At 36.0% G+C, this 231,658-nt stretch overlaps 1 protein-coding gene and 2 long non-coding RNA genes across 8 annotated transcripts in view; 2 read left to right on the top strand and 1 right to left on the bottom strand.

The window, feature by feature from the left end:
* The first annotated feature begins 2,674 nt into the window (after nt 1-2,674).
* Nucleotides 2,675-180,893, top strand: BNC1 (basonuclin 1). Of its 4 annotated transcripts, none has more exons than XM_031955671.1 (5): nt 2,675-2,724; nt 169,362-169,461; nt 169,946-170,181; nt 171,129-173,041; nt 178,240-180,893. In XM_031955671.1, the coding sequence occupies exons 1-5, from the start codon at nt 2,680-2,682 to the stop codon at nt 178,922-178,924; spliced, it is 2,979 nt and encodes a 992-aa protein (XP_031811531.1). In that variant the 5' UTR covers nt 2,675-2,679; the 3' UTR covers nt 178,925-180,893. The 4 variants fall into 4 exon arrangements, with proteins under 4 accessions (XP_031811531.1, XP_031811532.1, XP_031811534.1 ...); XM_031955672.1 differs by lacking the exon at nt 2,675-2,724 and adding an exon at nt 3,901-4,192; XM_031955674.1 differs by lacking the exon at nt 2,675-2,724 and adding an exon at nt 65,433-65,556.
* Nucleotides 81,780-208,140, bottom strand: LOC116421877. Of its 3 annotated transcripts, XR_004232461.1 has the most exons (5): nt 207,712-208,140; nt 201,010-201,078; nt 101,164-101,237; nt 84,638-84,695; nt 81,780-84,013 (listed from the first exon to the last, which is right to left on the bottom strand). It is a non-coding gene; the product is annotated as an uncharacterized LOC116421877 (long non-coding RNA). The 3 variants fall into 3 exon arrangements; XR_004232460.1 differs by lacking the exon at nt 81,780-84,013 and having other exon boundaries at nt 84,091-84,695; nt 207,712-208,139; XR_004232462.1 differs by lacking the exons at nt 81,780-84,013; nt 84,638-84,695; nt 101,164-101,237 and adding an exon at nt 178,516-178,597 and having other exon boundaries at nt 207,712-208,138.
* Nucleotides 208,141-224,559: 16,419 nt separating this feature from the next.
* LOC116421878 overlaps nt 224,560-231,658 on the top strand; it is an 11,593-nt gene continuing 4,494 nt past the window's right edge. Inside the window, exon 1 of the long non-coding RNA XR_004232463.1 lies at nt 224,560-224,761. This is a non-coding gene — a long non-coding RNA (uncharacterized LOC116421878). The remainder of the gene's footprint in view (nt 224,762-231,658) is intronic.

Here is a 231,658-nt window from a genome sequence, read left to right on the forward strand (position 1 = left end):
GTGGTCTACAAGATAGTTTAATAAACGCTAATTTAATATATGTGTGTGTGTGTGTGTATACACACACACACACACACACACACACACACATATATAATGTCTAAATTTCTTATCTGGAGATTATCTATCTATCTAATCTCCAGTTAAAAATCATGGAAGTTTGGTGGAGACAAAGAATGGCCAAGATCATTTTTAATTTAGTTAGAGGGGCTGGCAAATAGTCGCTGTCTAGCAGGCATGAGTTCAAGGCCAGAAAATTTAAACACAGATGAGTAGTCTTAAATCCAACAAGGAGAAATGAAAGTTTGAAGAAGCCCATCAAAATCAGTATCCAAAGACCCTATAAGGGCAAAGATAGTTAGATCATGAATGAAAGTTGTCAAATGCCATATCTGCTGCCCATTGGGTTTGAGGGGGGGAAAGATGAGCGGCATTTAGCATTTCTTTTTGTGTTTAATTGCCAGTTTCTCAAGAGGTAGCTATCTTCAACATTGTAGACAACTAGCCAACTGGGATAACAGTAAGGGGGGGAGAGGGAGGATTCATTATAACGCAATGACTGACAAGCTAAGTCAAAATCCCATGTCTTATGTATCTATAATTTACAACATTCATAACGACCTTGAATAATCAAGCAATAGTTATCTTCTGATTGTTAGACATAGGATTATAATGGACATTCATTTAGAAGATATATGGATACACAAAGATAAATCCTATTAGAATTTAAATTCCTTGAAGGTAGGGATAGTTTCATGTTTTTGCCTTTGTATTTCCAGTGCTAGGCTAAACAACAGCAACAACAAAAATTAAGTTGCACATAGTAGGTTTATGATAAATTTCTGTTGAATGAGAAATTAAGTATTTGAAGCACAGGCATAAACTTGCTATATTTGGAACACTCATCCATAGAATTCTAAAACTGCAAGTTGCCTTGAAAATAATCTAGTTCAGTTTCCTCATCAGTCAATCAATAAGCATTTATTTTGTACTTACTATGTGCTGGGCACTGTTCTAAGTAATGGGGCCAAACACAAAATTGAATTGAATTCTTAATCTTAAGGAACAAATAAGTTTTAAATTTAAGGAAACGGAAGCTGAGAAATTGAAATGATTTACCTAAGGTCATACTACCAATCAAACAGCTGAAACTCTAGACTTTTGAGTCGCAGTTGAGTCATTTCTTTTTCCTTTGAAGTCATATAGCAATTTATGCTTTTGGACCTAAGCATTTGTGACTATCTTATAGTTTTATCTTGTATATATGACTTCTGTTTCCAGGTAAACTGTAAGCCCATTATGGCAATGACTTTTTCCTTTTTTGACCACCTCATAATTAGCAAAATACCCTGCACAAAATAGATTCTCATTAAAAATGTGTTAGTTGATTCAATTTTTAAGTGAAGAAAATGCTAAAGACATAAATCACCCTCAGGCAAACTCATGAAGTATTCTAGGTATTCTCCATTCTCCTTTCTTCAAAAAACTTCATTACCTTAGTTTTCCCCTCATTGCTACTTAGGATCCTATCTATGTTAGTCCCTTGAAATCAAGATTGGTCATTGCCTTCTTTTCCATTGAAATTTACCTTTCCTAGCTTTCATTTTCAAGCCCCTGGGTATTGGTTAAGTAAATCTGACAAACTCATTAATGATAATAGGAAGAAGTGCATTTTTTTTTCCATTGTAGCCTTAAGGATATATGGTGGGAATGTCAGAGAAGTGGAAGATAACTGGAATCAGGTAGACCACCTCTCACAAACAGGGAAGATTAATTAACGTATTCCACCTAATTCTATGCAAATTATTCCACCTATTTTTATGAATATCCAGGAAAAGCTCATGACTTGTAGTAGAAGAGTGAAAGGCAGCTTTATTAATTAGCAAGAGCATTCTTTGGTCTAAGATGCTTAGAAACTTGGGTTCTTAGTCCTATTTCTGCCTCCTATTAGCTGTGTAATCTTAAGTGAAAAAATTCTCATCTCTACAATTGAAGGGCTGGTGTGCAGATTGAATATGAAAACGAATGAAATGATTACATGAAAGTGTTCTGTCACCTGGTAAGGTATTATTCAAATAAAATGAAATATTACTACATACCCAATTAAGTTTTTTTTCCTCAATAGTATTTTATTTTTTTAAATATATGTAAAGATAGTTTTCAAAAATCATTTTTCTAAAACTTTGTATTCCAAATCCCAATTAAGTTTCAAGTTTAATTAGAGGAAAAACTTTTCAGCATTGTGTATTCACAATCGAATGAAAGTCATTTAATAGTTCAATGATCACTAAATTTTTATTGTTTAACTTTCTACATATTTATGTCTTGTCTTCTTTACTAGACGGTAATCTTCTTGAGGACAGGTATTAGGTTTTTATACCTCTTTGTCCTCCCCACCTCCCCTCACAAGGTACACAATGCTTTTCCTGCCATAGACAATAAAGAAAACATGTTCTTTGCTTTGATTTTTTTTTTTCTCGTTTTAACCACTATCATAAGTCACCTGAAATGCTTCAGGGCTTTTTCTCCCTAACTTTTTTCAAGCACCGAAACACATCCAATTAACTTACTTACCCATTATAAACCTAGTGGAATGTTGTGGGAAAATAGTTTCCTATTGGTTCCTAAACCCTTTAACTGCTAGGAAAAGAACAGTCCTGTAAACAGAACACCATATCCATGGCAACAGGCAGCTCCATGCTTACCTTCTCAATCCCTAAAAAGGTAGTTACTACACTTTTCACTCTTCTGATATGAAAATGTTTTCTTTGTTTGTGACAGGGATAATGACTCTCCGGGCAGAGCACTTCCTGGCAATTAATGCCTTAGGTATTAGGTGGAACTTGGAGCTTCTATGTTGCCCCTTGGTCCACAACTCCTCCGGTCAGTCTTTAAGTGACCGGAAATTCTTATTGGTAAATATTACTTAATTGCCTAACGTTCTAGGGTGAGATCGTGCATCTGAAGCAGACACTCATAAAGTCACTTAAAGCCTAAAGTACTGAAAGAAGATATAGTATCAGTTTGTTTTATAAGGTCATTAGTTCCACAACTCTGAGTTCTTCAGGGGACCGCACACTGCTCCAATGGTTACTTAATTTTTTTGCTTTTCTTCTCCGCTTGGAAACGCTGCCGGGTGTAATTACAACACCTTCGAAGAGTCCTCGAGGCTGTGCAAGTCTTTAGAAAGCAGCTGGACACTGGCCCCAGAGCCGGCAACTTTAAAGGAAGGAGGATCTAGGGCGACATTAACACATAGTAAGCTAGGCCAACAGGTTCAGCTGATGAGATAGTGCCTGGGTGCGCCAATCTCCTACCTCAAAGTGGCCGCGCTTACTCTTCCCCTCCCCGAACCTAGCGGTCAGTTTTCCGCTGGGAGCCCTGGGCTCTCTCGGGCCCTAGAGGTGAGAGTGATTTTGAGGAGTCTGGCTCCCAGTGGCTGAAATACCCTCGATAGTCGGAGCTGCCGCTAGTTTGGGGCTGAGAAGGGAGATGTGGGTGTACTCAGATAGCTGTGCAAGAAACCTAGAGCTAGCAAATAATAACTGGCCAGTTGCTACCAATAAAGTTTTTTTTTTTTTTTTTTTTTTAATTCGCCGACCTTCTAAAGAGAAAGGACGCACACATGAAGTCTCTCTTTCAGAGACCTCAATTATCTAGGTTTGGGGGGAAAGGGCACGAGGTACAACCTCAGGCGACCTCATTGAGGTCGTGCTTCTAGACTGCAGCTTCCTGCCCCGTGGCATTTGTCTGCAAACGCCAAGGTCACAGCCCTGGACTTGCCCCAGCTGTGCAGGAGGTATCTCCCTAAACGCACTGGTTTCCTCCGAACTTGTTGTAACTCGGCCCGGGGGACAGGTGGAGGGCCCGGGGCGGGCGGCGGCCCCTAGGGCAGCCTACAAATGAGTCCCAGGTGCGCCGCGAGTTCTGCCCAGCCCGGTCTGGAGGGTGGAGGCGGGCCCCTCCCGTCCGGATGCGGCGCAGCCGGGGACATGCCGCAGGGGGGGGTGACAGTCGGCCAGTCCCACCCTTCCCCGTGCGCACTCGGGCGCGGTCCCATTTAAACTTCTTCCGCCTCAGCCTCAGGCTCCCAGGGAGGAGTCCCAAGAGGAAGATAGCTCCGGGCAGCCGCCGCTGAGTCCAAAACTCGGGCGGAGTGACACCGCCCCTCAGGGCTAGAGAGATGGAGTGGGTAAGTTTAGGTGCTGTGGACGCGCGGCTAGTCTGTCCCGTGCTTTCCAGCTTGGGGGAAGCGAGAGAAGGGGAAGGCGCTACCGTTCCTTCGGCAACCTCGGCCACTTGCCAGGACACCTCCCGGGGCTTAGCTCCGGGTTATCTGGCGCCGGTTGGGATACGCATAAGTGAAAGGAAAGAGGGAATTGAGCGGCCGCTCTGGTCCTGCGCCACAGTTTGGGGGAGGGTATCTGCGGCTGGAGGGTCGGACGCCCCACTCGTCCTGGTGGTGGTGGGTGGATCGCCTGCTGGGTCCAGCTATTTTTCTAGCTGTGACCAAAACGGGGGTGCGGGTAAAAGGGCACTGAGTTTGTAGCGAGCGCGCTACTGGGGACGCTGTAACCCTTGAGCTTCTTAAAACTTCTTGGGCTCCGATATTTGAATTGGATTTTTCGGTTTTCGCCTTAACCCTAGGCGACTGTAACTACTTTCTCACTTCTTGGGAAAACGAGGCCCCTGAAAAAGAAGCAGTTTTGCTTTTTAGTATATTCTTTAGTTCTTTGAAGTAGTAAGTGACTGGAGAGCGAGCGAGCGAGCATCCCTATACTGTTGCTTCCAAGTCCCATGGATAGCTGGCCCAAAGGCAGGCTCTGGTGAATTTCACCCAGACTTCTTGAGTTTTCTGCCTTTGTAAGCATGGGGAGGTGGGGTAAGGGGCGTAGGACGTGCCTAAGAACGAAAGGTCTGTCTGGGGGAGACGGTTAAATTAACTTGACCTCAGGGGGATGTCCTGGTTGCAGTACAGTACGTTTCTGCACCGGGGGGTTTCTCTTTAGCCCTAGCAATCGGCGAGAAACTACCAGACTCACAAGTCTATACTAATAATGCAAATCGTGCATTAAGTGCACTAGACAGGTAGACTAAAACTATGCAAGAAGCTTCTACTAAATTAGAGAACGCATTTTGGAGATGAAATTTTAACTCTATATTTTTTTCCTCAAGTTAATTTTGTTGATTTGGTTTTTACAGTAGTTGTGAGTGCTGCACGGATAACAGGACTCAATTTGCCTCAATAGCTGTCACAATGAGCAACTACAAATGGTCCACATTTTAAAAATAAAGAAATAGGAATAGAAAGACAAGGGGAGGGGCAGACACCATCTCAAATTAGAATTAGAGAGAAGACTCAATATCATTGAAGGCTTCGGTAAACACCACTGCCAAGAAATTTCCTTGATTAATAGTAACTATACACAGATGCTTAGTTTTAGCATATTTTTACTAACGGAGGCTTATTTAAGGAATAAAAGTGGGTATGCTATACGTATCTATGTTTATATACATGTTGGTTGCTGATTCATCAGATTTCCCCTCTCTCTTTTCCCTTAGATTATAAATCTTGACTATAGGTGTTGGCTAATGTTCTCGGTGGTCAATATGATATCTAACCACCCAGGCAATACACGGTAAATATTTAGTGATGCTGATGAACCTGCTTTTTCCTCGTTCTCCACAACATCCTTTTGATGACCGAGATTTTGAAGGATTATGAACAAAATAATCATCCTCCAATTTTTCATCTGAATCACTGCAGTGATCTATCACTGTCCACTGTTCTCTACACATAGTGTATATACACTTCTTCCTTATATCAGCCTTTCAGATTCTTTCTTTCTGCATATACCTCAGGTGCTGCCTCCTGTGCCTAGTCTTCCTAGATACCCTCAGCTGTTTGTGCTCTCTCTTTCCTCAAATTATTCCTACAATATTTTGTCTGATTTTTTTTTTCCTCTTCTGGTAGCAACACTGCCCTAACAACCTAGTGTGCAATTTTTAACTTTTTAGTGTGATTTCTTAATCGCTTTGTATTACTTTTCACATCTGTGAAATGACCTCTGGCCTCCAAAGGTCCCCTCCATGTCTTAATCCATGATCTCATGATCCTTTGACTCCCTTTATTATTTGCCTTGTATTTATTTAGGCACATGTTATATTTCCCTAGTAGAATTTAAACCTTTTGGAGGCAAATATTACTTTATTTTGATTTTTTTTTACCTCTATTGCACAATGCCTTGAAGTTCAGGGAGGTGAGTGAGAGCTGGTCCAGTTATTACCCTGGTTAAGTGAATAGATTTTTAGGGAAACCTCCTCTACAAATGCAAATTGGCTACTTTTTAATAACTTCTGTGACGAATATATAGGGGCACTAAGAGATTTAAATGATTTTTCAGTGGTTCCACTGTTAGAATCCACTTTGAACGCTGGTCTCCTTAACTCAGGTCAGTCTTCTATAGACTTATGTTAGTTGCCTTTTGCCCTTCATACAGTAGGTGTTGAATAAATATTTGTAGAACTTGATTGTTGAATCTCATTAGACAAAATATAATAGTGGCATAAGCCAATACCCTCATTAGTGCCCTTTAAGCAGCTGGCAAGCCAAGATAGTTCTGAGGAGGGAGGGACTCATTTACTGATGACCTCAGGTGCCCAGAAAAAGCCTGTGATTACATGTCTTGTTTTGTTCCTTAGTACTTGGCACATGTACTGTGAAAGAAGAATAATGGTTTTTAAGATGGTTGTACTGTGAAGCTGTGAGCTTTAAAAAGGTGATTGGGTCCTTGGGATTTATTAAAAATGTTCATTGCCCAGTGCTAAAGCAGTCAACAGGTAATCATGGATATCTGTCCCAACTAGATGCTGTGGGATACCCTGGAGGGCCCTGCTTTCTGAGGAGTTTATTGCCTTGTTGGGAAGACAAGACACACGGGGGCATGAAACAACAGCAAACAATCCAAGATAGCATATAATTAAGTATTATAATATGTAGTACCAAAGCAATGGTGTGTATAAGGATTCAGAGAGAAGAAAGTACAGTACTTTAGAAACTGCCATAGAATTTTCTCGAAATTTATGTATAAATTTCCAAGTTAAGGATATAGTTGGCTTGGTAAAAGTCTTAGCAAAAATAGCCATTTGGGGATGGAATAGTTTTGCTTGGCTCTCTAGTTTGTGTGCTACAGTGAAAATGTATAGGCATTTTAGGAGATCATTTGCCCATACAAAATACTTTCTTCAGAGATTTTTGAAACTTGTAAGGACCATGTACATCTTATCCTTGCATCTTACCTAATATTTAGCACAGTGCATTGAATAGAATTAAGTATTTAATAAGTTTAGAGAAGTTACAGATAGGCAGACGAAGGGATGATTGGAGGGCTGTTTTTTCAATAGTAGATACTGACTTCAGGAGCACCATATTCCTCTCACCTTGGAATCAATCAATCATACTATTGCTATTTATTTTGTTACCCTGTATTAATTTTCTACTGGTCTCTCTCTTCTCTCCTACCCAGTGCTTTTCCTTCACCTTTCCTTCCCAATTGGTAATTCAGTGTTGTTTTTACCTTTCCATTATCATGAGAATAGATAATCCCCTTATCCCCTCAAAAAGATTTGGCAGTCTTCTCCCCCCTTCCCCATATGATTCTATTTTTCTAAATACATGCAGAGATAGTTTTCAGCATTTACCTGCAAAACTTTGTTGTATCCAATTTTTCTCCTTCCTGCCCTCCTCCCTCCTGCCCAAGACAGCAAGCAATCCAATGTAGGTTAAACATGTTCAGTTCTTCTAAACATATTTCCATATTCATCATGCTGTGCAAGGAAAATCAGATCAAAAGGGAACAAACCAGGAGAGAAACCAAGCAACAAAACAACAACAAAAGGTGAAAATGATGTGCTTTGATCTACATTCAGTCTCCATAGTTCTCTCTCTGGATGCTGACAGTACTTTCCATCCCAAGTCTTTTAGAATCACCTTGAGTCACGGCATCGTTAAAAAGGTCACGGCATCGTTAAAAAGGTCCAAGTTCGTCACAGTTGATCATCACAATCTTTTTGTTGCTGGGTACAATGTTCCCTTGGTTCCACTCATTTCACTTAGTATCAGCTCATCTAAATTTTTCTAGGCTTTTCTGAAATCAGCCTGCTTATCATTTCTTCCATAACCATATACCACAATTTACCCAACCATTCTCCAATTGATGGGTATCCATTCAGTTTCCAGTTTCTTGCCATTACAAAAAGAGCTGCCACAAACATTCTTGCACATGTTGGGTCCCTTTCCCTTTTTTATAATGCCTTTGTGATACAGATCCAGTAGTAACACTGCTGGATCAAAGGGTATAACACAATTTTATCACCCGTTGGGCGTGGTTCCAAATTGCTCCCCAGAATTGTTGGATTAAGTCACTCCACTGACATACGTATACACACATATTACATATATGTATACACACACATGTGAAATGTGTATATAGGAATCTTAGCTTATATATGTGTGTATATTTCATGTATACATGAGAAATACATGTATATCCACATTTACATACACGTGTGTATTGCCATATTTTTTTAGGGAGATCTTGACTTGTGATGTCATTAGTATTGAGAACTCAAAAAAATGACTGAAAGCTAGAAGTTATCTCTTCTAACCTTGTGATTTTACAAATGAGAAAAACTGAGACCCAGAGTGTAAATACGGGAGACCCAGGGTGTCCCAAATGAATGGCTGAGCTAGTATTTAAACCCAGAGTCTCTGGTTCTAAATCCATTCGTTTTTCCAGTGCAGCAAGGAACTCCTCCTGGAGCAAAGTACCTTATTTACAATTTTAGTGTTACAAGCTTAAGTGACGTTGGCTAAGGGCACACAGTCAGTAGATGTTTGAGGTGGGACTTTACAGGTTTCCTGACTTCCAAGTTGCTTTTCTTAATCTGTTTAAGACTATTTATTCACACACACACACACACACACACACACACACACACACACACACACACTCACTCTCTCTCTCTCTCTCTCTCTGAAAGAAAATTTTAATTCAGTTCTGTGAATAGCCTAGTTCTCTAAGGACCCTGTGCTAATTCAGATGAATAACTTAATCCTATCAAGGAAAATTGGAATCATAAAGGCCATATTACTTCTCTGTTTAGAGCTTAAAGACCTCATTTGTTTCCTAGGCCTTAAGTATGTAGAAAAACTGGCTTATAAATACATTTGGTAGAAACTAAGCTTATGAGAGAATGTAGAAATTTAGACAAAAATTTCAAAAATTCCTTGAGAACAGCATTATTATATTGAACCAATTGCATTGATGATTATTAAACTGAAAGTTAGGAATGAGGATTCTGTTCTTGATTGTGGTCAGCACTTATTTTTCACTGCCAAGAATCTCTTAAATAGAATCCTTTGATCAGAATAAACATCAAGGAGTTTTGAACAATTTTTGAAGACCAAATATATATACATATACATGTATATATATTTAACATTTGTTGAATTATTTTTTTAAAAGCCTAGATAGTTTTTATTTAAGATACAGTAAAACTCAAAGATATAAGCATCATGGAATGGAGTTTATAATTTTTAGTTAAATATTATCCAAGGCAACATGTTAATATAAAATCTTTAATAACAGTGTTGTGAATAGAATCCAATTTTTAACTGTTGAAATTTGGAGAAAGTTGAGGTATATAAAAAAAATTTATATATATACACATATATATACCTTTCTACCTACCAATAGAACTCATTTTTAGGCACTTAAAGAAACACTAATGAATCTCAAACTATTTTCAAGTTATTTTTTGAATGCCAATGATCAGTCCTTATCTGCTAAAGATGCTGTGACATATGCACCTAGAACATAAAATCAACTGCAATAAATTTTAGGGATAAAAGCAATAGACTTTTAGGATTTAATTCTGGAAAGTATTGTAATTCATGACCCAGGACTCCAGAGCACCTTCCAGTTCTGGGTCTGCCATCCATCCAGTTTGTCATAACCTTAAATGTTTATTTTCTTGGACCTCAGTTTCTCCATTTATAAAGTTTGTACTGAATGATATCTAAGGTTTCTTATTTTTCTTATACTCTAATATCCTTTCTCATAATTATTGTGTTAAGTTATACTGAGCTCAGGTAACAAGACCATGCTTGCAGTTAATTACCTTCTCACGCATAGTATATATATCCCTCGATCCACACATAATTTAAGTAAAGGAATTGCTATTCTATCTATGTGTGCAGCAGACCCTGCCCTGGATGCTATGAAGCAAGGGTAGGTCTCCTTTCCCTTCATCCAGAGAAGTGCATGTCTCCCCACCTCTAAACCCAGGGTCTTTGGAAGAGAAATTCCTAAGTCTCTGGATGAGAATCCAGCAGCCCTGAAGCCACATTTCACCAAAACTTCGTTACATTTAGGAGGAAGAGAACCAGAGAGAAGTCCAGGTTCTCATTGTCATCTTGTTTGCCAATTTCGGGTTTTAATGGCCAGGCAAAGGATTCCTTAAAGAAAGGGAGGAAAAGCACTAGCCTTTGTAAACTTTTGTAAACCTTCTATTAAAAGTTTGAGGTTTTTTGTTATTGTTCTTTGTTCTTCATTGAGAAGTTGCTGGAGGGTAGCTTTGGTTATAAACATTTTTTCAGTGGGAGTTGGGAAAGAGTTAATTCTCAGTTTACAAATTATCCCAATTTGAACCCACGTTAACAAGCTTCTACCCTTTCTGACTTTCCACATCCCCTGCACATGGTGGAAAGTAAGAATTTACAACCCACCACCCCTAACACACAAGTACACACACACATATACACGGAGGTTTGTTTTATTCTTGGATCAGAGGCTGATAATGCTGTGGAATTTTTAAACCCCTACAATTGTAATTTCTCTTTTCTGGGAGGTAGGGAATGGAACAGAACTGCTTCCCTAAACTATGATTTTGAAATAAACAGCTTAAACATAGGAAATTTACATCAGAACCGCTGTAGGCTCCACACAAATAAGTTCCCTTAGTTTGTACAATCTATTTAATGCCTCTCTCAATGAACACCTTAAAAATTTTTTAAAACCAGTATACCAAAGTATAGTATATCATCCCTGAATCCCCCCCCTTTGCTTCTTACAAAATAAAAACCAGTTAGTTTACCAAAGACATTTCTTTCCTTGCTACTGACGTTTATTGTGGAACACTGTTTTTAAGGAAAGGCATTAACTTTGTTTAGTTTTTTTTTTTCAGTTGTGCCTGGATCTATGTGATCCCATTTGGGCTTTTCTTGCCCATTTCCTTCTCCAGCCTATTTTACAGATGAATAAACTAAGGCAAACAGGTTTAAGTGACTTGTCCAGGATTACACAATTAGTAAGTGTCTGGAGCTAGATTTGAACTCGAGTAGATGAGATTTCCTGACTTCATGTCCAACACTGCACTATGGTGCCATCTAGCAGCTGATTAACTTTGGTGGGTCCTGACCTCAAGAAACCTACAGTTTAGTAGGTGGAATTCTCTCACCCATCCTGTAAAGTCCATCTCAAAGGGTGTCTCTTTCTGGATGTCTCCTATGTTTTGGTAGGGTTTCCCCCCTAAAACCAACACTTTGTACTATAATTCTTTATACTATAATATGATTACCTGTGGTTGTGAATTATTCCTCCTGTTAGAGTGAAAGAAAGCTTCTTGAAAATCAGGAATAGGTCTTATCTAAAGCTTGTATCTACACACAGTAGGTGTTTAATGTTGTTTTGTATAGAGGTAATGATAGTTTCGTGTTCATTGAAACTCTTTGCTAGTAACCTTTAAGTTGTTTATCTCAAATCATAGTTTAGGGTAGTAGTCCTTTTTATTCCCTATCTCCTAGAAAGAAGAGATTTAAAACTCAATGTTTTTTACCAGAAAAATTAAAGAAAGTACTATTATTAAGAGAAGAAAAAGATTGTCTTTATTTTCTAAAATTTAACAAAGGTAAGCCATTACTTCCTCTTTCTAAGTTAATAAAAAAAAATAAAAATAAACAATAAAAAAATAACAAAATGTCATTCTTTTACTTGAAATTTGAAAATATTTTTATATTAAAATTTACATATTTATAAATTTATTTTCATAAGAAATAATTCTACTTTTTAAAAAACACATATACCTATGGTAGAAGCTTAAAATTTAAAAAAAAATGACATAAAACACACATGAGGTAGAGTAATAGCACTCTTTTTTGCAGAAATTTGCAGAAAAGGTACTGACCTCCATTGGTAAGTGAGCATTTCTTTTACTTTAGAGCTTTGTACAGTCCAGTCATTAAAGACTTATTAAATGCCTGCTCTGTGCCAGGCACAGAATCTTGGGGATATAAAGAAAGTTTAAAAAAAAAAAATTAGGCTCAGTTACCAGGAGCCCAGGGAACTAATGAAGGAGATAACATGCGAAAAAACTATTATAAATTATATGTAAGGATAAATAGGCAATAATCTGAGAGAGATTAAGGAGGGCCCAAAGAGATATCTTGCAGAAAGTGGAATTCTAGAAGCAAACCAATGTAATCACAGCTCCTGTTCTGTGTGTTGTCTTTAATGATACAAACAAAACTTTCCCAAAGAGAGAGTGAGATTCAGTCCATAGGGCATTGATTGAATTGACCAAGCATTTATTACAAGCCAAGCATTAAGGATAAAGAGACAGTGTTGAATAATCCTTGCCCTCAAAGAGCAACTTTTTAATGTGGAAATACATGTAAGAAAGATAAGTAAACCTACCATCATTTGAGGAGGGAGAAAGCATGAAAAATCAGTTATCTGGAAATGGCTTCACTGTGGGAGCCTTAAAGGAATCCATATTTTAAGAGGCAGAGGTGAGGAGGGAGGACACTGGAGAGTTTGGAGAGGAAGTAAGTGATTCATCCTAAGTCTGAAGCTATTTTCTATTTGTGAGTTTTTCAGTCTTAATCTTTAGTAGTCTTGAAATATTATACTTTCCAAAAAATGCAGTTATTTCATTTTGGAGGGAAGACTTGGGGATTTATATGGAAAGAGTATAATTGCACCTAAGCCATTATAGTACTGATATTCTTGGCAGAGGGGAATGGAAAGTGGAATTCTGTAACAACTTATTCTTTGTGTTCCCTCTGCTTGAATGATAGTACAAGTAAGTGGTTTCTCTTTAACTAGAAGGGTCAGATAGAAGGATGGGTTTGGAGACTTCCAGAAGTCATCCATTTCCATCCCTCCATCCCTCCATTTCACAATATCATTCTACACAGAGAATAGATGCACAGTCACACCCAGAGAATGCACAGGGATATAAGGTACAGCTGGCAAACTGCCATGAGGACTGAGGATATTTGAGGGGGTGCTTCTTTCCTCCCCCCCCCTTTTCATTAAATCAGTATCAAAAATATATATAGTATGTGATCCATCCATTACCTTCTACTATTAAAGGTTTATGGAGAAGAGCAAGAAACTGTGAGTTCAACTGTTAACCCCTTTCTCCCTATTAGTTTTTTTAAAATGCAGTTCATTTTGGTGCTTATTCCCATATCAATGCATCAGTTATAAGGATTAAAAAAAACCTAGCAGATAAACAGAATTGGCAGGTCTGCATTTTTCCCTTCCTTACTTTAATTTAAGAACATTTCTTCTGCTTTCCCCTCCCCACAGTTTTTTTTTTTTTTCCTCTCCTATGAATCAAGACTGGCATTCAAGTTAATGTTATATAGCACTTGTTCACTTAGAAAAGGCGCAAGTGAAAATTCCTAGAGTTAACCAAATGCCATTGTCATGGCTGATAATGACACTTTTGTTGTTTGTGATACAAATTTTAATATCCTTAAACCATAATGATATTTACTTTCAAGTGCCAAATATATGAAAAGTAGCATTTTCTAGTTTTTCCTTTTCCAATTTTTCCTGAATCACACCACTCTGGGTTCTCCCTTTAAGGAGAGGAAATCTTTTTTGGACCTGATTTTGTTGCTGAGCCAGGTATTAGGACTAGTTCGAGCATAAAAATGGCTGAATTGTACATGATAGACCACACACATGGCTGTCTTTTGACTCTTCTTTGTACTTTTAAGGCAAAGCAAGAAACAACATAATGCAGGTGGGTGCTTAGTAATTCTCAAGTAAAAATAACAGGGAAGCTGGTCAGGAACATTACCTATGGCCTTAGGTATCTATATAACAATAACAAAGGGAACTTGAAACTATAAAGCACAAAGGTGAATATGATCTGATCTGTATTAACAGGAGGTGTAGAGAATATAAGATGATGCTTTGTCTATTGTTTAATTTTAAAAAGCATTTAATTGTAGAGGGAACCTGGCTGAAGGATTCTATTATTATCTCTCATGCATTTATTCAAATCATGTACGATTCTTTGAGAGGAGCAACCACAGAGATAATTTTGTTTAATGATCCTTTAGTTATCAATATTAAGGGAGGCATAAAACGGGGGAAGTGCAGGTATTCACCATTGTTATAAAGATGAAGGTAGAGTTTATGTAGAGTCCGGGAAGAAGAAGGGTACACAATAGATCCTTGGGATCCCCAGATGATTCTGTTGGGAGATGACAATGTACTGATTACAGTAAGCCTCAGAAATTTATGGGGTTATTTGCTGATCTGATTTCTCTTGAAAAAAGCAATCGATCCAGGAGAAATTGTTCAGGAGTGAATATTGTTAAAATTATGACATGCAATAGGAAGGGCAAACCGCTCATTGAATTGTCATCTATTTGCAATAGGGGCTCCTGATAGATAAATAACAGGACGAAAGTACAACTATTGCACTCTTTCTTTGATTCAATCTGTTTAAATTAAAAAAATTAAAAGTACAGAATAAGGAAGACCTACTTTCATGTGGAGAAAGATCTGAGGATTTTAGCTGACCATGAGCTAAATATAAGCCAATGGTACCTCCCACCTCATATCTCTTCATTTGAATCCTAATTGATCTTTATAATTTTACCTATAGTTTTAATTTTTTACTGTGTACTTGGAGTTTCCATTTCCATTGTTGTAATTACTATATGCATTATTTTCTTAGTTCTTGCTTATTTCCCTCTCATTTCCAGTATCTCCTATAATTTTTCCATGCTTCTACATAATCATTATATTAATTTCTTATAGCACTATTTTTCTGTACCATCATTTGTATAGTCATTCCCAAATGATGGCATCTACTTAATTTCTAATTCTTGGTCTTTTTTTTTTTTTTTTCTTCCAGTCGTATCTGACTCTTTGTGACTTCATTTGGGGTTTTCTTGGCTAAGATAGTTCCTTTTCCAGCTCATTTTACAAATGAGAAAGCTAATTCAGACAGGGTTAAATGACTTGTCCAGAGTCACACAGTTAGTATTGGAGGCCAATTTTGAAGATAAATCTTTCTGATTCCAGGCCCGACATTCTTTCTACCCAATACACTATTTGACTACCCCTTCTAATTCTTGGCTATCACACAAATGGCTACTATAAATATTTTGGAATATATAGGAACTTTTTAAAAAATCACTGGCTTCCATAGATTAAAATAAATCCAGTAATGGAGTCTCTGGTTTATAAAGTATGGACATTTTAATGGACATTTAATTTGCATAATTCTAAATTGCTTTCCAAAATGATCCATTTTTCCAATAATGCCATTTACATGTGAAGCTCCACCAACAATGTATTGGTGTGCTTTCATATATACATATATGTATATATATCATATATATATATATATATATGACATTATTTTTACTTATATATATGTCCACATTTAAATGTCTCTTACCAATCTTTCATTTCTTACTCTTTTGCTGTTGCTGTCCTTGCCTGTTGTGTTTTTTCATTCTTCTTGCATTTCTGTTTTTCTTGGGTGTTTGAGAGTAAAATAAACCCCCCAGTTTCTTTTTTCTCTCTAAAACTTTCAAACTCTAAAGAACATCTATCTTTTTTCCTGTATGGTTAAGCTTATAATTACAGAATAAGTTGCCTTGAGGTGCATCCTAAGCTCAAGTATTCTTTGGGACACATTATTCCATTCCTTCCTCCTTTTTCTAGTGGGGATAGAATAGTCTTATGTACTTCACTTTGTATTTGAAGGTCTTTTTTCCTGGTGGCTTGAAGAACTCCTTGTTACTGAATTGCATTGTTAAATTTAACCACATTCTCTGTGACTTTGCGACCTCGAACTTTTTTTCTGGAGGTCATTTGTGAATTTTTTTTCAATCGGAATTTTTATTTTCTTTTAGAAGTTCTGGATGGTTTTCTTCTATTTTCTTCATTGTTCTATGAAGGTTTTTTGCCCTGTCAAGTTCTTCTGGGAAAGTTATGATCCCTTAGGTTATTTCTATGTATCTATTCTTAAAAATTCATATGTTTTGGTCACATAGTGAATATATATTCTTTTAATATTCTTGTTTTTTACTTCTCTTCTTATAGGTTGTCCTTCACTTCCATGTATTTGCATTCCTCAATCTATTGTCCTCTCTTTTATTTCCTGGGTGAGGCTTGCCATTGCAAATTCAAGCTTTTCTATTCTATTTATTTATTTTTTCTGGACATAAACATACTCTAATAATTCTCATTTCTCTTTTAAATCACCCAGGAACATTGTGGTTTTATGTTCTAAAATTCCACAGGGTCCTCTGTTTTGTCAGGTGTTGGATCATTTCCCTTTATTTTGAAAATATTTATTCATTAGTCCTATATTCAGTTACTAGATCTGAAGGCTGTATTTCAGTCTGTTGTAACTGTTTTTCCTATTGATTTATCTGTTTATGATCAAAGTCTTTGAGTCTTCTTTCTGAAATCTTTGGTACTTAATCTCCCTCTTAATTTCCTTATCATTGACTTCCTTCCTTTTGATTTTGATTTTCTTGGGAACTGGATCTCAAAATGCTTCAGCCTCTTCCACATTGGGCAATTCAAGTTTGACCAGCTTAAGCCTCTGTTCCAGCTGACTTTGGATGGCTTAGTATTATTCTCAACTAGATACTGTGTTCTGTCCCTCAGGCTTACAAAAAGGTGACTGGAATAAAGAGAAGTGTGTTTTGATGAAAGCCTGTGTTGAATCCTTTGGTCTACTAGTGAAGTCTCCCTATCACTAGTGTGGAAGATAATGAATGTTTATTGAGTGAATTCAGGGTTAGTGAAGATCAGTTCTTGAGTATTTATTACCTTCTTTTAGATTCTGGTTGTCCTAGATTGTAGAGACAGCAGAAGTTGTTTTATCTTGGCACATTATTTCTGTTTAGAGAGGTTTGAGAGATTGTGAGGGTGAGAGAAAATATCTAGACCACTATGTTGATGCTCACACGACCCAGAAGTCTCCAGTCTTAGTTTTAATTTAAATCATTCCATTGAACTATTTATTATCCCATCTGAAGGATTGTGTTTAATCCAGGAAACAACATTTTATAAAGGTAATTAGTATGATGAGGAAAGCATCCTACATAGAAGTAAAAAGAAAAAGGGAGAATAAATCCAAAAAAAAGAAAAGTCTTGATAACTCTGGTCAAATATTTGACCATATCAATTGTAGAAGAAGAAGAGTAGACTTCTGGGTTACTCCAGAAGACAGGAGTAGTACTAGTAAATGCAAAGGAAGCAGTATATTCAATATAAGGAAATCTATCCTGTTTCCCAAATAAAAGCCTACTTTGGGAAGGGCAGAAGGTTGTCAATCATCTGATCAATACTCCATGAATTTATAAAAATGACAATGATATATAGAATTGTTAGACTCTTATGATAATTTCTATATTTTCTTATTTCTCTCAGGTCTGCCTAAGTCTTCCTTATTTTTCCCCACTTGTAGAATTCCAAGGGGATTATGTAAGAGGATGACTACCTTCTTGACAAGAGGTATTCTCTCTCTCCCTCTTCTCTCCCTCTTCTCTCCCTCTTCTCTCCCTCTTCTCTCCCTCTCTTCTCTCCCTCTTCTCTCCCTCTTCTCTCCCTCTTCTCTCCCTCTTCTCTCCCTCTTCTCTCCCTCTTCTCTCCCTCTCTTCTCTCCCTCTTCTCTCCCTCTCTTCTCTCCCTCTCTTCTCTCTTCTCTATGATGTGACAGTCTATGATGGGTTCTTTGCAAAATAGATGCCAAGGTTATCTTTTCCCCCCCTCCAATAAGTATAATTACATTTTCCCTTGGAATGTTTTCCAAAACTTAACGTGAGTATCTGCATATATTGCTCCAGCTAGATAGGGTTAGTCATCAAAAAATTGAGCTGATTATCTGCAGAATGTGTTGCTTTAATTAAAGTCAAACCCCCCAGATATGAAGTTTGAATTACACTGAATCATGTTTCCTTGATTCAACAAACATGCCTAGTATAAATGTTCACCAGTGACAACCATAATCAATATAAATATGTGTTGATGTCCTTTAATAAGTGTGAACAATATTCCAACTTACACCCTGCTTCTTATTTGTGCAATATACTAAGCACTTCCCTCCTTCCACCCTGTCCCTTCAATCAAAGTTTCCATTCCTGAAGATCTCAGTTAGCTTTCAGGCAATCTGATTATCTAATTGAAGTCATTTACTGTAAGGTATGAATGACTAATAGCTTAATTTTCCCAGAGGATATTTGCATTTAAAAAGCAGGGCTTATTAACCAAAATGAATCTCTCTTTGGCATAATTTTGTGGGAGGAGCTGCTGCTTCTTTGGTGTCTAGGGGAAGGAAGGAAAGTCAAAGAGGACTGAGGGCACCTCCCTTTACCCAGCTTCCTGTCCCACCAAGGAAACTAGTTATGTTGCACGGACTAATTTTGTTGCTTTCATATTTTCTTTGCTTGCAAGATGCATTGGTGCCCAATTGCCCACCAGTTAGAATATCTCCACACAGCTTCACTTAGACCTGTACAATTAAATTGCAAACATCTCCTGGAAATCTACCCAAGAGTTAGTTTCTTGTGAGTTACTGGAGGCTTTCTCATGTAGAATTAGGCAATTCTTGTATGGGTTAGGTACAAAAGAGGCTGAAGAAGGAAGATTTTTGTCCTGGAATTAGACAAGTTGCCTCAATATCAAAGCTCTACCAACTTTCCCTGATCTACCATTTCAGGATTATGAGAATATCAAAAATTGGGACAAAGGCTTTGGGGCTCCCCTTCTTTTCGGACCCATTTTCTTTAAAATATCTATTCATAAGGAGAACATTAGATGAAAGAAGTTTTATGAGGTAGGAATTACTTATGTCTAGATTTTGAATTAAACTTCATTAGAAACAGCTTCCTGTCTGATTTCTGCAAGATGGGAAAGAAGAAGGATGGTCCTCCATATGGTTTTGAAATTAAGGAAACACTTCTTTTCATTTTCCCATCTTCCAATAATTGCTTTTCATTGCCCCTTGTCCAGAAGTCCTGTGAAGGTAGTTTGGAAAATGTGGTGGCCTTTACAGGTGTTCTTCCAGACAAGTAAGAACAGCCAGACCCTTGAACATTTGGCTTCTGGTGTCAGAGACTGAAGAGAAAATCTTTAAAATTCAGCCTACTTTTGGAGAGTCAGGACTTCTTTCAAGTAAGAACCATATTACCCAATTAAACCAACAGATAAAAGTAGAGTATTAGAACTGAATAGAGTTTAAGAGATACTTATAATCTAACTCTCTCATTTTATAGATAGCCCATGTTTGAGCCAACTTGGGTTTGAACAGTTTCCTTTTCTTTGTATTTGACCCCCTTTTTTCCCCATCATTTCCCAAAAATGACCCATCATTTTCCCTACCCCAAGGCTCTAAAGGAATGGGAAATGTGTTTCATGTATCCTCAGAAGATTAGCTTAAAATGAGACATTCAAGGGTCATGTAGCATCTAGTAATTGGACATTTAAAAACAAAATTGGAAGATTGTTCTCACACCAGAAAGAGCCTTATAAAGGGAAAACAAACTAGATATAACATGGAGAGTGAGCTTTTCAGCCTGAGTTCCTGGGATCCTGTGCTAATGGGGCAAGATATAATAATGGTAGACATCAGAGAGAATAACTAGAGATTGTTAGATTTCAGGGTTCATCTGGGTGATGAATCAGGAAAGTGGCTGCTGTCTCTCCAGGAGCTGGAATGAGGTTTACACCCAGCTTGTAATAAGACTTCCATTACCTCTTTTTATGACTTAGATATTGTGAGGAGGGATGCTTGAAAACTCTTTTCAGCAAAACTGTCTGAGTGCATCTATTCCCTTGGTGGAAGGTGAAGTTGAAAACTTGGGTTTTAGTGACAGCAGTTGCAACCACTAGGGAGTGGAGATCTTAGAACTTTATCAGAGCTGTTCAACACTACTTAGTAGTTTTAATGTTATATCTTTTATTTTCTACTCCATTCAGCAAATGTATGCTAATTCATGATGCAAATGTGTAGTCTTTACAGATAATGCTCAATTGAGGAGATGGGAATATTATACTAGGAATAAATTATCATAACCTTTGCATTTTCAAGACTAGACTAAATGAGATGGGACAGACCCTCAATCAAGTCAATAAAATGGAAGTTGGAAAGAGGGCAATCTCAATGAGTCCATTTATTTGTACTCATGTTTGAAGCATTGGAGGGGAGCTAGAGCAGCTTGTGCTTGGAATGCCATCTGCTGATTTATGTAGAGATTACACATTGAAGAGCTATTCCAGCCCCATTTCTGGGAGGCATATGAACACACTACCTTCCCCTACTCCTAATCTGTCTTGCCACTCTTAGTGCCTGTGCAAAGTAGCTGCTATTGTGGAACAAATGTTTGTGCTTGCATACGAGAAAAGGAAGCAAATCCAGAGAGAAAGTAGTTTTCTCAGGATCACAAGGCCAGTATTTGGCCAGAACTTTGTCTCCCTGATCCCAGCCCTGTGTTTTTTCTACTTTGTCACACTGTTATGTTCATTAAAAAAAAAATTATTTTTGGGGGGGTTAAAAAAAAAAAACCTTAACATTTTCATTAAAATTGTTATGTGTGATTAAATGACTTTTGAGAAGTACTTTAGTGTAATGAATACGAGGACCAACCTTGGAATGGGAAACCCAAGTTCAAGCTCAACCATTTGATACTGTGGTAGGTAGCTATGAGCAAGCTGAGAAACATTTCAGTGACCCAAGAAACTCTGAGACTATAAGTTTCAGATGAGTTGTTATGTCAGTGGAGAGAGTTCTCTATGCCAGAGAAATCCCCACATAGAGGAAATCATAAGTCTGGACAAAAAAGGGGGGAAAAATCCATGACATATTTTGTGTTTATATTTTTAAATAATTTATTTTAATATTTTAAGAACCCATAATTATGTCTATTGGTTATTTCTTTTACCAATATAGATTGTAACCTTTCTGTGTCTTAGATGATCTTCACAAACTGTTATGGCTAAAGAATTCTTCCCTCTTTTAATTAACTTGGTGACAAGTCTCACTAAGCTGGTGCCCAAGACATAGAGAATCTGTCACCCTGCCTGAATGCAAAGCTGTTCTATTTTGGTGGGACCTACCAGGATTTATGCTCATCTGGCATAATCTAAAGAAATAGTGCTCTATATATGCCCTTACATCCCCCCCCTCTTTCTTTTTCTCTCTTTCCCCTTCCCTCTTCTTTTTCTTTGACATTTCTCTCACCCCTACTCCCTACCCCACCCCCACCCCCCACCCCAAGTACCAAGCACATTGGGATATTAAAGGCTATTTAAAAAAAACCTTAATTCTCCAAGGATCTACAAAGTCATTGCAAGTAATTTCTTAGTCTAATGTAAATGCATTCACAATTTAATATTTCATAAATCATTGATTTAGAGCTGGGAGGACAGCTTACTACTATAATTGAGAAATTTGTCACTTCAGTAAAGAGACTCTTCAAATTTAACTAGGCTGGTCCTCATTAAACAAACATAAAATTCTCCACTGGACTTGACTTGTACTTAAAACCTCTATAACCTTAAAACAAAACAAAACAAAACAAATAACAACCCTTGATTCTGATGTTTCTGCTAGCTGTTTTCCTATATCTCTCTTTCCTTTCTTGGCTAAATTCCTTGAGAAAGCCATCTACACTTACTGTCTCTGTTTTCTCCTCTCACATGATTCCAAACTGCAATCTGACTTGTGACTTCCATCATTTAATGAAAACTACTCTGTCCTAATCACTAATGATCTCATAATTGCCAAATCTAATAATCTTTTCTTAATCCTCATCCTTGCTCTTGTTGTAAGCCTTTCATGCCATCAGTTATCCTCCTTTCTATATAGGTTTTCATGTCACTGATCTCTTAATTTTTTTTTTTTTTAAGCTCCTGGTTTTCTTTGCTGGATCTTTAGCTAGGTCACACCCACTGAAAGTGGGTGTCAAGTTATCAGCAAACATTTATTAGACTCTTATGTTCCATGAGCTAAGCACCTGGGGATATGAAGAAAGGCAAAAATAGTTCCTGCTTTCTAGGAACTCCCATTCTAATGGAGTAGGGTGGAAGAGAGAGTCATAAACAAGTATATAAGACATATACAGGGCAAATTAGTAGCAGGGGAAAGACAGAGGCTGGCAGTAGGATTTTAGCTGAGATTTGAAGGAAGCCAAAAGACAAGAGATGAGGAAGGAGAACATTCCAAACATGCTGCAGTCAGCACAGAATCAGGAGATGGGGTGTTGAGTGTCATTGGATTGGTGGATTGTGAAGGGGAGTAAATAAGAAGTCTGGAAAAGGGGGGAAGGAGCAGGTTGCAAAGAAAATTAAAAATTCCCCTTTATCCCCTATACCATCTTTCATTTCATGATCTTAGCTTCCATGGGTTCAGTTATCTATAAAGAAGATCGACATCTACATGTCCAGCCTTAACTTTTCCAGTAAGATTTTTGTGACATCTCAAACTGGATAGTGCACAAGCATCTCAAACTTGTTGTGGCTAAAACAGAACTCATTATCTTTAGTCAAACCCCTCTTCCCAAATTCCCTTTTGCCCTTATTCCACATAGATAATCTGTTGCTGTTTTGTCATTCCTACTTTGAGCATCTAGTGTGTGTATATCTATATATCTTTATATATCTCCCCTTCTCTTTACACAGCTCCCCTTACTCATATAGTTCCCAACCAGTTATAGATCTTTACCAAGAAACAGCTGGAATATTTCTCAATAGCCTAATTAGTCTCCCTGCTTCAAGTCTCTTCCCATTCAAATTCATTCTCTACACAGCTGTCAAAGTAAATTTTGTAAAGAGCATGTTTGGCCATTTCAGTCTCCTACCTACCTCCCCCAACAAATTCTAGGGATTCTCTGTTACCTCTGGAATCAGATATAAAAATCTTCTGTTGTGTATTTAAAATCTTTCATTACCTGGTCTCTTCCTAATTTTCCATTCTTCTTATACTTTATTCCCCTTTAGACGCCAATCTGGTGAAATTTGCCTGTCTCCCAATTGGATAGATAACTGCAATAACTTTGCCTCACGCTTAGAATGTTCTCTCTCTTTCACGTCTGTCTTCTCTGGCTTCCTTGATTGCCTCCAAGATTCTCTCAAATATTGCTTTCTGCAGAAAGCACTTTCCCCCTTCCCCAGCCTCTCCCCACCACTCCCAGTACCCTTCTCTTTAAGGCTGTCTTCCATTTTCTATCTTGTATGTTTAGATACTTGCATGGCGTCTTTTCAGTATATAAGCTCCTTACATATTAATATGTAAGGGAGCCTTGATTATTCTTAAGATATCATGTTTTTTGCATTTCTTTTCACCCCCACGGCTTAGCAAAGACCCTAGCACAAAGCAGATGCTTGGTAAATATTAATTGATTGGTAGGGTCTGCTACAACTTTAATTTCCCTGGCATAACCTTTTGAAAACTAAGGATCATTGCTACATATTGAGCCTCAGAGTGTGGGACTGGAGTCAAAGTTTCTGTGGATTCCGTTTGTTAAATTTTGGTGAGATGTCCCAGAGCTTTACTTTTTAATAGTCTTAATGCTCCCATTTACAGAGTTTTTTTGTTTTTGTTTTTTTTTTTTTTTTTGTTGTTGTTGTTGTTTTTAATCAGGCACTGAGGAACACAAGATAATTGAAAGAATGGAGGGATTGCAACCAGGAGAAATCTGTGTGAATCTTTCCTTTCATACTTAAACTAGCTATGGGATTTGGCCAAGATGCAAGATCCTGTGAAAAGTTATAGATTTAAAGCTGGAAGGGAAATTAGAGGTTATCTTGTCTACCCCCTTCTTTTTGCAGACAAAGGAAACCGAATCCCAAATGGATGAAGTGACTTGCCCAATATCACACAGGAAGCAAGAGTGAAATTCAGGTTCTTTCCACCTTCCCTGAGATTCCTGTTCCTTTATCTGTAAAACAGGGATAATAACCCAAGCTCTTGGGGCTGAAAAATCCTCATAAATTTTTTTGGTTCTCCCTTCCTACTGGAGAAGAAGTCTGAATTTTTTATTTTTCTTTTATGAGGTATTTATGATGCCTTTATATCAAGTTTGGGTAAGATATTTGGTCATAGGCTGTGTCATCTTCTGCACTTTTGGCTTTGTCTCTTCCACAAAACTTCCCCAAAATTCTATTAAATTTCTTATGCTGATCCTTGATATATGAAACTGAGATGGGGAAGGTTGAGATGTGAAAGGGATAATTGTACTTAACACTTAACTGCCTTACCAAGCTATTGTGAAGATAATGCCTGTAGAAGCTTAGACTTTAGGAAATGTGAATTGTTACTCATTGTTGTTATTGGTTACATAGTATTATATTATATATAATTATACATATAATATATGTTTTATATATTGATGTTATTCAGAAATATCTTCTATGTAACCTGAGGTTTGTCTTGACCGCATTTTAATTTGAAGTGTGATTCCATTTATTTTGTTTCTTGGTTAGGGGAGCAATTTAATTAAACTTTTTGTTATTGTTGCTAAGATAGGATAGTTTCCATGGTTCTCTTTTGATAGGTTGTCATTCATGGTTAGAGAATCTGCCAGGAGGAAGCTCAAAAAAAAATCTTCTCCTTTCATATTACAGATGGAGAAACTAAGGCCCAGGGAGGTGACTCCCTTAATTTTTAGAGCTATTTTGTGGTAGAGCTAGTATTTAAAGCCCAGAATTGTTTCATTTTTTTTTTTTTTTGCCTCTAAGAACATACACTAATGTTTTTAAACACAGAATTTTGATCTATTTTTCATCTCTTATTGCTTACTGTCAATAATGGAGCCAGTACTTTGTACTTTTCAAAGTGTTTCTGCTTACCACATTTCCTTAGATCCTTATACCTTGGAGGTAGGCCATTTTCATGTTATCTAATAGTACTCATGGAAGCCTGCATCAGATATATGTCATGGGTTGAAAGTGTCAGGATATTGGAAAGCTACAGTTATTATATTTAATAGCCCTAACTCCTCAATTTCCAAGAGATAGAAGTAAATGGAAGAGAAAATATTGCAGGTAATGATTAAAAACAGGTGTGTGAATAACAATTTATTTCTTAAATAAACATCAGTTTTTTGTTGTTGGTCTTGCTAAGCGTGTTAGTAAGAGAGAATCTCAAAAAAGTAGATCTTCATCCCTTTAAAAAGACTTGACAGATTTCTTCCCTGAGGAGAGAGGTAAATCATTCACCTTTTGAAGGTAGATGGTTATTTCTTGCCACTCAAGTTCTGATTAGCACATGGTATCAATAATTACAAGGCATTCTGTCAGGGCTTTAAAGTTAATAAACAGAGAAGCAGCTTGGGGTGGTCCAAAGAGCTCTGGGTGGAAAATTAGGGGATGTAGACAAGTAACATCTCATCTCTGAATCTTGTTTTCTTCATCTGTAAAATAGAGGATGTATGTGTGGGGAGTAGACTAAAGTCTTAACCCCATCTGAAACACATAACCACAGATTTATCTCCTTTACCAACATCCTCCTTGATAAGTGATCATTTTCCTTAATTGAAGAATTCTTTTGATTGGAAACCTATTACAAGGCAATTAGTTCTCTATTGGTTGGATATAGGTCTAAATATTTAAAAATTATGTTTTTTTAACGATTGGATAAAAAATTACAGTTCCATATAAAACCTAATTTGCATCCTTGTATCTTTCAGTTATAGCTCCTAGACTTGCCTGCAGGGAACTGAATAGATAGGTTTGGTAGCCTTCCCATTTGGTTGTGTCAGATATTTGAATACAATTATCTTGAGGCCTCAAAGTCTGAGATCTTAAGGTCTTTTTCATTGCTAGTATTCTATAGTTTTAGCTCCAGAACATTTTTTGTATCATGAACCTCACCAGCATTCTGGTAAATCTGTGGACCCCTTCTCAGAATAATGTTTTCAATGGCATAAAAGAAAACACAGAGATACAAAAAACAAACAAACAAACAAAAAAAAACAAAACAATGATATTGAAATGAAAATGTAATTTTTCCCTGTCCAAGTTAATGAACTTTGTGTTAATTTTTTTCTCTGAAAGTTATTGAGCCCAAGGTTCTAAAGGCATAATCTTTTTTTTTTTTTTTTTTTTTTACTTTTTATTTTTATTTTTTATTTTTTTATTTTTTAAAATAACTTTTTATTGCCAGAACCCATGCCAGGGTAATTTTTTACAACATTATCCCTTGCACTCACTTCTCTTCCCATGTTTCCCCTCTCTCCCTCCACCCTCTCCCCCAGATGGCAAGCAGTCCTATACATGTTAAATAGATTACAGTAGATCTTGGATACAATATATGTGTGCAGAACCAGTTTTCTTGTTGCTCAGGGAGAATTGGATTTAGAAGGTATAAATAACCTGGGAAGAAGAACAAAAATGCAAGCAGTTTACATTCATTTCCTAGTGTTCTTTCTTTGCGTGTAGCTGCTTCTGTCCATCCTTGATCAATTGAAACTAAGTTAGATCTTGTCTTTGTTGAAGAAATCCACTTCCATTAGAATACATCCTCATACAGTATCGTTGTTGAGGTGTATAATGATCTCCTGGTTCTGCTCATTTCGCTCAGCATCAGTTCATGTAAGTCTTGCCAATCCTCTCTGTATTCGTCCTGCTGGTCATTTCTTACAGAACAATAATATTCCATAACATTCATATACCACAATTTACTCAACCATTCTCCAATTGATGGGCATCCATTCATTTTCCAGCTTCTGGCCACTACAAACAGGGCTGCCACAAACATTTTAGCACATACAGGTCCCTTTCCCTTCTTTAATATCTCTTTGGGGTATAAGCCCAGTAGAAACACTGTTGGATCAAAGGGTATGCACAGTTTGATAACTTTTTGGGCATAGTTCCAAATTGCTCTCCAGAATGGTTGGATGTATTCACAATTCTACCAACAATGTATCAGTGTCCCTGTTTTCCCACATCCCCTCCAACATTCTGCATTATCTTTCCCTGTCATTCTAGCCAATCTGACAGTTGTGTAGTGGTATCTCAGAGTTGTCTTAATTTGCATTTCTCTGATCAATAGTGATTTGGAGCACTCTTTCATATGAGTAGTAATAGTTTTAATTTCATCATCTGAAAATTGTCTGTTCATATCCTTTGACCATTTATCAATTGGAGAATGTCTTGATTTCTTATAAATTAGAGTCAATTCTCTATATATTTTGGAAATGAGGCCTTTATCAGAACTTTTGACTGTAAAAATGTTTTCCCAGTTTATTGTTTCTAATGGCATACTCTTTAAAATAATTGTCTACTACTTATAATGATTAATTTATAAAGTCAGATTTTTTAAAATATCCACCTAATAAGGTACATTGCACCAGGTGCTTTGTGGACTTGTAGAGGAAACAGTGGGATAATCTCCTGCTTTCAGGTAGCTTTCGGTCTATTTAAAAAATTTTTTTTATTAATAGTATTTTATTTTTTCCAATTACATGTAAAAATAGTTTTCAGTATTCATTTTTATAAGATTTTGAGTTCCTTCCTTCCTCTCCAAGACAGGAAGCAGTCTGATACAGGTTATACATGTACATTCATGTAAAACATTTCCACATTAGTCATGTTATGAAAGAAGAATCGGAACAAATCACAAAAAGGGAAAAACCACAAATAAATTCCCCAGAAAGTGTGGAGGGGCAGGGGAAGTGAAATTGATATACTTAGATCTGCATTTAGTCTTCATAGTTGTTTCTCTGGATGTGGGCAGCATTCTCCATAATGAGTCTTTTGAAATTGTCTAGGATCATTGTATTGCTGAGAAATACTAAGTGTATTATAGCTGATCATTGCACATTGTTATTATTAGTAAGAACAATGTTCTCCTGGTTTTGCTCACTTTATTCAGCATCCATTCATGTGAGTCTTTCCAGGTTTTCCTGAAATCTGTCTGCTCATCATTTCTTATAGAACAATAATATTCTATTATATCCATATAGTACAATTTGTTCAGCCATTCCCTAATGATGGGCATCCCCTCAATTTCCAGTTTTTTGCCATTGCAAAAAGATTTGCTCTAAATATTTTTGTTCATGTGAGTCCTTTTCCCTTTAGGATAAAAAACTGATTATATAGAGTATAGATCTACTATTGGTATTGTTGGATCAAAGGGTATGCACAGTTTTATAGCCCTTTAGGCATAGTTCCACATTGCTCTCCAGATTTGTTGGAGCAGTTCACAATTCCAATAGTGAATTCGTGTTCCAATTTTCCCATATCTTCTCCAACATTTATAATTTTTCTTTTCTGTCATTTTAACCAATCTAATAGATATGAGATGTTGTTTTAACTTGCTTTTCTCTAATCAATAATGATTCAGAACATTTTTTCATATGACTACAAATGGTTTTAATTTCTTCATCTGAAAACTACCTGTTCATATACTTTGACCAAATTAGTTGGGGAATGACATGTTCTTAAAATTTTCTCATTTCTCTATTTTATAGAGAAATAAAATAAAATAAAATTCTCTATATATTTGAGTAATGAGGCTTTTAGTAGAAGAACTAGTTGTAAAAATTATTTCCAACTTTCTGTTTTCCTACTTGTTTTTGTTTTTGAAAAATCTTTTAAATCTAATGTAATCAAATTATTCAATTTTTCATTTTATAGTGTTCTTTATCTCTTGGTTGGTCATAAATTCTTCTTTTCTCCATAGACGTGATAGGTAAACTATTCCTTGTTCTCTTAATTTGGTTATGATATCACCTTTTAAGTCTAAATCATGTCACCAATTTTGAACTTATTTTGAGATATCATATAAGATATTAGCCAGCTTACAGTTTATAGAAGGAGAAATGTTAACTGAAAAGATAGAAGGCTTTTAGACTTTTAAGGAGAAAGGTTTTCTTGGTCTCAGATTGCCTTCACTCTCTCCCTCTGCTTTCAAACATGTTTATCTGACACTAAAACTAGTGGTAGAGATATGGAAAATTCCATTGAATGGTTGTTTTTGTCTGTATAGTGCCAAATGGTTGGTTTGATTTTGTTTGAATGAATTGAATGATTGTTTTGATATCATATAAACAAAACCACAGTGAAAAAAATAGTTATTTAGAATAATCTTCTGAAATTCCTACCTATCCAAATCCATCTAGCCCAAGCTTGACATGGTACTTTTGGAGTCCCTCCCTGGTACCCATGTAAAACTGACTTACATCCCTTTGCTCTAGCTGCAATCATTATATGATAACTATGACAGTTATGGCAATCAGTGATACTTTATGTAGGACAGGCCATCTTTAAATCTTAATTTTTAAATCCTTGAATGCTGTTAGCTGGAAAATCCCATATTCGTTTCTGTAGTTTTATCAGACTTTAAAGGTGGTCTATTTTTTAGTGGCTACAGCAAAGAGTAAATAGAACATGCTAATTGTGCCAAAATTCTTTTTTGCATTGTAAAATAGAAGAGGTTATATTTTTGAACTACATAAAACATAGGGAAAGCCAGTGGCAATTACATCATTAGGTAGTTTTGCTTCAGGGAATGTACTTTAAGGGTGGAAGAGGATCTGGGTCTTTGTTGCAATATGTCTGCTGTGTTTAAGCAAAATATATCAATACAGGCAACGACAAAAAAGAAATGAATAATCTTTGATCATTCCAGTGGTTCTCAAAGTCTGGTCCAGAGCATCCTGGGAGAGTCTACAAAGTCATAATTAGTTTTTATTTTTAATGTGATTAATATCTATAACTATAAACCACATAAACAAAAACTCTTTGGACAGATCCTTAATCATTTTTAATAGGATAAAGATATTGAGAACAAAAGCTTGAGGATCACTAATTTAGACCCTAAATTTGCAACTAAATCTCTTACCTCCTTCCTTTTCCTTTTTACTTTTTTCATATATATTTTCCAAATTTATCTAAAATCGATACTAATTAATTAGTAGGTGTGTTTTTCAGATGAATAGTGCCTAGGATGGATAGACTTTTCCTAAACTTTATCAGGCTGAATGCCACGAATTTGACCACTGAAGCAAGGTGATCCTAGTTGGCTCACATTTTGATATGAGTGCCAGAGCACAAGTGTTGGCGTGGTTAATTATTCTGGTTGGGACTAGATTTTTGGTCAGGTAATTTGGAGTTTCATTAGACTCTGGGAAATTGTCCCTAAAGGGTAGTTTTCTACCTTGAGGCCTTAGGTAGATTTGGGGGCTCTGATGATATTGTATATTTACTGGTTTGGGGAAAAATCCTGAATCAACTGAGGAGGCAGAGCATTCTTTTTTTTTTTTTTTTTTTTTTTTTTTTTTTTCCTTGAGGCAATTGGGGTTAAGTGACTTGCCTAGGGTCACACAGCCAAGAAGTATTGAGGACATTCTTTTAAAGAGCAGGAGAGGCTTTGTGGGCACTGGAGGCAGTGGGCACTAAGAATGACTTAAAAGCTTTTGAGAAGGGAGATTTATACAAAATAGCATTTTAGGAAGCTTAATTGGGTGAAAGTGTTAGGGCTGGAATGGAAAGGTGTAACTCTTAATACTTTTTAGCAGGGCATATAATAAAAGTCCTAGGGAATACCAGTGAAGGGACAGAGCTGCTCCTCTATCTCCTTGCTTCTTGCATTAATTAGAGTTATTTCTGTTAACGTAATTCTTCCTTAATTTAGAGGATGAAAAGGAGTCAGGGAAGTCGATTGAGAAGCTTTTGAGATCATCTTCTGGTAAAATGATGAGGATTTTGAACCAGATGGTGTCAGTGGGAAAGAGACTGTTGGGAGAGACATTTTGAAGAAAGAATTGAGAGGACTTGGTTACTGATTTATTTATTCCTTGATTTTTTTTCCCTTTGAGGATGAAGGAGAGAGAAATAATTGTACCACTTTGAAACTGATAGATTAGAGATACTATTGGAAGAAATAGGAAAGTCTAGAAGCTAGTAGGTTTGGAAAGAATGATGGTTAAACTTAGGTTCTGGCATATTGGGTTTGAGCTAATGTGGAAAGATGCTAATCAAGTTTATTACAGATATGAGATTGAAAGTCAGAAGGAGGATCAAAGCTTGAGATTCAAATTGAGAAGACATCAGTATCCCATTTATATTTTGGGCCATACGAGGAGATAAGTTGTTTCAGTGAGAAACTATGTCAAACAGCAAAGGAACATGAAATATAAAGAAATAAGAGAAGTTAGAGAAGTAAGAAAACCTTAGCATTCAATTCAGTTCACCAAATATTTAATAATATTAGCACTGTGTGCCACAGTACTGTTAGATATTGGGAGAGCTACAAAGTTACAATAGTTTATAATTCATGCTCCAAAGGAGCATACTATATATAAGCATATTAATACATTGTGAGATTTCACATGTTAATGGTATGATCGTTTCAGAAAACAACTTAGAACTATGCAAATTAAGTGGCTAAAATGTTCAATTTTAGCCACTTTTTGAATCAGACATAATATATATTTCTAACCCTTCTGAAACTTAGTAGTTTGGTGGTTTGGGGATGGGGAGTGGCAGAGGGGATTTTAGGAGGAAAAGATGTTCAAAAATAACTTATAATATCAAATATTACATGATAAAAAAGGTACAAGAAGTATTGTTTATAGTATAAGGGAAGAAAGGTCAGTACCACCTGTAGGAGTTCAAGGAACACTTCATGAAAGAGATAGCATTTGAGATGGACTTTGAAAGACAGGTAAGAATTCTGTAGGTAAAAAATGATGTTATCTCATATAGGCAACAGGAAATGAGATAGCTTAAGGGGTCAGTGATAGATTAAACAAAGACTATTGATCAGTTCATTTTTTTTTTTTTTTTTTTAGAGTGGGTAGGGATAGAACTCTTGAGTGGAATGGTGAACAGAGCAGAAATAAAAGCAATGTGTGATGTTAAAGGACCAAATTTGGAGTCAGGAAACGAGTTCAAAATTCACCTCTGATGTAATTTACCACCTGTGTGGCTAGGGGCAACTTCAGTTTCTTTACTGGTAAAATGAAGGGGTCAGACTAAATGGCTTCTGCCAACACATCTATGATTCTATGACTCAACAAGAGATGACTAAAAGGATTTCTGAACCCTTTGCTACCCATACCTTAACACGATGACTTCATTTAACTTTTAAATTTAAGGTCCTAAAAAAAATAAATTTAAGGTCCTAAAATATTAATTTTTTTAACATGAGAATGTTTTGAATTTTTTTTATATAATGGCAATTTATGGAATAAACCAAAGTAAAGAGATTAGTACATAGAGTGAGCTATTTTATCCCTCAAGTTGGGTCAGGGGGAGAGAAAGAATTGTATTAAATGGAATTCTGAGGAGGAAAAAGTAGTTCAACTGAAGCCCAAACTTACTGGCATTTGTCTAGTTCTAATTGCTTTTCTAGCTTTTTTTAATATGTGTACTTGTTACAAAGAAGGAAAATCTTTTCATATAATATCTGAGTTGAAAGGGACCTAAGAGAGCATCTAGTCTAAATGCACATTTTACAGATGAGGAAATTGAGTCCTTGTTATTAATGAACTGCCTAAGCTGGAATTATGGCAGATCTGAGCCTAGAATCCAGGCTATCTTACATTATGCTAACATTGCCTTTGTTGGGGAGAGAAGGAAAAGGGAGGGGAATATTTGCAAAGGCTTTTGTCATTTTTTAAAATTTAGGCATTTTTATCATAAAATAAATATAATGTATTAACTAATTCCAGTTTACATAATTTATATCTTGCTATGGATTAATTGGCTAAAAAGGGCAAAATCTTTATATTTTTCTGATTTTTTTTTTTTTTTTTTTAACACACAAGATCTCTTGCCTTAAATCTGTTGCCTCAAACCACAGTACATTCTTTAACACAGTCCAGCCAGACCACAACGGGGTTTTGATAGAGCACAGCACTATAGCTAGACTTTATTTTTTAACGTTCTTTTTAAAAAGAGAGAAAAATAGTAACTGTGATTCTTTAATGATTTAGGATAAATCTTGTATTGTTCTTAAAGAAGTAACTTGCTTTATTTTAAATGAATATTTGTATTTTAGAATGTCTCTTTTGGAGATATGAAAATATTTTAATTTTCTGCCACATTCCTTATGGCCTTAAATCACCAAAGCCAGGTCTTCTGCCATGACTAGAACCAAATGTTATTTCCTAATGAAAAAGTAGTGCATGATATGTGAAGTGTCAGGTAATTCGTCAGGAGCAAGGAGGAGATGGCTCTGAGGCAAATAGTTTATTCTAAAACATAATAGCTGCTTAACCCTTAGCAGAAAATAAAGAATTTGTAAATTACAGAACACATCTGAGTTACTTTTTTTTCTTGAAAACATTAATTTTAGGAAGACTGACTTTTCATTTGGAATTAGTTGTCTAAAAATGAAACTGTAAAAAGTCTGAAATGGAAGAGATAACGATTTCAAGCCCCTAATTTTTTAGATAAGGTAAGGAAGACTTGGAGTGCTAAAATTTAATGGAAGTTGGGCAATCAATGACAGAAATGGAGGTAGAACCCAGGATTCCTGACCCCCAGCCTCAAGTTTTTCCCATTGCATCATGTGATCTTCTCTGTCTGAAAGCAATTCTGGGCATTTCAGCTTTTCTGTGGGTTCTTGAATGGAACAATTATAGTGATCCTAATTAATAGAGTTTCAAATGTTTTTGTTAACACTTATTTTTAAAAGGAAAGTGTCTTTAAATATTAACTAAGCTGTTCCAAAAAAGCATAAAATAATAGAAACAATTACTTATGTCATTTTTCAAGTCAAATTTGAGGGAATAAATGTTCTTTTAAACATTTGAATGTGTTTTTTTATATATAGTTACATAGACATTCACATGTTGCTGTATACATGGCATATATACAGTATACATGCATGTATGTATATAAACAGGTATATGCTGCACATATGATGCACACATATATTAGATCAGAAGTGGGAAACTTTAATTCTGAAAGGTTACATTTAGCCCTCAGTTTCATTAACATTAAATTTTCACACAAGGTAACATTCTTCTGGCCTGACTATCTCAAGGGAATAAGGAGTGAGGGGAAAAAAATTTTTCCTCCTGGTAAATATTGTGGACTGTTCTATTCAAGAGATTTGATCACAATACTTGTAAAGTTGTGAACAGCAGTTAATAGCTAAAGAGCCAAAAAGCTGAAGACCACAATCCAGGTAAAGAAATGGGGGAACTTCTTCAAAAACTCTTAGACTGACTTTCCAAGACTTCTCAGAATAGGCCAGAGCTATTATACTTTATCAAATGTCTCTTTTTCTACTCCCGCCTCCACTCATCCTCTTTTGTTTCTATTACCTTTCCTCTCTCTCATAGCTGTCTTTTTCTTTTACCTCTTTCTTTCTCCTATAACTGCCTGTAATAAATTCCCTTAACAGCTTAGCTCTAACCTACTTGAAGCTTATTATATCTGATTTCCCGTTATGTGTTCTGTGATTCCAGGAACCTGGCTTTCAAGTTATTTTTTGTGAGATTCCATCTCTTATCTCTGCCTTCACATAGGTCTACCCTATTTCCAAGTGCTTTCTCTCCTTGCTTCTAAGGATCCCTAACTTCCTTCAAACTAAACTAAGTCCACCCCCCTATATGACATCCCCCTTTTAGCTGAAAATGTCTTCTTTTCTTCCCATTTTAATTTGGCATTTTTTCATGTCTGTATCTTTTCTATATTTGTATAGGCATGTGTTTATTTCCCCCCCATAGAATATAAGCTTCTCAAAGGTAGGTGGTGTTGCATTTTGTCTTTGTGATCCCATTTGGAGTTTTCTTGACAATGGTACTAGAGTTTTTTGCCATTTCTTTCTCCATCTTATTTTACAGATGAAGAAACTGAAGAAGTAGTATTAAATAACTTGCCCAGGGTTATATAACTGGCATCAGAGGCTAGATTTGAACTTGGGAAGATAAATCTTCCCAACTCTAGGCTCAGCACTCTAGCCACTGTGTCCCCATCCTATATTAAATGCTTAATAAATATTTGTAGATTGACTTACTATGAAACTGAAGGATTTAAATTTTTCTTTTTTAGTTATTGAAGTAGTTTAGTGGCATTTTAAAAACAGTCTAAAAATGTTTCTGGGAAAGGTTTACATGGAAAGTTATAAAATGGTTACGAATGGATTTCTATTCGCACTGGAAAAGACAAATATCCCTCCCTCCACCTCACCCTTGTGAACCTTGAATTGAAGTTGAATATTTTGTATTTTTTGCCAAGGACAGAGCAAATTATTAACAGTAATTTTATTTGTGTAACTCTTTTGACTGGATCTCCTACCTTCTCATACACCTGTGGCCCTTGACTGGAAGCTAAACAGATTTATCCGTGTGTTTATTTTTCTAGACCTGTACCAGTCAGTGTAGGAAATGAAGTAACTCTTCTGCCAATTATAGTTTTAGAGACTTGCCTGGGAGCACTAGAAAGATAAGTACACTAGAAAGAAATAAGCTAGTATTTGGCAGGCTGTGGGATTACTATCAGCTATGCCATATTGTCTCAGATATGTAGCTCTATAATACTTAATTATGCATACAACCTATCTGTGTATTTGTAGATTGTGATAATCTGTCACAACACATGACAGATGCATATGTATAGTCATATCCACACATACCAGTTTAGGAGACAAGATGTGCATCATGAGGTAAATGATTTGCTTGTGCTATTTTTTCAATTTAAAAATGAACTTTCATTTGCCTTTATTTCATAATTTTATGCACTAGCATTGAGGAAAGATTCTCTTTAAATGAAATGAATTTGGTTAAAGAAAATACATTCATATCGAGGTGGTTAAGTAAAACTTAAATTCTTCTCAATGTAATATCACAGTACTTAAATTCATTGATAATTTTATTTTTGGAGATATCTTCTAGTCTGCCTGACCTAAGAAAGCTAGACATTATTTTTTTAAAATTGCTTTTGGTATTGGTTTAGAAGGAAAAGAAAACCCCACTCAGTTTGAAGGGGTTAATATCATCCTCTCTTAAAGACATCTGGCAGGGGCTGTGGGTGTTGGCTGTGGTAGGACCTAGGTCCGTACCAGCCTCTACAAGGGAGCTGTCATGCCTGTAGATTTATCATTCTCTAATGTCACGGGGTATGGGATGTTGAAATTGTGGCTAGAATGTGAAATACGAAAAACATGAAGATTATGATTTAGCGTCTGGGGAGGATCATTGTTGGCCTCTGTATACAACTTGTAAAAGCTCAGCATTGGAGGCAGCCCCGTGTGGTTTGCAGAGTCTGGTATGCAGCACAAAAAAGCTATGGTCTTCTGGCAGTCGGCATGTTACCCATGTTAGTGCAAAGCCCAGAGGAGGGTAACAATTTCAGAGACAAACATTCATTACCATGTTAGTGATAATCTCGATGTCCGTGTGAGACCCACAAGTACAGTTTAATTAAATATGAACTGGAACTGAAAGTTAAGCTAAAAGAACCCAGAGGAGAAGCCCTTTCAGTAAGTGATTCACAAGGTAATGTCCTGATATTAGGTTCTTCCTGGAAATTTTATAGAGTAAGAATGGTGTCAGAAATATGCAGGGTTTCCCTCAGTGCTTATTCAGAACTATTCAAAGAAGTTCTTCCATTTGAATCAAAGAAAGGAACCAAGTAACTGTGAGATGCCTAATTTTAGGGAAAAGGTGATGTGAAAAAAGTAAACCTGGCATGTGGTATTTTTATTTGTTTTTAATCCTCTAGGCAGATTAAAAGTTTGGAGAAATCATGAGTTTAAGGGGTTGGAATAAACCTTAAAGACCATCTCTTGTTTTTATAGATGAAGAAACTGAGGTACAGTTTATCCAGGAACACATAGCTAGTGTCTGAGGCAGGATTTAAATTTGTGTTCTGTTTGGATTATTTCCACTTCTGAGCAGTATTTTCAACATTCTGATAGTACAAAATAATATATGTAAAACCACTTTGCTAACCTTAAAGGTGAGAAATGAGCTTAAACTATTATATTGTTACAGCAGCTAGGCTGGCATAGTGGATAAATAAAATAAGAAAAAACCCAAGTCTGGAGTCAGAAAGATTTGAGTTCAACTGTGACTTCAGACACAAACTAATTGTGTGACTCTGGGCAAGTCACTTAATACTTTTTACCTCCGTTTCCTCACCTGTAAAATGAGCTGGAGAAGGAAATGACAAACCACTCTTTACCAAGAAAATCCCAAATGGGGACACAAAGACTTAGACATGACTGAAATGACTTGAACAAATGATTTTTTAAAAATTATTTTTCGTTTAGATGCTGCACTTTAGCTTCTCTACTGCTATCCATTCAATTATCTTTTGCTGTGGAGTTCACCTCTTTTACAAAATTTTATTTTCTCATTATTATTTCTACATTCTTTTCTTCATTTCAATTATGAGCAAATATATGTGGAAGGAAGTGAAGTTTGGGATTGTAAAGTGATGCTAGTAATCAATGATTTCAACCTTTGACTGAATTTTAAACTTCTTTCCTTCACAATGTAATGTAGCCTAAATAACTTACTGGTTGCATCTAAAATATGGGTTTTATTGATTGGCCTCTTGATATCAGTATGCGGCAGAGAATGCTAATTAAAGCTATATAGGCAGTTGGGCTTCTTTAAGATGATATGTACCTGTACACAAACAAGTGTGAGTACAGGTATATTGGTGTATGTTGCAATACTTCAAGAAGACTTAATTTTGTTATTATGATTACTCTTTCCAGCCCTTCACATTGTGCCTCCTTGGTACTGAGAAGGGAAAGGGAATAAGCCTTTATATAATACCTACTATGTTCCAGGAATTGTGCGAAGTACCTTTTTAAAAAAAAAAAAATTTGTTGATCCTCATAATAACCTTGTGAGATAGATGTGCTGTTTGTATTCCTTGAGAAAAGCAAAGCTGGGGTTGACATGACTCACCCATGATTATGCAGATAATACCTACTATGTGCCAGGAATTATGCTAAGTGCCTTTGTAAAAAAAAAATTGTTGATCCTCATAATAACCTTGTGAGGTAGATGTGCTGTTAGTATTCCTTGAGAAAAGTGAAGCTGGGGCTGACATGACTTGCTCATGATTATGCAGCTAGGAAGTATCTGGGACTCTAGAGCTAGCATTCCATCCACTCTACCATCTGGTTGCTTCTATGGATGAAAAAAATTTCTATTCGATGACCCATCTTCAGCCAATGGGTCTCTCCAAGATGAGCTTGGTTGGTCCTGAGATTAAGAGACAAGCAGTCTGTCACTGGGCATGCACCTCCCTCTTAGCTAGGTTTTGCCAGAGCTTGTGAAGTCTTCTGGTGGGTGAAATATTATAGAAAGAGCCCAGGTCTGTAACATGAAGAGGCATTTAAGAGGAGGACATCTGGGGTGAGTGAATTTATATGAGATCATATGGTAATAAAAACCATTTACCAAGCATCTTTGATGAGTGAGATACTACATATAAACTAATTTTCTATTTAGTGAAAACTTGCCTCTTCAGACTCTAAAATTTCCTTGACAACTTGGTGGTTTAGTGGATGGAATACTGGCCTTGGAATCAGGATTGAATTCAAATTCAGCCTTAAATACTAATTGTGTCATCTTGTGGAAATCATTCAAATTCTTTGCCTCAGTTTCCTCAACTGTAAAAAAGGTATAATAATGACACCTACATCACAAGGTTGTTGTGAGGATCAAATACAATATTGGTAAAGCACTTAATGGTGTCTGGCACATAGCAGGTGCTATATAAATGTTAGCTATTGTTATTATTATTGTCATTACCATATTTGATTTCATCAAAAATGGTTAAAATCATTTTCGTGTGCATTATAGACTCTTCTGTCTTTATAAACTGAATAAACCAAATGTAATTTCACTATTACATTAGGAGGGTAAAGACTGATTTATAAACATCAACTTGGATCTGTGGTGACATGTTGTAGAGAGGGTATTAGATTAGGGAGTCTCTGGACATTGGGGAATAACTAGAGAAGGGAAAACTATACAGCTTTAGTTTAAGATTACCAAGATTCAAACAAGCAACCATGGGTAACTGTTAAATCAGTTACCTCAGGTTACATTAGAAATCTTTTCTTCCTTATTTCTTGGGCCATTCTTTTAGAAACAGCCCTACCCTTGACCTCCAAAAGGAAACTGGGGATGGGCTCTATGTTACATATTCTTGCTTTTACCTCTTATATACCTAGCACAGTGCTTTGAATTGATTCTTACCTTAACAGAGATATAGCAAAGCGTCCAGAAGATAGATCAGCTTGGTGGGTTGCTCAGAAGTCCAGTTGTAAATAGGCAGATCTGTTTGGAAATGAGTACCTCACAGCATATGGACCAACCCACTCTGACACACTGACAATTCATCAGGTAGCCTTTTTTCCCCCCCTTCAGTCTTTAAAGCTCTGGGATATAGCAAACAAGTAATTAAGGCATCACCAGAGTGTATTAGAAGTTTATGTGATTGCAGAGTGGGTCATAGCACTCAACTAGTTTATTGATTTTTCTCCTATACCTTTTTTTTTTTTTTTTTAAGTATTTCATGAGGTCAAAATATTTCACTGTATACTAATGTTAATGCTATATCAGCCAATTTCCTGATAAATATTATCTATACATTGTGATGTCTATTCATTCAAGCACTTAAAGTAAACTTTTAACAGGACCTATTCCATGCACCAAGGAAAAGACAATCTCAAGACTGGAAGAACCCTTTAGAAATCACTGGTTTGTGTCTCTACCTTTATGCAGGGACAAATGAAAATGATTCCAGATGGATGAAAATTTGCAAATGCCCCCAAAGAAGACATTTCTGTGGCCTCCCTCAGCTTTCTGATGGTTTTTAAACCTTCCTCAATTCTCCTTTCTTTTATCTGACCCAAATATTTAGGGCTGATTTTTATGCCCATTTCTCTATATTCTGCTCATAATGAGGACCAGGAACAATAGATCACTACTCTGTAAGGGTACAATTGATACCAAAAGATTTCCAGATTATTCCTTGTCTTCTCTGGACTTCATAGTCTCTGGTTCCATTGATATTTCCTCAAAGGACATATCCTTTTACCTTTATATTTTTTCATTACATAGACTTAAAACATTACAAATTTCTTAATCTACTCATTTCATAATCATATACTGTAAACTAGATGAACTTCAGAATGACCATATCATGAGTGTAATCATTGAATACAATCTTTTTTTTCACTGATAACATGATATTATATCTTTTAGTATTTATATTTCTAATATTTCAGTATCATTTTGCTATCTTTTTAGTCTTTCTCTTTTAGGTCAGCTATAGATTATATCTTCATAATTTAATTTGCTTTTTGCACCATTTCATGTTAGAATGGTGGAAAGCATTATTATTTTAATTTGATTTTGTTTTTATTTCCTACATATGGGAGAATTGAATTTTTTCATCCATATAGGATCAGAGAAGAAAACTATCTTAAAAGTCATCTAATTAACCCCCCCTATTTTCCATTACTTATCCACTGATTTGTTCATTCTTTCAACAGATATTAAGCAGCTGCTGTATGCAAATAGGCTGTCCATCAGTTATCCCTCTCTCTTACCATATGACTGGCCCACTTTCTAGTTATACACTTTTCTAATGTCCTTTACAGTAGTAGTATCAGATTAAAATATAAATAGAGGTCACTAAACTGCATAAGGATCCCTTCAGCCTCCATATTGACTTAGAAAACCACATAGTGATGTGATTTATATTCTGTTGTATTTTTATTTCTTTTGTTAAATATTTCCCAATTACATTTTAATTAGGTTCTGGCAGTGTTCTTGGTCACATGTTTGATATATCTGCTTTACAACATTTTTTTGGTGTAGTTTTTAGTTGGTACTGTGTAGCAATTTATTTGCACTCATTTGCCACCATTGCCCTTTGGTGTGTAGGCAATGGCAAGAGAACCCAAAGCAAGCCCTTAGCACATTGAGTAGACTCTTAGCGGAGAATGTATAGACTGATGGAACATATGGACAAAAGATGCACAGAATGAAGGGCATGTGTGGATTGCATCATTGCAGGGAGTACTAACATTGATGAAGATCGATTAGAGTATCAGACTGTGTTCAAAAAAGTGTTTTTTTTCCCTCCAAGCTTTTTCTTTTTCTTTTTTCTTGGCAGTATAAATAGGAGTCTGTGAATTAATATATTTTCCTGTGGTTTATTTTTGGTCATTTTTTCCACATACAAAAAAATCATAGTTTACTAAACCTTGTGTTAAAGTATAGTGGTGTCCCGCTTTGCTGAAATTTTTTAGGCATGCAGATTCTACCTAACAGCCACTTTGGGAGGGGAAAAACAGTATTTGCAATTTTTATTCTTATATGTGTTTCAAATAATTTTCTGGAATAGTCAATTGTATCACATGCCATCATGAAATCAAGTTACTATTTGACCATGTTGTTTCTGGTATTTCTTATTGTAACTTCTTTGTATTTGTTATCCCAGGCATTCTTTAATCTAAAACTAAAATACCATCTTTTACAGGAAGCCTATTCTGATACCTTCTCTATTAATTATTTCCTATTTATCCTGTATGAAGCTTATTTGCATATATTTGTTTGCATGTGTCTCTCCCATTAAATTGTAAACTCTTTGAGATTAGGGACTGTCTTTGCCTCTTTTTAATATCCCTGCACTTAGTACGGTGCCTGGCACAGAGGATATAAATGTTTAATTATCATTTCCTCTCTTATTATTACCTCTACCTGGGGTATCTAGGTGGCTGTGGATGGAGTACTAGGCCTGGAGTCAGACCTGAGTTCTAACAACTTCAGACACTATGAGATGTGTAATCCTGGACAAGTCATTTAACCCTGTTTACCTCAGTTTCCTCATTTGTAAAATAGTTGTATCTGTCTCCCATGGTTAATGAGATAATAATTGTAAAGTACTCATTTAGCACAATATCTGGCACATAGTGTGCTATGAAAATGTTAGCTTTTATTCATTATTAATACAGTGAGTGACATCATCAAGGAGATAAATGAGTACTGGTCTCCTTGATCTCTAAGGTCCCTTTATCCTATTCATGTACATGATACTAGATATCATAATATGTTTGTTTGGCTTTTCATTAAGATATTATAACTCTTTTGATGAAGAGATTTTTTGTTATCTTTACATTACAAGGAATTTAAGCTATCAGGTGTCGTTTCTTGCATGTGACAATACTGTGGCTCTTATGCAGTCATGATCAGCTCATTTCTTTCATCATGGCTGGGTCTTTGTGACCCCATTTGGATTTTTCTTGGCAAACATAGTGGAGCAGTTTGCTATTTCCTTTAACAGCTCCCTTTACAGATGAGGAAACTGAGGCTGAGAAGGTTAACTATTTTGTTCATAGACACCCAGTTATTGAGTGGGCAAGGCAGAGTTCCACCTCAATTCTTTACTCCAAATCCAGTGCTCTATCCACATCACAAACTTTATTTGTTGCTCTACATTCACTGGGAAAGCCCCTGCTTTTCTTTCAAAGATGAAGATATTCTGTACTTAACCATTTATCTAGTTTTGCCGGACTGGTTTACTTAATGAGATTGACCGTTTAATACTATTTAATGAAATACTAATCTATTAATATGGTAAGAAACTTGGAAGCCCCCTATTGTATATGATCAGCCTTTCCATTTCTTTTTATTTCCAAGCACCTGTCAGGTTTTTACATAAATACTTTAGGATCCTTGGTATGATTTCTTGTTAATAGAGTCGAACACTTGGAAAAATTAAAAATCTTCTGTTTTTTTTCCCATCAATGATTTTCTCCTTATTTTGGCTTTTTTATTTGTTTCACTAATAAAATTACATTCAGCAACCTCATGAGTAGCTTCAAAAATATTCTTTATAATTTCTTTTGTGTGTGTGTATACACATATACACACATATACATACATACATACATACATATATATATATATATATATATATATATATAGCTGAGGCAATTGGGATTAAGTGACTTGCCCAGGGTCACACAGGTAGGAAGTGTTAAGTGTCTGAGGCCAGACTTGAACTCAAGTCCTCCTGACTTAAGGGCCAGCATACTATCCACTGTGCCACTAGCTGCCCCTTGTATATAGTTTTAAAATATATATATTTTTCTTTAAATATAATGGTATAGATGAATGAGTTGTTTTGATGAGAACATTTCATAATTGTTGAATGAATGATTATTGTTAAGTGTCACAGATTGGGGAATCATAAGAATCACACTCATCTTTGCAGTATTTTCATGTACTAACAATGTAGAAATTCCTTCAACCATTTGGTAGTCCAAATGGGGATGGAACTTGAAAGCTTAATGCTATCCACACATTTCTTTTTTTTTTTTAATTGATTTTAAAAATTAATTAAATTTAATTTTTTTTAATTATAAATTTTTATAATTTAGAACTTGTCAGGATATTGGAAAGAATATTAGATTTGGAATCAAAGCTTGGATTAAAATCTTGCCTGAACTAATTTTTTTAAGTTGTGAAGCTTTGGGTAAGTCAAAAATCTACATTTTCTCTTCTTTCAGAAAGAGGATTGTACTAAATTACATTGATCACTAAAGGCCTTTTACGTTTTCAATCTTAGACTTGGGAATTGTTTTCGGTCTCATTTCTGTTCCCTTTCTATCCCATTTCTATCAGCAGTACTACTGTTCTTCTAGCCTCACAAACAAAAGACTTGGAAGTCACCCTTAACTTAGATCATCCTTAAGTTTTGTTGTTTCTTTCTGAAATTGCTCTCATATGGGCCTTTTTTCGTGATCCCCATTGTCTAAATCCTTGTCATCTCCTCCCTTCTTGGTCTACAGTAACAGCTTCTTAAACAGTGTCCTTGTCTGATGGCTTTTGTTTTCATTTGATCCTGAGGAATATTAATCTTTCCTAAAAACATTGCTTTCACTCTGTAACTCAATCGTCCACAGTGGCTTCCTACTGAATTTTAAATCAAAGTAAAATTCTTCTGAGGGATCTTCACTGTCCTCCATTATTTGGCCCCACCCTTCCTTTCCCAGCTTATCTCCCTACTTCCCAACGTTCTTCCCCTTGCCCTGACACTATTCTCACTGTCTCCATGTGTGCACATGCATGCATGAGAGTGATCTCAATGTCCTTTAATCCATTTTGTCTGAAGAGCTTACTTTCTTTGCCTTCAGTTATCCAAATCCTGCCCATCCTTCCAAGCACCCCTCAAGGCCTACCTCCTGGATGGAGCTTCTTGTGACTTCAGCCTGCCATCATTTCTTTTCATATTTCCTTGTTGTATGGCTGTAAACTTATTTAACTTCTGATTGCCTTACTGTGCTCAATTCTAAAATAGGGATAATAATAGCATCTAACTCATAGGATCAAATGTGATAATAATTGTAAAATATTTAGCACAGCATCTGGCACATAATACATTAAATAAATGTTTGTTGTTGTTATTAAATGAGATATTTATAAATTACTTAGAATAGTGCCTGGAGCATATTAGGTACTATATAAATGCTGTCATTATTATTCTTAATAAAACCAGCTATTCTTTGTTGTCTTCATACCTAGATTTTAAGCTTCTTGTGGGAAGGGTTTATTTTTTTAAACAGTTCTCCTCTTCCTTCCCCTCTCCTCCCCACTCCAAGTGCCTGCCAGGTGGTTGGCCCAATAAATATTCTCAGAAAAGACTTTTTACCTTGATGGATGAAACTTTGAAACATTCCTATTTAAATAGAAGCAGAATGTGAGAGAGCCCTTGAATTAAATGTTGGTGGAGTATCCAGGCCTGTGGTTCCGTTTTATTCATATATCTGACAGAAAATGGAGGAAGAAGTATAAAATAATTGCTATTCAGTTATTAGTTAATAAGAATTTATTAAGTTTCTCTTGTACTGAATGCTAGATAATAGGAAGAATGCTATATTATTTAATATTCTACAAAAACAATCCTTTTAAATGCTATAAGCTTATAAGGAGGGAGTATATACCACAAAAGCCCACAAATCTGAAAGCTTAAGAAAGTTTCCTGACATTTCATTTATTTATTTCATTAATTTAATTCCACAAACATTTGTGGAATGAATACTCATGTGTCACTGGGGGGGGGGGGTATAGACATGAACAAAACAAAAACCAGGCATTAAAAAGCTGACAGTCTAAAAGGGAAGATAAACTACATACAGAAATAACTGAACACTTCATCAATAAAGCCTTCCCTCATCCAAACTGACCAGTTGTGATTCCTTATTCCCCATAGCATTTTGTTTGCATGTTGTGTGTAACATGTAATACCTTGCATTATAGTTCCTTATATTTCCCCCCTCCATTAGATTACAACTTCTTTGAGGTCAGATTATAACTTCTTTGAGGTTAGGAAGAGTGTCTTGCAGTGCCTTTCATAAGATAAATACTCAACAAATATTTACTTAACTTGAATTTTGAAGATTCATCATGTGCTAGAAGCCAATAACCATATATAACTTCCAAGCCCTCTTTTTCTCAATTAAAAAAAAAAAAAAAAAGGCAATCAAATGACGATGGTAATAATTTTTGATGGTTTCTTTGTGGGAACATGATTAATGGGAATTAAGTTTCCAGATTAATTCTAAAATACAGTAGTGGGAAATATTAGTAGGAAGGACCTCATAAGAAGTCTGATATCAGAGGAACAGGTCGAAGACACTATCTCTCCATCCTAGCGGATTTAAGAATGTTAAGGACCACAGATTTTCCCAACTACCCTTACCATTGGGAGGAAATTGACAGCTGTTTTCACTTTTCCTAGCTTCTTCCTGACTACAACTGTGCTCAGCATATAATTCTTTCTGGGCCAACTGAGGAATTTCTTAAGTGAAATATTTCTGTCTTGAAACAGCTTTTCTTGCTGTCCTCACCCACGGAACTAAAAAAACTATTTAAAAAAATTTTTTTTTCACAAAGCTGCTGCAAATGTTGAGGGCTTAGTAAAAACCAGTGTTTCTGGCAATACCCAAGGGAAACCTGGAACAAGACTCAAGTAAAGAAAAGAGAGGATACTGGAAGATAAATGGTGGATATTTTTCTCCATAGTCCTGAGCAAGTCAGAACTTCTGAAAGGGGATGGCAGCCAAGGGATATAACTTGCCTTGATGAGCCAAGACTGAAGTCGAGCTGCAAAGAGTTTACTATACACGTACAAAAAAGGAAATTCATAAAGTGATAAAGTATGTAAAAATTCGAGTGACTGCCAAGAAGTAATGCCAAAATATCCTCACTGGTGAAGCTCTTCTTCCTTGCCATGCTCTCATTTATGAATGTGGATCCAAGCCAGGTGAACTGATATGTCAGCTTTAAATGCAATGCTGCTCCCTCTAAATGTACCTAAAATTGGTTTGGGAAAGCAGGCACCTTTGTGCCTTCTAGTAACTTGCATCTAGGAGGAGGAAGGAAAATGCCATACTTAACAGTGCGTGGGGATCATCAGTAGTCTCATCATTATAATGCCCCAGTTTCTGTATCACTAAAATGAGAGATTTGTACTGGATGATCTCTAAGGCTTCTGAAGCTGTGACTATATAGTAAAGGTGGTTATAAGCCACTGACATATATATATATATATATATATATATATGTATGAACACAATAGGTAGGTTTCTTTCCCAAATGGGTGCCGGTTTTCCAGTCTTTCCAATATCAGATACTGTGAGTGTCCTCTTCAACAAAGAGCAGATGAGTCTACATTACAGACTGTGGGCACAAAGGAAGTTTATTTCTGAAGGGGAATAATTTTGGTGGTTAATGTGACTCAGATTGCATGTCTTACACCATCAAGACTCTTGGGAACAGAGGCTTCTGCCTTTCATGTGGAGCCAAACAGTAGCATTGATGAATATGCAGAGTGAGTTTGGGTGCCTTTTAGCTCCTGCCTTACGTTCAGATGCCCACTTTCCAGTTTGTTTTATTTCCATCAGAATATAGTAAATAATCCAAGCTGTGGGTTTGGATGTTTAATTTTCATAAGGGTGATGGCAATCCCACGATACTCCTACCTACTGCAGACAGGTAGATAAATCCCTTGTTAAAGGAGAATGCAGAAGACTTTCAGTCAGAAATTGCTTTTAGTCTGTAGTTCATTCTTCATCTTTACCACCCTTTCCTCTGAAAGTCTTCAAAGGGGCAGTAATTAACCTTTGTCCCAGATGCTAATAATCCATTTACCCCTAACTACAGATGTTCAAGTGAAAGATGCAGAATGTTTTTGATTCATCGGGGCTAAATTGTTTAGCATAAAAGTACAACACATAATTTCCCCCTTCCCCCTTTTTTTAAACAGATGGGAAAGTTATAGACGGAAGGTGATCAGGTTAAGTGATTTTAAACACTTGCCCTTTGGGTATCAGGATGAACTAGACCTGAAGCTCTCATTTGCTGTCTCTGGTCTCACTTTAGCTCTGATGTCAAAAATGATTGGCAGCCGGAGGTTGGCAGGGAGCAGAATTGACATGGAGATCTGTTGGAGTGGTTTATTTTTCCTCATCTAGGTTATAGTGCTTGTGCCTGAAAAAACTTTGCTTATTAGGGAACTTCTGACCAAAGAGAAGGAGTGAACACTTCTTTCTTCTTGCCAAAGAGGCGATGCAGTTCCAGAATATCCTGGGGAAGAAGGAAGCACCAACCATCCAGACACGATTCCTGGGGCATGCAAAACAGACCTTAACGAATCCTCTCCTGAGCAGAATGAAGTCACCTGCCAGAGAGGTAACAGCCCAACGTGTTCACTAGCAGGCTTAAAATAGACGAGGCTCCCTCTATAAACACCTTTCAAACATCATTTAGATGAATGCCAGGAAACTAATGAATCTGAGCTTATTGAATTAATTGTTGATGAAATAATGCGAACAACATGCTTCCTGTTCATCAGTTTGTACAGAAATTAATTGGCCCTGCTTGGCAATAACTTAAGCTTAAATTTTATATATAAATTATGAATTTGGCTAAATTGTCTATGGGAAATCTTGCCTGAAGTCTATTCTATGGCTGTTACGTGTCCTGACAGGTCTGGCCTTTACTTGGAAGACATTGTAGCTCCAGGAGGCTTCAAAATGTGCGTGTAGTGGGGGAGAGGGGGTGAAGTTTAATCTGCATTATTCACATTTTTCTTTTTTGCTTTCTTTAATCAAACAACAAAACAATAAGACATGTCCTGATTTTTGGTTTGTCAATTTCTGGGGTATAAAAGCTCATTCTGAAAATATAACCATCAATTCTGGTAGACAGAATGAGTTGCTCCCAGCACAGCCCTGGGTCCACAACACAAAAAAGTTTAAGGACCCTTATCCTAGAAGACATTATTCTTATTTGAAAAGAATAAAAACTTAACTTGATTAATGTAGATAGATGTGATTTGGGTAGGGATATCAAAAAACAGTAAAGGAAAAGACTAGCTCACAAAAGAAACAGCACATACACAGACAAAAAGAGAGGGAAAGAGTGGGGGGGAGAGAGAGACAGAGACAGAGACAGCACACACCGATATAAGCTATCCTAGCTTTAGTAGTTTAAAGGTGCATTAAGACTTTGGCGGTACCCTGTGTAAAGCTAATAAATAAAATATAAGATAGTTTAGGATGAAGACCACCAGCAGTTGGGGGGAGGAATTAAGAAAGGCTTCATACACAAGATGGTGATTGAGCTGTATCTTAAAGAGAGAGATTGGCTGTTATTAGGCGAGAGCAGGGAAGACATTCCAAGTATGTGGAACGACCACTGAAAAAGCACAGAGACAGAAGTTGGAATGTCGTGTGTGAGGGTCATAGAGAAGGCCTGTTTCATTGGCCCAAAGAATTCAGGGGGATGGGGAGAGTCCAGCGAAGCTGAAGAGATAGGTGAGGGCCAGATCATGTAAGACTTTAAAAGCCTGAGCAAGGAGTTTATATTTTATCTTAGAGTTACATTGTTATATCTAACTTATTGAATGATTGCCCAGATTCCTCCTCCTTCGTCCATCTTGGTCCTCTTTTTTTAATATTCCATTGGACTATTTGAAATATGAACATTTTACCATAGGTCAGTTTAACCACTTTAGGGAATAATTAGAAGCAAAGTAAATGAATTTAGTGTTTGGGGAGGCTATGAGCTTTAAGTTGTGGTATTATATATGCCAGTTAAAACTATAGGATGATTTAAAAGGAAAATTCAAGGAAGTATATTTCTTACTCTGTTTAAAATGGTAGCAGATATTTTCCTGGATCTAGAAAATAAAATTGAAGAAATTACTGAGGCCATGTGAAGGCCACATTTCAATTTGCCTTAGTGAGACAACAAATTTTTAGCATTCATAAATGCATAAACCAGGAAGGACTTTAAAAGAATGTTCTGCCTGCTGCTAGAAGCAGATTTGGGGGCAAAGACACTAGTTTGTTTTTGTTTTTCATTTTTAGGAGCAGTTTTGGATCTAAACCAAGGAAGGAGAAGGCCCTTAACTCCAAGAAAGAATGTATTAGAGTATCTTTCAAATTCCCTAAATTGATGAAAGTTAACTTTTCTTTGATTACTTTTGGAATCTTTGACACTGAAACAGACATGTCTAGTATCACCACTAGTTTAAGGATTTAGAGTTTTAAAGATTCATAGGTTTCTGTGGAATGTGGTTCAAAAATCATTGTGTTAGGAGAAAGACAATTAGAAAATTCATTGGTTTGGAGCACTACTTCACCTCCTTTGGGAGCCCTAGTCATGTCCCCTTTCCCTTCCCCCAGCTTTAGATTGTAAAAAATGCCTTGGGGGGTAGCTAGATGGTGCAGTGGATAGAGCACCAGCCCTGAAGCCAGGAGGACCCGAGTTCAAATAAGTCCTCAGACACTTAACATTTCCTAACTGTGTGACCCTGGGCAAGTCACTTAACCCCAATTGCCTGGAAGGGGGGGGGAGGGGGAGAGGGGGAAGCCTTGTGCCTCAATTGTGGATATTTATATAGTCATTGTCTTCATTGGTTTCAGGTTCTAATAAAACTAAAGCTAGTCAATTAATGAACATCCATGTTGGACACTTCTATTCCGCGTTTTCATTTTAATGACATAAAATTTTACTTTAATAAATTTTGCTACATATTAAACACAAATTTTCATAACATATACTTGAGAAAAATTCATACCGATGCAAGCTAAGTCCCCAGGATTCTCACTATCTGCATTGAGGCTCTATGCCCATTATTCTAAGAACCTGAAGCTCTTTCAAGCAACTCTGAAGGATTCCTTCAGCAAATGTACTTATTTAGTGTCCTGATCACTTTGGCCGTTGTTTTTTGTTGTTTTTCAGTTGTATCTGATTCGTTGTGACCCCATTTGGGGTATTCAAGGCAGAGATATTGGGGTGATTTACCATTTTTTTCTCTAACTCATTTTATAGTTGAGGAAACTGGGGCAAATAATAGAATTAAGTGACTTTCCCTAATAGTTGTGAGGCCAGTTTTGAACTCAAGATGAGTCTTTCTGACTGGAGACCACCACTCTTTTCTGCTCGAGGAACCTACCTAGCTGCGTCCAATGTCCAGGTACAAACCCTAAAGTATCAAATCTGCCGACTTGCCAAAAAATAAGCAAACCTAAAGTTGGTGAGAACATAGCTATTTGAGCTGAGATGAATTCTATATCATTTTCTATTGAGTGTAGCCATAAAACCATTTTAATTATTAATTATTGAATGGACCAGTTGAGAGCTAGGTGACACAGTGGATAGAGTTCACGGTCTCCAGTCAGGAGAACCAGAAAGTTTAAATCCAGCTTCACATGTTTACTTGCTGTATGATTTTGGACAAGTAACATCACCTCTCATGCCTCAGTTTTTCTCAGTTGTATGGGAATAATAATTGCACCCACCTCCCAGGGTTGTTGTGAAGATCAAATAATATTTGTAAAGCACCTATCACATAATAGGTGCTTCATAAATGCTTATTTTCTTTCTTCCAATTGAAATTACAATATGATATGCTTTTGAATTGAAAAATCTAGCATGGAGTCTATTTTTTTTATTTGTTTAAAATAAGTGGTGGATTTCATGGGTCTAAGAGATGAGTTTGGAAAAATAGTCCTGATAGGGGTGAAAAATAGTTGTTGGATGGATTCCCTTAAGGAGTTTATAATTTCACTCCTGATTTACTGTGTCTAATTATGTCCCTATGGCTATATTTCATCTTTGTTCTTAAACAGTGTGTCCTAGAAGAGAAGTTTCAAAAGGATGCTTGGGATTGCTTGAAAGAACTTCAAGTTCTTATAACATTGGTATAAGACTTTGGTTCAGATAGTGAAAATAATGAGGACTTATGAATGAGAGTTCCATATGGGTGCCTTCCTTGGAATAGCAGGATTGTCCAGAACTTTCAGAACTTTCAGTCCTATAGTGTCCTGAGAACACACATTTGATGATCCCTTATAAATTTCTATGGCTTCCAGCGTCGTTTAGAATGTTCAAGTGGGAAAAACAAAAAATTTTTTTAACGTCTTTACCGAAGAAAGCTATGAAGACTTAACTCCATGGGAACTTTCAGTGAGTGTTAGGGAGTTCAGAGCTTTTAATTCTGAATTAGGAGAATCAGTGAAAAAGGTTAAAGTTTATTTCTCTGAGGTCCTCAAATAGATTTAAAAAATTATGTAAATTAAGAAAAGGAAAGAACTGCCAAAATTTATGGAGCAGCTTATTTCAATAAAAGATTGTTCTCTAAATCTGCTTTATAATTTAATATGATGATATGCATAGTTTTCATTGTTATCATTGACCTAAAAATTCACATATGTTCCAAGCGCTAATATTCTAGTATATTCTGTTAATGTTTTTTAGTCATATCCAAATCTCCGTGACATATTTTTTTGGGTTGGGGGGGGCAGGCTTTTTTTTTTCTTTCTCCAGCATATGTTATAGATGAGGAAAATGAGGTAAACAGGGGTAAGTGACTTGCCCAGGGTCACATGGCTCTTAAGTATCTGATACCAGATACCAGATTCTCTGGCTGACTCTGGCTCTGGCGTGTGTGTGTGTGTGTGTGTGTGTGTTTATACACAAGGCCCTGGTTAGGGGAGACATACTTTTTGGGTATTTCGAGTTGCTGCTGTCTTCAAGGGGAGAGAAGGAAGAAGCCATTTAGTTGGTAGTTTGCTATTTTGAAATGATCATTCTTGCTGATATGAATTATAAGTTCAGTTGTATTTGGTTCAAGAGTATTGTGCTATGAGGGGTCTTCCATACCATTTTTCTCATACATCTCATCAATTAGAAATTTATTTGGATTCCTAACTTCTGATTTTATACTGCAAACAACTGCCTAGAGATTTAAGATTCCTTCAGCCATAATATGATTTACTTTAATCACATAATCCAGTTAGCCCATAATTGTGATCAACAGGCATTTAAAAAAAATTAATGCTTTATTTTCCCTCCAATTACATGTAAAAACAGCATAAATTATATAATTATTATATATTCATTATATCCATATACCATAACTTATTCAGCCATTCTTCAATTAATAGGCATTCACTCAATTTCCAATTTCTTGCCTTCACAAAAGAACTGCTATCAACATTTTTGCACATGTAAGTCCTATTCCCTCTTTTATGATCTCTTTGGGATACAAACCCAGGGCTGGCACTGCTGTATCAAAGAGTATGCTAATTTTTGTAGCCCTTTGGATATAGTTCCAAATTGTTCCCCAAAATGGGTGGATCAGATCACAACTCTAACAATAATATATGTATAATAATGTATCCCAGTTTCTCCACATCCCTTGCAACATTTATCATGATGTCTCCATATCATCTTAGCCAATCTGAGAGGTGTAAGGTGGTACGTCAAAGACATTTTAATGTGCATTTCTCTATCAGTAGTGATTTAGAGTATTATTTCATATGATTATAGCTGTCTTTAATTTCTTCATCTGAAAATTATCTGTTCATATCATTTGACTGTTTATCAGTTGGGAAATGACGTGTTCTTATAAATTTGACTCAATTCTCTATTTTATTTTATTATTTTTTCCAAATTTATTTTATCTGAAGAAACGGAATTAAACAAAAAGAAAAACAAAAAAAAAAATACAAAACAAAAAAGAAATTATGTGCCCAGCAAAACATCAGGGAACATTCAAAATATACAACAACAAATACAAGTTTAAGAAAAAAAATATCTATATAAAAGAAATATATATATATATATAATAAAATGTCTTTTTCTTCCTTGTAAATTATTATTTTGTTCTCTACAATGCACTTTATTTACTTTATTCTTTTTCCTTCCTTCCATTCCCACCACCATCCCCAAGCAGGCAGAAAGGATAGATATAGATATAGGTAGGTGTGTGTGTGTGTGTGTGTGTGTGTGTGTGTGTGTGTATTTTTTTTAACTAAAGTGTCCTCCTCTGAAGAAGAATCCTGGACTTTCCTGTTCCCATGGTATATTTCCATGGTAGGGTTCTTTTTTCTTTGCTGATTCATTTTTTAAATAAAAGGTATTAGTGTAAGCACCTCTAATTGTGGGGTGAGGGGATGGTGCCTCAGACTTCCCTTTGGCTCTCCACTCTGACCAGGAACCCCCAGTGACCATAGCCAGTAGTGCCCCCACCCCACTACTGCACTCACCAGGTGCTGGTTCCTTCTTGCTCAGGGCCCCATCTCGGCAGCACAGCTGGACCTGGCATTCCCAATCAGCCGAGGTTCACTCAGTCTTCTCAGACTCAAACTCCTACTGGAAAAACAGCCCCGGAGGTGAAAGTTTGTGTGGCTCCTGCTGGGACTCTAGCCACAACTATTTAGCTTTGAGAGTCTCCTCTTGGTGTTTCTGTGGAGCTAGCCCAGAGGTGTTTGAACTTCAGACAGGTAAATCCCACCCAGGGTCTTTATTCACATCTTGTCGGGTTGTATCAGTAGGACCCCTGTTCTACTCCACATCTTCTTGCTTTTTTACCAGTCTATATTCTCCCTGAGGCACACATTTGTTCCAATTGTGAGGGAAATTTTGAGAGCTGAAAATTTACCCATTTTCCCAGAATCCTCCCCAGTTCTCGCTATATTTTAGAAATGAAGCCTTTATCAGCAATACTACCTATAAAAAATTGTTTTCCAGTTTTTTGCTTCCCTTCTAATATTGGATTCATTGGTTTTTGCAAATCCTTTTTAATGTAATCAAAATTGTCCATTTTGCATTTCATAATATTCTGTATTTCCTGTTTGATCATAAATTCCTCCCTTTTCCAAAGATCTGATAGGTAAACTATCCCTTGTCCTCCTAATTTGTTTATAGTATCACCCTTGATGTCTAGATAATGAACCCATTTTGTGAGATGTAGGTCTATATCAAGTTTCTGACATATTATTTTCCAGTGTTTCCAGCAATTTTTGTCAAATACTGAGTTCTTATCCCAGAAGCTGGAGTCTGGGTTTCTCAAACAGTGGATTACTGTAGTCATTGCCTATTGTGTCTTGTGTACTTAACCTATTCCACTGATCCACCACTGTTTCTTAGTCAGTACCAGATGGTTTTGATGACTGCTGCTTTATAATAGAGTTTTAGGTCTGGTATGGCTAGGCCACCATCCTTTCTTCTCTCCCCTTCTCCCATTAATTCCCTTGATATTCTTGACCTTTTCCTTTTCCAGATGAATTCTGTTGTTATTTTTTCTAGTTCTATGAAATAATTTTTTGGCAGTTTGATTAGTGGCAGTAAATAAATAGATAATTTAGGTAGAAATGAGTAGAAAACTGACTTTATTTGTTTGAAAAGTGTATTCTAATTTTGTTCATATATATAGTTCCTGGATTTGTCTTCATAGGTAGACACCCAAATATTCTATTTTGTTTACAGTTATTTTAAATGGAATTTCTCTATTTCTTGCTACTGGACTTTGTTGGTAACATATAGAAATACTGATGATTTATGTGGATTTATTTTATATCCTGCAACTTTGCTAAAGTTTTTAGTAGTTTTTTAGTTGATTCTCTAGGAATCTCAAAATATGCCATTATATCATCTGCAGAGTGATAATTTTGTTTCCTCGTTGTCTATTCTAACTCCTTTGATTTCTTTTTCTTCTTTTATTGCTATAGCTAGCATTTCTAGTACTATATAAAAAAAAAAAAGTGTTAATAATGGGCATTGGTACTTCATTCCTGATTTTACCAGGAAGGCAGCTTATTCCCAATACACATAATGCTTGCTGATGGTTTTAGATAGATATTATTTATCATTCTGGGGAACATTCCCTTTATTCCAATGATCTCTAGTGTTATTAATAGGAATGAGTGTTATTTTTTGTAAAATGCTTTCTCAGCATCTGTTGAGATAATCATATGATTTCTATTAGTTTTATTATTGATATGGTCAATTATGCTAATAGTTTTCTTTATATTGAACAACCTCAGCACTCCTGGCATAAATTCCATTTGGTTATAGTATTAGTATCCTGCTGATAAATTCTTGTAATCTCTTTGATAATATTTTATTTAAAATTTTTACATTAATATTCATTTACATTGGTCTATAATTTTCTTTCTCCATTTTGACTCTTCCTGGTTTAGGTGTCAGCACCATATTTCTGTCATAAAAGCGATCTGGCAGAACTCCTTCTTTGCCTATTTTTCCAAAGTTTATATAATATTGAAGTTAATTGTTCTTTAAATGTTTGGTAGGATTCTTGTAAGTCCATTTGGCTCTGGAAATTTTTTCTTAGGGATTTTATTGATGGCTTTTTCAATTTCTTTTCCTAAAAAAGGAGTTATTTAAGTGTTTTTTCTCTTCTGTTAAAATATTTGTATTTAATTTTTTTTTAGTTCTAAGTTCTGTTTTTTTTTCCTTCTCCCCCTTACCGCTTTATTGAAAAGGCAAGAAATTTGACATGTTACACATGTGCAGTTATGCAAATTGTGTTTCCATACCATGAAAGGAAACAAATTTAAAAAGAAGAAAAAAATCTGAGAGAAATAAAGAAAAAGTATGTTTTGATCTACTCTCAGATTTCACCAATTCTTTTCTGGGGTTGGATAAGCATTTTTCATCATAAGTTCTACAGAATAGTCTGTCATTTACAGTTACTCATTATACAGTATTGCTGTTACCATGTATAATATTTTCCTACTTCTGCTCATTTCACTTTGCATCAGTTCACATAAGTTTTTCCAGCTTTTTCCTGAGAGTATCCTGAGAGTATCATTTCTTATAACACAATAGTATTCTATCACAATTATTCACAACATTTTGTACCACTATTTCCCAATTGTTGGATATTTCTCAATTTCTATTTCCTTTCTACCACTAAAAGAGCTGCTATATTTTTGTACACATAGATTTCCTTTGTGTTTTTATTTTGTACACTTAATAACATGATTCTAAGAAGGGACCGATAGACTTCATTTGATTGCCACAAGGTTACCATTACACACAAAAGATAAAAAATTCCCAGGTTTAGGCTTACCTACGTTGTCTTGTTCAGCCCTCTGTTTCCAATCCGTGTCCTTTACCCTTTAGGAGGTGAAGAAGGAAAGAGAAGGAAGAAATCACAATTATCTTTCCTTCTCTTTTTGAATTTAAAGGGAATTTTTTTCAGGAACACTTTATTTAAAATATATCCCTGAAGGATACTGATCATCTGTTGTATTTTTGCTTTCTTACCAAGTAAGTAGGAGATGAGGTCGTGGAGTGTAAAAACACACTGCTCTTTGCTAATTACAGACTTGCCTTGTTTTATTGCACTTTGCTTTATTGTGCTTTGAAGATATTGCATTTTTTACAAATTGAAGGTTTGGAGTAACCTTGCTTTGAGCAAGTCTATCAGAGCCATTTTCCCCCCATAACAGAATGTGCTCATGCCATGTCACTCACATTTTGGTAATTCTTATATTTCAAACTTTAATTTTAATTTTAAATTTATTTTATTTCAAACTTTATATCTGTTACAGTGACCTTTAATCAGTGATCTTTGATGTTACTATTGTAATTGTTTTGGGGCACCATAAATTGAATCCATGTAAGACAGCAAACTTAATTGATAAATATGTGTCTGATTGCTACACCGATGAGCCCTTTCGTATCTTTCTCCCTTTAATCAGGGACTCCCTATTTCCTGAGACATAACGATATTGAAATTTTTTGTTTAGTTGCTTTTCAGTCATTTGGGTTTTTCTTGGCAAAGATATTGCCTTTTCTTTCTTTGGCTCATTTTATATATGAGGAACTAAGGCAAACAGGGTTAAGTGACGTGTCCAGGGTCACACAGCTCGTAATTGTCTGAGGCCTGATTTGAACAGAGGAAGATGTGACTTCCTGACCCTAGGGCTGGCACTTTGTCCATCATGTCACCCAGTTGCCCTGTTATTGAAAGTGGGCCAATTAATAAAAATCTTAAGTATTCAAATGAAAAGGAAGGGTCAACTGATGTGGTAAACTTCGCTGCCTTATTTTAAGAAATTGCTACAGTCATCCCAAACTTTAAACATCCCTCACCATGCTCAGTCAGCACCCATCTTATCTGGACCAATGACTAGAGCATTGATAGCTCGACATAACTTATTCTAATCCAGGGTCTTTTGGGGGGGGGGGGCGGAGTTATGGGAAGAGAGACTAGTAGAGCCAAAAAATATGGTATCAGGATCCTCAGGAGAGCAGCAGAACTTAAGGAAGGCTGAACTGATGATATATGGAGACAAGAGTCACAGAGGATGGATGGGTCTGGATATGTTATCTGTTTCATTGAAGGGAATACCCAAATTGATGAGATAACAGATTTTTTTGTTTGGGAGAGAATCTTTTAAATTTAAATCAGCTCTTCTGAATACATATAAATGATTACAGTCAATGTCATTCCTTTCAACACACTTGGACGGATTTTGCTGGGAAGTCTGTGTAGAATACAGTTACATAGATAGCTCAGCAGGTTTTTCCTGTTGTAAATATGAGAACTTTGGCGGAATAAGTACGTATATTTCCAACAACCATGACTCAGTGGAGGGAAGTGGGATTCAGTATTTTTATTTAATGGCATAACATCTAGTCCTCTTAAGAACTCCAACTTTAGCTTTTAGGAAAGACAGGAATTATCTTGATTAATGAATATTGATTATAGATATGGAAAAGAACTCATCTGATCTAGAACTTGCTTTGAGAGAAGTGCATCTCTAACTGTCCAGGGTAAGGTAGTAGTCCTTTCCAGAAGATCGCTAAGAAGAGGAGGAAGACGACCTTCATTTGTCTACTAAATTGTCAGCTAAATATTTCATTACTTTTCATGTTCATTATAACAGAAGTAACATTGCCGTTTTTCTATGCCACATATTGTGTAGCTTTATATTTGGAATATGAAAGAATGTTTAAATTTGCATTCATTCTAGAAGTGCTTATCATGGATTATCGTAAATCTTATCTTAATTTTCAATAACCATTGTGCAACATTATGAATAATAGTCTGCTGTCAACACGTTTATAATCATAGACGTTTACTTTTACATAGTGATAGATAATGTGTTGGCATTATAAACCACAACCTATTGCTCTCTGGAGCCTCTGAAAATTGTGTATTGGTCCAGATGAGTTGAGTGTGTGTTCATTTAGACTTTGGAACTTTAAATGAAATTATAAAATGTTTAATGCACTTTCCCTGCCCTCTTGAAGTTGCCTAAACATAACTTAATCTTGATGACTTAGCTCATTATGTAGATAATTTTCAGATGTTATTAACCAGGCCCAACCTCCCTCTGGGCTTACATCTACAGCTGCCTATTATATTTCTTAAAATGGATGACTTGTAGACATCTTCAAAGTACCATAACAAAACTCGTTATTTTTCCCCCCAAGCCCTCTACTCACCCTAGCTTCTCTATTACTGTCAAGGACACCATCATTTCCTAATTACCCAGGCTTACAGGCTAGATGCTATTCTTGACTTCCCTCATTCACCCTCTCAATCCAATCTGTTGCCAAGTCTTCTTGATTCTACCTTAAAAAATTTATCTAAAATATGGTCCTTTCTCTCTTTGGACTAGGATACAGCTATCACCCTGATGATGGCATCTCATGTCTGGACATTGCAAAAGCTTGTTGGTTGCTCTCCTTGTTTTAATTCTTTCCCTTCTTCAGTCTGTCTTCCCCCTCAAGAGACAAAATGACCTTCCTAAAGCACAGGTCTGTCCTGTTCTTCCTATTTGGTAAATTCCAGTGGCTTCCTGTTACCATCAAAAGCAAATCTGAAACCTGTCTGGCTTTCAGAGCCTTTATAGTTTAGCCCACTCCTACATATTTAGTCTTCTTTCACCCTACTCTGATGATACTGACCTCCTTGATGTTCCTCCATCTCCCAGCTACTTACATTTTTACTAGTCATTGCCCTGGAATTCTCTCTGTGTCTTTACCTCCTGAATTTTTTCACATCTTAACTAATCTTAACTAAAACCTCACCTTCAAGAAGCCTTTCTAGGTTTCATTTAATGTTACTTTAGCTTTTCCTCTGAGATCGCCTCTATTTTTTCCAGTATATATTGTTTTGTACATACTTGTTTATAGTTTGTCTCCCTGGTTAGACTGAACTTCTTGAGAGAAAGGACTGATTTTGCCACTTTGGTACACTTGGCACAGAGCGTAGCAATAGAATGTTTTTTGTGTGTTATGGGCCCAGTGCTCTGGTGAGGGCATCTCATTTTGGCTGCAAGAACTGATTGTTAAGTTTTCACTGAGAGCTTTTATACCCCAGAAATTGATAAACCCAAAATCAGGGCATGACTAGACTAATGAAAGCAGTGAAGAAAAATGTGACTAAAAGATTAAACTTAAAAGAACATTATGCATACAGTTTTTAAATTTTTATTTTTTTAAAGAACTAGTTGTTAAATATTTACCAGTACACTCTTACATAGACATCCTCCCTCAACCACATCCCCTTTTGGGTAGTCTGGTGAATTCTATGGATCTCTTTTCAGAATGGTGTTTTTAATTGCATAAAATAAAATATATAGCATTACAAAGGAAATGAATTAAATTAAAATATAGTGATAAAAATATATTTTTTAAAAAATACAAGTTCATGGACCCCAGATAAAGAACCTCTGCTCCAGGTGAATGCCTTAAAACTTCATAAGTGTCCAAATTTTAGCATGTGTTGAATTTGTGACACTGCCTTCCAAAGTTGTGGTGAGGATTAAGTGAGATTATAATTATAAAGTTCTTAGCACATGGCTATGTAAATGTTAGTTATTATTTATTATAATTATTTATTTTTATTTTAGCAAGCTTCCAGGTAGCACAATAGAGAGTACTGGACTAGGAGTCAAAAGAGCTGAGTTCAAATTCCACATCAGACACTTAATAGTTGTGTGACCGTGAGCAAGTTACCAAATTTCTATCTCTCTCATTTTCCCTATTTGTAAAGTGGAGATAATAATAGGACTTACCTTGCAGGATTGTTGTGAAGATCAAAGGAAATAATATTTGTAAAGCACTCAGCATAGCTCCTGGCACATCGTGGGTGCTATAGAAACATTAGCTATTATTTTTATTAGGGACAATCTCAACAAACACAAGCTTAACATGCATTGACTTTATGTATTTTAGCTTCTCAGAGAGTTTTTGCATCCTTATTCTTAAGTATTTTCTAGTTAGAAGAGAAGATGTTTAAGTTTGATCTATAGAAAGTTTAATATGTGACTCCCATTAGATTCTTTAAGTTTAAGTGAGGTTCTTTAGAGTAAGGAATTGATTTTATTTGGGGGAGGGAGTTCTTTGTATCCCCAATGCTTGACACAGGGCCTGACATGTATTTAGAACTTAATACACTCTTGCTGACTGACTGTGACAGTGAAGAAGATGGCCTACATTAGTCAAAAGAATATCATTTGAAATAAATCTTTAAAAATTGTTCATTGATGGTACTGTTCAGAATATTAGCAGAATTCTCTCTTTGTCTTATGGCTTACTCATTTAGCTGAGTAGCTGAGGAACATGAATTAAACCATTATAGTTGGTTGACATCCTTTATCACATACACTGTAGTTGTGGTAAATTATGTCAGGGCCACAATCTATACTGGCTTATTATACACGTTTCCCAAAAGTTGTAGTGTTGTTTTAAGCTTTAGTAGTCTAAATAAAATAGTGGAATAACGTATATGTTCAAGTGACTAAGAATACCAAGATGCTTAGGTACATTCATGTGATGAGCTCATGTAGGTGGTAGTAATTAGATCAAAGAATTAGTACTCTATCAAGGTAAAGTAAGAAAATTCATTTCGTCTCTCAGTGATTCCATTTGCATCTGAAATAACTGAATGTTTGTTTCCCTAAGTCTCCTTTTTGCCTTCAAGAATTAAGGTCTTTCCTATTAAAAACAAAACAAAATAAAACAAAAAGTTAAAAAAGAAAAAGAAAAAAATCTTAAATTTGGCCCTCCAGATTTCCCTAATAATTTTCCTTTTTTTTTTTTTTTTCGCTTTTAATTTCTTGCCAAACTTAATGAATAAATGGCCTATTTCTGCTATCTGCATTTCATCTCTAGTCTTTTCTTCTTCAGCTTCCTACAATTTAGCCTCTACCACTCTATTGAAACTTTTCTAATGCAAGTCATCAGTGAATGTGCCCAGATTTTTTTACATAGCATCTATTTTTAAATCAGTAAATCATTGGCCAAAAGCAGAATGTTACAGATGTTTATCGGAGGACCAAAATATGTATAAAATATACTTAAGATATATCTTGCTTTACTAATTAATGTGTATCATCTGGTCTCAGTGTCAAGTATTAAATTTTCTGTGGCATAAAGACTAAGTTTAGATATCACCTCAACTCTCCAAAACATAGCTCAGAATCAACAGACTAATTTTTAAAGATAATTCTCTCTCTCCTTTAAAACTTTAATGATTCTTTATTCCACATTTTATATCAGTTCTAAATGTCTCTGCCTAATATTCAAGACCACAATAATCTGTCCCTACCCTACCTTTTCTCTTTATTTCTTACTGTATTTGATGACCACTGCTTTATAATATAGTTTTAGGTCTATATAGCTAGGATACCTTCATTGATTTGCAAAACATTTCACAATTATTTTATCATTTCAACAGTCACAGAAGATGAAAGCTGTTATTTCCCCCATTTTACAGATGGAAAACCAAGGCCAACAAAATGACTTGTCCAGAGTTACATAGTTAAATATCTTAGGTTGGATTTGAACTTAAATCTTTGTGAATCTTCTAGGTCCAGCAGTACTCTATCCATGTTCCACTTAACTTCCTTTTATATTCCATCTTGTTCCATGTGTCTTAGTATTGTTTATCCATCTATATTCTCTTAAAAGTATACTTTATGTCACACTGATCCCTCTTTATACTGTTTCTTTCTTTCTTTTTTTCTTCTTCTCTTCCTCTATCTCTTCTTCCCTACTTCCCTTTATCTCCGCCTCTTTTTCTTTCTTTCTCTCAGAAGACTGACTGCAAGTAGATTACTCAACAAAAAATTTGTTAACTGAAATTAATTTCCGTTCCCCTAAAGAAGTTGACACTCTTTTAGAGTGAAAACTAAATTCCAAATGTAACGGTAAAATCCAGTAACTTTTTTTTCATCATGAATTTTTTATTTTAAATAAGGCATGTACTTTCATTATTATTCTTACTTGTAAATTTTGTTCATACTAATTCTCTGTATATTTAAAGAGACACTTTAGGGATTCAACCTACTCACCTTTACCCAATATGATATACATGAATTTTAAATTCTATTAGAGAAAGAAAAAAAGTCAGATCTCCATTCTGCTCCTCATTTTTTTTTAAACATCTTTTTGTATTTGACCAATTGTACTTTTAACTTTTTTTTTTTTTTTTGGCAAGGCAGTTTGGAGTTAAGTGACTTGCCCCAGGTCACACAGTCAGGAAGTATTAAGTATCTGAGGCCACATTTGAACTCAGGTCCTCCTGACTCCAGGGCCACAGCTCTATCCACTGTGCCCTAGCTGGCCCTAGATCTCCATTCTGAAGTGAATTGCTTCTATGTGCCTCCAGTTGAGTTAGGGAGCTAACTTCCTAAGTTACATCACTCAATCATCAGACTTGCAGAAGGTATTAATGGGTCACTTGTTGGAATCCCACTGTTGAGCCATGCTCCCCGAGGCCAGAGTGCTGGCTATTAGAAGGGGCATAAGAGATACTTTCAGCCCTCATTTTGCCAATGAGAAAAGGGCCCCTGAGATGAAGTGACTTGTCCTTGGTCAGATAAATTTGGGCCTAGATTGTGACTTCTAGACTACTTTCTCTTGAGTCATATTCTTTTTCCAAGATGGCATTCTTTATTTCAGGGCTTAAAATTACTCCCAAAGCTAGTATTCTTTAACATTAGGGCGTTGTTGTTTTCTTCTATCAGATGCCCTGTGGTTCTGGGAAACATCGGAAGGAATTGGAAAAAATAGTTTATCATGGCTAAAAATTTTTATAGACTTAGTTTTTTTTTTTTTTAAATTTCTTAAGATTTTGTTAGGTAAATTTTGTTCTTTATTAAAAATCATTTTCTCAATTTTCTGAGTTTATATTTTAAATAAATCAATAATTTTAATAGAAATGATTTTGATCTATTTCAAGTAAAAAATTAATAGTGTTAAAAGCATTTTCTAAAGAGGCAGTATGCATGAATTCTACACTTTAATTCTACAGTTAGAATTAAAGAAATCTCTGTTTAAATTTCATATTATAGTCTTACTAGGTTTGTGACCCTAGGCTAGTCACTTAATCTCTCATTTTCTCATCAGTAAAATGGGGAAGGTGGTTGGATGTGATAGTCCCTAAAGACTTTTCCAACTCCAAATCAGATTTTAACTGGGAACCCTTAATGACGGATTTGTACTAAATCTGATAGTCTCTTCCTTACTCATTTGTATAAGCATTGTGTGTTTGGGATGGTATTGAGAACATCTTACTGTGACAGAAGACATGGGGGGGAAAGGGAGCCAACATTTTCCTAGCTGGAAGGTCCATGCCCTTGGGTGGTGGTAAGCAAGTAAGGAACATGCTGTACTTTTCTGCGCGCTGAGAGGTTAGATTATGAAAAGCCCATTTGCTATATGTTGGTTAAAAAAAAACAACCTTATCAAATTTTTCACCATTTTGGGGGCGTATGTGTGCTTTGTCTTCTTTACCTCATTTCCCATTCCAAACTTTAGATGCTTTGGGTAGACACACCTTTACAAAATAGGTGGGATCATACCAACATGAGATAAGAAAAGTATAGATAAGTCTCTAGCTTAAAGCTGGCATGAGAAAAGATAGAAAATGAGACATAACATGTCCTATTGCACTCTGGTAGGTTTTTTCACCAAGTTTTATCAATGCAATTTTAAATCTATACAGCTCTATATTTAATTCTTATATCCATGCAATATTTCATTCTAAGCATGATAAGGAAGCAAGGGGTCAAAGCTAACAATTAGCACATAACATATTCTTGTTTTCTACTCTTAGGGTACATGCATGCCCTATGTCTAGTCTCCTATCTGTAAAATGGGTTCTTCCAGGAAAGGTAGCAAGAACTAATTAATGCCTGAAAATGTTGTCAAGATCTTCTGATAAAAGGTGCTATATAATAAGGGCAAAATATTCTCATATAAATTCCAGATTTGTATCATATGACCTGTTCCTATGTGGGCTAGAGGGGTGTCTTTTCATGTTCAGATCTGATCTCTAAATGCAACCATGCGTTTTCTCTCCTCCAAATGACTGTACTTGTCTAAAGAGGAGTCTTTAATTTTCTTTTTGGAACTAAGTAGCATCCTTACTTAAAACAACAAGAGACCCATGGCACAGTGAGGTAAGATTTAGTAGGAGATATGCTGGCACCTTTCACTTCATAGCAATTAACAAGAAGCAGGTTTTTAACACTTGCGCGCGCACACACACACACACACACACACACACACATTTAAGAACAGTTAGTTTTTAATCTCAAAAAGTGTCTATCATAACACCAACTAGTGTTTATTAAGCACCCACGTACAAATGGCATTTTGCTAAGTGCTAAGGAAAGAAAATTAAACAGATGTGACCTTGGCTCTCTTGGAGCTTATCATAATGGTGTAACCACATAATTAATGATTGTTTTCACATGGACCTGGTTGAAATGAGCCAATATAGTCAATTTTGGGAAGCCCTTCCCTTTTCCCTCCCTTAAAACCAGCTGCCTGATCTATGGCTACTTAGTTCTTCCCTTAGTGGATGGGGATGGAGAGAGAGGAAAGGAGAGAACAGAAGATGAGAGGAGAGTATCTCACAGGAGGCAGGGTTATCCAGAGGGGTAAGCTTTTGCCTACAGAAAAGAAAAACCAGTCTTAGCTTCATTCTGGCATTTATAAGCTCTGTTAATGTAGGAGAGCCTTGTAACCGCTCTACACTTTGGTTTCATCACCTGTAAAATGAGCTGGATAACATGGCTTTTAAGGACCCTTCTTTGTCCAGGATCTATTATTAGTCTTCTTTGTCCTATTGAACTAATTTTTCAAAAAATGTTTTCTGACCATGTATGACCAGTTATGTCTCTGTGATGTATGATGTATTTCCCTCAAGAAGATCTTGGGAAGTAGATAGCACAAGTGTCAATTTTCCATTTAATTTTATTTCAAATTTCTTTATTTTTAATGCTAGCTTTTGTTTTTATATCCCATTAACTTCTGAATATACAGTGTCTGCTCCTAAACCCCATCCATAAGCTATTCCTTGTTATAGTGGGAGCAAATCAGCAAAAGTATCTAATATATTATGTTTGACAGTTTGTGCAATAATCTGTGATCATAATCTCCCTACCCTTCACTGATACAGTGAGGAAGAAATGTCTCCCTGTTTCTTCTCTAAGGTTAAATTTTGTCATTAAAACTTCAGAGCCTTCACATTATTTATATTAAAATTGTTGTAGTGGTGTATACAATTTTCTTGGTTCTGCTTGCTTTGCTTTTCATCAGTTAATAAGAGTCTTCTGTGCTTTGTTGAATTACATATTTCATAATTTCTTATAGGGTAGTGATTATTCTATTTTTATTTATGTACTAGAGTTTGTTCTCTAGTTCCCTAGTCAATGAGCATATACTTTGTTTCAAATTCTTTGCTATCATACAAAATGCTTCCATAAATATTTTGGTGTATGTAGGATGTTTGTCTTCAACTTTCTTGGGATATGTATTGAGTAATAATAGAATGTCTACGTTAAAGGGAATGGGATTGTAGTCACTTTTCCAAAAGTATAATACTAAGTTGATTTAAAAAAAAAGTTGAACCAAATCATATCATTACCAACAATACATTAATATTCCTGTATTTCTACAACACAAACTATTTCTATATTGTATCATCTTTGCCAATTTGCTGAGTCTGGGGCAAAACTTCAAAGTCGATTTGATTTTCACATCTCATATTAATGATCTGGAACAGTACTTTTCAGTTCTTTTGAAAACTGTTCATATCTTTTGAAATACTTGATTTGCTAGAGAACAGCTCTCTATCTTACATATTTGCGGAAATTCTCCATACATATTGAATATTTTAAAAGATATTTAATACAAAAGTTTCCCCAATTGATAGTTTTACTTCTTTTCTTTGCCGAATTAATTTTCTCAGTGAAAAAGCTTTTCAGTTTCATTAATTTATGGTTGCTGTTCTGTTTGGGGTTATCAAAATATGTTGATTCTGATTTTTTTTCCTTGATCTGTTTCAATTATCTAATTTCCTATTTTTTTCATCAGAAACAAATAATCTTGATTACAGCTTTAAAATATAATTTGAGCTCTAGGAATAATGTTCCCTTTAATTTCTACTTTTTTCATCATTTCCCTTGAAATTCTGGACTTGCGTTCAGAGTGAATTTTATGATTTTTTGTGCCTCTGTGAAATTCTCCTAGGTAGATAGTTTGCCATAGCAGTAATTTGGCACATTAATCTAGATGGTATCATTTTATTATATTAACATGGCTCAGCTATGAACAATAAATAACACTCCAATTATTTAAATCATTCTTAATTTCTTTGCAGAGGATTTTATAATTATATTTATATAAATAAGTATCTCATTATCTCTGATGACTTACTCATGGTCACATTCTGGGTTAGTACTGAAGTCAGAGTTGAAATCTGACATTTCAGATCCCAGCATTCTTTGCATTTTTCTATATTTGTCTCTCTGCCTTTTTGTGTGTCTATCTCTCTAAGTTTGTATCTATCTGTCTCTTTCTGTCAATGCAAGACAGGGTAGGCTTTTTAGCAGTTCTTGTGAAGGTTCTACTGAATAAACTGGTTTATTTAATTAGGAATTTTTCTGTAAGGGCAACCAGTGTAAAGCCACAGAGATGGGAAATGGACACACACACACACACACACACACACACACACACAAATCTCATATATACCTTTGTGTGTGTGTGTAAGCTCCTCAGAATTTTTGTGGTCTGTTTTTTGTTTTGTTTTGCTATTCTGTATTTTCTGTATTCTATATTTGCTATTCTGTATTCTGTATTTTCTGTATTTCTGTATCTACAGCAGATTTGGCGTGAAATAGGGAAGAGTCAAGACCTGAAATAGTCTTTTCCATACTTACAAGCTAACTGAATGACCCTACCTGAACAAGTTAATTCATTTTTCCTCATTTATAAATAAAGAGATGGGACTTGATCTTCATGTTCTTATGTAGCTGCCAATCATGAAATGTCAGGATTTTGAAACTTTGTTTATTCACTTTTGGGTTTATTCACTTATTATTGAGTGTTATGGACCAAAAAGGTAACGGAAAAAGATTTAAGGTATAAAAATAGAATACTGTTAAATTCATGGGAAACTTGCTTCTGTTTGTTTATATTAATTTTTTCTCTGTGTTTTAAAATATAGAGATTACATTTTTTGAATGAGTGGATAGTCTTTCTTGGAGAAATTATCATAAGGGAAGATACATCAAGCCAGTGAGACAGAAGAGCTCTACTTTATTTGATGAGCCCAAATGATGATTTAAGCCAGTTTGGCTTTTGTGGTCTTTTGGCATAGATGAAACAGGTGTGTATGTGTGTGTTTGCCACACACTACAGGTTAAGCAGGCCGTATCCAAGCATAATGAAATTGTTGTGCAACATCAATATTCTTCCAATGGCTGGGATATTTACAGAGAATACTTGAGAAAGCTCTGTGTGAACTGCATTTCAGTAGAATAGGTGGGAAAGATCTATCAAGAGAAGGCTTTACATCTGCTTATATCTGCTTAATTGTGTTTGCCCAATAAGAACTGTATCTATTTTTTTTTTATTATAACTTTTTATTGACAGAACTCATGTATGGATAAATTTTCAACACTGTCCTTTGCCATCACTTCTGTTCCAACTTTTCCCTTCCTTCCCTTTACCCCCTCCCCTAGATGATAAGTTGAACATGTTAAATAAAGTACATCTTAAATACAATATATGTGTACATATTTAGAACTGTATCTTATCACTTATGTCTGAACTAGAAAGTGGCTCTGCTCAGTGTGTATATATGGTATTTATCCCAGCTTTTCTATCAGTTTTTTTGTTTTTTTTTTAATTGGAGGTGTGTGTGTGTGTGTGTATACATACATGTGCAAACCTATCCAAATCCGGACCCCTAGTTCTCTAGTAGGGCAAGTTACCTCTCTGGGACATCAGTTTCCTTCATCTGTGAAATGATGAAAAAGAGATTAGGTGATTGTCTAAAATCCCTTCCAACTCTGAAATTCTGTTAGTTGCTACATTTAATCTCGGGATAATCTACATGGAGAAGTTGTAAAGCCTGTTTTTCTATCTTTGGATACCATTTGGACAACTCTCATTAAATATTCATGAATGAGGTGAGAAGAGATGCCTTGGGGCATTAACTAGCCAACTCCTGCTGCTTGGATACTCAATGGACAAACAACCTGGGAGGACACAAATATATACATGTACACATTTATGCTGTGTGTGTGTCTACATGTGTGCGTGTGGGAATATTATATATATATATAGACACATAACACTTGCTAACATAACAGATACGCTGAAAACCATCAGCCTTTGATTCAAATATATTTCCAAGTTATGTTAAGAAAAATTTAAAGCATGCAGAGTCTCAGGATTGATTCTCAACTGTTTGTCAGCCACATGTGACCCTGGGGTTGTAAGTGAGCCGAATGTCCCCCCGGGTATGGGAAAGGGCAGTTGGCCACTTTTTGCTGTTTTCAGCACAGATATTTCAGGTGATCCCGCAGTCAGGTTGACAGGAAGCCCATCGAATGACACTGACATGGTTTTCTTTGTGTGATCTGAACGTCTGGATTAGGTCACTTAGCTCTGGTGTAGTTTAGCCAGCCTCGACTTGCACGGTGGTGACATACATCTGCTGACTCGATGGATCAGTGCATTCAGCTTCAGGCTGACTGGTGGGCCATGCTTGAAAGACTTCTGGCATGTGCTGGTGCCTGCATTTTTCACCCTTGACTGAAAGCATATGCTTCATACAATCAAGACAGTGTTAGCGTGTGGGTCCCAGGCAGCTTCCTACACATCTGGCAGAGCCTGGCCCTCCTTCCAGGTGAATCATCTCTCCTGGGAGGGTGGCTTGCAGCACTGTGGCATCTGCAGAGTGGCAGGAAGTGTCTGAATTCATCTGAGAGTGATTTTTATCTCCACATGCTTTTCCAATTTCATCAGGGCCCCTTGCACTACATTCCAAATGACATGTCTACATCTGCCAAAGACAAAGGAGGGCTGATGGATAAAAATGGTCTGTGACCCTTAAAAATCTGTCCTGCTTTAAGGTGGTAATAACTTGGGTGAAATAAGTATTATATGAAAGGCCTTGGAAATACCTTGAGTAATGACTTCTTTGGGGAATAAACTCACTCTAGTTTCTTTTATCTCCCCCACCCCCACACCCTTTTTAAATTACTGGATTGTAAACATCAGGGAAACTGCATTTTCCTCCCTCTCCCTCTTCTTCCCTCCTTTTCCTTTGCAACAAGCATCTTATGGGGGCATGAACTTACTGGGTAAGTTTTTGTTAACTCGGAGCAGATATTCAAAAATCACAAGTACAGGGTTTGTAATATTACTGGGTCACAATGTGTACATAGCTTCTGCTGCTGTCCTTATTACCCAGCACATGTCCAAGGGAAATTTTATGACATGGAATTCTGGGGAGTTATTTTCTCTGAGTTGATTGTAAATACTGAAGCTCTCACATTTTTTTTAGTAGTTTTTCAAAGACCCATAGGATCCTTCTCTCCTTCAATTGGGACATAACAGTGATAATGTGAAATAGTTGGGCCACCATGGTGCTCTCTGCTCTGCTTGGTTCTGCCTCTCCCCAGGCCTTACTCTATTCCAAGAATGGGGCTGTCGTTGTAGCTTGCTCCTCTCCAAGAAAATGTTTAGTCAGACCAAAAGCTAGTTCCTACAAGTCTGGCACTGTCCTCAGGAAACACTGAAAGGAAGGGCAAACGGTAAGGGATATTAGTCCCTTTTATGTGTCTTTGATGCCCAGTATCTCAATTCACCAGTAGCAAGAGTCAGAAGCAAGATAAGTTATTTTCTTTCACAGACTGGATTTCTCAGGATTAGATTGAATTCTGATATCACAAATCATGGATACCTCTTGACAAAAGAAATATTATGTCCCTCTTCTCCCCTCCTTTTGTTTCTGAATTTGAAGACACATACTGTCTTTTTTTTTTTTTTTTTTTTCACTTTTCAAACTCAGACACAATCCTTCCCTTCTTCCCTCTATCCCTCCCTTCCTTCTTATTCAGAAGCTCTGGGCCTAAGTTTACACACTATAAAATGTGAGGGCTGATTTCTAAGATCTCTTCTAGTTCTAAAATTCCAGGTTTTGTGAGTGACTCCCAGATTAATGGTAAAGAAATATGTGCTGAATGTGGGTGGTATCCTAGCATCACTTGAAAAAAGGCAAATGAGAATCCTTTCCAAGGATGTAGGACTTGGGATAATAGATACAGGGAAGAATTCTTCCTTTTGGGCAAAATTATGACAAGGGAATATCTAGAAAGATTATTTACCATCCCTGTTTTTCTTTTTTTGTCATTCTTTCTCTTTTTTCCCCTCATTTCAGTTCCCATTTTTTCTTTCCTTGTTTCTTTTTTTCTTTCATTCCTTCCATTCCATACTGTCCAGTATATAGGACAGTTACTACATACATACTGGTCTACGATTAAGCCTTAGTCACAGTAGCCCTTGGACATCAAAAAACCCAAAAGGATACTTGCTAAGGAGTTTAAAGATGAAATGATTAACTTTTGTTTTAAAAATTCTTTGGGAATTCAGGTTCATCCATTTAGAGCTGGAAAGGACTTTAGGTCATCCAGCCCTACCTCTTCATTTTGTAGATGAGATGCCTGGAGAAATTAAGGGACTTGCCCAGAACTACAAGAGTAGCATTTAGATAGAGCAATGTTTTGTTTTGTTTTAATCAGTTTTTATTGCTTTGTTTTGGTTTTGTATTATCTAGGCTTTTCCCTAAATCCCTCCTCTTCTCCCCCAGAGAAAAGAAATAAGAGAGAAAATTCTGAAAACCTGATTAATGCAATATAAAGAATGTACTATTCCAAACTCATAGAAAAGCTAGGTAGCATAGTGGATAGATAGACTGTTGGACAGGAAGAAGAGTTCAAATCCAGCCTCAGACACTTTATATATGTGTAGAGTTAGGAGTCACTTAATCTATGTTTGCCTCAGATAATCATCTCTAGAATGGGGACAGTAATAGCACCTTACAGAGTTTTTTGCAAGGTGAGATATTTGTAAAGTGCTTTACAAATTTCAAAACATTATGCAAATTATCACTGTTATTACCTGTGAACCTCTTACCTCTCCAAAGGAGTTGGGAGCCAAGTTATCTTATCTTTTTTGGAGATGTATTTATTCTTTGTAATTTAGCACTCTTTTTTTTTTTTTTTTTAAATTGAAAATTCATTGTTGTATATACACATATTTTGGCTCTGCTCTCTTTATTCTGCATCAGTTCACAAGATTTTTCATGCTTCTCTGGATTCATCATGTTTGTTATTTCTTGTAGCACAGTAATCTAAAACATCCACATGATTTTTGAGCCTTTTTAAACTAAAGGATATCTACTTTGTTTCCAGTTCTTTGCTACTATAAAAAGTTTTGCTCTAGATATTTTGATATACCTGTAACCTTTCTTTTCACCAGTGACTTCAAGGTGTACGCCTAGCAGTGGAATTTCTGGGTTTAAACATATGGACATTTTAACCGCTTTATTGACATGATTCCAAATCATTTTCCAAAATGATTCTACTAATTCATAGTTCCTCCAGCAAAGTATCCATGTACATGTCTGTGACTTCCTTCCCTCCCTCCATTATTGGCTATCTCTTCTTTTGTCATGTTGACCAGTTTGCTGGATGTTAAAATGAAACTTCAGTGTTATTTGGAATTTGCGTTTCTTTTATTTTTAGTGATTTGGATCATTTTTTCACATGTTTGTTAATAGTTTGCAATTCTTTTAGGAATTGTTCTTATCCTTTGCCTACTTTATAGGTTGTTATAAAATGGACAGAACTTTGATTTTTTCAGTCCTACAACTATGAAAGGGAGTGCCTTGGTCCTGGAAAAAAAGAGCCAGCTCCAAGGCCAGGTGAAAATGGCAATATCTAACCCAAGGCGGATGAGGCAGCTGGGGATGGGGGTTGGGGGAAAGAAAAGTAGAGCAGATTCCTACTTGTCGGTGTAGGAGATAAGCAGGTCAGAGCCTGGTACTTGAGATAAACACGGAGACCATCTGAATCCCGGCCAGGAGTGTAGACCACAGAGATGTGAAAACTACTGGGGGCAAATCCAGGAGCACAAAGTCCAAGATAGAGGCAGAAGTCAAGTTCCAGGAAAGTGAGCTGGAGGGGGGAGCCCAGTGCAAGCTGAGGGCTATGATCCATGGAATCACAGTCACCAGAACCAATGATTTGACTGACTGGTTTTCAGCTTGGCTCAGCGTCTGTCTGTTTGTAGTTGGGGTACATTGTCATGCTTTTTACCCTTCTCTTCCTGCTTAACATGCTGCAGCTGTGATAGGAGCCAGCTCTGACACCTGGTTCTTTTAACATACTTTGAAATAATACTGCCCAATATTCTGATTCACACAGCTTGACCAGAAGATTTTCCTGGCCTTTCACCATTATCTGCCTCTCTACTTACTGTATTACCCAGTTATGTCTGGAAGGAAGTCATATTTGCAGGAATTTTTTCCTAATCCATCTGTTTACCATCAAATCCCAAATCTCCAAGTTCTTTTGTAAGATAATAAAATGATCTTATATTAACTATAACTTTCTTGCTAATTAGCCCTAAACATTCTTTTTCAGTTTCCAGATGAAGGTAGCTCAAATATTCCTGTTTTATCTTAGTAATCAAACATTAACAAATTCATGATCCAATTGAATAAAAGCTGGGGATGTTCTTAAAAGGTCATGAGGAAACTGAGGCCCAGAGTTAGCTTAAGTGACTTGCCCGAGGTCACTAGAATTCAAATCCTGTTTGTTCTGTAATTCTTTCCACTTATACAATATCCTTTAAATATATCTGCTATATGGTATTACATTGCAGGTAGTTAAAAAGGGAAGCATGATCTGTTAATATTCAAATATTTGTTGTCTGAACTTCTGAAAATACAAGTTATAATTTTTAAAGCAATACCACTTTATTGGTATTTTTTGTTATATTTTACTCACATTTCCCAACATATATTCTCTCTAATAACCCTTCCTTCATAGCAAAGAATTTAAAAAGTGGGGGGTGGGATTCAGTAAAACCTACAAACATATCAAGAAAGCCTAATGATATATGCAATGTTCAATATTTATTCCCCCCATATATATCCCTGCAAAAAAGGGGGAGGAAGTACTTTCTCCTATCTTTTCTTTGGTGCCAATTTTCACAGCATGTAGGTACCATTGTTATTTACCATTGTTATTCTTTTAAAAAAATTTAAAATTTATATTAAATATATTTTTCAATATTCATTTTTATAAATTTTTGAGTTCTAATTTTTTCCCCTTTCTTCCCTTACCTTCCCCCTTCCCAAGACATTAAGCAATCTGGTATAGGTTATACTTGTTACAATCATTTTTAACATATTTCCATATGAGTCATGTTGGGAAAGAAAAATCACAACAAAATGCAAAAACTATGAGAAAGAAAAAAAGAGTAAACCCCCCCAAAAGTAAAAACTGTATGTTTGATCTGCATTCAGTCTCCACAGTCTTTCTCTGGATGCAGATGGCATTTTACATGCAAAGTCTATTAGAATTGTCTTGGATAGTGAATCATCGTACAGTCTTGTTACTGTGCACAATGTTTTCCTGTTTTGCTTACTTCAGTCAGCACCAGTTCATGTAAATCTTTGCATTTGCAGGCTTTTCTTGAAATCAGCCTGTTTATCATTTCTTATAGAACTGTAATATTCCATTATATTCACATGCCACAACTTATTCAGCCATTCCCCAATTAATGGCCATCCACTCAGTATCGATTTCCTTGCCATCACAAAACGAATTGCTGTAAACATTTTTGCACATGTGGGTCCTTTCCCCTCTTTTATGACCTCTTTGGGTTACAGACCCAGGAATGGCACTGTTATATCAAAGGGTATGCAAAAATTTATAGCCCTATGGACATAGTTCAGATTGCTGTTCAGAATGACCGGGTCACTTCTCAACTCCACTAACAATGTATTAGTGTCCCAGTTTCCCCACATCTTCTGCAACATTTATCATTATCTTTTCCATGTCATCTCAAGTCAATCTTTCCTAAGATTATAGATGTTTTTAATTTCTTCATCTCAAAATTGTATGTTCATATCCTTTTGGGGATATTTACCATTTGGGGAATGATTTATATTCTTATAAATTTGACTCAGTTCTCTATTTTAGAAATGAGGCCTTTGTCAGAAACATTGTAAAAATTATTTTCCAGATTTCTGCTTCCCTTTTCATCTTGGCTGCATTTTGTTGTATAAAACCTTTTTAATTTAATGTAATCAAAATTAACCACTTTTATATTTCATAATGTTCTCTATTTCTTGTTTAGTCACAAATTCCTCCATTCCCTAAAGATCTGACTGGTAAACGATCCCTAGCTCTCTTAATTTACCTACGGTATCATCCTTTATGTCTAAATCATGTACCCATTTTGAACTTACCTTGACATAGGGTAGATGTTGGTCTATGCCTAGTTTTTGCCATACTGTTTTCCAGTTTTCCCAGAAATTTGTGTTAAATAGTGAGCTCTTATCCCAGAAGCTAGAGTCTCTGGAGAGTTGTTATTTTTAATGTTGATATTGCTATAGTTATTGGGCATATTGTTTTCCTGGTTCTTATTACTTTGCTTCAATTCATCCAAATCTTACCATACTTCTCTGGATTCATCATAATCATTTTATATACTATAGTACTATTTGATTACATTCATATGTCACAACTTGTTTATCCATTCTTCAGAAGGCTTCTGCTTAGTGTCTGATTCTTTACTATCACAAAGACTGCTATGAATTGTTTTGTGTTTATTGGCCCTTTTGTCATGTCATGTCATGTCATTGACTACCTTGTCAGTGTAATGATTGAATAAAAAAATCACTGACACTTTTTAATCACATTTAAAAATGTAATTTCATATTGATTTCCACAATAGTTAGATCAGTTAAAAGTTCTATCCACAGTGCATTAGTTTGCTTATGTTTCCTCAACCTTACCAACATTTATTATTCCCTTCTTTTATCACCTTTGACAATCTGCTGGTTGTAGATGAAAGCCCAGTCTTGTTTCAATTTGTCTTTGTCTTATTAATGATTTCTAAGATGATTCCCATCTTGAATTTAGTAACTCTCAAGAGCATTCCATCCTAAATCCTATATTGGATAGATCTCACAGACCACAAGATAACAGGACAGAAAAGCTGGTAATAGGGACAAAATAGAAAATGCTTAATAAGACTACTCATTCTTAATCTGCATAATTCCATTTTATCTCTATAGGTGTTGGGTCTTTTAACTTCTAAGACTTTGTCCAACTACAGTGACATTAAGAAAGTGAAATCCTATGTATTTAATTAAAATAGGAGAAAAAAACAAACCACAATTGGTTTGGCAGAAGTGGGAAAGGAAGAACAAAGTTGTGAAATTGATAAAGTGAGCAATAAAAATGTTGTTCCCCTCTTTAAATCTTGGGAAATTTTTTAGAGTTAGAGATTGGTAGGATGTTAGATCTTGCAGGGACATAAAAGTTCATCAATCCATCTCCCTTCCAGCTTAGTCTCTGATTCTTCATTTTGAGGCTTAAGTTTTTTAAGATGATCCAGATAATTCATAATAGAGCTAGAATGGATAGGAAGAAACCCCCAGGGATCTTACCTTCTAGGGCTCTTCTCACTATACCGAACTGCTTTACATAGAATGTATATTCTTTGAGAACACGGGCGTTACATTTTTGTCTTTTGTATCGTCAATGCCCCGCCCCATTCAGTTCCTGGCAGAATAAATTCTTAATGATTGAATGAATATATAAGTGAAACCTATTAAACACTTATAGACACTGTTTAAGCACAGAGGAAAACACATATTAACACATATTGAGAAAATCTGTTTTCTTAAGGAGCTGATATTACAATAGGGAAGATAGCCCTAGAGAACTGGACTTGAAGTCAGGAAGGATTGTTTGAATACCATACCCATACTTACTAGCAATGTTACTTTAGACAAAGCACGTGACTTCCTTTGGTTTCCTCATTTGTAATATTGGGTTATTAATAATGCTTCCTAAATTTATTATGAGAATCAAGTAAAATAATATGTAAAAATGCTTTGCAGTCCTTCAAATGCATTATAGGTGTTAGCTGTTTTGTGGAGTGGTAGTCAGGAAAAGGAGTATTGGTCTGGAGTTTGGGGGAAAGATTATAAATTGATCCACAGGGCAAGTTCAACTGACATGTTCTTTTCAGAAACAATGAAATACTTATTTGTTGTGCCTAATGGAAAGCAGCTTGGAGATGGGGAGAAGAGACGGTGTGAAGATGAAAGATGATGAATAGGCTGGGTAGCTGGATGGAATATGAAGGGTGGTTTAATCTGAGGAGAGCTAGATAAAATAGAATGGATGAGTTTACACTATTGCTCACCAATCAAGATAGCCAAACCCAGAGGTATATGTTCTGGAAACCAAGTGATATGATTGGTTAATGAATGCTTATTGAATTGATTTTGAAGTTAAAGTTCCTCTAAAATAAATGATTTTGATGATTTATTACTGGTAAATGTTAATAATTTTAAAAATATTTGATAAAGGAGATTAAATATCTGGAGTTTGTAATTCAAAATCACTATTAGTATTTATTTAGTACCACTAGAAGAATTTGTTAACAGAGGAGTTTTTTAGATGAATCTCATTTTAACAGGACATCAGAATTGTTTTGTCAATTAAAATGGATCAGTTGCTTGGATTTTCAAAAAACAAACACTTCTCATCCTTTCATTTGTCAAAGATGACATTTCTTGGTAGTTGAATTAGAATGTTGATGTGGCTGAAAATGCCGACATTGGGCAACAGTTATTTCCACCCTTTCTACAAGTGAAATTTGTCTTTTGATGAGTGAGTAGCTATAGTAGAGCCATGCTCTTAGTCACTATTAGTGAGGCATCCTCTTTAGACTTATGGTTAACATGAGCAAGTTTTTTGGACCTTTGCTCAAAAAAGAGCCATTCCATGCTACATCACCACTTGTCTCAGCAGCACCTTGAATATCATGACCAGTCATGTCATATTGCTTGAGGCTGTGTTTCATGAATCTTTAAAAGTAAGTGTTTTTTCCACTCTCTTACCTTATGGAATATCCCATGTGATATAATCCTACCAGCATCTTGGGGTATTCCTGTTGTCATCTATCCTTTGTGCATTTCTAGCATTGTTTAGGGCGCTTATGTGCCACGAGCCCTGTTCTAATGCTTGTGTTCTAAGACTTAATTAGGGCTTTTAGGTGATGTTGGTCAAAGACTCTTAGAAATGAGGAGTGACACCCATGGTTGGTTCCTGTCTCCCAGCTGGATGTCGTGGTCCTCTGCAAGTCTCCTGGAGGCTACGCTGCCTGCCTGATTTCCTGCAGCTTCCCAGAGTGGGTAGCACTCTAGCTATCTCTATAATCCCTACTTATTATGATGCTTTTCCTAGAATGCTGGGTTGAAGGTGTCTTTGAATTAAGAACTGAGAATTCAACAAGAATTTTAGTTAAATCCTACATGCAGTCCACTTTTTTCTTGGTACAGGCTGTTACATTTATAATCTTAGGCTTCTTCTGGATTTCTAGCACTTAAATGGATCATGCAAATCTGTGTTTGGTCAGCTCTGTCTTCCTTTATTAGTGTTTTGTGAGCACAGTCCTGCTGGCATGCAGCCATCCCAGGGTGACTGTTTCTAGGACTTTTAGAGGATCTTCATGACTTAGTGAACTGAATATTTATAAGATGCACACAAGTAATGATGTCAAGTTTCTTCAGGTCCCTTATTGTGTTCTTAGGAACGTCTGTATACGTGGAAAAGAATCATGAAGTATGAAAGGCTCCTGTGGCCTTGATTCATTCTTCAGGAAATGGGTCAGACAAGGCACTGTGCCATATGACATGACTTAAACTAGGGAACTTCTTGAGGTAACCAAAGTACAACTCTGCTAATCACACTTAAAAAAAAAAAAAAAAAAAAAAAAAAGGTTTTTTTGGATTTTTTGTGTACTCTATGAAATGAGAAATTGAAATGGCATTATTACTTTTTCTTAGTTTTAGTCAAAAATAACATTATAAATCCTGAAGTCCTTGATTTAGAATAAATATATTAAGTAGGAATGAATCTATGGGAGTCTTTAATGATTGGGATTTTGAAACAAAGCAGAAAAATCATGAGAAGTGTTGTACTTGGCTTTCTTTTCTATCTTAATTTCAGCATGTACTAAATTAGCATTCTAATGCTGTAGATCCTTCAGTAACATAAGAATCTGAGAGTTTTTTTTTTTTTCATTTGGGCACTCCTACTACCAGTTTAGGTTATTTCCTTTCTATACTGTAGTAGATAATCAGTCTTGGAGAGTTCCTTGGCCAAAAAAAAAAAAAAAGGAAGGAAAGGAAAAAAAAAGCTGCCCTGCAGCCAACTTAGTGATACACCTCCTTAACCTTAACTATGCTGGTCATTAGATAAAATATGTGCCATGAATAATATGGGCCATGCTTGCCAGTTGCTTTATACAAACCAAACTCATTAAATTATCTGTGTCTAAAACCAGGGATTTATGTATGGTAATGTCAAAAAGAAAAATTAAAAAACAATAATACAGGGGCAGCTAAGTGGCATAGTGGGAGAGTAGCAGCCCTAAAGTCAGGAGGACCTGAGTTCAAATGTGGTCTCAGACACTTTACACTTCCTAGCTGTGTGACCCTGGGCAAGTCACTTAACCCCAACTCCTCAGAAAAACAAGACAAAACAATAATACAATCCATATGTTATAGACAGGAAGCCACAGAATAGTGATAGTCTTAAATCATTCTGGAAGAAGAACCAGATGAATTACCTATAGAGTGCCCTAATTATGGAGCTGATCAGTTAACAAGTATTGATTACCTTCCATATGGCAAGCATTATATTAAGCACTGGGATTACAAAACAAAAAAAATGGTCCCTGTCCTCAAGGAACTTGAGGAGAAATATGTAAAAGTGTGGGTGTGTGTTTGTGTGTAAATACAAAATATGTAAATAAGAGAAAATTATGGGGGTAAGATGATAGCTACTGGGAAGATCAGGAGAAAGAGAGAGAGGGAAGAGGAAGAAGAAAAGACTTGGCAGAATAAACATCACTCTACCTGCCACTTCCCTCATCAGCTTGCCTCCTAATAACAGGATGAAGTCCTTGTGCCTTGACCTAGCATTCAGCACACTCTATAATCTTGCCCCTATCTACCTGCCCAAACTTATTTCATTGTTCTCTTACCATGAATGCAAAGTATGTTTTACTACTACAAGTCTAGTTTACTTTTTGTCCCCCAGACTTTCTTCCTATTTGCCTTTCCTAATATCTTTCCTATTGTCTATAATGTATTTCTTTTACTTTGTTTACCATAATGCCTATATATTCATCTGACCATAATCTTTATCTCCACGAAGCTTTCTTTTACAATTCTGATAATAATGACCTCTTAGTCCTCTGATTTCCTTTCAAACTTACCAATTACTAATGGTTTGTAAACCTGTAGCCTTTGGACTAGTTTTTTTTTGGGGGGGGGGAGAAAGGGAGTACAAAAGTGCTAAGATCAAAGAAAAAAAAAACACAAAAAGGCAAACATACTTTCTATTAACTGAATAATGCCTTAGATTTAATAGTATTATGTTTACAACTTCAAAAGCAGTTCTGTCTTAATGGAAGAAGCACATAGTGGGTGTGAACAGATTGCAACATATACCCAAATCAGAAACTTTGGGGAAACTAACTGATATATAACAAAATTAGAAAAATAAGCATAAAGATGTCATCAACGAAATGTATAATAGGAAGATAAGATGGGCCAGTCATGTGTCAATGGCAGTAGGATGACAGTTCAATAGCCAGAATTCTCCACTGGTACATGTTTGATGTCAAGAAAAAGTAAGGAAGGCTTTCAACATGTTGGATAGACCCCTTGAAATAAACTTATAAAAGGACAAGAAGAAGAAACCCTAGTTGGCTGGTATGGATGAATCATGATCACTAGCATTGGAGAAAAGCCCTAAATTGATCCTGTGGCACTTCCATTGGAGTACTGGATTCATTAATCAACCAGCATTTATTATATATCTACTATGTATCAGGCACTGTGGAATATAAATACAATAGTTGTTTTCTGTCATCAGATATTTTCTTTATCACAACTATTTTTGTGTAATAGTCCATATAATTAAAATGTCGGGAACCATCTTTTGAAAATAGCTTTTAGTACTTAATCATATATCTCTTGTTATTTACTCATGTGTGTGTGTGCATGTTCATACTCTTTGTGGGCATAGACAATGATTGACAATCCATGTTATCTCTCATTACACCTAGCATATTGCTTTGCATAGAGTAGATGCTCAATAGATATGATGAATGAATAAATGGATGTTATATGCTCCCTTCTCCCCTTCCTTTGCTTTGTTACTTACCCAGCCCTTTCTTTTATGCTATTAAGAGACCCTGTTTTTCATCTGTCTCATTTTCATGCTGCCATCTTCCTGATTAATAATTATCTTCACTATTCACAGAACCTGGCTCAGGATGTGGTCCATTTCATTTCTTCTCCTTCCCTGTGACTTTTTTTTTTTTTTTTTTTTTAAATTCAGCATTCTCTATCCCATTATTTATTTTGGAATTGTCTTATCTCTAGACCTCAAGTGAAATGCTGATTTCCATCACCTTCACCCCAGTATAGTCATAGAAACATTTCAAATTAACATTTGAAAAGCATATAATTTAATTTTATTTCATTAAAATGTGGTTATGTTAGAAAGCAAAATAACAAGACAATATCTTTATTATAAAAATTTACTCCTATTTGGATGGGGACCAATTTTTTCATTTAAAAATTTTCTTAATAATAACATCAGCAAAGCTAATGCTAATACAGGCCCCTCACAGGGATATGAAAATTGTATTGTTATGTGGACTTGGACAATATAATAGTATATATTAAAATGGGATTGTATCTCTAATTATTGGGTGCCCAAAGTTCTGAACATGTTTTTTCTTGAGATTTATTATAATGAGTATTTCTGGGGATAGAAAGGTGTTTGAATGGAATACCTAGGGATATTATGGAATCTCCTTCCTTGATTATCTTTAAGAAACATAGAGACATGACTGTTTCTGGAATGATTTAGATACATTCCTATCAGTCCTAGCTTCTTTTCACAGCTCTCATTTTATCGTGCCAACACCATGAACTGAACAAATCTAAAACCAAATTCATCATCTTCTTTTCCAAGTCATTTTCATCTTCTGACATCCCCATTTTTGATAAAAGTTCCAACATCATCTCAGTTACCTTAGCTAGAAATTTAGGAGTCATATTTGACTCCTTCCTATCTTTAAGTCTCTATATTCAAGTTCTTCCCAAGTTCAATCTGTCCTTTGTCTAAAATATTTTGCATCTCTGTTTTTCCATTCCTGTCAGCCAATCTATTTTGAGTCTTTCGTCTCATTCCTGTACTATATAGAAACTTTTTAAGTAGCATTCCTGTATCTAGTTTTCCTCCAGCTTTTCTAATCTGTCCTGCCAAATTGATCTCTTAAAACATTCCTTTTGGTGTCCTTTTCCCATTCCTAAATCTAAGGACTTAATATAACAAGAGTTAGGACCTGAGAATGTGATTTTGGAAGGGATTTTTGAAGTCATCCAGACCAAGTTACATCTGAATAAAAATATTCTTAACACCCTAGTTCAAAAACCTTTTATGAGGAAACCACTGCTTCCTGATAAAGCCCTCTCTACTTTTGGATAATTCTAAATATGTGAAAGTTTTCTTAATGTCAAATTGAAAACTACTACTCTCCCTTCCAACCATTGTTTCTAAGCATAAGAAGTTCTAATCCCTCTTCCATATGTTAAACTTCTGAAACAATTCTGGTATTCTGTTAAGTTTTCTCTTCCAAAGATTATACATCCTTGATTCTTTTAGCCAGTCCTTACATGACATTATCTTGAAACCCTTCTATAATATGTTCCTCAGCACTGAACATAGTACTCAAGTTGTAGTTAAAGTATAATTTTTTTGAGAGAATATGATCCTTCCCACTACAGACCTGTGACTTTCTTAATGCAGCCCAAGATTGTATTAGCTTTTGGGGGGATGCCATATTGAGCTATTATCTCAGAATGAATTTATGGTCCACTTAATGCTTAATATCTTTTTCGGATAAATTGTTACCTAACCAAACAATTTTGTATTTATAGTTATTTTTTTTAGAGCCTAACCACAGAACTTTAAATTTATTCTATTAAATATTATTTTGTTAGATTTAACCCAGCATTCTAATCTGGTCAGGGTCTTTTTGAATCCTCTATCATCCTGTATTTTATCTATACTTCTAATTTGGTGTTATCTGATAATTTGATAAATGAGAGATTTATTCTTCTCTAAGGCATTTATAAAAATGTTAGCATAGAGGCAAGGAAATCTAGGGGTTAGAAATCTTGAAAGTTCACATCAGAACATTAACATAGTACTCAGTACTTTTGAAGTCTAACTATTTAATGGTTAAAATGGTCTTAAATTACCTAACTGCAAGCTTCCATCTTTTTTGCAAGAAACACTTGATTAAATACTTTGCTAAAATCTTAGCAAATTATATTTATAATATTCCATTGAGCTATCTACCTAATATCACATATCTAGTATGACAAAAGTCTGACATAATTGATTCTTGATAAAGCCATGTTAACTTCTTATGGACATTGTTTCTTTTTCTAGATGTTCATTAGCTTTGTCTTTGACAACATTCTAGAATTTTAATAAGAATCTAGGTCAAGCTTATTGACCTAAATTGTGAGGATTTTAACTCTTTCCCTCTTTAGATAAGTGGAATATTTGCTTCTCCTCAGTACTTTAATGAAGTATTCTTCTCCATGATTGTTCAAGATCATTGACGGTATCCCACCACTTGTATCCTCTTGTTTCAGAATCCTGGGACATAATCTGGTCCTAGCAACTTGGTCTCCTTAAAGAAAACAGAGTGCTCTCTTATTATCTTCTTATTTATTTGAGGCTTCAAGTTCCATGTGTTGTTATTTTTTTTTTAATTCAATACTCATTCTCATGATTATGAAAAACAGAAGCAAAATAAATTGGCTAGCTCTCTTTCCATCATCTATTCTCATTGTCCCATCTAACACAAGTAATGTCCTTACCTCCTTTTTAATCAACAGTAACTATTTATAAAAGCTGCATTAAGGGATGATTGTCTATCCTGAGATACTCCTTAGCAGCCTCAACTTATGTGTTCTTACCACTAGTTTTAGAGCATTATGAATAAAGTCCAGACACCATGAACTAGTATTCAAGGTACTCTTACAATCTAGTCTGATTTTAGCTTTCTGCTCTTATTTCTTGCTGCTCTCAACTCTTGACTATTAGTTTCCTAATCTATAAAATGGGAATAAAAATGGCTGTGGTACTTATCTCATAAAATTAGTAAACCTTAAAGCATAATACAAATGACAGCTATTATTTATATTTATTGTCATTTTACTTTTGGCAGTATAGTTATAATCCTACTTTCCCAAATATCCCCTATTTCTGAACTGTACAAAGACATTTGAAAGCATTTCATTCATTTTTGTACCACTTTAGAAGCTGTGCTCTTGATGAAAGTCGTTCCCTCCTTCCCTGGTATTACTTTTCTGAAAAAAAAGAAAATGATACAAAGAAGGTTCAACTTATATATCATCTGCTGTTCCTCTCTCCTGATGATGGATATTTGAAGTATCTAAAAGCCTAGATATGTGGGGATTGTGAGTCTCTTGCCTTTGCTTCATTGAAGGGCAGATTCATAGAGAAACAAGCAGACATGAATTAGGAGTGAGGGAAATGACATTGTTGCTTTTCATTGGGGGAATCATAGACTAGGAACACAGAGATTGAGTAGTTGACTTGGTCAAGTAAATTGTGATCTTTTTTCCTCATCTTTATAATGAGAGATTAGAGTTGGATTTTTTAATGTCCTTTTCAGTTCTCTGATTTGTGAGGCTTTTCAGACCAGACTTGTTAACAAAGATTATCCCAGAATCATCTGAGAATGTATTGTTTAAATGATTTCATGGGTTAAGGTCCAGAATGAAATTTTAAAAGGGCTCAGAGTTATTTTGCCCTAGTTACTTTATTTTGGCATATGGTCCTACTATTTGAAAAAAAAAAACAGATTCCATTTTACTAAGGAGGATAAAAGTGAGTTTGTGATGTGGAAATCCATCCTTATACTTTAGTGGAAACTTTCCTTTTAGTTTTCAAAATCTCAGTCAAATTAACAGCTAATTCCATTGTGTTCTTAGATCTGAGTGTTTTAAATAAAGCTTATTGCATTTTATTTAATTATTAGTTTATTATTTTTGGTGTCACAGTGACCTCCTATTGCATATTGTTTCTCTGGATGGGTAACCTTTCCAATAAGCTGAACAGTTTTTGTTTAGTGCAATCTTACTGTCTGCCAGTCTACGTTAGAATGATCCACTGGCATTCTCAATCCTAGAAAATTCCAGGAACTGGAACTAATTCTCTCCCTCCCTCCCACCTTTCCTCTTTCTTCTCCCTCTGTCGGCCTCTTCTCTCTATAAATGCTAGAAAGGATCCACTCCCTAATTTACTTTTAGTACCTTTTGCCTAGGATGAAGTAGGAGAATAGGGCCTAATTAAGAATGCTTTCATTCTGCTTATCTCCTTTGCTTCCTAGTTTGAAAGGATAGTCTGAACATAAAAACATGAAGAAGAGCCTTGTTCTTCTTCCCGTATACTCCAGTTTCTCTTGGACTCGCTGCCATAAAAATATTCTGGAGCTGTATATCCTGGGGGTTCAGAGACTTTTTAGGTGAAGTTGACTCTGCTAGCTTCCAATGACTGGGTATTTTGATAAATGCATACTCCTAGTATTATATAGAGTGAATATATTCTGTAGTCTAGAATCACTACTAGTGTGCCTAGAAAATGATCTTGTTTTCTTCCTTATACTTCTTCCAAGTATATCCTTGAAAAGTATATTAATTTGTTTATTTTTTATTTTACTAGTCAAAATAACACTTTATTCCAACTGCCCTCATATGGCAGATTACTGATTTTAGGACAATTGTATTTATCTTTTCAGTAATTGCCAAGAACAATTAATTTGCAAGCAATAGTCCCCCATACTTTTAAGTAAGGTGTATGGGTTAAAAAGGGTTTGATTTAGGAAATTTGGAGTATGAGGAAAGGGAGTGCCTGTGTTGAAGATACTTGGGAGAAAGGAATCATGGTTCCTGAGTATAATCCTGATTCTGTCACTTGTAACTCTAAGCCTGAACAAATTGCTTTACCCTAGTGTATCTCCATTTCTTGATTTGTAAAATGAAGATGTTGGACTAAGTAATCTCTTAAGGTTCTGTATGGATATGTACTTTTGATCCTTTGAGATGACATTGAAAGGAGAATCTCACTGTCTCTTCCCACCCTTTTTCAAGCACGATTTCTTTCTTACTTAAATACTTACATAGAATAATAGAGAGCCTTAAAGCACAGAAATGGAACTGGGAAATTTACATAGGGATACCTAACCATGGCTTTCATTACCCAATAAATCCTTTTTTGGTGTGTGAAATGTCTATGGTGCCTGCCCTTTAGAAGCATTTGGTAAGTTTGACCTTAGAAGGGGAGGTAGATCTATCACACTTATGTACTTTATGAAAATACATTTTAGTAAGCAGTGACAGAACTTCTAATTAAGATGGGAAAGGTATCAGATGGACCCAACTACACTAGCAAATATTAAAAAAAAAAATAACAACACTGGACTAAATAATGATCAAGAAAGCCAAAGAGAAACTAAATTAGCCTATTTTCAACTAACTTAAAACTGTACGAGAAGAGGGTCCAAATCCTGAAGGACCCTTCCTCCAGGGAACCTTATCTGAATGCAAGTAAATAAGCTAGCAGCCTGCCAGTGCTGGGGCCAGAAGTTCACAGCAAACTGAACTGAGATCTCCAGATGTCTGTGAAGACCACTGTATCAATCTTTAAAGGAATAGAAGATTTTCATCATTCCTGATGAAAAGACCAGAGCTGAGCAAGATACTAAAATGCCAACACAAGAATCCAGAGAAACCCAGGAAAGTAAATAAATTTGAGCAACTGGAAAGAGCTAAATGATAAAATGCTTACTTTCTTATGGGCAGAAAAGACAAGTGTTCTTTCAAAGTCCAGGGGTTATAGAAAGAGGGTAACATGGAGGGCCAGGGGTGATTTTGTTTTGTTTTAATGATATTAAAAGGAGAAGGAAAAAGACTTCAAAAAGTAATTCATTGAAGAATGAACAAATGAACAATGAAGAAATGAACGAAGAAGTGGAACTTATTTCTACTAATTGGGATATGTGAAAAGAAGATTATACCAATACAGAGGAAAGAACCTAACTCTTACATAAATCAATCAGCAAGTATTTATTAAGCACTTCTCATTTTCTGCTCCTAAGATACAACTACAAAGAATGAAACAATCACTTCTTAAAGTAAGTTTGTATTCTAATGGACAAGGCAACATGTACATATGAAAACATATGTACCATACATTTATTAATAAATATAAACATTATAAAAAACAGTTAAATGCAGGGTAGTTTAAACCATACAAAAGATACAAAAAAAAAAAAACCCAGACATTTGTTTAGAAACATACTAAACTCGACAAAGAAGCAGCCAAACACAGAGGAGAAAGTTGAGAGGAATGTTTAAGAGGGAGGGAGGAGTTAGAAAGGGAATACACACAAAATGAAATTCAAAGTCAGAGACTGAATAATAAAAAGAAAGCTAAAAGGAAAAAAAAAAGTATATGACTTAGGATTGGTGATTACTGAAGTAAAAGGAGTAGGAAGGTTGTAGAAGTAAGGAAATCACATTACGCTGAAAGGCACTACAGAAAAGGAAACATCAGTACTCAGTGTGTGTGCATGAAATTGTATAGTGAGTAATACTTAAAAGTTAATCAAACTACAGGAAGAAATAGATAGCAAAGTTGCAATGTTATTGACCTCATCTGACAACAACAACAAAATGAACAATAAAGAAGTTATGGACCTGGATAAGGATTCAGAAAATTTAGATTTTGATATAATGATTCTTTGGTAATTATTTAGTGGGAATAGAAAGAAATATACATGTTTCTTATCTATTACTAGATTTTTGCTAGAAAGAATTACAAATAATTTATCTCAATCATTTAAAGAATAATTCTAACATTACATAAATTATTTGTTAAAAAAAAAATTTAGCAAAAGAGCAGATCCTGTCATATTCCTTATATTATACAAAAGTGATCTTGAATGCCTTAACTAAAAAACAAAGTAAAGGAAAAAAACTTAAAGACTAGCATTTCTAATGAATATTCATTTAAAAGAATTGACTAAAATATCAGGAAGATAATACACTGATGACTCTGAATTTATGCCAAGAATTTGATTGGTTTCATATAAGAAAAACTATAAATGTAATAGAGAATATTAATAACAAAAACAGTAAAATTACATGATTAATCAATGTTTAGGCAAAACATTAGTTTAAGTAAAAAAAAATACAAAAACGTGTAATAGGAATAAATGAATATTTCCTTAAGATGATAAATATTATCAATCTAAAACAAAGTTGTCAGCATTTTATCTAATGAAATACCAAAGCCTTTCCTAGTGATATCAGGGATAAAGTGAGTATGTTTTTTCTCAACACTTATTTACTCTAGTTCTAGAAATACTATATACGATGGTAGGTAAGAAAGGGGAAATGAGGGAACAAACAGAAAAAAGGAGGAAACAAAATTATTTTTTTTTTTTTTTTTTTTTTTTTACCAGTGTTATGGATCAGGACTACTTAAGAGAATCCTTGTAGTTTGACTTAGAATTATTAAACCAATCGGTAACTTTGATAAATTAACAAGATATAAAATACTGAAATCATCAATTTTTCTTTATACTACTAACAAAATTCTTTAGAATGAAATAGAAAAATTTTATTTTAAAAATAACTGCAGATAAAAGTAACAGTACTATAGGGAAGCAACAAGAAATTAAAGGGAAATAATGGGGGGGAGGGAAAGGGAAGGATATCAAACTAAAGCATTAGTCATCAAAATGATTTGGTGCTGATTGAAAAATAGAGAAAAGGTTATCAGTGAAACAAGTTAGATATACAAAATATAGATGGAATGACCATAATGGCATAAAGCTCATTAAACTTTAAGACCCTATCTACTGGGATTCACTAATTGAAGAAAAACAAAACAAAGCTTAATTCTGGGGAAGTTGTTAAGCAGTCTGGCAGAAATTAGGTTTAAATCAATTAAACTATATATATCTGTATCTATATATATAAATATATACTAAAATAATTTCTGAATATATATAAGAACTAGAGATAAAATATAAATACATACAAGGACAGCCAGGTGAGAGAGACATTGCCTCATCTGTAAAATGAACTGGATAAAGAAATGACAAACCATTCCAAAATCTGTACCCAAAAAATCCCCAAACAGGTTGCAGACAGTTGGAGGGATAATAGAATATGACTCAACAACAATAACAACAAATACAAATCAAATCCATATGGTTAAAATAGAAGGGGATCAGTTTACCGTGAAAACAAATTTTTTTTTAATTTTTTTTATTTAATAGCCTTTTATTTACAGGATATATACATGGGTAACTTTACAGCATTAACAATTGCCAAACCTCTTGTTCCAATTTTTCACCTCTTACCCCCCCCCCCCCCTCCCCTAAATGGCAGGATGACCAGTAGATGTTAAATATATTAAAATAAAACTTAGATACACAATAAGTATACATGACCAAAACATTATTTTGCTGTACAAAAAGAATCAGACTCTGAATTATTGTACAATTAGCTTGTGAAGGAAATCAAAAATGCAGGTGTGCATAAATATAGGGATTGGGAATTCAATGTAATGGTTTTTAGTCATCTCCCAGAGTTCTTTTTCTGGGCATAGCTAGTTCAGTTCATTACTGCTCCATTAGAAATGATTTGGTTGATCTCGTTGCTGAGGATGGCCTGATCCATCAGAACTGGTCATCATCTAGTATTGTTGTTGAAGTATATAATGATCTCCTGGTCCTGCTCATTTCACTCAGCATCAGTTCGTGTAAGTCTCTCCAGGCCTTTCTGAAATCATCCTGTTGCATTTCTTACAGAACAGTAATATTCCATAATATTCATATACCACAATTTATTCAGCCATTCTCCAACTGATGGACATCCATTCAGTTTCCAGTTTCTAGCCACTACAAAAAGGGCTGCCACAAACATTCGTGCACATACAGGTCCCTTTCCCTTCTTTATAATCTCTTTGGGATATAATCCCAGTAGTAACACTGCTGGATCAAAGGGTATGCACAGTTTGATAACTTTTTGAGCATAGTTCCAAACTACTCTCCAAAATGGTTGGATTCGTTCACAACTCCACCAACAATGAATCAATGTCCCAGTTCGTGAAAACAAATTTTTACTGTAAGTTTCTCTTTTAAAGGGAACTGATTAAAATATTTTAAAACAAAAGCCCCATTCCTCAATAGAAAAATGGTTGAAAATAACAGGGAACAAATACAAATTATCAAGAACCATGTGGAAAAAATTAGCCCATATCACTTTCATAATAAGAAAATGCCAATTAAAATAAGTCTGAGTCTACTTTATACCTATCAGTGGCAAAGATGATAAAAAAGGAAAATACAGTTATTAGAGAGATTATGTAGAGTTGTGAATTTATACAATCATTCTGGAAAAAAATTTAGAATTCTGTCTCAAAAGGCAGAAAACTTTGACCAGGTAATACTCCTGCTAGAAATATACATCAAAGAGATCAAATAAATAGGAAAAACATTCACGTGATAATCGGAGATATTTATAACACTTTTTATTCTGGCAAATAGTTGGAAACTAGGGAGGTGCCCATCAATTGGGAAATGATGGAGCAAATTATGGTATATGACTGTAATGGAATGTTATTGAACTGGAAGAAATGACACAAGTAGTGGATTGAAGAGGAAAAAAAAAAAAAAAACAACTAGGAAGACTTTTATAAGCTGATTCAGAATGCAGTGACCAGAACAATAGGCATAATTTATAGGATAACAAGAACATTGTAAAGGAAAACAACTTTGAAAAACTTAAGAACTATGATTAATGTAATGAGCAATGAGAGATCCTCCAGGAGCAATGATGAAGCATGTTGCTTGTCTCCTGACAGGCCATGGACTAGAGACTCAGAATGAAAGATACATTTTTATTCCGTCCAGTGTGTGGATTTTTATTTGACTGTGCTTATTTGTTACAAGGGGCAGGGTTTAGAGGGTAGACTAAGCTGGAAAATATTAATTAAAAAACATCATTGTGTTGTAAAAACTGTTGTTTTTTTAAATCCCAAAACAGAGGGATGTTCAGAGGGACAACTTTGACACTAAACTGTATATTCTTTTGAAAAAAATTTAAAGCTGCATTCAGTAGATTTTGTGGCTTTATATACAATCTTTTCTGTTCTTTGTGAATGGGGATGATCATATTGGATTTGGGATAACAGAAAATAAAAGTAAAATAAAAAGTAGTGTCAGAGCTTGATGGTTGTGGAAAAAGAACTTTACAGACAGTTTACTTGCCAATTTCTTCTCAGTAAAATGAGGGATTTGGATCGGATGATCCCTGAAGCTCTTTCTAGTTCTGACATCCTAAGAGCTAGACTTGTGACATCCCTTTTTAAAAAATTACTAGTCTAGATTTTTATTTCTTTGGAATTTCAAACTGCAGAGTTGATAGGTGGGAATTTAGCTATAGAAAGAATACAAAGAATCAACTTTTAAAGAGATTCACCTAGTTTTAAAAAATGATTCTGATATAACATTACTTCAATATTGTTGGGTGTGTAGAGACCTGCTCAAAAGAATGAAAGGGAACTATAAATTGGTCCCATTTTCTCCTTCTTTGGACTGCTTTCCTTCATTAGGAGCTTGCTGATGGGAGCTGTCATTCAGCAGCTGTAAGCCCAGGAATAGTGTCAGACACCATTGCCAGCTGAATGTGCAGTCCACAGGAAGCAGCGTTCAGAATCTAGGACATCAGGTGAGGTGGGGGGGAGAGAACCCAACACTCTCACAATGTGATAACATTTTTGTCAAGGTTTCACAGGGCAATGAGGGAATTACTAATAAATAGGTGGAGATGAGTTGGTAGAAAAATCTGATGTGACTTGTCCAGCCTTGTCTAGTCCACACCCAGTGTAGTCGCTTACCTTTTTTAGAATTCCAGCATGGGACAGTCAGATTATTACTTTATTTGATAGAAATTTGAATGTGATAAGTCTATAGAAGAGACACAAAATAGTATAAGCTGCTTAAGGCAGCAGAGAGCCAGGAAGGGGCTATGAACACACTTAAAACTGGCCCAGCAGGATAGGAAAGTTAGTGGCAAGGACACCTGGAGGGTGGGGATGGAAGGCATTTCATGCTTGGGGGACATCCTGAGTAGAGGCAGGAAAGGGCAGGACAAGTTCAAGGAACAGCAAATAGTCCAATTATGCCATAATGCAGAAAGAGAAAAGGGAAGTAGGGAGAGAAGTTAGGAGAGATAGGAGAGAACCAAAGAAGAAAGAGGACCTTGAATGCCAGCCTCTGAGGTCTGGATTTCATCCGAGAAGTGGTCAGGGGTTAGCAAAAGCTCTTGGTCAAATAAAATAAAAATAGTAAAACCAGTTATGTGTTAAGAAAATTGCTTCTGGTGCCAAGTTGGTGGAATGAGGAAGGAACCTTCTGAAGCCCCCCAGAATCCCCTCCAAACAACTAGAAAACTGCCTCAGAATTGGTGTCGGAGCAGGGAATCAGCTCACTGGCACAGGAGGAAAGCCCTGTCTCACTAGGGCTGGAGGGGAATGAGGCTCGAGAACAGAAAGTGCTGCAAGGCTCCAAGCCTGGGGCAGGTGAGCATGATGCTTCCCCTTCCTACAGACCAGCCCCACCTCCCAGGCCCACACCCAGGGATCCTACCCCAGCACAAATTAATAGCAAGACCTTGACCCCGTTGCTGGCTGACCAGTGGGGAACAGCAAATCCCCTCCCATGGAGTCTGCCAGCAGAGAGAGACCCTGTTTTTATAGCATTGGGGAGCCCAACATCTCCTCATACAAACCAGAAGGGAAGCCTGCCCTCCAGAGAAAGCAAAGTGCTAAACTCTGAAATCCAGTCAAAGTCAGAAGATCCAGAGCTATGGTACAACAAGTTTGGGACAGTGCAGAGACTAGAGCCCAATTCTCACATAAAAACACCAAATCAGAAAAAGACAGAAAAAATGAGCAAGAAACAAAGAGCTTGACCAGAGAAACTTAGAAGAGAACAATAATGTCCAAATGGTGATGTGTGGATCCTCAAAGAAAAATGTAATTTGGTCTCAGTTTCCAAAAAAAGCTTAAAAAGGATTTTAAAAAGCAAAAGAAAAGTAGAAGAAAATTGCTAAAAGAATTAAATGTAATACAAAAGAATCATGAAAAAAGAGTCAATACCTTGGGAAAAGAAGTACAAAATTTTACCAAGAAAAATAAGTCCGTAAAAAAATAGAATTGGCCAAATGGAAAAAGAAGTACAAAAGCTCACTGAAGAAAATAATTCCTCAAAAATCAGGTTTTGACCAGTGAAAACTAATAACTCTATGAGACATCAAGATATGATTTTTAAAAATTTTAAGTAAAAAAATAGAAGAAAATATGAAATTTCTCATTGGAAAAACAACTGACTTAGAAAATAGGTGCAGGAGAGATAAGAACCATTGGGTTAAATGAGTCATCACCCTCTCCCCTCCCCTCCCAAAAAGGCCGATCATCATTTTTAAGGAAATTATCAAAAAAAACCCAACCCCCCCCCCCCAAACCCATCCTAATATATTAGAATCAGTGGGCAAAAAAGAAATTGATAGATTCTATTGATCACCACCTGAAAAAGATACCAAATGAAAAGTTCCAGGAGTATCATAACCAAATTCCAAAGCTCACAGATCAAGGAGAAAGTATTGCAAGCATCCAAAAGAAACAATTCAAATATTGTGCTACTACAGTCAGGATTACATAGGATTTAGCAGCTGCCATATTAAAAAAAAAAAAAAATCAGAGAATTTGGGATATGGTATACTGGAAAATAAAGGAGTTTAGGATTAGAACCAAGAATCACATCCCCAACAAAGTTAAATATAATCTCTTTTTTAATTGAAGCTTTTCATTTTCAAAACACATGCAAGGATAATTTTTCAACCTTGACTCTTGCAAAACCTTGTATTCCAATTTTCCCCTCACCCTCTCCCCTAGATGTCAAGTAATTCAATATGAATATAATCTTTCAGGGGAGAAGTGGACATTTAGTAAAGGACTTTCAAATTTTTTTAATCAAAAGATAAAAGCTGAATAAAAAATTTGATCTCCAAGTACAAGACTCAAGGAAAATATAAAAAGGTAAAAAAGAAACAGGAGAGACAAAATTAAAAATATTCAATAAGGTTAAACTTTATATTTCTGTGTGGCAAGATAATACTTACAACTCTTAAATTTATCACTGTAAGGGCATTTAGAAGGAGGGTACATAGAGGATGTGGATATAAGGTGACTTGGATGGGATGATACCCCAGAAAACAAAACAAAGGAGGGGGGGGAGAGGGGAAATTTCAATGAAGTAAATTATCCTACATAAAAGAAACATTAAAGAGCTATTATAATGAAGGGAGTTGGGCAAAGTTTAAGCCTTACTCTCATCAAATTGGCCCCAAAGAGGTAATAACATAACAGACACAATAAGTTGGGTATAGAATTCTATCTTATTCTATAAAGAAGTAAAGAGAAATGGGGATCATAGAAGAGGAAGAAGGGACTAATAAAAGGGAGAATATTTTGGGAAAGATGGTAATCAGAAGTAAAATACTTGAGAGGAGGGAAAGAGTAGGGAGGTGGGAAGAAGAGAGAGAGAGAAAAGCAAAAAAGAAAAACGGCATGGTGGGAAATACATAGTTATAACTACAAGTGTAAATGGGATCGAACTACCCATAAAATGGAAATGGATAGCAGAAAACCACAATCCCTAGAATATGATGTTTAGAAAAAATAGATTTGAAGCAGAGAGATACATACAGGGTGAAGGTAAGGGGCTGGAGCAGAATCCATTATGCTTCAACTGCAGCAAATAAAATGGAAATAGTAATAAGGATCTCAGACAAAGTAAAAGCAAAAATAGATCTAATGAAAAGACAAAGAAAAAAAGTATATCTTGTTGAAAGGGATCATAAACAATGAAGTCATATCAATACTAAACATATATGTACTAAATAATTTAGATTCTAAATTTTTGAAGAAGTTAAATGAGTTATAGGAGGAAATTGATAATAAAACTATACTATTAGGGGACCTCAACTTGGAGGTGAATAAAATTCTGAAAAAAAAGTTAGGTATGATAGATCTCTAGGGAAAACTGAATAGGAATAGAAAGAAATAGATTTTCCTCAGCAGAATATGACACCTAGACAAAAACTGATCCTTTTCAGATAACAGTACAATAATAATTACATCCAATAATGGACAATAGAAAAAGATTAAAAATTCATTAGAAATTAAATACTCTAATACTAAAACACAGGTACATCAAAGAACAAATCATAGGAGCAATAAATTTGTTTAATTTGATTTTACTACTATTAAAAATGAATGGAGTGAATTTACACCCATGAAAAGGAGATTAAAACATTTGATAGGAGCTATTTTACCCAATTATATACCAATAAATTTGACAATCTAAATGAAATGGATGAATATGGACAAAAATATCAATTGCCCAAGTTACCAGAAGAAGAAATAAAGTACTTAACCCAGCCTTAGAAAAAGAAATTGGACAAGCCATCAATGAACTTCTTAAAAAAAAAAAAAAAAAAAATCCCCAGGACTAGATAGATTCACAAGCAAATTCTACGAAATAGTTAAAGAACAATTCAAATACTATATAAATTGTTTAGAAAAATAGGTGGAATCCTACCAAATTTTTTATAACACAAATATGATGTTAATACCCAAAACAGAGAAATAAAATGATAAACCATTTTCCCTAACGAATATCACTGCAAAATTTTTAAATAGAATGGTATACTAACAAAGAGATTATTGCAATCTATCACAAGTGTTCTATACTAAGACCAGGTGGTATTTATAGCAGGGAATGCAGCATAATTGACCATATCAGTAATAAAACCAATAGAATTCCTTTTCATTAAAAGATAAATAATATTTATCTAAAACCATCAGCAAGCATTATTGCTAATAGGGATAAGTTAGAAGCCTTCCCATTACAGTCAGGATGAAACAATCCTTAACACCTTTCCTATTTAATATTGTACTAGGAATGTTAGTTAATGCAATGAGAAGAGAAAAGAAATGAAAGGAATTAGAGCAGGCAATAAGGGAACAAAACTATTATTCCTTTCAGATGATATAAATTTACACTTAGATAATCCTAGAGAATCAACTAAAAATTACTTGGAATTGTTAACAACTTTAGCAAAGTTGAAGAATACAAAATAAACCCACATAAATCACCAGCATTTCTATATATTACCAACAAAGTCCAGCAGTAAGAAAGAGACATTTCATTAAAACAACTATAGACAACAGAAATCCAGGAGCTATATGAACACAATTATAAAACACTTTTCAACATATAAAGTCAGATCCAAATAATTGGAAAAATATTAATTGCTCATGTGTGGGCTGAGCCAATATAATAAAAATGGCAAATGTACCTAAATTAGGAAACTGAGTCATATTTACAAAAATACAAGTCATTCTGCAACTGGATAAATGGTTGAAGGATATGAAAAGGCAATTTTCAGATAAAAAAATAAAGTTATCTATAGCTATGTGGAAAAAATGCTCTAAATCATTATTGATTAGAAAAAGCAAATTAAAACAACTTTGAGGTACCATCTCACTCCTATTAGATTGGCTATTATGACAGAAAAGGAAAATTCTGGATGTGGGAGGGGATGTGGGAAAACTGAGACATGAGGAGAGATATTTGGAACACGTAGTTTCAAAGGGCTATAAAACTTTGGTATACCCTTTAGTCCAGCAATACCACTGCTAGGTCTCTATTCCAATCACATTTTTTAAAAAGGAAAGAGATATAGTTGTACAAAATTATTTATAGCAGGTCTTTTTGTGGTGGCTAATAATTGGATATCAAATGGGGAATGGCTGAACAAGTTGTGGTATATGAATATAATGGAATATTAGTTAGTGTGCTATAAAAATGACATGCAGGATGATTTTAGAAAAACCTGAAAAGACTTACAGGAACTGATGCATAGTGAAGTGAACATTTTATGTAGTAATTAGTAATATTGTTTGATGTAATACTATGAACACTTAGCTCTTCTCGGCAATACAATGATCCAAGATAATAATGTAGCAAGCTATGCAAATAGCTTTCTTCAGAAAGAACTGATATTGAATACAAACTAAAATATGTTATTTTTCACTTTCTCTTTTTTTTTATTCTAGCCTTCTTGTACAAAATTACTAATATGAAAAAATTTTACATTATTAGACATGTATAATCTCTATCTGAGATGGGGGGGGGAGAGAAATAGAGGTGAAACTCATAATTTTAAATAAAAATTTTAAAAGGAAAAAAAAGGAAAATGACATTTGGCCAGAACTTAGAGGACAAATTGGAGTAGAAAGAGTCTAGTAGTCTAGATGAGTGGTAAGGAAAGCCTGAAAGAAAGGGCTGGAGATAAGGGCAAAAAGAAGGGAATGGAAATGAGAAATACAACAGATGCAGGGATAGAATTAGCACTTGACAATTCATTGAATCTTGAAGGTGAGAGAGATAGTGAGGAGAGAGATGATTCCATTTATCAATTCATTTTGAAATAGATTTAGAAAGAAAAAAATAGCTGTAAATAAATAGAACTCAAATCTAAATAGCTTAAACAAGGTATGTCTTTTCTGCCTGCTGTGAATCCAACAACTATTTTTCCTGTTAAAATGACCTTCTATATACATCTGCTCTCCTTCACTGACTGTCTTCTGTCATATAGGGAAGAGATGAACTGCTATGGAGGAGGAAAAGCCTGGCTTTTGTCACCTGTTATTTCTATTTCTCCACATTGACAGAATGATTTGCTCATCTCCTGCCATTCCTTTTGGTAACTGCTAGAATAAATAACAGCCTAGTAGACATTCATAATCTTATCAAGATCTTCAGGGATTTCGTTAGCTGATAATAAATTGGCTGTTACTAACTAGTAGACTGAATTATGTGGAAATGATGATATTATATTTGAATAACTAAAAGAAATGCATCTTAACATATTTTATAAAAATATTGGACCAAGATAAGAATAGTTCTAATAGATGATGAGGTGGTTGCTTTAAAAACAATAGCACAAATTTAGGATATCTTAATAGAAAAACAGTATCCAGGTTTTAGGATTCTATTATCTCATTGTACCCTATGGTACTTGAACCACATTGGGAGGATTGTGTTTAGTTCTGGATATTTTAGAAGAAACATTGACAGACTGGAATGTGGAGGCACAGTGTGGTATAATGGGTAGTGGTGGCTACGATCAGAAAGATTTAGATTCAGATAATACCCCTGACATAAACTAGGTCAAGTCACTTAACTTGGGTAGAAATCTCATCACTTGAAGTCTTAAGACAAAAAATGACCCCATCTGTCAGGTATGCTGAATTTGGAATTCTTGAATTTGGGATTTTGATTTTTGTTAGATGACCTTTGAAATCTCTTTTCACTCAGAGATTCTAATATGTGACTTATTCTGTGGGACCCCAAATGACAGTTTCATCCAATGGAAACAAGTTGTTGGCACTCAGAATTCTGCTCAATATAAAGACAAATAGTTAAAGAGATTTGTAATAATGAGTAACTTGGTAAAATATTGAGTGCCCCATTGTTTCAGGAACTCAAACAGAAGTTTTGTGCTCATTTGCCATGTCTTCTTTTATTTTTTATTTATTTATTTGGCTGCAGCAATTGGGGTTAAGTAACTTGCCCAGGGTCACACAGCCAGGAAGTGTTAAGTGGCTGAAACCAGATTTATACTCAGGTCCTCCTGACTTCAGGGCTGGTACTCTATCCACTGCACCATCTATCTGCCCCTTGCCATGTCTTCTAAAAGAGAATTCCTGCATCAGGAGATAGGTTTGACTAAGGTGACCTCTGAGATCTTTTCAAACTTGTCTTCTTGAATTATAAAAATACCCTTTATCTGTAAATTTGAAAACACTTTACAAACACAATCTACTCTTACATTTCTCTCTGAGGAATGGAAAATCTTAAAGGTTTGAGAAGTGTTGGAGACTAGAGGACAGTTGGAATTAAATTATTTGCTAATTCAATCAGTAACAGGCATTTATTAAGCAAATACTATATGCCAGGTGTTGGGAACATAAAACCAAAAATAAAACAGTCCTTATCCTCAAATTATTTATATCCTAGTGGACAGAGATAATACTTACGTATATGTGCAAAGGTATATACATTTATTTGCACACTCGCATATATGTATAAAATATGCATGTTTCTAATTATGTTATAATGAGAGGTTCCAACCTAGGTAGTCTCTGCAGGGACATCTTCATGCTTCCATGTATGCATAGAAAGGTATAACTCCTAATGAGCTATGATACACAGAGGAAAAAAAGAGACAGAGAGAGATGTAAACTTTACACAGAAGATGGGAAGCCATAAAGTCATAGCATATGGAGAAGACCTACCATGTAGGTGTGATTTGTAAATAGACATAACCCATTCTACATCTCTAAGTAAAACTACAATTTCTATCTTAGTAGAGAGTAAAAATAACTGGGAAGTTACTCTCTTCACCTGTCTTCAACAAGGCATGAGGCTAGAATTACATCTAAGTCTATTACACATCAGAGGGTTATGATGCTCTTTTGCGGTTCAGGAAGAAAAAGTGTTTTCCCTGGTTCACAAGATTCAGTTTTCGGCTCATTCAATTTAGCTTCCCTCCCCCCCAATGCTGATTACCCAGAAGACAATCATATATGGCAAGCAAATATAGTTATCAAAACAGTGTTTGGGAAAAGCTTTACCAGATAAATTTAGGCAGCAGAACATCTAAGTGTCAGGGAACTCAAGCCCCCTGATGTTTCAGTGATGAGAACAATCTCACCCCCTCCGAGAAGTTTCTGGGACACAAGTGCTGGGGATTAAGGAATCTTTTGGGGGGCTGGCTCTTTCCCATACGCCTGAGGCTCTAGGACTTGGTGTCTGCTATGCAGAGTCTCAGTTTTGCTCTCACTCTTTGTCTCTTGTTTCTTCCTCACTCTCACTGTCTGTCTGCCTACTGTCTCCTTTGCAGCTTCACAGAGCTGGCCTTGAGGGGACAGCTCAAATCCCATCTTGGTGGGATGCTAAACAGGTCATTGTTGGGATACATTAGCAGCTGGAGGCTCAGGAAAAGCTTTGTTTCGTTGTTGTTGAGTTGTTTCAGGTGTGTACAACTCTATGTGACCCTATTTGAGGTTTTCTTGCAAAGGTGCTGGAGCGGATTGTCATTTTTTTCTCCAGCTCATTTTACAGATGAGGAAACTGGGGTAAATAGTTAAGTGACTTGCCCAGGGTCACTGGCTTCATTTAGAAGGTCTCTTTTGAATAGTGTTTTAGGAAACCAAGGATTCTAAAAAGCAGAGTTAAGGAAGTGTTGTTGCATTCCTGGTATGGGAGTCAGCTGAATATTAGAAGGACATGGAGGGGGAGATGAAGTGTTGTGTGCCTGGAACAACTATTTGGCCAGGATGGCTAGAGCGGAATTTGAGGAAGGAGCAGTGGAAAAGGTAGGAGGGGCCAACCTCTGAGATTTATATGTCAGCCAGAGGAGTCTTTATTTGATCCTGCAGGTACTAGGGAGCCATAAGTACATCAAAAAAATGACACAATTGAATCTTGGGTCTGGCAGGGACTTTAAGAGGTCATTTAATTCATCCCTTCCTAGATAGAGGGGAATTTGTTTCCTCATAAGAAAAAGAAAAACAAATACCAGCTTAGAAATATGTGATACTTACCTTTCAAAGAACTTGAAACACTTTCATGTGTAGGTATGTTTCACTGTATGAAAATAGCGTAGGAAAATAAAAACCTACAAAATAAAATTAGGTCAAAGAAAAGGTTTACAAAAGGATTAACTTCATTGCAATTTCATGTTTTTAAATAGCAATCTTTCCTTAGTGCATTTGAAATAGAATTTTACAAAAATCAGATATTTTAGATATTTTAGAAACATCAGTTTTTTAAAACAAAATATATGAAATAGTCTAACTGATACATGCTTTATGTCGGGTCCTTTAACATTGGAAGAGTAATTCCCTTACCCACCAGATCCTGTTGGTTTTACTTTTATAACATCTCTCATAGATGTCCCCTTATTCCTCCTAACACTGCCATCATCCTAGTGCAAGCTTTCCTTCCCCACCTCATGCTTGAACTCTTGCTAATAGTCTGCCACTTAGTCTTTCTGCTTCCTATTCCAGACCATCCTTTACTCAGCTGTCAACCTGATCTTTGTAAAGTGCAGGTCTGATCATGTCACTCACCTATTCCATGAATGCCAGTGGCTCCCTGTTACCTCTGGGATCAAATATAAAAGCGTCTGCTTTCATTCAAAGCTTCTTAACTTGCCTCCCGACTCCTGTTCCAGCCTTCATCCATCTCACCTGCTTCCATGTACTTTGAGATCCAGCGACACTGAACTCCTTGACAAAATGCTTCTGTCTTCCAGCTACAGATGTTTTCATTGGCTGTGACTCCTGTCTAGAATCTTCCTCTTCCTCATCTCCATCTTTTGGCTTCCCCAGCTTCCTTCAAGTCTCAAGTGAAAATCCCACCTTCCACAGGAAGCCTTTCCCAATCCTTCTTGTCTTCCCTCCACTGAATATTTACAATCTATCCTATTTGCAGCATGTGTGTCACAAAGTTGTTGGTAGGTTGTCTCCCACATGAGACTGTGAACAACTTGAGGGCTTTTTGACTTTTTTTGCATTCCCAGTTCTCTGTTCTGGGAACCTGACATCATTGTTATAGCTCAGCCATTTTCAGTCATGTCTGACCCTTTATAATTCCATTTGGGGTTTTCTTGGTAAAGATACCACAATGGTTTGCCATTTCCTTCTCCAACTTGTTTTACAATTGAGCAAACTGAGGCAAACAGGATTAAGTGACTTGTCCAGAGATCCATAGATGCTGAGTGTCTGAGATCAGATTTGAACTCATGAAGATGGGACTTTTGGACTCCAGACTCAAGGGCTGGTACTCTATCCACTGTGCCGCCTAATTGTCCCTAATGTCTGCTTGTGTGACATGTGCACCTATTGATGCTTAATAAATGTTTATTTGATTAACTGATTATTACTCTTATTTAATAGACTGAGAAATAATGACTTATTCATAGAACCAAATAAAATATTTTGAATACCAGATCAATGTTTTTCCCCACATAGACCAGGCCATTTAAAATTCTTTAATATTTTATTTTTAAAATAGTGAAATATATGTGCGATCATAAAGCACTTGGACCAAAAACAAACAAGTAAAATTATCAGAAAGTATTCTTTCAAGTGAGTGATTACTTTAAAGTAATCATCTTGGGGAAAGCCATATATTTCCATCATAGAAAAGTAGAACTAGAATGTAATGCAGAAATTATCTTGGATCTTTAAAACACAGATCTGCAGCTGGAAAGGAAGGATTGCTAATACCTCTAGTCCAGTTTCTACTCTCATCTTACTGATGAGGAGACCATCCTTTAAATGGATCATTGTTGTTCTGTTGTCTTAGTCTTGTCCGAATCTTCAGGACCCCATTTGGGGTTTTCTTAGCATAGATGCTGGAGTGATTTTTGCCATTTCCTTCTCAAGCTCCTTTTACAGATGAGGAAACTGAGGCAAACAAGGTGAAGTGATTTGCCCAGGGTCATCCCTGGGCTTCTCATCCCCTCAGGTCTCTCAACTAAATGCTACCATTTCTCAAACCACATTGAGGATGGCTTTGATGGAAGTATCTAGGTATCTCTATAGCTAACTCCAGCTTCTGTCCCACCTTATTCTCCAGACATAGCTCCAAATTAGTCTTGGCAGTTTCCAGAAATTAACTCAACTGTCAAAGGACAAAAAATTGTCATCCCTGAAGGGTTTTCAAAGAAGGTACTGTAGGCTCAGGACGCATTTCCAGAAAAAAGAGTTCCAAAAATGCTTTGAGCCATGACAGCGTCGCTGGATTAAATGCTTAACATCTTAAAATGATTAGTTTGAAGAAAGCAGCATTCATTTGGTTGTATACATTTGGGTGTGTGTATTAATAAATCAATCACATAGTTTTATAGTCACCAATAAATGTTAATGCTTAAAACAGACTGTGAAATGTCAACATTTTGTATTGGTTCTGCTCAAAAATCTTCCTCCAGAGTCACATAGACTTTTGCAATAAGTACAGTGCACCTAGGGAATATTTAGTAAATTAATTTATACTTGGGCAAATTCTTATTGATTCTGTTGGTCTGAGGTTAGAGTAAGTTAGTGTAATGTTTTCAAAAGGTTCTAATGTTTGCATTTTTTCCCAAGACTTGGGAAAATTTCATGTAGATAGAAAAGCTATAATCCTGACTTCAAAAAAAGTTACATTTCTGTCCCAAAACATTTTTCCCCCCACAGAGGCAGCTGGTAAATATGGACATAGCTGTGGGCTTAGGAGTAAGAACAACTTGCTTGGAGTCTTTTCTGTGTAACTTACTAGCTATATGGAGACAATCAGCACAAATTTATGTTCTTGTTCTTTGCCAGACCCTGTGCTGGGCACTGGGGGTAAGGGGTCATGAACATATGTGCATATATAGGTATGTTGAAAAGAGATACAAGATGATTAGGAAGAGAACAACTAATAGATGAGATCAAGAAAGGACTCATAAAATGTGACATGTGAATCTAACCTTGAAGGTCTGAACCAAACCTAAGGATCATGGGTAAATACCTTCATGCCTCCATGAATTAAGGATATTTCTGTTACTTCTTAAGGTTCTTGAGGGCACTAAATGAGAAGAATAATGTATGTAAAGGTTTTTTTATTATTCTTATGAACTTGGTCATGTAGTACTTTGTTTTTCAAAACTAGATAAAGAGAAGAAAGGAGGGAACATTTATTTAACACTCACTGTGTGTTGGGCAGTATATATATATATATAGTATATTTATGGCATATATATATGGCACAGTGGATAAAGTGCTGGACCTGGAGTGAGGAAGACTCATCTTCCTGAGTTGAGATAAGACCTCAGGCACTGACTAGCACTGTGACCCTGGGCAAATCATTTCACCTTGTTTGCCTCAGTTTCCTCATCTGTAAAATGAGCTTGAGAAGGAAATGGCAAAATCACTCCAGTATCTATGCTAAGAACACCCCAAATGGGGTCCTGAAGATTCAGACAAGACTAAGACAACAGAACTACAATAAACAGGGATAACCACTGTGCTGAGCTTTAGAAAAATCCAGGAAAATGGACCCCACTTTGAAGGAATTTAAATTCTAATGAGGGAAGACAGAACCTGAAGAAGAAGTGAAGAGCAAAACGGTCAGTGTGGAGCTGGAGCTCTTCTGAGAATGAATAGAGGAAATTGAGCTGTGATGGGACAGTTCTGCACAAGGATTTGTCAATTAGCCATCACGTTGTCCTCAGATTGGGGTCATCTTTAGTGTGGTAAAGCAGCTGGTTTGGAGATGGGGCAGACCAGGTGAGAGAATGAACTGAAAAGTTGGTTCTTTGTCATAGGCTTGTGAGGCAGGTAATACTTTTGTTACTGTCTGCGTTTTACAGATAAAGAAACTAAGATCTAGAGAAACAAAGTACCTTGTCCAGGCTCATATAGCCTGTAAATGTCAGATATCATGTAGAAACTCAGGTCTACTGACTCTAAGACCTATATGCTTTACCACTATACCACAACCACCTCTATCACTTTAAGCACCGCATAAATGAGAGCTATAATTATTTTCAAATAGCACTTCAAATGTTAAAGAGGAACTTCAGTGGCAGAAAGCATAATTGCTTTCCTTTTTTATTATATGTAAACATGAGCCTATTGTGTTATCAGTTGCCTCGGTGATAGATTCCAAAAAACAGCACAATTGAAATTAAGGAATTAGTGAAAAATCTTATGAAAAAAAAAAGTAATTCTGACCAATTGGGTATCAGTTTAAAATAATATTATGGGGTAGTAATTTCAAAGCAATTTCACAAAATGACAGATTTTAAGATTTAAAAATTAAACATTTATTTTTAACTATGCATCACTATCTCAATTCTAAAAGCATTGCATATCAACAGTCCTATACTTGGATATTTTTTCAATATTTTTACTTTGTCTCTCACATTTATATTTGTTATTTTTAAATAGTTTGGATGTGAGTGTTTTAAAAATGTCTTATTGATCTTTATCAGGAGATAGTTCCATAAGTAAATGTAGTATTGAAAGGGACATTTCTCCAAACAAAATCAGAAGTTTAACATTTTAAAATTAATACATTGATTTTACATCTGTGTGGACTCAGTTTATCTATAAAACGAAAGGATTAGACAAGAAGTCCTATGAGGTCCCTGCTAGCTCTAAAGTTATGAATTCTATATGGTTCTACTAGGTGGAAAACATATAGACTTTGAGGGAAATACAAAGATAACTAAGACATGGTTCCTGACCTCAAGGAGTATATAGTCTAATTGGGAGAATTAAAACATTTAAACAAATAATAAAAACTAGAATATGCTTTATATGAATGTAGAACAGAAAGTGCACTGAGATCAAACAAAGGAATGTTTTTACATATATATGTGTGTGTAAAACATTCATTCTATACGCCTATTAATGCACAAATGCATACATTCTAAATAGGCAATTGGTATGACTTCAGTTTGTAACGGGTTTTCAATATTTTCAAGCTGAAAGGTTTATACAAGATTAATTATAAAGTTGGAGAGGCCCATTTTCTTAGCAAAGCACACATTGCCTAACCTCTCATTAACATTAATGAATGTTATCTATGTGTACTGAGAGAAGAAGAAACCTCTAATTGGGTTTATTTTTCTTAAGTAGAGATAGAAATATCTCTCCAAAGTGTAATATAAAAGCATTGCTCACCTAATACAAAAAGTGGAACCTTTGCTAATTCAAGCCAATGATAGGGTCTGCCCAGAATAATTAAATTTTGTGACATTAGCCAGTTGGGGGAAGCCACAATAAAAATCTCCTGCATCACAAAATATACTTAGTTCATTAAGCTGTAAGTAGAATTTAGCCTTAATTATTTATGATAATAGTCTTTAGGATACTAGTCAATGTGCTACAGTCTGTTTTGTACAAGTAGTGGAATTTTCCTATGTGGTAAATATGCCATAACCTTGCTATTAAGTCTTCTCTGAGAGATGGTAAAGGATGATCAGGGTTTTCATGGAAATGATCAAATTTATACTATAATCATCATGCTCTGTACTTCTATAGAGCCTTTCATCCATGGATCTCAAAGCACTTTACAAGGCTTCATATAAAACACAAACACTATTCCTGGAAGGAATGTGTTTTTACCATCTCTGCTCTATAGATAAGGAAAAATCAGATTGAGGAGTGATAAAGTGATTACCAATGCTCAGATACCAGTTGATTGATTGACTTTAAAAAAATTAAAGAAGGATCTGGCTTAGAATGTAATCATGAAACCAAGCTTACAAGGTGATTTTTTTCCCCTCCAGTTTAATAGGAAGCATGGTTATGTCTTACCTCCATAGATTTTAAGCTACTAAAAGGAAGGGACTATGTCTTGCATTATTTCTGCATCCTGTTCAGTGCTCTGTACAGGTCCATACATTCATTTATTCATGTAGCTACCGAGTAATGCATTATACTGTGTGCTGGATAGCATCCAAAGATGAATGACCCACTGTGTTCATGGATTTTACAGTCTTTAAGAAAGCTAAGACATAGACAAGTATAGTACAAAATAGAACAAGATAATGGTGGGAAAATAAAAAAACAGAGTGCTGTGAGAAATTGGAGGGAGAAGGCAGAGAGTTGCCCATAGTAAGTGCTAAGACCTATGGGTTCAACAAATGGATGATTCTCCTTATTACACCAATGATTAAGTACATCAACGATCCCTGCCTTGAGAGTTAGTTTTATTTACTACTTATTATTTTATTTGCCTCGGCTCTTTATTCCATAGAGAAATCAACTGTGGAGTATTTGAAACCTTTCCTTATTGCCACTTTATCTTTGCATTTAGAGAAAAACTGAATTGTTATGGAGAGAGATTTCAGCTTTTTTGTTTTGTTTTGTTTTCTGTGATGTCAAGTAGGTCAAAACCTTTGTGTTTGAAGGGTCCATTTTTCTCCTTGTAAGTCTTTCCATTCTTTGAACTCTCAAACTGGAACAGTGCTAACAGGGAGCCTTTTTAAAATTCTTTTGCTAGTTTCTTATTGAGCAGTTTTATGTAGCTTTTTTTAAACTGTGTATTTGATTCCTGCCATAATTTACATTCTAAACATTTCTAAAGTTTGTCCCCAAAATGCTGTGGAACGCTGAAAAAACAAAGCTCATTTAAAGAGGAATGAACTTTTAGCTCTGTCCTCTGTGACAGATTCCAGAGCATCTCTACCTTGGGGCAACTTGGGTCACCATTTCGCTTCTCTGACCCCTCCTAACCTGTACCAGTCAGCAGGCTAGCACTAATGTCAGTACTGTTTACTTGGACAAGACTGATAGCATCCAGGTGGATTTCCCAACCCCCACCCCCACCCCCTTTCCTCTTCTCACTACTCCCCCACATTTTTTTTGAAGGCCGAGGTATACGTTTGCCAGTCAAAAAGTTAAACACCAGATCCTTGGTACAAAAAGACCAAGAAGAGCAGTATTTTTTTTCTTCATATTAGTTAATTTGTTTTTTGACTACAGAGTAAAAAAAAAAAAAAATCATATTTCTAGTGTCTCCCTAAGGTCTCCTGACTATATATTTTTTTTCCTTTATGTGTATCAAGCAGAGATTAATGGGTCCTTATTGCATCCCTGGGGGAATCTTACAGTGAGGTCACTTTTGATGAACTTTATTATTAGGGTTGCTATGGAGCATACCCTTTTGTAGACAATAATTTTAAGTGGTTATGTAGATTGACCAGAAGATTATAAGTTCCCTGAAGGCAGGGAAGATAGTATCTAGCTATCACTAGCAACAAATCATTTCCTCCTTTAACTAGCAAATGTATTATCTTCATAAACACTAAACCTTTATTGAACTCCACCTACTTCTTGAAACCCAGGTTGGTGTCTTGTTTAGAGTAGTACCATTTTCTCCCTCCTCTGTGAATCCTACTTAAAACTGGATTTTAGTTCTTTAGACTGTAAACTATTAGTATTATCTACATTTTTTATCATTCTCATTGCCTACCTCTGTATACCAGTAGATGCTTAATAGAAATTTGATGAATTCTGTAACACATGTTTGGTAGCAGTCTAATAAAAATGACAAAAATAAGCAATTTTGAAATAATATGTTTTCTATTAGCTAAGGGAAATAAGAGGAAATAAGTGGGTTTTTTGTTTTTTTTTTTTAGTTATTTTATAGTGTGTAAAATGTGAAACATCATTGTTTAATGATGTGTACTTGCCTATTGTTGAAATGGATTGGGGATTAGGGAGTATAGGGAAGGTGGAAGACAGACATTTTTTATCATTTCTAGACTTGTTGAAATGTGTGTCATTCTGTATGAATTTTAGTTTCACAATATATTTGGTACCCACATGATGTTTATCCATATATCTTAACTATTTGTTGGTATATATGCTGATGGATATCCATGAGCATGTCCATTAGCAGGGGGCAAAAACATTGCAAAGCAGCAAAAAACAAACTGCATTAAAGAAACTTAAAATGTCATTGTTTAAGTTAGCTAAGGGGGCAGAACTAATGGTAACAACAATGGAAATAAAGCTAAGTGTGTATTTGATAGATTTGGAAGAAAAAGTAGATATATAATTGATATTTCTGCAATTTAGACGTGGCAGCTGATTGCAGATAGGCTTTTGTGCATTATTAGGGAATTAAGAGAACTGGATTTGGAATCAGATCCTGACTCTGCATTAGGCAAGCCATTTTACAAAACTCTTTTGTGCTTCATCAGTAAAATGAAGACCTTGAACCAATGAAAATGAGTATTTGCACGAATAGGAAGTTATGAAAGAGGGCCACTTTGGGGGTTTAGCTTTAGCCATGGATCGTATCTCCAGGGGTACAGAGTAGAAGTATAATTAATGCCTGGTCACCAATTGACAAAGCTCAGTTTCAGATGTTCTGAGTTCATGGCACTGGTATGACAAACAATAAGCAGAACCATGGAGGCTAGGTATCTTGACACACTGGGTAAAGGTGCCAGTGTTTTGAGATAGGGCAGTATGGAGACAAATATTTTGAGAGAGAGAGACAGACAGGAAGATAAGAGAATGCATGCCAAATGGAAGACGGGGCTGGTTTTTGAGAAAGGGATTTGTCACGAGATGAGCTAGAGAGCCTGGGTATAGATAAGATTTGGAACAGTTGTTTGCTATACTCTTCAGACTATTTTTTAAAACCTGTTGTTATTGGTTGGTAAGGGTGAGTAATGGATATTCGAGCAATTAAAGTAAGGGGATCTGTGGACACAGGCTGCTGTGGATCCTGATAATGGACATGATCACTAGCATTTACCTAGTCCTTTAAGGTTTGCAGATGGGCAGCTAGATTGCACAGAGTGGGTAAAGTGCCAGAGAAGACTTCTTCCTGAGTTCAACTCTTGTCCTTAACACTAGCCGTGTGATCATGGGCAAGTCACTTAACCCTCTTTGTCTCAGTGTCTTCACCTGTAAAATGAGCTGGAGAAGAAAATGGTAAACCATTCCAGTGACTTTGCCAGGAAAACCCCAGATGGGGCAATGATGACTTGGATGACTGCACAACAAAGCAACAACAAATTAAGGTTTGCAGAGTGCTTTACTAATCTTATCTCCAACAGCTTTGAGAGGTAGGTTGAATTATTATCCCTATTTGACAGATGAGAAAACTGAGGCAGATATTAACTTGCCCAAGGTCAAGGTATCTAGTCAAGGTCAGAGGTGGTAATTAAATTTGGATCTTCCTAATTCTAAGTCTAGCTCTCTGTCTGCTGTGCCACTAAGCAACTTTGGTCCAAGTGAACTATATCTTTAGTTGGGGGGGAGTGGGAGAACTATCTCACAGATGTAATTGCTGAACTGTTGTCAGTGATATTTGAAGGATTGTGGAGAGCAGGTGAAGGACTAAAAAGGACAAATGCCTTAATTTTATACACACACACCCCAAAAAAGGGAAGAGAATGGAACATGCAAACTTTAGCCCAGGAATCTTGACTTTGTCCTGGAAAAAAAATTTAAAATTCTAAGAAAAATTAAGGGGATTATTAGTGAACATCTAGAAAAGGAAATGCTGATCAACCAGGACTGGTCACGTCAGCCTAATTTGATTTCATTTTCTGCCAGGATGGGTAGATGCAGTGGGAGTGGGAGGAGAATTGATACAGATACAAATATATCTAAGTTTTCACAAAGCATTTGATAAAGTGTAACAGGCTGTTATTATAAAAACTTGGAGACATGGGCTAAATTATAGTGCGATTGCACACATTCCAAAATGGTTGAGAAGTCAGACTCAGAACAAACTTCTTGGGGGGAGGGTGTCTATCCAGAGCTCAGCCCAGGGACTTGCGCTTGGTCCTGCCTTGATTAACCTTTGTTCCAATCAGTGAAGGATAGATGGCTTCTTTAGCAAATTAGCAGATGACTGAGAACTAGGAGGAATGGCAATGTCAGGATCTAAAAAAAGAATTCTGACATGTTAGAAAACTGGGCTAAATCTAATGAGATGAGATTTAATAAGGATAAGTATGGACACTTCTGTGTGGGTTCATAAAATCAGCTTTCCAAGTCCAGAAGGGAAGAAGCATGTTTAGGCAGCAGCTTCCCAAAAGATCTGGTGCTGCTTGTAGCCTGCGAGCTCAAGAGTTAATAGTGTGATGGTGCAGCCCAAAGGGCTACCTCTGGAGGTTGCAGGCTTCCCTTTAATGGATGCCTTTAAGCAAGATTGGACAACCACTTACTTAGGATGCTTAAGTAGGATTTTTTTTTTAAAGCATAGATTGGATAGGTGATTGATGAGATCCCTTCTGACTCTGAAATTCTTGGATGCCATTGATTTCTCCTCTGTTCCTGTGACTGCCAATAGGGTAAAGTCATTGGATATTCTTAGGAAAGTGAGAATAAGATCCTGACCTTTCTTTATATCTTAATGCTGCCCAACTTCAAGACTTTTTGCTAGGGATAAGCATGTGAAAGTAGTTATAAGAGTCTGGATAAGATAGTATCAAAAAGCAAGGCAGGAAATGAATTGATTTTAGAAGGTCTTGGGAAAGAGATGAAGTACAGTGGAAAACAGATGTCCAGGTGGGTCAGTGGATAGAGTGCTGGACCTAAAGTCAGGAAAACTCATTCACCTGAGTTTCAGATATAGTCTCATCAGTTCCAGTGGTCTTGTGATGGAGAGAGCCATCTGCACCGAGAGAGAAGACTGTGGGGACTGAGTGTGGATCACAACACAGTATTTTCACTTTTTTTGTTGTTATTTGCTTGCATTTTGTTTTCTTTCTCATATTTTTTTCTTTTTTGTTCTGATTTTTCTTTTGCACCATAATAATTGTCAAAATACATATAGAAGAATTTCACATGTTTAACATATTCAATCACTTGTCATCTAGGGAAGAGGATGGAGGAAGGGAAGGGAAAAAATTGGGAACACAAGGTTTTGCAAAGGTGAATGTTGAAAATTATCTATGCATACATTTTGAAAATAAACAACTTTAATATAAAAAAAAGACAACTATGGCTTCAGATATTTACTAGCTGTGTCACCCTGGGGAAGTCACTTAGCTTGTTTGCCTCAGTTTCCTCATCTGTAAAAATGAAATAAAGAAGGATCTGATCAGCCATTCTATCTCTGCCTCCCCTCCCTCTCCAAGGAAACCCAACTAAGTTACAACAGCAAAAACAACCTAAATGGGATCATGAAGCATTGTGTATGCCTGAAAACAATTGAACAGCAGCACAGTAGAAAATGTGCTTGATTTGGGATCAAACACTCTGAATTTGAATCCTACCTATAGTGAGTTATTCAGTTATTAAGCTCACCAGCTGTAGGACTTAGGACAAATCACTTACTCTCTCTGGTCCTCAGTTCCTCTTGTTACAAAAAGAGCAGCTTGGAACTAACTAGATGCCCTCTCAGGTTCTTCCAGCTCTAACTCTGCAATCTATGATGGGAAGATTAGGAACTGGCTGAAAAGGAAAGTGGATAATCTGTCTAACCAATGTCCCATAGTCAGCAAATGGACAGACATAATTTCATGGTACTTGGAGCTTGAATGCAGTATCGTTGCTTTAATTTCCTGCTTAAAAGGAACATTGAAGTGTGGTGAGAAATAAAGGAAGATAGAAGAACGGAACTTGTGTCTGTGGCTAGAATTACCAGGATTCTTGTTACATATTTTAGATTTTTCCCCTACCTCACTGCCATCACTATCCAGGGCCATCTCCAGTCATCCTGATCTATAACTTGCTACTGGACCCACATGACTAAAGTATAAAGTGAGGAAGCTGACCTTGCCCAGCCTCCCTTACTTAAATCCAATTCCATTGCATGTCATAGCATCATCTCCCTGTTGTCATGATCTTCTTGAACAAACAACAATTATACAGCAAGATTTCGTTGCTGGAAAAATAAAATGATCCTAAGTTGATTTTGCATACAAGATAAGTCTCATTGAATAGATGCCAGGAGACAGTATTATAGGACGCTTCTAATATTTACTATATACAAATCTGTAATGTCTCTATTAATAAAGAAAAGGCATTGCAGTGAGAGAGTACATTGTTAGATTTAAGGTAGGAAAAAATATAGAGAAGACACATCCTTTTTTGCTACATCATCATGGCATAGAGGTAGCTCTGTATTCTCAAATATTATGTCAGTGGGGAGCAAGCTATAGTGGGTCCTATTGCCATTCATTCATTCACTGTTCATTAAGCAGTATTATGTTCAAAGCACTGTCCTAGGATCCAGGGTTTTGGATATCAAATATGACAGCCACTGCCCTTGAGGTCACATTCTATCAAGCTAGAGTGGCTTCCAGTTTGGGTCTAGCTGTGAGTCACATATCTATTACCAAGCACTAGCCTTGCTAAATTCGCAGAGGCTTTTAGATCAGCATTTAATGAGGAAAGTCGTTCTTCCCTTTATCTGAAGCAATTGATAGCATCTATGTTTCTTTTTTATTATGTAGTATTTTTATTTTTTATTTTTAGTCCCAAATTTTCTTCCTCCCTCCACAGCCTCCTCCACTCATTGAAAAGGCACATATATATGGAATCATGAAAAACATTTTCACTTAAGCCATATTGAAGGAGGGCAGATGCAAGGAAAATTAAAAAAAACAAACAAACTACAATCTGCATTTGGGTTCATTAGTTGTTTTTCTGAGGTGAATATTCTGTGTAGGAATAACTAACTCTTTCATAGTTGATCATTTAATATTGCAGTTATTTATACAATGTTCTACTTTTGCTCACTTCATTTTTTTATCAATTCCCATAAATCTTCCCAAATTTTTCTGAAATTAACTCCCTTGTCATTTCTTTTAACAAAATAGTATTCATCACAACCATATACCACAACTTGTTCAGATGTTTATCAGATAATGGGTATCTCCTCAGTTTTCAATTCTTTACCACCACAAAAAAGAGTTGCTATAGATACTTTTATATATATTATTTGTCCTTTTCTTTTTATATTGAATATTTTGGGGGTAACAGGCCTAACAGTAACCTCTAGTTTTATAGATCTTTGGACATAATTCCAAGTTGTTCTCCAAAATGGTTGGAGCAATTCACTATTTTATCACAGTAATATATTAACGTCCCAGTTTTTCTACACCCCTTCCAGCATTTGTTATTTTCCTTTTCTGGCCTATCTGATGGATATGAGATGATAATCTTAGGGTTGTTTTAATTTGCACTTTAAAATAAAGTTTTAGAACATTTTCATGTGATTTTTTGATAGCTTTGATTTCTTCTTCTGAAAATAGTTTGTTCAAATTCTTTAGCCACTTAACAATTGGGGAAATGGTCTTAATTTTTTATCAATTCTCTGCAATCCCTTATGTATTTGAGAAATGAGAATTTTATCAGAGAAACTTTCTATAAATATCGCCTCCTTTCCACCAAATTTCCTGTTTTCCTTTTAATTTTCACTGTATTGGTTTTGTTTATGTAGGCACTTTTTAATTTAATGTAATGAAAATTCACTATCTTGCCTCCCATGATTCTTTCTGTCTTTTATTTGGTTATGAACTCTTCCCTTATTCAGAGATCTGACAATTTTTTCCATGTTCTCCTAATTTGCTTTGATACTGCCCTTTCCATCTAAATCATGTATTCTTTTTGAGTTTCTCTTGTTATGTGGTTTGAGATGTTGTTCTGTGTCTAATTTTTGCCAGATTGCTTTCCCAAAAGTTTTTGTCAAATGTTGTTTTCCTTTTGTTGTTAAAGAAGACCATGACATTGGGAAATAATAAGCTCTTGTTCCAGTAGCTTGGTTCTTTGATTGTGTCAAACACTATGATACTGTGGTCATTTATTTATTGGATACTTAATTTATTAATCAGTCACTCTTTTTAACTTTTTATTTGCTTTTTTATTTTTCCAGATATATGCAGATAGTTTTCAATATTCACCTTTATAAAACCTAAGTTTCAAAATTTTCTCTCTTCTTCCCTTTTCCCCCCCTCTCCTAATAGTAAATAATCCACTATAGGTTTAATATATTCATATATTCATCATGCTGCACAAGAAAAATCAGATCAAAAAGGGAAAAAAACATAATTCTCTCTCTTGATGCAGATGGCTCTTTCCATCACATCTATTGGAATTGCTTTGAATCATTTCATTGTTGAAAAGAGCCAAGTCCATCACATTTGATCATCACATAATCTTGTTATTGCTGTGTACAATATTTTCTTAGTTCCATTCATTTCACTTAGCATCAGTTCATGTAGGTTTTTCCAGGCTTTTCTGAAATTAGCCTGCTTGTCATTATCTAGAGCAATAATATTCCAATATATTTATATACCATAACTTATTCAGCCTTTCCCAACTGAAGGCATCCACTCAATTTCCAGTTCTTGCCATTATGAACAGGATTACTAAAAACATTTTTGCACATATGGGTTCTTTTCACTTTTTTTTTTATCATTTCTTTGGTATACAGACCCAGTAAAGATACTGCTGGATCAAATGGAATGCACATTTTTATAGTCCTTTGGGCATAGTGCCAAACTGCTCTCCAGAATGGTTGGATCAATTTACAACTCCATCAACAATGTATTAATGTCCCAGTTTTCCTACATTCTATCCAAAAATTATCATTTTCTTTTCAAGTCATATTGGCCAATCTGAGAGGTGTGAGGTGATACCTGGGAGTTGTCTTAATTTGCATTTTTCTAATTAATAGTGATTTAGAGCATTTTTTTTTCATATGACTAGAAATGGCTTAAATTTCTTCATCTGAAAATTGTATCCTTTGACCATTATCAGTTGGGGAATGGCTTGTATTCTTAGAAATCTGAGTCAATTCTCTATATATTTTAGAAATGAGATCTTTATCAGAAACACTGGATATAAAAAATTTCCCCCAGCTTTCTGCTTCTCTTCTAAACTTGGTTGCATTGGTTTTGTTTGAACAAAAACTTTTTAACTTAATATAGACAAAATTATCCATTTTGCATTTTTAATGTTCTCTAGTTGTTCTTTGGCTATAAATTCCTCCCTTTGCCACAGATCTGAGAGGTAGTCTATCACTTGTTCTACTTTGCTTACAGTATCACCCTTTATGTCTACATCATGAATCCATTTCCACCTTTTCTTATTAAACAGTGTTAGGTGTTGGTCAGTGCCTAGTTTCTGCCATACTATTTTCTAATTTTCCCAGCAACTTTTGTCAAGTGGCGATTTCTTATCCCAGAAGCTATTCTTTGGTTTTATCATTGACTATTGCAATCACTTTTTTTTTTTTTTTTTTTAAACAAGTACCAGATAGTTTTGAGGATTATCATTTTGGAGTAAAGTTTGAGATCTGGTACTATTATGCCATCTTCATTTTTTTCCCCCTTGATTGCTTTGATACTCTTGACCTTTTGTTCTTTCAGATGAATTTTGTTTTCTTTTTTCCTAACATTATAAAATGGTTGTTTGGTTGTTTTGCTAATTATGGTATTGAATTAGTGAAACCACATAGATTTCAGTGATCATTGGTGGAGGGTGCACCTTGCCAGTAAAATCATAGATTCATGATTTATTGAAACAAAGTATGGATTCTAAGACGAGGATTGTGGGTTAGGTATTGTAGCATGGAAAAGAGCACTGAATTTAGAATAAAGAAGATGAGTTCAAATTTGAGTTTTGCCTCTTAAGACTGCCACATAGAATATAGTGTCAAAAACACTCACTGGGTATTTGTTTCTTCAATGGCAAAAAAAAAAAAAAAAAAAAAAAAAAAAAAGAGGGGGGATTGAACCAAATGAATTGTTAAGTCCTTTCCAGTTTTAAATCTATGATCCTATGATTTGGGACCTGTGAAAACAAAGTTGCTTACAATCACTATTGAACAGCATCTTCCATACTCCCAAGGCATATGTCTAAGGTTTAAATAAAGCAGTAGTTGGTATCCTTAAAAAATCTGCAGAAATGCAATAGGGCTGGAGTGCATAGATGGAAAACCATTCCAGTTACAGGGAAGCGCTTTAACAAGAAAGTGTGTACCACAGAATTAAGTCTAATGTTGCCAAGTTAAGGTTAGAAAGGTGACATGGTAACAGACTAGGGAAAGCCTTGAATGATAGACTAAGCAGTTTGGACTTTAGTAGGAAAGCGATTAATGATTTTTGAGCTGATGAGTGAAGTATTCTGATCCATGCTTAAGGAAGATGAAACGATTACTGAAGGAAATGACTGGAGATGGAGAGGCTGGTTAGAAAGCTTAATCTTCAATTGTCCCCTCTTTTACCTTTCTTTTGTGCCATGGGATGAGGTGAGCTGCTTCTCTGTGAATCTAAATTTCTCTCTTAATTCCTTTCTTTTATTTATGCCTTATGATCTTTCTACATCAGTCATTTTCTCTTGTTCAAATTTCACTATTTCCCTTACTATTAACTCCCTCTCTGCGACCTACAAACATGCTCAGCATTCCCTTATCCTTAAAAAAAAAAAAAAATAAAATAATCAAGGGCTGCTAGGTAGTTCAGTGGATAGAGCCAGCTCTGAAGTCAGGAGGACTTGAGTTCAAATTTGACCTCAGATACTTAACACTTCCTGGCTATGTGACCTTGGGCAAGTTACTTAATCCCAATTGCTTCAGCAAAAACAAAACAAAACAAAAACTCTCTGTTGGACTGTTCCTCTCAAGGTGTTCTTTCATCATCACGCCGCTCCTCTGATTGCTAAACACTTAGAAAAAGAGCAGTTATCTCTTCCATTACCTTGTGTGTTAAGGGAATATTGCCTCCAATCTGGAAAATCCACATAAAAATTTTTTGGGACTTCCTTCAGAGTAGAGAAGAAATCTGAATTATTATTGTATTAAGAGATAATATGTTGATATTACACTGTGCTGTGCATATATTTTATGCATTTCTGAGTTTCTAAACATTTTCTGTCATCCTTGGTTTCTGCAAAACTCCCCAAAACTCCCATTTAATTTTCTGTTTTTGACTTTCCCCATCACAAATTTCAATATATCACAGGTTGGCATAAGAAATTCAATTGGGGGGAGGGAAGGAAGCAGCTAGATGCTGCAGTGGATAGAGTACTAGCCCTGAATTCAGGAGGACCTGATTTCAAAATAGACACTTAACACTTCCTAGCTGTATGATCCTGGGCAACTCATTTTACCCCAAATGCCTTAAAATAAAAACACAAAAACAATAATAATTTCCTCCCTTCCTTCCTCCTTCCCAAAGACAGTAAATAATCCAATATAGGTTAAACATATGCATTTCTTCTTAAACATATTTCCACATTCATCATGCAGCACAGAAAAAAATCAGATCAAAAGGGGGAAAAAAGGTGAGAGAAAAACAAGCCAAAAAAACCACAAAAAGTGAAAATACTATGCTTTGATCCACATTCAGTCTCCATAGTTCTCTCTCAAGCGAAGATGGCACTTTCCCTCCCAAGCCTATTGAAATTGCTATGGATCACCTCATTATTGAAAAGAGCCAATTCCATTAAAGTTGATCATCACATCATCAATGTTCCCTTGGTTCTGCTCACTTCACTCAGCATCAGTTCATGTAAGTCTTTTCCAGGCTTTTCTGAGATTAGCCTGCTCATCATTTCTTATAGAACAATAATATTCCATTGCATTTATATGCCATAATTTATTCAGCCATTCCCCAGCTGATGAGCATTTATTCAATTTCCAGTTCTTTGCCACTATAAGAAGGGCTGCTATGATAATCTTTGCACATGTGGGTCCTTTTCCCTTTTTAAAATCATCTCTTTGGGATACAAACCCACTTGGACAGTCTATTTTGGAGATCCCATCTGATCCCCATCCAGGTTTTAATATCAACTCTCCTCAGATTATCTGTATTTCCATAAATTCAGTCCAAATTCTTCTATGGATTTCTAGTCTTGTGCCTTCAAAAGACCTTCCCTCATCATCATAAACTCAACATTTCCCACTGATCTTTTAATCTTTCCCCCTAAATCTTTCTTCCAACTCATTTCTATTGATGATACTACCAGCCTGAGTTACTTTGGTCTTAAATCTCAGAGTTTACCCTTCATTCTTATCTCTTCCTCATCTTCACATCCAATTTTTTGCTAAATCCTGCTGATTCTATTCCAAACTAAATCTCCCTCAACCCTGTACCCCCATCTCCATTCACATAAATTCTACACAATTACTACATTTACTCATATAGGCTCTAATCACCCCTCCCGTGGACTATTAAAAATAACCTCTCAATTTTTTTAAATCTAGTATTTCTCTTTTCCTGTTCAGCTTTACAGCAAGCAAAATAATTTTTCATTTCACACATATTACTATGTCACTTGCCTGTTCAAAACTTCAGTGGATTTCTATTGCCTAGTTTAAAATACAGACTTCTCCTCCTGGCATTTAAGGCCACCCACACAATCTGGCTCCAACTACCTTCCAAGACTTCTTATACATGACTCCCTTCATGTTGTAGCCAAATTTGACATTCCATCACCCACCTCCATGTATTCCCAGGGTTTATAATTCACTTTCTCCTCATCTCTGCTTCTGAATTTTTTGAAGACTCATCTTAGATGCCAGTTTCTCTATTAAGACTGAATTGAGATGGCTGTATTCCACTAGAAGATAGATGTCAGTGTCCAAAGTTTGTATGCATTTTATTGAAACAAATTTTATCACTAAAAGGTTTCTAGCTAATTATCCAGAGAAGAGATGAAAAAAACATACTTCTAGCCACATACTAGGGATATGGAGGGGGTCTATGGATACATAATATCAGATACATTGTAAGACAGGATAATTTGAATTCTCAGTTTTCCTTACCTGTTTTTCCTATGTCATCAGGGAAAATATAATGATATATGGATGCTGGGAAATAGCTGGAGTTTTAAAAAGCAAAAAGCATCAATACAACTTTAAAAAATGATTTCAGAACAATAACCTAATATGATACAATAAAATAATTATTTCAGAACAATAACCTAATCTGGCACAGTAAAAGAGCACATTGATGTGCTCTTTAATAGACTTTGAAAATGTTTGAATTGAACATGATAAACTTTTTACCTCCGAGGAGAGCATGGCAAAGAATAAACTAGATTTGCTTTAATTTAGATGAACTTTGAATTATTCCATATTATATATCATAGTCTTCCAAATATTCTCTTACCTTTTTTTTTTGGTGAGGCATTTGGGGTTATGTGATTTATCTGGGGTCACACAGCTAGTTCTCAATCGACTATGCCATCTAGCTGCCCTCTAATATTCTTTTTACTACTAAATTGTCATAGATGATCGTGGGACTCTTCTCAGAAATGAAAAAGTCATTTATATATTTTTCAAATCAAAAAATAAACATTTTGCATTTTTTATAGAACCAAACAATCAACAAGCATTCATTAAAGCATTTACTAAGTGCTGGGGATACAAAAAATGGTTAAAAAAAAATATATATATATATATGTATATATATATACACACACACAAACTATCCATTTCTGCCTTTGAAGAACTCACATTCCAATGAGAAAGAAGAAATATAAATAACTAGGTATGTATAAAATCTATGCAGAATCGATGGAGGCATTTTCAGAAGGGAAGGCACAACAAGTGCCTGGGGTTGGGGGAGTAGGGAGAGCCTGCAAAAAGTGACTTTTGAGCTGAGCTTTGAATGGAGTCAGGGAAATAGAGGTAAAGATGCAGGGGGAGTGGATTCCAGACTGAGAGCCAACAAGTAGGTAAGGCGGAGCACCTATGCTGGTGTAGGTGGGTTGCAGAGGGCTTGGAGGGGTGCCTAGGTGATCTGTATTATAACCTTCCAGCTCCCAAACTATGGATCTACTAAAGTTTGCCAGGTTGAAACCATACTTGTAAAAACCAGAATGATTTTCATTTTTCCAAATGTTGATTTAATGATGAGAGAACTCATTGAATAATTCTAGAAAAATAGGATGCTGTTTAAAAATCTAAAAAAAAAAAAAAAATAAGTGTTTGTTGATTTAACCATTAAAAGTTCATTTGACTGTTTCTTGGTATTAGTGCCTTGTAACTTGAATAATAAAGGGCTATTTTATCTTAAATCTCTTCTTCTCTAGTATGTCTATTACTTGCTCAGACCAAGTAGCTTCCCTCTTTACATTGGGTTTCACAGTTAACTGAGTTTTCAGAGACAAGTTTGTTCAATCTTTTCCAACTTTTTATAATCTCATTTGGGTTTTTCTTAGCAAATATACTGGTATAATAGAACTGATAATTGTATAATTTGCCATTTCCTTCTCCTGCTCATTTGCTGACAAAGAAACTGTTAGGGTGAAATGAGTTGCCCACATTCAGATAGCTAGTAAATTGTCTAAGGGAAGATTTGAACTCAGGAAGATAAATCTTCCTGACTCCAGGACCAATGCTCTTATCCACTGGGGCCACCAGCTTCCCCAAGAGACAAGTAGTAGGTGATAACAGGCAGTTTGTAATTTTAAAGACTAGATCTATATAACTAGGGAGACTATTACATAGTATAGCACTCTGAGAGATGTCTGCTCCTTCAGATTTGTGCTTATTTAATCCTGATATAATCCAGTGAGTTCATGATAAAAACCCCCTCTGGTACCTTATGTTTACTCACATTCACTGTGTAAGGGCTGGTCTGCCTAATTATGAGTGGCTAGTCGCACTGTGTGTAATCTGTGATGTAATCTGGCTTAATTGGTAAGTAAAACCAGCAGCCTATGTAACTGCTAAGGGTGGAGTGGTGTGCTGCAGCTACTAATTAGCTTTAAGTGATGGTAAATGGTAGCACTTTCACAGAATCTGTTTGCAGGGCTTCCTTCCCCCCTCCCCCCCCCCCCCACCTACTAGCCTCTGTACAGAAATGTGTAGTGTAGTAGGAAGAGCATTGCCCTGGGAGCATTAACTCATTATATAGCTTAAAAACTAATTTCACCTTTTGCCTCAGTTTCCTTATTTGTAAAATGAGACAGTTGGACAGGATGATCTCTGAGCACTAATATTCTGTGCTTGTATCGAATGTCCCACAACAAATGAGATGAAACCAACCTTTTTCCTTGCTGTCCATTTTTGAATACTTTGTGCAAAAAAAAAAAAAAAAAAAACTGTATGATGTAAGAAGGACTATAAAAATGAGCGGTAACTCATCCCTAATCTCTGGAGCTTTCAGTCTGTGAGAGGGAGAGGTAGATGGCAGGATGTGATAAGTGTCCCTTCAAAAGATCCAAAGAAGGGTAATCAGTGTTTAGAAGAGACTTAGTGTCTGAAAGTTTCATAGAAAGGGGCAAGCAGCCTTTGGTGGGCAGAGCCAAGTTGGACCAGAAGAGGCCAAGAGAATTATTTTGAATGTTGAGTATTCCCTTTTAGTTGGAGTCATGCAATTAATAATTAATAAAACTAGAAAGGAAGATAGGACCAGATTGTAGAGGTCCTTAACTACATAAATTCTACATAAGGGCTTCTTAACATTTTTTGTCATAAATTCCTTGGATAGTCTTGGATAGATCCATTTTCAAAATGATGTTTTAACACATTAAATAAAATAAACAAGACTATAAAGGAAATCTTTGTATGTCAAAATACAATTATGAATTAAAAAGTTTTTTTTCACAGACTTCAGGTTAAAAACCTCTATTCCTCATGAACAGTTATCTGGGATTTAATAATGGCCATTTGCTCCTTTCCTTTTAAATAGGTAGGAAGGCATTGTGGATTATGCTAAGTATTTCTTATTCAGGAGTATTTTAATTTTAATAGCTTTTAAAGATGTAATTCCTTAGTTACAAGGTGGCTAGAACTCTTAATATTTTAATTCTAATATAATAGAACAAATTTATAAGCTGGTCAAGGAGGTTTCTAGGTAAAAGAGCCTCAAAATTAAGTAGGTAATTAAGCCTCATCACTAAGTAGGTGCCTAATATGGAGAACCTTACTTAGGGATTCCCAAGATTAGATTTGTACTGCTTTAAACTTGCACTGCTTTAAGATCTGATTTCTTTAGTTCTGTGTTTACCCGTCCCCTCTTCTCACTGGATCTTTGTCTTTCTCTGCTTTATTTTTTCTTCACTCTATTTTTTTGTTGTTGTTGCCTTCTCCCATGTTTCTCAGCTTTGGGGCTACTGGGACTTAAATTATCTCACATAATGCCTGCCAAAGGGTGTATGTTTCTGGTTGTTAAATTGGATGGTTATGTTTAATTTCCTGGAATCCTCTGCAACTTTTGCTCTATTTTTTTTTTTTTTGTTTGTTTGTTTACACTGGAGATCTAAAGATTTTCTTATTAATTCTAGATTACTTTCTAGATAGTTATGGAGAATCATATCCCCAAGCATATCAACAAGTATTTATTGACAATCCATTGTGTGTGTGTGTGTATGTATGTATGTTTCTACAAACATGGCTACTTCACCTCTCCTTTCATCTTTCTATTTCTTAGCTGGTCCACCTTCATTCTGTCCTCACGTTTTGACACCTTTTCCTTCATGGCACTTAGCACATAATAGATGCTAGTTGACTAATTTCTGTCTTCTGTGTTTATCATTTTTTCAAATCAGGATCTTGGGTTTAGTGATATATCTCGCTATTGTAAAACTCGAAAGGCCCCCCTTTTTTTCACATGTAATCATCAACTTATAAATAATTGTCCCATAACCCTCTAATAGCTACTTAATTTTTATTTTTTCAGTTATAACCTTCCAAATGCTGAAAACAGTCATTCACAAATGAGCTGATGGACAACAGAGCCTTTTAGGCATTACTTTTAGTCAAGATTTTTTTCTCTGAGAGAGAATTCTCTCTCAACTGTCTCTTTAAACACTTTTTAAAAATAATTTTTTGATGTTTTATTATATCAAAATAGTTATACTTAGTAGCTATCCCCTTCCCCTCCCCAGTCACTTCATATAATAAGTAGTATTTTTTTAAGGAGGAAAAATAATAACACAAGTGATCAGTACATTGAAGAATCTGTAAACATATGGTGTGTGGTGTGTACCACCTGTGGACCTCCTACCTTCATGAAGGAGTAGATTGTCTCCTTAAACATTTACGTCTGATGTCCTCTTTTTCGTCACAAGTTGATCTTATCAGTGTTCTCAAACAAATGTTCTTTATGCATCGTGATGAATAATTAAAATGTCTACCATTATTCATGGGAAAAATAAATGTCATTATTGCTTTTTAATGCTATAACTAAAGATGATTTATTTAGTCTTTTGTTTTTCACTGAAAACTAAATGAGAACATCCTGCTTCTCCAGACTGAAAACCTTGATTCATCTGCTTTATGCTCCAAGTCAGTCGTGTGAAACATAGAGCGAGGTGTTATCAGAAGTAAGGGGAAATACTCAACAAACATTTATTAAATGCCTACTATCTCTAAGCTAGGTGCTAGGGATACCAGTGCCCCTTCTCCCACTCCCAACCCTCAACTAGTTCTTGCTCTTGAGGATTTTATATTCTAGTAGACTGGGCACAAATATCCACAAATAAATATAATACAAGAAAAATTAAGAAGCATAGAATTACCAGCTGAGAGGATGAGGGAAATGGGCCAAAAAGTATTCAGGGTAAAGTTATTGACCTCAAATGATTTTTAATAATAATAATAACCAAAAGTTTAAGCCCAGTTTTAAGATTTAATGGCTTAAATAGCTATAGCATCTATATCATAGAATTATTATAACCAAAGATCAAATGAGAGATAATATATAGTGTTTTGCAAACTTTACATATATACTGTACAGAGTTTTGTAAAAAGTATACCCTGAAAATTGTGCTAAGGCTTTGAAGGATACCTTTTATAATGCACTAAAGTTTGCAAAGCACTTTATGGATGCTATTATCTTGTTTGACTTTTTTAATAACAATTCTGTGAGATAGGTGCCATTATTATTTGAGGCAGAGAGAGATTTATGAGTTGTCTATGGTCACAAACCTATAGAAAACAAACAAACATAATATATACACAAACTACTTACAAAGTAGTTTCAAGAGAGAGAGACTGATAATAACTTGGGAGATTGAGAAAGGTTTTGTATAGAAGTTGTCACTTGAACTATACTTGAAAGGAAGCTATGAGGTAAAAGTGAGGAAGGGGGAGAATATTTCAAATGTGGAATATAATTTATGCACAGACACAGAAATGAGAAATAGACCATCTCCTATGGGGAGTTAATGTTTGATTTGGAATATGAGAAGGGCAACAATCTGAAATGATACTGAAAGGGAATCGGGAAGAAGCCAGCTTGTAGAAGACTTTCAACCTTCTTGAGGAATTTCTGTTTTATCTCCGAGGCAATCATGGCGGGCCAGTCAAGACTTCTGACGCGGAAGTTGATGGACATTAGAAGAAGGGATTTGGATCAGACCATGAGAGATGGGAAAGGAATCCAAGGCAGGAGGACATGAGCGAAGATAATGGAATAGGTGTGAGCCAGGCTTGTTTCAGGCAGACAACACGGCCAGATTTGAGGGGGGATATTGGAAGTAAGAGAAAGCCAGGCTGGGCAGTGAAAGACCAGAGTGTGCAATACCTTCATTTTATAGATGAAGAAACTAGAAGTTATAAAGGTGGAGTGACTTCATCAGGCCAGGCAGTAATCCAAACATGAGGTCATGAAAGCTTGAATTTGGGGAGGGACTATGGAGCTGGAAATGAAGAGATCGCTGTGAGACATTTTGACTGACTGCAGGGTGAAGGGGGGAGGTAGAATACAGCTGACTTAAGGTCTCCAAGTTGGAGAAGTGGAATGTTCTAGTATTTGGTTTTCAGTGAAAAACGAAAGGCTATATAAATCATGTCTAGTCAAAGCATTACAAAACAGTAATGCCATTTATTTTTCCCACGATTGAAAGTATGTACTTTGAATCTTACTAGTTTAGTGTGATTTTTTTTTTTTCAATCTAGCCACAGGGAAGAGTTTTTAGGAAAAGATGACACCCTAGAGATGATACTCCATACAACCAGTTTTTTAAAAGACAGATTGCTAGAATTGCTTTAAAAAATTTAAGTAGCACTCATCTTCGGGAAAATTAGGGGCCTTTATATTAATGATTTAGAAAATATCCCTAGAATGTTCCCAAAGACAGCTATTTAGATTGGAGAAGGAAAAGAATGGGAGAGAAAGTGGCCAAACCACAGATGAATGGTAACAGGGCCCTGAGACCTCCTCCCACAATTCTAAGATACTGAGAGGGAACAGTAACAATGCCAAATAGTTAGCTGGCCCTCTGCTGCGAGAGGGTAGCAAGTGGTGCATTAAGACATCCTGGCAGATTCTAGCCAAAACACAAATCTGTCTGAAATGAGATGAAGCCCTTAGGATTGCTAGTTTTCAGATCCACTATATATATAAGAACAGATCTTTGTCATTAAAATGAAGTAAATATTATCTGCCATTTAACCATTATAGCCTCCTCTTTTTTTTTTTCCTTCTCCCTATTTTGGAAAGGGGAATTCAATGAAGAGGTTACGTGTCTACCAGATGAGGGCAAAGATTAAACTTTTCCAAGGACCACAGAATGTTTAAACTGGAAAGTTCCCTAAAATTCATCAGCCCCTTCATTTTACAGATGAAAAACTCAACCCCCAAAATGAGAAGTGATGTTTTCCTAAGATCTTAATGACTGGAAAGCCAATGGGACTCTATGCATGAATATAGTCCTCCCCCCCCCCCCATTATACCTTGCTACTTCTCTTTATTTAGCTAGTGCCCACCATCTTCTTCTAGTACATTATGGATGCGCACTAAGTAGCCAACCACAGAACCCACTCAGGGACATTGGTAATGGTGAGAGACAATGAGACCCCTGAGAGGAATGGGAAGACAAGCCAGTGCCCTGACTGACCCACCCCTGTCTGGTAAGCACCTTCTGATCTCCATTCATTCATTCATTCATTCAGCTGAAGGTAAGCTAAAATAATGTTTGATTTTGAAAGCTTAAAAAGGGTATCGAGTCATAGGATCTGAACCTCATGTTTCAGAATTATAAGGATATTCTGTCAGGAATGAGAAAAAAATGACTAGTAAATAGTGTCTTCTTCTGACCTGATGGGACCTTATATTTTCCTTTTATAGCAGTATTTGTACACACATAAACCTACTTTTTTTTTTTTTTTTTTTTTTTTTTTTTTAAAGACTGAGCACTATAGAATCAAAGGAGAGAGCTTACTTTGAGATCTCTTACGAAACCTCAGAGGTACTAAGGAGATGAGAATGCTGGGTCTGTATTTGGGAATACCTGAGTTCAAACCCAGTCTCAGAATCTCTCTCTACCTCAGTTTCCTAACCCTAAATTACAGATCACAATATTACATACCTCAAAGCTTTATTGTGAGGATCTCACGAGATCCATATTTGTTTTGTCACAGAACCTGACATACAGTAGGCATTTAATAAGTGCTTATTCCCCTTCCTCCCATCTCAACAATTGGTCCATTCTCACCATTCTAATACTGAGGAAACTGAGACTCAGAAATGGAATGTAATATTTAACCTTCCTACTATCCCTGGAAGAATAAAATGAGGTAAAATATTTGGAATCAAAAAGCCCGAGGACTTCATCTGTTTGTCCTAAGTATTCTTCAGATGTGATAAAGTGGTCACAAAGCTGTGCTGCTTTTCCAGGAGTATTTTACTATTGAGTTCCAAAGTATTAGGGTACAAATGGGATTTGTACAGGATAAAGGTGATATTTTTTCCTTCCTTTTTTTTCTAAAGAAAAAGACCTTTCAATAAGACCCATGGAAAGGTGATACAAAAACAGTATATCAATTAAAACATTTTTTTCTACCAAAAGAATCACAAAACTCACTAATTTCCCTTGACCACATTTCTGATGAAGACTCAGTGTTTCATAGTATCATAGATACTATAGATATAAAAATACATTGCAATGGAAGGAAATGGGTTTTCCAAGTCCAGTTCCTTTCCTTTTTTAGATGGGGAAACTGAGGCACAGAATGGTTAAGTGAAATCAGTGGTAGCGCCAAGGTCCAAACTTCTGACTATGGAATCTTCTGACTCCAACATGGCACTTTCCTATGTATCCGGACTCAGGTGTTGTTATCATTCGCCAACACCTCCGGACTCTCCCTGTTTCATCCTTCCTCCCTCCAAACCCGTCACTACTTTCCTTATCTTCCCCAAGGCCTCTTTTTGGTTCCCTCTTTCTCCTATCTGGCTGGCTTGGCTTCCATACTTGTTAACTTGTCGAACTCCTCCCGACCTTGGCCTTTGGCACCATGTCCTGTTTACTTTTCTGCACCATGGCTTGAGTGCCAACCATTGTTTCACTCACCCACTCCTACCTTGTTTCCTCCTCCAAGATTGCTGATTGCCCATGATGGCTAAACTCCATTCCCTTATCCCTCAAGGGGATAGGGTTGCAACTCCATATTCTATATTTATATAAAGCAACCCATAACGAAAATTTTATTTTTTCTGTCTGGACTCATCTATCTAGTCCCTGTTCCCACTCTATATGTGTGAGACATTCAGGCAAGTTACTTCATTTCTGCATCTAGTCTTATCTATAAAATGAGGGAGTTGGTCAGATAAATTCTTTAGAGTAAGTCTCTTCTGTCTTTGCTCAGTCTATATCATTGAACTGGAATGGAATTTTCTAACCATCTCACTTAGGTAGGAAACATTGGGAAGGCCCGTTCACCTTAGCAACTTCTCATGTTGACACTCTCTGGTGCAGACCCTCACCACCTCCTGCCTGCTTACCTGCCTCAAGACCCTTCCACATTTCTGTGCATCCACAAAACACACTCGCTGCCCCCTTCTCTGCTCAGTAAACTCCATTGGTTTCTGTTGCCTTCAAAACCAACAAGAAATTCCATTTATTGTTCATAACCCAGATCCCTCCAATCTTTCCAGTTTTCTTTGATTCAGTGACGCGAGGCCTCTGCTTTCTCTGGGTGTCCCCCACGCATGGAATGGTCTCCATCCTCAACTCTGCCTCCTGACTTCCCCGGCTTCCTTCATGTCCCAGATAAAATCCTACCTTCTACAAGAACTCTTCTTAATGCTGCTTTTCCTCTTTTAATCATTTCCTTTTCATTCCGTCTGTAGCTTGCTCAGCCCTATTAGTCTACTTCTTTGTCTCTGCTTATGAACTCCTTGAAGACAGGAACTGTCTTTCACCTCTTTAAGTCCACAGTTCCTAGAACATCGTCTCTTAATAAATGTTTATTGACTGACCAACTGGCAGGAAATAGATAAACAAAACATCTGAGTAAATGTAACAGCAAATCCATGCATGCTCATGGACATTACTCACAGATAGCCCAGTACAAAATTCCAACGTGCTTGTTTATTCTCCAAGCCCCCAGCAATGTCATATAACATAAGTCTGTGTCTTGGGCATTATAGTGTCTAGGTTTATATCTAGGCTCAGATGCTTATTACCAATGTGACCTAGAGAAAAGCAGTTGCAAACAGGAACAAAAAATCAGCTAGGTCCTGATTAGTTACCCCTTATGTTTCCACGGGACTAAGGAAAGTTGTCATATTTTACATAAATATAATTATGAATAATGAAAATTAAAGTTCTTGTAACCATGTCATGGTATTTCTTGTTTTATAGTAATCAGGACCTCGTTGTAGTCTGGGCCCATTTAGTATAGTAGCAAACAGCCCTGCTGGATTTGTCAGAACCTAAGGAAATCGCCATTTCAACACAATAAAGTCACTGAGGGTCATAATGAAAAAACCCAACTCATGGGTCTAGGACCATAAATTTAGAGCTGGACTCTTAGAAGCCAGCTAGTTCAAGCCAATAAGCACATTCCCTCAAATTTTTATTGATAAAGAATTTGAAAGGCTTGTCCAAGATCACACAAATAGTAAATAACAGAGATGGGATTTGAACCCAGATTATCTCTCAATTTAGCAGTTCTTTCCACTTATCCAGGCTGCCTTTTACAATCTGGTTCTCAAGGAGTAAACCTTAAGCTGTTGGGAAAATTCAACTATATAAAATAACTCATTCCTCAAAAGTTCATGGTGGTTGAGTTTTTTCCTGTAATATCACAGAATATGAATTCTACATATATATTTCTTGAAAATACTTTTTATCCTAATATACAAAAATCCATGTGCCCTGTACTCTTGGTCATAATGACCGATGTGGAGCAAACACCAGTGCCTGCTGGATTCAAGACACTGGAATATAAAATGGGCATATAAAGATGTAAAAGACATTGTTCTTGTTTTCATGGAGTTTGCAATCTAAAAAAGCAATGCAACATACACATGAGTATGTTATGATAAAAGGTAGAATGGGATAGGAATTAAGGGTAACTCTTGAGGAAATTTGAGGGGAAAGTAATCCCTTTTAGATAAAAGGATCAGGAAAAGAGATCAGCCTTGCTGGAAGGAATGAGGAAGGAGTACCATTTAAGTATAGGAACCTCCCTATAAATAATGCATAAATGCATTACAGAATGAGATCATGGAAAAGCTAGTCACCTCTTTGGGGAAGGACAAGGAAAGTGAAGGGGAATGGTGTTAAATAAGCTTGGAAGACTCTGGGAACTCTTATGTGACAAGTGAAGGCACTTATATTATTGTATCCTAGAGGCAATAGGAAGCTAATGAATGCTTTTGAGCAAGAGAAAGGGGATAATGAAACCTGTGCATTAGGAAGGCATCAAATAGCAAGAGGCATCTTTTTACTTTTGTGATAACTTTTAATAAACTCAAAAAAAATATAATGTAAATACAACTCTGATATAAAGTTGGGGGGAAATTTTTTTTTTTTTTTTCTCAAACTAGGAGCATTGAACAAAGTTTAAACATGTGCCAGGAAAAAATGTTTTCTGACTGATTTGTGAACATGGCTTCAAGGGAACTTCCTCTGTTTCAGTTAAGTAAGCATCAGGGTAATAGTTTTGGTGTTTCAGGTAACATTCACCTCCTGGAAGGCAGAAGTAGCATAATTTGTCAGAACAGCCCATTTGTGTACTAAGTGATTATTGGACCTAAAGGAGGAGAGCAGATGGTAAGACATTGGAATGATGAGGCAGCAGAGTAACAGCGATCCTCCGTATATAACAGATACTGGTAGAAAGTGGTAAGACTAGATCATCTGTTCAATTATATTCACCCCGTGATAGTGCTTTCTTCTTAAATAAGAGAATGTCGACAGTCAAAAAGTCCTGTGACCTAACACTCTCAGAAGGTCTGGTTATAATAAGAATTGTATATATTTTTATAGCATTTGCCAGTTACAAAGTATTTATGTTATTTAAACTTTATATCAACCCTATAGGTGAGCTAGTGAAATATTATCCCCATTTCATAGATAAGTAAACAGGTTTAGAAGGATTAAGTGCTTTGCTTGGTCATCATATAGCTAGCAAGTAGTAAAATTGGAAGTTGAAACTGTGTCTTCTGATTTCAAATTTAACAATTTTTTTTCTTCTACAACCCTGCAAGAGAAAAAAACAGTCCTGGCAAGTAGGTTTTTCCTCATTGGAAGTCTTTAAGTAAAGGCTGAATTTGTCAATGCAAGGGAGAGGGGGATGTTTTTTCAAGTATGAGTTGATTACAAGATTTCTTAAGTCCTTTCCAACTCTGAAATTCTGTGAAGTATTTAAATTTAAAAATTTTTTATTAACATCTTCTATTTTTACATCACCTTCATTTGCAAATATGTCCCTCCCTTCTTCTCTACTCAGCAAGCCATTCTAAGAAAGAAAGGGGAAAGAGGCAGCTCAGCAAAACTAAACATTTCAACAGTATCTAACAAACAGTATGGGCAATGTTTTCACTCACTTCAGCAAGGAAGAAAGGGAGGTATCTCTCAGGGACCATATTTTATCATATTTACACAGAATTAAATTTTAAATGTTCTTTATGTGAAAATTTTAAAGATAAGGACATAGGGGCCCAGAAATATTAAATGATTAGGACTAGCGAAATGTGGGCCTTACGTGATAGAGATACATAATTTGGAGCTAAATGATTGTGAAACCCCAAAACTAATCATTAGTGTCATAGGAGAGATTTTTAATAGGGTGTCCTAGGGTTCTGTATTTGGCTCTGTATATTGTTTTATTTTTAACAGTTTTGTCAAGCATGTAAAATGAAGTAGTATACTTAACAATTTATCAAATGATATAAAGCTAGGGAGGGTCACTAATATGTTAGATGATAGGCTTTAAAAACATTTCAACTTTACACTTAATCTTAGTTAAGTGAAATTTTAGAGGAATAAATATAAATTCCCACTCCTGGATTTCAAAAATCAACTTCAGTAGCAAAAATCAGAGGAGGGAACAGCTAGAAAACAGTTCATCTGGAAAGAGATTTGAGGAATCCTTCAGGCACCATATAGACCGTTTAAGATATGGCAGTCATAAGGTGATCTGAAACCAAATTAAGAAAAGTGTAATATCCACAATAAAGGAGACAAGAGTTCCCCATACTGTTCACTAGTCACACCATTTTTGGAATATAGAATTCATCTTTAAACTAAACCTGTTGAGAAAAGATATTGATATAATCAGGAGAATCCCTGAAAGAGGACAGCTATAATTGCAAAATGCCTTGCAGTTGTGCTATATCAGCATTCATCGAAGGAATTGGGACTTTAAAGGGCTCTCATGTGGAAGAAAGATTTGACTTACTCAGAGGGCAGAATTAGGTAGGTAAAAGTCTAAGAGAAGAATGTTTTGATTTGATGTCAGAAAACAAAATTTTCTGACAATTAGGAATGTGCAAAAAAAATGGAATGGACTTCTACAAGATATTGTAGATTCCCCCTGTCCAGAGGGTTTCTAATGAAGGTTGATAACCTCTCTCATTTGGGGGGGGAGGGGGTGTGTGTGTGTGTGTGTGTGTGTGTGTGTAGGGGTGATTGTTATTATGTCATGAATGTGGTAGAGACATTACTACTTTTAGGGAGACAAGATGGCCTTCCAAGCCCCTTCCATCTGTAAGAATCTCTGATTCTAAAGAGTGAGGAAAAGTAGTGATGCGATTTTTCACTATTCAGATCCTGTGTGTTTCTTTTTAGTGTGACTTCCAAAACCTACTCTTCTAGAAGCAATATAAGGATGTTACGAATCATCATCAATTATTATGCAAAAACTTACAGTAAATCTCCTCCCTTCAAAATTGAAAACATCATAAAAACCTTTCCTTGCATAATTTTATTTCATCACCAAGACTTAATTTGATTTTTTTCTTTGAAATTGTCCAACCAACAGAAATTTCTCTAAGTCTGATCATAACAAGGGGATAAATTAAAGAAATTGTCTATAGTTTTTTATAAGACAAAACTCACTCCTCTATCTGTAGTAACTCACCTTTGGCTACCATCTGTTCCTCTATCTTCTTATCTCTTCCTCCTATTTTTCTGAAGTGTGTCATAATGACTCCGAGCACCCTGAATGCTCCTCCTGCCCTGTGGAAGCAGTGAATTGGGGTTGCCATAGTTGTTAGAAAAACAACTTGTATGATAGGTACTTGATCCCCAATCCTAAAACTTGAAAGAAAAACCTTAAATGTAAAACAACTTTTAAAATTTTCTCAGCCATCTCCACTCTGTATCTGCTGATCTGCCTGGTTCCAAAGAACAAGATGCTACTCCCAGGACAAGTTCATCACTTCAGATATCATCACCATGATGCTTAATTTAGGCTTTGATTGACACCATCTCCAACCGCCTCCATTGTCTTATTGGAAATAAAGGGTAGAGTACTGAACTTCTCCCAATGAATTCCCTTATAGAGGACAAAAACTGGACTTACACCTGGCTCCATTTTGGGGGAGAGAAGGAAAGGGGGAGGCAAGAGGGAGGCAATCAAGAGTTAAATAAATTGCCCAGAGTCACACAGGTAATGTCAAAGAACAGATTGAATTTAGGTCCTCCTGACTTCAGTCAGGGCTGGTGTTCTCTCCACTGAGCCATCTAGCTGCCTTTTATCTGCCTTTTTAAATAAAGTAGTTGTAAATTACAATAGTATTAAATACTACTGTTTAAATACAGAAGGCATGAGTATTATCTATAAAGACAAAAAGTGGTCATAAGAAATTCTGTATTTTAAATGAGAGTAGAATACTTGGCAAACAGAAATGGTTATAGATGTTTAAGATTTAGATGAAGTTCTGGGAGCCAACTTAGGAATTTAGTTTTCCTGGGAAAAGGCATGTAAAATCATAATGTTCCATTTTATTTTTAATATCATTTTTATAAGCCAGAGATCATCATATAAAATCTTAGCAAGACCTTCCCTGCCTTTATGTATTCTTTATGCTGCAAGTTTATTTGTTTACATTTGAAGTTTTATTAGTAGTGTCTTTTTTTTTTTCAAACACTATAATCACTTAAAAGAACTGTCCTTTGTAAAAAAGGAAAAACAATTAAGCAAAGTCAATTGACACAGAGACCTTGACTGACAATAGAAATAACATTCTGACACTATAGTCCATATTTCTTCTATACCAAGAAGAGCCCAGTCTTCTTTTATAAATGAGGGAGTTAAGGATCGGATTGATTAAATAATTTGCCCAAAGTCATAGTGCTTTTTTGTACAAGTTCTTGCTGCCCAGCTCAATATTCTTTCTGTACCATCCCGAAAATATACATCATTTTCAGTTTTTTTTTCTGGAAGTACTAAAGATATATAATTTATTTTTTTAATTACTCAGATCCCTTTAAATAACATCCTAAATCCTTTGTGTTTATGGAAAATGGATACTGAAAATCTTGAAATGAAGGAAGTAAATTAGGCAGTTGAAGCACGTTTGAATCCAGCCAAATTGGACAGGAAATTCTTAAACTCTACTTGCCATCCTCTTCTCCACTCTCCCCACACCAGTAATGTCCCTGTTACTCATCTTTACCTCTCAATATCTTTCAGGGTTCAACTCATCTGATGCTATTGATACTTGAAGCTGCTTATTTCCTTAAGACATATAAAACACCTGCTGAAAACATTATCTCACTTCTCAAATTTTCTTAAAGTAATCATTCTGATTTCATGTGTTTTTATTGTTATTTATAATATCTTATGTTGAACTTGTGTGTCTGTTTAATATATACACTGTAGATTGTAAACTTTGGGGATAGGTAGTTGAAATTTTAAACATTTATAACATTCGAATGTATATGGAATACAGGAAAGCATTTAATAATTGTTTTGTTGAAGTGAATCTCTGGGGAATTTGCCTAAGACTGTACTACTTGCATGTCTTGAGCACATGTAGGAATTTCAGCATGTCAACAAAATATCTTATGATCTTATCATAACAAACTTTCTATTATTTTATTGTTGGAATCTTCAGGTAGCTAACAACATCAGTGGCAGCAGCTTACATTTTTATACAGCTTTACAGATTGCCAAATTCTTTACATTGCATATAGTCTAGAATTAGATATGTACACATATTCTGCAGGAACGATTTCATTTGTCATTGTATCTAGGACTTTACATGGCTCCTGACACATAGTGTACATTTAGTAAATGCTTGTTGATTTTATTGATTGATCCCACTTCTCACAATAACCTTATAAAGTACCAAGAAGGATGTATATTATCTCCTTTTTTTTTTTCTCCTGAAGAAACAAGCTTACAAAAGTTTGGTGCAGGGATATCTTGAGGGTAGAACCAAGGTATAGACAAAGGCTACCTGAGTTCTCCCCCACTACCTTTAAATAATGACTCTAAATAAGTTTTAGAATGTCAGAACCCACAAAAATAAAGAGTGGAACAAATTTCCATCCAAAGACAACTTAGAAGGTCAGCACCAAAAGTCTGTTGCATCAAAGTGGGATTAAAGCACATCCTGCACCAGCACAGCCTTGATCCCAGCAAACTAGGAACAGGCTTTGGAGCCACTGACTCAGTGGTAGTTTCCAGATCTCTTAGCTCACAGACACCAAAGGTGACTTGGAAGGTTGGCTAGAAAATTTTCTTGCACTGTATTGAGAGGGGAGCCTCAGAAAACTGAGAGCAGACCTAGAGAACCACTGAATTGGCAGTGGTGATGGCACTCCAACAGAGTGGTCTTCCATAGGTCTCAGCCCCCTACCATCATAGGGGGGTCAGCAGCAAGTAATATAGGTAGAGGTAAAATTGGGAAATGAGAGTGATGCGAAAGGAAATACAAAAAGCTAATGAGGAAAATAATGTCTTAAAAATTGGCCAAATGGGGGAAGGGTGGGACAAAAGTTTACTGAGGAAAATCATTCTTAAAAGTTAAAATTAAACAAAGGGAAGCTAATGACTTTATGAGAAATCAAAAACCAATAAAACGAAACCAAAAGAAAGAAAAATAGATACTATTTGTGAAATATTTCACTGGAAAAACAACTGACTTGGAAAATAGATCCAGGAAAAGTTTGGTGCATTACACAGCTAATATGAGGCTGTACCTAGATTAAAACCCAGGCTGACTTCCCTAAAGTGATTAAAACATTTTCTTTAAAAGACCCAAAAACAAAGGAGGAAAAAAGCCTAGTAATCTTTTTTCAAGATTCAAATGTAATTTAAAAAAAAAAAAACTTTTCCCCCCCCACAACTTTTGCCTTGTATTTCTCTCCTGCAGCTTCATTTGATTCTAGATTGGTCAATCTTTACTTAAATAGGTATGATATTGAACCCACCCACGTGGTCACTGCCTAACAGGAACAGCAGAGCATCCTGTGGACTGGTGTCCATCACAGACTCCAAACTGAGAAAGTGGACAATGATACTCCAAGGGCAGATGGCCTCCTCTTTCTTCTCTACCAGACAAAAAAATTTTCAAAGCTAAAAATGTGCTGTAAAGCTCACCAGAGCTAAAGGTTTGCAGGTGTTTTTGTAATGAAAGCTCTGAAAGCAGATGTGTCTGAAATCTGTGCCTGACCAAGTGGGAAGCCTGTAATCCATTAGTGATGTCCTGTCAGGAGAGAAAGTGAGAGAGGGGAGCTTCAAGCAGGAAACCAGTTCTGGAGAAATACAAGAATTAGCATGTGTGGGAACCATTTCATCATGATTTGAGGGCACAGTGGCCTTTAAAACAAAACAAAAAAAAACTTTTTCCCCAGACGTAAAACTTTTTAAAACAAATCTTGGGCGGTAATCAAGTTATTCTCTTTCTTTCCCTGGTCAGGTTATTCAAAAGAATCTTAGCTAACTAAGCATACCTAAGCATTTGAGCATTTAAGGTTTGGCAAGCCTGTCTGGTAAATAGAATACACCTTTCTTTCAGTGTGCCAGCCTTCCCTACTACTTGGTGAGAGTCACCCCAGCTAATAACCCTGCTTCTTACACTCCCACGAAACAAACAAAGGAAAGTTGTCACCACTGGCAATTTTTCGGAGTGCTTGGGCATTACTTCCAGGTTACTCACAGGCTGTTGTGTTCTATCCTCCAACTCCTGAGAAAACCACTATCTTTTATTAAAGATCCAGGAGGGATTCCTGCACAATGATGCTGGGGGCTGTGAGGATGGCTGCAAAGCTTGTGGCTCTCTCTCTGAGGGGAAGAAAGTGAAGAAGAAAAGCCACTAACTACAGGGAGGGTGGGCTGGTGGGTGGACAGTTTCTTCCGGACTGTTGCTGGCTCTGTTTGAAAGGTCTGCCTTGGATTTCTGTAACAGAGCGGACCTTGAAGACAAATCCTCCTTCCCAGCCCTCTTACGGATGTGGCACAAGAGGCCCATCACATTTGTCCTAGGAGCTGCCCATCTGGCTTAGTGTGCACTCTTTTAACTCACTTGCTAGTGTTTTGATAAACCATTAGTTGGGGATCTTTGGTTAATTACTAAACTTCTGGTGATAGACAAAACTTGCTTGTTTCAACTTGCATTGTAATTTGAGGATTAAAAGCCACACCTCTGGGATGCATCACTATCACAACTGATCTGGTACAGGAGACATATGTTGTTGGAAGCCACAGTTTGACAAAGGAGATTCCTAAGTTAGCACAGTTAGCAATTATTCTTTTTTCTTTCTTCTTTTCTCTCTCTCTCTCTCTCTCTCTCTCTCTCTCTTTCTCTTTCTCTTTCTCTTTCTCTTTCTCTTTCTCCCTTCTTCCCTCTCCCCTCTCTCAACCCTTCCTTCTTTCCTCCCTCTCTCCCTTTCCTTCTCTCCTTCCCTCCTTTCCTTTCTTCCTTCTTCAACTATAACATTTCTAACAAGGAACTTTTTTTTTTTTTTTTTCAGAAGCTACAAGTCAAATCTCATTTATTTTTCTTCAAATGTAAAAGTACAACTATACAAGTTTTTTTTTGCCAAAAAGTAATTTTTTTTCCCTGCATGGTAAAGTCATTAACAGTGATTATAGGTTTAAAACCTGGGATACAAATATGCCTTTTTAGATGGCACTTAGCTAATGCAAGTATGTGACTGATATATTTTATTGTGCATCAATCTAAATATAGATAGGATTCTCCCAACTCTTTTGTATAAAATCTAAGATGATGACTATATATGACTAAGATGACTTATAATTAGTATTATTTTTTGTACATATATACACTTGTGCATAAATGTCCTTTAACTTTAAAGCCTATCTTTTTTTATTTTTTATTTAATAGCCTTTTATTTACAGGTTATATGCATGGGTAACTTTACAGCGTTAACAATTGCCAAACCTCTTGTTGCAATTTTTCACCTCTTACCCCCCCACCCCCTCCCCTAGATGGCAGGATGACCAGTAGATGTTAAATACATTAAAATATAAACTAGATACACAATAAGTATACATGACCAAAACGTCATTTTGCTATATAAAAAGAATCAGGTAAAGCCTATCTTTTAAAGAAGCCTTTATTCAATTATTTTTTCCCCTTCTTTTACCCAGATAATTAGCTAATAAAATTAACAGGAAACTCTTTAAATACATTGCTTTCTTTAGTTGGTCACTAATCTGACCCATCATCTGAAAGTCCCCAAATTAGGCATGAGTGCAATAAAACTTAAAACTGTTGATTGTAAGCATTCCCTAATCAAACCTTAAATTATAATAATACATTTGGCTGTATCATTTTAGAGACTTAAAATGGTACAAAGATTATCTTGTTATTCATTTCTTAAACTATATTTTAATGTGAAGAATCCAAGAGAATCTGTCAGTCAGTCAACAATTGTTGATTTAGGCACTATGATAAATGAGAGGGATACAAAGAAAAAAAAATGTTGCAATGGTAGGCAAGCATACATCTATTTGCTTTGTGCTCTGTGGTACTCATGGACAACTGCGTTCACTCAGGATAGAGAACCATTTATTGACTAGTAGAAATTGAAAGGTTTTTTTCTCATTGCTCTTGAATTAATAACTGATTGTGTCCAGTACTCTATAATGAATAACCAGTCATTTGTCATTGTTTTAGCATTTTGTTATGTTAGATAATCACTTTATTCAACCATACCTACATCTTTGGAACATTGTAGGGTGTGAGGAGGCAATACATGAAGTCAGCAGTTTTTGTCTCCTTATCCTCCTTCTCTTTTTCTCAGGGATCAAAAGTAATTTACTGATATACTCTGGAATATTTCCAAAAATTGCCAGAATCTCAGAAATTCCGTCTAATTAGCTTGACCTCTTGTTTAAAGTATATTAGATAAATCTTGTCTTCCCTAATTTAGCTTCTTCTCTCTGTTTTAAACCAGAAACTTACAGAAAAATCATGATTAATGGACATTAATGAATATAAAGTAAAAAAGAAACAAATAAATGTTCATATCGGGAACAGAAAGCTTCAGAGGTGTTTATGGCAAAGAGAGGGACTGAGATATTTCCCTAACACCGTGCTCTAGGAAAATAAGTTAATGAGAAGAGTTGTTCACTGGACTTTACCTTCAACCACCACAATTGGTATATGAGGCTGGTGTCAGCTTCAGTTCTTTTTCTCCTATTTCTTACCCTTTGGCATCTTGTTTTTGTCTGTCTGCTTCCATATGTGATGACTCAAAACTTGGGTAGAAGTTACTTCTTCAAGATCACTGCCTGTGGCATTCTAGCCTAAGGATATTTTCTCTTCCTTTCCTTTTCTTCTATTCTCCTACTCTTCTCCATCTCTCTCCTTCCCTCCCTCCCTTCTCTCTGCCACTCTTCTTTCTGTCTCCTCTCCCTTCCCTCTTTCCCTTTTTATATAAATGTGCATACAGATATGTATTTCTCATTGTTTTTGTACCAAATACACATTTTGAATAATTGGAAGATGCAAAAAGGCAAAAGCATTAAAAAAAAATCTTGATAATTTATAAATTAAGTAGCAAATCCCCAAACACATACATATGATTATAGCAATAGGGAATTAGGATTCATTTCTGGTGATCCTAATGTGGTGTTAGTGTTAGTAAAAAGCTTTATGATGCCATGAAAATTACCAAAGGCATTTATTAACAAACTACAGAGAACTTAAAAAAACAAAAAATTCTATGTTTTTAAATAACCCAAAAAACAAAACATCACCTCAAAATGCTGACTTATAAAAGGAAAGAGGAAGTGAAAATTGTGAAACACCTTAAAAAATAAAGCTGGCATATCCAATGATGTTCCCAGTTATAAAGCTTTTGTTAAGAAAGACGAATTGGGGGGGTCATTGTATGTCAATTATGAATAAAATTATCAAAAACTAGGTAAAATAAGCCTTGCAGTATTTGGTACCATTATTAGAAGGCATCTTTAAAACAAAAATAAAAACCACCCTTTGAAAGATTTTACTTCAAGCCTTCTCCTACATCATATAGTTTGGTTTTTTGTTTGTTTGTTTGTTTGTTTTTTTATTTAATAGCCTTTTATTTACAGGATATATGCATGGGTAACTTTACAGCATTAACAATTGCCAAACCTCTTGTTCCAATTTTTTACCTCTTACCCCCCCACCCCCTCCCCTAGATGGCAGGATGACCAGTAGATGTTAAATATATTAAAATATAAATTAGATAGACAATAAGTATACATGACCAAAACGTTATTTTGCTGTACAAAAAGAATCAGACTCTGAAATATTGTACAATTAGCTTGTGAAGGAAATCAAAAATGCAGGTGTGCATAAATACAGGGATTGGGAATTCAATGTAATGGTTTTTAGTCATCTCCCAGAGTTCTTTTTCTGGGCATAGCTGGTTCAGTTCATTACTACAGCATATAGTTTGAAAACTACTCTAAATCCAACTCCTATTTTTATAGATTAGGTTCAACCCCTTCATCTTTCAAGTAAGGAAACTGAGGTTCAGAGAAGTTTAGACTTGTTCAAGGTCATGTGGCTTTGTAGACAACAAAATAATAAGTAATTCAAACTGCCATCTGATTTTTATAGTTCCTTCTTCCCTTGGGGTATATAGTCCTTAAGAAGTGTTTTCAAAGGTTTAGAATTGTTGTTAATCATCTTTATTTTCTTTCCTTTTTGAAAAGGATAACCTCAGTATTCTATAAAGTAGGAGATTTGGATTTGGTTCCCTCCCCTTCTGGCATCCTATAACTTCACAAACCTCCAGTCTCCTTGTTAACTTAAGTCCTCTCATTTTCTTGGAAATTTTTTTTCCTTACTTTTGAAATATGACTAGTTTAATGTCGCAGTCACATTCCAAATTCTCATTTTATATATATATATATATATATATATATGTGTGTGTGTGTGTGTATATATATATGTATATATTTTCACTAATCATTATACCACTCTTGTTTATGAAAGCAAAAGCTCCACATTTTTGAGACTTGAAGAGTTAAATGACCTTTAAATTTGCAAATGATACTAAATTTGAAAAGGAAGCTTTGTGATATGGAAAGCATGGAAACTTGCTCTCCCAGTGCAGATTGAAACCTATCCGTGAGTTAAGACAGCTTCTGGCTTATGAATATTAGGTGACTTTTCTAAGACTATATGACTAGTGTCAGAAGTGGAATTTGAATCCTGATCTTCCTAATCCTGTATCTACTATACTATATTACTGATGTTGGTTTTTTCTTTTAGTTTTGCTTTTCTAAACTTAAAAATAAAAGGCCACTATTTTGTTTTATTTTCAAAGATCAGCCTTCTTCCTCCCCTACCTCCTACCCTTCTCCAGAAAGTAAAAAACAAAGCCCATGTTATGATTATGTATAGTTATGTTGTCATAGTTAAAAAATAAAAAAACTAGTCATAAGATTTTTACTTTGTTGTGTATATTCACCAATCTTATTCATTGCAACTCTTCCTTCCAAGTTTTTATATATACATTCAACACAAGAAAGAAGTCTTTTTTTTTTAAATTTTACTTAGTTCAATACATTGCACCTAGTAAGGAAGGAGTTAAATAAACATTTCACAGTACATCATATATAAAGCCCAACCTAGATCTGAACAAAAATCCTCACTGCCCTCTCTCCATTGTTTGAAGTCCTCTAATGAGGGAGAGCCATTATCTCTCAATGCAGGTCATTCTACACTGGGACAGTTCCCAACAGTTAACCAATTTATTTGTTGGTTTGTTTTATATCAAGCTTAAATTTGTCTCCCTGCAAGTTCTAGCTTCTAGAGCCAAACAAAACAAATTGAATCCTATTTCCCGGTATGACCTCGAGATATTTAAAGATGGTCATCATGTTGTTTATCCCTCCCCAGGTTTTCTCTCATTTAAGTGAAACATCTTCATTTACATCCACCTGTACATCCCAATCCATCCCAACATCCTCATATGGTGTTACCTTGAGGCTCTTCCCAGTCTTTTTATCTTCTTTTGGACACTCTCTAGATTATTAGTTACCTGCCTATAATGTAACAACAAAAACTGACACAATATTTCAGATACAGGGGCAAAATATAGCATGACTACTATCATAGCTAGGAACTGAATCTTGTGAATGATGAGTCTTGGTTGCATGTATTCAGATTTATACAAACATTCAAAGTTATAATTTTATGTAAGATGTGGTAGCTGATTTTGACCCAATGGAAATAAGCAGTATGTGTACGAAAAATGTGAATTGATTTGTTTATGCTAATTGGGACTTGACTGTATTCTTCTCTTAATGTAATCAAACATCATATCAACATTTCTTTGGCTGCCACATCACACTGTTGACTCATGTTGTGCTTGTAGTTTGCTTTAAAAAAAAAAAAAGCCCCAGATATTTTTCAGACAAATTGCTCTTTTGTCACTTCATCCCCAGCTTGTATGTTTGAAGTTGGTTTTTTAAACCCGTGTTTTTATTTATCTGTTTTAAATTTCTTATTAGATTTATTCAGCATGTAAAGCATCTCATTCAGCTTTCTTACACCTCCAGATTTTATGAGAAATTGTATCATATGTGTCAACATTCATAAAAAATGTTAAATAGCACAAAATTGAGTACAAATAGATGCCTGTGGCACTTCATCATAGACAGCCTAGAAATTGATGTCAGATCATTGCTGACTACTCTTTGGGTCAGTCAGCTAGATCCTACTCCTCCAAAATCCACTATCACCTCTCCAGTAAAATCTAGGTAAAATTTTTAAGGAACCAATAAAAAAGAAATATAGATTATCAACAACCATAGGAATGATTCCAGTCAAGGAGAGGCAGTTATTACTTCATCAATCTATCATTATATTCCTTTTCACTGTGTAGTTGAAAAACTGGCCACCACCAAAACAAAAAGACGCTCCCCTTTCCCCTTCCTTTCCATCATTTACTTAAAGCTTGTGTGGGCTACCTAACTACTACTCACAAGACTTAGATGAAATGGGAATCACTAATTCTACTTTTCCTGGTGAGATGTATTAAACTACAAGGCCTTATATTTCTCCCTATATCATATGTCTGACATGCAGACAACCCAAGAATCCCTGGGACTTGCCACATGTCCTTTCTAGTGAACTCTTAAGACTTTTTGAAACTTTGAATCTACCCTGAACTAAATTTTTTCTTATGGGTTATCTCCCTTAATTAGAGTAAGCTCCTTGTGTTTTGTTTATCCAGTTCTTAACACAGTGTAAAGTGCTTGATATTATAGCACGCTTTTTCATTCATTTATTTATTTATTCATTATATCATCTTCTTGGTGAATCAGTCAAAAGGACTGACCTCCAGTTTAAACTGATACTGAAGAAACCATACTAAGTCATTGTGATCACTAATTTTTTTTTTCCCATGTGTTACTAGTCATCACTTACTGATACATTCCAGAATTTTTCCAAGAAATGAATTCAGACTCACTGGTCTTCATTTTGTAAATTTTATTTTCTATCCTTTTTTTTAAATTTTTTTTTTTTTTTTTTTTGGAAAATCAGTAAAGCATTTGTCCTTCTCAAATCCTGTAATAATAGTTCTTCAAGTTAGCAAGCGTTTATTAAGCTTCAAGGGCAGCTAGGTGGCACAGTGAATAGAGCAATGGATCTGAAGTCAAGGAAGACTTACCTTGGTGAGTTAAAATCTTTCCTCAGACACTTACTAGTTGTGTGATCCTAGGCAAGTCACTTCACACTGTTTGCCTCAGTTTCCTCATCTATAAAAATGAGTTGGAAAAGGAAATGGCAAACCACTCCAGTATTTTTGCCAAGAAATGGGATCACAAATAATCAGACATGACTGAAACTACCGAACAACAAAAACAAAGAGTTTGTGCCATACCGTGCAGTGGGCTGGGAATGCAAATACAATCAATTAGAAATTTTGTCCCTCTCCTCAAGGAACTGGCATTCTTATGGAGGAGGACAACACATAAAAAGCTGAAAGCTTTTGGGGGAAGGGAGGATACACCTTTGGTAGAAAAGGTCAGAAATCAGGAGTACCTCCTAGACTTAAAATGATTCTTCAATTGTCCATGTTTTACATCTGCCAGTTCCTTCACTATTCCAGTTCTCAATCTGGATCACTTGCTTCTGGTGATCTAGACTGGAAATAATAGCAAGTATAGTGACATGTTCTCTTAGTGTCTGCTGACTTTTCTGAGTTATCACCTTCCCCATAGCCATTTTTTTTCTGATGTTTCCAGTTCAAAAAACAAACAAACAACACAACACATTTCCCTGGGAGAGAAGACAGACAAAATTACGTTGAGCAGTTCTACATTTTTCCACCTCATCAGTTATCGTCATACCATTCATCTCTAGCAATAGTCCTCTCTTTTCTTCGACCTTCTTCTTATCTCCTCCCCATGTAGGTAGGAAGGAAACCCCAGGTACAGCTGATTCTAAGCTTTAGAAATCCTGTCGTATGTTTTAATATTCATCCTTTGTTATTTGCTCTAACTTCCAATTCTAATTCGTGTCTTTTACTTTGGTGGGGGAGTTCCCTGTGTATCCACACTAGTGTCATTAGACAGCTTCCCTTTTCTTTATCAAAAGGATTTTCTTTGTGCTTTTCAGAATTTCTTTACTGAGAGCTTCCAAATCCTCCTGCACTGGTTCCCCTGTAGAATTTCAGGCCATATGATCCCACCCATCTTTTCTTTGTTGGATACTTTGAAATCTGATCTCTCAAAATCTGGAGAGCATGTCAGACTTTCTTTTTCAGATAGAACATTCTCTTCCCTGAAATTTCTCATCATTCCCACTGCAGCAACTCATTCCTTCTTCTTGTTGACATTAGCATCCAGAATAGAATTTCTCACTGCTTCTACTACTTTTCAGAGGATAAAATTATCAAGGAAAATCAGGAAATTATTCATTTCTGTGCTTTAGGCAGAGTGCACATTTATACAGATGTCTGCATAATTGAAGACCTCCTATTACTACTATATCTAACGCTTCCAATCCAGAAATCAGGTCATTCTTAATATATTGTCAAGAAATCCAAATCTGATTCTCAGCCATTACTTTATTAGCCAGCTGCTCATTTCCTAATGTTTGTTGGATGTTGAATTATCCTAAGAAAATATGCATGACAGAAAAGAAATTTAAAAATCAAGTTAACAAACATATGAAAACTTTTACTTCCAAATGAGAAGCATTTCAAAGAAGTCACCTTAGGAGATGAGACCTTGATTTTCAACTATACTGCCAATGCTCAGGATTCCAACTTAGAACTGTTTTCAGAGCTAATCCATGAGCCACTCAGGAAACCAAGTCTCATTGTTTTATTACCACACCTATATTTTCACCTAAATGGTATTAACCAGCTTAATAATTTGTTATATTCATCAGCCAAAGCTCTTGGGTAGTTTAAAAAAAATCAAGTCTATTTCCAAAAATCTGAAAACTGGCTACCACTGAAGCTATTTAGAAAACTATCACAAGTATGGGAGTCAGCTAATAACAGGTTTCCATATACATGCTGACCAGTGAATGTTTTTCTGGATTATGTAGATGTTTTTTTCCAAAGTAATTATTTTGAGAAGAACATTTCTCATTTGGGTGATAGAATTTATTTTAGAGATCAGTCCTATTTCCTGATAGTCATACTTGATAATATAATGAGCGTCCAATACTAAACACTACTGAACCAAATGTCAGTGGCAGTATATTGGCGGGGGGGAAAACAAAATACAGCATTTGAATTTATTTTAGACCTACTACTTAAAGGCTTTTATGAGGTAGAAAGGTGAGTTGTATCAAGTAAGACAAAGCCTATTTGAAAAAAGTGAAGGATAAAAAGAGAGGTGGTGATCAAGAGCTTGACATAAGAGTATACTGAAAAGCATCTGTGTCAGTAGTATTTGATTATATTTAAAGTAATCTAACAATATTTTCTCTCAAATGGGATATAGTATGTAAAGTTTTTCTAAAAAATAATTCGCCCAATGTACTGAACATATCAATTCTAGTATACCCCACTTAGTTGGGGGGGCCTTTTTATCCTGCTTGCTTTTCAAAAAAATATTCTTGTTATCTTTTGTGTCTAAATCATCCTTTGACTATATCTTTCTCCTTATTTAAAAAAAAAAAAACATTTCTTATAACAAAGTTCAGCAAATCCAATACATTGATAGAGTTTGACAATATACAGTATTCAATATCCCCAGTCATTTAACTTCAAAAAAAAGGGGAAGAAATTAATTTTCTCACCTCTCCTTAGAGGCCAGCCTTGGTCATAATAAATAGATGGTATTTGGTTCCTGTTTTTGTTATTATTGTTCTTTCCTTTTATGTTGTTGAAGTTGGTGTGTATTTTGTTTTCTTCTTTATACTTTGCTTCAATTCACTTGTCTTCTCATGAATATATTCCATATATTTGGCATTTTTATGGCACAATAATATTCTATTACATATGGAAGTCTTATGTTTCAAAGGTACATGAAGAAATTTAACAATTATTCATGGGGAAGCAGCAAAATTCTTGGGAAGAACCAGAAAATAGGATCAGTGACTAAAAGATAGAGTGAATGGGATTGTTAACATTGAAGAAAACTTTAAGAATAAAGAAAGCACAAGCAGATTTAGACAGCACCAGAAGACACAATTTGGAAAATTTGGTCATGGCTATGAGATTTATTGTCACAATTTAAAGTTATGAAATCTCAGTAGCTAGAGATCTTTCAGAAAGGAGACCCTCATCATCCCCCATGTCTGAGAGATATAGACCCAAATAAAGACCAGCCTTTGGAGGTCTCATTTCACCCTGGTGCTAAGCTATTTTCCTTCATAAAAAAAATCAAGATTGTCCTAAAAAGCACTTAGAGAAAATCACTGGATAGAAGTGATGCTCTAAACATAGGTTATGTCTCTTCTTTTGAAGATGCAATGGTAGAAGATTAGGGTCAGTTTTCCATTTTTAAAAATAAACATTTTATTTGTTGAACAGCTGGGTAATTCTCATACTGTAGCTTCTGGAAAAACCACTCGTTTTTCTTGTACCTCTCCCTAAGCCTGACTTTGACTTCCCTCCGAGCCTTACATTTTATTTTAGTATGGACACATAGAAGGATGTGTCCAATGAAATGTTCCCATATATCTGGTAGACATGAAGTGGTTGCGGTTATAAATTTTCATGAAGGAATTGATTTTTTATTTCTTGGCAATCTTCCCTTGGCGGGGGGAGGGGGGTAGCAGGGGAGGAAGGTTGAGGCATTTGGAGTTAAGTGACTTGCCCAAGGTCACACAGCTAGGAAATGTTAAGTGTCTGAGGCTAGATTTGAACTCAGGTTCTCCTGACTCCAGGGCTCATTGCTCTGTCCTCTGGGCCACTCAGCTGCCTCTGTTATCACCTATATTCATGATGGTAATGATTTTGTATTCAGAATTATATCCCAGTCAGGACCAGCACTACCTTCTTGTATTTCAGTAACTTGCCTATTTTGACATGAAGCAAGATGCTCCTAGAGCCAAAAGCTAGTTTTTCATTTTACTGGGGGCAAAAATTCATAAACCTAATTGTTTACTACAGAGTATTTTGTATTTTCTTCAGTATGTGAAGAAAATCAGGTATCCTATTTTAAAATAGTTTTTTATATATCTCTCATTTTTATATAGCCAAGATTTTTCCTAGTATTGTTCTTCCATTTCCCAGAACCATCTCATATGACTCCTCCCAAAAGATTTAAAAACACCCCCCGCAACCAGGCAAAAGCCAATACACATTGAGAATGTCTAATGATATAATCAACAATTTCACCCTATGGACCTCTATGAAGTGAAAAAGTGTCTGCTCATCTTTCTCTCTCTCTCTTTTTTTTTTTTGTAACCTTGCTTATTTTTTGTTTGTAAATTCACAACATTCACTTTTGATTGTTTTGTGGTTCTTTCCATTTACATTGTTGTAGTCACTATGTATACTGTTTTCATGACTCAGTTTACTTCATTCCAATATTCCATTATCTTCATGTGCCATGATTTGTTTAGCTATTACTCATTCAATGGACATTTACTTTGTTTCCAGTTCTTTGTCACTACAAAAAGTGCCTAGAGAAATATTTTTGGTATAAGGGGTTGCTGTCTTTATCAATGACTTCTTGGGATTAATGTATATAGTAATAGTATCTCTGCTTCAGATGGTTCAAATTGACATTTGAGTCACTTTGTGGAATTTCACATTGGTTTTCAAAATGGTTGTACCTATTCCCAGCTCCACCAACAATGTATTAGTGTGTCCATCTTCCCATAGCTTCTAACATTAACTGTTTCCATTTATTGTTACATTTGTCTAAGTTCCTATTAAGAAGAAATAGCTTTTTTGTCATAGGGGCACAGACCACAAACTAGTGTCACCTTAAGAGACTAGCAAAAGGAGTCAAACAGACCAAGAAACTGGGAAGGGGTGGGGAGAAATGAGGCAAAATTTGAACAACTTACATAGAGTAAGATTAGAATAAGTATTTATTTTTTTACTCCTGGTTTCTGTACAACTAATTCACTCCATTCCTCTGCCATCCATTGGTTTCTTGAGTTAAAAAGTCTTGAGTCAAGAAAATTAACAGCTACTCTAGAGGTAAAAGTTCCCAGAGGTGAGCCTAATTTATGTACGTTTTTGGTTCCTTTGCTCATATTGTGGTTAGCATGATGCAACGGATTGTCATATGTTGAAGCTAGAAGGGGCCTTGAGGCATCAGTCTAATAGAGGCTGATTATAATGAAGAAACTAAGGCCATTTGAGTTCCCGTGACTTTCCAAAGGCTACATAGCAAGCCAGTGGCAAGACCAAGACTAGAGCTGGCAACTGATATAAAAGTTCACATGAAATAACTGGCAAAAAGAAAGGTCAGTTTCACATAATAAGCAGATCTGAATGGTGATAACCATTGATGCAATCCTTCCCCCTCCCCTTCACCCCAATCAAAATGTGTCTTTGTCTCAAACAAAACATACCTTAAAAGCCACTCGCTCCTAATTGTTCTTCCCAAGTCTGTAGGGATTTCATTTCATTGTTTATGCCTGTTTTCTTTTTATTACACTGGGGCAAAATCTTCCAACTTCTGTGTCTGCTAAACACAGATAAATGAGAGATGATGATTTAGAACCAAACTAGGACTTATATTTTGTCTTGTTTTGCTTTTTTTTTTCCCTTTGGACATTAGGTTCCTTAGACTTCTTTCTCATTTCTTTTATTCTTTTAGTCCAGTCATTTATGCATTCACCCTAGGTAGAATTACACATGCCCATTCTTTTTGATCCCTTCTTTTTGAAACCTGAAAACACTGAATGGAACATCTTTAGTCTTGGAAATTTAGTTTTCTCTGACATGCAAGGTAAAGTAGAAGAGGGGAGAGTGGAATGGACCAGCAAGAAGGGAATCACAGACAAGATAGTATTTTTGGCAGCAGAACTTGCAGCCAATCTCTTGGCTAGACGTTATCATCCTTCTCTCTCAACAGAAGTCTGTTTCTGGGCTAGTCTATAGAAATTGCAACACTTGGCCTCTGTGGCAGTATGATCTGTACCCAGGGTGTTTGTTGCGTAGGGGGGAGCTTTGGCTCCTACTTCTTGCTCTTAGTCAGGTCCTGACACCATCTCATGCCCCAGATGTGTCCAGACCTGCTGCCCCTGGATAGATGTCTCTTGGCAGTGGGGTGAAGGTAGAAGGGTTCATCCTCTCTCCTGGTGTTTCGTGACACACTGTCTTCTGAGGAATGTGCATAGTCTCCTTGTATTGATCCTCACAAACTCTCTAAAGGAGAGACAAGTTATTCTACACATTCTTTCCTCTCATAACGGATTTGATTTGATTTTGGCTTTTACCCAATATCAGTAGACCCATTGCTGGCATAGTGCTTCCTGCCAGCTATCAACAAATAGTTGAGTTACTTTCTACCACACTGTCCAAGGGTTCAGGTAGCAGAGCCTCCTCTCACTAAAGCAGAAAAGCTTCCCTCCTGGTTCCAGTGCAGTCTGAAGACCATATCTGTTATTGATGCTCAGATCTCTGTCCCTTTTCAGTGATTACTAGTCAAAAAGTATACATGCCCAGAAATTCAGTCCTTGATGCCATCTCTACAGCTTAGTGATTTCTCTTCCAAAAGCCTGTGGGTTTTTTTTTTTTCTCTTTTGGAAAAAAAACATTTACACTCCTGAATGAGAGAGTTAATCTATTTGAAAAAAAAAAAAAAAACCCAAAACCCATTTTTCCTTTGGAAATTACCATCTCAGAACCTGTTACCATTTTACAACTTATGAGTCATGGTAGACTCTGTTCTGAAATATGAAAATGGGACAGTTTTTACCCAAGTTGTGTAATTTAAGGGGAAAAAAAGAGTTGAGTATCTTATGATTATGTCAGTGTGTAGATTTTGAAAATTTTGTTTCTTCTCTCCATAAGTGTCTCAACCTAGAATATATGAACCCCTAGGGGATACAAGAGGTTTATTGAGGAGTATGGGAATCCTTGGCAAATATATGATCCTGTTGAAATTACTCTGTAAATTTTCTCTATCTTGTATATTCTGATTTATGTATATTGTCTTCCCATTAGAACATAAGGTTTTTGAGGGTAAGTCCTGTTTTTGCTATTTGTATTCTCAGTGCTTAGAAATCTCTCTGAGACATATTAAGTGCCTAATCAGTACTTGATAGCTTAACTGATTATTTTACTTATTTGGGGCATGTGGCGGTAAACATTAGCATATTTTTCATATTGAATGGTGGGGAAAAGGAAAGTTTACTGAAATCTATGATATTTGGCTTCTGTGGCAGAACATACATACAGGTTGAAAAAAGGTTTTAAATCCTTGCTTTTATACTCTATTCTCTATATTACCCCAAGAAGAGAGAGAAATGCTGGTTGGAAAATGCTGTTTTCCTAAAGATATTAGCGCATGGGATAGTTGATTCTTATTCAAGTCTTAGCTCTGTTACTAACCAGCTGTTTGACTTGAAGCAAGTCATTTTCCTTCTCTGGATCATCATTTCCTCATCTATAAAATAACAAATTGGATTAAATGATCTCTAAGTTCCTTTCTAGTTTTAATTTTCTCTGATTCTAAAGTCTTCATTGCAGTGGCCCCTTAGTGGGTTTATTTATTGTTGACTTTTTTGTTTCCCTGTTAAGTCTATTCTTCCCTCCCCTCTTTTAAAAAAAAAGAAATTGAAAATCTGTAATAATGCAAATGGAAATTTAAAATCCCCCAGCTGAGAAAGATGCAAGAAGTAAGGTTAAGCTCTCAGCACAGCATAAATTGACCAGTGGTTTTACATTTTGGATTTTCAATTGAATGTTCTCGTTTGGTTGAGTTCTTGTAACTGTAGGAATTCTTAACATTGGCACTTCCTAACTGTCTAGTTAGAGGGTGCAGATATAACATGATGCAGCTGAAGATTTCAGCAGGTAATAAAATTTGTATTTGACCCCAACTAAAAATGGTTTGACTATCCAACGATGTATTCCTTCCCTAACAAACTGAGGCATCAGAAATCATTGTTTCTTTATCTGTTTCTTTACTGTAAAGCCAAAAAAACCGTGGCCAGAGTACCCAGGAAAAAGGGAACTTCCTGGATGGTGAGTGAATAAAAAACCATCTATTTCCTAAAGCACCCTTGGTGGCAATACAGTGGGAAGAGAAGTCAGTTTCTCTTTTTATCACGAGCTGAATGTTTCAAATTGGAAGCCAAATAGGAGGAAAATGCCATAGAGTTCCACTGATCATCCCTCTTGATTCCTAATCTTAAGCTCATGTTTTCCTCTTTTTTAAACAATTCATTGAATACCTTCTTGAAGTCTCTTTTAGGTGCTGAAGGGGCAAAATAGGTCCCAGATGTACAAAGAATTAGACTTGTTTATTTGAAAAACACAAATGCACTATAAATTTGGCCTTTCTGTTTAAAGTCACTCTAAGGTTCTGCACATACATGGTTAAAGTACTAGCCACTCCTTTTGTTCTTATCTCTCATGTGGAATCACATGTGAGATGAGAAGTACCCAGTGTAGTGTGTTAGAGCTTAAGTAGAGAAGACTTAAGGCCGGACTGCATAGCCCTGGAAAACTCATATAAGGTGTCGAGATCTCACTTTCAAAAAGATTATCTTTGAGTCCTCCTCCTGGTCTAAAATGCTAGGCAATACAAGAAGAGAAGGAGGCTGCTGGAAAACACAACTGCGCTAAAGTCATGTCACTCCTATTTGCTTTAATCCACAGGAAGTTCCCAATGTTGTGCGTCATCCAAATCTTTTAAAACCTATTACAGATAAGTTAACAAAACTTGATTTAGATTAGTTTTATTAATTAATTAAACCCTGATTTAGATTAAGGTTTAATTTGTGGGAAGTAAGACATTTAACTAAAACAAACATACAAGTCAAATTCAGTTCTAGCACATTCTAGACATTTGTCTGACCAGTTTCTTTTAGTTAAGTTGAAATCTTGTCAAATTGAATATTATCTAATTTAACTGGATCATTGTCTGGGACTTAGACACTATGTAATGTGGATGTTCCTACCAGGGTGATATTTAAAGGAATTGAATACATCCCTCCAAATAGTACATGATGTGTGGGGATACAAAGGTTTTTCTGGTAATTGAGTTCTTTTGCTGGCCATATTAAAGTTAAGACATATGAACATTTTCAAACATTTTTCGTAGCAGCATACAAAGTTGAATCAACCTACATCATTACTGCTCAGATGTAATTTTTTCTTCAAGTGGAACAGCAGCAGCACTGAACAAAGACAAACTTTTATGCACAATTTGTGTCAGGTTAAAGCAGTGTAAGAATATACAGTGATAGTAATGAAGATGAGAATGATGATTATAGTTGAATGCAGACAGCCCAGCCTTCCATAAAACATTGAGGTTAACAAAGGTTTTCTTAGGAGACCCTAGCCTACCCTTTCTGTGAACTACTTCTTCCAGGGCAACTCGTTTTCCCCTTTCTTCTTTCCCCCACCTTTGGCCACTCAATGCCCTTCTGCTCCCCAAGCCCTTTCTTTCTGTTAGAACTAAAATGATCCGATGCCATGTGCACTTGTTGCTTGATTGACACTATTTGAAGTGCAGTTACAATGTTTTCTGTCAAGGAGGCATTTACTTTTTAAGTCCCTTATCTCTCATCATCTTATAAAAGGCTTTGTCTCTCCTTAAAGGAATTTTAGGCATTGGCAAACAGGTGAGGAGACGTGTTTTTGGATAGGGGAGGTCCAAAATCATATTTCAGGTACATACCTGAATAAAACAAACCCCAACTTATCCTCCTTACTCTTTTCTGGTCTTCAGCATCCTCACAAGTGAAGTAACAGCTTTGGACTCTCTAAGGGGCCTTCCAGAATTGAATCCTTTTTTAGAATTTGGGATACAGAATGGCTGTAGATGCAACCTAAGAGATGAAGGGGCAGTCTCCCCCTTTCTCTCCCTGCCCCCTTCTCCAGTTCTGCTCCCTCGCTCTCTCTGTGGCCTTCTTCTCCACTGGGATCAACAAGCTGGGTCTGGTTAGGTTTAGGCTACAATCCGACTTACAATGTTTCTTATTTCTTTTAAGACCTTGAGCTAGCCTGGCCCTGGCCTAGCCCACCCCACCCCACCCCTGGACTCGACCCCTGCTTCTCTCTTTCCCCTCCCTTTGTTAAGCACAGGTTGGACTTTCCCCCCACATAACCTATCCCTTAACCTCCTTCTGCTCCCAGAGGCCCTTATGCTCTTCAGCACATCTGACCCCATTATTTTAGTGATAATTTTAACAATATTTCCTACATCATTGTTCCTCTCATCTGACACCCAGACAATTCACCCTTTGCAGAAGCACAATTGCCTGTGCATCCCCCGACTGAAGTACAAGAGTGCAAGAGAAACTTCACAGCCTTTGCTGTTTTAAACTGGAGATAAAAAGGAGTGCATCTGTGCTTTAAAAAAAAAAAAAAAAAAAAAAAAGAGGGACTTAAAATCTTCAGCTTATTTGCAGATAGGTCTGTGTTCTCCGGGAAAGTGTAATGGGCCTCGGGTCAGCTGCATTGATTTAATGCATTACTCAGGCTGCCCGAGCAGGGGGAGAATCTTCTCCGAGCGCATTAGAAGTGCCTCGAGCCTCTCTGACTCCTTTTGATCAAATTTCTGTGAATGATGAGTGTCACGGCCTCTCCGAGCCAGCTGTGAGAGGGACTGCTCTGGGACTCGTGGGGCATGCCGGAACACAGCGCACCGGGCACACAGGCGAGCTTGCTACAAAGGTGAGGGAGGCAGACACAACTTCGCCCTGGAGAGCACCGAGGGGGAGGATCCTATTTCATTCCCGTCTGCGGGCTGAGTGTACATCAGACCTTGAGGTGCTTGGATTCAGACGAGAGGAAAGGGGTGGGTGATGGTCCTGCCTGCTCAGTACTTGTACAGACACGAGTGTTTCCAGCACTTCTTCAAGGGCTCACCGAGGAATGGGAAATTCTTTTAAAGCTCAGGAAACCTAAGCGTCCACACCATGGCTGAGGTAAGAAAAGTTCCCCTTCTGGACGCTGGCAGACCTGAGTGCGGGGGACAACTTTTCTCTGTGGGGGACTCTGTGTGTGTGTGTGTGTGTGTGTCTTGTGGCTGGAAGGATGGGAGGCTCCTGTGTGTCTGGGCTTTGATGGGAGCCTGTGCTGCCTGCTGAGGCATTGGACGAGTTAATTTTCCAAAGAGCTGCCTGCCATACCTGGGCTCTTAGGTAGTCTGTGTGCTCCTTTGCCCACAGCTCAGGAGCAAGAGCTGAAATGCTAGCTCGCTGCACCCAGGTATAAACACTACTTGGGTAATTATTTTCAGACTGAAATAAGTGGTCAGGCTCTGGAAACCCAGAGAACTTGGTGATGTCTCATTGTACCCGTCTGGGGCATACATTAATCACAATAAAAAATCTTTGATTTGTGACCTAAATGTATTCCAAGGCCAAGGGTTTTAAGCAAATACATTAGAATTATTGTGATATATAAATGCACTGGGGGACCAGAAAACCCTCCAGCTTTCTCTCTGGAATTCTCTGGGAATGCACATCTAAGTATTCAGCAATCATCGAAGCCCCATGTCTGCATTGTAAACGAATTTCATTGCTGATTCTCTCTTGCCTCTCAAAAACTCAAGCCAGGAATACTTTTTTCCAAACGAGGTGGGCATCTACTTAGCGTTGTTTGGTTCCATCGAGTGTTTTTCTTTGAAGTAATTAAGCAGCCAAATAGCTGACATTTAAGACAGGCTATTTTTTCTGGCTAGATTTGGTTGTCTGTGGAAAACTAAACATGGCCTCAAATGTAAACTTAAATCCATTATCATTTTGCTCGGCAGAATTATACAGAAAACAGAGTGGCAATTACTGTCTTTCCCCCACCCCTACACCCCCACCATGTACCCACTGGTTCCCAAATCTTTTCTGGAACGGAGAGGGTAGGAAAGAGAGAAGTGTCTTTTTAGAGTTTCTGGGAAGGAAAATGTAAAATTACTTTCCATCTGGATTGTCAGGTTTCAGAATAGTTTGAAAAAGCTGGATTGTGTTTTTGAAAAATCTCCTTGAGGTTAGTTAAAGCTGAGCGTTAATGTTGAGTGAAAGCCTGATAAAAATGGTCACTTGTCATTTAAAAAAAAAAAAATTCCACAGATTTGGAATTTATAGGAAAGTAGCTTAATAAATTGGCCAGACAGTGACAATACTTGTTATACTATATTCACTGGGTTGTGAGAGCTGCTCAAGTTTGTAATAAATCCCCCCCTTCCCTTTTAAATTCATATAATTGCTTGACTTCTCAAACCTGGGGAGCTGAGTGTTTGTCTTATCTTTGGGTGAGCTGACTCTGTGCTGTGTTGCAAAACCTGGAGGCGGGCTGGGTTTCTTAGTGTTCCTGCAGCCTGCAAACGGAGTCAGCTTCATTAGTCTCACGATGGCACATCCCATGCATGGCTGGTGTTGCCATTTCCTTCCAGCTAGTCCTGGAGCATGATCCGGACTGCCTTGGTTTGGATAAGCTTGTAAGGATTTGTCAGCCAGATGTGACAAGATTGTCAAGAGGCAAGTAAAGGAGGAGATCTGATATTAATCAGTGCATAGCTCCGAGCCAAACTTTCTCAAATGCTGTGTAGTAACATGTTCTTCTCATTTAGTGCCTCTCTTTGTGGCTCTGGAGCTGCCACTGGTCTAAGTTTGACGGTTAAATGGGATGCCAACTAACAGCCTTTAATTGTATGAATAAAATTCTACTGGGGGGGTGGGGGAGAGGGGAAAAGGTGGGAATCACACTTTGTATTTTTTTTATGTTTCCTCCAGATTTTATAGTTATATTCACTAGAGTCCTCTGAGGATGGGAACACTTAAATAAGACCAGGCTCCTAGAATATCTCTCTTCAATTCATGGTCAGAACCAGCTTTCCTATTAGTTATTTAGGAATCCTAAGGAGGAGGCGCCCACTAGTTTTCTGGGAAACTGTCGGAGGTGGGTTGCAGAAGGGACATTTTCGAGTTATTTGTGTGTGAATATGTGTGTGTTTGTGAGAATTATTGCCATTTGGTGGACACAGGATAGCATGGATTTTTTTGAAATGGATTTTTGTATATTTAACCACAGTTAAAAAATTTTAATCATTCAATGAATTGGAGTATATAGTGCAAGAGATTGTCATTTTTCCTCCCTAGTATACCATGCAACCCCTTTCCTCATAACAAATGTTGAGTTTTATTATTTTCACTTATCATTAGATTTTTGCATAATAATTATAAAGTTTTCTGGAAAAGTTTTAGTTCAAGGGTCAGTGAAACAAGCAAAGGAAAAGAACCCATACACTCTGATGTTTAAGGTGAAAGGAGTGTTAATTGGGATTAAAAAAACAACAACCAAACTGAGAATTTGGGGGAGAATTAACCAAAAGAATTTCTAAGCATTACAATGCATTTGGGAAAAAAAAAAATCTCACATATTTTAAATGTTAAGATAATTTTTACATATCCCAGGAATGTGTGTCACTTAAATGGATTCAAAAGTGCGAATTTTAAAGTAAAAAAAAAAAAAAAAACTACACATTTTTACTATTAAGATTATTTGGTTTTTTTTAATTGGATTCTCTATGAAAAAAAATCATACAATTAACTTTCTTAAAAATAATTACAAAGGATGATGATTACCATTACCTTTGTTATCTGATGTTAAATGAAAGACTAGGAAAGTCTGGTAAGTCTGATTTCACTAATAAAAGTCAATAATTCATCTAAGCTGTTGTTGAATAAATGGATATTATCGCGTCATTCAAGAAGTTAAATGATCTAAAGTATTCAACATGTAGACAAGAAAATATACAGTAGCATATATAATAGTTCATACATGTAATCATCAGGTAATTGTGATGAGGCATCATGCTTTAAGTAATTGGTAATATCAACTGGAAGCATTTAGTATATTTAAACTGATAAGGATTCAGGGACAAACTGCCTTTTAAATCTTGAACAGAAAACTAGAACCTTGAAATGACTAATTAGTGCTCAATAGATAGCAAACCATGATCTGTTGTAATCTACTTTAGACATGGCTTTCCTTGTAAATTTTGAGAAGTTCTGCCGCGTAATGACTTGCAGATAAGCTCCCCAAAACATTTCTTTCTCTCTGTAGTAGAAGATACATTCCAGCCTTGCATGTGTTTCGGTCGGGTGAGGATTGGCAGCTTGTTATTAAGGTTGGTCTAAGCTGGGTAGCCAAGCAGTTGTAAAATGTCCAGTGAAAGGAAGGATGTCTTCCTGATTTCTTACTTAGAGGTGCAAGAAGTCATAACCCCGTGATCCAGGGAAGTATGTAACTGAGCCTCAAAACATGCTTGTAATTTATAAATGTGTGGAATTAAACATACATGATATAATGAGTCTACCACATAGTTTGATGTAAAATTGAACTACAGTATGGAGTATTTGCTGATGTTAAAAAACAAAACAAAACAAAAACAAAAACAAAAAAACTCAGCAGTTGTCTATGGCCTTAGTAATTATTTTGACAGTGCTCATTAACAAAAGTTGCCCTGAGGGGCCCTGTAGGGTAAATGACTTGCCAGAAGAACAGTAGTGGTGGTGAAATGTTGTTTTTTCTTTAATCTTCCCCCCACCCCCCAAGTAAACATTTTCATTTAGAGATGGTTTTTATAATAAGCTAGCTTCTTTAGAAACATCATTTTTTTTTTTTTAAATCCTAAATTTTCCTGTTGTCTTTCACGGCCAGAATTCCCTTCTTTTCAGTGCCGCAGGTCATTGTTTTTAGGGAGAAGATTCTTTTTTTTTTTTTTAAGTTGGGAAATTTTTACGAATTCTACATGGCAGATAACTTGGGTTTTTTGAGAGATTATTTAGCAGTTTAAAAGAACTGTCAGGCCACTATATGGAGATAGTATCGTTGGAACTAGTCCTCTTAAAGTTTTTACAAATGGAGATTGACTTAAAAGCAGTTATTTCCCATTACTCTGTTAATCTTTGTAGCTTTCCTAATTCTGTTTTCCTTTTTCCTAGAATTATTGCAGTTGGAGTGTGGTGGTACTTCTCCACCCAAGATATACTCCCATTTTAGCCAAAACAAGAAAGTCTTAAAAAAAAAAAATACCTTTTTAGTGTCCAATTTCTGACCTCCCCAAACTCTTCACAGTTATAGTCAAACATGCAACACCATTCGGGTCCACACATGGACTAATTATTGTAAACTGTGCTAACACCGCCTCAGGGTGGTAATAGTCTTGTTCAATCAATGTGGGCCACAACAGAAATGAAGAAAGAAAACTCTGTCCACAGCAGACAGAGAAAACCCTGTCAAAATAACACCATGTGGAAAACGGTTGTCACATGTATGTTTTGGCTCAACTAGATCTAACAATAGGTGTTTTTTGGTTGTTTTTTTTTTGTTTTTTTTGTTTTTTTTTTTAAGATAGTTATAATGATTCTAATTCTTTATCCCATGTGGATTGTTTTTGCTATCCAGCTGTGTAAGAAAATAAGCATCTGGTTGATTTTTCTGCTTCATACCAGCAGCTTAAAAAAGAAAAACAAAACACAGAAGAAAAAAAAAACACCATATTTCAGAATCATTTCCCTTATGCTTTCAGAGATAAGCGTCTAATTCCAGAGACTCTGCCTTGTCACTTCCATTTTTCATTGAAGGATAAATTCTTACTCTGGTGCTTTTGACATCTTGTGATATACATACTGGTTTCCTTAGGTGCATGAATAGTTTGTTTGAAATGGCATTCCTCTTTCACTTATGCCTTGGACTTAGTTCAGGGGCATTTGGGGAATTAAACTGAAACGGAGCTTAAAGAGAATTTAACACGAGACAGCACAGCTCATGCTTTTGGTTTTGGTTTTCTTTTTAATTGGCAGTAAGTTGTTTTTAGATCTTCCTCAGCAAAGTTCAGATCCCAAAGTAGTTGTTTATACTTTTGCTAAGTTCCTACCTTGCTGGGTGATGGACAATGGCATACAAATGAAGACATCTCAAAGTGGAAGAATTGAGCCTTAATTCTGTCTTCTGACCTGAGTAAAATTCAAAATGCTAATCCAAAAGTGCAGTTAGTTTCTACCCATTGACTTTTCCAAGTTGCCTGAAGATTGCTACTATACATTCCTAATTTTACTTTATCAACTGGAAGACTTTGGTGAAAACATTTTAAGCATTATGTAGTATGTTTTGAAAAGATACAGGAATGTTGTGTTTTGTTTTGATTTGTTTTGAATACCCTATTTAAAACTGATTTTTTTTATATTTCTTTTCTTCTTTGCCACTGAAGTTATTAACTTTGAAAATAAAAAGAAGACATGAATGTGATGGGGGTTGGGGGGGAATGTTTATACCTGTATTTATAGAGAGATCAAAGAACAAAGATTTTACTAGTCACCTGTCTTTGAACTAGACCGCTATAGAAGCATAGTTTCCCTTCTCCAAGATTCACACAAACACATCATCCACAACTCTGTCAAATTATCATGTCTCACAACAATTGCCCGCTCTTAGTGGTACCACTGTGCCCTCCAGTAATCTAGAATGGAATCTTCAAGTTATTATTGATTCCACCACCACCTCCTATGTCATCCCCTTTCCTCTTCACCCCACTTTTCACCCCACTTTTCTCTTCATCCTTCTTTGACATTTATTCTGTTGCTTTCCAGTGGGTTGTTTTTTTTAACGTCTCTTGTATCAAACCATCTTTTTTTCTGCCTAGTGTTACCAACCTATTGTAGGCCATTATCACTTCACATCTTGATGATTACCTTCTAATTAGTTATCTTGTTTCCCAGCTCTGCCTAACTTGCACTTCTTAAAAAGTAGATTATATCAAAAAACTTCCCTGATTAAAAAAAAAAAAATCTTCAAGTTTTCCTATTAAATCCAGGTAAATTTGTCAGACCCCACAGTGCCTAACCAAGCCGAGCTTCTGGGTAAATCACTCAATTAGTCAAGCCAGTCTTCTTCCCCTTCCCTTCGTCCTTTTCATCCTAATTTTCACTTCTGTGTCTTTTCTCATGTTGTGCACGTTTCCCCCCCTCCCCCCCTTTTTTTTTCTTTTTATTGAATTATATTTTGTTTTGGGATCTGACTTCTCTCCCACCCCCAGCTAAGAAAAAAAAAAATCAAAAGCCTCTGTTAAAACAAGTATAGTCAAGCAAAACAAATTCTCCTATTGGCTGTATCCAAAAAAACTCCTAATCTCTGCAGTATCTTTTCATGAATCCCTTCCATGAACTCTACTCATAAAATCATTGTAGAGTTCATTGCTGGACATGTAGGATATGTTCTATAACTGCCTTATTTTTTCGTTACACACATATTGCTTGTGTTTTTGGTGAAGTTGTAGACACCTCAAAGGGGAGGGACCATCTTTTATGCTTCCTTTGTAACTTTTATATATTAGGGGCTTGAAAATACTTCCAAGACCGAATGAATATTTTTTTAATAGCCTTTTATTTACAGGTTATATGTATGGGTAACTTTACAGCATTGACAATTGCCAAACCTCTTGTTCCAATTTTTCCCCTCCTTCCCTCCATCCCCTCCCCCAGATGGCAGGAGGACCAGTAGATGTTAAATATTGAATGAATATTTTAAAAACAAAAATAGGAAAGTTCAAACTCTTTAGTTAGCTCTTTATGTAGGGAGATGAATGCAGGTTACTAATATTTTGAAGTGACTGTGGTTACTCTATGCAAGTGATCTAATTTCTCTGGGCTTCACTTTCCAAATTGGTAAAGTTTAGGGGATTGGGCTAGGTTTATCAGTGAGCAATCAATCATTTATTACTTACCAGCCTTGTGTGAGGTGTTGAGAACATGAAGACAAAAAAGAAAAACGTTCCTGCTTTAAAGATGAGCTAGGGGCAATAGGGAGTCACTGAAATTTATTGAATAGGGGAGTAGTTTTGTCAATTCCGTGTTGGAGGAAAATCGCTTTGTAGGATGAATTGGAGGAGAGAATTAAGGCAGGAGAATCACTTACAAGGCCACTGTAGTAGGATAGCCAAGAGTCAGGTAGGGTCTGAAACAATGGATTCAAGAGAGATTGTGGAAGTAGATATGAGGGAGCACTTGAGTATAATGATTAGATTGCAAAAGTGGGGGTCTAAAAAAGGCCCTCAAAAGAAATAGGGGTATTCAGAAAGGGTGAGTAATGATATAAGTTCTGTTTTGGACACATTGAATTTTAAATGTCTATTTGATAACCATTTAGAAAATTCAGTAAAGCAGTGAATGACTCCTGGAGATCAGGAGAAAGATTTGATTTGAGAACCATCTGCATAGAAATGATAATTAAAATCATGGAAGTTGATGAGATCACCAGAGCAGGGGGGGAGGGGAGGGAAGAAGGCAAGGGAAAGTGATTTGAACCACTCTAGATGTGTGCTGGAGACAGCCTGAAGGGGCTCACAAGAACTGATCATTAAATTTTCATTGTATTTATACCTCAGAAATTGACAAATGCTTCAAATCAGGACTTCATGTATTGTTTTCTTGATCATTTAGACTGCAGAAAGTGATGGAGAAAATGTTAAAAATGCAGATTAAACTTAAAAGGATGTCCTTTCTACATTGGGGGTGGGGGAACAGGGGCAGAGACAGAGCTATGGTTGTTAAGCTTTTAAGTTATCTTGTCAACATTTGGGGTAGCAGAGACCAGAGAGCAGATTGTCAAACATTTACTGCCACATTCCTTGGCTACTTACATCATTTAGGGGGCACAATTATGGATTATTGATCAGTGATGGTCCAGGAGACTGAGAAGGTATGGTCAAGACAGATAAGAGGAGAAAACAGTGATACAAAAAACTCAAGATAAACTGTCCAAAAGGAAAAGGTATCTAATAATGTCAGATGCTGCAGAGAGTGGTCAAGTAGGATGAGAACTGGAACAAAAAAAGCCAACGAGGAAACATCAGATATAGCAGTAAAGAGGTAATTCAGCAGCCTTTTGGCTCCCTCTTTGCTCTAAATCTGTATATTTAGATCCTACGATCCTGAAGACTTCCAAGTTCATGTGATAACCACAATAGCAACGACAACAAAATATACCATTTTATTATCTTCTTATTATTTCATTCAAGGACTGTTCACTGAGGGATTAGAATTGGTTTCAAAAACATACTTGTCCATCTTTCAAGGTCCAGGTCCTTCATGAAACTTCTGTGGTCCCTTTTCTCCTTGTCTTTGCCTTCTCAAACTAGGTGATTTTTTCTGTCTCTTCTGAATAATCTTTTATTTCCCTTTTTAGGCTTTTGACAGTTTTCCTTGTGGTCTAATTAAGTGTGTGTGTGTGTGTGTGTGTGTGTGTGTTTTTTTACGTAATAACCTCATTTAATTGTAAGCTGCTGAAGGGCAGGGATAGTTTCTAATTCATCTTTATTAGGCCCCTGAAGGTTCAAATACAAACTTTGCACATGGTTACTTGATAAATATTTGCTTAATGAATGAATGTTTTATTAAGGGTTTGTTTGTGGTTTTATTTTTTTCTTGGTAGTTCTATTGGTGGTTGAGAAATTAGCTGATAGTACTAGAAAAAAACTGAAATCCTGGTTTATTTATAAACTAAGAATAATAGCAACCACATGTTGTAGTTAATTATTCTCTGAAGCTTTGCATATATATTACCTCATTAATTCTTTTAAACATGTCTTTGAGATAGATAGGTGTCAGGTACTATTCCCATTTTATAGATGAGGAATCTGAACTGTTAATTAACTGGCCTAAGTGGCAGATCAGTGATAGAACTCGGGTTAGAACCTTTTGTCCAGTATCTATCCTAGAGAAGTAGACAGGACTTGAGTTTCTCTCCCCACTGCCTTCAGTCATTCAGGATCTTCTTGAATTTCTTTTTTTGTAATGTGATCCTAGTTACATATGCTAGGGATTGTAGTTTCTTTAAACAAGTAGTTTTGCTTCCTGAACATAATCCAAATCCTGTCACAGAGTTAAATTTGAGATAGAAATGCTATCTCGAAGGCCCTTTCTCCAAGGAAGCAGACCAAGACTGGTTAGCTACGAGTATGCATGCAGTCAGCACAAACTCATTGGGAAACCTGGGGGGGAAAATAGGTACATGTCCTCCTAACAATGGTGTATCCACTACATCCTCACTAATGGACAGTCCAAACATGCCTGTCAGGCAAAAGCTAGTCAGTATTCTTGCATGGTTTTTGAGTAGCCCAAAGATGCTTCCAGTTCTGTCATGAAGACTGGATCATTATAGACACCAAAAGTTTTAATACTAATTTAAAGCATATCAGAATGACTAATATTAATTCTGGAAATTGCCAATTTAAGAAGAGGAGTAATGAAAAAGCAATAATAACTATAACTTTGATAGGTCCAGAATGTTTTAAATAGCTGCTTTCTGTTTTTAAATAATAGAAAACATATTAAGATACTGAGTGAAAAGACTTGACTTTCAAGGGTTTTTTAATCTTAATTTGCACATGAGCCTCTAGTTCTTGAATAAGAATTTTGAAGTTTTATTGGCTTTCGATATTGTAGTTTTACTTTAGAATGTAATGCTATTGTTCTTCAACCCGGTAGGAGTCTGCAACTTTCTTGCTTGTTGAAAAAACACTCTGAAATTGGAAGCTTTCTTAGCCGCTATAATTAGCATTCATTTTTATAAATGATTCAGAGTAGATTATTTCCCTAGATGCTTAATTAGCTGTATTACCTCTTGTTAAAATGATTTAAGTTAGAATTGATCTGGAATTCTTATAAAACACAATTTTGAAAATTAGAATTGTTGATAAATTTCTTGGAAATCCTAAATGAGAATTGAAAGTTTCTAAAAATGAAGTGACCAGATTATATGATACTCAAGATATTCATAAAGAAAAGTAGAATTAATCACTCATAGTTATGAATTTTGGGGCAGCTTGGTGACACAGTAAATGGAATACTGGGTCTGGAGTCAGGTCTCTCCTGGGTTAAAATCTTGTCTCGGACACTTACTACCTGTGAGATCCCGGGCAAGTCACTTTAACCCTATTTGTCTCAGTTCCTTATATGTCCAAAGAACTGGAGAAGGAAATGGCAAATTACTCCAATGTCTTTAGAAAATCCCAAATAGAATCATCAAGAATCGTACATGATTGAAGATGATTTTGACAATAGCATATATGAATCGCTTAGGTTGGGGTGAATAAAAGTCTTCCATTTGTTGATAGGAGCCATGCTTTTGTGGTATAGAACTCTCTCTATACATGGAAAGTTCCCCTTGAAGATCCCTAAGAATTAATCAATCAATAGGCATTTATAAAGTATTTTCCAGGTAAGTGCCAAGTGCTATTCTAGATGCTGGGGTTCACACACACACACAAAATGAAACAATCCTTATTCTCAAGAAGTTTGTGTATAAAGGCTGAAGTACACAGTATAGTGTGTACCCACAATATACCTCTTTTCTGAATCCATGTTTCTGCCTATCTCTGTGTATATCTCTGTTTCTGTCTAAATAAAAGACTTAAGGTATACTCCTGACTTTTCCCCTTGCTAGCCAGCTGACTTGACCTTAACCTTTCTGAGACACAGTCTGATCTATAAAATATTTGCCTACCTTACAGATGAACATCATAAAAGCATAGACTTAAAGCTGATAAGGACCATTAAAGGTCATAGACCTCTCATTTCAGAAATGAAGGAAGTGAGCCTTGAGACATTGTATGACTTCCCTAGTGTGCCACAAAGCAATAATATTAATAAGATTTGAATCCAGATTTTCCTGGCTTCAAAGTAGAGCTTTCTATTTCCTGTTCTTCAAGTGAGAAATGTGCCAGAAAGTATTTTATAAAGTATGATATGGATACAAAGGATTATTATTGTTATCATTATCATTACTAATAATTTTTCCAAGTTCCAAATAATTGAAATTTGAATTAACCAACTATAATCCAGATACCTTGTTTTAAGTGTAAATTATATTCTGAGGGAAATGAGTGCAAGAGGAAAAGGAAATGTTGAATCTCGTGTTTTTCTACATTTTTTTCCTCTAAAAAGGACTACAAAAAGGAAGAAATCCCAGAAAAGTTAATTTATTAAATATAAACCGAAACTTATCTAGTTTTCATAGTAATATACTAATAGAGCATAGGGTCTGGCAAGTTCTCAACAACTGAAAAAAAAAAAAAAAACAAGTATAAACCTAGACCACATCCTTCTCATTTGAGAACCAGCCTAGCTTGGGTTTGGAAAGGCTTGTGTCCCAAATGGTCTATAAGGGTTGAATATTTGGATCATAACAAGTTGTGAGGACTGTCTACTAAAACGCATAAGGGTCATAATCTGTGTTGGTGAGGGGAATATCCTCTGATATCCTCAATTCCAGAGCCTTGGAATTGAAGCAAGTTCTGAAATACTTCTATTGTTTATTTATAAATGACCACTGGACACTAGGTGCTGTTCAGAACAGCCAGAGGGCATGATTTCTGATTCTCTAGCAGCTTACATCGAAACCTTTTCATGGAAGTCTGAATTGTTGGAACATCCATCAAATGTAAAAGAATATTAACTAATTGAACTATATTTCTGTTTTGACGTCTTGTTAGGTAGATCATTGTTATTTTTTAACCTTTGAGTTGAATGTGTTTGATTGTCTACTCTCCATATGTTTCCTTAGCAAAGTTAAAATAGGTATGTTACAAGAACAAGTGATTAATTAATACTACCCCACATGCTCTTGGGCTCTCCTCTTTTTACAAAAAGCTAAAAGCTTTTTTTATGTCTGCCAGTATTATCATTTGAGGATGACTTCTTTGAGGGATTATGCAGAAATACTCCAGTCAGCTGCACACCCTGTTACCTCTTATTCCAGTCCTTCAGATGAAAACCGATGTCTGCCTAGTTCCTGCCATCTTTGTATCTCCAGGCGTGCTAATATGTCATCCTCATTCAGAATAAATCCTGGAAATGAGCAAGCCATAGAGAAGTGAAATTCTAAAGTGAAAAGAGTCACTAATTATCACTGCTGCGGCTCCCGATACATCCTCTAAGGGCAGGTTTCCCAATTCCCGATAACAGATTCCTTTCTTCCTTTATGTTCAGAAGATCTCAAAACACTTTTGAAATCAGCACTATCCCTATATTTCTGGAGGAAAGAACTAAAGGCCCCAGAAGGTAATAAACTAGTCATTTTGTTAACCAGTACCACAAGTGAACCCGGTGGTTTTATATACCAGTGCCTTAATTCTATCCTTGACTCAAACAGAATGAGATTCACCCAAATTGATGCTTTTTTCTGGGGTCCAAACAGACCACGTCTTGCTTTTTAAAAATGTTCCTGATACTGTTTCATATTTGACAGGCAGGTCTCATGTGAGGGCTTTTGCTATTTAATAATTCATTTCATTCTTTAGACCTTTATCATTCACTAGAGAATTGGAGATGAAGGGAAGGTCTGAGAAATTCAGCTAAACTCAAACATTTCTAGAACTTTGTCAATGAGAACTCTATCTAATTTGGTCTCATACCTCTCTTTTACATTTTTGTATGTGGAAAAAACATTGTGGATTGGAAAGAACACTGAACTGGGAACAATTGCTCTGAATACTACTCCAACTCAGGAGTAGTATTCATTAACTCTACCTGTGTGACCTTTGTCAGATTATTTTATTTTTCTTCAAAAAACAAGGTCTCTATCTTAAACATTCTTTTATTCTTATAGAGCTCCCAGCCCCCTTGCACTGCAGTGCACCAGCTGTATGGCAAAAGACCATCCTTGAAATCTCAGCTCCATCACTATCGATAAAGTGACAGATCACTTTCCAAGTCTCAGTTTCCTCATGTGTAGAATGAGATTTATGTCATTACTGGAAGATAGCAATTTTATTGCTAATTTGTTATGTTTCTTACTGATAACAAATGTATAAGCTCCAAATTCCCCACTGTTAACAGAATGTTACAGAATCACAGTGGATCTTATTAGGGTTCCCTCCTGCCCAAAATTCTGTTTTCCTTTTGAGTTGTTATAAAAATCATAGACCTACCTTCCATGAAGTTAACTGAAGAGATAAGGGGGGGGCTGTACCTCCAAACTTCCCTGGTTCCCTTAATAGATCGCTCCTTCTTGAAACAATTTGTATTCAGCCTTTGCCACCTCTTTGAGTAATGAGTTCCACATGTTTACTACCCGCTGTTTAAGTAGTATTTCCTTGTGTTTGTTCTAAAACTACCTCTCTTAAAGCTTCAAGGGGTAGATGTTCCCTAGCTCTAATATTCTGGGATGTGGCAAACAAGTCTGGGCTTTACCCTATCGGTACCCTTCACAATTTTATAGACTTTGATCATATTTCCTGACCCCCTTCTTACCTACCTTTGTCTTTCTAGACTAAAAGAGACTCTTTTTTTTTTTTTTTTGTCTGCCCTTACACAAAAATCTCTATTCCCTTGATCTTTTTCATTACACCTCAGCACCATGATGGGAAGTGTTCACAACAACTAGACTTGCTTGGAACAAGGGGGGCTGCAGGAAAATACTTCTCTGGAGTGGCCTGTAAGGAATTATGGGGCAGAGATGGAAGTGGGGTGTGTGAAATTAAACAGGTAAATTGATGCAAATGATGTTGTTTACTCCCCCAAAAGTTGTAGTTTATGGTAAAATATCACTGCAAGATGTGCAATGCAGATTCCAATGGAGATTCATAACCTCTCACAGTGATACTTTATCATAAACTACATACAGTTGCCTGCCAAACAGCTTCTTCTCTTTCTCCAACTAAAAGATAGGGAATTATCTAATCCTATCTCTCTGCTTAAATACATTAGCATTTAAAAGCAACACAATTTTAATCCTTTTTTCTATTTCACTCCAAATGGAGCATCTGTAACACTTAATGTGAAGGGTTTATTCTTTGGGTTCTGAATTGCATGTAAACCTAAGGTTTCTAATAAAGAAATTTATTTCTATTACAGTCATATGTATGAGCTGCTTTTTTTTTCTTTTTTTTTTTTTCTTTTTTTTCCCCGAGTGCAGAGAATATTCCTTTGACACTTTAATGGCTTCAGGCATCAAATTAACTGTTTATCTTCCTAGGCTTCTGAAACTGTGATCATATTCTTTCTGCTTAGGCTGTTGTTCTTATTCCAAATGTCATTTATTTGCTATACACCATTGTGCTTGTTACTTTGCAGGCTATTGGATGCACTCTGAACTGTAGTTGTCAAGGTTTCAAACCAGGAAAAATACACCACCGTCAGTGTGAACAGTGCAGACATGGATGGGTGGCACATGGTAAAATTTTCCTTTTAAACACAATAAATATTTGTTGTATGACTTTTTGTTTAGGCTGTATAGTCAACTCTGTTATTCAGTAACAAGTTATCTAATTTGGGGAATTATTTCTGTCCTTTGTTTGTTTCCCTCCCTTCCTGTATGTGGCAGTTTGACTATTCATGAACTTCAGTAGCTAAGTGAGGAAAAGAAGGGAGAAAAGAATCTGAGAACTTCTACTTTACTTCTTATGTAATTTTATATGTTTAAAAATGTTTCTATGTTTGAAATGTTATATGTTTAATATTATACAATATTTTATATATACATATATAAACATAGTTATGTTTTTTTAAAAATTGGAAATGAACAGGAAGTCTAATAATTATAAAACTATTAATAACTTTGTCTTAGTTGACATTATAATATGGATTATAGTTTAAGTGACTGCATGTATGAACTGAAATTATATCTCTTTAAATTGCTTCCTATGTCTGGTTTTCAGCACTAAGCAAATTGAGGATCCCAAATGTGTACCCAACTAGCCAAGTGGAGATAGTCCAGTCCAATGTGGTTTTTGATATCAGCAGTCTCATGCTCTACGGGACCCAAGCTATTCCCATTCGCCTTAAAATTCTTTTAGATCGGCTGTTCAGTGTATTGAAACAAGAGGAGGTAATCCAGATTCTTCATGCCTTGGACTGGACTCTTCAGGATTATATTCGTGGATATGTGCTCCAGGTACTATAGAACTGACAACCTAGATTAAGAAATGCTGGGGGAAATGCATCTCATGGAAAGTCACTTGTACTTGGTTGCAGTCTAACTAGCAATAAATTTAGCTTCCTTTTGATAGTGATCTTAAATACTTAGAATTTTATCTGGGTGTGGCCTACATTTGCCAGACTAATAAATCTCCCCGTTAACTTGGATGGACATAAAAAAATAAATAAATAAAGCATGTGCTTCTCATAGACTAGACCCTACAACTGGCTGGAAATGACCTTTTATGTAAAGTAGTATGATGATCTTACATTATGACATAGATCAATATTTAATGATCTTGATAATCTTGCTTTTTAGTGTTCAGATTAAAAATATGGAATCAATTACCTTGAACTTCTATCACATGAAAAATTTATGATGTTACATTCCTTATCATCTTAGAAACTCTTACATGCACTGTGAAAAATCTCAGTAGGCCATCAAATACATGTTCTGTGATAAAATATTTATTATAGTTATTGGGAAAAGTTAGGCATAGCTAGAGTTTGAAAGAACTCCAACACTCTAGTGTAATTACAACTGTGCTTTGTGAACACTGGCAGCAGATCAATACAGGTTCATTTGTTTTCTGATGTTAGTTGCTTGGAAGATTATTAAGCTTTCAGTGAAATAATACTCGAGCTATATATCTAGGCTGATTGCTCTATCTTTTCTCCTCAGTTTTAGATGCTACTGTTGTTCAGATTGTACATATTTTACTTTTGGTGATGAAATTATACAAGAGTTACTAATAAGGAATTATTCTTTGGGTCATGACAACTGAGTAGTTTATCCCTGGGTTAGAACAAAGTGGAAAACCAGATACTTGAGTTACCCTGAGTTCTATTTATAAAGTAACTATGGTGAATCAAAGAAAAAATGAACAGTCAACTGATTTTTTTTTTTTTCAATTTTGTACTTAGGATGCATCAGGAAAGGTTTTGGATCACTGGAGTATTATGACCAGTGAAGAAGAATTGGCCACCCTGCAGCAATTTCTTCGTTTTGGAGAGACCAAGTCCATTGTAGAGCTCATGGCAATTCAGGAGAAAGAAGGACAATCCATTATCATCCCATCTACAACAACTAATTTGGATATTAGGGCCTTTATAGAAAGTTGCAATCAGAGGAGTCCTAGCCTTTCTGTTCCAGTGGACAAGGTGAATCCTGGCAACCTTCATCATTTTGAAAACCTTATAAATAACATGGCTTTCATGCTGCCTTTTCAGTTTTTCAGCCCAGTGCCTCCCCCATTGATAGGTTCACCACCCGAGAGACATGTGATCGAGCAAGGTCAAGACAGAAATAATGACACTAAACACGATGTTCAGATACCCTTTTCTGAAAATGGCTTCCTAACTCCTACTTCTGCTTCATTTCAAGTCGAAAATGAGCAGTGTATAAACTGTCCAGATATTCTACCCAAAAGTGAAGATGATGCTCATTTCAGTGATTCTGGTTCACACCAAGTAGCCAAGCTTGAAATGACTCGGCTGTCCCCAGAACCCAAAGGGAAAACTACTGAGAGAAATGGTCTTGGGCCCAAGAAAGGCCGGGTTTTCTGCACTGCATGTGAAAAGACCTTTTATGATAAAGGGACACTGAAAATCCACTACAATGCCGTCCACCTGAAGATCAAGCACAAATGCACAATCGAAGGATGCAATATGGTGTTCAGCTCCCTGAGGAGCCGGAACCGGCACAGTGCCAACCCAAACCCACGGCTTCACATGCCCATGAACAGGAACAACCGAGATAAAGATCTGAGGAACAGTTTGAACATGGCCATCCCTGAGGACAGCAAAAGAACAGGCTTTCCTGTGACATCCCCAGACAGCAGGCCCATCCCCAGCTATCTTGGATCATGCACCGACTCCAAAGTACAGTCGGCCTTTTCCAGCATTGGGCAAAATGGTGTGCTTTTTCCCAACTTAAAGACAGTTCAGCCAGTTCTTCCCTTCTACCGCAACCCAGTCACGCCTGCTGAGCTCGCCAACACCCCAGGAACACTCCCCTCCCTGCCTCTCGTGTCCTCCTCCATACCTGAGCAGCTGGCCTCCAATGAACTGCCCTTCGATGCTCTTCCCAAGAAAAAATCTCGGAAATCCAGCATGCCCATCAAAATCGAGAAGGAAGCGGTGGAAATCGCCAATGAGAACAATGACACCCTCAGTTCGGACGAAGAGATGCCCTTGCAGGTTGTCAGTGATGGAGAGCTAGAGACGTGCGAGCTCAGGATGGAGCACGAGGTCATTGACCAGGGGGAGCAGCCGCTGCCCTCCGCTAACTTATGGAAATCTCTCTCCGAGGGAGGGAGGCTTCCCAAGCCAGAGTCGGTGATTGAGACCAAGCACTTAAAAAAACTATCTGAGCAGGATTTGAACAACTCCAAGAAAGAGACCGATCAAAGCCCAGGGTTGGCCATCGTGCCTAGGGAAGCTTCCTTCAGCGATCCCAAACAACACACCAATGTCTTAAAACCAGTGATTGAGCCTCTGCCGATGTATGCAAAAGAACAGTCCCGACACCAGCTTCCCAATTCTGACTGTGTGGAACTGCAGCACCACTTACTGACTGGGGGGTTTTTGAATGCTTTGTCTAACAGGGGGATGGCACTGCCCTGTTTTGAGGATCCTAGAGAGATAGAGCAGGTCAGTCAGCATGCACTAGGAAGACAGAAGGAAGAAACTCGCTTTCATTGTGATATCTGTAAGAAGACCTTTAAAAACACTTACAGCGTGAAAATCCATTTCAAAAATGTGCATGCCAAAGAAATGCATATCTGTACAATTGAGGGCTGCAGTGCAACCTTTCCCTCCCGCAGAAGTCGAGACAGGTAAGACATCTGTAAAAGGTTTGATTTAATGCAATCATGGTAACAACTCATTTGGAATTTTATTACGTGAGGAAAGGATCCAAGGAGCTTATTTTCTATGGATCATGCAGATATTCTTTATGAAATATAATTATTGAATTCATTTTGGCAGATGTTTTTATAAACATCTGCTTTATGTGAAGCATCCACCATCTTTCCACAAAGAAGCTTACTCTCTCGTGTCCCATGTGAACTAAAAATGTAATGTGCACAGTAGAATGTGAAAATACACTATGAAAGATATCCCATGAAACTTTAAAAGGGAGAGATTACTTTCAGCCAGGGAAGGAGAATGAAGGAAGCTGAGTCTTGAAGAAACAGATTTGTCATTGATAGAAACTGATTTTCCTCTAATCAATCAGATTTTTTAAAAAGCATAATTTTAATTGATAAAGACTATAATATGAGAATAATGGAGTAGATGTGTTGATTTTTTTAAATTTATAGTTTATGGTCACATAATTAAAAGAAAGCAAACCTATCGATGACTGTGAGGGTTTAGTTTTGATTTCAGATACATGAACATATCAGTTTCCTCATTTATAGAATGCAGGGACTGTAGCATAATATAATTGTTGTAGGTAGGGTAATATCATCTCTTAAGGTTCATCTTATGCAGATATCTTGTGACTCTGAGTCTGACTGAGTAATTGACTGAGTTTTATTAGGCAGTATAAACCATATCTGACCAATACAATAGGGTCATGTGTCCTAAAATATAATCTCGTTCCTTTTATTTTCAGTACAGTTGAGTTACTTGACAAGTCTTCAGATCCCATTCCTAGATTCTGAAGTATTGTCCTCACAGAAGATCAGAAGTTTTTTTGAAATACATTTCTTCCTTCTCATCATTATACCTTGTTGTAGATTGTCCATTAATTCAACAAATATTTTAATGAGTCCCATGGGACTCATTAAAGTCCCTAAGTCCTATGGGAAATATAAAGATGAGCTTTGTTTTAATTGTCTTTGACACTGGCTTCTGCCCTCAAGTCAATTATAGTCTAATCAGAGAAAGAGGTATATATAGATAACAGTAAAGAAAAACATGGTATAGTAAGTGCTGCAAGAGAAATACAAACTCAATATTATTTTAAGAGCAGAAAAAGATCACATCTGACTGGGAGAATTGAGGAAGACTGAATGAAGGAATGGGACATTTGATTAGTAGGTCAAAGAATGGCTAGTAAAAGAAGGACATTCTAGATAGAAAGATTAGTATGGGGGAAAAAAAGTGAGAAAATGTAAAGTTTGGCCTAGTTTGACTTGAAGCAATGGAGTACATGAAATAAAAAGGCAAGATTGGAAAGGTTGAGGCCAAAATCTAGCAGACCTTGAGTATCCCAGTCCAACAATATACTAACATGTCACTTTCCTTATCTATAAAATGAGAATGATATATTTATTTCCAGATACCTCTTTTAATTTGATTTCAAAATGAATTTCAAAAAGCTTTCTTAGAAGGAGAAATTAAAGAGGAAAATGTTCAAGCCCTAAAGATATTTCATAAAGAAACTCTGGAATGGATCATATAAGAATATGTTATTACTAATGAAACACATGCTTTATTCAAGAATCTGTGATTTCATAAGTATGACTGTCTCTACCAAACCCCAGTACACTGTATTGAGTTTCAGTAGCTGAAAAAACTTATGCCCAAATCTCAGATTTAAAATGGGCCTTAAGACCCCCTAGTCCAGTCTGTATCAAATTGGATCTTCCCTCTGTGACAAACCCAACTGGAGGATTTAAGGATAACTCGCCCTTCCCTCCCGCCAACACAGCCCCTCCATTTTTAGATAGTAAAAGCAAAGGTATTCTCATGGATAAGTACAATGGAATTAGAACAAAGAAAATAGAGACAGTAGTGAGAAAATGAAAAGGGTTCGTTTGATCATTCAATAAAGATCTTTTGAATATCTATTCATATGTAATTTACAGTGCTGGGGGTCCTCAAGTCCATATTACCTATCATTAGTATTATTTTGTGTAGTTTATGCTAAATTAATAGCTCCTTCATTCAAAATGTTTTGATTTTTCAATTTAAAAAAAAATTTCATTTGTTTTGATGTATTTTTATGCTTTGGCCTCATTATAAAAATAAGCAGGTTCCTTCTTGGAAGTAAGATATATTCTGAGAGTTCTTTTATAACATAGAGGTAATTAGGTTACACAGTTTATGGGACATCAGACTTGGAGTTGGGAAGATCTGAGTTTGAATTCTGCCTCAGACACTCCTGGCTATGTGAATATGGGCAAATCATACAGATTTTGCAAATGGAAATAATAAATAGCACCTCCTTCCCAAAATTGTTGTGGGGTTCAAATGAGATAAAATTTTTAAAGCAATAATAACCTTAGAGCACTAGATAAATACTAATTATTTTCGATTATTGTAAAGTGTGTTACAAGTAGAAAGTGATTTAGAGGAAAGGACTTCGATTAATATTCAGTGTTATCACTTGTCTTAGGCAAGTCCATTTTCCATCTCTGTAAAATGAGGCGGCTGGACAAGGTGACTCTTAGGAGTCCCTCCAACGCTAAATCATTGATTACATGAATTTGGGATACATTATTCTATTGAAATGATCTTTTTAATGATGGTTTGGTCCCAAAGTTAGTCCTACAAAACTTTTGACTATTATTGATAATGGTAATGATAACCATTCTTATAATGCTTTATGTAAGGTTTGTAGTAGGTTTCTTTATCTAATCCTCACAACTCTTGGGAGGTGGCTGCTCCAGCTACAGTGAAGCCCCTACTTAAGACACTGAGGTAGGAGAAGTGGCCCCAGGCTCACGTATTCTATCTGAAGTAGAATAGAATCCATATTTTCCAGACTGCTCCGACCAGTGCACATAGGGTATCATACCCTTACCTACAAATGCTCCTAAAAGCATTTTCCCCCTTTTTTGGCACCTCTGAATCCTTCCATGATTTCTTAGGGCTTTCTGGCTAGATTTCTTTCTTAAGAACCAGGCCTTAAATCAAAACCAATCTGATTCTTATTGACCACCAATAGGTTCCAGACCAAGCCCCATTTGGTCATTATTTGGGTCCTGATGGACTCAGATTGAATGTAAATGACAGTAGCCTTGGCCAGAAACCCCAAGGGTTTTCCCCTCCCAGATTCATTCATTCATTCATTATTTTTTTGTGAAACTAGATGAAAGAAAAGATTCTTTGCCTCAATTGCTTCCTTGCCTTAAATTAGTGAATGGGTGCAGGCCTTTAGCTTCTAAAGGCCCAGATCTCCCCCTGCATCCAGGACCACCTCCGGTCATCTTGGATCTCTTTTTGGCCACTGGACCCAGATGGCTCTGGAGGGGAAAGTAAGGCAGGTGACCTTGCCCAGCCTCCCTCACTTAAATCCAACTCACTTGCTTGTCATAACCTCACCTCCCTGATGTCATGGTCTGTTTCAAGAAGAAGGGATGAACAACAGCAGCTTCTTTAACTACTAAATCAGCCACACACTGGCTTAAATCCATTTCTGTGATCTAGACTAGTAATGACCATATATGGCATTATTTCTGTGGGAAAATGAAATCCATAAAGATTGGAAAAGGGAACATAGTGATACTCCAGGCACATGACTCTCATCCTCGGCCCATGAAAAACAATTTAACAACAAAAAGAGTAGTGATGGGCATAAATGTAGCCCATTTAGGTTTTCAAAGTGTTTTACTTACCTTGTCTCTGTTGAACCTTACAACCATGCTATTTTAAACCCCATTATAGTCATAAGCAATCTGAGTCTCTTAAATTGTTTGCCCAAGGTCAACATAGAAGTATTGGGGACAGGATTTGAACCCAAGTTTTCCAGACTCTCCCTCCAGTGTTCTCCCTCTTATACTACATAGTAATTTCTACATATGTTACATGAAATTGTTACAGTAGATTAGCAAAAGTTTCCCCCACGTAAAAATAAATAAGTGAAACGTTTTCCCCATCTTTAAAGTTGGAATCCTTCCTTCTTTGATTCACTTTCATTAGTATCTATACTTGGGCCACAAGCTCTTGAATCTACTAGGATGATCTTGGGCAAAATCATTTAATATCTCTGATGCTGTTTCTCATCTATAAAGTGAGGGATATCAGGCTAGAGAAAAAGGGAGAAGGCATTTCTCTTGCAGTTTTCCCTCAATTCTCTACCTATTTCCCTTTCTACTTCAGTTAAAATGATTCCCAGAGGGGGGAAAAATGTGGTGGTCAAGGAAATATTTTTGGGTCAGTAAGGGAAATAGGTGTAACATTATTATATATAAAGATATTTAGAAGTTAAGGAGGAAAGAAGGAAATGTGGTGGCTAAGGAAACATTTTTGGGTTTCTGGGTAAAAGCCAAGGTAGTCTTAGTATTAATACTTACAAGATGTTCAGAAGTCAAATGGTTATATCATGAATACTTATTGTTTACATTCTCTAGATGGGTATTTTTTAAGTAGTTGTAGTCTACTTGATATTTTGCTGAGCAAATTGTATGTAGTCTGTATCTGTATGTAAAACTACTGTCCATTTTTTGCAATGAAATATGCTTTTTTCAGCTTAGAAATTTGAGGGGGGAAAAATTTAGCACAGTTGTAATTAAAATACTTTGCAAAATGAGTAATTTCCATTTTTATGTGTGGTCATAGAAAGAAGCACCATTTATAGATAAGTAAAATAGAAAAATTTAAATTTTTCAATCTTTTTAGCATTAATTTTATTTCTGGATCCAGTGAAATCTGATGCAATAATGGGGACTGGCAGATTGGTAAGCTTCAAAGTACTTTATAGGCTGCTATCGCATGGAGTCTTAAAGCTGCAGGGGAAGCATCATTTAAAGATAAGTAAAATAGAAAAATTTAAATTTTTAGAACTTTTTAGCATTAATTTTATTTCTGGATCCAGTGAAATCTAATGCAAAAATGGGGACTGGCATTTTGGTAAGCTTCAAAGTACTTCATAGACTGCTATCGCTGCATGGGATCTTCCAGCCCACCTCTATTAGATGAAGATCCCAGGATCTCGAAAAGAAACAGTAGGTCGGGTAGTAGTAGTCCCATGCATTTGTCATGTGCCTCTCGTAGCACAATTAAGTCTGCGAAGGGCTGGTATTCTTCCTTCCTCAACTGTGGCGATTTAACGTTTTAACTGCTAATCTTTTCTCTCTTTCAGACACAGTTCCAACCTAAATCTTCATCAGAAAGTCATCACCAAAGAGACCTTGGAAAGCACCGATAATCCTTTGGGCACAACTTACCTTCTGAAAGATATGGCAAAGGAGGTTTATCAGGACGCAGCTTTCAAACAGCACGCCCCCCAGACTTCTGTCATCTTCAAAGGAACCAACCGGACCGGGAGCGTGGTCTACCCCATCACCAAAATCCGCGAGTCCTGCCTGGAGAGCTACGGCTGCGGCCCCACCAGCGAGGCGACCGTCCTCGACCTGAGCACTACCTCCAGCATGAAGTCCGAGAGCAGCACGCCTTCTTCCTGGGACTCCGACGGCGGGAGCGAGGAGGGCAATGGCGCTCTGGAAGACAGTGACGAGAGCTGTGAGGGACCGAGCCTGCTCCCCGGGGAAGACGGCTACCCCATTTGCGCCCTCATGGAAAAGGCCAATCACAGCTTTTCCAACCTCCCCTCTGGCTTGCCAATAACTTGCCACCTCTGCCAAAAGATATACAGCAATAAAGGAACCTTCAGGGCCCACTACAAAACTGTGCACCTCCGCCAGCTTCACAAGTGCAAAGTGCCCGGTTGCAACACGATGTTTTCATCAGTCCGCAGTCGAAATAGGCATAGCCAGAATCCCAACTTGCACAAAAGTTTGACCACGTCTCCAAGCAATCTCCAGTAACAAGATGGGCGACTGAGTTTTCTTTTGATAAGCTTTAATTATTTCAGATAATAAAATAGTAAAATGAAATGTCTCTCATTTTCTTTTCCTGCATTTTGGCCAAGCCCACAGGGGTCGGCTGGCTTTGAACCACGTTTTCATTTGGCTTTTCCTAGAGGCTGGGTAGTGTTCAAACAGATGGAAATTTAAAGGACACACACAAAAATAATAGTATGCAATATGGAAGGATGGTACCGGGGGGTACTGTCTAGTATTATTTCTCTAAACCTAAAGTATTATTTGTTGAGAACATAGAAGCCTGGAGATGGTCCAGCTGGTCCCAGTTTTGTTTACATATTATCTTGGTGAAGCCCCGGGGACCAGTGGGCAGATTGGGATCCCGAACTCGGGGTCGGAGTGGAGGTTCATAGAGTAAGATAGACTTGCAGTATTAAAACAGGACCAGATTTGTATGTTCTGGGGGAAAGTGGAATCCTAGAGCACCAGGACCAGTCCTTAAGGGTCCTACATTGAACTTAATTCCTGAATAACTTTAAAAGCCAGAATGCGGGTTTAGGAAAATGACTTGGAGACTGTTAGGTGAGTGGAATGGTCTTTTTCTATTCTAGAGTGGCTTCCTATTTTGCTTTAGAAAACGTTCTCAGAGATAAGTGTTGACATATAAAATACCCCTTTTGGGTTCCTGATTTGTAGCAAAACACATCCTAGAAAAGGATGGGAAAAAATTCCTATTTTAAAGTGCACTTTCTGTAAACTACTTTTGGGAAGCAATCATCTTTTTTTTTTTCCTGCCCACTTGTTCTTCCCCTCCCCCCAAAAAGCACTCCCAAATTGGTAGTTATTTAAGTTTTAAATTCTACACATGGAGAATATAGACACCCAAAAGATGTGCTCACGGAGCAGTGGTAGATGTTTACAGTTTGGTTATCCAGGTAGGGAATGGGTAAATTTTGCTTAATAATGGTTAAGGAAAACATTGCATTTCTTATTTTTGGTTCTAAAACTGAGATGATTCACCTTGTTCTTTCTGGTCACTGTAATTGACAGTATTCTAGCATTGTGTTCTGTGCACTTACTGGTGTTGCATTTTATTTAAAAGCATTTTGATAATATTTAATTTGTGGTTATGTCTTATGAGTATTGTATGTGTATATATGTTGTGCAACAGTATACTTGACTGAGGCCTTCCTGGAGCGCAGGAAAAATGCTAAAACAAGACTCTGCAAAACCACTGCTTATTTTCACTTTGTAAACTTTTTAATTTCAATTTGTTTTGGTCACCTGTGGTATACAAGCATGATTCTTACCGCACAGTTTGTATATATTTAAGTGTTCTAGAGTATGTGGTTTCAAAGATTTGTTTGAATTTTCACCATAACCGTATCTCTTAATCTTGATACATTTTTTTGGATGTGTTAAGATTAGGTTGAACTTTTTGAATTTAGTTGGTAGAAATAGTGCAAAGTTATTGCCATTTTGTGTGTTTAAATGCTTAACTTATTCTAAGATATATTCAGTACCATATACTACCCATTTCATATTCTTAGAAAGGAAGCTAAATTAGATCAATGAAATGAGACCTTATGAAATTTGGGATTGGCAGTATTATACAAGTCTGGACAGAAATGAATTTCATATTCTCAGTGTAACCGACCCCCAATCTTTTATATTTACAGAAGGCTAAAGTAATATTAAACATCATTAAGAGAACATTTGGTCCAAAGGAGAATATTATTGCTCTCGCCTTTTGATGAAAAAGTCAATAACTTGTTACCAACTATTTCAATCTTTTCTTTTAAAAGTGTGATTGCTTAAGCTTTAAGGTTCTGTTTACAAGATAAATGTGATGTTATCTTTCAAATATTTGTTATACACAACCATTTTGTTTTTTTCACTGTTTTCAAAAAAAGGAGCAAAATTTGTATACCCTTTGCATTTTTTATGAGTTAATAAAAATATATGACACATCTTTTGCTTTAAAATTAATACATTTTTAGAAAACTTATTTTGCAGCTTAGTTTTAGAAACTATATTTTTCAATTAAGATTATCCCATTGCATGCCCACTGGGTTTATGGTGAATCAGATATTGTCAGAGTTAACTGCTACCACAGCAAGAATATGATTATGAAAATTAACAAATTAGAATATAAATAATGTAATTTTTATTAATATATTGACTTTTTACTCAAGTAGAGTTGAGCTGAAATTATTTTTTCAACTATTACATATTATCATGGTACATAATGAATACAGAGTGTAATATTCATATTGTTTTGTTTTATTTCAGATACTAAAAGCAATCACTTATTTTGTGGAAGTTTTTTTAGATGAATTTTTTAAAGGAAACTTACAGTTGTAGAGCTTAGAAATTCATGAAACTTCCTATTTTCCTTTACCTTCATCCTTCCAATTTATTAATCCATAAACATAACTACATAACTTTATCTCTTCTAGTCCTACTTTTACTCTGAGAGTAATCAAATAAAAGCCTTAAAGGATTGTTGGGCTTTAGACCAGTGCCTTAGAGTAAGTATGAAACCAAGTATAATAACACAGGACTTTGATGATTTCTGCTGTCCAAGCAATTAAATGTGAGTTTGTGAACAAATAATCAGGCACATCTATATGTATATATGATCACAGATTTGGTGCCGTGGAATTCAGTAAAATAGTTTATCTTCTTATTTGACAGATAAGGAAACTAAAACCTAGAGCCTTAGTTAAATTATATTTGCCCAAGATTATACAATGTACTAGGTGTCAAAACCAAGATTTATACCCAGGTCTTCTGCTTCCAAATACAACAATGCTACTTTCCAGGATCACAAATTCTGACCAGCTAACAAAAGAAACTAATTATTTTTTGTTTTCTCTTCATTTTCATTCCCAAACTTCATTGCCCATTTTTTTAAAATGCCATTTCCCTTGATTCTTCTGCTTTCCTGCCTATTCATTAGCCAATGTTTTCATCCTTTACAGTGATCTGAATCTGTCCTAAAAGCTGTTTGATTCACAAACCCTTCTTCTAGATTTACTCAAATCAGTTAATATAAATGAGGAAAAATCAAAAGGACGATGGCAGTGTATTATTAGATAGATGCTGTTTTATTTCCTTATTGTATCTAGAATTTTGATGCCTTTATTTTTAAAAGAAGCTTTTAAAAAATATAATAGGGGAGGCGAATAGGTGATGCAGTGGATAGAGCACCAGCCCTGAAGTCAGGAGGACTTGAGTTCAAATGTGACCTCAGACACTTAACACTTTCTAGCTGTGTGATCCTGGGCAAGTCACTTAACCCCAATTGCCTCAGAAAAAACAAAATATAATAAAGGAAAGAACATCATAAAATATTACTCAGTATTTGAGATTTTTTGGTTCCACTAATTTAATATCGTATCAAATTTAGGCATAGATTATAAATTATTTGTAAAATTAAAAGAAAAGTTGAAATGTTGAGGCGTGCCCTCTGAAATATGTCCCTTCTAGTTCTATATCAATGAATCTATTTTCAAATAACTAAACATGTAACATCTTCTGTGTGCAGAGCACTGGAATGGGCAATGGGTGAGAAAAAAATTTAATCAAGACATCTATTATCTTGGAATTTATTATTCTAGTAATTAATATAAAGATAATACAAAATGATTATAGTAAATATACTAGGACCAAACTAAGTACTTCATAAGATCCAAATAGGAAGAAAGAGCTCTTCCCAACTGGGGTAGGAATAGCTTAAGATTTTGGAAGAAGTGATTTTTGAGTTGGGCTTTAAAGAATGGACAAATGAAACAGATGGTGAGAACGAAATAGCTAAAATGTCTAGACATTGGGAACAGCATTAGCATAAGCTCAGAGATAGCAGGCACAATGAGTTTAGAGGACAGAATAGTATAATTTAATCAGAACATAGAATACAAAACAAAGAATAATATAGTTGAAGCTGAAATTGTAGAGTAAGGCTAGATTGTAATGGTCTTAAATAACAAGCAGAGGTGTTTGAAATGTACTTCCTGGTCAAAAAAGAGCTACTCAAGATTTTTTGAATAGGAAAATGATCAGATTTATATTCTTTTTATAGATTGAGTCTCAGAGATGTAAAGAGGATGAATTTGAGTGGGAGGGGGCCATAGGTGGGAAGACCTGTTAGGTTATTGCAATAGGTTCAACAGGTGGTAATAAAGACCTGTAGGCGAGGACAGTGAGAATAGAGAGATGGCATTCATCAGATTTTAATAACAGATTTGTGTTCAAGGGGGGAAAAAAGAATACCTAGATTCTGAACATGAGACTATATAGATGCTGCTGCCTCTGATAGAAACAGTTCTGGGGAAAAGAGCTGGGTTTAATGAGGAAAATGATAAACTCAACTTTGGATGTGGACTTTTAGGTTCCAGTGGGAAAACAGAGTGCAGATATCCTGTGGACTCTGAGAAATCAGGTTCTGGAGACTCAATAAATATAGGTATAGGTTTATATGCAGATATCCATATCTATATAGATAAATAGATCAATAGATGTGAGAGTCTTCTGCCTAAAGGGAGTAGTTTTACTGTATGAGTGAATGAGATTATTAGAGTTGATTATAAGAATAGATATAACCCATCTAATCTAATGCTACCATTTTGTTTTTACATCTAATACTCTTGGAAAAGCCTAGAGTTCATAGAATGCCTAAAAATCTTTAGCTTCAGCATTTGCTCTGCTGATTGTATATTACAGGTGGGCAATATCTACAACCTATTAGCCAAGTCTCTAACAACTCCATGGGACGTTTCTGCCTGCTAAATAAACCATTTATCAAGTTTTACCTCTCAATATCTAATTAAAACTAAACACTAAACTCAAGTAAAAATATGATAGATCTTTGCTCCACATTTTCTTCCCATAATTTTTATTGTCTGACTAGTTATCCAACTGTTCAATTTTTTACTATCAATGGATGTTAAGTTCTTACTATATGTTAAGTACCGTGTTAAGTGTCAGGTTACTCACCCCTCCCCACCCCCCACCCCCAAAAAAAGAGACTTAAAAGAAAAACAGCTGTTCAAAGGCCCGAGGATAGAATGTTGCATGTGAGAAACTGCAAACAGATCAGTATTAAATGAACTATAGAATGTATTAGAGAAAAAGTAAGGTGTGAGAAGACTAAAAGGATAGGAAGAAATCAGGCTGTGAGGAGCCTTAAAAGCTAAACACTGGCTTTCATATTCATCTTGAAGCTAAGGAGGAATCATAAGTTAATTGAGCAGGGAGAGGGATAAGGATCAGACCTTTCAGATAATCACTTTGGCATCTATGTAAAGCAGGCATGAGGAACATTTTTTTCTGCCAACAGCCATTTGGATATTTATAACATCATTTTTGAGCCATACAAAATTATCAACTTAAAAACTCAAGCAGTGGGAGGTTATTATAGCTAGCTTTCTACTCATTGCCTACAGTTGCCTTGGCAGGACCAGTTTAAATGATTTTTTGGGACTTGTACAACCCATGGACTGGACATTCCCCACCCCTGATATAAAAAAGATAGTTTGGAGCAGGGAGAGATTTTCGATTAGAGAAGACTTGCAATAGTCCAGGCAAGAGATGATAAGGGCATGAACTGAGATCATGGCCATGCAAATGATGACAACTTATATGAGAGATGTTGTCAAAGTGGACACCATGAGCTGTTACTATTTTAAGAGAGCCTGTCAATATAAATTTTAGGTTTGAACCTTAAAGTTTAAACTCTTAAGTGACTCAGTTTCTAAAGTACCCAGTTAATAGGGAGAGCTGACCAGAAAAGGAATAAAGAGGAAGAAAAAGGAAGATATGCCTTGAACCAGCACAAACAGAGGGCTCCAAAACTTAAAGTACTCACAATTGCAGTATGGAGTTGCAAATAGAAGAAATTTTTAGTATTAGAAAAAGTCATTGGGGTGGGAGCCAGAAGACAAGGGATTCTAATCCAGCTCATCTACTTTCTGACTCTTGTGTTATTATTATTGGATCAGTTGAGTCATGTCTGACTCTTCATGACCCACTTTGGGGTTTTCTTGGCAATAATACCAGAGGAGTTTTCCAATTCATTTTATATACGAGCAAACTGAGGCAAGCAGGGTTAAGTGACTTGCCCGGTATCACCCAGCTGGTAAGCATCTAAGGCTGTATTTGAATTTGGAAGAAGAGATGAGCTTTCTTGGCTTCAGACCTAGTAGTCTATTTGCTGGGCCACCTAGCTTCTCCTTAGCTCTGTGATCTTAAACAAAAGTCTCTCAGCTTCTTAATGTGTTAAATGAGAGTGTGAAATTAAATGGTCTCTGAAGATGGTCTCAGATATAAATTCTGTTTCTAATGAAGAGAATGGAAGTCTTGTGATAGATCTTATGATGATATCCAACACATTCTCAATCTGTGTTAAGAAGATGTAGGGGATGGAGGAGCTGGATTTCCTATTTGTGACTTCCTATGTCATCCTGAGAAATTCCAGACAGCCAGGGGGCTCAATGGATAGTGTTTTTGGGTCTAGAGTCAAGAAAACCTGAGTTCAAATTCTACTTCAGAAACTACCTGAGTGATCCGGAGCAAATCATTTAATCTGTTTGGTTCATTTTCCTCATATGTAAAATGGGAATGATAATAACACCTGCTTCTCCCAGAATTGTTGTGAAGATCAATGATTGTAAAGATCTTAGCATAATGCCTGGCAAGTGCTATATAAATATTAACTATTATTATTATTCTCTGGATTTCAGTTCCTATTCTATAAAATGAGGGTATTAAGGTCCCTTCCAGATCAAAATTCCATTGGCAATTATAGGAGACTCCTTTTTTCTTCCATATTTGCTCTAAAGGTTACCTTTCTTAGGTTTACATTATGCTAATCAGTAGACAAGCCCAAAAAGTTGAATTTTTGTACAAAGTTGTGGTTTTGAATTGAGTTCTTACTCTTTTTGGGTCATGGACCCCTTTTGCAGTCTGATAAAGCCTATAGTCTTCTTTTTGAATAATGTTTTTAAATACAAAGAATTACAAAGGGAGAACAATTGCTTTGATATGAAGATATTAAAGTTATTTTTTAAAGTTCATGCACCTGATCTAGTCCAACTTTATTTTTTTTTCCCCAGATAAGGAAGCTAAATCCAGAGAGATGAATGATTTGTTCAATGGTTTGCAGGGAGCAAGGACAGAGCCAGTATTTGACCCCAGGTCCTTTGATTACAAAGCCAAGACTCTCTACTACATTATATCTCTTCATGAGCTATATGAGGGCTTTGCCTCAGGGTGCAAAATTTAAAGAGTACTGACAGTACTTTAATTATTTCACAACTTAGATTAGCATGAATTATTAGCCCATAGTGAACATAGGCAAGGTAAACTTCTCAACCTAGCACCTACCTGTTCTCTCTTCCAGGAATGGCCTCTTTGCCATTTAGTGTACCAGAGCCTCAATTTAAACCGTACCCTTTAGAATGTCTTTGCTGTTTCCCCACCCCACCCCTTCCTTTGTATATTCAGTTTCTCCTTATCCAAACTAAAACTGTCTTGTACCCCACTCTCAGCGTCTTCCCTCAAGACTGTAGTGCTTGTCCCAAGGGATGAGACTTTGTCAGATCCAGTTAATGGCATATCTGAACTTCCTGATGCTCACAAAGGTTAGGTATCTTGCATAATTTTAAAGAAGGAAGGAAGAAGGAAAGAAGAGAAAAGTATTTTCCCAGGAGTTCTTACCTTGGAGTTTGTGAACTTGTGTTTTAAAATACTTTGAAAACTGCATTTCAAAATAAGTGGTTTCTTTATTTGATACATTTTTTAAAATGTTCTCAAAAAGGGTTGATGATAGTACCCCAGAATACAAAAGGAGCCTATGATGGCCAAAAGAACCACTGTCTTAGTCAACTAGCATTTATTGACACCTATATGCCACTATGACACTAAGCACGACAGACTGTGTACTAAGCTCTGGACTAAGGCAAGATTAAATATTTCTCCCCTCCTATATCACGTGAGACTGATAATTGAAAATGACTATGTACATGATTTACATAAAAATATCTGAATATTTAATTCTATGGAAAAGATAATTTAATGGAATAAGCTGGCTAGGAAAATAAAAACTATCCTCACTTATTGATCTTCAGATTTCTTTAAGGTCTGAGGATAATGATCAATCAATCAACATTTACCAACCTCCTACTAAGTGCCAGGCTATATTGATATATAAAGTAGCATAAATATTCATGTGAAACTAACATATATACATATAATTGTAATCATCTTACTTCACAAATATCCAAATGATTAGAATTTTTCTTCTTTTACATGTAATATATTAAAACAAACTTATCAGTTTTACTTCAAAATGTCAAAGAATTATGATTTCATCAGCGTGGATTGTCCCTTCACTGAAACAGACCATAACCAGCCAAGACTTTGTGAGATTCTGTGGGAGAATAACTAATTAACCAGCAGGCACCCTTGTGACGAAACTCCTAAATTAGCTAGGCAATCTTCAACCTACAGTTTGTTATCTAACTCCTACTTAAAGCTTTTCCAGCATAGTAGGACTTGCTAGGACCTGGCCGCTTTGGGACAGCCTTCAAGAACTCAAAGTTACCACTGTGTCACCTGGAAACATCTGAGGAGAATTTTTAAGAGATTTTAAAACTAATTTTTTTTAATAAATTGAAAATTTTTCACTGTTATGGAAAGCAACATAGCATGTATTAAGCACTCACTGGTCAAATTAAACTTAAGGAAAAGCAATCCACCAGGATCGGTGACTCTCAGAGTACTGCTTGACCCCTGGTGCTCTGAAGCCCTGACAGAGTAATTTTCTCTCTGGCTACCCCCTACACAGAGACATTCCCAGGTCTGAGAATAGATTTCACATGTCCTCCCAGTGAGGAACTTCATTTAGCAAGGCAAATTCATTTTAGAGAGCTGCCTGGGGTATCAAAATGCCCAGTGACTTGTCCAAGAGTCACACAGCCATAAACGTCCGAGGCAGAACTGGAAGCCAGTTTTATTTAGGACAATACACTCATGCATACATAAATACACACTTGTGTATATAAGTATTTATAAAACATAGTTTGGGTATACCTATGTACTTAATCTACAAATATATATGTGTGTGTGTAAAAGAGGAAAAAACTCATTCAGATAACCTCAAATATGATGGTGGCAGGGGATCCAAAAGATATATATTTGTATAAATAGATACATAGATGTGTATATATGGATCCCTTATTTTCCTTTATTCACTCAGATACCTTCAAATATGATGGAGGTAAGGAATCCAAAGAATATCCTTTGATTTAGGCTATAGATATAGATATATACATATACATGTATGTCTGTCTGTATGTTGTACTTTACCATTTTGAGACCACTTTGACCTACATTTAGCTTATTATATCATAATAAACCTGTGAAACCTGAGAATCAGGTTAAATGATTAGCTCAAAAGTCACATGAAGCAGAGGAGTGAAGTAACAAGATTTAAAACCCCTGTTTTCTGACTCCTAGAGGACTGACCTCAGACCCAAGGGCACAATGTAAGGTACATTTGCATAGGTAGGACTCAAACACATCTCTCCTTATCCCAAATCCATCATTTTCCCCCACTCCAGAGAATTACATTGTCTTTGACTCTCTTTCCTATAGTTTCAACCTTAGTCCAGTCCTCAATCATTTCCTGATGAAATCTTGAGAGGCACAGAATATTAGAGCTAGAAAAAGACCTTACAAGTTGGATCCTGATCAGACTCAGACTTTTTTCAAGGAAGAAAAAGGCACAGAAACACCATATTTAGACATCTATGTAGTAGTAGAGCCTGAAGTGGGAGCCAAATCTCCTGGGTCCCAGTCCTTAGTAAACATTTATTAAGTGCTTTATCATTCTATTTGTCAATCCTGACCAACATATGCAAAGCCCTAGTTTCTCTCTGTTACTTTGATCATTTCAACCCAATTTCTGAGACTTTCTTTCAACCTAAATATCAGGAACTATCCTCTCAAATTCTAGGTCCTTTTCTACATCTCCTAAATTTGACTCCTTTCACTTACTTTCTGTTTCCTAATCCAGCAGTTAGATGACACAAGAGAGTATTGGACCTGGAATCACAAGGATCCAAGTTCAAATGTGGCCTTCCAAATATGATAACTGTGTCACAATCTCTGTACGCCTCCTTTTCTTCATCTGTGAAATGGAGAAATAATAACATCCCTTCTGATAGATCATAAGATTGTTGTGAGGATCATGTGAGATAATATTTTAAAGGTTTAACACACTGCCTGGAACATACTCATTTCCTCCACTCCACCCATTTCTGCAGATAGTATGTACATGATCCATCCAATGATCATTTATCTGTCCTGTTTTTCTGAACTTTCTCTCATGGCACACTCCAGGTCTAGACTGTTGTCACCAAATCCCTTACTTCCTGGATTGGAAACAGCTTCATGCATTTCACAAGAGGCTTCTTGAGTAAGTGGGGAAAAAATTTCTGATTTTATTCAACCCACAACCATGCCAGTACATTATCAAGAGAGAATAAACGCTTTAATTTTTTTGCATAACACAAATGCATCTTTCAATTTCTGTTCCAGTGTTGGTGTTTTCATTGTTTTTTTAGTAGCAATTATTTCAAGTAGTATCTAGGATGATACTATATACACGTGAGGACAAGCATCTTCTTGCTGGTTTTGATTTTTGTAAGATAGGCAATAAGTGTGTAACACCATCTCTGGAAGTAGAAATATTCTACTCATCTTGATAAATTATGGAAGTTTGTTTCCTGTCCCCAAATAGAAGTTCTTTAAGAAGAGAGGATGTCTTATCTTCTCTAGTTACTACCTAAACAGTAATCCATTTTGCCACCATGCAGTTCTTTAAATGATATTGTGCAGTGTTGAGCAAGTGACTTGATATGACCTCAATATGCTCATCTCTAAATTGAAAGACTAGGAATGAGATATTTTAAGGTTTCTTCCAGCTCCAGAATACCATGATTTCGTATGTTTATGTGCTAACTACATGTCTTATCTGTGATCCAGATCAAAACTGAATTTTCCATTTTTTTCCTCTTTTTTCAATTTCAGTTTCAAAATTCTCAATTTTCAATTTCAATTCAATTCAATTCAAAATTTTCAATTTTATTGAAAAGTTAACCATAGCAAATATTAAGACACCAATTTTCGATAATGATAAATGTTGGAAGGGAGGTGGGAAAACTGGGACACTAATGCATTGTTGGTGGGGGTGTGAACTGATCCAGCCATTCTTTAAAGCAATTTTAGAGCAAGGGCTATCAAACTGTGTATGCTCTTTGATCCAGCAGTGTCTCTACTGGGCCTGTGTTCCAAAGAGATCATAAAAGAAGGAAAAGGATCCACATGTGCAAAACATATTTGTAGTAGTTTTTTTGTAGTAAGGAATTAAAAACTGGATGATATCTATTGATTGAGGAATGACTAAATAAGTTGTGGCATAGGAATGTAATGGAATAAGATGATGAGCAGGTTGATTTCAGAAAAGCATGGAAAGAGTCGCATGCACTGATGCTGAATGGAGAAAGCAGAACCTAGAGAACATTGTATACAATTACATCAAGATTATATGATGATCAGTTATGATAGACTTAGCTCTTCTCAGCAGTACTGTGACCAAAGACAATTCCAATAAACTTGGGATAGAAAATGCCATCTACATCCAGAAAGGAAACTATGGAGACGATGTGGATCTAAGCATAGTATCTGTTTCTGCCAACCATTCCTCATCTTTGTGATTGCCATTTACAAGCCTTTGAGTCACTTCCCCACATTCTCAATGCCTAACACCTGGCTCACAGTCTTCTTATACTATTCCCATATTTTTACACCAATGAGACCTTTGCTTTGACCTTCTCCTCTTATAGAATCAAATGATCTCCATGATCTGGAACTTGTAAAGACCACTCTATTACTAACCTCTTATTCTTTCAGTTAGCCTACTCTCACTCATATGAAACCTACTTCTCCTCACTTTTTGGAGTGACCTCCGGTCTCTTTCCTTATCTCTATTCTTAAGAGACTAAGGTTTGTCTTTCCCATTCTGCCTTCCTTTGCCTCCATATTCAATTTTGAGGTGATAGTTGGGTACTTAAAGTGTCTTTAGTTACTACTTGAGAATCTCTTGCTCCTCTATCATGCTCAGACTGCTATTTCTCATTCCTGAGAACAACCATCACAACCTAAGTTTTCAGCACTATTAGACAAAATTACAAAAACACGTTCATTTTTACACATACTGATTGTGCTCACTACTGCTCCATCATCCTTCTAAGCATCTCTTTTCCTCCCACAGTGGCTTTTAAAAATATTTTACTCCTTTTCATCCCATACCCCTTTTCATTCTGTCTTCTGAATGAACACTTAGGTTTTCTGACATAAGCTCCCTTTCCTCCCATCTTACATTTCTCACAATGTTTGAGAAACCTCATTAGATCCCTCCTTCTCTATACTATCATAGAAAAAGAAAAGAAATTATCTCTATTCCTCACTAAGATTCTTATTCTGCTTCTCTTCTCTAGAAGTCACTATTCTCTACCTCATCTTCCCCTGCCCTCACTCTTCCCCACATATACTTCCTCTCATCTCTCTTAGCACTGGCTTCTCCTCTAATTCCAAACATCTTGGGATGTTTCCAATAAGTTTTAAGCCTTCCTTTCTACTTTTCCTTGACCCTTCTGTTTCACCCAACTTCTATTCCATCTTCCTCGTTTTCTTCCTTTTTACTGCTAAAATGTTTGTATGAATGTGTATGTGTGTATGAAGATAAAATGTTTTAATTTCCATAGGTTGAACTGTAAGTTTTATTTTTATTTCATTTTTACGTGATTTGAATTTTTTACAGAGCATATATCTTAGCAATACAATGATTTAAAAAGTCAAATGTATCTCCTTTAAATCCTGTGCATTTAACACATTTTTTCCAATATATATTCCCCATATATTATTGGAAATGATATTATTAATACAGATCTACCCATTCAAATCAGTGCATTAAAATGCTTTTTTGGTAATAAAATGATGGATGAATTGTATTTTCCCCATTCCTCTTTGCTAGTGTGATTCAGTAACTGAATTTTTATTCCATCCAAAATAACTACAGAAGCTATATGATATTCAGGAATATATCTGACAAGACATTCAGCGACTATATGAATCCAAGTTTGTAGAAATAAAGATGGACTTAAATAGAGAAATAGTTGTTGCACATGGGTAGGTCAAGACAATAGAATTTTTAAAAGACAATACTATTTATAGAAATTTGCTTATTAATTGCTGTGCCAAATTCCCAAAAGAATATTGTATAGGCCAAGAATAAAGAATGAGATTAAAACAGAGAAACAAAAAATCAGGAATCTCAATGGTAATGATTTTAAAAAAGGCAGGAAATAAAGGGGAACTATCAGTACCAGATTTCAACTTGAATATTAAGCAATAATTGTTAAAAATCATTTGGCAGGGCAGCTAGTTGGTGAAGTGGATAGAGTACTGCAGTCAGGAGGACCTGAATTCGAATCTGGTCTCAGACACTTAACACTTCCTAGCTGTGTGACCCTGGGGAAGTAATTAACCCCAATCGCCTCAGTCCAAAAATAAATAAATAAATAAAATCATTTTGCACTGGTTGAAACAAATTAGTCGGTCAATGGAACAGTTAAGGTACACAACATAAGGAAGCATAACATTCAGTAAACTCAAAGATTCCAGTTACTAAGAGAAGGATTCACTATTTGATAAAAACTGTGAAAAAACTGAAGGAAATCTGATAGAAACTAGGTACAGAACATCACACAATATAACAAGATAACACATATATATATGACTTAGAAGTTTATCATACTCAAATTATAAGGTCAAGTAAAAAATTCCCTTTGAGATCATTAAATAGGGCTGGAATTCATGATTAAAGAAGTGATAGGATCACATAAAGTAAAATGGATCCTATGTAAAATTAAAAATTATTTTGCAAAAATGAATTTAATGTAAAATGTTTAAATGAAAACACAGGCAGCAAAGAAAAAAAATTGCAGAAAGTTTCTCCGATATAGATCTCATCTCCAAAGTACTTAAGAAAATTATTAAGCCATTCCCAAAAGATTAATGAATAGATGCTTTTCACTGAAAGAAATCCAAATTATCAACAACTACAAGAAAAAATGCTTGAAATTGCTAATAAAAATGCAAACAAATCAATTCAGAGTTCCATTCATACCTATTAGACTACCAAAGATGACAAAATAGGAAAGCGATAAATGTTGGAGGGGTTATGGGAAAACAGATGACAGTAGTGTACTGCTCAATTTAGTCAGGGGAGGACACAACAAATGATATGTTTGTTCTGATAAGCCACACTTATTTCAATATAATTTATTAGTATTTAATAATGCTGCTTGGAGTCAAAACTGCTAAACTCTACAACTAATGCCTCTGATATATCACTTTCAATTCTATCATCAAATTCTTACACTATAGCTTTTGACTATGCTGCTCTCCTGAAACTGCTATGTCAAATCAATGACTTCTTAATCATCAATTCCATGGGCCTTATTAGGCTAAGAAGGTTCATCTTTCTTGACTTCTCTGAGCCATCTGACAAAGTTTTTAATATCTAGAGTAAAGTTTGCTGTATTTAAATGGGAGACATGGATTCTTGGCTCCAACATTAATGAGCTATGTAACCACAGGCAAGTCACTGAATCTGAGACATGTTTTTTTCAATGAAATGGAAAAATTAATACAAGCATTACTATAGGGTTGTTATGGGTAAGCAAATCTTATATCACTGCATAAAGTTAAAATCTGGTCAACATTGACCTACTTCATCCTACTAAATATGCTTTTTGTTCCTTGATTTTAGAAGCATAATATTTTCCTGATTCTTCTTCCAATTCTGCAGTCTCTCCATTGTCTATCTCCACTGGCTCTTCATTCATCTCTTTACCTCTTTATATAGGTGTTAACTAAGAATCTTTGTCTTTGGTTATCCTCTCTCTCTCTCTCTCTCTCTCTCTCTCTCTGTATATATATATATATATATATATATATATATATATATATATATACATTCTTTTTTTTAAGATAACTTTTTTCTATAAATAGCATTTTATTTTTTTCCAACTACATGTAAAGATCATTTTCAACATTCACTTTTTTTTGAACTTGTCTTTTTTTTAATTTAATAATTATAACTTTTTATTGACAGAACCCATGCCTGGATAATTTTTTACATTATCCCTTACACTCACTTCTGTTCCTACTTTTCTCCTCCCTCCCTCCACCCCCTCCCCCAGATGGCAAGCAGTCCTATACATGTTAAATATATCACAGTATATCCTAGATACAATATATGTGTGCAGAACCGAACAGTTCTCTTGTTGCACAGGGAGAATTGGATTCAGAAGGTAAAAATAACCTGTGAAGAAAAACAAAAATGCAAACAGTTTACATTCATTTCCCAGTGTTCTTTCTTTGAGTGTAGCTGCTTCTTTCCAGCATTGATCAACTGAAACTGAGTTAGATCTTCTCTTTGTCGAAGAAATCCACTTCCATCAGAATACAACCTCATACAGTATTGTTGTTAAAGTGTATAATGATCTCCTGGTTCTGCTCATTTCACTTAGCATCAGTTCACAACATTCACTTTTTAAAGATTCTGAGTTCCAAATTTTCCTCCCTCCCTCTGTTCACTCCCTTCTCCCCAAGATGGCAAGCATTCTGATAGAGGTTATATATGTGCAATCATGTTAAACATATTTCCACTTTAGTCATGTTGTGAAAGAAGAAAACAGAACAAAAGGGAAAAAACCATGAAAAAAAAATAAAAGAAAAAGTGAAAAATGGATGCTTTAATCAGACTCCAGAGTTCTTTCTCTGGATGTGGACAGTATTTTCTATCATGAGTCTTTTGGAATTATTTTGGATCATTGTATTGCTGAGAAGAATTGAGTCTATTATAATTGATCATCATACTATATAATGTTCTCTTGGTTCTGCTCACTTCACTCAGAATCAGTTTTTTTTTACATTCTTTCTTAACAAATTTGTTCATTTTCACACACTCAACTGCCACCACCATTCAGGTGACTTCTTTTTCTTATCTCCATTCTTCATCTCTATTTTTCTGAGTCCAAAACCACATCCTCCAAGGGCTATATAGCATCTTCAGCTAGGTGTTCTACTAGTACCTCAAATTCAAAATACTCAAAGGCAAGTTTACCATATTTTCCCTGAAACCTGCTCTTTTCTAACTTTTCTCATCATTTACATCATTTAGCATCATTTGATCACTATCCCAATAATGAAAAGTTGAGATTATCTTTGACCCGTCTATATAACCTCTTGTATCCAAGAAGAGACTGACTGTTTTTAATTCCATCTCTATAACACCTCTTGATCCCTCTCCATCTCTCTGTTCTCACTATAAACATCCTAAAATAGGTCCATTATTACCATGTAGTAGAAAGTTTTCTTACAAATTTTCTTCCTTCCACTTTCCATCTCTAATCCATTCTTCATTCTGCTCCTATATTAATCTTCTCAGTATTTAGATTTGGTCATGTTACTCTGATGATCAAAATCTTCAATGCTGGGGCAGCTAGGTGGCACAGTGGATAGAACTCCAGCCCTTTTAGGTGCATCTGAGTTCAAATCTAATCTCAGACACTTAACATCTAGATCTAGCTGTGTGACCCTGAGAAAGTCACTTAACCCCAATTGCCTCACCAAAAAAAAATAAAATAAAAAACTTCAATGTTTCCTTATTGACAGATAAAATTCAAAAGGCTTTGCCTGGTTTAAGATTCACCAGGATTTGGCAGCATGTTCTTTTTTTCTAAGCCCTCTCTTATATTAATCCCCTCTAAACAAATTAGAAATTCTCTGCCTGAATCCTTCCCTCAGTCACTAGTGATGGAACTTTCAATAAATTAGTCATTAACTTTCTTGACTCTCAGTTCTCCATCTCTAAGATAGGGATCAAAACAGCATCTACCTCAAAACTTTGTTATGAGGGTCAAATGAGATAATGTATATAAAGCATTAAGCAAATCTTAAATCAGTATATAAATGCAATATTCTTGTTGTGGACCTTTAGAATAGTTCGGCATTTTTGTTCTTTCTAAGCTGTAGCTCAAACTGCTCATATTTGGAAAGGCCTCTCTTTTTCCCTTTGTCAAATCCCAACTCATAATTTAAAGTCAAATTCAAATACCATCTCCTCCAGGAAGCTTTACTTGATTGTTCTATCAGTAATGACCTTTTCCATTGAATCTTGCATGGCATTTTGGTAGTTTTCAAATGTCAATTCAGGTTCTCACAATCTGTTCAAGTTTATCACTTATTAAACCACTGATCACTGACTCCATTTATCTATACTGCTCCCCTATCCTCCCACCCGCCCACCCACCCAACATTAATCCTGAGACATCCTAGTAATACCAAGAATATTTATATAAAGTAAAATGTAAAATACATATCAAGGAATTAAATCTATGTATGATTCAAGCTGCCAACATTCTTAACATGCAATTCCCCAAACTACCCTATCTTTCCCTGAGTCCCAGGTGGGTGTCCTTTCATATATCCAGACTCTAAACATTTCTTAGCTCAGCAGTGCAAACAATGGAACAGAAAAGATGTAATGATTTGCCTAGTGGACAAATGCTAACAGATTGATACCTGGCACAGAATTGTCACCAGATTGCTAAAATCCCCCAGGGTCCTGAATGGAAGGGGATAAAAACTCATTTTTTACATAATCCTGTCATATCACTGTCCAAAAGTCTAATATCAGCATGATATAAAAGAACTCCTATTAGTAGCAGAAGGAGATAACCAGTGCTGAATCTAACAGCATCATGAATATAGAAAATTCTTGATAATATTGTGAAGAGTTAGAAGCAACCCATGGTAAGACTCTACTGGTTTTGCTTCCCATTTTTCTTTCTCTCTCCTCTGCTTCATTTAAATTTTCCGTATTCTCTCTCTCTGAGGCAACTGTACTCAATTTCTCACCTGACATACTGCAAATTCTCCTATGCAATGGGAATCTGTACTGGGAGAGCATCATTATCTGGACAAGTTCACTTTGCACCACTTGAATGCTTTTATGTAATTTTATTATAATGATATTATCTGTGGGTTATCAAGCAACCCAGACCTGTAAGCCTTAACCCCTCATGCACCCCACCCCTCACTCCAGCACAGTGCTCTTAAAACAGAAAGTGCTTAATGTTTAGATTTGATGTTTGAAAAGTATACTGCTAGAAGCAATAAACTACTAGGTAGAAAGAAGCAAGGGTAGAATTCACCTATCACTTTTACAACAGTCCCACTATAAAAGTACATGTTTATAGTTGAATGGAATCTTAGAAATTTCAAATTATCACAGTGGTTTGGGTTTTGTATAGAGAAATTTTTCAAAAGATATTTAGAATAATAGAATTTAAAATCTGGAAAAGCAATTTGAAATATTTAGCTACCTCTTTCCCTCCATTTTATGCCTCTAGGTGAGAAAATTAATCTATTGAGTGCCAACACTTATAATCAAGAAAACCTGAGTTTGAATCCTGCCTCAGAAACTTGCCAGCTATATGACCCTGGATGTCACTTAACTTTTTTCTTTCATCTCAATTTTTCCATTTGTAAAATGGGGCTAAAAATCCTACTCTGTAGGATTGTTGTGTGGATCAAATGAGATAATAACATATGTCAGGTGTTTTAGAAAACTTAAAGTACTGTATAAATGTGAACAACCATATTAATGAAAAATGAAGTCTAATAGAAATCAAATAATTTGTTTGTTATTGATTCAGTTTTAACCAAAAACAAAGTGTGTGTGTGTGTGTGTGTGAGAGAGAGAGAGAGAGAGAGAGAGAGAGAGAGAGAGAAGGAGGAAGGGAAGGAGAGGGAAAGAGAGGGAGGGGAGGGAGGGAGGAAAGGAGAAGAAAGGGGAGGGGAGAGGAGAGGAGGGGAGACGAGTCTGGAAAGTTTTTAAAAGCAATGGTGTGTTAATAATTATTTAGCAACCAGGTGAAGGAAGAATGCATTATTGAAATTTTCTCTATCACTTTCTTATAAAACCTACATAACCAACAAAACAATCATTGAAGCTTTGCTGATCTATAAGGCATAAATCCTCAAACTGAAAATATAACAATCTATTCTGGCAAGCCCATTAGAGCTGATTCTAGCACATTTCTTTCTTCTCAAAAAAATCTTTAAAAAGGGGCAGCTAGGTGGCACAATGGATAGGGCACCAGTCATGAAGTCAGGAGAACCTGTTCAAATCTGGCCTCGGACACTTAGCACTTCCTAGCTGTGTGACCCTGGGCAAGTCACTTACCCCAATTTTAGAAAAAGGAAGTCAGATCGCTATCTGAAATGCTCTAAATGCTTGTCACTGGAAAGGACTACAAGATCACATTATCCTCTCTGGCCATACTGCTTACAAAGCAAAAAATAATTCCCACTCTACGTGAACTAACATAGCTATTCCATTCAGAGCAGAGCTTCCAAAGAGTTGATTAAATCTAGTAAATAATTATCAAACACTGTGTACAAGTGTAAGTACTAGAGACACAAAGACAAAAATGAAATGATTCCTGTCCCCAGGGAGCTTTCATTTCACTAAGTTGATAAAAGCTGATATGAATTGTGAATTCAAGTTAAGGAATTTTTGATTCCCATTTTATGTCCCCCCTTAGGGGACATACTGGCCACACACCTCAAGATTTGGAGAAGTTAAAAAAAAAGGGGGGGTCAAGAGTAAATAAATGTTGGCCCTAAATGTAACTCTAAAGAATTTTGGCAGCTTTAATATGTCAAAGAACAAACCTGTCAAACAACATTTAATTGACTGTTTTCCCAAGACCAATTCAGTAGTCAGGATGAGATCAGTCTAGCCCTGAGGCATTCCAAGACATACACCCCCAACAGCACTGCTCAGCCAGAAGAGACTGGTTTCCAGGTCATCCCCAGTTCTAAAAATTCCAAAGACATGCTATGCTCCCATCGCCCCCACAGGAATAGTCCAGTTTGTTGCTCTACAGAAGGCTCAGAGGTGAAGACTTGTCCTTTCTACCTCCACAACCTATCTCCCATCTAGCTCCATTCTCCCCAGTTCCACAGTCACCAGCCCAGTTCAAGTCCTAATCACCTTTCTCCTAGATTTTTATAGTAGCTTTTCAGTTGATCTCTCTACCTCAAGTCTCTCCCTACTCCAATCTACCCACTCAATTGCCAAAGTGATTTTCATAAAGTACATGTCTGACCATGGCAGCACCTACCTACTCAATAAACTCCCATGGCTTCCTATTATCTCCAAGATCAAGTGTAAAGTCATCTGGCATTTAAAGTCCTTTACAACTTGGCCCCTTCCTATCCTTCTAGTCTTCTGTTGTCCCCATAGTCTTGTAATTTTCTCATCTTCTTATTCTTTATGTAATTTGATTTATTTCTTTAAACTATTCTCTCCAGTTCAATCCTACTTGCTCTTCTTCATACTGAACATAACATCTCCATCTCTATTCCTTTGCCCTGTCTGATTCCCATGCCTAAAGCACTATTCTTCCTCATTTTAAACTCATTTCCCTGTTATTCTTCAAGATTTTAGCTCAGATTCTACTTGTAGGTGATCTTTCTTGTTTTTCCCAGCTGCTGATTGATACCTTCTGATGTAAGATGACTCTCTATATTTCTTGTATCTACCAAGTTATTTACATGTATGTCTTTCTCTTTACAATGTGATCTCCTTGAAAGCAGGGACTATTTTTATCTTTCTTGGTTTCCCCAAAACTTAACAAAGTGCCTGGCCCTATATAAGAACTTAGATGAATCAGATGATTTTGACCCTATTTCTCCATTATGTTTTCCAAAGTCTTAGGCAGAGAACAAATCCTGTCTTCCACAGATCCGGAGGGATATAAGTATGGGAGGAAAGGGAGGGAACCAAATCTTTAAGTTCCAGAGAAAGAGAACAGAGAAATCCCTGAATTTTTTTTTTTTTCCCTCCAGAATGAAATTAGCTTTGGCAAGTCAATGAGGACAATGACAAGATGTTGACTGGACAATGACTGAACACCTTACTGGATGTTGAGTTTCTGTTTAGCCACCCAAATGCCCTAATTCAAAGGTCACATATGGAAGATGTTGCTCTGGAAATAAGATATACAGAAAGGAGTCTATTATATTTCCTTTTTCAAAGGCCCTACTCAGCTCAGACTCTCAAAATATGGTTATAAAAGAACTAATTTTGTTCTCATGAACAAAGAATTTAGAGCTAGAAGCAATGTTACATGTCACTTAGTGGAGAAAACTGAGGCCCAGAAAGATAAAGCAATTTGTTAGGAGTAAAACACCTTTGTGATTTTTTAAAGCATAATATCCATCATTTTTTCACAAAACAAAATAGGAAAAGCATTGTAGAGATTATCTTCTAAATAGCAATGTGCTGGTAAATGTTTAACAATCAGCTTTTCAAATATACCCAAGAACCATGTTAAAATTTCATTTGTAGGGTTAATATTTTCCTTAACATTTTCTTAAATCTAGAGCAGAGGTGTCAGACATGCAGAAGTGTCCTTAACACTCTCTTGTGTGACCAATAAGATGTAGATAATAATTTGTTTTAAATGCAAATCAATATTCAGCCAGTAGGAATCCTTAGGTATGGTTTAGTTTATTGCCCTTTTCTACTTGAGCTTGAGACTATCAGTCTAGATAATCAATAAACAACAAATCATACCCTGAGTTGTATAGCTTGTCAATTTTTAAGGTGTAAATGCTAACACTTGAAAGATAACTATTGGCACAGAACTGCTTCTAAACCTTCTGAAAACAAATACCATTCTGTCTTAGAAAAGTTAGTATCAAATAAGTCTATAGAAGAGATAGTTACTGAGTTACTATCCATGCAGGAAATTTTCTGAGATTTCTGCTTTATGAGAATATGTTTTTTCTACTGACAGTGATGATTACACACCTAAAAGGCACTAGCTAAATACAATTTCAGGCCGATTCCATAGCTAAGTAAGAAAAGAATTACTTACATACAACCTCCTTCCAACAGATGCTGTGCAGATTGCCTCTTTTCCTCTGCAAAATATAGTTGAGCAATCCTGAAAATAAATGTATCATTGTAAATAATCAAATATTTGAAATATTTATATTTCACTTATAATAATAACTCTATACTACAATATTAATAAACCAGATTTCAAAAGTGTTTTCATATCAGTACTGAAATTCTAAAAAAAATGTAATTCCTCTCAAGTGTGGAAAATTGAATGAAGAAGAAATAAACAAAGAGATTCCTTAACAAAATCTTACTAGAAATCTGAGATTAGGTTCCTTTGCCACTACTCTAGGAAGGTGTCAAAGGATGGAGTGTGTGAATGGTGAGGTAGAAAGAGTTCTCAATTCAGAGCCTGAGGATCTAGGATTAAATTTAGACTATGTAGTGTACTATTGGTGTGACGTTGGGCCTTATTTTATTCATCTTTAAAATGAGTGAGTTAGACTAGATAACCTCTAATACCTCTCCTAGCTCCAAATTGATTAAATTATTATAGATTATATATCTTGGGGTGGCCCAGGAGAGATACTGGTACCTATTGACAAACCAGCCTGCTGCCCTGGACTCTTCTGTCCAATGAACTCAGTGGTTACGATCTTAATGATAAGTACTTAACCTCTACATTCAATTTAATCAGTATTGTGCTGGGTATGTGTCAGGTACTATATTAGGTATTGGGAAATTTGGGGGGGGGGGAGTGGGGAGGTCTGGACCTATTATTTCATCTGTGTTGGGAATTCTTAGGAAGAAGGGAAAACTCCCTCTAATACTGCAGATTGGCGATTGTTCTGCAATTTATGTATGGCACTAACTATGCTCATGCTCACAAAGCCAATATATTTTTCACAGATCTCACTGAAACCTAAGAGGTCCTGATCCACATAAAAACAGGTTCTCTTATCATATCATTCTGTCTCTGGCAGACAAAAAAAAAAAAAGTACTTCCTGCCCTTATGGAGCTTACATTCTACTTGATTATTCAATTCCTTCAGACATTTCAATTTCCATAAGCATCTTAAACCAGAACTCAAATCCCAACCTAAAGGCAAGACTGGCTATATTAGGAAACATCCTGATTTCATTGAAAAAAATCAAGGAAACAATTTAAGTGAGCTACTGCAGGAAGTGAAAGCCAAGAGCTTGACTAATGCATTCAAACTAATAAAAGAAACAGTTCTTCCTTTTCCCTCAGGGTTCCATTACAAAGCTACATTTAGACAAAAACATTGGTTTGTACAACATAGAATCAGCCTTAGAGTTCCCAGACAGAAGGAGGGGCCACTTAATCCAGTCCTACAGCAAGATTGCTTAGGGGCTCCATAATGAGAAAAGGACCTTAGAGTCAGGAAGCAATTTTTCCCTTGCAGAAGAGGGATTAATAAGTGGGAACATGGTAGCCTTTTCTAGAAGGAGCTTTCTTGTTGGTTGGGTAAAATTTGTTATAAATATGATTTGAATTTCCCACTGGAAAAATTCTGCTCCTAGTTCTATCTCTTTGTATCACCAAGTGGGACTTGTCATTTAAGTTTTCTGGATCAACATTCCATACTTAATCTAAACATTTTACTTTCATATAAGCAGGAACAACTATGGTATCCTAGGAAGGGTAGACTTAGAAAGGCAAGAATCAAGTAATATTATATATATTTCTGTTATTTGGCTTTAACAAACTCAGCACATTACACATAACTTGACCTGATGATTTTACAGTATTAATAATATTAATTTTGGATTTAATTCTATATATTTTTCTGCTGTGCCACTGGTAATAATAAGAGCAACTTATTGCTTCAATGATTTGTAGTTTCATTGGTGTGATTAGCTTCTTCACAGATGCAGATTACAACCCCTTCATTAAATGGTTGTGAAGGGTTGATGAAGCCAAAAAAAAAAAACAAAAAAAAAAAAAAAAAAAAACCCTCTTCTCATAGCCAGCCTGGCAGTGAGCCTGTCCAAACTTACCTAGGCTAGTTTTTGGACAACAAACATCATCAGACCAATATTCAAAGCCTTTCCAGCTTGCTGTGACCTGCCAGAGCTTGTGCTCTGTTGGCATTGCCTTTGAGAAACTAAGGTCTTTTCCCTGTCATGATGATGATTCAGGGGCAGTATAGTGTAGAAAGTATTGGACCTGGATTTAAGAAGACCGGACTCAGTTTCTATTTTGGACACTTATTAGCTGTATCACTCTGGCAAGCACACCTCAACTGTTAAAAAAGTGAATTGGACCCACTGACTTCTAAGGTCCTTTCAACTCTAAATTTGTGATCTTATGAACCATGGAGAACTAAGAAATCATAATAGCAAGTTACATTTATAGGGAACTTTAAGCAACACAGCAAGTTTTAACATCCCCATTTTTCAGATGAGAAGACAGACTCAGAAATGTTAAATTGTCCATGGTCATATAGCTAAGAGCATCAGAGACAATATTTGAACCAAAATCATCTAGCGGCATTCTTTCTTTTGTATCACATTGCCTCTCTGATGGTAATAACCATGAGAATCCCAAATGTTCCCTGTGTCCTGCTGAATTATGGGAAGTAAAGATTAGAGATCATTAGGATAAAAGCATTGCCTGATGGCACAGAATTAAGAGAAAGTAAGCTATGTTTATTTTAAACGAATTAAAGCTTCTAATTCTAATAACATTTGAATTTGTTCATTACAGCATTTACTTTACACTCAGGCACATGATATTGATTTAAATGTCTAAGAAATTCTTTATAATTAGTCAAAGTAGAGAAAATTGCCTTGTTACTCTGAACCCAGCTACAGAGGGAATGTTACCATATCCCTTATCTGTTCTATTCTCACAGCCTGAACTACTGATGAAATTGAGTGAACAGAGCTCCCTGCTCCAGATTTGGGGAAATAATTAAAATGACCAATCTAATAACATTTCTATTAATTGTACAACATTTAGAGCAGAGCCATAGGCCCCAGGTCAGTTAGGGTCTCTTGGAACTAAGTCCTCAGTTAGGGTTTGAGTATGGCAGAAGAGCCTGTCTATTAAACTGAAGGCTCGGGTTACTGTGACCCATTGTACAACCAGAGTTGGAAAGGATGTTATTCTTCATTTACCCCAGCCCCTTCTGGGAAATCCCACATTTACAAGCAAGGCCATTTGATCTTTGGACAGCTCTACAACTCCCTCACTTCTTCCACAACCCCACTTCTTCCAAATAACAGCTTTTCACATATTTAAAGAAAGTAATTTGTCTCTTCTCCTGGTGGAGCCCTCTCTTCACAATCCCTTTTTTTTTTTTTTCCCACATATTAGTCTGGAAGAAACCTTCAGTTCAGTCTTCTGATTTCACATATGAGGAACCTGTCATGGTTCCTATTCCTCTCTCTCTCCTGTCCACTACCTTCATGTACCTCATCATCCAGAAAGGGCAAATCACAATCTCACAAAGTTCCCTGTGACATTAGCTGGAGAAGTCTGGTGTATTCTGGGAAATTAGGTAAATCCCTTTTTTAGAGCTCTCTGTTATAACACACACATATTTCGTCTTACCTGTTGGAAAATAAAAAGGGCACTATTCAGAAACTTGATGATTCATATACCTAGGTTTGTCATGACAACTGCTGACTTCAGTTCTTGATATATGGTTTCAAAGTAAACTGCTCCATAAAAGGAACCAAACATCTCACAGCTGCCTGCTGATCCAAAAGCCACATCCCCAAACATCTTGTAATTGGGGAATTAAGAAAAATTAATTGTGGCTGATGCAATCACTGTCTTTACAATCTTTAGAGAATTCGGAATATTTCTCTTAAAAAAAAAAAAGCCACTAGACCTCATTAACACTGACCTACAAGCCTAATTATTAGGGCATAGAGACCTCTGCTGGATCCCACTGGATATTACAGGTGTTCAACTTAGACCTTTTAGGCTCATAAAATTTATGGAAGAAAAAGGCCTTAGAAATCATCTAATATAACATCTGTATTCTGTAGGTTATAAACTGAGATCCATATAGGGGAAGTGATTTGTCTAATGTCAGACATGTATTAAGAAGGAAAGTCAATCTTTGAACTAAGGTACATTTACCTAGAATTAGAAGATTTGCAAAGCATCTTATGCAATATACTTTATTTCATATGATCCTCATAAAAATCTTGTGAGGCAGCTATTATGATTAATCACCATTTTACACATGAAGAAACTTGGTTCTCATTAAATGATTTGCCCACGGTCATATGATCTAGTAAGTAGCTGAGACAGGATTCAAACCCATAACTTCCTGCTTCTTTAATTTAATGTAGTATATGAATTTCCTCTCAGACTCAGTACACTCATCGCTACTTACTATACTGCCTTAACATTACATTACCCTAACTTCCTCTCAGACTAGTCTACTTTCCACTAGCTACTATACTGCCTTAAGGACTTGCTAATAATTAGGAAAGAGCTTTAACTGGAAAATACACCCGGTGAACCCATGCTCGAAGCTCAGGGTTTTTTTTAAAATCAATTTTATAGGTTTCCTGCTTTTTCCCCCCTCATACCTTTCAGTCATCCTAATGAGCTACTCTGAAGGTGCTTGTTCATTAAGCTTAGACAATTCTCATTCTTCAGAAAGCTTTTCCTGATCCAGAGTGGGATCAACCCCATGCTACTAGCCCTCTAACAATACAATGTCTTTCCTGAACAATTTCTATTTTCTCTACTCCTGTGATGGGACCTTTGAGCCCACACAAATGCCCTGAGCATTGCTCTATGTAAGGATCTATATTTGGATGCCTGATAAGTCTTATTTCTTGCACTTAAATGTTCACTTCTCAAGGACCAGATCTATCTCGCCTTGTTATTTGATAACAGCATAGCCCTGTAGCAGTACACCACCTGCGTGGAAGCTCAGCAAATGTTTTTGGATGATAATGATTCTTTCATATGGGAAGTTTAAAAAGAAATAGCTTAATGATTCTCATTCTCATTGGCCAAAAGAAATCCATCCTTCTTTCTTCTAAAATGAAAGTGCTTTTCTTAGGAGCAGAATACTTTCTGAGTACTTTAAGCAGACTAGGACTTTAAGGGTCATCTAAGTTTTAGGATCAGAGATTTAGAACCAGCAGGCTCATCAGTCCAACCCTGCCTTTCCCCCAATTTAACAGATTCTATTAAAGTGCTGAGGAAACAGAAAAAGGAAAAACATTCTTTCATTTTAGGAACTTACCTGCTAATTTATAATTATAGCTATGATTAGCCTGAGGATCTGTGCCCTCTACTTCCCTATTAAGGGGCTCCTCTTCTCCAGATCAGGCAGATTCTGTCCTAGAGGAACCTGCCTTTCCTGAAAGGGGTTGGTCCCTCTTTTCTTACATTCTTAAGCTCATTCAACTTGTTACCCTGGTACAGCAGAAACAAGTTATTTATAGCTTAGCTTATGACATATTCAAAATTTCCCTCCAAAAGGGAAGGCAGAAAAAGATTCAATGTACCAAAAAAATCAGGTAATAATGATGATAATCACAAGCTTTATATAGTATTTTAAAATTTACAAAGCACTTTACAAATATTTGATCTTTACAACAACTTTGGGGGGGTGTTGTCATCCCCATTTTACAGATGAAGAAACTGAGATTGAGAGGTTAAATGATCTGCCTAGAGCCACATAGCTAGTAGTTAGGCAAGATTTTTATCTCAGGCCTTCCTTATTCTAAGGCCAACAATTCTATCCATTGTATCAGCTAGCTAGCCTTAGCTATGGGAGAGCTATTTATTTCTATACACAAAAGTGGTATACTAAACATAAAAGACATGCATTTCACATTATTTGAATAACTTGAACAAGATTCAATTAACATAACTATGGTTATAATATTCTGGGAGACTGGTACTTAACTTTGTCATAGCATAAAATAGTTTGTAGAACATGTAATTAGGCCTTTTATATTTCAACTCAGCTTTGCACTAACAAAACAATTTGCTGGTAAATCAGCCAGACGGGCCATCTCTTGTCCCTGATTGTCCTATAAAAGTGATGGAGCACTTGTTAAGGATTCCCCCCAACTAACAGAATCTATAGATCTCTAACTCATTGGGTAATTTCTGAACTTGATTATCTCCTACTCAAGGAGAGATACCACTTCCTCTAACTTCAAGAAAGAACTGACAAAGAGGTAGCCCAGTTCTGGACTCAGGCTTACCTAGCTGCATAGAGACAAGGAGTCTGAATTCTAGGAAATCTGTCCTTCCTCTTCTTCCTATGAGAAATAGTCCAAAGAGTTCCAATGCAATTGGCAGACAGAAGAGAAAAAGGGGTCAAAAGCTCTCTTTTGTCATCCATGAAGCCATCAACACTTCTAGTTCTACTGTGAAAAGGGGTTTTTTCATCATCTCAAAATAGGCTGAACTACTTAAATCTCACATGACCAGACACAAGCTCCAAGGCTTCCTCATGATTTACCTGAACCAGGAATAGCGATTTTGATCATGCTCAGGGACATGTTCCCAATGGCCAATTAAAACTTATATGATGGATTTCCCTCCCAAAGCCATTATTTCATTGGATTTAGAAGTGGAAGGGACCTTAAGAATCATTCAGGCCATATCGTTACATTTGCCTGTTTCCATTCCCCTTCCATTTTATAGGTAGGAAAACACATACCAGAGAACCAAGACTCAAAACTCAGTTACCTAACCCTAAGCCAATTAGTCCAATTTTACCTTGAAATAACTGTTAGTTATCTTACAAAATCCAAATCTGGTCTCACTGGCAATTGTTGGTCATCGATGCTTGGTGATCAGAATCTTCTCTAGGAAGTTTTAACTCTTCAAATGAACACAAGAGTCTCTGAAGTCCTATAACCCTCTCCTACTGATAAATATATCAGCTTTGCTATTTCTGTACACTGCTGGACATATCTTGGCCATACATTTTGCTTTCAAATAGGAAGAAAAGAAAATTGACAGTGGAGATTGAAGAAGGTCTATGGAAGGATTGAAAGGTCTTGAAATTATTTCAATTTTTTGAAAGAACAATTAAAACAACTCATGCCTTTTAAAATATCACTCCTATTGTAGCTGTTACATCTGCTGGGCCTGACCAACTGACACAGAATGTTAGTGCCAGCAAAGACCTTAGAGGTCTTATAGTCCAAGCCGAGTTCACAGATTCATAGTTCACAACTAGGCTTGGAACATTAAATGGCTTGCTCACGGTCACACAAAGTCATTAGTAGCAGAGCTGAGACCACAGCCAAATCTCTCATCACATTTCCATTTCCCTCCAAAGTCTCTAAAGCTTTGTATTACTCTCCACTGGCCTTTTATTTTTCGAAGGTTTGAACACAATCTGACTCCCTGTAGCCCACAACAGACATTCTGTAAATTATTTTTTGTGATGGCAATATCTTCTTCACAAATATATTTTTGTAAAAATGTGTCCATGGTGATCACTTCTGGAAGACTTTAGGAGGCAGGAAAGAAGGAACTATATAATTTACAGATGCTGAGTTGGGAGAGACTTCAAAAACCATCTGGTCCACCCTCCTCATTTTATAGATGAGAGAACTGAGGCCCCCAGGCAGTAAGTATCAGAAATCAGATTTGAGCCCCCGGTAAGTTATTGGTTTCTACTATTCCATGTTCCTTTTTTTTTTTTTTTTTTTTTAAATGATTTCTATATCTAGTGTTGTGATAAAACTGGCTAAGAAGAAAGGAAAAAAAGCATTTATTTAGTGCCTACTAGCATTGTGCTAAGTACTTTATAAATTATTATCTCTTTTGATCCTCACAATAACTATGCAAGATAGGAGCTATTATTATGCATATTTTACAGCTAAGAAAACTGAGGCAGGAAGAGGATAAGTGATTTTCTCATGGTCACATAATCATTAAGTATTTGAGGTCATATTTGAATGCAGGTTTTCTTAACTCCAAACCCAGCTCTCTTTTCCATCTATGTACACAACTCATCCTGAACCTGCCTATTTGTTTTCATTTCAAGCTGAGAGGTGGAAGAATGAACAGAGATGAGCAGAATATAGGCTACCACTCTTACAAAATCTCTATGGTTAAGGAGTCTAACTATGCTGTGGCTACAATCCTTCCTTCAAGGAAAAAGAGAGTATTGTAATGTCAAGTGAATATAGTGAAGTGTAATGAAGCTGCCCATCTATCATTTCGGTTGTGGTAGCATTCACCAAATAATTTGTCTGAGCTGGGGAACCCAGGGGGACTCCTCTGTGTCTGGATATCTTATCATTTCCATCTCAGTCCCTCACTTTATTTACTTATGGCTGCTAGAATATTGGCCTTGGGGTGAGGAAGAACTTAGCTCAACTCATGACTCAGATACTTACTAGCTATGTGACCGTGGACAAGGTCAAGGTATATATACATACATACATACATACATACATACATACATATATGTATGTATGTATGTAAACCTTGCAAACCTTAAAGCACTATATAAATGCTTCTCCTCCTCTTCTTCTTCCTCTTTATCCTTCTCCTCCTCCCCTTGTTGTTCTTGTTCTTGTTCTTTTTGTTCTTCCTCCTCCTTTTTTTCCTCCTCCTCATCCTTCTTTTCTTCTTCCTCCTCCTCCTCTCCTTGTTGTTCTTGTTCTTTTTGTTTTTCTTGTTCTTCCTCATCCTTTTTTCCTCCTCCTTCTCATCCTTCTTTTCTTCTTCCTCCTCTTCCTCTTCCTTGTTGTTCTTGCTCTTTTCTCTTCCTCCTCCTCCCCCTTTTCTTCCTCCTTCTCCTCTTCCTCCTCCTTGTTCTTGTTCTTGCTCTTGCCCTTCATTGTCATCATCATCATCATCTTTTTCTTCTTCTCCTCCTCCTCCTCAGCCTCCTCCTCCTCCTTCTCCTTTTCCTCTTCTTCCTCCTTGTCATTTTTCTTCTTCATCCTCCTCCTTGTTCTTATTCTTCTTCTCCTCCTCCTTTTTATCCTTCTTTCCCTTTTCTCCTCCTCTTCCTTGTTGTTCTCGCTCTTCTTATTCTCTTCCTCCTCCTTCTCCTCCTTCTCTTCCTCCTCTTCTTTCTTGCTCTTGCTCTTGACCTTCATTTTTGTTGTCATCATCGTCTTCTTTTTCTTTTTCTCCTCCTCCTCCTTCATTTCCTCCTCCTTGTTGTTGTTGTTCTTCTTCTTGTCCTTCTTGTTCTCGTTGTTCTTGTCTTTCTTTTTCTTCTTTTTTCTATTGTTAGTACAACCCATTGACAAGGATAATCATTCCATCAATGCATATTTTAAGTACCTATATTATTCCTAAAGCAGGTTGGCAAGTTAATAGTGAGCTTGCCTTGGAGACAGAGAAATCTGATTTCTCTTGGTGCAAGTTTTACTTCATATATATACCAACTTTATGTCTTTGATCATGTCACTTAACCACTCAGTACTGAAGGTAACTCATCTAGTTTTTAAATTACAGAAGAAATGCTCAACTGTGTTGATGGAGAGTTTACCTACTAGGAGTTTACCCCACTGTTGAAGTCATGAGTTGAGACCAAAAATCAAAAGTCTTTCCTAAACATCTACATCTTTGGTGGTCTTTACAAATTCTTGGATTTCATGGTATAAATTCCAATCAGTAAATGAGGTTTTAACATCTTTGTGAGTAGAGACACTCATTCATTGCTTTTCAACTGGTATTTTTGGGAAAAAATACTAGAGGCAAGTAATTTATAGTTTCTTATAGCATTGTGAAAGTGTACTTGCTAATTAAAAATTGTTCCACACTTGAAAAATGGTGCTGTATGAATGAAGTGAGTAGAAATAGAATTTGGCACACAAATAAAAGGCACAAATAAAAATCTATTGGTGAGCTATGTGCCATAGTGAATAGAGAGCATCAGGCCTGAAGTCAAAAAGATTCATCTTCCTGAGTTCAAGTCTGGGGTTAGATACTTATTAGCCATGTGACACTGGGCAAATCATTTTAACCCTGTTTGTCTGTTTCTGTATCTGAAAAATGAGCTAGAGAAGAAAATGATAAACCATTCCAGGATCTTTGCCAAGAAAACCCCAAATGTATGGGGTCATTAAGAGTTGCACAGGACTCTACAATAAAGTTAATTCTCATCCTTCATTCTGTATTACATGGATATGTTAGTCTACAAACTTTTTCTCTCCACATTCTACTCAACCAAACCTACTTACTTCCTGTTCCTCATACATGATATTCCATCTCCCATCTTTGTGCCTTGCACAAGCTGGCCCCTAATGATCAGAACTTACTTCCTTCTCTTCCTCAAAGTTCAGATCATTGAGATATCCTACAGGAGGTCTGATCCTCTCCAGTCTGATTCTTGCCATCTCCATTAGAAATTATTTTATGTTAACTCTATTTAATTATTTGTTTACATGGTTTTTTTCTTCCTAATAGAATGTAATATTCTTGAAGGCATTCCCCTTTGTCTTTGTATCTCCAGTATCGACTGGAATTTGTTGAATGAATGAAATGAATGAATACTTATTGAATGTATTTGCAGTCAGAGTACCTGAGCTCAAGTTCCACATTTGCCATTTATCCTCTGTTTAACCTTGATCACCTGTCCTTAGTTATGTTATAAGATGAAGGAATCAAAGTGAATGATCTCTACTTCAGGTTCCTGAATCTTTGGGATACAGGTCCCAAATCTATAATCAAATGATCTTATGAAGTTATATTCTGATTTATGATACATAATTTATTAGTATTAATATTAGCTTTAACAAGTTATATTTATTTCACTCAGCTCCTGTTCCTTTTTCTGTCTGACCCCACTCCTGGAATACTCTCCCTCCTTCACTCAGATTATTGATTTCCCTGGCTTCCTTTAAATTCCAACAAAAATCCCTCAACCCTTCTTAATTCTAATGTCTTTCCTCTGTTAATTATTTCCTATTTATCCTGTATATAGCTTGATATATATATACATATATACACATACACACATATATGTATAAGTAAATGCATATATGTATTTATGTGTGTATGTACACACATGTGCAAATATATATATACATGTACTTGCATATTATCCTCCCCATTAGATTGTAAGCTCCTTGACTATTTTTTGCCTCTTTTTGTATCCCTAGCACATAGCAAGTGCTTAATGCTTTTATCTAGGATCATTTACCCTCTCTGGACTTCCCTTTCTTCTATAAAATGGCATTGGGGGGTGGGGTGAATTGGACCAATGATTTCTCATTTTAATCCTATGCCATTTGTTTTTATTTATGGACCAGCATCAATAATAATAGTAGCTAGCATTTATAGGGTTTTGTAAGATTTGCAAAACATTTCACATATATTATCTCATTTGATTTTTGACAAAAGAAAGAAAGAAATGGATTAAGAACTGAGATCATAAGTCTATAGCTAGAAAAGATCTTAGAGCAGAGACATCAAACATTCAATTCATGCATGGGTGGCAGCCCACAACACTCCCAGGTGTGGCCAGAACCAAGTTAAAATGTAATTGAGAAATCTAACAAAATAAATTTAAAAACAATAAAACATAGATAATAGATTTTAAAACTATGTCAATATGCAACCTGCAGGTATCCTTATGTGGATTCTATTTGCTTTCTATTTGAGTTTGATATCAGTGTTCTAGGTCAGAGCCCTTATTTTAAAGATGGAGAAGTCAAAGCTTCATCAAAGAAGTGAAGTGACTTGCCTGAGGTTATGCACACAGTTAAGTGGTAAAACTAGAATTTTAATCTAGGTTTAGTCAAGTTATCCACTATATTGTGCAGTAAAAGTTGCATATTTGAAATTTATAAATTAATATTATAGGGTCATCAAATATTTTCAACATAGTAAGTAAAAACACTTAGAAGACAAATATATCTCACAAAATATCATTTTACAATAGTGGCATGCATGTGTAATACACACACACACACATCTGTGGTAACATATATAAATATGTCTGTAAATGTATGTATGGATCTTCCTTTCAACAATCCTTCTTTCATCATTATTATTTTTTCTTTATAAATAACAAAATTTTCATTTTAAAAATATTTAGTAGAAAAGCTGGAACTTTGAGGATTGGAGTAGGGACTCTAGGTAATTTGCTGTAGTGATGGAGATGGGATTCAAGAGTGCTACTGAGAATGGAAAATAAAAAGAAAATTTGGTAGGAAATTTGAGGGGAAGAATTCCTAGATACCTCTCTGTTTTATTAAGCCCTCTATGCCAAGTGGGATCTAGACTTTGGGTGGACTGGAACAGAGAAAGGAAAGGAAAGGAAGAACTCACAACTGCACAGCTGAGCACTTCTGGTTAGTAGTATTGTAGCAACCTAGATCTAAAGGCAGAAGGAAGCTCAAAGGCTCTGCAGGTTAATCTTATTTTATTGATGAAACAGAACCAGAGAAATAAAAAGTCTTGCTTAAAATCACGTAGGGAACACATTAAGGATTAGAGGCAAAATTTGTTTTAGGCCCTTTTACTACATGAGTGTTTTTAAACACTGCTTTTTACCTCATCACCAAAGTAGTATAAGTTATTCTTCTTTGGAATCCTGCCTTCCAAGAAATGAATGAGCAAGTATTGATTTATTGATTCAGTTTTCCTCTTCATACTGTTGAATGATGATCATGTTGTACATTAAACTTATCTTTGCAGACCAGCCACATTGATCACCTAGGAACTTTTTTCAATTAGTCATGCTGGCAGAATTTCATTTTCCATTCTAAAATGTTTCCTTTTTTAGGAAATGTTCTATCCCCAGTGTGTGAGTAAGAGGGCTTCAGTTATTAGTCACCTGTTCTCCACTCTACTCATTCTGTACCTTTGGGTAACATCACCAGTCTTCAGGAGTACTGCTTAGGAACAATTGATAATGTTTGTAATCAGGATGTATTGAACAATATGTTGTAAATGATCAGATGCAGGAGAAATGCACAGATTTCTTCATTAAATGCTGATAGGTTTTTCTTTCATGTATAATTAGCATTCTGGAGTCTTCTGAAGTAAGATACTATTCAAGTTCACAATAGCATTAGGCATCACAGTATTTCCAGTCATTTGTTCATACTATAAAATCAGACATATGGTCATTTAAAAAAATCGTGGCATATTAAAAAAAAAAGTGAATATAGCTAGTAACTGGTAGACAGCATGGCAGAGGATATGCTGTTAGTAGTTAAAACTGTATTGTATTAACTCAATGCCTTATGCCAAGAAGTCATCTTAGCATGTTAAATGCAGAGAAAGTTCCAAGGAACTGTCCAGGAAAGAAATGTTTGTAAATATTCTTGATGACTACAATTATATAAATCCAAAGTGCATCTGTTATTTTTATAAGGTCCTTTTTTTGGAGGGAGGTAAATAACAACATAGTAATTATCACAGTCTGTAAGATTAAAACCTAGCCTGTTATTAAGCAGAAACACTGTCTCCACTTAACAAATAGCCAAATGGAGACATAAAGATCATAAGAGGTTTGGCTAATGGTCTGCATTATAAAAAGGAGCAGAGAGAGTTCTCAAGCAATCTCCAATCTCATATTTCTTGTGGATTGGTGTGAGAAGGGCTGTGATACTAGCTTGAAGATCATATATGTTCAAAGAATACATAATATCTTTCTTTTTATCTCCAAAGCCCTATAATATGAAACATTCATCTGACTCTCTACTTTTGTGTTATTTAATAGACAAAAATAATACTGATAAAAATTGAAAATTATTTGTTTCTTTTTTTAAAGCTGTAAGTTTATAAATGTGGTAGTGGTTGTAGTACAATATGTAACATTACTAAGTACTAGTAATTGTAGTAATGGTTAGTAATAAGTGGTGGTGATGGTGGTAGTTGAAGTAGTGACAGCAACAGTTTTGGTAGTTGTGTTTGTCATTGTCATAGTGAATAATAATCATAGAGTATTGGTAGTGGTAGTAGCAATAATAGTAGTATGAGTAGTAGTAGTAGTAATTGTAGTTATAGCCGTAAAGGTAATTGTAGCAGTAATGGTTGTAATAATGAATGAGTAATAGTGATAATGATGATAGTGATAGTGGTGGTGATAGTAGTAGTAGTAGTAGTTATATTGAGTATTAGTAACAATAGCAGGTCTGGTAGTGATGGCAGTGATAGTAGTAATAGTGGTAGTGATGGTGATGATAGTAGTAGTAGTGGTAGTAGTAGTTGTAATAGTAGTAGTAGTGGTAGTTGTGGTAGTGGTGGTGGTGGTAGTAGTAATAATAGTATTAATAGTGGTAGTGGTAGTAGTAGTAGTGGTAGTAGTGGTGGTGGTGGTGATAGTAGTGGTAGTGGTGGTGATGGTTGTAGTAGTAATAGTAGTAGTAGTAGTAATAGTAGTGGTGGTAGTGGTAATGGTAGTAATAGTAATAGTGGTAGTGGTGGTAGTGGTAGTAATAGTAGTAGTAGTAGTGGTAGTACTAGTAATAGTAGTGGTAGTGGTGATAGTAGTAGTAATAGTAGTAGTGGTGGTGGTGGTGGTAGTGGTAGTGATAGTAGTAGTAGTGGTAGTGGTGGTAGTAGTAGTAGTTGTTGTAGTGGTACTACCTTGCAAAACCTCTTGTTTCAATTTTTTTCCCATCCCTCCTCCTTTTCTCTACCCTAGACAGCAAGTAATCCAATATAGCTTAAACATGCAATTCTTCTAAACATATTTCCACATTTGACATACTCTGCAAGAAAAATCAGATCAAAAAAGAAAAAAAAAACACAAGAAAAAACAAACAAGCAAACAACAACAACAAAAGGTGAAAATGCTATGTTTTTATCCATATTTAGTCTCCATAGTTCTCTCTCTGGAGGTGGATGGCACTTTCCATCACAACTCTATTGGACCTGCCTTAAATAACCTCATTATTGAAAAGAGCCAAGTCCATTACAGCTGATCATCACATAATCTTGTTGATGTATACAATGTTTTCTTGGTTCTACTCACTTTATTTAGCATCAATTCATATAAGTCTTCCCAAGCTTTCCTGAAATCAGTCTGCTCTTTTCCTATAGAACAATAATATTCCATTACATTCATATACCATCATTTATTCAGCCATTCCCCAACTTAAAGACATCCAATCAATTTCCAGTTCCTTGCCTCTGTTGCACTCTTTACAATAGCTATTACAAACTTATTATTTTACTCTTTTCCTACTCCTTTCTATGACTCCCTCAGAAGATAACTTTGCCTCTTTACTGAGAATATATAGAGCTCCTCCTCTTCCACTCTGCTCCTCAAATTTCCATACACACACCTTCCCCATTCTCTTTGTCCCAGGCTCTGAAAAGGAACCCCTTCTCTTTTACTAAGTTATCCCTTCTATTTGTGCTCTTCATCTCATCCCCTTCCCTATCTTTCAGGAGTTTCCATCTTCAATCATTCCCTTTCTCTCATCTTCAATCTCTCTTTATCCAATGCATTGTCTCTTTCCTGCCACCTACAAGATTTCCTTAAAAACCTTCACTTGATTTTTCCATTTTATCAAAATGCCACCTCTTCTCCCTTTCAGATCTAATCTCCTAGAAAGACCCATCTAAATAAATATCAAAGTTCATATGTCTAGATATCCTTTTCTGTACTTAATTGTGTTTTATTTTTTCCAATTACAAGTAAAGAACCATTTTAATAATAGCTTTTTATTTTCAAAATATGTGCAGATATTTTTCAAAATTTATCCTTGCAAAACCTTGTGTTCCAAATTTTTTCCCTCCCTTCCCCCATCCATCCCCCTAGACAGCAAGTAATCCAATATATGTTAAACATGTGCAATAAAGATCCATTTTTGTAAGATTCTGAGTTCCACATTTTTCTTCCATCCTTCATCCCTCCCCTTCCCTAAGACAGCAACAATCTGATATATGTTATACATGTACACTCAGATTAAGCACATTTCCATATTAGTCATGTGAAAGAAGAATCAGAACAACAGAAAAAAAATGTGAGAAAGAAAAAACAAAAAACACATTTTTTAAAAAGTGAAAGCAGTATGTTATACCTGCATTCAGACTCCATAGTTCTTTCTTTGGATATAAATGGCATTTTCCACCATAAGTCTTTGGGAAATGTCTTGGATCACTTTATTACTCTGAAGTGCTATATCTATAATAGTTGATCATCATGTAATGTTGCTGTTTTATATATATATTTTTTCTGTCATTCTGCCATTATGACTGTAAACACAGAAGAGGATCAATAGGATGATATTTTTATTTTTATTTGTTTCATGCTTATCATGGCCAAATAATTCATTGTATTGGAATATCCTAAGAAATATAGACCACTGTATATTTTATTAGGTTGGTCTTTGGATGTAGATTCAGTTTGTCACAAAGCCTATGCTGAAGTCCTTCTCATGGAATATTAGTGTTACTCTATTAGAAATTGTAAATAGGAAGAAAGAAGATTATTATGACTTGCAAATTATGAAGAATGAAGAAAGCAAAACTGGGAAAATTATATACACCATCATAAGAACAATGAAACTAAAATGAATGTTGCATAATTATAATGACCAGATGGACCCTAGAGAAAAGATGGGAAAATGCACTTAATTTCTTTCACTGAAGACTTGAGGGACTATGGATATGCAATATAATACATTGTCAGACACAGTAAATGTGCTGTTTGATTTTGCTTTTTATTTAATCTTTATTTCAAGAGAAGATTTGCTGGGTAAGAGAAGCTAGAGGATATTTGGAAATTAATATGATATAAAATCCAATGGAATCAATACAGCTTGGAGGGGGAAAAGTTCCATTATAAGAAGAGTCTGGTAGAATTTACTCTTCATTGGTATAATTTACTGTGAGGAAACTGGGGTGGAGGATCATCTCCACATCATAATGAAGGATCTAAACAGGCATTTTCAGATGATTATATTTTTATAATGATACTAAATTAAAATCATACTTTAAAACAAGTTCATATAATAATATAATGCCAGGAATTTAATGGTGGACTAAAATATTTGTCTTAACCTAAGAAATGACTATTAATATATCAATGAACAGAAATAGTTTGCAATTGATACTGAGATCCACAGTCATTGACATGAAAGTCTGGAAGCAAACAATAGAAAAATATAATTCTCTCGGTTCTTGATAGTCTTTGGTGGCCATAGCTTCAAAGGGGTTATTTTGCTCCTCTGCTACACACACTAGAATTGAATAACTACAAAGATTATGTAACTAATAAAAAGAATTGATCAGAGGAGTTTATAAATTTAAATAAATCAGAAGAATGATGTCATTTTGTGTGTGTGTGTGTGTGTGTGTGTGTGAGAGAGAGAGAGAGAGAGAGAGAGAGAGAGAGAGAGAGAGAGAGAGAGAGAGAGAGAGTGAGAGAGAGAGAATATATGAAAACTTTGATTATAGGAAAAGATTTATTGGGTAGGTAAAAGGTTTTGAAAATAGCTCTCTATGAAAGGTATGGGGATATCTAATGATAACACACTGAGATGAAGAACACTATATTGATGAAGAACATTTTAGGCTTAAGCACTTGCCATCCATTCACACTTCATTAAAGATGTGGTTATATTTCAGCATGGAGATAATTGGATTGACTCAGAGTATTGGGGTTCAGAGACCCCTTGGTAATTGATCTATGAAAGGGGAGAAGCAGATCTGCTAGGCTCAGAGAGGTGCACAGAAAGCTAAGACCAGAGAACTGAGGGCAAACTTTGGTCATTGGTGGGGAGGAAGGATGAAGTACACCTATTAACATAGCCTCTCTGGGAACAACAATCATATTTCATCTATCTAGAGGTAATTGCAGAGTTCCTTGGCCCAGGAATTGGTAGGTGTAGATAGGGGAACCACATATCTGAGTAGTGGGAGAGACTGAGCCCCAGTCTTGAACAGAGGTGTACAATATATAATTTGTGAAGGAATGGGAAAGAATTCTTTGAATAATTTTTAAGCATTTGGAATTGGAGACATGGGGATTGGATCATGACATAGAGGAACAAAATCTGGACTTTGACCTCCACCATTTCAATGAGTTATTCTGATAGTGCAGATCCCATAGGAATGGTGTTGCTTATATCACAGAGGGAATGGCCAATGTTCCTTCACTAAAACTTGTTTAGCAAGCCTATTTGTTTCCATTCCAGGGGAAGTCCAAATCCTGAAAATGGGATTTACTGCAAAGGCAAGGTTTTCTTCCTATAAGATCGCCAAGTTCTTTTTCCTTCCATGGGAAGTTGAAACCCTCAGGATAGTACTATGACTGGAGGCCCTTAGGGTTCACTAGTATATGAGTGTGTGTGTGTGTGTGTGTGTGTGTGTGTGTGTGTGTGTTGGAGGAATTATTCTCCTCTCACATCCTTAAGGGTATTTTTCACCTTTGAAGGAAAATGTAAACCTTAGGGTATACTACAGGTCTTAAAATCTATATAGCTCAAAATTAAGACAGCTCTGAGATACCACTACACACCTGTCAGATTGGCTAGAATGATGGGAAAAGATGATGCTGAATGTTGGAGGGGATGTGGGAAAACTGGGACACTGATACATTGTTGGTGGAATTGTGAATGCATCCAGTCATTCTGGAGAGCCATTTGGAACTATGCTCAAAAAGTTATCAAACTGTGCATACCCTTTGACCCAGCAGTGTCTCCACTGGGTTTATATCCCAAAGAGATCTTAAAGAAGGGAAAGGGACCTGTATGTGCACGAATGTTTGTGGCAGCCCTGGTTGTAGTGTCCAGAAACTGGAAATTGAATGGATGCCCATCAATTGGAGAATGGTTGGGTAAATTGTGGTATATGAATATTATGGAATATTATTGCTCTGTAAGAAATGACCAGCAGGATGATCTCAGAAAGGTCTGGAGAGACTTACATGAACTGATGCTAAGTGAAACAACCAGGGCCAGGAGATCATTATATATTTCAACAACAATACTATATGATGATCAATTCTGATGGACGCGGCCCTCTTCAACAATGACATGAACCAAATCAGTTCCAATAGAGCAGTAATGAACTGAACCAGCTACACCCAGGGAAAGAACTCTGGGAAATGAGTGTGAACCACAACACACATTTCCAATCCCACTGTTTTTGTCCGCCTGCATTTTTTATTTCCTTCACAGGTTAATTGTACATTATTTCAAAGTCCTATTCTTCTTGTGCAGCAAAATAACTATTTGGACATGTATACATATATTGTATTTAACATATACTTTAACATATTTAACATGTATTGGTCTACCTGCCATCTGGGGGAGGGAGTGGGGGAAAGGAGAGGAAAAGTTGGAACAGAAGGTTTTGCAATGTCAATCTTGAAAAATTACCCATGCACATATCTTGTAAATAAAAAGCTATAATGAAAAAAAATAAAATAAAAATCTATATAGCTCATTGAGTAAAAGTAAGACTCACTGAAAACTCACTATTTGACTAAGCATTATATTATTTGCTGGCAACCATGAATTTCTCCTGTTATTTTGCATTTTCTGTGGGATAGAACAAAGGCTGCCTTATATTAAGCATACATTATTATCATTTAGGGCCCTTTTACCCATACTGTGAACAACTAAACAAGTTATTTTCTGAGATTAATCTCTTGTTCACTTGGAATACAAAAGAGATGCAATTTTCAGGAGAACTCCCAAGATTAAACTTGGCTCAAGTAAACTCAGGTCTAAGGCCATGGGTTACATTAAACTCATCTTGCCACTATGAGTCCTGTGTGGATTATTTCAATTAAGTTACACAGATATTCATTAAGTGTCTATGAAATGCAAATCACATATAAGGCACTGAGTTCCAAACACAAAAAAACCAAACCAAAAAGAAAGTCTCTATCCACAAGTAGTTTATGATCTATTGGGAAAGACTATACAAAGTAAGTAAAAGTAAATTTGGGAAGGGGAAGAACATAAACATAAACATAAAAATTTACATAAACAGTTAGATTCATTCTGTTCTATGACTGATAAATAATTTTAGCTCATTATGTTGTCATATATCTATCATTAATCAGAAGGGTTATTAAAAAAACTTTGATAAGGATGGCAGGATGGATAAAGCACTGGATTTGAAGGTGGGAAAAGGGAATGGGTACTGGGAATAAGCATCTATTAAGCACTTGTTTGTCAAGCACTGTTCTAAGAGCTTTACAAATATTATCTCATTGGATTTGAAGCCCAGAGACCTAGGTTACAGTCCTATGTCAACTACTATTTTCTGCATGTCATTTGGGCAAATTATTGGACTTCTTTGAGCCCCAGTTTCCTCATTTGTAAAATGAATGAATTTGATCAAATAATCTATAATGTCATTTCTTGTTCTAAACATCTGTCGAGGATGGATATTAATTAAAATTTCTCAGCAACATTAGAAAAAAAACAAAACAAAATACCAAGTCTATTGCACTATGAGTGGTGACTCTGGAGTATAATTTTTGTATCCAAATTAGACAACATGCAGTTCTGTCATAATTCATCCTGGCCAAGTCATCCTCTAAATATACTAAAATTCCTAAAGTTGCCAGAATTAAATACAATGCTACCAATGTAGTTCAATAGGCATAGAGTATGGTGAAATAAGAGGTCTCTTCTTCTGGACATTTCTATTAATGCAGCTTTAGTTAGATAATTTTTTTGGGGGGGTGATGTTTTTAGTCACTGTATCCCACTGTTGATTCGCTGAACATTTTGATGTTGTTTGGTCATTCAGTTGTGTCTGACTCTGTGACTCTACTTGGTGTTTTCTTGGCAAAGATACTAGAGTGATTTGCCATTTCCTTCTCCAGCTCATTTACAGATGAGGAAACTGAGGTAAACAGAATTAAGTGACTTGCCCAGAGTCATACAAAGCTAGTAAGTATCTGAGACCCTATTTGTACTCAAGTCTTCCTGACTCTATTCCTGATACTCTATCCACTGGACCTAGCTGTCCCTAATTAAACACGCAGTTCTCTAAAATTCCCAAGTTGTTTTTTTTTTTCTTCCATGGCTTCTGTGTAACCACATCTCCTCCAATTCTATTCCTGATTCTGTCATTTAATGTTTTAGGAATTCCTCAAATGTTGGGTTATTTGAAAATTAAATAAACATGCTTCCTCCTTTTAATCTAAGGCCACGCTAAAAATATTAAACAGGACCAGGAATGAAGATAGCAGAAAATGTATAGTAGTCAGTAAAACGCCCCAAATGCAGCCCAAAACAGATTAAAATGTAATTGGGAAATGTTTAACAAAATAAATAAAAATGAAATAAGTCATAGATAATGTTAATTTGTAGTTTTCTAAGTCAACATGAAGCCTGAAGGGATCTAGTTTTATTTTGCTCTATAGGATGGTACTTCAGACTTCCCTTTATGTTGATTTCCATTCATTAGTTTTCTTTGGGTATAGTTGTTCAACCATCTATAAAATCATTTAACCATACTATCAGCTAACCTGTGGTTTTTTTTAGTTCTACCACAATGATATCATCACAGATTGTCAGATATCTTCTTGAGATCCAATTATAATTCACTGGGAACTTTTGCAGCTATGTATATCAAGGTTGAGAAAGATACAGATGTGTACCAGTATTGGAGATTTTCTTTGAGTTTCTCTATAAACAATGAATGTCCCAATGGACAATTTACAATTGTTCAAGTGTCTTTAGGAACTCCAAGAAGTGGCTTGATTGCTGGAGAAAGTCAGCCACTGGTTTGGGAGACCAGCCTGTCATTTGTGAGTTGGATGGTAGGAAAGTCAGTAGTTGCAAAAAAAGTGTATTGTAGGGGGTGTGTGTTTGTATATGAGTCAGAACAGGTGGGTGTGAGTATGAAACTCGGGCATTCACCTGAGAACACAGAGTGAGTCGGAAAGAGATGTTTTTCTGCCGTTGTATGTTTGGAGTTGGCTGGAGAGAAATAGATGGTGTGGGTGTGCCCTGACAGATGAAAGTGTGAGAGGGTGGGTGCAGAGATTGGGTACAAACCCTTGATGCAGTGAGACTTTGTTCCAAATCTCTTTCCTCTGCTGAGGCATCCAGATATGTGCATAGGCTTGTAGCTTATTCACCAGAGATATATGTGTACATTATTTACCAGTATCAGATTCTATCCTGGGGAATGTATTTGAATCTTGCGTATCTGCGCTCCTCCTGGGTTCTATTTTGGAATTCGAGCATTTGGGGTGGGATATGAGAGAGAGAGATGTTTTACTTTTTCCTAGAGTTTTCCACCCAAGTCTGGAGGCTTTTGTCAAGGTGTGACCAAATGAGCCATGATGTTCTGTGATTGCAAATGTATCATGTGAAGTCTCCATCTCTTATCCTTTTCTCTGTGTACTTCAGCTGCCCACATCTTTTTTCCAATCACTTATTTCCTGGGTGATATTGTTTGTGATATTTCTTGAACATGTTTTCCTCAGCAATATTCTCCAATCTCCATACACTGAGTTTGGGTCACCTGCAATTCTGATTTATTGGAAATTGATATGCTATGATTCACAGTCAAGCAGAACCACTAGAGGAATATTAGTGTTAAAAGGATAAGTTTTTGTTTCTAGGAGCAATCTGGTAATCCTTTCAAAACGGGAAAGAAGTCAATTTGACATGTTTTATGCATAATGAACCCATGTTATCTCCTAAGTCTCACTTCCTTTGCCAAGGGAAGCTTGGTGAGTCAGAAACAGTGGGTTATTCTAGTCCTATCTATCTTTACATTTCTTTCAGTATCCTCTTATCATTTAATTAGTTGTCAGTCTAATTACAATTCTGACCAGGTACAAAAATCTTGAAACAGGACTTTAGGAGCCCTCTTTTCACCATCTAGAACACAAAGAAGGAAAGTAATTCATTTGAGATCATGCATAAATTATGAAAAGTTCAAAATATGAGTTCTCAATGTTGGGTTTTAAATTCCATTACAGAATTCAATTTCTTTTTTGATAGGCAGAAATCTGCTTCATCATATTAAGAAAAAAAGCATTCAGACCATTTACTGCCAACCTCAGAGTAGTACCTTTAACAACCACTGTCAGTCCAATGAAAAAACTAAGGTACTAATTTCCCTAGTAAATGTTTTAATTCAGTTTTACAATAAATTTTCTGAAGAATTCATTAAAATGGGCATCTATTTATAGTCATGGTTACTTTTCAACATCATTTCCAAGTAAGAAAAAGGAGTTTGAATATGCTTATGGGATTACTTCTTTCTTTCTTCTAATATATTTAGTAAATGGAGAATTGTCCTTTGTTTCCAAGGATGAGCAATCCATACTTCAAATCCCCAAACTGACAGTTGGGAGGAAATTTTCCAAAGAAGTGCAGTAGCAATGCCTAACTAGAAGGAGATGTATAAAACAATATTTACTTTCCTAACCCGTTTCTAACTCATTCATTAAAAGTTAACATGAATTTTAAAAAGCTTCCTTAATAAATGTGTTCTGCTGTCCACTTTTAGATATAATTTTCCATTAAATTTGATCTAAGAAGCTTTTTCTATTAATATAATACAAGACAGAGGAGGAAAATATTTTTCCTTGGTATTTTTGAGATGAAATTTTTTTGGAACTCAATAACACAAGAAAATTATGTTTTTGTCAGTTCTCAATATGTTTCTCTCACTATTATTTTGCTTTGCTTTTAGATGATGCCTTTACAAAATTCCTTCAGAGAAAATATGACAAGAAGCAAAGTTTTTCTTTTCTCGGCAGGATTGTTCTCCACCTAAAGAGATAATGTTTATCATGTAGTCTAGAATTTGATGATATTAGGAACCATTTTGTCTACATGACATTCAAATATAAGAGAATTAAACTCTGATGGATGGTTTGGAGGCTATTGAAAAAAAAAGTGTAAGTATATAAGGAAATGTTTGGTGGTCAAACAGCATAGATTTTGTTTGAAACACATCCACCAAGATTCTAATATTCTACTACTTGCCAGCATGCATTCTCTTCCCCTCTGAGAGTAGTTTCCTCAGTATTTTCTATGAACACTTTGTTCATCCCCCCTCAATCAACCAAGAGCATTTATTGGGGTAATCATGTTCATTCTTACCTTGATGCCTTTACTTATGACTGATTTTCATCCTTTATCTATTTAAATCCTGCCTATCCTTCAAGGATCTACTTCTCTCCCTATGATAGCTTCTTCTCTGAGCAATTCAACTCATATCGATCCTTTCTTCTCTACTACTTATACAGTAAGTACCACACAGGCTATTCTTTAATACATCACCAAATGTCTATTGGGTATATCAATCTGTATTTTCTGAAAGCATCTCAAACCCAAGCAGGCCCAAATAGAACTTAGTATTTACTCTTTCATAAAGCTACTCTTCTTCCAAATTTCTCTGTTTCTATTGAAGGTATTCTCATCTTTCTAACTACCCAAGTTAATAAACTTGGAGTTACACCTTGACATGGCCTTCTCCCTACTGCCCTCCCATATCATATAAATCACAAATTACCAGGTTTTGTCAATTGCACATCCATGATCTATCCCTAATCTATCCCTTTTCTCTCCACTCCTGGCCACCATACTAGTTCAGACCCTGATCACCTCTATCCGGGGATAATACAACAATCTCTAATTAGATTTTTGGTTTCTATTTTCTCTTTTCACCAGTCCATCATTCATTAAAATGGATTAAAACAATCTTCCTAAAGCCCAAGTCTCACCATATTTTAACTCTGCTCAAGAAATTCCAATGGCTGTCACTGCTAAGATTAAAGTACACCTGCCTTAGCTTGTCATTTTCAGACATATAGTTTGCTACAATCTACTTTTCTACGCTTATTATATGTACTAGCCTTTATGTATTCTACCTTACACTCACTAGTCTATTTACCTTTGCATGGTATATTTCTTTTCTTTGGAATATTCTCCCTTCTCACCTTTGTCTCTCAGAATCTTTTGCTTTCTTCAAAGCCTAGCTCATGTGTAGCCTCCTTTGGTAAGCATTTCCTGATTCCTCCAGCTGTTACTGTTCCCTCTAACTTCAAATTGCCATGTATAGTTTTATCTGTGTGCATATTGCATATTATAATAGAATAGAAACTCCATGAGAACAAAGATTATTTCCTCCCTTCTATATCCACAGCACTTAATGCTTTAGATTGAATTAGTTTGTTTAGATATTTTCAGTCTTGTCTCTCCAAAGTAGAATACAAACTTCCCAAAGACAGGAACCCCTACTTTTTGGGCATCCCTCATTTTAAAATATTATTTATTAGATATGTAATAATACTGTTTTAAGAATGACTTTGAGTGAATGTCATTTTGACTTATAAATATCCAAATTAATGATAAAAAACAATGATAAAGGATAAGAAAACTATCTGCATATGCTATCTGTATCCAGAAAAAGAGCTGATATATAGATTTATATATTGAATAATTTTACACATATATCTAATTGTGTTTAACCATAGCTATCTCTAGGGTAAGGCCAGGGAAGGAAATTTACATGATAACTTTTTTATATATATTTATTATATTTATTTATTATTTATACAATAACTATTATATAATATATATATTTATAACATATAAGAAACATAAATATATTATTATTTACATTATAACTTTATTATATATAATATGTTTATAATAACATATAATAAATATGTTTACAATATATATTTAAAAGGAATAATATAAGTGGTATACAATAGATTTGCAGTTTAATTGCAATCATCCTTTTATTATACTGTGTTATGAAAAATATTTGTTTTGTTCTATAAATTAAAAATGAAATTAATAAGTATGTAAAAATAGGTGCTTTCTTAATATTTAACAACTACATTTTTTTAAAAATCCCACACATGAAGCTTTAAGCAAAAACAATAGTAGAGCTAGTTACTGAAAAATTAAATTTGTAACCAAAGTACAGATCATGCTACTTTCTTTAGATCCTAGTCACCAAATATTATAGCCATCTGAAAACTGTCATAAGTTGACTTATATTACAGAGTTTGATCTGTGAAACTGACAAGATATTTCAGAGAAATTAGTACAATCTGTGAAAACTCAGCCATAATTGGACTACACTTTTGCAATTTAGAGAACTGAATTCTTTCTTTATTATTTTTTAAGAGACCTGAATTCTTAAAAGGATATTGCAAACAAGGATTTTCTTGAATTAACCAAAATGACCCCATATGGTACCACTGTCGTGTCCTGCTTGATTAGACAAATCCCTGAGCATTGGGGAAGGGTAATTTTCACAAAGGAGAGAGAAGACAGGATTCAATTTACAGGGAAAAAAAATATGGTTATGTTGGTAACTTCAGAGCATACCAATCTAAGAGATGAAGGGAAAATTGGTTGTCAAAGCAAAATTTCAGGAACTGGAAATACAAAGATTAAGAGTCAAAGTTGAAAGAGTACCAGGGAGGCAACACTGGAAAGAGCTCTGGATTTTGGAGTCAGAAGACCTAGATTCAAATCTTGACTTGGCTCTCATATTTCCTTATTTTTAAAATGGAGGATTAAACTAGGAGATCTTTCAGGTTTTCTCCAGATTTTAATCCCATGATCTTGTAAAGATGATCAATTATCTGATACAACCCAATTCACTAAAGCACCTATCTTTTATTTCAATGATTATGTTCTCTAGCCCTTCCTGTGCTCATGGCTGGTATGGGACTAGTCAAAAGTCAGAAAGTTCCTCCTGGATCTGTTGTGTCCTTCAGTGGGTCATGGAATCATCTCAGCAGATAATTCCTTGAACTTTGAGGCTGTGACTTTGTGGGATGCTGTTGGTAAAAGGAATCTATAAATCTCGTGGCAAACATACCATGTACTAGGTCTTGTATCCATTCTTTGGGTCTATTTATTTACAAGTCCACTTAATACTAGAATTTACGCTCCCACTTCTGTGTGTCATGGATGTTCTGAGCAGTATATTGTTCCTTACTATTGAAAATTAGATTTTATAATTAGATTATAATTGGATTAACAACTAATGGTAGTGGACAATGACTCAAATGTTTTATTTTAGGGAACTGTTGAGGGATATGTGCCAAGAAAAGTACACTCGTGATGTCTTGGAGCTGTGAATTTGTAAAAACATTTTATTTTTTATTTTATTTAATAGCCTTTTATTTACAGGTTATATGTATGGGTAACTTTACAGCATTGACAATTGCCAAACCTCTTGTTCCAATTTTTCCCCTCTTTCCCCCATCCCTTCCCCCAGATGGCAAGATGACCAGTAGATGTTAAATATATTAAAATATAAATTAGATACACAATAAGTATACATGACCAAACCGTTATTTTGCTGTACAAAAAAGAATCAGATTCTGAAATATTTGTACAAACATTTTAATAAGCAATTTAAAATTATACTAATAAACTAGTTAAAAAGCTTTAACCCTTGACCTAGAGACTTAGAGATTTTACTAGTAGGTACATACTTCTAAGGAAATCATTGATGAAAAGGAAGGTCCCACATACCGCATAACTTGGATAGCAACACTTTTTATATAACAGAGATACCCATCTGTTGGAGAATGGTTAAACAAACTATAGTACATGAAATGTCACAGAATATTCCTGTGCTATAAGAGATCATGAATATAACAAATACAGAGAAGTATAACAAAAGTTACATGGACTAAAGAAACATGAAGTAAGGAGGGCCAAGAAAAGAATATAAACAACATATAAATGAAAAAAAACAATCATCACAAAATACTAAAAAATGAATGTCACAAAATTACAAAGAACAAGGTTGGCCTCAAGGGAGAGATGTGAGAAGACACTTCCTCCTATGCTTTGACAGATGTGGCAGATCTATGAGTATGAAACATAATTTACACTGTCAGATTTTTTTTTCTACACATTGATTGAACTTGATTATCTTTTTTTTCCCCTTCCTCTTTTTAAAAAAAATTCTGTGATACATAGAATGGTTCTTTCAGAAAGAGGAGAGGGAATATGAGAGAGGAATAGTTTTGCTATGTAAAAAAAATAAAAACTTATTTTAAAAAAGACAATTAATAGTGATGAACAGTGACTCAAGTGTTTTATTTCAGGGAAAAGCTAAGCCTATTGTAAAAATTAGTCATAACATATGAAGTAAAGTTGGTAACCCCAGCTAGATCAACCACCTGAATGATAGGGAAGGATGTTCTAGGTTTTACATCAACTTATAGTAAGGTCTGCTGGTGCAAAGGCTTCAGGAGGATTCAACAACATTTAACAAAGAAATATTAAGAGCTTATCTTGTGGTAGAGCTAATACCTAATATTCAAGGGCTCTACCATATTAGGCCCCTAATTATATGCTGCTTCGACAATTTCTAGGCTATGCTACAAGTCAACCTAAGTGAGCTACAATTCTCCCAGATAATCATTGACTATAGGAAGTGCAATGAGTGGGTGAATGTCAGAAATAATTGTGGGTAGAAATCATCCTTTTCACAGAAGGGTCTGTTCTATGTGAATGGACAGATAGAGATTTTTTAAACTTCACAGTGCATAATCAGGTAGCCTACTTATCCTGATAACAGGAAACATGGCCCTGAAGATACTGTTCCAGGTCTCAGTTCATGCATTATGTAACTTCATTTGACTAATGGTAATAAGCTGTGGAAAGGCGAATGAATATATATTTACCTGAAAGGCTATAAAACTGGAAGTCCATATCAGAGGTGATATGGCGTCTAAAATTTCTCTTTGGAAATGGAAGATAATTAATCAAAGTGGAGTGTCCAAGACAGGAAAGGAACTAGGCTGTCTCTCAGGGAATCTGCCACCAACAAAATGATGTCATAGACCCTGGACACAGATAAGTCTTTGAAAAATATCTAACAATTTTTCCCTTTTTGTGTTTTTTTCTTTTTTGCACAGCATGACAAATATGGAAATGTTTAGATTATATCAGATTGCTTGATGTCTTGGGGGAATGCTGGGAGTGAGGAAAAGGAGAAAAATTTGGACACAAGGTTTTGCAAAGATGAATGTTGCATTTATTTGGAAAAACAAAAAAATTATTAAAACAGGAAAAAATAAATCTAGCATTACTGGTTCTTGGACCTGGAGAAATTTTCTGAAATTTCAGTTCAATCACCATGGCAGGAATATATTGTGTTTTCAGTCAATCAATAAAAATTTATTAAAATCTTACTCTATGCCAAGCTATGTGCTGAACAGTGGGGATACAATGAAAATTTAAAAAATATATATAATCTCTGCCTTCAGGGAGCTCACATTTTGGTGAAAACAGAATGTAAATAACTAGTTATATATAAATATATTCAGAGTATTTTGAATGAACTGCAATCTAAAGGAAAAAGTCATTAGCAACTGGAAGGATCAAGAAAAATCTCCTAAAGAAGTAATATTCTCTTGTTTCTGTTTTCCTGACTTCTTTCTAGACCTAAATAAGTCTAAATCTAAGTCTAGAAAGAAGCTAGGGAAACTAAGAATCAAGAGAACAGCACTCAAGTTATAGGGAAGAGACAGTGCAAAGGTACAGACAACAGATGAAATATATAGTTTGAGAAACATTTGAAAGGACTCTGTATCTGGATTATAGAATGCTTAAAGAATAATAAAGTATAAAAAGTCTGGAAATACAGGAAGGGACCAGGTTATAAAGAGCTTTAAATGTCAAAAAGGAGACTTTTTTTTTTTTTTTTTTTTTTTTTTTTTACCATAGAGGCAATAAAGAACTACTGGCATTTATTGAATAGGGGAGTAAGATGATGTGACCAGAGTTGTACTTTAGAAAGATCACCTTGGGCTGAAAGTGATAGCATATACCTATAGTGTCTACTGTTAAAATGCATGAGTTCAGGCAATAGGCTAAAGTGTTGGGTATCTGCATTAAGTGGTGCACCAATATAAGGAGTAGAGAGTCACTAGGTTGCCTAAGAAATGGGTGAAACGACCCCTTTGGGAGAAAACCCAGTTTTAGAAGCAGTTAAAGCTTCAATGCTGATCAGGTAACTTCTTAAACAAAATAACTTTGGACCTAGTCTGGGACATGGGAGAGGAGACAGGAGAGAAAGGAGTAGGGAAAAAGGAGAGCAGCATTACTTTGACAGCTGAGTAGTATGTAGTATGCAGTATATACATCAGAGTGGGGAAAGGCTTGAGGTGAGATGGCCAATTGCAATGGTCTAGATAAGAGGTAATAGGAACCTGAATCAGGATGGTGGCTGTATGAATGAAGAGAAAGGGATTTATGTGAGAAATATTATATATGAAATCAGAAAAAAAAAAGATTTAACTATGGATTTTTGAGTGGGGGTCAATGAGAATGAGGAGTTAAGTACTGTTGTAGTTGGTTCTTTATTCTCAAAGAGGAGCAATGACCTCAGAAAGGTGATGTCTTGACTTGCAAATCCATTGGATTTAAGTGAGGCAAAGCTGTGCAAAGTCATCCTCATTCTCTCCTCCAGTGGCAAGTCCACTGGCAAGTGGCAAGACATAGGTTAGGACGATTAACAATGGCTCCCCAAGGTCAGATGAGAGAATGGTGTTATCTTGAACAATAATAGAAAAGTTTGAAATAAAGATAATGAGTTTTTCTCATCTCTACCTCTGCATTTTCCTGCATTTCTTCAAAACTCAGTTAAAATCCCAATTTCTGCCAGAGGCTTTTCCCATTCCTTTATTCCACTCCTAACAACCTCATCCATTTAAAATGCACAGAAGAGAAGAGAAGCAAATTTAGAAGGCTGCATAGATAAGAAAGAATTTTTAAAGTAACATGTGCATGTGGTATATACTTTT

Source organism: Sarcophilus harrisii, chromosome 2, assembly GCF_902635505.1.
Source record: "Sarcophilus harrisii chromosome 2, mSarHar1.11, whole genome shotgun sequence".
Lineage (NCBI taxonomy): Eukaryota > Metazoa > Chordata > Mammalia > Dasyuromorphia > Dasyuridae > Sarcophilus > Sarcophilus harrisii.

Coding starts and splice junctions, on each gene's coding strand:
- BNC1 (XM_031955671.1), top strand. CDS start 2,680: ATGGCAACAGGCAGCTCCATGCTTACCTTCTCAATCCCTAAAAAG. Junction 2,725..169,361: donor CCTTCTCAATCCCTAAAAAG/GTAGTTACTACA, acceptor GTTACTTTGCAG/GCTATTGGATGCACTCTGAA. Junction 169,462..169,945: donor ACATGGATGGGTGGCACATG/GTAAAATTTTCC, acceptor TCTGGTTTTCAG/CACTAAGCAAATTGAGGATC.